Here is a 267,229-nt window from a genome sequence, read left to right as displayed (position 1 = left end):
ATATATATATATTGGGAGTACTCCTAACCATTATCAGCATCTCATCATTCCTTAGTGAATAATTTAGTGCATCTGTTGATGATTATGAACTAGGAATTCCTTTTTTTCTTTTTTTGCTTTTTTGCGTTTTCTTTTTTTTTTTTTTTTTTTTTTTTTTTTTTTGAGAAAAATGAACTAGGAAATCTAAGTCAACAAATAAGGTGAATAAGGAAACTAAATAATATAAGATCAATTCAGGATCGTAAAATGTTGGTTTCTTAATATCATGTTCTGAATTTTGACATTGTCTCCTAGATAGTCTAAACCCCAATCTGGTAAATTGTGGACTCTACATCTAGGAGGATTACCACTGAATGTGGTAGAATTGAGACATCATCAATAACAGCATTGTTGCTGAAACTGTGCTTGAATCCCCCCCCCCCCCCCCCCCCTCCCCTCTCTCTTTTTACTTCTGCATCGAAAATGCCTAGGAGTTCTATAGAAGAAATTGTTTAAAAAAAAAAAAACTCTTGGTGTCACAATAATCAACAAAGATGAGAAATATCTAGGTGTACCTTGTTTGTGCGATGATAAAAAATGCAATCTTTTGGCCAGATCAAACAAAGGGTGAGAAAGAAACTACAACAATGGAAGGAAAACTTTCTCAACAAGATTTTATGGAATGTACAAATTTGATTAAAGTGGTGGCCTAATTTGTACCTATGTATGCCTCATAATCTGCTTTACGCTCCTTGACATCCTTTGTTCTGAACTAATTGCTATAATGAGAAGGTTTTAGTGGGATCAATTAATCTACTTATTTGGGGCAACAAATTTTGAAAAATGGAGTTGTTGGATGAGATCATCCTTCCCCATCGTGAGCCGCCATCATTAAAAGCTAACCAATTTCCCATTTGGCATCCCAGAAACTGCACTTTCATTTTTTAAAACGTCACTTTTGTCCTAGTGCAACTTTTTCTAACAACTCATTTTCACAATGCATAAGAAATAAATTATTCCAAATGTACACAATGCATGTAGCTGAAGGCTAATTGACTTACGGATTTAGACTAGCGCTTTAATTCCAATGGTCGCTTCATTGTAATAAGTGCATACTTTATGTTTATGGAGGAATATTGGAGAAGAGAAACCATATAGGTGAGAGCTCAAATTCAGGTCAGCTCTAATAAATATATGGGGTTGTGTTTGGTCTGCAAATGTGCCTAATAAATTCCAATTTCTTTTGTGCTTTCTCTATAATACTTTGCACACTAAGAGCAATCTATTTGCCAAGAAGATTCGCTCATGCTCTATGTGATCGATCTCAATTGTGAAGAAGTCATGGGCGGCTCCACATTAAGCTCAGGGGGTTCAAATGAACCCCCTGAACTAGCCCAAAAAATATATATTATAATGTAATTTTTTTTTTTGACCCCTTAAATAAAAATTTGAACACCCTAACTCTAAAATTTTGTTAAACACAATTGAAATAAGTTTGAATTTGATGCTCTTAACAATATCTTGCCTTTTTAAACACACAAAAAAGTCCAATAACAAACTAAATTGATCTTTTTTAAATATTAAAAAAAAAGAAAAAAAAAAAAGCCCAACAACGAAAGTGTAATTAAATTTGTTAATTTTAATTCTTAAACCTTATAAAAAACTCATTTAGATCTTAAAAAATTTGAAATAAATCAATCTAATGGAAGATCAGTAGATGAATAATTGTTTGGCTAGTACATTGAAAAAAATGTAACTGATAGAATTGATAATGAAAATATCATGCAACGATTTCAAAATATGAAACCTCAAAGAAGGTAATCGTAAAACTTCTTGTATGTGGTTTTTTTTTTTTTTTTTTTTTTTTTTTTTTCAATGCCAATATATTCAACTTCATTTTTGTTTTAGATTTTATATAATTTATGTTTCTCATTGAACCCCCTAGAAAATAATCCTAGAGCCGCCACTGGAAGAAGTCGAGATAGTTACACACGTTGACACATACTGTATTCATGCTGTAATAGACATTGGAGATCTAGATAACATGTAGGTTGCACATTGGTGAATTGTTGTCAACGACATGGAGTTCTGTGACATGCTAGAATGGGATCATGGAGCTCACTAGCATGGTATGGATTTAGATCTCTTTTCATGATTGCATGGCAACCTTGGTGTCACAGGAACAACACCATGCATTTGTTCATTTACTTGATAAGCAATTAGGGGGTGTGTATGGGTTAAGATTTTGTGTATTTTTCAACCCAATACGATCTACTTAAGTTGAGAAACCTATGACCTAACTCAAGATAGTTTTAAAAACTGACCCAACCCCAGTCTTAGAATTTTTTTTTCTCCTGATTTAATTTTAAAAAAAAAATTAAATTGTCTTTTCAATCTACTATTTAAATTTATTGTTCAATAAATGATTGTAATTTACATAATTTGATATAATATTACAGCTTTATCAAAACTATGTCTTAAATTATCAAAATAAATGAAACTAAAATATTTAAAATACAAATATTTCTGCTTTTTCAAAAAAAATAAAAATATATACTTTAAATTATTAATAGCCTAAATCATTAGATAGGTTATTAAAGCTAACAACAACATAAAAGAGATCGACCCATAAAAATCAGGTCCAGACATCCTGCATCGTGTTGGATATTGGGTTGACAGGTGACTTTAAATGCAAAATATGTCTCTCAACAAACTGCCCAAAATAGGTGGTGGTCTGATCCAATAAATCCGTGGACCTCTATACAATACGCCCAGTTGCCCATCAAAATAGAGCCGAAACAGCCCTTTTTACTGCTTCTTTTATAAGTAAATGTTGCAAAATAATATGAGAAATAATACATCTACAATATTTTTACAACAAATTCTAAGTGGCAAATTGTTACTAGTTGTTATTGTTGGGGAAAAAAAGTAATCTTAACGTTAGAATATATTATTTGTATTTTAATTAAGTTTTTTTTTATTTAATTTACACATCATTAATGAAATTTTTTAAATTAATTTGTGCATACGTCATGGTTTGAACATACTATTCTTCTTCTTCTTCTTCTTCCCTTTTTTTTTTTTTTTTTTTTTTTTTTGTGTGTGTGTGTGTGTGTGTGTGTGTGTGTGTGTGTGTGTGTTGGTGTTGAAAGAGAGAAGTTTGCGTTGGAGATTGGAGTTGGGCTGCCATTAGTTCCAAGTCATGACAAGAAGCAACGACTTTTCTTCTAAGACAAATTAGTGCTGACAAATTTTGCTAGCTGTGAATATATATATATATATATATATATATATATAGAGAGAGAGAGAGAGAGAGAGAGAGAGAGAGAGAGGGTCCAAACCTTTAAATTGAGTCTTAACACCATTCATGAGGTTTTGTAATTCTTTTTATTTTTTGCTAAATGAACAAGTTCATGATATATATATATATATATATTCTAGTAGGGACGAAGCTAAGAATTTTTTATTGAAGCCCAAGTTATGGCAGTAATATATTTATCATGACAACCCCACATACATATATAAATTTATACATACACGCTTTTTTATTTGATAAGTTATATATATACACACACCCAACAAAAAAAAAAAAAAAGACCTTAGTATTTTCAATCAAAATTATGTTTGATAGCAATCTTTCATAAAATAAAATTCATTTTTCCATTTTCATAGTGAAATTCTTAAAAAATGAAGAATACAAATTATCAAATTTTATACTAAAGTAAGTAAAAAATCTTTCAATTGAACTAATGAAATTTTCAACAACGTGAGTGATCCAAAACTTAGAGAAATAAATTAGGTTCCAAACATATTTGAAGCTATTTTACTCTAACTCATTATATGACAATTAAAAACACATTTCATGTGTAGTTTTAGTGATAATTTTTTTTTAATGAGTCAATGACTTGTTAATCGCCACATAATGGGTTGAAAAAAAATATATTAAAACATATTTGACACCAAAATTTATCAAATATTTACCAAAAATAAGAACACATTTTACAATAAAAAATAGAATTGAAAAAAATAAAGTTATATTTCTATAACTATTAGACCATTTTTTTTTTTTTTTTAAGAGCATCATTGGACTAATTCAAACATTTGGGGGGAGGGGAGGGCAACTCTTATTTTTGTAGACTAAATTTTGAAAACATTAAAATAATTATATATATTTTTAAAATTTTCAAAATTTTGGCCCTTCTACATAGCTCTACCCCGTGGATTCCAGTTAATTCAACTGGTAAAATCTCTGATGGTTGTATAAGAGATCTAAGGTTCAATTCCTGCCTATACCAAAAACTAATTGATGTCTTAATCTGATGATAAAGAGCTATTATCAGGAGCAGACGCCATAGGTTGAAATTCTCTAAAAAAAATAAATAAATAAAAAATAATTACATAACTCTACCCCTATATTCTAGGAAAATACTGAAGTTATTATAAATTTTATTAATAAAAGGACTTACAAATTAATTGACGTGACAATAAATATAATTAGTATTAACAATGATAAACAAAATTTTAAACTAATTATTTATGTTGTATTTAAAAGTTGACATATTAGTTTATAATGTTAATGCACGAAAATTTGTATTAGTCATAACACATCACTCTCTTGTATTATTATTATTATTATTATTATTTTTTTTTTTTTTTGAGGACTCTCTTGTATTTCGATGGTTCATGATTGGACTGATTAATACGTTAAATGATTTGGCTTGCACCTAATAAACTGAAAGCAGCATGCCCAAAATACATGTTCAAATATGATTAGTTTCAATCCCATGTCCCATACTCCCATCTATTGCATGCAGGCATTGCATTATTGGACGTGTCCCACCTTAGTGCATTGCATTATTGGACGAAAGCTCTATCTAACATATATATTAAGTACATTTTACAGTGTACAAAGAAATGTAATGGTCTACCAAAACGAAGGCACTAAAACATAAATGTTGCCAACAAAAAAGAAGGCTAGTTAAAGTGAATATTTCAAAGTATATAAGGCAGATACACGTAATATGTAATGCAGCATGCACATGGAATTACATTAATATACAGGGCATACAGGGATACCAAATAGACTATTGGTTATAAGGAAAACCTATTATAGTACATTACTCATCAAAATTATCAAATTTATTGGGGTAACACCCTTTTGTGAAAGAATTAATTTAGGAGAAAGGCAAAATTGGTTAATGAAAAATTAGAGATGACTGAAATTAAAGTGAACTGTTGGGCAGAACTAGCACGGTCCGTAGAACTCAAGCATATGTCATCACAAAAACAATGAACTAGATTATATGAATACCCATTCCCCATGGCTATAATAATTACTGCATGTACAATGCACCGATAAAGTTGAACAATTTATACTCTATTTTTTTGTATTAGTTGAGATCGTGGTTTCACTTCACAATTTCAATTAATTTTTCAGTTGTGTAAAGTTATGTGTGTGCGCAACAATATTTATCCTCTTTTTTTTTCTTTTTCTTTTTTGAGCTTAAGTAACAAGTATATTCACCAACAGGCTATATAAGACCTACAATTCTTTTTTCCCCATTAACACAGATTAAGCACATCATAGTTTTCTGACAGAGGCTGCAGCTTGTATTGTTGCCTGCTCTAAAACATGAAGGTAAACTTCAATACTAATTACACCATATTCATGCTGTAGAAAGAAAAAAGGCTTTGGAATATACTTAGATTTTATTACAATATTGTGAGCTTTTTATCTTATATGGTGTAGCAAAAAATAGTTATCAAGGTGCAAATGGCCTGTGACAAATGCAGAGCCAAGGCCATGAAGATTGCAGCAATAGCAGATGGTTAGCACCAAATCACTCCTAGCTTTATGGCTTTTCAGAAACAATATATTGTCAATAAGGTGGTACTTAATTACACGTTCATTGATATTACAGGTGTGATCTCAGTTGCTGTAGAAGGAGCAGATAAAGATCAATTGGTGGTGATTGGTGAAGGTGTTGACTCGGCTTACCTGACCTGCTCGTTAAGGAAGAAGCTTTGCTATGCCACCTTATTAGGTGTGGAAGAAGTGAAGGAAAAGGAGAAAGAGCCAGAACCAGTGAAACCAAAACCAGAAGAGGAAAAGAAGCCAAGTACATCTTCAACTTGTTCTACTGGATGTATTCAGTTACCCGTGTGCCCTCAATATCCACCATATCCCACATTCTATGAGGTGGCAGTGTATGATCCGAGTCCAAGTTACTGCTACATCATGTGACCTACATTTTTCTGATTCTTGCAACCCCGTTTTATGAGATCTGAAATTTTTTTTTTTTTCTTTTTTGGTTTCTCTCTGTTTTTTTTTTTAAGTTCAATGCATTATGTCGATTCAAGTGTTACCTTGAGATGGGTTAGATTATAGTTCTTGTTTGTTTATTATTTTGGCCAATGCCTGAAATATTTACTCGTTTGATTTGACTTTTATATATTTTTAATTTGTTTAAAGTGTTCTAAAGAATTTATTCTTGAGATTGGAAAAAAAAAGTTTTAAGTTGTTTTGAAAATAATAAAAAAATACTATTGGAAACATGTAAATAAAAATAAATAAATAAAAAAGTGTTTTTAAGACCAAAAGAAATTGAAAACAGATTTGAAAAAAAAAATATATGATTTGTCTCAATTAAATGAGATTGCCTAAAGTCACTCAACCCATGGGTCAACCCATCAAACATGAACAAACCAATACTCTCGATCAATAATGCCTTCTTTTAAATAGGTTGAGCATGTTGGTCGAACGGGCTTCGGTTGAATAAGTTAGTATGAATTGCACTTGATTTCTAATCCTAACCCATCTACCTTCCCATATCAATGGCCAACTTAATCATAATCCTATGAAGGGCAAGCTTGGGGGTGCCCTACTCTCTCTCTCTCTCTCTCTCTCTATATATATATATATATATATGATAATTCACTTCCTCTTACTTTTGTATTTATTGCATTCACATACTGTCAATTATATTAAATGCTATTTAAGATGAGTTGTATTTTCGCAAAGGACAATATCTCATCCCATGTCATTTCAATCAATTTATGGTACAATGAGATGCTAGGCCTATTTTTGATTTTACAGAGAGCTCCCCTCAAACCAACTTTATATATGCTTATGCGCAATTTTTTTTTTTTTCTTTTTCAAATAAAAAAACTCAGTTATTTACTTTCTCCGAAATCCTTTTTATTGACTTATCATGGGAGCTGTTTTGTCCAATCTCACTAGTTGGTATCTAAGGTAGTGAGTGCGTTTCATATTGGCTAAGGCATTTGTACTCTAGTTTTCTTCCCAACCTTCCCTGTAGCCTGTAGGCTGTAGGTAATGGAGGAATTGGTAGTTAAGGGCCGTTTGGTACGTAATTTTAAGCAATATTTTTCAATTTTAAAACAACATTATACGTATTTCTATATATTTTTTACCCGCACGTATTTTCAAAAAATACAAATAACATTACTAGAACAACATTACCAAATGACCCCTATATATTCTTTGCAATAGTGCCCTACAATCATTTACAATGGGCATCAAAATCCTTATTATAATTCCATAAAATCAAATTTCTGTAAGATGGTTATGAACTGAGCTTTGTTTTATATACAAACTTGCCAACATGAAAAGAATGTTATTTTTTTGGGGAGGGGGGGGGTGTGGAATGTTATTGAATGTCTTAAAGGTATTGGTTTAAGAATTATTTTTAGAAACATTTTTATGGGTAAATGATAAAACAATTAATTTTTTTTGTCACCTTTTTATATTTCCTATGAAATTAATTTTAAAATTTTCTTAATATAGTTTATTAACAATTGCTCTAAGGACACCCGTTAACATAACTTTATATATATATATATATATATATATATACTCGTGTTCTGGACGAACTACACTGGGATGCAGGTCTATCTCTAAGTTGGATAGTTGGCTGCCTAAAGGGTTGGCGTAGATCTACGGATCTAGACCTTGGTTCCTGGTACAGATCTACCGAAGATCTGGGCCTGGGTTCATCATACTCTAAGGGAGTCCTATACCTAGATTGGTCAAAGCTAAGTCTAACCGTTCCATCGACTAACTGTTGGACAAAATCTAGATCTGGGTTCCTAACTGGTTTTTGGATCTGTAGATGATGGTTCTCGTTATCTATAGTCCAATGTGCAGGGAAAGTGACTTCAGACCATTTCAGGGTTCTGGGTACCTGAACTGTGGATCTAATGTCTGGGGTTTGGATAAGGGTGGTTTCACCAGCCTTTCTCTTGTCTACTGCCTGGATAGACATGTTTGTTCTCATGCACTTATAATACACTCTGTATATAAGAGCAAGCTGCCTGGTGCCATGTAACAAGAATGTTCCATGGGTTTTGATGTTGAGGGTGAGGACCTTCAAGATGTGAGGGCCGTCAAGTGCTACAGTGAGATTGGGGAAACAGTTGAAATGAATTGGTCCGCCGCTCAAACTAGATTCCATGGTGCCTAGAAGACTGTCGTTAAATCTCAGGTGACGAGTGTCTCTAAGGGCCATAAGGATTGAATTGTTCAACCCTTCTCTGATCAAAGGTTTTACTCCAACTTGGACTAAACCGAGGTGAAGGAATTTATGATCATTGTCCCTGTGAGCTTTCACGGCTGCAGGGGATAACAAGTGGCATGTTTCATACTCCTTGTTAATGCTATAAACTTGTTCTATAGTCCTAACATGGTAGTCTGTTTTGAAAGTCTTTTTCAATGTCCACGATGATGACTTATAGACCTGGTTTGTGGGTACCTTTGGTATGTTCCAATCTCCTAACTTCTGATCTAGATCTGAGAGTTAGTACGACTCCGAGTTTATCATTCCATCATCTTGAGGAATCTCAGGGAGGGTTGTACTGCTAGATCTAATGCTGGTGGATAAATCACTCCTTCTAAACATCCTACTCATCATTCTGGATTAAAAGCCTAAGAAATCAATTACAACCTAGACTACCTTTATCTTCCAATTTCTGGATCTAACCTTAGATCTAAAACAGGGTGTGTTCTTAAGAGCTTGATGCCTTCTGTGAATACTGTCACTGCTTACTGCCGCTTTTCCCTATTGTTGACGCACACGAACCTTTCCACTCATACCCTAACGCTCTCCTGGCTCCACGGGAATTACTGTTTGGCTCAGGTTCAAAACTCAACCTCGGTACTTTAGACTTACTGGGCAACAGGTAGACACAGAACCGGACTGACACTTCTCAGTAGTACACATCTGCAAAAAACTTTGGGTTGAAACATAGATAGGAAAAAGAAGATAACTGGGAAATAAAGGATTATCTCAAACGAATAATCACAGGATAATAAACAGAAAGAATGAACGGGAGGCTCAGCCTACCACCAAAAGAAAGAACAGTAAACACTGACTAAGATGAAGTAGTAGATGAAGAATGCAACATATGGGAGTGGAAGTGCTATCAGAAAATAGATGTAAAACAAAATAATGTTTGTTAGAGATAACATACTCAAAATAATGTATAACCACAAAATAATGGATAACTATGGCAGTATAACCAGCCAACTTGATTGAAATATATAAATATAAATATAAATATATATATATATATATATATAAAATAGTTAGAAAACTTCATTTTTTTTTTTGAGTGAAAAGACTTCTTAATTAAATTAAAGGTCATGCTCATAAGTGCCCTTAGGGTAATGGTCAACAATCTATTTTATGAAAGTTTTAACACCACTTCTATTGGAAATGGAAGAAACTGTCAAAATATTAATTTTTTCTTTTTCTTTTTCCATAAAAACTTTCTTTAAATGAATTATTAACCATTGCCTTAAGGCCTCGTTTGGGAGGAGGGAATGGAATGAAATGGAAATAAATAAAAAGAATAATTTTAGAATATTCTTCTCTTCCCTTGTTTGGGAGTTTTAATAGAGGGAATGGATAGCTCATTCCTTTGTTTGGGAGTTTAAGTAGGAGATAATGGAGTGGGTAGGAGGAAATACTTATTATTCTCTATTCCCTTAAAACCTCAAATTTTCATTCCTCTCGAAATTGGGAGGAATAGGAGGGAATAAAATTAAATTTAATGATTTTTTTTACTAAAACTCCCAAAATACCTCTATATATTCAACAATTTATTTTAAAATAGGGGTCTAATAATAATATTGTCATAAAACGATTCCGTACTATTCCCTCCATGTTGCTCCCAAACAAGATTATTTACGTTCCATTCATTTTCAATCTTTTCCATTCCTTTATTTCAAAATATCAAATCAAGGTTACATAATTCCATTCCATTCCATTCTTTTCAATTCCTTTCTTTTACTTAAATACATTTCATTCTATTCCATTTTATTCATTTCCATTCCCTTATAATCATTCTATTTCATTCCCTTATGAACTCCCAAACGGAGCCTAATAGTATCCATTAGCATTTCGCTTAAATTAATAGACCTTACTTATCAATAAATAAATAAATAAATAAATAATACAGCTTAAAACATCATTGTAATGTCTACACTGTGGCAATTATGAAAAGTCAATTTCGTTGTGTTTAAAGATTTTTGAGTTAGTTTTTAGGATGTTTCGGCTGTCCAAGTAAAACAAGCACCTAAGTAATTAATGACTGCCTTTTGAATCAGCTCGATGGCTTTCACCTGCCAACGGGTAATACGAGCAAGAGTAGTACAATCGGATACCTTTAGAGTAATAGTAAATAATTTATTAAAATAAAATTTTTATTAGAAAAAGATAAAAAAGTAATTAATATTTTGACAGTTTTTTTCATTTTCTATAGAAGTGGTGGCTAAACTTTCTTAAAAAAGATTATTAACTATTGCCTTAAGGGTACTCATTAGCAAGATCTTATGAATAAAATCACTTTCTAATAGCATAATTGAACACTTCAATATGTAGTTATAGAGCAATGCCATAAACACAAAAAATTTATAACTCTTGTCACAATTTGTCACATGACAAGTTTGTAGCAAAAATTATTGACCTTTTTTTTTATTTCTCTAGCATTTTTCGTAGTTATATATTACACGTATTGATTTCCAAAACTATGGTCCATTTGGATTGAAATAAAGGAAGGAGGAGTAATATAGAGTGGAGTAAATTTAGTTTAAAATTAACATATTTTTAGTCAATTCTATTTTACTTCCTTCTATTCCTTTTTCTTTCCACCTCCATCCAAATGGCCCTATTTCCCAACATTATATAATGTTTATTAAAATTTAAAAAAAAAATCATATATTTTTATTATAGGTAAGACTTAGATACAGTACTTAGGTGTTGTTCCTTAAATTCTCCTTTTAAGATCCTGCCATCGGAATTTTTTCTCATGGGATAAAAGTGTATTTTTTAGTTAAGTAACCACATAATTGAATCATAAGAGAGAATCCTAAGAAACAATACATAAATTATCATACCTAAATTCTATCCTTTTATTATATATAAATTTGCCAACATTAATTACGTCAACTATACACGTCATTTATACACGTGAAGTATGACACAGTCACAACTAGCTTTCCCATTGCAGGTCATATCTATCTCCTATCACATGTTAGACAATCGTAAAAGCCTAGAGAATAAGGGCAAATGCGATGCACATCCAGCTAGAAGAGGCAGACTATTGGTACTAATTTAAATGCAATACAAAAAGTGCACTGCAGGACAGCATAACTTGCACGATGTGTAGGAGACTAATAAGTAATCAACTTAATGATTAATAAATACCATTCCCCACTGCTATTAAACTGCACATGTAGATGTAGGTGCAACTTGTCGGTTTCAGTAATCTCAAAAAAGTCTGGTAAAATAATTTGTTATGGAATAAAAAAAATTAATTAACATTTTAATTTGATGATAAAAAATAATTATTAAAAAGTAGATGTTATTAAAAATTAATTAATGTCTTAATTTGATAATAAAAAATAATCATCATAGATTAAATACAATAAATTTAAAATTCTATTGTATATATATATATTTTTATCAATGATGTTAAAGATGCTATATTTTCATAAACTTTTTGCATCATTGTTGACATCATTTTTTCAATGATGTTAAGGACACTATATTTTTCTTAAACTTTTTACATAATTGTTGACATCATTGCAACATCATTATGTCATTCTTATTATATATCAATTACAATAAACAAGGTAAATTAACAATCATAAAAAATGCTATCCATAAACTTATAATATATATATATATATATATATATATATTGAGAAGATGATTTGAACACGTAGGTACTGATATGAGTATTGGGGGATGAACAGGTGTCATTTGAATTAACTGTACTTTTTATGAAGTTATTTTTTTGCTTAACACGTAAGTATGTTGTATACCAAGCTATATAAATATAGACCTACAATTTCTTCCTCCCTTAACAAGGATTAATCCCACCAAAGTTCTCTACACAGAGGTTGCTTGCTGTCCCCTCTTATAAAACATGAAGGTAGGTAAACTACGTTAATTACAAAAGGCTCTAGAAAACAACAAAAGTTTTTGTATATATTTAGAATTATTAATTACACTGTGTTTTTTATCTTATTGTGTAGCAAAAAATTGTTATCAAGGTGCAAATGACTAACGACAAATGCAGAACCAAGGCCATGAAGATTGCCGCAAAAACACGTGGTTAGCATCAAACACTTCATAGTTCTTTTTGGCTTTTGTGAAACTATAGTACATGAGCTCATTTTCACTTTAAAACATAATGTACAGTTTTCGTAAAGCATCATCGCATTTTTTTTAAGGTACAATTGTGATGTACTTTTTTTCGAGAAGCAATTGTAATGAACTTTAGAATAATAAACAAATAAATTGATGAAAATAACTCATCCAAACACATAAACGCTCATTATTTATTCTATAGGTGTGATATCGGTGGCATTAGAAGGGTCGGACAAAGATCAGTTGCCAGTGATTGGTGAAGATGTTGACTCAGCCAAGTTGACCTGCTTGTTAGGGAAGAAGCTTTGCTATGCATCCATATTGAGCGTGGAGGAAATGAAGCCCGAAGAGAATGAAGTTGAAGAATTGGATGATAAGAACCAAGAGAGTCTGAATTGTACCATTACACCAAGTTATCCACCATTTCCCAGGTTCTATGAAGTGGTAGCCTATGATCCGAGTCCAAGTTCCTGCTTCATCATGTGACCAACATTTTATTGATTATTGAAACCTAGATCCAATTTTTTTTCCCTCTCTTCTTGTTTTTGCTAATTGTGTAGTGTGTTATGTTCATTCTATTGCGATAGAAATTGGGTGTCCTAAAATACAATTCTTGTTAGGTTGACCTTAATTAATTTTGTCAATTGGCTGAAATAAATTAGTACTTTATTGGTATATATTTTTTGAATAAGCATGTCTGCTGAGGATTTTGATGCTTCATGTGCAAAAAGAATAGATAAACCCCCTTATTTTATATTTTATAAAAAGTCTTCACTGTTGCCATCATGATCGTAACCTAGCTCGTTGTATTAAAAGATTCAAAAGGTCTAGCTAATTAATTAATAGCCCATGTGCACCCGGAGGTTCCAAGTATCCCATTCGAGCGAACTAGGTGAAAGCAGATCAGTTTCCACTACGAGATCATTCTCTCAATTACATTCCATCCAATATTTTAGCCATGATGGATTGCAAGTCAATAATAATCTCTTAGCCTCCAGTTAACACTTTTATTCATGGCATCAAAGCCATAACCTAAGCTAAAACGTAACCTAAGCCAAACATGTCTTCTAACTCATCATCTCCTACAACCAACACAGCTTCAAATTAAACAAATTCATTGCATCAAACATTATTGCTCATTTTCTCAAACATATCCAACCTTGTATCAATATAGCATTATAGCTATAGGCATACTCCTTGCTTGGCTCATCAATAACACCTTCAAAAGTCCTAAAATCAATGATTGACAAGAGTTGCACAATGGTATAATCCTCAAACCCACCTCAAAAATCAACATCTAACTTTCTTTCCTTAATAATATGACATAAAATCCACAAACTACCAAAAATTTTATAGCTCAAATGATACTCCTTGGTGTTTTAATAAAAACGTTCAAAATTCAAATTCTCTCTAAGATATCTACTCTATTGTTGTAACTATCAAATTACATATTAAAAAAAAATGCAATTTTTTTTTAAAGGGTTTTCTTTTTCATTTGATAAGTAATTTAAATGAATGAGGAGTCAATTAATGAATATTTAGTATTTTATCCTTTGTCTCCCTTTTTGTCCATAATATTAGTTATCGAAGAAAAAGTTAGATGGGATGTAGAGGCTACTAAACAAAACGTCGCCTTAGACAACTGCCCCCACATGCATTCACCTACGCGCGCAGCCAGGAAAGTAACCTTGAACAATTGAAGGCCAACATGGCAGACTTCAATTCAGAACTACTTTTTTCTTTAAAAAATTGAACTTTACATATAAAGCTTCTTCAAAAAGCATTAACTTTTATCTTTCCTACCGAATGCTGAAACTTCATACGATATTCCTCAGTCTTCCTAAAAGTGATTAGCTTTCACATGTGCAAGAGGTCCACTTTCCAATCTTCCCATTCACGAGGTTTAGAATTTAGAGAAAAAAAATCACCTACTAAATGATACAAGATAGTCTTGAACCAATTTATGGTTACGCGAGTAATACTGTAGATACGATATTTTTTCATGTTAACAAATTGCTATTAATTCTCATTTAGATTTATTACAAGTATTTTTAATTATTTTTTATTAAAAATTTGTCATCTTATCATTTATTAAAAATGATTTAATTATTTTATTTCATTTTTTAAATAAATAAAAGAAAAAGAAAAAGTTTTGACTCTAGAGTTATTGATAGTCAATCTTTATCTTAAAATAGATAAAGATTGTGCTTGTTATTTTTTTTAAGTTACTTTTTTACATTCTCTCTCTCTCTCTCTCTCTCTCTCTCTCTCTCTATATATATATATATATTAATTTAGTTTTAGCTAAGAAGCATGTAGTTCAACTCGTACCTCTTGATATTTTCCAACAAAAACGTACAAAATTCAAATCCCCCAACCTAACTATCGAATTATCAAAACAAGAAAAAAATAGCTTTAATTTTTATTAGCTAACCCAGCTTGAAGATTAATGATGAGTAGTGATGACAAATGTGTCAATCTTATTATTATTTTACGTAGGTTTTTGCATACCCTTTTTGTGAGGTCATAGTCATCTTAGATCTATTACAAAAAGTGGGTTACGGAAGAGAATGCCAGAGCAGCCCTTGTGATTCAATAGTAAATTTGTGAAAATTACGTAAATTAATATCATAGACTCTAGGAAACATCCTATAATTGATTTGACCTTGTTATAAATTTTAATTTGAAAATTATAACAAGAGAATATTAGTATAAATAGCAACTTTGAATAAATGGAGGTCTAAGCAAAGAAAATTGGATGAAAAACGACAGAGCACAGCCTCTTGAATTCGTTTGTTTACATTCATTTTTCATGTTTTAAATATGGACATTTTTTCATCATTTTAAAGTGAACATTTCTTCATTAATTGTGAATATTTGTATTAGTGGATATAAATGAATGTAATTGAGAATATGGACATTTTTTTCATCATTTTCCCTTTTCATAATATGCTTACACTGTCTAATATTTGTTCCAATATGTTATTGAATATTAATGTAATGTAATTGAATGCACTTCGAGATAAGGTAGCTCCAATAATAATAATAATAATGAGAGGGATAGAACTGAACGAGTGAAAAAATAGAGTAATACGAGAGCATAGATACATAAATAATTACAAATAAGAATAGGATAAATGAATATATAATATAGTACATTTTATATATAATTAAGTTGCTAAGAGAGGAAATTACTGACTTCGAAACTGCAATGTAATGCATGGGATTGACTCGGTCTCTAGAAAACGCGGGGTTTGTAGTTGGTTCTACTGTTTCAAATATTTGTTTTAGTAGGAATCGTGTGTACAAGTCCACATGTTTTTTTATAACTAAGTACTCATAAACTATAAATAGACACTGTGTTCTCTTTTTCCATAAACGTACATTCATATCATATTTAGGATTCTCTTATTACTTGCAATTTGTTTAAAACTATCAAACATGAAGGTAATCACTTTTTTTTTTTTTTTTTTCCCTCCTAAAACAAGAGCCACGCATATCATTGAAATGAAAGTACTTTTTGAGTATTTAACACTAAAGAAAAGGGTTTTTATTTTCTCTTTTTACATTTTATTTATTTTATTCCAGTTAAAAGATACTAATGCATTATATGTTATGTATATCTAATGGTGCAGCAAAAGATGGTAATAAAGGTGCAAATGAATTACGAGAAATGCAGACAAGGCCATGAAGATTGCTCCTGTGGCAGAAGGTGTGTAGTTGTGTATCAAACTTCAAATCTCTTTTGCTTTTCAAAACTGCATTCTAGGCTATATGTTAACCGGTTAGAAATGTATAAATTTAATTATTTAACCAGTATTCTAACACTTTTACTCAGACATGAGTCTAAATTCTCTCTTAATATATAGGGATCAACAGATGAGATTTTTAGCCTTTTATAATTATATAGAAGGTAGAGCCTAGTGATGGTTAATTTGAACTCAAAACCACATGCTCTAATATAATGATAAATTATCAATTTATTCATTATATAGTGCTATTAAAAAATAGTGGATTCAATCATTTAATTGTTATTTTAACAATTTTCAAATAGGCGTGACCTCAGTAGCGATTGAAGAAGTCAGTTGTGGTGATTGGAGATGGAGTTGATTCAGCTAGTTTGACCCGCAGAAGCAGCTTGGCTACGCCACCATAGAGAGAGTGCAAAAACTGGAAGGAAGTAGTGCTGAGAAGATACCTGAGGAAAAAGAAGACAACCTAACTCCAATTCTATGGTCATCAAGTTATAGCCAATATCCTCAGGTGCCCTTGTACTATGCAGTGGTTTCTGATCCATACCCTAGCAATTGCTTCACAATGTGATAGGCATTTGATGAATATTAATTGCAATCCCATGCATGAGAATTGAGATGTAAACCTTTTGTCTTTGTTTTGTTCTTGCGTAAGCCTTCCAAATAGATGGTCATCTTTTGAACATGAAACCAAAAAAAAAAAAAGCAATTAAAATTTTATTTATTATGTTGTTAATATAATTCCAATTGCATGTTTCTCCAAAAAGAAAAAAAAAAAAACAATCGTATTAATTCGTTGTCATATTAGTTTGTAAGTTTTTTTAGTAAAATTGATAGTAATTTTAATATTTTTCTTCTATAAAATGTTCTATGACTTGCTATAATTCAATTATAATATTATTAAAACTATCTTAATAATTTAAATATATGTTATTGTAAATTTATTGAATTTTTTTAATAGAAATCTTTTTTTTTTTTGAGAAACTTAATAGAAATCTAGTTGGCGTGAAACATGTAATAAAGTTTTACCTAAACGCCACGATATATTGGTAATAGAGTTTCTTATAAACTAAACTATTTTCATAAGTAATTAATAATAGTGTATAAACTCATTATATAAAAAAGATAGCCAGTTGATGGAATCGTAGCTTCTAGAACACTACATTTATTATATAATATATGATTTATTAATCTGGCCTTTTATAAATATAACTAAAATTTATTTTTTGTGCTTGACCCTGCAAAAAGTATGAGCTCTTCCATAAAACTAAAAGCAAAAAAAATTAGATCTCATAAATTCTAACATTCAAATTGGTAGATTTTAAAGATGCCAAAAATATTTATAAAATGGAAATAAAAATAAAAATATATTTGATGAAATGATATATGCTATTCAAAATTCTAAAAGAGAATATTCGATCAAGAACCTCTCTCTCTCTCTCTCTCTCTCTCTCTCTCTATGCAATCATATACACTTATATGTATGCATATGTATCTATAAATTTGTGTAGTCTAACTACGCTTCAATACTGTAATCCGAGCTTCCAAACAAAATTCTTGACTCTAACCCTGTTCAAAGGACCTTCTAGATCTGCTATTTGAACCCCACTGGAATATGGTCAAGGTGTCATGGAATAAAGATTCTAATCATACTATTTGGAATTCATAGACAAAGGAAAAATCAAACTTATATATTGAAGTAAGAAAAAACAAAAAATCAAACTTGTTTGTAAAGCCAATCATAAAGTACAAGTGAAGATTTCTTGACCACAGAAAAAACGAGAGAGAGAGAGAGAGAGAGAGAGAGAGAGAGAGAGAGAGAGAGAGAGAGAGAGAGAGAGAGATAACTATTATAGTGTTAACAATTTAATTTGACTTCTATGCTCTGTTTGTTTCGGTATTAACATTTTCTAGAAAATGATTCATTTTTCAAAAAGCATTTTTTGAAAAACTATATCATTTTCTAGTGTTTGGTAACAACCTTGAAAATAGGTTTGAGAATGTTTTCTAGTATTTGGTATCCACAGTTTTTATAACATTTCTTGTATAATTTAAAATATGTATAATATGTTTATTGTGTAAACCCACCTAATGTAATCAATATAAATAAATAAATAAATAACCCTAGAATGAATTTGGTTTTTAAACTAAAGTTTTGACAATGAATACAATCAAAATTAGCTATCCAAATTTGATGATTTCAAGTACTCATCTTGCTCGTGTATATGAACAATAAGGTACATAATATATATATATATATATATATATATAAAAACCATACTTCTCATAATTCAAAATAACCATTATAACCTTAAGTTGCATTTTAAATAGTTCAAAATGCCACATAGGCCAAATTGTTTTACTGGCAAACTAATCCAGTACAAATAGTTTGATATATATACCAAAAATTGTTATAGAACCGTTGACCGATCTATGAGGGAAAAAAAAAAAAAAAAAACCTTATTAAAGAACAATGTTATAGGGGGGAGAAGAAATAGGAAGAAAAAAGAGATAAGAGAGACAAATAGAGAGAGAAATCTATGGGAAGAGAAGAGGCCAGAGCGTGTGATAATGAGGATGTGAGAAGAGACAAAAACAAAGGGAGAAGAAGAAGTGAGAGAGTTTATTGTAAGAAAGGCTGAATGAGCGAAAGAAAATATTATTTCATAAGTCAGAAAAAGATAATATTTATAGGAGTTATGCACTGTGTGAGAGAAAGATTGTTTTAAAAAAAAAAAAAAATTGGAAAACAACCTATAGAAAAAAAAAAAAATTTATAAGAGTTTTCCGCTGATTAAAGATAGTTTTTCATTAACCAATCTTTTTTTATACTACCAAATACTAGAAAATGTGGAAAACTAGCTTTATAGAAGATTTTCTAACAAAACAAACAGAGTGCTAGTAGTGCAATTGTATAAATATGTGGTTCCATTTGTCTGACTAAAAGAAAACAAGATAATTTCTGTCATCAAATCAACTTAGAATAACAGACTTGTTTTCTTTGTTCCTTGTATACTCTTCTGTATCAAGATCAGTATTTTGATATTGCTGTTTGAGGGTGGTACTAGGTTACATTTTTTAATTCAAATGTATAATCACAAAACAAAAAAAGTCATTGAATAGTTTCCAGGAATTAATATATTAAGTGTGCGTTTGGATACCGTTTATTTTGTTGAAAATTGAAAACTTATTGCTGAAAATACTGTAACTAAATATTTTTAATTGCTACAAATTATTGTTCACCCATTTTTATATAATATATATATATATATATATATTTATTTATTTATTTTATATAAATAAGGTTAAATGAAATGTCAAAAGAGGGATTTTAAAATTTTCTAACTTTATTTCTTATGTAATTTCTACTATCACCAAAGAACATCTCTTTTTTAGTTATGATTAGAAATATGGTTTCCATAGTTAGAGTTTGATTAGTTTTAAGTTTAAATGTAGTACTATGATTGTATTTAATTGTTGATTATTGATTTAATTTTTTAAGTGGATTTAACGGTTTATTTTACTACACTATAAAGTTTTTAATGTTCTCCGTAAGGTCATATATGTTTTTTATTTTATTTTATTTTATATTTTCACTTCTCCTTACAACCTCTTTGTTTTCCAATTAGATGTTACTAATTGATGTTTAATTTTGTTTTCTTTATCTACTCTTTATTACTTTGTATTGTTTTCCAAAATTTGATGATGATTCTATGACATTAAATTTGCATTATTAGTTTATTATTATTATTATTATTATTATTTATAATTTAGTGTTTCTAAATTGACATTTGTTTTGTATTCTATTTTTCCTTTGATGCATTGAGTGTGAGAATGAGTGTTTCCATAGCATTACTCCACTTTATGAGGACAATTCTATTTATTGAATTTAAGAAATATATTGTATGTTTAATATAAAAAGGAGAGGAAATATAAATAATTTAATGATATATATGGGGGATGTGGTTGAATTCAAATATTGAATAAAATAATATGAGAAGAAAAAAAATTAAAAATAAAATATATAACAATAAACACTAACTTATCCAAATCATTCTATGTAATATAATAAAATTATATTCTTATATACTATCTTTAATTCTTTATAATGCAATAGGATAACATTTAACAATCAAAATGAACAACAACAACAAAAAAAAAACCCTTAAAACACAAAACTAAATCACATCAACCCAAAATAGATTTTTAAAGAACACAAAACTTTATCAAGCTAAAGTAGAGATGCAAGAAAAATAAAAAAAGATCCACCAAAAAACTGAGGGAGAAAGAGAGGGAAATAGCCATTTTTTTGTGAGTGAAAATTATGCAAAGAATGGAAGAGTGAATGACAAATTTATACTAAGAAGAAGATAATAAAAAGAAAAAAAAAATAAAGGAAGATAAAGGGAAAGAGGAAGAATGATATTAAGGTAGAAGGTTTGGGGAGATGAAAAGGTAAAGGGAAGGAGAAAGTGTACACACACACACATATATATATATTTTGAAAAGGGGATTTGAACATGTACGTACGCTTTATGAGTATTAGGGGATGAACAGGTGTCATTTGGATTAATAGTACTTTTTAACAAGTTATTTTTTTGCTTAACAAAAGTAAGTATATTACATACCAAGCTATATAAATATAGACCTACAATTTCTTCCTCCACTAACACAGATTAAGCCCACCAAAGCTCTCTACACAGAGATTGCTTGTTATCCCCTCTTATAAAAACATGAATGTAGGTAAACCTCATTAATTATAAAAAGCTCTAGAAAACAACAAAAGTTTTTGTATATATTCTAGAATTATTAATTACACTATGAGTTTTTTATCTTATTGTGTAGCAAAAAATTGTTATCAAGGTGTAAATGACTAGCGACAAATGCAAAACCAATGCCATGAAGATTGCTGCCAAAACTCGTGGTTAGCACCAAACACTAATAGTTCTTTTTGGCTTTTGTGAAACTATTGTTATGTTTTTTTTTTTTTTTTTTTTTTTTTTTTTTTTTTTTTTTATAAGGAATTTTATTTAAAGCAAGTCAAACTGAAAAACATCCTCCAAATCATATGGTAGATCTTCCAACCACACATCAAAATTCGCAGATGCAACTGCCCTACGGGTAAGAGCATGAGCAAGCTTATTGCCCTCCCTCTTAACATGACAAAAACTAGAATTGATATTAGGCACTAAACAATGAATATCAGCAATAACATTTCCAAACATAGTCCTGGAAGACTTGGCTGCAACAATAGCTTGGATAACCCTCAAGGATTCACCCTCCACCACCATGGATTGAAGATAGAGCTCCTTGGCAAAGACAATGGCTCTTCTAGTAGCTAAAGCTTCTACCATGTCCACAGAACCCGGATGCCTAATTTTCTGGCTCAACACACCAATGATCAACCCCATCGAGTCCCTGATAACCACCCCAAGACCTGCACAAGCCTGCTCCTCAAATAAAGCCCCATCAAAGATAACTTTATACAAACCAGAGGCAGGCGGTTTCCACCGAGTATCCCCACGTCGAACAACCACCCGAGGGACCTTTTTATGCATATCATGGAACTCCTTCAGCAAATCAAAAGCTAGATGACACACCTCATCAATGCCCCACAACTTTTGTCTCTCTCGAACCCTATTCTGATGCTCCCAAATACTCCATGCAATCATGGCGAAGAGCTCCACCAACTTGGATGAGACTTCCCCACACAGAAAGCAAAAAACATCTTCAAACGTGGAAAATCTCTTCGACGCAGAAAGGAAAAACGCTAATTAGACATCCAAATGGACTTAGCCGAATCACATAGCCACAGAGCATGGATATTATCTTCATTTAAGTCACGACACTACTCGCAATGACCTTCATCCACTACTTGCTGCTTGAACAAGTTAAATTTGGTAGGCAGCGCCTCTCGGATAGTTCTCCATAGAAAATGTCAAACTTTCTGGGGCACCCGGAATTTCCAAAGGCCATTCCACAGCCCTTTACCCACCGCCACAGGCGAAGGACTAGCAGGTTCTATCTACGGATCTCAACAAACAATCTATACGCACTCCGAACTAAGTATACGCCATCAGGTGATAAGGGACAGACCAGCATATCCAAGTCCACAAATTGACTAACCGGTATGCCTTTAATTATTTCAACCTCCCAAGGATAGAAGCTCAAATCAAGAAGCTCCTGATTCCATCTCTTAGACCCGGACAAAAATAGATCGTGGACCACCTGAAGGGACTGATCCCGCTGAGCAGATAAAATACAGCCACCCCCTACTGAAGGCAGCCAACGATGTTACCAAATCAAGATGTCTTTCCCATTACCCACCCTCCACCTAGCTCCCTTCAAAACCCCCTCTTAGGCTTGTAAAATACTACGCCAAGCAAAGGAACACCTCGAGGACTCCTTAGCATCAAAGATATTACTGGACTGAAAATATTTAGCTCAAAAAACCTTATACACCAAGGAATTTCTGTCATGGAACAAACGCCAAACTTGCTTTCCCAACATAGCATCATTAAACATCCAAAGATCCCTAAACCCCATGCCTCCAACTGATTTAGAAGAACAAAGAGTCTCCCACCAAACCCAATGAATTTTCCTAAAATTTTCTGAACAACCCCACCAAAACTTCCTGATCATAGTTTCAATATCCTTGAGCAAACCAATAGGAAGACGAAATACACTCATAGAATAAGTAGGGATGGATTGAACCACCGCCTTGATCATTATTTCCTTATCGGCTTGAGAAAGTAATTTCTCCTTGCAACCTTGCATACGAAACCAAATCCGCTCCTTGATGTGATTAAAGCAAGCCTTTTTCTGACGCCCAACAAATGATGGAAGCCCTAGATATTTCTCATAACTCTTGATTACCGGCACCCCTAACATAACCTTTAACTCTTCCTAAACCTCCTCAAAAGTATTCCTACTAAAGGAAGCCATGGTTTTATCAGAGTTGACTTGTTGACCTGAGGTAGCTTCATACCAAGCCAGAATGCTCTGAATTTTAGCACAATTCAAAGGAGTTGCTCTAGAAAATAACAAGCAATCATCTGCAAAGAAAAGATGAGAAATTCTCAGTCCAGCTCAACAAATAGAATACCTTCTAATATCACCATCACAAGCAGCTTTAGAAAGAAGAGCGTTCAAACCTTCTACACAGAATAAGAATAAAAAGGGAGAAAGAGGATCCCCTTGCCTTAAACCCCTAGACGGATAAATAAGACCCTGAGGCTCACCATTCACCATAATTGAGTAAGAAACTGTAGTCACACATTGCATAATCAAGGCAACCCACGATTCTTTGAAACCCATCTTCAAAAGGATCTTTTCCAGAAAAGTCCATTCAACTCTGTCATAAGCCTTACTCATATCAAGTTTTAAGGCCATGAAACCTGTCTTGCCTGAACATTGTGTTTTCATATGATGCAAAGTCTCAAAGGCAATCAAGATATTATCAGTTATGATTCTATCAGTAATAAAAGCACTCTGGCTTCCGAAATAATAGAATTCAAAATAGGTTTCAATCTATTTGCAAGAACTTTACTCAATATTTTATAAATAACATTGCAAAGACTGATAGGCCTAAATTGAGCAATAGTTTTAGGATTAGTTACCTTAGGAATCAAAGTAATGAAAGTGTGATTAATGGACTTAAGAAAAGTACCAGAATTAAGGCAAGAGAGTACCGCGTCAGAAATCTCCAATCCAATATCTGGCCAAAAGTTATGATAAAAAATGGGAGGCATCCCATCCGGTCCTAGGGCCTTTAGGGGGGCTATCTGTTTAATAGCAACATCCACTTTCTCACACACATAGGGCTTAGTTAAGGCTGCATTCATGGAATCATTAACCACGGATTGAACCCCTGCTAGTACTCTCTCTAAATCTATTAGGTTAGAAGTAGTAAAGAGCCGAGCATAAAAATCAACAAAGAGATCGGCCACTGCCTTTTCATTCGTAACCCATGCACCATCCCTATCTCGAACCCCCTTAATAAAATTTCTTCTCTTACATTGTGTTGCCACCCCATGAAAGAACTTTGTATTTCTATCACCCTCCGCCAACCATAAAGCTCTCGACCTTTGAAACCACATATGATTCTCTTTATCAAGCAAAACATTAATCTCTCGTCTCAATTGAACCACCATATCATGATTTTCACCCTTAGTCGAAACCTCCTCAGCCTTCCATAGGAGTTCTTTTTTCTTCTTAATCTAATCCTTCACACTACCAAAATGGTTCTTACTCCAAGAATGTAGCATTTTTTACATTTTTTAATCTTGTTCACCACCCTATACATAGGTTACCCCCTTGGCCGAGCCTCCCAAGCCTTTTTAACAATATCACTACAACCTCGGTCAGCCAACCACATCTCCTCAAAGCAAAAAGGCTTACGATTCCATCTAACATACTCACCATTTAGGTCAAACATGAGTAGGATTGGCCGACGATCAGAAGTAATACAGTGAAGATGCCTAACAGACGCTGCAGGAAATTTTGCCATCCAATCATAATTAGCAACACCCCTATCCAATCTCTCCCAAACTACATGCCCATGTCTATTGCCTTGCCATGTAAATTCAAGACCAGTAAAACCTAGATCAACCAAACCATAAGTATCCAAGACATTCTTAAAAGCCTGCATCTGCCCATAGGGGCACACCCTACCCCCTCACTTTTCTTCAGTAAAGAGAATTTCATTAAAATCTCCCATGCATACCCAAGGTAAGTGTGGCTTTGAATTTAGCGTGCAAAGCATATTCCAAGCCTCGTCCCTTGCATTTGTGTCCAGCTCGCCATAAAAACCTGTGAATCTCCAAACATCGTTAGTACCACCATTAACCAAAGCTTCAATATGAAATTTAGAAAAACTATCAACCCAAACTGAGACCCCTTGTTTCCACAGAAGCGCCAAGCCACCCCCTCTATCTTGACTATGAGCACAAAATACATCTACATACTTAACCTTACACTTCAACCTAACTAACTACTCTTTATCAACCCAAGTTTCTGATAAAAAAACAATTAGGGGAGCTTGAGCCTGAATTAAATCTTCAAGCTCTCTTTTTGCACGCAAGTTCCTAAGCCCGCGACAATTCCAGGCTAAGCAACTCATTGCTCTCGACGGGGCTGATCAACAACCTCCACCGTTTCAATATTTTTCATACGGACACAATGTCTCTTAGTAGGTACTAAATCCTCCTCCACCTCCATACCCTCCTAAAGTCCACGCTTAGCAGAAAATGGACCACCATCTTTCATAGTTTCAGCTAATTCTCGTGCTAATCTTTTCCATCTTCGAATCTGCCCTCCTAATGGAAAACGCCCCTCTGTAGGTGACAGTAGCTGAAACTCCGAACTCTTAGCAGCACCTGAAGGAAGTATCAAACTAGTCTCTGTTCTTGGCGGAGAAAAATTCATAGCTAGACCATCATACTTAGATAACCCCATGTCGATCTCATTAAGAATTTCCTGGAAGTCCTCATTATTCCTGCCAAGCTCAGCACTGAGATGCTCAGAGGTGTCCATTCTATTGTCAGTTACACCCTCACTCCTACCTGGACCTATGGGAACCACATTAGACCGACTTACACCCTGATCGTCTTCCTAGTTGCTGTCCCTATCCTCATTAGCTGGAGCCACAGGAGGTCGTGTTACTTCCCTCGCATCCTCCCTATCATGCCCCTCAACTTTCACCACTGAACACTTCCTAGGTAGTGTAGTAGGAGCTCGCAACCATCCATCAAATTGTTGGTCCTACTCTGTCATACTGCCATGACTCCGCACCCATAAATCACAATCCTTATCACTGTGCGTTAAAAGCCCACACCAATAACAAAGATTGGGTAATCTTTCATACTTAAATCAAACCCAACTAACCTTACCATCCTCCAAGCATATTTTACGTCCCCGACACAGCAGTTTCAATGTGTCAACCCGCACTCGGATGCACATGTAACTACTACCCTCCTGAGAACCCCACTCAGTGCTCCCAAATTGTACTTCCCCGTTAATCTTGCCAATCTCACACGCTGAACGTGGGTTCATGCCACCCAAAGGAAGATCATGAAGTTGCACCCAAAATAACATTCGGTTAAATTCTAAATCCTTTATGGGAATATTTGATACCAAGCGTCGAAGTGAAACTAAGTGTTTGTCATAGTTCCATGGCTCCCCCATGAGAACTCTATCAGCGTCGACTTCATCACCAAAGACAAAAAAAGGATCGTGTGATTACCAATGTCCTTGACTTCGAAACCCAACTTCGTTCGCCAGAGAGGTTTGAAAGTCCTTGCAATAGCCTCCATGTTCAGAGCCCTGTGTGTGAAAATTTTTGCTGCAATTACACATCTAGACCCCCCTCCATAGCTTCAGACTTGTACGAAGACCCCTCATCCTCATACAGAGAAAGCCGCTCCCACAACCCTACCAAATTCTCCATGACTCCTCGATAAACCTAAGAGACCCTCTCACTCATGGCAAAGCAGTGAAGAGAACAAAATAGCTTGCTTGAAAGCAAGCACAACGTTCTATTGCACGTCTAGGGTTTGGCAGCCGCACCCTAGGTCAGAGAAACTCCTAATAAAACAGGCTACTTCTTATCTAGTTATGGTTTTGTTTACATGAGCTTATTTTCACTTTAAAACATAATGTACAGTTTTCTTAAAGCATCATCACATTTTTTTTTAAGGTACAATTGTAATGTACTTTAGAATAATAAACAAACATTTTTTTAAGGTACAATTGTAATGTACTTTAGAATAATAAACAAATAAAATGACGAAAATAAATTCATCCAAACGTATAAACGCTCATTATTTATTCTATAGGTGTGATATCGGTGGCATTGGAAGGGTCGGATAAAGATCAGTTGGTAGTGATTGGTGTAGATGTTGACTCAGCCAAGTTGACTTGCTTGTTAGGGAAGAAACTTTGCTATGCATCCATATTGAGCGTGGAGGAAATGAAGCCCGAAGAGAATGAAGAAAAAGAATTGGATGATAAGAAGCCAGAGAGACCGCAATGTACCATTGCACCAAGTTATCCACCATTTCCCAGGCTCTGTGAAGTAGTAATCTATGGTCCAAGTCCAAGTTCCTGCTCCATCATGTGACCGACATTTTATTGACTTTAGAGTTATTGATAGTCAAGAATTATCTTAAAACATATAAAGATTGTGCTTATTATTATTTTTTTTTAAATTACTTTTTTTACAGGGTTTCAATATATATATATTTTTTCTTTTAAAAATTTAGTTTTAGCCAAGAAGCATGTAGTTCAAGTTTTACCTCTTGATATTTTCCAACAAAAATGTACAAAATTCAAATCCCCCAACCCAGCTATTGAATTATCAAAACAAGAAAAAGATTAGCTTTAATTTTTATTAGCTAACCCAGCTTGAAAATTGATAGTGAGTAGTGATGACAAATGTGTCGATCTTATTATTATTTTACATAGGTTTTTGCGTACCTTAATTTTTTGTGAGGTTATAGTCATCTTAGATTTATTAAAAAAATTGGGTTACGGAAGATGATGCTAGAGCAGCCCTTGTGGTTCAATAGTAAATTTGTGAAAATTACATAACGTAATACCTTAAACTCTAGGAAATATCCTATAATTGATTCGAACTTGTTCTAAATTTTTACTTGAAAATTATAACAAGAGAATATTAGTATAAATAGCAAATTTGAATAAATGGAGGTTTAAGCAAAGAAAATTGGATGGAAAAAAAGATAGATCACAACCGTATGCTAAGAGCAGTTATCCTCACACGATTATTAGTTTCTTTTTCTTTCCACATTTCTTGCTATTTAACTTATATAATAGTCCCTTAGTTCTAGAAAAGTTGAAGTATCAAATATTTTGACAAGGGCAATAATACTCTCAAATTCGTGTTTTTATTTATTTAATTTTTTTTTTTTTACATTCATTTTTCTTTTTTCATGTTTTAAATATGGACGTTTTTTTTCATCATTTTAAAAGTGAACATTTCTTCATTAATTATGAATATTTTTATTCGTGGGTATAAACAAGTGTGATTTTTTCCCTTTTGACAATATGCTCACACTTCTGGACAGCAAATAAGTAAAAGAATCCATAATGACAAGTGACAACAATAGGCCTCTACCACTGTCTAAGTTTTCTTCCAATATGTTATTGATGTAATGTAATAGCTTCAAAATGAAAAAAAAAATAATAATAATAATAAAAATTAGAGGGATAGAACTGAACGAGTGAAAAATTAGAGTAATACAAGAGCATAGATACATAAATAATTACAAATAAGAAAAGGATAAATAATATAGTATATTTTATATAATTAAATTGCTTAGAGAGGAAATTACTGACTTCGGAACTGCAATGTAATGCATGCATGGGATTCACTCGGTCTCTGGAAAACGTGGGGTTTGTAATTGGTTTACTGTTTCAATTATTTGTTTAAGTAGGCACCGTGTGTACGAGTCCACAGATTTTTTTATTATTATTATTACTAAGCTCTTATATACTATAAATAGAGATAGACACTGTGATCTCTTTTTCCATAAACACACATTCATATCATATATTGGGATTCTCTTATTACTTGCAATTAATTTGTTTCAAACTATCAAACATGAAGGTAATCACATTTTGATTTTTCCTCCTAAAACAAGCTACATGTATCAATGAAAGGAAAGTACGTTCTGAGTATTTAACACTAAAGAAAATGGTTTTTCTTTTCTCTTTTTATATTTTATTACAGTTAAAAGATACTAATGCATTATATGTTATGCATATCCAATGGTGCAGCAAAAGATAGTAATGAAGGTGCAAATGAATTGTGAGAAATGCAGAACCAAGGCCATGAAGATTGCTGTTGTGGCAGAAGGTGTGTAACTGCATATCAAACTTCGAATCTCTTTTGCTTTTGAAAACTGCATTCTAGGCTATATGTTAACGGGTTTGAAATGTATATATTTAATTATTTAACCATTATTCTAACATTTTTACTTAGACACGAGCCTAAATTCCCTCTTAATATATAGGGATCAACAAATTAGATTTTTAGCTTTTTATAATTATATGGAAGGTAGAACCTAGTAATTGTTTGAACTCAAAACCACATGCTCTAATATAATGATAAATTATCAATTGATCCAATATATAGTTTAAGTTACTAGAAAATAGTGAATTCAATCATTTAACTATTATTTTAACAATTTTCAAACAAGTGTGACCTCAGTAGCAATCGAAGGAGCAGATAAAAGTCAAGTTGTAGTGATTGGAGAAGCAGTTGATTCAGCTAGTTTGACCCGCTCATTAAGGAAGAAGCTTGGCTACGCCACCATAGAGAGTGTGCAAAAACTGGAAGAAAGTAGTGCTGAGAAGATACCTGAGGAAAAAGAAGACAACCCAACTCCAATTCTATGGTCATCAAGTTATGGCCAATATCCTCAGGTGCCCTTGTACTATGCAGTGGTTTCTGATCCATACCCTAGCAATTGCGTCACCATGTGATAGGTATTTCATGAATATTGCAACCTCATCCATGAGAATTGAGATGTAAACCTTTTGTCTTTGTTTTGTTCTTGCTCTCCTGGTTTCTTGTGCTTCCAATATACGACGTCTGCATGAGCTGATAATTAAAAATATGTATTTTCCTTGCGTAAGCCTTCCAAATAGATTGTCATCTTTTGAACATGAAACCAAAAAAAAAAAGCAATTAAAATTTTATTTATTATGTTATTGATATAATTTCAATTGCATATTTCTCCCAAAAAAAAAAAAAAAAAAACCAATCACATTAATTCGTTGTCATATTAGTTTGTAAGTTTTTTTAGTAAAATTGAAAGTAATTTTAATATTTTCCTTCTATAAAATGTTCTATGACATACTATGGTTCAATTATACTATTATTAAAACTATCTTAATAATTTAATTATATGTTATTGTAAATTTATTGAATTTTTTTAATAGAAATCTAGTTGGCGTGAAACATGTAATAAAGTTTTACCTAAACGTCACGATATATTGGTAATAGAGTTTCTTATAAACTAAACTATTTTTACGCTCTGTTTGTTTCGTTGGAAAATCTTCTGTAAAGATAATTTTCCACATTTTCCAGTGTTTGGTAGCATAAAAAAAACCTAGTCAATGGAAAACAATCTTTGGTCAACGGAAAACTCTAATAAAAATAAGGCTTATTTTCTATAAGCTGTTTTCCAAATTTTTTTTTTGGAAAACAATCTTTCTCTCATGCGTTGCAACTCCTATAAATATTATCTTCGTCTATAGCCGTGGGAAACATAATTTTTTGGCACCTTCTCTCACTCATGGTAAGTTTTCTCACTTTTTCTCTCTTCCCTTTGCTTTTTCTTTCCTCACACCCTCACCGTCACTAACTCAGGTCTCTCCTCTTCCCATAGATCTCTCTCTTTAATTGTCTCTCTTATCTCTTTTCTCCATGTTTCTCTTCCCCTCTGTAACACAATTCTCCGATTAGATTTTTCTTTACTTCACTGATCGATCAATAGCTCCGACTTGTAAAGGAGAACAAATTTTCAGCAGTAATTATTTCATTCCTCTCTACCAAAATCCCAATTCTTTGCTTCGAATTTCAAGCTCGATTTTCTTTTTTCTCTAAGAAATTTTCGATTTGATGGATTCCAGGCAGAAGTTACTTCTTTTTTGTACATAAAGTGCAAAAAAATAAAATAAAATAAAAAATAATAGAAGAAGAAGAAGAAAGAATGAAAGAAGTAAAAAATGAAAATTTTAAACATAGTACCTATTTGCTCTAAATTGCTTTTACATGGGACAATTTTTACCGTGGACTAATAATATTGTTATATAATGAATGATAATTGTTTAGGAGAATTGCATTTGTTGGCAAATACATTTTTTGTTGGCAGATACTCTGTAGTAATGATATATTATGTAGTACATTATGTAAATACATAATTTAGAGTAATATTGAAGACTTGTGGTTGACCATAGTAGACAAATGGTTGATATGTATGTGTGTGTGTGTACGTACGTTACTTTCTATATATATGAGCAAAATGAGTGGTAGAGATCATGAAATTTGACAACTAATTAATTTTGATTGTATCTATTGTCAAAATTTTAGATTAATTAGTATGAAAACCAAATTCATTCTTGGTTTTTTATTTATAATGATTACATTAGTTAGTTTACATAATATACATGTTTTAAATTATACAAGAAATATTTAAAAAAAAATTGCATACCAAACACTAGAAAACATTCTTAAGCGTATTTTCAAGGTCGTTACCAAACACTGAAAAATAAAACAGTTTTCTACAAAATGCTTTTTGGAAAATGAACCATTTTCCAGAAAATGTTAATACTGAAACAAACAGAGCGTTATAAGTGATTAGTAATAGTGTATAAACTCATTACATAAAAAAGATAGCCAGTTGATGGAATCATAGCTTCTAGAACTCAACATCTATTATATAATATTAATCCTTTTATAAATATAACTTTTTTTTTTTTTTTTTTTTTGCTTGACCCTCCAAAAGGTATGAGCTCTCCCATAAAACTAGAAGCAAAAAAATTTAGATCTTATAAATTCTAACATTCAAATTGGTAGATTTTAAAGATGCCAAAAATATTTATAAAATGGAAATAAAAATAAAAATAAATTTGATGAAATGATATATGCTATTCAAAATTCTAAAAGAAAAATTGGATCAAGAACCTTCCTCTCTCTCTCTCTCTGTGTATGCAATCATATACACTTATATGTATGCATATGTATCTATAAATTTGTGTAGTTTAACTAAGCTTCAATACTGTAATCCGAGCTTCCAAACAAAATTCTTGATTCTAGCCCTGTTCAAGAACCTTCTAGATCTGCTATTTGAACCCCACTGGAATATGGTCAAGGTGTCATGGAATAAAGATTCTAATCATACCATTTGGAATTCGTAGTCAAAGGAAAAATCAAACTTGTATATTGAAGTAAGAAAAAACAAATATATCAAACTTGTTTGAAAAGCCAATCATAAAGCACAAGTGAAGATTTCTTGACCACAGAAAAAACGTGAGAGAGAGAGAGAGATAACTAATATAAATATGTGGTTCCGTTTGTCTGACTAAAAGAAAACAAGATAATTTCTGTCATCAAATCAACATAGAATAACAGACTTGTTTTCTTTGTTCCTGGTATATTCTTCCGTATCAAGATCAGTATTTTCTTTTTTCTTTTTTTGGTGGAAAACGGGAGGTCTTATTTATATAATATAAAGTTTATACATCACCAACATCTGAGCCTTGAGCACATAGTCTAGTCACTCCAAGGCCAGCCAAATCCCTTACATAGCATACATATACAAAACTGGGACAGTCACTATAAATAGTCAAAAGGTTCCGTTGGTGAGTTCCCTGCTTTGCCAGAGCGTCCGCACATTCATTTACTTCACGGTAATTGTGCTACACTCGTACTTCCCAGTCCTGATACAAGAGGCTCCTGCAATCAGAAATTAAAGGCATCATATTAGTAGGGTAACTTGCATTGTGATTTGTTAACCATGTTAGGACCACTTTAGAATAAAGTTCAAGCTGAATATATTTAAAACCCATAGTCTACGCCATTGCCAAACCCTGCCTAACCGCGGCTAATTCAGCCATATTATTCGTTGCTAGACCCACGTGAAGAGAAAAACCTGATATCCAGTGTCCTAAGTGATCTCTCAATATTCCCCCAGCACCGACTATACCTGGATTACCTAGGGCACTACCATTAGTATTGATTTTAATATAGGGTTTGGAGACGCGTGCCATCATATAATCTGGGGGAGTCTGACCTGGGTCTGTCTAGCGGTGCCAGCTAGGAAGTAAAATTCTATAGCAGCTTGCACAGAAGAGTAGATAAGGCTATGTTGGGATCGAGATTGATTCCTGAAAATCCGCCCATTACGAGCTAACCAAAGATTCCAACAAGTGAAAGGAAAATAAACATGCCAAGGGAGTTGCTAGGGTAGGATAACAGCATTTGTCGTTGCATTGCCTCGTAACCAGTCTTGCAACGGCATTCAAAAGAAGAACAGAGGCAAGATTCCTAGGGATTGACTATAGACCTCTTTTGCCTAGGGGCAATCTCGTAATTTGTGTATGGTCGTTTCTAGGGTATGGCACCGAGGACATTGGTTATCCACATGAGGACGCCCAAATGCTAGGAATTGTTTAGTGGGTAGCCAGTTACGCATAGCCTTTCAGAAAATTTGGATCTTTTTGGGGCATGTCAATGTCCAAATCCAATTCTACATCGGTTTATCCCAGGGTGCATGTTGTTGGTGAAAAGGAAATTTTGAAGCGGATTTAATTGAACAAGCACCATTATTGTGGGGCCATAAAAAAGAATCAGCGAGTGGAGCAAATCGTGGCACAGGAACACCCTAAATAAGGTTTTGAAGTTGGGGGGAAAGAGAGATGTTAAGAGAGTCGAAAGACCAAGAATGAGTGGTTTGCAACGAATTAACCCTATTGTCTTCATCATGGGGGAGGAGGGGTCCCTCAACATAATTATGAAGGGAGCTGTGAGGAAGCCAAGGGTCCTTCCAAATACAAATAGTTTGCCCATCGCCTACTATCCAACTCATGCCTTCAAGTCGCAATTTTGCTCCTAGAGAGAAAGTGGTCCAAATATGAGATCCTCGTGAATTTCGAGGACTAGTAAACAAAGTTGCATGTGGAAAGCATTTAGCTTTTAGCACCTGGGCCCAAAGCGTAGTAGGATTGGTATAGAGGTGTCAGGCATGATTCATAAGAATTGCACAGTTTCTATGCCGGGTGGATGGGATGCCCAACCCCCCAACCTTCTTAGGTAACGTAATAGTCTCCTAGTTAACCGTGTGACAGCACTTACGTTGATTAGTATCCCTCCGAAGGAAGTTACAGCTCATTTTGTCTATTTGGTGACTAATTTTTTGAGGAAGGAGCGTGGTTTGCATGGTGTAGATTGGGATGGAAGTCACAGAGGCTTTTATAAGGGTGGCCCAGCCAGCCATCGATAAATATTTAGCTTGCCATCCTTCAATTCGCAAGCGAATGTTATCCACTAAATATTGATAAGATTGTGCTGTGCGGCGGGAGGTGAAAATAGGCGTGCTGAGATAGGTACCAATGCGGTCAGTGGTGGGAATCCCAAATATTCCAACCACTTGCTCTTTAATATGCCTAGGGGTACTAGGAGAAAACCATAATCTCGATTTGGTAACACTCATAAGCTGGCTAAACGAATCACAAAATTTTTGTAAAATTTTGCATAAATTCTTGCACTCCCTAGTCGTGGCTTTAGTGAAAAGAAAGATATCATTAGCCAAAAATAAAAGCGAGAGGTGTACCCTAGCCCTAAAATTTATAGGGTGGATAAGTTTACCACAAACAGCCTCTTCCAACTGGATCGACAACCGTTCCAAACAAAGGATAAATAAATACGGGGATAGAGGGTCCCCCTGACGAACTCCCCGACTTGGCACCACTTTTGGGAGAGGAGTCCAATTCCATAGAATATGGAACCAAGTTAAGGAGATCATATTCATTATAAGAGTAATGAGATTTGGTGGCATATGAAAAGAATTCTAGAGTTTCCTGAATAAAAGGTCATGCTAAATGATCATAAGCTTTTTCAAGATCCAATTTAAGAGCTACGTAGCTAGCCCGACCCTGTCTAGATTTTAAAGTCCGAATCATTTCCTAGACGAGGATAATATTGTTACTCGTTCGACGTCCCGGTACAAACCCGACTTGACAGGGGTTGATAACCTCAGCAATATAAGTTTTGAGCCATTGCATAATAATTCAAGAAAGCAATTTATAGAAGGTATTACAAAGACTGATTGGATGAAACTGAGTGATCAATTCAGGATGCGCAACTTTTGGAATAAGAACCAAGTTCGCAATGCCCCAGTTTAGAGGTATAGTAAGAAGCTCAAAAATTTCCTGAATAACCTAAATTGTACTCGGGCCCAAACTGGGCCAATTTATTTGGAAGAAAAAAGCATGATAGCCATCCAGCCCCAGTGCCTTTAAAGGAGGGAGATCCCTAAGGTTCCTAAGGATTTCAGTAGGTTGGGGAATACAGGCTAGAGACTAGGCGTGAGTAAGAAAAGGACTATTGTGACTACACTACATCATATTCCTAGATGTAAGGCGCAGATGAGAAGACATAGCCTAAAACAATTTTTTGAAAGCATTATTAATATGTTGGGTTAAGGTCTCTCCAGTCAGCCATAATCCCGTGTCATCTTTTAAAGTAGCCACCCGCAAATAGCTTCGTTGTTAAATGGTTTTTAGGTGAAAATATTTTGTATTGGCATCCCCATAGTTTAGCCACATAATTCGAGATTTGAGTTGCCAATATAAATATTCTTGATGGAGAACAGTGTTATAATCTTGTGCCAGCTGTTGCTCAAGCAAATATAAAAAGGTCGAGGGTTTCCTAATTAAAGCCAGCTGGAGTCCCCGAATTCGAGCTAAAATACGATTTTTGCGTTGGAATAAATTGCCAAACTGGGTTTTGTTCTAGGTACGAATGTTATTGGTTAAAAAATCAAGGCGCCGAGGGAACCTAGATAAGGAGGAGGAAGCAGATGAGAGTATTTCTGATGCTTTCCAGCTATCCTCCATAAGGGAAGGGAAGGTAGGATTAGTAAGCCACATTTGATCAAACCTAAATGGCTTAGGAGATTTCAGCTCTAAGAGGTCAGTGATAAGCAAAATGGGACAGTGGTAAGATTTTATTCTAGGCGGATGGTGAATTTCAGTAGCAGGAAAGAGCATTTTCTATTCGGCATTACCCAACCCTCTATCTAACCATTCTTTAATATTAGTTTGCCACATCGGGCTTTTATTAGTCCACATGAATCAAGGCCCTTGAAATCCTAGATCCATGAGACCACACTTATCCATGAAATTTCTAAAAGCAGTTATGCAAGTCCTATTTACAAGTAAGCCTCCCATTTTTTCATCACCTGAAAGCATATCATTAAAATCGCCCAAGAGAACCCATGGTAAAGACACAGCATCAGCTAGATTTTGCAAAATAATCCCAAAAACATTTACGCTTATTAAAATTGGGAGAGGCATATTCACTATGAGTGATAATTTCAACTTTGAAGGAGGGACTTTCATTCCATAACAAGCAGATACCACTGGAGAAACCAGTAGGGTCCACTCGTCGAGAATGATTGTAAGGGAGAGTGTTAATCACCGCTTGAGCCCTCACTTCAGCAATGCGAGGCTCGATAATGATCAGAATATTAAGGTGATGCCTATGATGGAGTTCATAGGCATGGTTATGAAAAGTCACGCTACCTGCTCCTTGACAGTTCCAAGTAATCATCTTCATTGATGAAGTATGAGGATTGAGGTAATCATTCAGGACTCCCCCTATCATCAGGGTCCTTGCTGCAGATTAAGGAAGGCACTGATGCCTCGTTGTGGTGGTCTTGATACGATACATTGGAGCCACTTCACCGAGCCTGGCCCAATGCGTGCCGGACATGACAAATGGTAGGCTTTGGTTTAAGAACATGATTATGTATAAGTTGGGTTTGTCTTCCCACAGTGCTATATTTATTTCACCGAGATCTAGGAAGCGAAAAATGGCTGCGGGTAGTGGGTCGGGAGAGTCCACACTGGAGAAGCTCGCTTGATTGTTCCGCTGCCTTACTAGTGGGGCTCGAGAATGCCCCTCCGGGGATTGGTAGGGGTGCACTGAGCGGCGCACTCAAACATGAGTCTGTGGCATGTGGTAGAGAGTGGGCCGGGGTGGTGGTTCAACCCTCATTGGCAGACTTGGAGTCTGCGTCACTTGGTTCCATGCTAGTGCAGTTCGTGGGTGAACTGGTATTTGGACATAGCTCATCGTCTCGTCGTTGGAACAACCCAAAGATAGTCCGCACCAAATTTGTTCGAGGTTCGCCATCTCCTGAGCTTGGTCTTGGGGGTAGATGAATGGGTGTTCATAGTGGGAGTGGCAGGGAGAGTCGAGGTGCTTTGGGGAGTGGGTGTAAGATGTAGGTCAGGGTCTGTCGGAGTGGGTGTTGAGGAGCTTTGGTCCAATGAGGGAGGCATTGTTCAAGAGTTGCTTAGGCTGTGTGGGTGCAAAATGAAGAACGTCAATGTTTTTCTCCAAGTGCTACATGTCTTGAAAGGATGGAGTGAGCTGTTCAGCGCTTGGACAAGTGGCCATGCAAGGAGTTTGCATGCTTTCCGAGCCCACTTCATGTGGCTAAAGTAAATCTAGATTTTTACTGTGTGATGCCACCTCCTAGCGGTAAAGTCCAGTTGGCCTCTTCGACCCATCATGCCCTTGTCTTATCACCGAACCAACATGAGGATTGCGCATCACATGTACCTGAGGTGAAATGGGTTGGACACGTGGTTTTACCGAGGGTTGTGAATCACGTTGGTATGTCTTGCCACATGTAAAGGTCTATAGAGGTGGGCCTCGTGCTCTAACGCGCCGGGTTTGCATCGTTTTCTAGGGAGTGGTCTCATGGTTAGTTGCCAAAGGCCCCTGGTCACCACGTGGGTCAGATTCAAGAGGTGACTTGGTTGTTGGATCAGCAATGCCCTCTGAGCAGTGAACTTCGCGGTGGCCAATCCTCCCACACTGGTAACACAACATAGGAAGGTACAATGTCTTGCCAAAAAGCGCCAATTTTTACACGTTTCGATAGTGGGTTAGTCGTGTTTATTTGGACACACACTCGAGCATAACGCCCTTGAATGGCAGCACTGGTTATGGCATCCACCTTTAAAAGTTTTCCTAGTTTATTGCCCACGTGTTTGAGAAACTCTGGATGATAATATTCTATAGGTAATTGTTCTAATCAGATCCAAACTGCCGTGGTTGATATTTTGGCAATATGTGGGTGGAAATCTGCTTCCCATACCTGTACGCGTAAGTATTGTTCGCCCACAATCCATAGCCCATCCATTAGGACATGGTTGTAATCCTTTAAAACGTCAAAACACATAATAAAAAAGCCATACCCGATATCAATTAAATTCATCATACCTGATGGTCACCAAATACCCGCTAACCTGGTTTGGAGTGCCCGATATCCAAGAGGACATCCCATAATTTTGAGGATGATGCTTGTTTGCCATGGTCCAGCTAGCTTGCGCTTCATTTCTGAAGTCACCTAAATCTCCCAAGCCTCTGCGTTCAACTCATCTTCGTCGCTGTGGTGGATATCGTCATTGCGTGAGCGTCCGTCATCAACGTTGACATGCATGGGCGTTCCAGTAACATCTATACCATCCTCTTCTCCTATGTCGCAGCTCAAGTTCGGCATACAGATATCCCGAGTCACCTCAGAATTTTTTTTTTTTTTCATGAAGTATCTCTCAGAAAGTTACTTTCAGGGTCATCGGCATCGTAGTGCAGTTCCAGAGTGGTCATGGTCTTTTTTTTCTCAAGATCAGTATTTTGATAATGCTGTTTAAGGGTGGTACTAGTTTACATTTTTTAATTCAAATGTATAATCACAAAACAAAAAAAGTCATTGAATAGTTTCACGAAGTAATATATTAAGTGTACGTTTGGATATCGCTTATTTTGCTGAAAATTGAAAACTTATTGTTAAAAAAACACTGTAACAATTTTTTTTTTTAATTGCTACGAATTACTATTCACCTGTTTTTATTACTTGATTGATCCATAAATAGTGCCATGGACCAGCCAAAAAAAAGTAAGGGAAACAAGCGCAAACGCAACCACTCTAGACAAATGCACCCTAAAAGAGGACTAAGAGCATTCCCATCCGGAATTTTCAAACTATTCTATTTTACCATCTCAAAACCTTCTTTATCATTTATACCATACCATTTTACAACACTCCCAACATCTCAACTTTTAATTTTCTATTCAACTCATTAAAATAATATAACTACCCAATAAAATAATACTAATCCAATCTCTCTCCCACCCTTCTCCTCCATCAGTGTTTATCTCTTTCTCAGTATCTCTCTCTTTCAGCCACCCATCACCACCACCTCTGCCACAAAAATCCCCCCACCACCACCATGAAATAGCCCATCAGATACAGACCGACTATCAAATACAAACCCACCGACCCAGACCACCCCATTAAATTCAAACTCACACCGATACAAACCCATCAAATTAACCCACCATCACAGACCACTCCAAACCCACCAACCTAGACCCACACCACCACCATCGGTCTTTTTAGAGATCCTGTACTGAGCGAAGAACGAGTTGAGTTGCTCGTTGCCACCAGACTCCATTTTCTTGATCTGGATCTCAAACCAAGAGTCCATGGTGACGGATCAAACGAAGGAGATGTGGATGCCGAGGCCACCAAGGACACAGATCTTGTTCCCCACTTGCGATTGCAAATCCCATAGCCGCCTCGATGCCGCCATTCGGGTCCGATCCGACTATTCTCAAATTGCATTCTACTAAACTGAATCCCAAAAAAAAAAAAAAAAAAAAAAAAAAATCAAAGCAAAAAGAGAAATGAATTGAAATGAGAGAAAAAGCTTTTGGAAAGAATCAAAGAGGGAGTGAGAACTGAGATGAAGAAAGAGAGAACCAGAGAAAAAAAAGAGAGGAAGAAAACTGAGTGGCTGAGAGAGAGAGAGAAAAATAAATAATATAAAACTTATGCAAGATGCTACAATATCGTCATAAAAGTAAGACGATACTATAGCAGTATTGGAAATTTTTTTCCAAGTTTACAAGTTTAGAAGGCCAGATGGAGTGGATTTTTTGTACTTTAATGGTAAAATAGACCAACATATGACATACCAAGTGTGAATGCTCTAACCCGACAAGTGCGCTTCAGATCCTTAACATCAGGAACAAGACCTAGACCATTGGACTCAAACACATAAACTTCATGTTCTGTAATATTCCTTGAATACAACCTTCTAATAGCAAAAATAAACTATATATTCATGCATTCATGAAACAATGTCGGTGCATAATTAATTTTTGTTTTTCTTTTGTTGTTTAGGACCATGCAAAAGTTAGAGACCCCATCTTGTTTTGAACAATGAAGCTTTCACATACGGAATAAGAGGTCCACTTTCTTCTTTATGATTTTTAAATATTATTTTTCATGTGATCTTTTAGAAATTAGAACTTAGATATGTCCTGTGTACAGTGATATATGTCATGATCAATTAATTAGACAAGGTCCAAGTTTCTCGATGATGGACTAATTAAAACAATAGACATACACATGATCACCAAACCAACTCAAACCAACTCTTGTCTGCATCAATCATATAGCTGAGGATACTAAATTCTTTCTTTTCTTTGTATGCTTTTTCTTCAGTGTGATGGCCCATCTGTTAACATTTTTGTCATATTTTTTAAACTCTCGAGTCTTTTATTATTATTATTTTAATCTTTTCAGTTTCTCCTCTGCACTCTCTATTATCTTAAAAAAATTTGAATCACCACGCACTTTTGTGAAGTATGGGAGGCAAGTGTCGGAGTTCAAGTCTCCAGGAGGGAGCTTTATACACATACACTTAAATTAGGCTAGAGTAGAAATTATATTTTGTATAAAAAATAAATAAAAAATTACCTTGGTGAAAACATCTGGACAATTTATGAGTTAATTACTTATTAAATTCCAACTTAAACTTAAATTGAGCAAACTCTAAGTTGTCTCTCGAAATAATGTTGATGTTGCACAACTCAAATTCTGGGGTGTTTTTCGATAACATTTGTTGGCTTACATCTATATTTCTTGAATATATATTAAGTTTTTTTTTATTTACAAGTTCATCTTAAAATAGTGGTGAATGGTAGTTAGTGGCGGTTTTGACCATGCCAATGTAGATTTTTGGTGATTTGTGGGGCAAAGCGCAGTTAAGTTCCAATATTTGGATTAAAATTATCCTCATACATAGGGATCGAAATTTAAATCCGCCTTGTGGGTACCCAACCCACCCCACTTTACATAACAATTGGGGTGAGGATCAAGGCTAAATCCTTTCCCCAAATTGGGTTCAGGGTAGGGACAAGTATTAGGGGAATCTTACCATGTGCCAAAGTCTGAACTAAAATTACCCTCATATGTAGTGATTGTTATTTAAGTTTTCCCCGTGGTTATCCAATCCGTCTTAATTTGCATACCAAATGGGGCAAGGAGAAGGATTAAATCCTTTTGACATATATGTTCTTTAATTTTCAAACTTTAAATTTATGATGTTTTTTGGTGTTGTATTATTGATTTTATGTTTTTATGTTTAAGATTTAAATTCTTTATAATCTTAGTTGTTATATTGTTATATATGTTTGGATTGTTTTAATGGTTTTTGAGACTTATATTGTTGTATTATTAGATAGTTTTGTAGTGTTAAAACAATAAAACTTGATTCTTTAATAAATTATTAAAAGAAGGAGAAGAATTATGAGTGGGGTAGGGCAGGTGTTTGTGGGTGCCAACTAGGATGGGGTGGGGAAAAAGAGAAAAAGAAAAAATTTCCCCGAAGTGAGGATGAGGCGGGGGCAAAATAAGGATGGCAGACAGAGTAGAGATAGAAAATACTCAAGTAGGAAACCCACCCCATTTCGAAGCAGTAGTCATTCCTACTCATATGATATTATATTAAAAGGAAAGTTGCCAATTACCTTCTTGTTTTTGTTCTTTCTTAAAAAAAAAAAAAAAAAAAAAAAAAACTAATATCATGTATAATATGACCATGTTATTGCTTATTCAGAGTGGGGAAAAAAGATATTGAAAGTGTATATAAAGGGTCAATATATATACACACACAGGGGTAGCCCAATAAATTCGGAGGCCTAAGGCAATATATTTAAATGAGATATTTTTGTTATCACTTAAATAATATTTAATTAATGTTTAGTATCATAATTTTTTTATAACAAAAATCCATTATTTTTATTTTGTAATATGGTTTTTTTTTTAAATGCTAAAGTTATAACAAATCAATATATATATATATATATATATATATATAAAAGTTAAAGCGTAGCATTTATTATTACTACGCTCCTGTTGAGACACATTAGCGGCCACATCACATCTACATAGTTCCTATTTTTCTTCACTACTTCTAATCATAATTTTCCTTACCTTTTCATCTCTTCACTACTCTCAACCTTAATGTTACTTTTCATCTGGCTCTTTTTATCCCATTCTATTACTATAAATATGTCATTCTCTCTCCCATTCAATTCATATTTTCTCATATGATAAAGGTTATTACTCTCTCTCTCTCTCTCTCTCTTCATGTTTTATTTTTGTGTGAATTTTTCAGTTTTTGTATCTCTACTTTAGATTGATGAATTTATGTGTTCTTTAGAATTTTACTTTGTGTTAATACAATTTGGTTTTGTGTTTTTAAGCTATTTTTTCTTTTCTTTTCTATGATTGTTAAATCTTATTCTATTGCATATAAAGATAGTTTACAAGAATATAATGTTATTCTATTATATAGCATGGCTTGGATAATTTGGTGTTTGACTTATAACTATATTTTCTATTTTGACACTTCTTCTTCTCATTTTATTTTCTATTTCTCACCTGAAAAAAGGTGATTATTCTCTCTCTCTCTATCTCTCTCTCTTTATATATATATATATATATATATATATTTATATATATTATTTATTCTTTTTTGCAACTTTACTTTAGGTTGATGAATCATTGTATTTTTTTTATAATACTATTTTAGGTTAATACGATTTGGTAGTGTGTTTGATTTTTTAAGTTTTCCATCACAAGTCTTCTCTCTTCCTCTTATAGCTTTTGTCTGATTTTTTTTTGACATAATACATAGTTATTTTGGAAGTGAGATTTTGAATTTATATCAAAATACAATCTTGGCTATGTATTTGAATGTGTCTATCAACTATTAAAACTGCCCAAGATGATTATGTATAGACAATATTTTTGTTTTAAATTTTCATTGATTTATTATTTAGTTATAACATCAAAATAAAAGTAGATAACTAGGTGTGAATGACTTGAAGGCATTTAGGTGTAGATGAAATATGCTGTAAATCATTGATATCACCTTGGTTTATCAATTTAGGTTTTTTTGTTGTTGTTGTTGTTGTTGTTGTTGTTGTTAAAGTAATCACAATCTGTTGACCACTTAGAAAAATTTTGCATAGCTTTCTGCTTTCTACGTAAATTCTAGATACCTTAAATGTGTCATATTGTTGAAGTGAGCATAATAATACCTTGCTGATAATTAAACATTTAATTACTGAATGTTTTTACAATTTTTTTTCCATCTGTTTAGATAAACACTTCCAAAAAAAAAAAAAAAAAAATTCTTAGCAATATCTTTAAATCCTAGAGCATTTTCTATTATTGGTACCAAAGTAATATCTTTAAAATTGGTCTAACCTAAAGCACCTGATCAAAGGGATTCTGTCTCCAATTCTAGAATTCCCAATAAAAGTAATAGCTCATAAAAGGGAGAGATCAAATCCACAGAGAGAACAATTCAAAGAGGTTCATATACTTTCTAATAATAATAATCAATTACGAGGTGATTGCAATCGTACTGAGGAAAATAGAAACAACAATGAAAGAAAACTACTGGGCACAATTACAAACGTGTTACAAGAAAAATCACCGATTCTCTAGATAGTCTGGAGAAAATAAATCCAACTTGTCCTTGCAGCGACAATTACATCTTCACCCTCCATCCAAGTCTGTACTCTGTAGACAAAGCCCAACAATTCCATAACTATGTTGCACATAAAAATGATATAATAGGAATATTGAGAGATTCAAACGATTAAAGTGTCATATTAGGGGAAAAAGCGTACTTATGGATTTGGATTAGCATCACTGAGTAGAACTTGATTGTTTCCCTACCACAAATGGACAAACTTTGATTAGCAATGTAGAAGTTTATATGATCATTGAAGAATCTCAAGATTGAAATCTCAAACTAAATGCTTCAGAAAAACTCATTTTTTTTCTTTCCATTTTAGTATTCTGTCAACCCTTTTTTTTGTTTTGACAGATTTCACTTCTTTAACACTTGTTTTGTTATGGCACAGATATTGTATGGTACTATTTTTCCAGCACCTATCCAATGCTTGTCAAAAACATAAGTGCAATTTCAGCATACGATGATGATAAAGGGCAACTATTTCATTTTATGCTAGGACTCAACATCGCAAGATTCACAACTCTTGTAGTATTGTTCACCAGGAAGAAAAACAATATATACACGCAACCAAAAAAAAAATCAACCGACTCTAAAGCCAGATTTTAGCAAAATTTCACTAACCTTTCTCTACGGAAGCATCGATATTGCTGCTATCGTTGGTGTTATGATCATCATTTTGGTTGATTATTTGTGCTCTTGACCTCTCCAAATGCTTGGAACGGCGTGTCATATTGTGTGCCAACCTTGTAACATAAAAAAAATGACTGGTATATGTTCAACGATCCAGTAACAGGGTCCCACCTCGCAATCTAAACTTTCTTCGAATTCTTTGGACATATCATAAAATTCTTGCTGTTTGAGGTTTCTCAGATAGTGAATTCCAAAGGGCACCTCCTTTAATTTCGTACTAGGCCCAAACTCTAGGTTTTCAAGAAGGAGCAATACTCCTTCATCTATAATCAACAAATTCGCTCACTTGATAGTTGACACACACATAACTAATGAAATAAAATAAAAATATTCAATTAACATTAAAAAAAGGCCATATCAACATTTGAATAAAATAATCCTCATAAAAAATTCCTTAATTTTAAAGTAGAGGAAAAAAAATGAAACTAAAAAATAAAACTAAATATATTTTTTTCTCTGGTTTTCTTGACCACCAAAACACACATCAATTGTTTTTTGGTTTCAATATAATATACACAAATCAATGTTATTTACAGCACCGAGCAATTCACCTAGGCCTAGACCAAGCAAACAATTCACCGATATCGGGTCTGGGAAGCCTCTATTATTTCTTGGGTGCTTGACTCCAGAGGGTAACTTTTTCAACTGTTGGAGATGCTCAATGTTAACCTTTTTCAAGAAGGCACAATGCTTCTTTGTCTATAATCAATGAATTTGATCCATACAAATGTCTAATTCGCAATTGCACTCCATTTTACGCTTCCGTTCCCAATATGAGCTCCAATAGATTAGATAGATTTTGGAAGGCTTTGAATGGATCATCACTCAACTCAATCCAATAAATATAAAAGTTTTTTTTTTTTTTTTTGATAGGAAAATATATAAGTTGATTCTATTAGCCACATCAGCAATTCTTTTATTGAGATGATGGAAAGGACTAAAATGAAATTTTTTTAATAGAATCCAAGGACTAAATTGGATGTTTTGAAAACATAAGGTCTAAAGTAAAAAATATCTCAAATAAAAAAAATCAGTAAGGTGTGTTAACCAAAATCCTCACACATGAGTTAGGGCATATGTAGGGGTTACATAAGCAATGAATCCAAGAGAAGTGATCAACTAGAGGGTATCATGAATACAAACTTCTTGTCCCACTTTTCATGTTTCACTTTATGTTTTCCACTAGAGTCCTAAACAAATACAAATTTTCAAGTTTCCTTTTTAAAACTCATCCAAAATGTAAACATCATTATCTTCTTCTTAAAAAAAGAAAAAAAGGCTCTTAACTTGAAATTTGAGTTATTAGAAAATGGGATTTAACAAAAAGTGATTTTTAACTAGCACATAATATCAAACTTCAAAACTCAATTAGAGACAAGTTAAGTTTTTTTTTTTTTTTTTTTTCCCTTTCTTTAATTCCATAATATGAAGTGAGATGATTAATTTGAACTATGGACATTTCCCTTAAAATTAAGAGGAGGTGTCAAGCCTTAAGCCAAAAGACCCTTGGCAAAACATGTACTAAAAGTCTAAAATGGATCTTAATTAAAAAATAAATAAATAAAAAAGAATTGCAATCACCCTGTAATTGTTTATTTGTGAGAGGATATGAACCTCTTTGAAATGAGATATGGTGAATGAGTTATGTTTAACTTGTAGTTGTTCATTAGAAGAAGTCAAGGGCGGAGCCTGGGGGGGTTGAGGGGGGGCAATTCCCCCCCCCCCCCCCCCCCCCCGGGCGACTCCACCTAAAAATTTTCATAAGTATCATCTTGCTACAGAAGTAAGCAAAACCCCTAAGTAAATGCTTCTCCTGTTTGCCCCCTCTAATATAAAGAAAAACACAAAATACAATCCCTAAAATAGCTCTGTTACCTAAATAAAAGGGAAAAAGGTTCACGGCATTGACGCATTGAAGGAGTTACGCCACTGTTAAACCATGTTACATCACTTTTGTTTAAAACTAAAACTTTTATCAAGTCCCAAATTTAAGCATGTCACTACTATTCATGGAACGTTTATCCCAACTTTCTTTTCTTTTTTATTTCATAAATTTTCAATTGATGGTGGGTCTAATATTTTAATATCTTATACACGAAATAATGAAAAAGAATCTGACTAATGTACTTGTACTATAGTCTCAGACCCTAAACCTCCACTATCTTCTTTCTCCTCATCTCTAAGACATTTTAATTACAAACTATAGGTCTAGGTTTCTACTGGGAACCAAATTTAAATAATTTGAAGAATAGAGAACCAAAAAGTTGAATTATACGTATTATTTAAAAGAAATCAAAGCAATAGACATGTATACAACTTTAAAGATATATTGCTATACTCATAATACTTTTACATTGATTATTTCTCAATTTATTTTAAGGAGACTCACTCACTAACTAACCGATATGGTACTTTAGATCGCATATCTTTTTTTCTTTTCTTTTTTTTTCCTTATTTTTTTGAGATAACATAGACAGAAGACATAGGGGATGAGGAAGGAGGGAGTTGGAAGACAAGACTAACAAAGGCTAGGCCCTTTTTATAAGTGCTAGTGTAGTAACTCTTGTCTTCCCACTCTCTCCTTCCCCATCTCCTATGGCTTTTGTTTATATTATCTAAAAAAAATATAAAAATTTATTTTAAGGAATTAAATTAAAGATCTAAATTTTATGTAATTAGGTAAGTCTCTTACTTTAATTGTTAGTAACTATGAATTGGTTATTTTTGTTTCGATATGAAATATATATTTGTACTTAATTGAAATTATGGAAAATCTTAAGTATAATAATGAGTCCAAATCAAATTCTAAACAAATTGGTATGCAATTTTTTTTTAGAAATAGTCTTTAAAGCTTGCTCTCCTGAATTGAAATTTTGGTTCCGCCACTAGAAGAAGTGTTAGAGCATTTGCTTTAGCTCATTCAAATTTTTTTTTTTTTTTTTTTTTTGTCTATTTTAACATAAAACCAACTTTATCTGTTTTACTGAATGATTTTTCAAAATATCTCACATCAAAGTATCTATTCTATACTATATTTTATTTAAATAATTATTTTTCATTATTTTTTATTTTTATTTTCAACTTATTTTTTTTTACCTTATTCTTCTTTTGTTTTCTAAGCAAACAAACAACTCAACTCAAATCCCCATACAAGTCAACCCAAACCGCGTCCGCAGCAACTTCCTACTCTTCCTTTTGATATTCTTCCAAATGTACCCGCCAAGCCCCATTTTTCACTGTTTCATTGAAGACCCAAAGCTGTATCAAGTTAGCTGAGATTGTAAAAGATTGCCAGGAAGATTGTATAAGATTGGGCTTGTTTTGTGGGCTTGTTGCTGCTGGGACACGTTATTGGGCTTGTTTTTAAATAGAATCAAGTAGGAAATCATGTGGTTTTCTTTTACATGTTTGTCATTTTTTTCCTACAATCATGGGTTTGTTGGTGCAACTATTTTCCTCGTTAGAATTGCAGTCACCTCGTAATTGTTTGTTTGTGAGAGGATGTGAACGGTGAACCTCTTTGAAATGAGGCATAATGAATGAGTTATAGAATATAAAATAATAATAATAGTTTGCTTAACTTGTATTATGAATTTCACAACAAGGGATCACAAAATAATACTCAGCCTTAGTGGCAATGGAATTAGAAGGAGTGTCAGAATATTCGCATTAGCTAATGTAAAAATTTCTATCTATTTTAAAATATTTTTTTTTTCTATTTAATCTTACCACTTTTCAAAATAGTACAAATTTATATCATTATTCTAAATTTAAATCTTTTTAAACAATCATTTTTATTATTTTTGTCTTATATATATATATATATATATATTTATTATATTTCCTTTATTTTCTCTCTATATAAATTTTTTTTTTTTTTTTAAATATCAACTCAACCCAAATTCCCATCCAAATCAACCCAAACCATGTTGGCAGCAACTTCCTACTCTTCCTTAGTTCCTTATAATGTTCTTCCAAATGTACTGTCAAGTCCCATTCTTCACTCTTCCATTGCAGACCCAAAGCTCTATTGGGTTAGCTAAGATTGCAGATAAAGCCCAACAATTACCTAGCCAGCCAGGAACTTTAAATCCTAGCATGGTATGGGTACTATAATGAGGCCGAAGGATCAGGTTGACCAAAGTAAAACTCATCAGTTCAGATTGAAGAAGATCTACTGGAGGAAAACCAAGTGTTACTTACAAGCCTGAAGAGTAGTTAGAATTTGGTACAATCTTATGCTTTGGGATGGTTTTACAAAATCTTGACTTAACCAAAAAAAGGGGGGGGGGGGGGGGGGGGGGAATGAAAATTTTATTAGAGTACTTTTGTGGGGGCCTTTTGTGTGTTTGGGCCTTGGCTCTTCTATCGTACTAAGGCTTGTGAATTTGGGGTAAGGGAGTTAGGACTGGCTTAGTTTAGGTTGCATTGTAGGTCAGCTTGTGCACAAGTTAGACTCACCCAATGTTGATATAAGCCGTGGGGAGCACTGTAGGCTGAATGCAAGGCATGGTTGTGCCTGGATAGCTATTATAGTAGAAATATATGTCACAGGAAGTCTAGTAATGTAATGAGGACAACCTCATCTTCTACAACCTTAGGTTAGGCTGCTTGATAGGAAATGGTCCAAAAAGGGAGCCAATCCCCAATGCAAGTAACCTTAATGTAGGTTTTTGCAATAGAAATTACTTGTACTGGGAAGAGGGCCTAAATGGTTTTAGGTTCCGGATTATGGGTCAAAGAGAGTGTGAATGTCAAGGGGAGAGAAAAGTTGATCTATTAATGCATGCCTTTATTTCTGCTATAACTGTCTTTGCCTTAAGTTTGTTGTTCTTCCTTACCACTTGGTTTTCTTATTATCTTTTTGTTAGGTTTCTTTTCTCTTTTCTTCTCTCTGTGTGTTTTCTTTCTCCGTCTACCTCTTGCCCCTCTCTCCCTTTTTTCCCCCTATTAATGCTTACCTCTATCCCTTTTATACTTGCTTAAATTTATGGGATTTCTTCCTTCTGTCCCTAAGGCTATACTAACCACTTTTGGTTTCTTATGGGCATTTCTCTAGTACTACCCACTAACTTGTTGGTTGCCCAGCCATTACCTTTGCTCAGAATGTGCTTGCCACACCACTCTTCATTTCCAGACAAAAGTTCTTGTTTTGTTCCTCTCCCGCTCACTACCTTGCCTCCCCTTAGTGGATAAGGGTTGAGGGCTCTTTATACCTACCCTTATGGCATGCATCAAGTGGTCCCAACCTGTGTGTTGCCTCTTTTGGGAGAAATGCCATCCCGGTAAAGCATTTTCCCAAAAAGAGTCTCAACAGGAACTCCATAATAAACCTCTTTTCTCCCCTTCACTAAACCACACCCTTGAATCCCTTGACCAAGGGCCTACCTCCCATGTATTTGCTGGGTACACGTAGGTGGTGCCCTAGGCCTTGTGCGAGTGCCACTATCATCTGGATTTGTCTTCTTTCATTCCCACACTAATTCTGCCACTCTTACACCATATTTTCTGCTACGCGTACTGGGTAATGTTTGCCTTTTGCAGCGTGAGTAATGTGTAGGCTTTTGGGCTTGCATTACCTTTTTCCCCTCCATGGAATGAGCACTGTCTAGACAAGGGCCTTTGCTCATATAACCTATTGGGTTCCTATTCCTGCTATTCCTTTTCTTTTCCATGGGCCTACTGGCCATGTTGGCCCATTAGGCTTACTATCTCTTTCTTTGGGCTTCCCCGACCCACTTACTTCATCTTTACGTCTTATTCTTCCCATGGGCCTGTTGACAGTTTTTCTTGCCATGTTGGCTCATTGGGCTTGCTACCTCTTTTCTTAGGCTTCCTTGGCTCACTTGCTTCATCTTTACCTCTTATTCCTCCCACGAACTTGTTAGCTATTCATGCCATGTTGGTCATTGGGCTTGCTACATCTTTTCTTGGGCTTCCTCAACCCACTTACTTCATTTTTACCTCTTATTCTTCCCATGGGACTGCTAGCTATTATTCCTTCCATGTTAGCCCATTGGGTTTACTAACTTGGTTTTACCATTCATATTTCTTTTTCCTTTCAGTTCTCTTATTGTTGGGATTCTTCTACTATTGGGCCTTTTGTCAAAAGTAGGCATCAACAATTTTGAACTTAAAGAGACCAGGTTACTGCTCTAAGAGCTCACTACAACATTTTCTCTTACACACTTTCACATCATATATCTATCCCATTTTATAAGGTAAAGTTACAAGAGCTGTCATTATTATCATGACTCTTGATTTCATAATAGAAAATTCTAAAATGTGGAAGACTTAAAACACAAATGTTATGGAATGTAATAGACAAAAACAGTTATGGAAAATCGAAAAACACAAACTATTATGAAATATTAAAAGGCACCTTTTAGTTTACCATTTCCAACATTCCCCGTTAAACCATAAGCATCTTCACACCAAGCATTGTCCTCAATCTTCTGAATCTATCAATTGGTAAGGCTTTGGTGAGCTTCATAACTTTTGGTTTCACATAATCTCTTAAGAAATGATACTTCATGTCAATATGTTTGTTTCTTCCATGTTGAACTGGATTTTTAGAAAATTCTATGGCAAACTTGTTATCCACATAAATAGTTATGGATTCTTCTTATGGATGATCAAATTCTTTTAATAAATTCTTCAACCATATTGCTTCATAAATAGAAGAGGATGCTACCACATATTCAGCTTCATATGTAACAAAGCTACAACTCTACTTTTTGGACATCCAAGAGAAGGCTGTTGATTCAAGATAGAAAACATATCCAGTAGTGCTTTTCCTTTCATCTTGATCACCTCCCTAATCACTATTTGAATATCCATATAATGTTGCATCATTATTATATGAATATAAAAGACCAAAATCCATAGTACCTTTTATATATCTTAGGATCATCTTTGCTGCAAGCCAATGAGATTCCTTTGGCTTCTCCATATATCTGCTCAAAAGACCAACACTATAAACAACATTTAGCTTGTGGTTGAGAGGTACCATAAACTTCCAATCAAACTTCTAAATAGAGTTTGGATCTATACTTTTCCCTTCTCCTTCTCATGTAAATTTTAGATCCACTACAACAGGTGTATTGACAACTGTTTAAACTCCTTAAACATAGCTTGTTTATACTCATAGAACATTTGTTGGCTAATTCCTATGAATAACAAATCATTAACATAAAGACAAGCTATAAGAATTTCACCATGGGCATTATTCTTGATGTAGACTGCATGCTCATAAGGACACTTAACAAAACAACTTCCTTGAAAATAGCTTTCAATACAAGAATTCCAAGCTCGAGGAGCTTGCTTTAGCCCATATAAAGCTTTCTTCAAATGATACACCTTGTCTTCTACTCCTTTAACCACAAAACCTTCAAGCTGTTCTACATACATCTCTTCTTCAAGTATACCATTTAAGAATGCCGATTTGACATCTAGTTGGTATATTTTCCAACTATGATGTGCTGCAAGAGAAATCAACATCCTCATCATGTCAAGTCTTGCTACTGGAGCAAAGACTTCTTAATAGTCTACCCCATACTTTGGCTTATAACATTTAGCAACAAGTCTTGCATTATAGCACTCAATCCTCCCATCAGTTGTGTGCCTAATCTTGTACACTCATTTCACACCAATGGTTCTTTGACCTAGAGGAAATGTAGTTAATTCTCATATGTTGTTTTTATCAATGGCATAAATTTCTCTTGCATGAAATTCCTCCAACAATCCTTTTTCACAGCTTCTTTGAAAGTAAAAGGCTCATGATCCGCATACAAACAAAAGAGATTTGTCTATTTAGTTTGTGCATAGATATCTTCTAGGCCTCTCATTTTGATTGGTGTTGGAGATGGAAAAATGCTATTTGGGCTTTGGATTGATGAAGTGCTTGTTAATGATGCATAGTGGTTGGGTGTTGAGGAAGGTCTCTCTAAACCTTCATAATTCACACCTTGTTATTGCTCTTCTAACTCAAGTGGCTTCTCTTTGCTTGTGATGTCACCATTCCATCCCCATGACTCCTCTTCACTTGAAATGACATCTCTACTCAATACTACTTTATTGGTAACTAGATTGTAGAGTTTGTAAGCTTTTGACTCTTCACTATACCCAATGAATATGCACTTCTCCCCAAGATCATCCAACTTCTTTCTTTTAGTCTTAGGCACTTGAGCATATGCAATACACCAAAAAATTCTTAAGTATGACACACTTGGTTAGTAGCCACTCCACGCCTCTTGTGGTGTCATATTCTCGACATTTTTTGAAGGGCATCGATTAAGTAAATAGGCTGTACATGCCACTACTTCTGCCCATAAATACTTTGGCAAACGTTTTTCTTTAAGCATGGTTCTTGTCATATCAATGATAGTCTGATTTTTCCTCTCTGCAATGCCATTTTGCTATGGTGTGTATGCAGTTGTAAATTGTTGATTGATATCATTTTTCCTGCAATAATCTCGAAATTCATTTGAGGTGTACTCACCACCTCTGTCAGATCTAATTATTTTGATCTTATATCCACTTCCCACTTCAACATGTGCCTTGAAACTTTTAAATATAGTGAAAGCTGCAGATTATTCTTTGATAAAATAAACCCATAATTTTCAGCTAAAATCGTCAGTAAAGGAGATGAAATATTTGCTACCTCCAATAGAAATTGGATCAAATAGACCACAAATGTCCGTGTGCACCAAATTTAATGGTTTAGGTGCTATCCATGATCTCACACTTTGAAAAGTACTTCTTTGTTGCTTGCCAAGATTGCATACCTCACATATATATTCTGGCTTTTCAATACTTGGCAATCCATGCACCATGCTTGACGTGGATAATAATTTAAGCCCACTAAAATTAAGATGCCCAAGGCAAAGATGCCACTTCCATGACTCATTTTTTACAAGCCCATGGAAACATTTCTCCATTGTTGAATTAAAATGGAGTGGAAGCATACAATTCTGACCCATTTGAATTTTTGCAACAAACTTTCTTTTAGGATCCTTCAAAACAAGAGAGAGTTTCTCCGTATGTATAATATACCCCTTTTCTAGGAGTTGCCCAATACTAAGAACATTACTTTTCAGGTTGGGCACATAATACACATTGAAGATAAATTGCAAAACACCATTCCTTTGACATATTTTAATTTTTCATTTACCTTTTATTGGAAATTTGGATGAGTCTCCCAAACGGACATTGCCTTGAACACCTTCAACAAGCTCAACAAAGAGCTTTTTTTCTTTTTTCTTTTTTCTTTTTTTTACTCATGTGATTACTAGTTCCAAAGTCAAGATACCACACATCTTGTGAATTATTTCCCTCTTCTTGTGCAAAAAGAAGTGTATATTCTTCTTTTTCAACATTAGATGCCTATTAGATTGTTCATTGTGCTCCTCAGATTTATTGTACTAGCAGTTTGATGCATAATGTCCAAATTTATTGCAATTGAAACATTGGACATTTCTATTACCTCCACATCCACGAGTAGATTGGCCTCTGAATGTTCCTTTTCCACGACCTTTGCCATGGTTGCTATTGGTATATACTCCACGAGAGCCATTAGGCTTCTCCTCTCTTAGAGTAAATTTTGACTCTAATGTTTGCTCAATGACAACAGAGCTAGAATTATTTTCTATATGCCACTCATGCACTTGAAGTGATCCCATTAATTCCTCAATTGAGAGAGTCTCCAAATCTTTGGACTCTTCAATAACCACCACAACATGCTCAAATTTATTTGCAAGAGATCATAATATTTTCTCCACCACAAGAACATCTTCAATACTCTCTCCATTACTTTTCACTTGATTAACAATTACAAGTAATCATGGAAAATAATCAGAAATAGTCTCACCATCTCTCATGTGAGCAACTTCAAACTTGGCATAAAGAGTTTGTAAATAAATTTTTTTCACAAGATCAACACCTTTGAAGAAAATGCCAAGAATCTCCCATACTTCTTTACTCGACTTTGCTTTGGAAATTTTCTCAAAAGATGACTCATCCACCCCTTGATAGAGTAGAAATAGTGCCTTCTTGTCTTTTTTCCTCTGATCCTTGAGCAAATTTTTTTGCTCTGCGTTGTAGGTGGCTTCTTGCTCACTTGTGGGTTCTACATACACATCAATGACAAGCTCCAATAGCTCTTGTGATCCAAATAATGCTTTCATTTGAATTTTCCAGCTTTCATAATTTTCTTTCATCAATTTAGGAATTTGTTGTTGGACCATGTTAGAAGACATCTTCACTAATGGTGTAGACAAAGACTCTAGGCTCTTAGAACTTGGCTCTGATACCACTTTGTTGGTTATACAAATCCTTGGCTTAAATTTTACCAAAATACTCACAAAAAAGAAGGGAATGAAAATTTTATTAGAGTAGTTCAAACTCAAAAAAAGAGATCAGGCTACTTCCTTGAGAGCTCACTACAACTTTTTCTCTCACACACTTTCACATCATACATCTATCCCATTTTATAGGGTGAAGTTTCAAGAGTTGTCATTATTGTCATGGCTCTTTATTTCATAACAGAAAATTCTAGAATGTGGAGGACTCAAAGACACAAATGTTATGGAATACAATAGACACAAACAATTATTAAAAAACAAAAGACACGAAAAATTATGGTAAAACAAAAGACATAAACTGTTATGAAATATCAAGAGGCACCTGTTGGTTTACCACTTCCAATAGAACGCAAACTAAGATTTGAGATAGCTTGTCCCAACTTGGGATGGTTAAACCCAATAGGTAATGGGTACCTAACCAGACTCGAAACTATTGGGTTCTATTAAATATGTCATGGGTAAAAATAATCGAGCCAAGTATTTGCCGAAACCCAAAATTTTGGGACCGGGTTCAGGATTCCCAATGCAAGAGGAGAGAATTGCCTAAAGCAACGAGCTCGTGGAAGATTTTATTGAACATATGTCTACCAATGGAATCTGTTAGTGGCAACCATTTCTCTAACAATATGACACTTTATTTGTTTGAATTTCTCTATCTTCATACTAGAACATTCTCATGTTGGCATGTTTGGTAAACTATAATAAACACTATAATGTAATCATTATTCATATGGTTTAGCTATTCTTTAGTTTGGTAATGTTTTTATTACAAGAAATAGTCATTCCTTATGAATAGCTATTCTTCAAAATGAGGAATAACTATTCATCTCTAAAAAGATTGTAATAGTTATTCCTTAGTAGGTGCAATAATTTCTAAAATTAATATATTTCCAAATAAACAAAATTTCCATATATATGCAACAATTATAAAAATAAAAAATCATAAATTGAAGAGGTGTGTGATGTTGGAGGAAATTTAAACCCACTTCAATGACAATATTATACCTCTTGCTAGAATTTTATTTTAATACTTTCAGAGCATTGTTTTCAAATTCAGACCGAACTGGTAGGTCCAACTGGGTTAATCATGAACCAATTATAAAATTGGTTTTTTATGAGTGAAAATTGGTTATTTGATTTTGAAGAATCTAAGAGAACCCATTGAACCATGGTTCAACCCAAAAAACCATTTGAATCGTGATCTGGTTCAACTAGGTCAAAGTACTTTATTTTAAAAAAATAGAGAATCGCATTGTAACCAACACACCACTTGGATTCCTTGTGTTTAACTATGATCTATTATTATATTTATTTTATACGTACATGGTTTATAATTTCTCAACTTATTATATCAACTCTCTAAATTTATTAAATATTACTAAATTTGTTTTCTTTGCTAAATTTACTTGTGATTTAATAATAATTCATTTGCATGGGAATTTACTAAATTAATAAAAGTGATTTTTTTATTTAATAAAATTGATTTACACTTGAAGGATAATTATCCATACATATATATATATATATATATACCATAAAGGGGGAAGGGGACGCACTGCTGAAGAGAAGGAGATGGAAGCACAGTAATAGTGTAAATGGAAATAAAGTACGTAACTTGAAAGTAAATAGCTTGAAAGTAAGAACAACAAATATTCTTGAAAATAAGCACAGTAATAAGGCGGTAGAACCAGCCAAGCAGTATATATCAAAATAATTCAAAGTAAATAAGAACAATAGTTCAAAATAAATGAAAGCAATTTAAAACCATCCGGTATGGCGGTAATCCGTCCAAGGTGGTGGTAGCAACAAGTAAAGTAATGAACATAGAACTGAAAATACTTCTTATTGAAAGTAGAATAAACACTTACAGTAGTAGTAGTGAATACAAGATCTCAACAGTTACAGGTTAACAGTTACAAAGCTTGAACTAGTCCTAGTTACAAGGTTTGTAGGATTACAAGGCTTGTAGTGAACAAGGATGAACAAGGTAGTAAACAAGGTAGTAGTAGTAGAAGCAAGTGGGTTCTCTCTCTAAGAAGACTAGTTCTAAGGGAAGAGAAATCAGAACTAAAACTTTGCTTCTAACTTTGCTTGAGAAGCCCCCAAACATAAGGGACAACCCCCCTTAAATAGGCAAAATTCGGAGTGAACAGTGTCATGAACAGTAACGGATGAACAGTAACAGTGAATAGTGACAGATGAATAGTGACAAGTGAATAGTGACTGAATAGTAAAAATTGGAATTTCTCCTCTTTTTTGACCCAATCTTGTGAGGAATCTTGAAGGATTATGGGAAACCTCCGTAGTGATCAGCAATAGCCCTATAAGTGTAGGAACAAGGCCTCATTATTGGTGTCGTTTAAAGACAAAAGAAGCCAATAAGAAAGAAGCCAACAAAAGGAACTAATAGGCATGCATTTTGTTGTCTTCACGTGAACATTAATCTTTGGGATCCTTTGGAAACATCATAATAGTGGAAAACCAGCTTCTAGCAGTAGTAAATATTGGAGCATTGGCCATTGTGCAGGCTAGACAAATAAGAGAATCAAAATCTTCCGCAAAATCCGGAGTATTATGAACCAGTACCGGATTTTCCGCAACATATTTGTGAAGGACAATATTTTATCTTGGCTGTTGTGCAAGCCAGACAAATAAAGTAACACCAGTCTCGAAATAGTAGTGACCTCATCAATCAGTAGAGGGAGCATCGGAGGGATAACCATCAAAAGGATCAAAAGGACCTTGTGGAGAATCACATACATGCTCATGGTAAATAGCATACTTATTACAGAATCCGCAATATAAAATCGGCTCAAACTTTGGAGTTTTCCCTGGGATAAGAAGACTATTTAGATTAGGATGATCTTTTGTTTGTAGGTGAACAAAGGCATCAGCATAGGGTTTGGGGCCAAAAACAGCAATTCTACCTGTGCTTCCTATGAAATGATAATTTTTCCATAGATTATGAGCAACTTCACGAATTTGATTATTAAAATAATTTCTCCAGCATTTTGCAAGACCAAAAGGATCTTTAAAGGACAATTGAGAATTTCCCTTGAACCATGGCCCTTGGTGAGTATAACCATTAATGAGAATGAGATGCTTTGAGGGGTTAACATTCATCCAGTTATTTCTCTCCCATTTTGGTAGAGTGCTCCAGCATCTAATAGTAACAAAAGGTCTAGTGGAAGAGTTTTCAAACCCTTTAATAGCATTCTGAATGATCTGTGGAAGTTGGCTGGCCTGTTTATGACTTGTCAACTTTACAAACCTAACAAAGCCATATTCAAACATTTGGAAAAGACAGCTAGAATTAGGATCATCATCATCACTATCATCTGAATCTTCATCAGTGAAATATGAACCATCATCAAAATTAATAAGGAGACCAGGAAATGGATGTTTCTTTTCATATACTCTGAGACTGCTCCCAAAGTGATCTTCCCATTCAAGCTGAATAAAGACATTATCACCTTCGTCTATTTCATTAGGGTCAAGAATAGTAGCAGTAACAAGTTTTCTGAAATACTTGGACCATAGGTCAAAAGACCTAGACATAGCCTTGCTATCCAGAATACGAGATTGTAAATCTGAAGGCAAGTTGGCAACAACACTTCTTAACATGGATTGGGTCTTAAGACTCAATCTAGCAATCAGTGCCCATTATAGTCTTTTTATCCATCGAATGGATTTCCTCTTGGCCAAAGAGTTGACTAATGTAGGCTTTAAGACGGCTCACAAGAGCCTCATTTTTTGAAACAAGGTTATTTTTTGGAACAAAGTCAATATTTGAAGCAAGGTCATTTTCTGGAATAAGGTTACCATAATGGCTCATATAAATCTCGTTTTGAGCAGTAAGGTTAACAAGGTGGATTTCAAGGGCTCTAAGGGTTTTGTGAAAAACATTACTGTGGTTTTTGGTAAAAGCAAACTGAAGGTTATCAAGAATGAATTTAATAGAATCTGGTAATTCTGAATAGGTTCCATTGTGGAATTGTAGATTTTTTGACGAAACTTCCTGTAAAGCAATTAATATATCACCATTAGAGTATGTCACCTCTGCTGGGACATCTCCTTGAAGGGATGTTGATCCACTGGGTTTTACACCAGAAGATGCGCCTTCATGCATTTTAAAAGGTCGTCCAGCTGGGAACCCTTTGTTTTGAGAATAGTCCTGTGCAGGAGCTTTTCCCTTGTTTTTCCTTTCCATAATAATCCACTTACTAGTGGTATAAATATGAATATTATTATTGTCCCACTTATTAGTGGTATTTATCCACGCATCATTATCCGATTCCTGCAAAGAATCATTAATATTGTTAGGATAATGGATAGTTTTTAACATTTTGGTGTTATGAAAATTACCTTTAAAATCATCAGAATTCATTATTAGTTCTTGAACAAGTTCATTCATGGGAGAGTCTCTCTTATAAGACAGATTATCAATATCAATTTCAAACTTTGAAGCAAATTTGAATTTTACTTTCTGTCCAAATGGATCAGTAGTAATTCCATCATGTTCAACAAGAAAGGGATACAAAGCGTTAATAAATGGCAGACCAAGAATCACTTTATCAGTCATATTTTTGACAAGAACAGAAGAAATCTTGAAACAAACATTATCATGGCACACCTGAGCATTATTCAATTCATACTCAATTTTCATTTGAGAACCATTAGCAGAAACCAATCTTTCAGTAGATTTCTCAAAATATTTTGAGGGAATTAATCCTTCTTGGATACAGTTCATATCTGCACCAGAATCAATCATAGCAATAACAGTGAAATGATAATCACGAGAAACAACAATTTTAACTTTTGTAAACCATTTTGGAGGAAATAATTTATTAACAAAAGCAAGTTGGGGATTAGTGAAAGTATCAGGAGTACCTTTATCAGAAAGAAGAGCCTGTTGACTGGAATCATTTCCATCACTGTGCTCATTTTGTTCGTTACTAGATTTATTAAGATCTTTATCAAGTTTTAGCATTGTCAATTCTTGTTTGAGATTATGGTTATCACTTTTCATGCTTTTAAATTCATGTTTTAATTCATTTATATCTTGTTTAACAATATGAATTTCATTTTGGAGATCATTAACAGTTAGTTCTTTAGATTTCTTTTTATTAAATCTTTCCAAAGTTTCTTCAAAACTTATGGTTGATTTTGGTTTTTTACCAATTTCATCTCTTATCAAGTTTTTCTTAAACCTATCCAAATATTCTTTCTGGAGTTCAGGGTTTTGAATTTGATTTATTAGCTGAATTATCAATTTTTCATCTTCTTCACTCTTGGTGAGAGCATTAATAACATTGCAACAGGAATCTCTACAACCAATTTTAATATTAGGAGAATCAGAAGAATCATCAGTAGCTTGATAGCAAGAATCAGATGAAGAAGAAAAATCATCTTCCAAAGAATCAGACAGGGTGTTTGATTCAAGGATTCTGAATAATTCTTCTTGCACATTATCATCAATGTTTAACATGTTGAACTTGTTTTTTAACTTACCAGGTTTTTCTTTACAGTCTTTACTAAAGTGTCCAGGTTTTCCACAGTTAAAGCATTTACCTTTACTTGGTCTTTGTTTAACATGTTTTTTAGAAACATTTTTCTTCTTAGTATAGAAATCATTAGGTTTAATAAAGTTATTTCTGTATTTTTTATGGCTTTTATCATGTTTTTTACTTTTTTGCCTAGAAGGAGCAATAGGAGGCAAACCATATTGTTCACAGAAATTTTCCATTTCATATTTAGCTTTTCTTTTATTCTTTAATTGGTGTTTTAACAATTTTTCATCATTGCACATATTAATACCAAGTTTTTTAATAGTACTAAAAATATCACCATAAGTTAAATTATCATAATCAATAGAATCATTTTTACCCATTAATTCTTGTTTTACCTTATGAGCAAAGATAGGAGGCAGACCGTCAATAAACTTTTCTTTCCAATAAGGCTTATGGCAATCTTTCCGGAGCATCACCCTGGAAGTAAAAACATCTTGATACCATCTGTAATCAGACATAGTTGGACAACTCAAATTATTCAAATAATCAGAAACACGGGATGAAATATTGGATGGAGTACCAACAAAATGTTTGAGAATGGTATAGATCAAGGTATTAACACCATCAGGAATACCACGACCAATACTTTCATCAAAAATAGGCAAACCTTCATCATTCTTTTTAACAGCATGTTTAATAGACTCTTTGGATTCTTCAGTGATGTATGAATCCCACCATCCACGAAGAGTACCAGAAAAACCAGTAAGAAGCAAGTTAACAATTTCAGGTTGATCAAGATCATGGTTGTTTTGATAAGCAATACCAACCATAGACATGTGACTCATTTTATTAATGATTTCCTGTTCAGACAAACCATCAATATTCCATTCATAGAGCTTATCAGCAAAGACAGAAAACTGTGTTTGAAAAGATCTCTCTTCAAACTGCATATCAAGAGGAGTAGGTTTTGGATACCAATTTTTTGTAAAAGACATGGGTTTGGAGTTCCCAAAAACTCTTTTAATTTCTGGGAAATCATCATCAAAGATTCTTTTTGCAGGAACAGAAGAAATAGAAGAAACAGTATCAGAATCTGTATTTTCTTCAGAAACAATTTCTTTTTTGGAAATAGTTCGAGCAGTTGGAGTACTTGTAGAAGTACCAGTACCCTCAGTTTTAATCTTTAGATTAGAAAGCATTTTGTCAACAATTTCAAGAGTCTTGGACTGAGAAGTTTTAAACATAACTTTTTCTCTTTGACTGGGTAAATCAATCAAAGATTTCTCAGTTTTAACAAGAACAGATTTTTCAGAAACAAAAACAGTTTTTTCAACAAATTTTTCTTCAATACGGTCAAGCTGTTGACCAATAATATGCAAAGATTGATTAGTAAAATTGTTTTGTTCAATAAGGCTAACAATAGGAGTTTGATCATCAGCAATTTTGAAAGGAGAGGCCTCACTTCCTCTTTTGTCACTTCATCTTTCTTAGTAGTTATCAAAATTGAATCAAGAGGAGGATGACTAGACCTAACAATGGTTTTATCAATCTTAACAAAATTTGATTTCTTTATCACATATAAATGTTGTTTTGAAACCTCATTATTTGGAACATAATGGTTTTCAAGAAAATCAAAAAACAAAATATGTTTTTTCAATTGATTCATCATTTCCAACCATTTTCTTTTAACACGGTCTTTATCAGACTGAGCAAAATTATTTTGGAAATATTTTCTCTTGGTTTTGTTTGTTGCAAGCATAAACTCATTGTACAAAAAATCCCAATCAATTTCAAAATCATCATTTAAAACAGTCAAAACTCTTAATTGATTTTGGTAAACGGGAGGAGTTTCAATAGGAGAATCAAAATCAGATGGAGTAACAGAAACAGAGTCTTCCTCATCTTCATTAGCAGTTTTACTAAATGGAGTGGAAGTTTCAGGCTTAGTTGAATAGTAAACAGAGCTAATTTGAGATTTATCACTTGAAATACCTTTTAGCTTTAAATCAGAGGATGTTTCCAAATTCTTTTTCAAAAATTCATTGATCTCTCGATCTCTTTTTGAAATACTTTCAGATCCAGCAAAGGAATGTCTTCCTTCGTTGATCCTCAAAGGTGGATTGTTTTGAAAACTTATTTTAACAGTACCATCAAGATATTGTTGAATATGGGTGAGATCAAGCTCATCAAAAATGGGTTTAGCAGGAGGGGTTTCTTGTTCTAACAACCAATCATTAGGAAGTTTAACATCTTGCCATTGAATCATTTTTGGAACTTGGATTTTAGCATCAGAAGTTGAACATTGAATTAACATGGTTTTACCTGAAGGTTCTCTAGGAATCATAGCACAAGGATTCATTTGAGTACCCATTAGTTTATAATAAATGCGGTAGAGCAAAGCAAAAGGCTTACTACCCTCTTCCATGTGATAACCAGATGAAGCAATATTCAATGTCAAAGCTTTAACAATATTAGGATCATCCAAAGCAAGAGTAAGATCAGGATAACAATTAAAATAAATAGGACCATCATACATAGAAGTAGTGATCATACCAAGAATGCTATCTTTAAAAATCTTAAATCTAGCATCTCTTAAACACATGAGAACAGAAGCATTAATACCCTTTTGGGTGAGTGGTTTAATAGCAACTTGAACCGTACCAATATGCAAATAACTGAATTTTTTAGCAGCAAGGAAGTCATTAATATTCTTTTTAGTAAACAAACAGCATTTTTCATGAATTCTCGAAATAGAGAAAATTTGTTCAACAGTTCTAGCTTTGTAAGCAGAATGAAAAGCACTTTCAACAAAACTAGTTTTATAAATAGTTTTAGTATCAACTTTAGGAATAGTCCATTTACGAAAATCAGGGATCACCTCATTATCATCAATAGTGTGATCTTCTTCATTTACAATATCAGGAGGACAACTAGTCCTGGAACTGATAGAGGAGTTGGATCTCCACAACTTATCCATACTATCCTAGGTTCAACACTCAGTTATCATGTTTTTTCTCACAACCGTTGCATTTCGTAACACATACCCTAACCAACCTTATACCTTTCATGCCCTACACGCCCTCTCTTGGCTCAAACGGGCCTTACAGCTAGGTTCTAGGACTTCACTTTACGACTAGGGTGGCGCCAACGACGGTAAGAAGGGAACACAACAACGGAATATCAAGCGTTCGGGTAGACACGGACAAGAGACAAAGAACACAACCACACTACCACCGGCCAGAAAAGGGTGGCTCTGATACCATAAAGGGGGAAGGGGACGCACTGCTGAAGAGAAGGAGATGGAAGCACAGTAATATATATATATATATATATATATATTAATAGGCAAAACTTAGAAAAAATCCAATTACATTAATTCTACAATTGAAGTCCAATTTTACGTCATGTGTCCTAAATTATTTATTTTTAGAGAGAGTTTTATTTTTTTAATCATGGAGTCAAATGTGGAACAATATCTAAATGTCCATCCAAATGAGTTATTGCATACAAAAACTAAAGAGTCTAGAATTAATGAACATAAAAAATTTTAAAAAATGGAAAATTTACATTTTCTACCAATAATATTCTTACAAGACTTTTTAAAAAGTTAAAAAAATATAAGAATGACTATTAATAATATTTATATTACATATGTACGAATTATAGTATGCATCTTATTGTGTATCTTTTAAGTATATCCATATATATGCATAGGGTTACAAGCTATTTCAAGTTTATTATCATGCTTATTTAAGTTGTATTATTTTCTATTAACCTTATAATATCATGAAAATTTATTTGAAAGTATGTTTCAATTTTTTTAAATATTTTCAGTCAATCTTGCTAATATTTACAAATTTAATACAATTATTTTTATTTTTATTAGTTACTAAGTTAATTATAATATCATCATGGTTCAACCTCAATCGAACCTCAGTCTAACCTTAAAAAGCTTGAACCTCTCCCTTTACCGGTTCTTTGAACAATCCAAGTCTGAAAACTATAATTAAGAGCATTCACATAAGTGGATGAAAAATAGCATAAGCCCCTAATTTTTCCAACAAATCCAAAAAATCACTACACCAGCTTATGCATCCATTGTGTAATATGCATTTTGTTGCAATAATTGGGCAAATATACACAAGCATTGTTGTGGTGCATTTCATTTTTTTTATTCTTTCTATGGGTTTCAACAAGATGAAGAAAGATAGTGGATAGTGGTTATAGTGTGTGAACAAGGAAAAAACAAATTAGAAAAAAAAAGTTTGATATTTTAATGAAATAAAGTTAAAAATATAAAATTTGATATGTGTTTTTGAAAAGTAGTTTGGTAAAACAGAAAAGGTAGGTTTTTATGTTAAAATAAATATAATTTTTTTCTTGAGCTAATCTGAATGTTATAATTGACTATGAATAGTAAAGTAATCAAGTAAGCAAATTTTTATTTTGATTTTCTTTTTCTAAAGAAGCTGGATGAAATTTTTTAATATTTTTATATATTATTCAGTATTGTAAAAAAATAAATTAAAATAAATAAAATGATGTGACATATAAGTTGCAACAATAAATACTATGCTTCTAATATTATATACTATATGGTGTAGATAATACGTAATAATAGCATACCTTTTATTAAGAATTTCCCAATGAGCGATTAGGAAATAGTATATTGTCTTGGTTAAAAATTTTTTTGATGATTTCTTCTCCTAAATTATGGTTTACTTGCTAATTGGCATTGCTACTGTTAAGTGTTGACAAGCAAAGTCAAAAAGTCTTTGTCTTTGTCGCATATATGAATTTGATTTTCCTGTCCTAAATTTTGGTTTACTTGTGATGTCGCAGAAGTCTAAAGAAAGCATTAACGATACTCTCTTTGATAAATAGAAATTAAACTGTTAGTTTCTGAGTAATAAACCTCGAGTTCACGAATCTACAAGGCGATAAATTGAAATCATTGGAGAAAGAATTTTGACAAAACATCTGGATTTTTATTAATTAATTCTAATCTCTTAATAATGTTTCCAAACTTAAAGGTCTATTTAAGAGTTCCATAAAATTTGATAGGCAAGAAAATATATTCTAAAATAAGTCTTAACTAATACCTAACCATAATATAAACCAAATTTGACCTAAAAAACATTAAAAGCACCTAAAAACAAGAAAATAAATAATCTAAACCTAAAATAACGAATTTTACATAAAAAATACCAAAATTAAATAATTACAAAAATTAATTTGAAGATTCTATCCTACATCACCTTGATAATTGGCATTGCTACTGTTGAGTGTTGACGAGTGAAGTTAAGAAGTCTTTTGTCTCTGTCACACATGAATTTGTTTTCATAAACAAAATTGATTAAGCAGAATTTGGCAAGGAAAGTGGAAGGAAGGTTCGACGCTACTTCGAGGTTAAAAACAGAAGGACCTCTCCTCTAATGAGAGAATTAACTACTGTTGAGTGTTGACGAGCAAAGTCAAAAAGTCTTTGTCTCTGTCGCATATATGAATTTGATTTTCCTGTCCTAAATTCTGGTTTACTTGATAATTGGCATTGCTACAGTTGAGTGTTGACAAGCGAAGTCAAGAAGTCTTTGTTTCTGTCGCATATATGAATTTGTTTTCATAAACAAAATTGATTAAGCAGAATTTGGCAGGGAAAGTGGAAGGAAGGTTCGACACTACTTCGAGGATGAAACCAGAAGGACCTCTCCTCGAATGAGAGAATTAACTATTAAAATATTTGTGGACTTTGCTATTTGCAATGGCCAGGAAAGTCAAAAAGTCTCACACGTTAATGAGTTAGTTAAAACTCGATTAATGTTTCTGACAAACGTGACCAAAGGCTCAAGCAAACTTATCTGAGTCAAAAAAATGCTAGAAACAAAGTTACAAGAAATCAAGCAGAGGAAAGCTTAGGAAAGTGGGATCATAATACGTAGAGAAAAGCCAATTTCAGATTAAATAGCATATATAGGTTTGGTTGGAGCAAGGAGAGAAGCGTCATGGCGGAGATGGTACTATTTCCTCTTATCAATAGGCTGATTTTCTTATTGACCCACGAAGCAAAACTGCTAGGAGGCATCCATGAAGAAGTATCTGACATCAAAGATGAACTGATTTTCTTAATCAACATGTCTCACGGCCATGGTAGTCCAGTTCGTGAAGAAACAAGTCCATATTTTAGACGGTCGCTGGTAGAGTCAACTTTCCCATCACCTATGTTGTCACACTCGGACTCAGAGTCTCCATTATTCTTCCCTGACAACAAGTCTCCAAAATTCTCTCGTTCCAATTCCATAGGGTTACTCTTCCCATCAGTCAGGTCTGAAACAACGGACAGTTCCCAAAATGATGAAGAAATAATTCAAAATCCCACGGAACCCTCATTTTCGCATTTATTTCCACCATCCAATACCACATCGGACTCGGAAACTGCCAGTTCAATATGTGATTATGGACCAACAAATCTTTCCATTTCATTACTCTTTCCTGCCAACAAGTCTGAGACTGAGAATGAGAATGAGACTGAGGCCGAGCCTGAGACAAGTAGTTTATCATTCACTGGAAGCACTCCAAATTTGTCGCAATTCTATCTGTCTCATTCCATAATGCAATTCTTCCCACCAGCCAGGTCTCCAAGTCAAACAGACAGTTCCGAAAATTATGAAATAATTCCAACTGATTCCCATGGTTATGTATGTAACGGAACACCTCCAGCTCCAGCTCCAATTCCAAAATTCTCTCATTTCAATTCCATAGAGTCATTCTTCCCACCTGCAGCCAAAACATTGGTGAAACAAGTAAGAGATGTAGTTTTCCGCATAGACGTTGCCATTGACCAATACTTGCTTCACATGGCACAACACAATCCTCACCGACGTGGCTTCACTGGTTTTGTCCATAAAACTACTCACTATCTCAAAACATTGAAACCCCGCCATAAGATAGCATATGAGATTCAAAAGATCAAAGCATCAATTCTAAAAATTAAGGAAAGGACTGAAAGATATCACTTCAAATCCATTGTTCATGGATTGAGTAGCCGTGCTCCAAATGTTAGGTGGTATGATCCTCGAAAAGCTTCCCTTTATCTTGATGATACTGACATTGTGGGAATTGAATTTCATAGAGATAATTTGATTAGCTGGTTGGTAAAAGGACTGCCACATCACATAATTATGCTTTCGATATTGGGAATGGGGGGACTGGGCAAGACCACTCTTGCCAAGAAAGTCTACGACCACCAAACTGTGAGAGGACACTTTGACTGCCAGGCTTGGATCTCGGTTTCTCAATCATACAACATTGAAGATCTACTAAGGAGCATGATAAAGCAATTTTGTGAGGTGAAAATGAAGAGTCCTCTTCTGGGAATGGACTTAATGGATGAGGAGTCCTTGATATTAAGCTTAAGGAATTACTTGCAGCAAAAGAGGTATGTGGTTGTATTTGATGATATACGAAAAATAGATTTTTGGGAGGATATAAAACATGTTTTACCTGATAATAGCAAAGCTTCTAGAATAATTATCACAACACGTAAGTGTGAAGTAGTTAATTTTTGCAAAAAATCTTGTCCTGTCTATGTTCATCAATTACAACCACTGCCTCCTAGGAAGGCATGGGAGCTCTTTTGCAAAAGAGCATTCCGAAATGACTTTGGAGGACATTGCCCCTTAGAGTTAGAGGAATTGTCTCAAGAAATTGTTGAGAAATGCCAAGGATTACAACTAGCAATTAATTCTATAGGTGGTCTATTATCAACTAAACACAAAACCATGTCTGAATGGAGAAACTTGCATGACAACCTTGCCTATGAGTCAGGAACAAATCCCCATCTTGCTGGTGTCCACAAAGTTCTATCCTTAAGTTATGAAGACTTACCATACCATCTTAAATCTTGTCTCTTATACTTTGGCATGTATCCAGAGAATTTTCGTATTTCATGTAGAACATTGATTCGACAATGGATAGCCGAAGGCTTTGTCAACGAAATAAAGGATAAAACATTGGAAGAGATCGGCCAAGAATACTTGATTGAGCTTATTGACAAAAGCTTGGTTCAAGTATTAGAGGTTGATGTTGGTGGAGAAGTTATAGTGTGTGGAATCCATGACCTATTGCATGAGATCATATTACAAAAGATGGAAGATTTAGGTTTTTGTCATGTTTTGTCAAAAGGGGAGTCAAGTTATGAAGAACCAACTCGACGTATGTCAGTCCATAGAGTTTCATATGGTGTCTTGCAAAGATTTAAGAAATCTCCCATCCATTCTCTTTTATTCTTCAATATTAATGAATTGCCCGAATCCTTTATGAGTTCATTTTTAAAAAATTTCAAGCTTATGAAAGTATTGGATTTTGAGAGTACTCTATTGGATCATCTTCCTGAAGATGTGGGGAATTTATTTCATTTAAAGTATTTAAACTTGAATGGTACAAAAGTAAAGACTCTTCCAAAATCCATTGTAAAGCTCCAGAATCTGGAGACTTTGTCTCTGGAACAAACCCTAATACAAGAGGTACCTTTTGCAATCAACAAGCTTCATAAGCTACGTTGTCTTTTAGCCTACTATTTTGACGACAACATGGATATCAGTCTTAATATTTTAAGAGGAGTTAAAATACATGGGAGCATTGGATGCTTAAAGGCACTGGGAAACCTACAGTACGTGGACGCAAATCTTGGAGGGGTCAAATTGGTTGAAGATTTGGGAAAGTTGAGCCAATTGAAGGATCTAGGCTTGGTAAACCTGACTAAGGAGACTGGAAGGGCCTTATGTACCTCTATTGAGAACATGAACAGCTTAACAGATCTATATGTAAGCTTGATCAATGAAGATGAGGTTGTTGATTTACAGCCGATTTCATCTCCACCTAAATGTCTTCGAAAGATCTCCATGAAGGGGCGTTTAGCCAAGTTGCCAGACTGGATTTCAGAACTTCAACACCTAGTCTCAATAAACTTTTATTGGACAAGGTTAAGTGACGATCCATTCAAAGCCTTTCAAAATCTTCCTAATCTAGCGGAGCTCATACTGGAAATGGAAGCGTACAATGGAGAGCAATTGCAAATTAGGAAAGGAGGATTTCCAAAACTCAAAGTGCTAGGGCTCGCAGATTTGACTGAATTGATTTCATTGAATATATACAAAGAAGCGTTACCCCTTCTTGAAAAATTGAGCATTGAACGTTGTCCACAACTAATGGAGGTACCCTCTGGTGTCCAACACCTGAGAAACCTTAGCGAATTGATATTTACAGATATGCCCAGTGAATTCGAACAAAGTTTGGATCCAAAGCAAGGGTCACATTATTGGATCATTGAGCATGTACCATTCATCTTCCTCCGTCACAAGGTTCACAAAGGTATTTTTGGCTATGAGACCCACAATCTCAGTTCTAAGTATTTGGAGAGATCAAAAGGGACAACAATCAACCAGGTTGATGTTACCAACAACAATAATGGCAATGATATCAATGCTTCAGACGATAAAGGTTAGTGAAATGTAGCTAAAATCCGTTTTTGAATTTTAGTGAGATTTATGCTTTCTTTGTTTTTTGAAGGAAAAAAAATGTATTGAGAACAATGCTTTACGGGTACTTCCTTTTTTGTTGCATTAACTTATTCCAATACTAATTAAACTTTTTTCATTTGTGTAGGTAAACAAATAATTTCTACATAGTGATGCCAATTGGTAAATCTGTTGGTAGCACCATTTTTTTCTTGTGATCCTCTTTAATTTGTTTGAATCTTTCTATATCAATTCCTAGCGACTGAAGTGAACGGAGAGTGGAAACATAAAGCTGCTGTTGGATGGATTTGTGGCTTTTCTTATCAAATGCTAGTATTTGTATGTTTTGTTCTGCCACACTTAAGGACTTCCTTGTTACCCTCCCCCCTTCCCCTACTGTTGTAGTAGCTTGTAACTGTTTGTTTATCCTATGAAAGGATATGAACATCATTGAATTATGCCTTTCTGGTTTTGCTATCTCTCATTTATTAGTTATTACTGAGCCAACAAAATAATAATAATAATAATACTAATAATAATCAATAATTGGTTTGTTGTCAAAAAAGAAAATAATATCATCAATTCGTTTGGATTTCGGTACTATGATTTAATTTCTTCTATGATATTTGTAATATGTTTGGATTTTGATACCCACCATTAATTATTGCATTGTTATTATTTTTTCTCTTTTTTTGATGAGTTATTACTTGGTAATTTTTATTTTTATTTTTAATTTTTTGGCTTGTGTTTTCTACTTTTCTTGATGAATAATGTCATGGGAGTTGATTCGTAGGTTTGTATCGTAAAAAGCATGTTGTCCTTTTTATTTTGCATTTGTTGAAATATGTAATTCACCACCAACCGCTATATGGTATGTTAATTTGGATTTTGCTGATTCTTTATATTACGCTTGTATTGCACTGTGTGAAAATTTGAAGAATCCACTTTGAGGTTCACTTTTGAGATTTTTAGTGATATATATATTGTTATTTTTTTGGGGGGGGCGTAAACTTCTTCATTACTAACCAAAGTTTGACAAAGTTGTGGTAGGTAAACAATCAATTGTTGTTGTTGGGATAGGTTGGGCTAAATTTTTTATTTTTTATTCCATAGATTTACTTCTATATGTTTGCAGTTGTCTCTTCTAGTGTGATGTCATTGTTGCAGCCCAAATATGTGGTTGTTTTTTCACAATCATGGGTTTATTGGTGTTGCTATTTTCCTACATACGATTGTAGTTGTAGTCACCTGTAATTGTTTTGTTTATTTTGTACAACGATTTGAAGATCTTTGAATTGTTGTCTATGGGGTTTTGATCTCTTTCTTCAATCAACTATTGTTCTTTAAATTTCCATGTGTTGGGTCTCACCTATTAAAAGGTAGTTTTGGCCTACACGTGAGGGAGAGTGTTAGAAATGTGTTTAGTGAGATATAGAGAGAGACAAACTTTCAGGCAGAGAGGCAGGGGTCCAAAACAGAGGAGTGGAAGATTGCATCAGTTATAGCAATACGACAGTCCTTTAGTCCAGAACAACAGCTTGTGCAACTTGTAGTTTAGGATTAGTTCATTTCTGTAGTTTAGAAGTTATTTATACATGTACACGTGTAATGATTTGGTTGGTTATACAGCTTAGATCCGTATAATGTGGAGTTTGTTAGGAGTTTGTTTTTGCTTCAGCTCTTGTATAAAATCGCTCTTGTACAATCATTTTCTAATTAATCCAATCAGAGTTTTCTTTCACAAATTCTCACACAGGGCAAGATTGACTTTTACACTATAATTGTAATCTCTAGCAAGATTCCTACACATCACATTTGCAATGTTCAAGACTTGTTCTTCATATTACTCCATAATATTTCATAAAATAACCACACTTGATGAAAAAGACAAATGGAGTAGTTATATATGGTAAATTTTTTATCTTTCCCTGGTCGCTCACGTTAAATTCAGTGGGTAGAAGGAGGAGAACCACAAGAAAAGAGCATGGTTTATTAAACATTGCCTCGCTGGCCCGCATGTACATGATTAACATACTTAAATGGTAAGTGGTTCAACGTGACTTTTAATTTGAAAGTTAGATTAAATTTGTTAATTTTGAAAATTGGGGGTTTAATTAATATATTATTCTAAGAAAGAAATATCTTATTTTTGTTCAATGTATTTTTTTTATAGGAAATGTTCAATGTATTAATTTTGAAAATATAAAATTTAATTTGTTACAACCCTAACTTATAGGGTTTAAAAAGAGAGTTTTTTGTGTTTATTTTATTATTATTTTAAGTTTGTGGCATTAATTTTCAAATTTCAAGATCTAAACAGTAAGCCTAATCGTGGTCAATCTTTCATCAAAGAGAAGAATAAAGAAGAGATGCAATATGGGGGAAACTACAGTATTCTCTCTCAAGCTCCCAAGGTATTTTATGAAAATACCCACACTTAATAAGGGGAAAAAAATGGAGTAATTATAATTGATAGACCAAATAACAACCCTCGTCCAGAGGAGCCAGCCTAGACGAGGATAGAGGGTCATAAAGACTGCAATTTAATGCCCCGACGGTTATATATCAGAGATAAGACCGTTGGAATCTCCATTAAGGCCGAATTGAGTAGGCCTGAGACGTTAACAAACCAGCTTTCAAGTCACCATTCAAAGAGGACAATGGCTAGCAAGGTCAGCCTATTTATAGGATCTACCAAATCCTAGACAAGGTACATACACATTGATCACCTCTCACTCTAATCATAGAATTCTTTTTATTTCCTGAGTTCTTTTCGCTGACTTTACCATCAGAGATTCTATGGCCGGCACCACACCGATGACCACCTTTTCTTTTTATTGGTCGTGCAGGAGGTTGGACGGGCTCGTATTGGTTTAATCTGGACAAACCCAACTACTGACGATCTTAGCATCATGAATAACAATCATATGGACAAACAATATTATGGGATTAACATTAATTTCACATGGTCAACCTTACCACAAACACTTAACATATTGTGAACCCCAATCACGGTTGAAAACATTCATTGTGTGAAATTAATTATGTCTCTAGATGTATTGGGTGGTTACAACTTACAAGTGATTATAGGCTTATAGTAACACTCATTTATTAATCCTAGAAATAGAGGTGAGAGAAGAAAAATATTACAGTATTAGCATAAATAAAAGAACTACAATGATCCTTTTTCTTTTCTTGGGTAAAGTCTCACTATAACATTTTTGATAAAATGAAGAATGGTTAGTGGATTGTAGGTTGATTTTTGTGTGTGAATGGAAAAATTCTCATTTTAATAAAATGAAGAATGTTTAGTGGATTGTAGGTTGATTTTTGTGTGTGAAAGGAAAAATTTTCCCTTTTATTTTTTTTGTTATTTTTTCTCTTGCACACGCCACCCATTAATTTAGAAGGAGTTTTGTCCAATTTAGAAACAGAAGAGGTTGCTTCCTGGATTAAACCAAGAACAAGTCCGCAAGCCCAAATCGACAGCTAGCTTTGCCGGGCTCCATAGTCCATACCACACTACAAGAATTTTGGTCTTTTGCGACCAATGTTTTAGCGACGACCAAAAGGTCGTCACTATTAGGCATATATTAGCGACGAAAATATATGGTCATCACTAATAAGTGTATTGTAGCGACGACACTAAGGTAGTCGCTAATAAGTCGTCGCTAACACCATGGAGGGAATTTTATTTACTTTTGGAAAATGGAGGGAAACTTTTAGCAACGACAATAAATTTTGTTGCGACGACATTTACGTCACTAAAATAAGGTTTATTTTGACGACGACATCTATCATCGCTAATAATCATCTTTAGTGATGACCTTATGTTTCGTCACAGATATGTGGCCAAAAAATATAGTATATATATATATATATATATGCTTTATTTATCAGTGATGACACATTGGTGGTCGCTATTAGAATGCTATTAGTGACAACACAACATGTCGTCACAAATATATCTACCTAAATATAATGGAGGGTAAAATTTTCACTCTAAAAAAATAGTGGGAATTATTGGAGGGAAGAGATTTTATATTAGCAATGAATTAAGTTGTCGCTATAAGGGATCTTTTAATGAAAACAAAGATTGTCATCACTAATATGTGGCCAAAACAATTTTGATATAATATGATTTATTTATTTATTTATCAAATCCTCCAAATGCCTCTTAAAATATTTAAAATGACATAAATTCCTTTAAAATGTTTGAAATAATTAAAATACCATTAACCTTGTCAAAATGACCAAAATACCCTCAAACTTATATAATGACCAAAATAAACTTGAAGCCTCCAAAGTAATTTAAAACTTTCAAATTCGTTAAAAAAAAAAAGAAGAAAAAATGAGACAACGGAGGGCTTGTTGCATCAAAATACTCTCAAATCATAATGTTACCCATTTGAAACTTGAAATCGATAAAATAATAAAAATTGAGAAAGTTCTGATTATACTCAAAATACTAATCAAAATGTGAATCGTATCGTGAATCAATTTTTTATTTTTCTGTATCATGTGTCATAAGAAAGGTATTAGTCAATATTTACGAAACTAATAAATTTATTATAAATATATGAAAGGTATATTCATTATAAATTCATAACATATTCAACTAATAATCAATTCAATCATCAATTATGTAATAATATTTACCAAAAGTAAGTAAATAAATCAAATTAAAATATATTTATCGCATACATATTCAAATTAATTAAAATCAAAAGTGATAATACAAGATATATGAGCCAAAATAATTAATTTTTTCATCATTTTGCTTAATCAACTTTATCTAAGTCAATGTTAACAAGATGTTCATCATCTTTCAAAATTATTTCTTTATTAACATTTTCTAACTGCTCCAATACCCAATAATCCACTGAAAACCTTCCCACTGAACCTCATTTCACAAAGTCTAGTAGTCTCGAGACCATCTATTAAGTTTGACCGGGTTTGACCAACTTTAACTAAACTTTAATCGTGCATTTCTCTAAATCCAACCGTTTGATTGTGACCATAATTTACTCGAATTAACCTTTCATTACACTCTTCAAATCTAATGGTTAGATTTCAAATCTAAGTATGGTGTGAGATGGACATGTGTTGTGTATCTGTATGACTATGTTCTCTCAATCTGACCATCCAATTGGTCTCAAATTTCACCAACACCAATATGTTACCATACTCTTCTATCCTAATAATCAAAATTTGAATATAAATTTCACCAAGTCTAGTGGCCACAGGACAATCTATTATGTTTAACTGGGTTTGACCAACTTTAACTAAACTTTAACCGCACCTCTCTCTAAATACAACCGTTTGATTGTGATTACAATTTACTACAAATAACCTTTCATTACATTCTTCGAATCCAACAGTTAGATTTCAAATCTAAGGATGGTGCGTGATGGACATATGTTGTGTACTTGTATGGTTATGTTCTCTCAATCTGACCATCCAATTGTTCTCAAATTTCATCAACACTAATATGTCACCATACTCTTCAATCCTAATGATCAAGGTTTAAATATGAATTTCACCAAGTCAAGTGGTCTCGGGATCATCTATTAAGTTTAACCGGACTTGACCAACTTTAACTAAATTTTGACCTTGTATTTCTCTAAATTCAACGGTTTGATTGTGACCATAATTTACTAGAATTAACCTTTCATTACATTCTTCAAATCCAATGGTTAGATTTCAAATCTAAGTATGGTGTGAGATGGACATGTGTTGTGTACCTATATGACTATGTTCTCTTAATCTAACCATCCAATTGGTCTCAAATTTCATCAACACCAATATGTCACCATACTCTTCAATCCCAATGATCAAGATTCGAATATGAATTTCACCAAGTCAAGTGGTCTCAAGACCATCTATTAAGTTTGACCGGATTTGACCAACTTTAACTAAACGTTGACCGCGCATTTCTCTAAATCCAACCGTTTGATTGTGGCCATAATTTACTAAAATTAACCTTTCATTACACTCTTCAAATCCAACGGTTAGATTTCAAATTTAAGTATAGTGTGAGATGGACATATGTTGCGTACTTGTATGACTATGTTCTCTCAATCTGACCATCCAATTGGCCTCAAATTTCACTAACACCAATATGTCACCATACACTTCAATCCCAATGATCAAGATTCGAATATGAATTTCGCCAAGTCAAGTGGTCTCGGGACCATCTATTATGTTTGACTTGGTTTGACCAACTTTAGCTAAATTTTGACCGCGCCTTTCTCTAAATCTAGCAATTTGATTGTGATTATAATTTACTAGAATTAACCTTCCATTACATTCTTCGAATCCAACGGTTAGATTTCAAAATCTAAGGATGACACGTGATGGACTTATTTTTGTGTACCTATATGGCTATGCTCTCTCAATCTGGCCATCCAATTGTTCTCAAATTTTACCAATACCAATATGTCACCATACTCTTCAATCCTAATGATCAAGATTGGAAAATGAATTTCATCAAGTCTAGTGGTCACAGGACCATCTATTAAGTTTATTAACTAAACTTTGACCGCACCTTTCTCTAAATCCAACCGTTTGATTGTGACCATAATTTACTATAATTAACCTTTCATTACACTCTTCAAATCCAACGGTTAGATTTCAAATATATGGATGGCGCGTGATGGACATATGTTGTGTACCGGTATGACTGTGTTCTCTCAATCTGACCATTCAATTGATCTCAAATTTCACCAACACTAATATGTCACCATACTCTTCAATCCCAATGATCAAAATTCAAATATGAATTTCACCAAGTCTAGTGGTCACGGGACCATCTATAAAGTTTAACCAGGTTTGACTAACTTTAATTAAACTTTGACCGCACCTTTCTCTAAATCCAACCGTTTGATTGTGACCATAATTTACTATAATTAACCTTTCATTACACTCTTCAAATCCAATGATTAGATTTCAAATCTAAGGATGGCGCGTGATGGACATATGTTGTGTACTGATATGACTATGTTCTCTCAATCTGACCATTCAATTGGTCTCAAACTTCACCAACATCAATATGTCACCATACTCTTCAATCCCACTGATCAAAATTCAAATATGAATTTCACCAAGTCTAGTATTCACGGGACCATCTATAAAGTTTAACCAGGTTTGACTAACTTTAATTAAACTTTGACTATGCATTTCTCTAAATCTAACCATTTGATTGGACCATAATTTACTATAATTAACCTTTCATTACACTCTTCAAATCCAACGATTAGATTTCAAATCTAAGGATGGCGCGTGATGGACATATGTTGTGTACTGATATGACTATGTTCTCTCAATCTGACCATTCAATTGGTCTCAAACTTCACCAACATCAATATGTCACCATACTCTTCAATCCCAATGATCAAAATTCAAATATGAATTTCACCAAGTCTAGTATTCACGGGACCATCTATAAAGTTTAACCAGGTTTGACTAACTTTAATTAAACTTTGACTATGCATTTCTCTAAATCTAACCATTTGATTGGACCATAATTTAATAGAATTAACCTTTCGTTACACTCTTCGAATCCAACGGTTAGATTTAAAATCTAAGGATGACGCGTGATGGACATATGTTGTGTACTTGTATGACTATCTTCTCTCAATCTGACCATCCAGTTGTTCTCAAATTTTACCAACGCTAATATGTAACCATATTCTTCAATCCTAATGATCAAGATTGGAAAATGAATTTCATCAAGTCTAGTGGTCACAGGACCATCTATTAAGTTTAACCAGGTTTGACCAACTTTAACTAAACTTTGACCGTGCGTTTCTCTAAATCCAACCATTTGATTGTGACCATAATTTGCTAAAATTAACCTTTCATTACGCTCTTCGAATCCAACGGTTAGATTTCAAATCTGAGGATGGCGCATGATGGACATATGTTGTGTATCTGTATGACTATGTTCTCTCAATCTAACCATTCAATTGGTCTCAAATTTCACCAACACCAATATGTCACCATACTCTTCAATATCAATGATCAAAATTCGAATATGAATTTCACCAAGTCCAGTGGTCTCGGGACCATCTATTAAGTTTAATCGGGTTTGACCAACTTTAACTAAACTTGACCGTGCATTTCTCTATATCCAACCGTTTGATTGTAACCATAATTTACTAGAATTAACCTTTCATTACACTCTTCAAATCCAATGGTTAGATTTCAAATCTCAGTATGACATGAGATGGACATGTGTTGTGTACCTGTATGACTATGTTCTCTCAATCTGACCATCCAATTTGTCTCAAATTTCACCAACATCAATATGTCACCATACTCTTCAATCCTAGTGATCAAGATTGGAATATGAATTTCACCTAGTCTAGTGGTCACAGGACCATCTATTAAGTTTAACCGGATTTGACTAACTTTAACTAAACTTTGACTGCGCCTTTCTATAAATCTAACCATTTGATTGTGACCATAATTTACTAGAGTTAACCTTTCATTACACTCTTCGAATCCAACGATTAGATTTCAAATTTAAGGATGGTGCGTGATGGACATATATTGTGTACCTGTATGGCTTTGTTCTCTCAATCTGACCATCAAATTGTTCTCAAATTTTACCAACAACAATATGTCACCATACTCTTCAATCCTAATGATCAAGATTCAAATATGAATTTCACCAAGTCAAGTGGTCTCAGGACCATCTATTAAGTTTGACTGGGTTTGATCAACTTTAACTAAACTTTGACCGCACCTTTCTCTAAATCTTACCGTTTGATTGTGACCATAATTTACTATAATTAACCTTTCATTACACTCTTCGAATCCAACGGTTAGATTTTAAATCGAAGGATGGCGTGTGATGGACAAGTGTTGTGACGCCTAGCAATTTAGATGCTTGGAGATATAACTATTTCTATGTTTGGTTTGATTTGGAATTTAAAAAAAAAAATACATACATATATATATATATATATATATGTAAGGACTCGATTTGTAACGACCCAAAATGATATTGGATTCGCACGTAAAAAGGCCCAAACAATATCATTTATAGAGCGTGAGTTTGAAAGACTAGGTCTTGGTCACCAGACGGTGGTTTGTCGTGGTATTCATATAGAATTAAATCGTGTTCACTCGAGGAGTCTTTCTCTTGGAGGCGGGCTAGGAGACTCTAGTTCTTGGCCATTTTTCCCAGCCCCTTTCTTGGTGCATCAACTTTCACATTATATAGCCCTTCTTGGTTGATCTTAGCCCTCCACTTGTTGATCAGGCAGGTGCCTACTTCAGTACCCGTCCCATCAGCTGTCCCACCTTGCTTTTCGTTAGTTGCGATGATCGAAGTCACCCTGTCCAGGCGTCTTTTCTCATTAACATGGTTAGGACGTTGGCGGGTGCATTTAATGCGGGGGGGGGGGGGACATATTTACCTTGAACCAGTTTCGCACCGTACCCCCACGTGGGTCCCATTCTACTCGCATCTCCTTCAGGGGGTTTTTTTGGGGGCAGCTTTCAGCGAGATGTTGCTCTTCCCTTTGAAGTCTTGGAGTGCCGAGGACAGGGTCATCCTCGGCTGTGCCCCCGGCATTTCGGCCTTTCCCCATTCGTCCTCGGCAAGTACCCTCCTCAACATGGGCCTTGGGCCCTAATAGAGCGTGGGCCGGGTCATAAGTCCCCTGGCCCCACAATATATATATCTTGAGAATATAAGATGTTTATATTTAGTTTATAATAAAAAAAATCTTATAAGAATTATTAATTTTTACTTTATGTTTTCTTTCTTTTGAAATAATTATATTCTTTAACACGCACATAGCACTAATCCAAATATATTTTAAATATAATGTCAAATAAACAGACCAAACTATTCAACATTAAATTATATCTACTTAAATACAATTATCAAAAGTACAAGGAAATGAAAAATACATAATGACAATGAAATTTCAGAGAAGGCGAAGGCTATTTAGGGTATTTCACTTGGTAAGGCATTGGATCTAATAAATTATTATTTGTTCATTCAATTTCCCTATAAAATAATTGCCAACCGTGATACATACTAAGCACAATAACAATTGATTTTATAGAAAAAAAAATAAAAAAATAAAATAAAAAAGGAGCTAAGCCCAAATTTCTGATTGATTGAAATTTGGGAGCTGAGCCCATATACATAGTCTCAGTAAAGTCCAAAACTTTTATTATAAAAAAAAAAAAAAAAAAAAAAAAAAAAAAAAGAAAGAGGTGAAAAGAAAAGGAAGGCTAAGACGTAAAATGCACAGTGAAGGCTCAAAAAAAAAAAAAAAACGCACTATTTTATTTTTTGGTTGTGGTTTTCTTTTCGCAATTCATTTTCACTTTTCTCATACTCACAATTCTCAACTGCAACATCGATCTGCACCGTGAATATCATTCTTATCGAGGTCAATTGCAAGACCAATTTCAGCAATTGGTTAGTCCCTATTTCCCTCAGCTTCTTTGCCTTCAACCCTTGAATTCATAATTGGGAAACATAATTTCAGACCTTTGAACATTGAAAGTTTTTTTTTTTTTTTGGTGGTACTTTGCAGGTTAGTGATTTGGAAAATGTAATTGGGTTGCCGTTACAAAGCGTGTAAAGGTTAGATATTCATATATATATATATATATATATATATGTATATATTTTTTTTCTTTTTTTATCTCTATAGTTATTTTGTGGTTGAAGGGAGTTCAATTACCATATTCACATTCGTTCAATTTCTATGTTTTTTGAATGTCTATCTATTAATGACAAGTAGAGATGAATATTGGAAATAGTGTTTATTTTTGCTACTCTTCTTCATACCAGACTGAAATACAAGCAAAAAAAAAATTTAGATCTAATAGTCTCTCTCCTTTCTCAATAATTTACTAACTTGCTCTTGCTCTTGGATCACTGCCGTCATTAACACGGTGCCGTTGTCGCCACCACGTTGCCTGTAGCAACCCATTTGGCGATCTTCTCTTCAGCTTCTCCGGCTGTTTCTTCTTCTCCTCCTTCTTTGTCTGCTCAGCCATATGTTTCTTCTTCTTATTCTTTTTTTTTGAGCATATCTTCTTCTTCTTATTCTAACTCTTATGTTTCTTTTTATTTTAATCTTTAACTTTTGTTGTTTTGTGTGCTTGACAATTGACAAGCAGTGACAAGTCACTGACAAGTGACAACCCACGTGACTCATTCAAAAATTCAAACTCCACATTTTTTTTTTAAATATAACATTATATCTATTTAATACTTACTAGATTTGTGTGCTCTGTCCACGGACTCCACACATCATAACACTACAAGTACAATGACTAGGGCTATTTATTTAAGGCCTATTTTAGTATTATTATTTAATACATCAATATCAATTCTATTTTATACATATACATATATATATTTTGCTTAGAATATTATATATTATATAATAATAGTCTAATGAAGTGAAAGTGAAATGTCTTTTTTTTTAATAGGTACTTGCATGGAGATTATTGATTCACGATCAGATTGATTGGGTTGGGTTTAATGCTTGTTTGTGGGGTTGGATATATTGGACATATATGACATATATTATATACAGTACCTCTGTCTACTTGTTTTTAGGAGATGGCTTTTTTTAGGGGGGTGCAATATTTCAGACACAATAGTCATTAGGGACTAGAGGACACAAAAGAAGTAAATAAAACAAATATAAAAGATAGCTAAGATAGGAAGAGCTATCACGGCAAGAAAAGTCCCATTATCATTAATGGTGTTCCATATGTGGTGTGGATTGTAACTAAAACTTGGTGATTACATCAAAATTGAGAAATTTTGCTATTAATGTCTGTCTAAGCTGTTAATTGTTTGTTTATTTATTTATTTACTTTCATTTAGATCTTGCGGTAATTCAGCGAATCCACTGAAAGTATAGCTGTCTTAAAGGTTGATTTGGCTAATGCAAAGAAGCGTCTTAGCGCCCGCAATAAACAATTGCATCAGTTGTGGTATCAGTCAGTAGCGCTGCATCACATAATTTTCCTGTTAGATCAATTTGAGGGCATAGTTAAGGTTTGTCCAACCTATTTCCAGCTTTAAGATAATATCATATCCAATAGTATTGCATACTTTTGGTCAATGTTACATTTTAATCCTTTAATTCTACATCTATGCCGCTATGCTTGGATTTTTTGTACTAGAGTTGCAGTTGCATATCATCTCCCTACAAACATGCAGACATTTTTTGAAGTAAGTTATATACATGCGAGCATGGATGCATAAATGCATGCATTAATATGCACACATTTATGCATGCTATGATATGTCCTTAATGACTTGTTCTAATCATTACTTAAAAAAGGAAAAGAAAAGAAAAGATAAAAGAACTTGTATCTTACTCAAGTGGAATTTGGGGTGTGTAGTAAATTATTAATGGAACTTCTCAGCATTTTATGGGTATTGCAGCTTTTAGTGTGTTTTGAAAAATTAACTCCACTATATTGTTTGTAGCTTAAAAAAAAAAAAAAAAGTCTTTTTGAAATGAAGGAAAATGGTGTTTTAGGGTATTTTCCTTGTAAAATGAGCCACTTAAACAAAAAGCATCAATTCACTGTGCTTAAGATATTTATCAAAGAATATATATGCATCACTGTCATTTGCATTCAAATGATGCATGGTCATATAGCAACAATACTTCCAAGGTTAAATTTCAACCAGCACATGCAGTGTTTAACAGTGACTGATTGCCTCATCATTTAATTTCATGAGTTGTAGAATTTATGGTAAGAATATATTAACTGGGCATTAAGGATATGTTTGGTTGGGGTAAAAATAGGGAGGATGGAAAATACGAATAGGAGAATAGGGTGAAAAATAACATTTTTCATTGTTTGGTTGAGAGGGGGAGAGGGAGAGAAAAGTGGTGGGGCCCACAAGTTTTCTCTCATTCCCCTTTAAAATACAATCTCTCCAAATTAGAGAGGAAATTGGAGTGAAAAGTGGAAAAAACATATGGACAAAACTGCCCCCACCTCTTAATGTTTAGGGCCTTTTTTTTTTTTTTTTTTTTTACTTTTCCTTTATAGCGCTGACTTTTTGTTTTTGTTTTTTCTTTCTTTGGTTTTGTCTGGTGGTGGATTCTTCTTCTTTTACTTCTTTTTTTTTTCTTCTTAATTTTTATTTTTATTATTTTTTTAAGAGAACACTTTTGGATGATTTCTTATTCTATTTTTTTGAAATGTCCACTTTCATCTATACACAATTTTTAAAAGGTACCTTTCTTATCATGATTTAGGCAGCTCTTGTCTTGATCAATGATCATGATTCATGAGGTCAATGTCACCCCTATTAATGAAGAGTGCCTTAGGGTAGTGACATGAAGCTTTGGAAGTTTACAATTACTACTTCCATTTAGTAGTTGTATAAAAATAAAGATAGCAGAGTTGCCTTTTGACTGATGCTATAGGGTGCCTCATGGTTATTGAAAGGAGTTGCTTAATTTGCCAAAACCATATGAAAAGAGAGAGCTAGAAAGTTTGGGGGAAAGGTCTACATTCATCACCAGCCTTGTTTGTAGCTTAATGTTAATGGTACTTCCAGTCCTTGACTAGTGACTACATTCTACCTTTGACAGGTCTTAGCTAGTCTTGGGTTTGATTGATTCATTATAGTTACTGGGTATTAGTACGAAACTATATTTTGAAAGTTCATTTATTGGTAGGTGCAACTAGAAAAGAAAAAGAAGAATAAATAAATTGCTTGATTTTGTTAATAAGTGTTCTAAAGCTTCAAGTTAAGAGATATATTTAACATTGTAGTATTCAGTTTTAAGGCTTTATTATTTATTTATTTTTTTCTTAAGATAGGCGTGGTGGTGTGTGGTTTTGGAGTTTTGAGATTGTGGAAATGTGAGGTTTGAAGATTGGAGTAGAAGAAGCTCTTTGATGAGGAATGTAAATGAGATAACCAGTAAGAGAAAGCCGTTGTTTTTTTCTTTTCTGGTTTTTTTTTTTTTTTTTTTTTTTTTTTTTTTTTTTTTTTTTTTTACCAAACCAAACAAAGGAAGATTCTGACACGACTCAACTAGAATTCAACTTTTTATTTTTTAGTTCAATCCTAGGTTCAGTTGTACTATTAATGCATGATAGATATACATTGGAAGTATAATAATTAATAATGAATAATAAAAAGCAGCTTTATCTCCTTCCCTTGAAAATGCAGGTTCAACTAAGCTAGTTCTTTCATTCTCAACCCAAAAAAAAAAAAAAAAAATTAAGTCCCTTTTTGTGATTATATAATTTATAATTTTATAATATGCTTATTTTTATTTTATTTTTTCATAAAAATTATTAAGAAAAAATTAAATCAACAGCTTTTAAGGTTTTATGAAATGATACTCACTAAAATTATGGACGAAAGGACACTTGCCTTAGAGCTTTGTATAAATGCAACAATAAATCCAATGTTTCATGGACCAAACCATTTTTACAAGATGGCTGACCTGCTATGTAGTGAAATTGAAAGTACAACAACCCCTCTTACCTTTGTTTCACTTTGAGTTAATTTTGTAGTTTTTATTTTTGATTTTGGTTAAATTACATTCTAAACTTTTAATTACTACTATACTAATATATGGGCTTAAAGTGCTTGAATCTGTTAAAATAAATGCAAGTCTTTGAAATTCCTTCTATTTGAATAAAGAATGCCTACTATGAGCATGAGGCATACAAATTTTTTGTCATGATGGTAAAGATGTTTAAATTTTGATTCTTAATAGACATGAATGTCCTTATATATGTGGATTAACTTGCATGCAGTACAAGTTCTATGTTGATGGAAAATGGGGATATGATGAATCTGAACATCATGTGACTAGTGATTATGGGATTGTGAACACACTACATTTGTCTACGGATGACATGGATGTTGATAATGATGTCTTTTCGGCATGTGGTGAGTTAGATATACCATATGCTTGAAATCATGATTACCATGATACTTTGGCCCTTCTTGTTGTCTTTTATATTTTGTTATGATTTTGATGGAAGTTAGAAATTTTAGTGATATCTATATGTCTCTATGGGCTTGACTTGAGGAGTTGTTTGAACTTTAGTGTTCTTAATACCCAACCAAGCTTTGCTCATTTGAAACCTATGAGCCTATGAAGCAAGTTTTTATTTGGTATCTACTTCTTTTTCATTATATTACATTAGAAATTCATGTGTTGTATATATTTAATTAGTGTATTAATAAATTCCTTTTAAATTAAACTCATCTTTTATAGGCTAAGCATTCTTTGTAGGTGGTGAGTTTTGATTTTTTTTGAAGAGCCGTGTGTTTGGCTTGAGCACAGTAAGTGCTTTACATTAGAATTTCATAACTGTTTTGTGGTGGGTTGTTGAGTGTGAGCAAGCGGGTGGCTTGCATGGTGATATAAGGTGCTCTACATTGATATTGGGAGTGTTAATTGTTTTGTGTATTTTTGAATGACTATTTTGCGCAGATTTTTTCTCCCCCCGCCCCACCTTAAGTTCCCTAGTGAAAGCCATCTTGATGTTGGTAATTTTGCTTAATAAGCAAGTGAAGAATTAAAAATATTTGGTTCTAAGATTCTATTTTTGGTTTTCCCCCCTGTTTTGATTTTGTTTATGATATCAAGGCGTCTTGGTTTTTTGGCTTTAGTTGTTTTACCAGCAAGATCACATGCGTTTTGGATTAGTGATATTCTTGTCTTTTCTGTCTATTGGTTGGTAATGCTACATGTTTTATTTAATTATCATGTTCACAGTATTCACCAGCTACTTCTTTAATATTGATCTACTAAACATGCTAATAGTATAATGTTTAAATTTGATGGTGGTGTTGTAGGCTATTGAAGTGATAAGTATAGTGAATTCACAGTATTTACCGGCTAGTTCTTTAAAGAAAAATGCTAGTACCACAAATATGCTAATAGAATGCTAGTACCACATTGCTTTTTTTGTCATACTAATCTACTAAATATGCTAATAGAATAATGTTTAAATTTGATGTAGTGCAGTAGGCCGTTGGAGTTACAAAAAAAGTGAATTCATAGGTTGAAAAGACATGCATTTAACTATATCAGTATATGTTCATTAAAACTGCAGACCACTTTCATTAGAGTATTTCAATCATTTCCTTTGTGGCCAAAATGTACCAAGAGGAAGAGAGTAGTTTAATTTCTTAAATCTTGTTTTGTTGGGGGGGGGGGGGGGGGGGTGGGGGGACAATGAAAGAAGTGGATTATTTTTATTCTTTCACTCTTGAGTTCTAAATGTAACCACTTCTCATGTCATTCCTCTCTCACAATATTTCCATCTATTTTAGTATGAGTGTGTAGAACTAATAGAGAATTACTTTGAGGTTCTTGTCAATTTCTCCATTTATAGATAAAAATATGGTATAGAATCTAATTTTATATCATTTCTTGTGTTTTCGGACATATCTAACTCATGTAATAATTTATTACATTTTTTTGTAGCATTCTATGAACAACAAAGGACTTAAATTGTATATTGAATTGTGTATTGTATATTGTAGGAAAAAAACATTAATTATCTCTCATTTTTTTTGTTTGGGATGTTGGGACTCAACATGTCTATTGTCTTTTTATTATTCTCCAAAAGAAAGATTCTCCTATGATGCTAGACTGTTATCTTTTTGGTTTGGGGAGTAGAAGAAAGAATTAGGGTTTTTTTTTTTTTCATTTATTTTTTGTTTTAATAACAATCTGTTTGTGTCTCCATTTAAATTCTATTGCTTTAAGTTCATGATATGTTTTTTAGATGAGTGATATTTCGTACGTATTAATGATTTTTCATTTGCTTTAAATTCTTTTACTTTAATTTCTTTACAAATATCTTTGGATATGTTCTTTGTTATGATTGTTAATTTCTTTTGGAGAATGAGTCTTGATGTAGATTAAGTTTTGTTAAATGCATAAAGCTTTCATATCTTCCTAGTTATGGTATTTTTGAAAAATATAAATGTTAAAATTTTACTTGGACATTAAAACTATTTATTAAGCATTTTTGTCATCTATTTTAGTTGACCTTTACATTGGTTTATGCTCTTTATTTCAGGTCAAAATATCGCATGCCTTGGGTTATAGATGATGTCGAGGGGAGATATATTTCATTGCAACAAAGTATTAGCTTGGTTGCATATCTTCATGAGGAATTTGTTATCATTTGATTAGTATTTGAGTGAATAGATTCGAACTTGTATTATGTATATGATATTGAACTTGGGTATTATTTTCCCTTATTAGTAGTTATTGATTGAGCAGTTATTGATTGAGCAGTTGTTATGCTTATATGAGTATTTGTGATTGAAAATTTGTGATGTGTATAGAATTGTGGTTTGTTATTTCCCAACAAGAACCCATGTAAAATTCAGAATGTAAATTTTAAAGAAAAATAAAAAATGTAAAATATTATTAGCGACGACAATGTCATCGCTAATATTTTATCATATCATTAGTGACAACAAACAATATTATCGCTAATATGCAATTTTTAGTGATGACATGTTTGTGGTCGCTTATATATCGTTATTTGTGATGACAAGAAGTGTCGTCGCTAGTAATGATATATCAATGACCACAAACATGTCGTCGTTAATAATAATCTACTAGCGATGACAAAAAAATTTGTCACTACTAATGAGATAGAAGTGACGACATTTCGTCTTGGGGTCTCGAGTTATTTATGATGACAATTGTCACTATTAGTGACAACTTTGTTGTCGTTAATAATATTGTATTTGCGACGACATTAATATTGTCACTAAAAATATTTTTTGTAACCAAATTCGTTTAACGAAAGTTAGCGACGACATTTTTCGTCACCAATATAATTAGCGACGATATTTAAAGCATTAGTGACGACTATATGCCGTCGCTAAAGACCAAATTTCTTGTAGTGCCAGCAGCATGTTGAATTTGGAAACTGAGCAGAACAAGTTGATCGTTGCAGATCTCAAGGTGCTGGCTCACACTGAGATGTAGTTAGTGAACTTCAAATTTCAAAGATCTACAAAATACACGAGCCCAATACCAACATTCAGAAGCAATGATATAAGATTTAAAGATATTGCTAAGATTTTATTTTTTGGAAGTGTTTATATATGTTAGAGATATATATTAGACATATTAGCCCAATGTAATAGGTCCAAGCCCATTCCTGCTTGTACTAGTAGTCTAGGATTTAGTCGCCTATATATACTCATGTTAGGGTTCATTGTAACACAGGTTATTGTACTACACTCTCATATAATAAAGATGTAGCCCTTAAGGGTGTAACACAGGTTATTGTACTACACTCTCATATAATAAAGATGTAGCCCTTAAGGGATTCCTCCGTGGATGTAGGCCGTAAGGCTGAACCACGTAACCCTTGTGTTCTCAGTGTTCCTCCTCTATGCTTCCTCTTCCGCATCTACTCTAGCATACACAACATGATATAACACATCGCGTTGCTAATATTTAACATGGTATCAGAGCCAAACTTCATTCTTGGCATCAAACAAATATCTCTACACAACAAAGAAGATTCTCACGTGCACACTACCATCATAAGTCACACATGCTTGTTAGCTGGATCTAGATTCCACAGCATCTCGCAGCCGCCACGGCTCACTGCTGTGTCCAAGATCTAGCTGACAAGCATGTGTGACTTATGCTGTGGATCCAGTTTAGTCAAAGAAGATTTTCTTTTTAATTTTTTCTTTTTTTGAGAAACAAACACATACAAGATAGAGAAAAAGATATATTCTAATATAAAGGTACACTATAAACTCCATTCAAAAGCTATAGTAACTTTTAAGAGAGTATGAGTCAAATTATACTAAATACAACACACTCTATTAAACAATGTGAGAGAGTTTTTTTTATTTTTTATTTTTTTTAATTCCATAATTTAGAGAGAGGTGATTTAATTCCATAAGATGGAAGTTGTAATATTTGTGGCTTCTTGCGTGCAAACTGAGTTAAATACGTTCTTGCTTTGTGATATGGTATCTTTTTTTCCCAATGCCAGACCATTTCTTAGAACCGTGGTTTGGTATCAATTCTTTGTCAGTCCAAAAAACATACGCATAACTTTAATTGGCTCTTAACATATTGTTAGAACCGTGGTTTGGTATCTATTATCCCCGCTTGAATCAGAGTACTAATTTGCCTAGTAACGAGCGAGTCCAAAAGTGATCACGGTGACGAGATTAGAACGATTTGTATTTTTCTTAAGCATGTACAACATATATATATACACACACACGGCCCTTAAGTTCGGATAATTTTTAATCATAATCTCGTATTTTATTAATTTTATTGACTTTCAATGTATATCTTGCTATTTAAAAATTGATTTTACAAGAAATAAATATAGAAAATTCAATTTTACGTTCTTTGTTCTTTTTTTGATGAACGAAAGGGAGAGGTCTATGATCATCTCGGCCCGCAGTAATTATGCCTTATTCCAACATTCCCTAGTAGAGGTCCTATGATCACGCTCAGGGGGTGAGTTACGTTGTTTGTTCTAAGAAAAATAGAAAACATTATTCTCATCTTATCCGAAATCTAGTCTGGCCAAACCTTAACCTTCATGCAGTGAGTTTACAAGAAAAAGACAGGACAGGCTCCTCTTTATTCAGCTATTCTTCCCTTTTTCATTTTTATTTATTTATTTAATTAATTAAATTTTTTTAATGAAAAAAGATGGGCTCTACTTCTATACTTCTATCAGAAGAGAGAAGTAACGATTGATTCTTTTCTTTGAGGACACCCAATACTAAAATTACGATGAAAGTAAAGCTAATAAAGTTCCATGTATGTATAAATTTACATCTGAGGTGTGGTTGAAAACGATTGATTTTTCCCAAAAATAGTTAGAAACAAAGAAAGAAGCCAATCTCAGGCAATATTTGACCATAGAGAAGAATTAGATTCAGAGACGACAAGGCAGAGACGGCAGTATCCTCTCTTATCGACAGGCTGCTTCACTTGCTGACCCAAGAAGCAAAACTGTTAGCAGGCATACATGGAGAAGTTGCTGACATCAAAGATGAACTGGAGAGCATTCAGTCCTTCCTCAAGGATGCAGATGCAAAGGCCGCAGCTGAACAAGACATTGACGAGGGTGTCAAAACGTGGGTGAAACAAGTAAGAGAAGTAGCTTTCCACATAGACGTTGCAATAGATCAATACTTGCTTCAGGTGGCAATACATGATCCTCATCCAAGTGGCTTCCGTGGTACCCTCCAGAAAACCACTCACTTACTCAAAACAATAATACCACGCCACAAGATCGCAGCTAAGATTCAAGAGATCAAGGCATCAGTTCAGAAAATCAATGAGAGAAGTAAAAGATATGGCTTCCAATCCACTGCTCAAGGATCGTGTTGTGGTGCTCGGAGTATAAGTTGGAATAATGACCCTCGAAAGGATTCCCTTTATCTTGACGATGCAGATGTTGTAGGAATTGAATCTTCTATAGATGAATTGATTAGCTGGTTGGTAGGAGGATCTCCTCATCGTACTGTGGTTTCGGTGGTGGGAATGGGGGGACTAGGTAAAACCACTCTTACCAAGAAAGTCTATGACAACCAAATGGTAAAAGGGTACTTTGACTACCATGCTTGGATCTCAGTTTCTCAGTCTTACAAAATAGAAGATTTGCTAAGGAGCATAATAAAGCAGTTTTGCGAGGGCAGAAAGGAGCTCCCTTTGTCAGGAATTGATGCAATGGATGAACAATTGTTGGTCAATAAATTGAGAGATTACTTACTGCAAAAAAGGTATGTGGTTGTATTCGATGATGTATGGAAAATTGAATTTTGGGATAGCATAAAAAATTCTTTACCTAATAATCATGTAGGTGGTAGAATTATTATCACAACACGTAATAGTGAGGTTGCTAATTATTGTAAAAAATCTTCACCTGTTCGTGTTTACAAGTTGCAACCACTACCTAGGGACAAGGCATGGGAGCTCTTTTGCAAAAGGGCTTTCCAATTTGATTTTGAAGGACGTTGTCCCGCAATTTTAGAGAAATTGTCTCATGACATTGTTGAGAAGTGCGGAGGATTGCCACTTGCAATTGTTGCTATAAGTGGTCTTTTGTCAACAAAAGAAAAAACTATGTTTGAATGGAAAAACTTGCATGATAGCCTTGGCTTTGAGTTTGGAAGAAATCCAGATCTTTCAAGTGTGAACAAAATTTTATCCCTAAGTTTTGAAGACTTGCCTTATAACCTAAAATCCTGTTTCTTATACCTTGGTATGTATCCAGAGGATTACTCCATTAATTGTATAAGATTGATTCGACAATGGATAGCTGAAGGCTTTGTGAAAGAAATTGAAGGTAAAACATTAGAAGAGGTTGCACAAGAATACTTGATAGAATTAATCCATAGAAGTTTGGTTCAAGTATCAGAGGTCAAAATGGATGGAAAAGTCAGACGATGTCGACTCCATGATCTTTTGCATGAGATTGTCCTCCAAAAGATGAAGGATTTGAGTTTTTGTCATGTACTATTGAAACAAGAGTCAAGCTTTGAAGGACTAATTCAACGCATGTCAGTAAACAAAGTTTCATATAATGTTCTCAAAGGATTTAAGGACAAAAAAATTCATTCACTTTTATTGTTCAATATTGATGAATTGCCGAAGTCTTTTATGAGTCCCTTTTTTTCAGATTTCAAGTTTTTGAAAGTAATAGATTTTGAAGAGGCTCCATTGGATCACATTCCTAAAGATGTTGGAAGTTTATTTCACTTAAGGTATTTAAGTTTGAGAAATACCAAAGTAAAAATGCTTCCAAAATCCATAGGAAAGTTGCAAAATTTGGAGACTCTAGATCTAAAGCAAACCCTAGTGTCTGAATTACCAATAGAGATTAACAGGCTTCATAAGTTGCGACATCTTTTAGCCTACTATCATGATTATGGACTAGATTTCAGTTTGGCTTCTCAAAAAGGGGTAAAGATACAAAAAGGGGTTGGATGTTTAGAGGAGTTGCAAAAGTTGTATTTTGTGGATTTGAATCATGGAGGGGTTGATCTAGTTAAAGATATGGGAAAGTTGAGACACTTGAGGAAGCTTGGAGTGAAAAACCTGTCAAAGGAAACCATGAGGGCTTTATGTGCCTCTATTGCAACAATGAATCACCTTCAATCTCTTGATATAGCTTCAATAAGCGAAGATGAGATCATTGATTTACAATCCATTTCAACTCCACCTCAATGTCTTCAACGCCTCTACATAAAGGGGCATTTAGAGAAGTTCCCAAATTGGATTCCTAAACTTCAACATCTAGTCAAATTAGGGATTTATTGGTCAAAGTTGAATGAGGACCCCATGAAAGCCCTTCAAAATCTACCTAATTTGTTGGAACTCGAAATCTCAAGACAAGCATACAATGGAGAGCAATTGCATATTAAGATAGGAGGGTTTCCAAAACTCAAAATTCTAAATCTCCAATTCTTCAATGCATTGCATTCGTTGATGATAGATGAGGGAGCATTGCCTCTTCTTGAAAAATTTGTGATTGGGCGTAGTCCGCAACTAAAAGAGGTGCCGTGCGGAATCCTACACCTGAGAAACCTCAAAGAACTGAGATTTATTGATATGCACAAGGAATTCAAAGAAAGTTTGGATCCTGGGCTAGGATCACATTATTGGATTATTGAGCACGTACCCATCGTTTATCTCTTACACAAGGTTCGCACAGGATTTTACGACCTTGAGGCCCGCATTCTTCGTTCCAAACATTTGACAGGGTCATAAGGGAAAACAATAAATCAAAATGATGATCATAACGAGAATGATAGCAGCAATATCAATGCTTAGTTGAGAAAGGTTAGTGCCATTTTTAACTTTGATTATAGTGCTTTTTTTTTTTTTTTTTTTTTTTTTTTTTTTTTTTTTAAATTTGTGTTTTCTTCTTTCCTGGTGAATAATATGTCGTGGGAGTTGGGTTGTAAATTTGTATGGTAAAAAGCAACAGTTGTTCATTTTATTTTGCATTTGATGAAATATGTGATTCACCAACCACCGCTTTCTTCTTGTTTGAATTTTGCTTATTTTTCATATTAAGCTAAAATTGCACTGTATGTAAAATGTTGAGGTAAAAACTACTTTACTAAATTGCGCGTGTGCTGAACATAGTAACGTACAATACCTGTATCAGAAAAAAACAAAACAAGTAACAGAGAGAAGTAAACATTGTCAAAACATTGCTCTAAGGATTTTACAAAGTTGCACTTTACCCCTATTCAATGTGTGTTAGGCGAAGATCTGTTTAGATGGAGGGATTAAAAATAAAATATTGAAGCATTTAATTTGAGAGTTTTACTGTTTTATATTTTTTAGTGTTAACTTCTTTACTAATCAAAGTTTGTTCATTTGTGGTAGGTAAACAATCAAGTTCAACTCAGCAATGCTAACTCAAATCAGTAAGTAGAATTTTCCTCATAATGTGACACTTTAATAGCTTGAGTCCTCAATATTTTTATTAGATTATTTTTTATGTGAACCTTTGTGCTAGAATTGCTAGGCTTTTTCTTCAGACTTGGATGGGAAGTGAATATAACTGCTGCAGCTGGGCACGTTTGACTTATTTTTTTCAAGAGAATCAAGTAGCAAATCTCAAGGTTTTGCTTCTACATGTCGGTAGTTGTCTCCTCTAGTGTGGTGCTCATTATTTCAGTCCAAATAAGTGGTTGTTTTACCACAATCATGGGTTCGTTGGTGTTATTTTCCTCATTTGATTTGCAATCACCCTTTAATTGTTTATTTTGTAAAATGACTTGAACCTCTTTGAATTGTTTTATGTATGGTTTGCATCACTCTTTTATGATTTATTACTTATTATATATATATATATATATATATTGGGAGTCCTAACCATTATCAGCATCTCATCATTCCTTAGTGAATAATTTAGTGCATCTGTTGATGATTCTGAACTAGGAATTCCCTTTTCTTTTTCTTTTTCTTTTTGAGAAAAATGAACTAGGAAATCTAAGTCAACAATTAAGGTGAATAAGGAAACTAAATAATATAAGATCAATTCAGGATCGTAAAATGTTGGTTTCCTAATATCATGTTCTGAATTTTGACATTGTCTCCTAGATAGTCTGAACCCCAATCTGGTAAATTGTGGACTCTAACATCTAGGAGGATTACCACTGAATGTGGTAGAATTGGGACATCATCAACAACAGCATTGTTGTTGAAACTGTGCTTGAATCCCCCCCCCCCCCCCCCCCCCCCCCCCCCCCCCCCCCCTTCTACTTCTGCATCGAAAATGCCTAGGAGTTCTATATAAGAAATTGTTAAAAAAAAAAAAAAAAAACAACTCTTGGTGTCACAATAATCAACAAAGATGAGAAATATCTAGGTGTACCCTTGTTTGTGCGATGATAAAAAATGCAATCTTTTGGCCAGATCAAACAAAGGGTGAGAAAGAAACTACAACAATGGAAGGAAAACTTTCTCAAAAAATAAAAATAAAAAAGGAGGATGGAAGGAAAGATTTTATGGAATGTACAAATTTGATTAAAGTGGTGGCCTAATTTGTACCTATGTATGCCTCATAATCTGCTTTACGCTCCTTGACATCCTTTGTTCTGAACTAATTGCTATAATGAGAAGGTTTTGGTGGGATCAATTAATCTACTTATTTGGGGCAACAAATTTTGAAAAATGGAGTTGTTGGATGAGATCATCCTTCCCCATCGTGAGCCGCCATCATTAAAAGCTAACCAATTTCCCATTTGGCATCCCAGAAACTGCACTTTCATTTTTTTAAACGTCACTTTTGTCCTAGTGCAACTTTTTCTAACAACTCATTTTCACAATGCATAAGAAATAAATTATTCCAAATGTACACAATGCATGTAGCTGAAGGCTAATTGACTTACGGATTTAGACTAGCGCTTTAAATTCCAATGGTCGCTTCATTGTAGGAAGTGCATACTTTATGTTTATGGAGGAATATTGGAGAAGAGAAACCGTATAGGTGAGAGCTCAAATTCAGGTCAGCTCTAATAAATATATGGGGTTGTGTTTGGTCTGCAAATGTGCCTATTAAATTCCAATTTCTTTTGTGCTTTCTCTATAATACTTTGCACACTAAGAGCAATCTATTTGCCAAGAAGATTCGCTCATGCTCTATGTGATCGATCTCAATTGTGAAGAAGTCATGGGCGGCTCCACATTAAGCTCAGGGGGTTCAAATGAACCCCCTGAACTAGCCCAAAAAATATATATTATAATGTAAGTTTTTTTTTTGACCCCTTAAATAAAAATTTGAACACCCTAACTTTAAAATTTTGTTAAACACAATTGAAATAAGTTTGAATTTGATGCTCTTAACAATATCTTGCCTTTTTAAACACACAAAAAAGTCCAATAACAAACTAAATTGATCTTTTTTAAATATTAAAAAAAAAAGAAAAAAAAAAAAGCCCAACAACGAAAGTATAAATTTGTTAATTTTAATTCTTAAACCTTATAAAAAACTCATTTAGATCTTAAAAAATTTTAAATAAATCAATCTAATGGGAGATCAGTAGATGAATAATTGTTTGGCTAGTACATTGAAAAAAATGTAACTGATAGAATTGATAATGAAACTATCATGCAACGATTTCAAAATATGAAACCTCAAAGAAGGTAATCGTAAAACTTCTTGTATTTGGGTTTTTTTTTTTTTTTTTTTCAATGCCAATATATTCAACTTCATTTTTGTTTTAGATTTTATATCATTTATATTTCTCATTGAACCCCCTAGAAAATAATCCTAGAGCCGCCACTGGAAGAAGTCGAGATAGTTACACACGTTGACACATACTGTAATAGACATTGGAGATCTAGATAACATGTAGGTTGCACATTGGTGAATTGTTGTCAACGACCATGGAGTTCTGTGACATGCTAGAATGGGATCATGGAGCTCACTAGCATGGTATGGATTTAGATCTCTTTTCATGATTGCATGGCAACCTTGGTGTCACAGGAATAACACCATGCATTTGTTCATTTACTTGATAAGCAATTAGGGGGTGTGTATGGATTAAGATTTTGTGTATTTTTCAACCCAATACGATCTACTCAAGTTGAGAAACTTGTGACCTAACTCAAGATAGTTTTAAAAACTGACCCAACCCCAGCCTTAGAATTTTTTTTTCCCCTGATTTAATTTTAAAAAAAAATTAAATTGTCTTTTCAATCTACTATTTAAATTTATTGTTCAATAAATGATTGTAATTTACATAATTTGATATAATATTACAGCTTTATCAAAACTATGTCTTAAATTGTCAAAATAAATGAAACTAAAATATTTAAAATACAAATATTTCTGTTTTTTCAAAAAAAATAAAAATATATACTTTAAATTATTAATAGCCTAAATCATTAGATAGGTTATTAAAGCTAACAACAACATAAAAGAGATCGACCCACAAAAATCAGGTCCAGACATCCTGCATCGTGTTGGATATTGGGTTGACAGGTGACTTTAAATGTGGATGTGGAGCAAAATATCTCTCACAACAAATTGCCCAAAATAGGTGGTGGTCTGATCCAATAAATCCGTGGGCCTCTATACAATACGCCCAGTTGCCCATCAAAATAGAGCCGAAACAGCCCTTTTTACTGCTTCTTTTATAAGTAAATGTTGCAAAATAATATGAGAAATGATACGTCTGCAATATTTTTTCAACAAATTCTAAGTGGCAAATTGTTACTAGTTGTTATTGTTGAGGAAAAAAAGTAATCTTAGCGTTAGAATATATTATTTATATTTTAATTAAGTTTTTTTTATTTAATTTACACGTCATTAATGAAAAATTTTAAATTAATTTGTGCATACGGCATGGTTTGAACATACTATTCTTCTTCTTCTTCTTCTCTTTTTTCTTTTTTTTTTCTTTTCTTTTCTTCTTTTTTTTTTTCTTTTTTTTTTTTTTTTTTGTTGAAAGAGAGAAGTTTGCGTTGGAGATTGGAGTTGGGCTGCCATTAGTTCCAAGTCATGACAAGAAGCAACGACTTTTCTTCTAAGACAAATTAGTACTGACAAATTTTGCTAGCTGTGAATATATATATATATAGAGAGAGAGAGAGGGTCCAAACCTTTAAATTGAGTCTTAACACCATTCATGAGGTTTTGTAATTCTTTTTATTTTTTGCTAAATGAACAAGTTCATGATACATATATTCTAGTATGGACGGAGTTAAGAATTTTTGTTTGAAGCCCAAGTTGTGGCAGTAAAATATTTATCATGACAACCCTCACACACATATATAAATTTATACACACACGCTTTTTTATTTGATAAGTTATATATATACACACACCCAAAAAAAAAAAAAAAAAAAATCTTAGTATTTTCAATCAAAATTATGTTTGATGGCGATCTTTCTTAAAATAAAATTCATTTTTCCATTTTCATAGTGAAATTCTTAAAAAATAAAGAACACAAATTATCAAATTTTATACTAAAATAAGGAAAAAATCTTTCAATTGAACTAATGAAATTTTCAACAACGTGAGTGATCCAAAACTTAGAGGAAGAAATTAGGTTCCAAACATATTTGAAGTTATTTTACTCTAATCTATAATGTGACAACTAAAAACACATTTCATGTGTAGTTTTAGTGATAATTTTTTTTAATGAGTCAATGACTTGTTAATCGCCACATAATGGGTTGAAAAAGATATATTAAAACATATTTGATACCAAACTTTATCAAATATTTACCAAAAATAAGAACACATTTTACAATAAAAAATAGAATTGCAAAAAATAAAGTTATATTTCTATAATTATTAGACCATTTATTTTTTTTAAAAAGCATCATTGGACTAATATAATTCAAACATTTTGGGGGGGGGGGGGGGGGAGGGCAACTCTTATTTTTGTAGACTAAATTTGAAAACATTAAAATAATTATATATATATATATATATTTAAAATTTTCAAAATTTTGGCCCTTCTACATAGCTCTACCCCTATATTCTAGGAAAATATTGAAGTTATTATAAATTTTATTAATAAAAGGACTTACAAATTAACTGACGTGACAATAAATATAATTAGTATTAACAATGATAAACAAAATTTAAACTAATTATTTTTGTTGTATTTAAAAGTTCACATATCAGTTTATAATGTTAATGCACGAAACTTTGCATTAGTCATAACACATCACTCTCTTGTATTATTATTGTTATTATTATTATTATTATTATTTTTTTTTTTTTTTTTTGAGAGAGCACTCTCTTGTATTTCGATGGTTCATGATTGGACTGATTAATACGTTAAATGATTTGGCTTGCACCTAATAAACTGAAAGCAACATGCCCAAAATACATGTTCAAATATGATTAGTTTCAATCCCGTGTCCCATACTCCCATCTATTGCATGCAGGCATTGCATTATTGGACGTGTCCCACTTAGTGCATTGCATTATTGGACAAAAGCTCTATCTAACATATATATTAAGTACATGTTACAGTACAGAGAAATGTAATGGTCTACCAAAACGAAGGCACTAAAACATAAATGTTGCCAAGAAAAAAGAAGGCTAGTTAAAGTAAATATTTCAAAGTACATGAGGCAGATACACGTAATATATATGTAATGCAGCATGCACATGGAATTACATTAATATACAGGGCATACAGGGATACCAAATAGACTATTGGTTATAAGGAAAACCTATTATATATATAGTACATTACTCATCAAAATTATCAAATTTATTGGGGTAACGCCCTTTTGTGAAAGAATTAATTTAGGAGATAGGCAAAATTGGTTAATGAAAAATTAGAGAAGACTGAAATTAAAGTAAACTGTTGGGCAGAACTGGCACAATCCGTAGGACTCAAGCGTTTGTCATCACAAAAACAATCAACTAGATTATATGAATACCCATTCCCCATGGCTATAATAATTACTGCATGTACAATGCACCTATAAAGTTGAACAATTTATACACTCTATTTTTTTTTTTTTTTTTTTTTTTTTTTTTTTTTTTTTTTTTTGTACTAGTTGAGATCGTGATTTCATGTCATAATTTCAATTAATTTTTCAGTTGTGTAAAGGTATGTGTGTGCGCAACAATATTTATCCTTTTTTTTTTTTGGAGCTTAAGTAACAAGTATGTTCACCAACAGGCTATATAAAACCTACAATTCTTTTTTCCCCATTAACACAGATTAAGCACATCATAGTTTCTGACAGAGGCTGCAGCTTGTATTGTTGCCTGCTCTAAAACATGAAGGTAAACTTCAATATTAATTACACCATATTCATGCTGTAGAAAGAAAAAAAGCCTTTGGAATATACTTAGATTTTATTACAATATTGTGAGCTTTTTATCTTATATGGTGTAGCAAAAAATAGTTATCAAGGTGCAAATGGCCTGTGACAAATGCAGAGCCAAGGCCATGAAGATTGCAGCAATAGCAGATGGTTAGCACCAAATCACTCCTAGCTTTATGGCTTTTCAGAAACAATATATTGTCAATAAGGTGGTACTTTATTACATGTTCATTGATTTTACAGGTGTGATCTCGGTTGCTGTAGAAGGAGCAGATAAAGATCAATTGGTGGTGATTGGTGAATGTGTTGACTCGGCTAACCTGACCTGCTCGTTAAGGAAGAAGCTTTGCTATGCCACCTCATTGGGTGTTGAAGAAGTGAAGGAAGAAAAGAAAGAGCCAGAACCAGTGAAACCAAAACCAGAAGAAGAAAAGAAGCCAAGTACATCTTCAACTTGTTCTACTGGATGTATTCAGTTACCCGTGTGCCCTCAATATCCACCATATCCCACATTCTATGAAGTGGCAGTGTATGATCCGAGTCCAAGTTACTGCTACATCATGTGATCTACATTTTTCTGATTCTTGCAACCCCGTTTTATGAGATCTGAATTTTTTTTTTTTTTTCTTTTTTGGTTTCTCTCTGTTCTTTTTTTAAGTTCAATGCATTATGTCGATTCGAGTGTTACCTTGAGATGGTTAGATTATAGTTCTTGTTTGGTTATTATTTTGGCCAATGCCTGAAATATTTACTCATTTGATTTGACTTTTATATATTTTTAATTTGTTTAAAGTGTTCTAAAGAATTTATTCTTGAGATTGGAAAAAAAAAATGTTTTAAGTTGTTTTCAAAATAATAAAAAATACTATTGGAAACACGTAAATAAATAAAAAAGTGTTTTTAAGACCAAAAGAAATTGAAGATTTGAAAAAGAAAAAAAAAATGATTTGTCTCAATTAAATTAGATTGCCTAAAGTCACTCAGCCCATGGGTCAACCCATCAAACATGAACAAACCAATACTCTCAATCAATAATGCCTTCCTTTAGATAGGTTGAGCATGTTGGTCGAACGGGCTTCGGTTGAATAAGTTAGTATGAATCGCACTTGATTTCTGATCCTAACCCATCTACCTTCCCCTATCAATGGCCAACTTAATCATAATCCTATGAAGGGCAAGCTTGGGGGTTCTCTCTCTCTCTCTCTGTCTCTCTCTCTCTCTCTCTATATATATATATATATATATATGATAATCACTAGTTCACTTCCTCTCACTTTTGTATTTTTTTTTTTTTTTTTTTTTTTTTTTTTTGCTGAATAAGACATATATTAACACAAAAAAGAAAGCAGAAACAAACAGAAGCAGGGGAAGGGGAGAGACTTAGCCATCACCACCTTCCACCAAGCTAGATACAACAGAGAGAGGGGGGGATCCAAAACTATTACAAAAGTAAGCCCATTGGGTAAGGGAATGAGCTACACAGTTAGAATCTCTAAATACAAAGAAGGCATTCCAACATACAAAAGAGTTAAGGACTAGCCGGATATCCTCAAAGATAGCATTGATGGACCAATGAGGAGTTGTAGATGGGTTTAGGATAGCCTTTATCACTGATTGGGCATCTCCTTCTATCACAACTCTAGCAAAACCTTCTTTGCGGGCCAAACTAGCTGCTAAGAGAGCTGCTTTAGATTCCGCCCATAAGGGCTCACCTGGGCAATCTTCTTGAGAATCAGCTGCTACTATGGATCCGTTGCTGTCTCTGCAAACCACTGCCAGCACCACCTTATCAGGCTTCACTGCTGCATCAAAGTTACATTTGATCCATCCAAGAGGAGGGGGCTTCCATGAGGGGGAGTTCTCTTTATTCCTAAGAATAGAAAGCCAAGCTTGCTTGTGTTGAGAAAATACCTTATTTATTTGGATGGAGAGCTTTATTGAGTCTACTGGTTGGTTTCCCCACATTGTTTGGTTTCTATTCTTCCAAACTTGGTCACAGAGCACCGCTACAAAAAGAGAAAACTCCCTTGCTTCTTTGCCTTGGATCTTTAACTTTTCAAGTGGATTTATTATAATCTTTATCCACTGATCAATATTCATATTTTTGAAAACATTCATGTTTAGGGGCCAAACTGAGTTAGCCCAAGCCTGGACTGTGATGGGGTAGCGTATAAAGACATGTTCGACAGTTTTAGCCTCTTCCCCACAAACTGGACAGCTTATGTTAGGAATTGGGAATCTTTTACTAAGAATCTCCCGGACTGGAAGACATTTGCAAACAATTCTCCAGAGAAGAAGCTTAAGTCTCTCATGCATTTTGCTCTTCCACAACATCTTCCAGTGCTCTTCATGCATTGACCCAAGTAAGGTGCTGCTTTGTTGCATTTTTAATATATATGCTGATTTTACTGTAAACTCACCTGATGGACTAAGACCGCAGCATAAGGTATCACACTTTGGGAAAGCAGGAATGTGGATATTGAGGATCCTTATAGCAGACTGAGACTCAAATAACTCAAAATTTTTCTCCCTATCCCATTGTCTTGATTCATGGTGGATGAGCTCAGCTACTAGCAAGATATTTGTAGCCACCCCAGCCTTGAGTTTTGGCCTAAAATCTGGTTCTTTGGGGACCCAAGGGTCATCCTATATGTTAATACATCTTCCATCTCCCACTTTGTAGCACATGCCTTTCTTAATGAGCTTGTTACAACTAAATAAGCTCTTGCAAATCCAAGACGCTTGTATAGGTGGCCTTGTATTGGAAAAACTTCCACCTCTTAGATATTTTCTTCTAAACATTTTTACCTAGTGCTTATCCTCATTTTTTTGGACCTCCCAAGCTAGTTTAGTTAGGAGAGCCTGGTTGAAATCTTCACTTTTTCTGAGGCCAAGGCCTCCCATGGACTTGGGTTTGCAAATAGAATCCCACTTCTTCAGGATGCAGCAACTGGAACCATTCTCCTTTGAACCCCACCAAAATTTCCTATTAAAAGCATCAAGCTTCTTTGCTGTTTCTTTTGGGAGTTTGAGAGAGGACATAACATATGATGGCATGGCTGAGGTAACTGTACGAATTAGGGAGGTTCTAGCAGCCTATGAGAGGATTTTAACTTTCCAGCCTTGGTACTTCTTCTCCACTCTTTCCACCACCTCTTGAAATGTGCCTTTCTTTGACTTTCCTATCAGCATTGGCAGCCCCAAATATTTTCCTTTTGCCCCCTTCAATTTTCAACCCCATACTCTCAGCTAGCAAGTGTTTGGAATGCCAACTAGTTAGATTTTTGCTGAAAACCATGGTAGATTTGTGGGTGTTTATCTTCTGCCCTGACCAAGAAGAGTAAGTGGATAAACATTCTTTAATGGACCTTATGTTCTCTTCATCAGCTCTCCCAAAAATGAACAAATCATCTGCAAATTGGAGATGAGATATTGGTTGGCATCCCTTAGCAATCTTGATACCTTTTAGCTTTTTACTCTCTTCTTCTTTTTGCAAGAGTTTGGATAGCACTTCTGCTGCTATGATAAATAGGAATGGGGAAAGAGGGTCCCCTTGTCTTAGACCTCTTTGTAGTTGGAAGAATCCATATGGGGAGCCATTTATGAGTATAGAAAAAGAGGTAGTTGAAATGCATTCTGAAACCCAATTTATCCATCTCTCATCAAATCCAAAATTTCTTAGTACATTGAGAATAAAAGGCCATTCCAATCTATCATAAGCCTTTTCCATATCAAGTTTAATTGCCATCCACTTTTCCTTACCTTTTTTCTTTCTCATAGCATGGATGATTTCATGGGCTAATATGCTATTATCATGTATTTTTCTACCTTGAATGAGGGCAGCCTGCCAGGGAGATACCATCTTGTGGAGGAGTGGTCTCAATCTGTTTGCTAATAATTTTGAAATGATCTTATATAGCACATTACAGAGCGAAATCGGCCTGAATTGGTTAACCATGGCAGCCCTCTCATTCTTGGGGATTAGGGTGATAAAGGTATGATTTATTTCTCTTAACATACAACCGCCTTGGAAGAAGCTTAGAACTGCATTCACAACATCACCTCCTATCAAGTGCCAGTAGTGTTTGAAGAAAAGGGGAGACATTCCATCAGACCCAGGAGCTTTATGAGAATCCATCGAAAATACTGTTATTTTGATCTCTTCCATCGAAGGCATGGCTAGCAACATTTCATTATCTTCTGGGGTGATGCACCTTGGAATTAAATTATTAAGATCATAAGGAATGTTTGGGGTTGAAGAAGCGAACAGGTTATTAAAGAAGGTTTGAAAGCATTGACCAATCTCCTCCCAACTTGAAATCCACTCACCATTTTCTTTCTTCATAAAATCAATGGAATTTCTTCTTCACCTTATCACTGTACTTAGATAGAAGAATCTTGTATTGAGATCAGAGCTTGTAAGTGATTTGATTCTGGATTTTTGACGCCATAATATTTCCTCCCTTTTCAACAATTCTTGGATTTCCATACATAAATTTGCTTCCTTTTCCAAGTTTTGTGGATTTGGGTCTAAGCATTGAATTTGGTCTAAATTCTTCCAAGCCTCCTTAATTTTGGATTGTACATTGCCAAAGCAGGATCTATTCCATTGTTTTAGCTCTAGTTTAGCTTGTTTGATCTTCTTGCATAGCCTAAGCATTGGGGAACCAGGGGCATTGAGCCTCCAAGCATTCTCCACCACAAGATTACTTGCCTCCTCTCTTGTCCATATTTCTTGAAATTTGAATGGTCTTGGTCTACTTCCCTCTTCTTCTTCAGTGAACAGAACAATTGGGATATGATCAGAGGAATTTGAGGGAAAATGCTTCAGCAGCGCTCTTGGGAAAATTTCAGTCCACCTAGTATTAACTAGAGCTCTATCAAGTCTTTCTTTTATGTTGGCAAGGCCTGGGCGTTTGTTGGACCAAGTGTAAGGTGCCCCCACAAATTTAACATCAATTAAGCCAGCCGAGTCTACCAATCCTTTTAATCCCCCAGTAGAAGATGAAGAAAATGGTTTCCCCCCTTTCTTATCACTTGGCCCCAACAAGTTGTTAAAATCTCCCATACACAACCATGCCCTAGCAAAAGACTCCCCAACCTTTTGAAGATCTTCCAAAAAGGTTTGTTTCTCTAACCTTGCACATGGCCCATAGATCAAAGACAATAGCCATGGTTCATTTATTGGATCCGAGAATACAAGACCATTAATCATATTATCATTAGACATCACAATTTCCACATCTACACCATTTTTCCATCCCAAAATGATGCCTCCTTTAAGACCTCTTGGTTCAACACATTCTAATTTATAGAAACCCAATGAATAAAGTAGAGCTTTGACTCTATTTGAACTAATTTTAACTTCAGACAAGAACAGCAAGTCAGGACATACCTTATTTACAATGGCTTTGAGAGATCTTTTCGACTCAGCTTGGGCAAGGCCACGGCAATTCCATGCGAGGAGAATCATAGCTTGCCGAAGTTGGTTCCCAGCCAAAAGTGATGCCGACCCCCTCACTGGTTGTGGGTATAGGATTATCCCAGCAACCAAGACCCACAAAAGGCAGAGCAACTTGTTGTACAGAGCCAGCAGACCAGACCCATGGACCAAAAAGAAAGGAGCAATAGCTAAATGGTCTCAGCTAAGAGAAAACAGCATACTTTCTAACACAATCCGCCCAAAGAGAGAGAGCCGACCAACCTCTGTACCGAGACAAAACCGCCCCGACTCACAGGTGAGCCAATATGACGCCTCCCTGAGCAAAAACTCGCCGGAATTGGTCTAAAGGGTTTTAGGGGAAGGTTGATAGGAGGAAGCAATTTTAGATTAACAGAGAGACCCACGGCCACCGAGAGATCCACGGACACCCTGAGAAAGCTTATGTGGGAATGGGTTTGTGGAATGTGGGTTAGGGTTCTTTTAAGTTTAGAGGATTGATTGATAGGGAAAACAGGTTTAGGTGAGAAAGTTAGGAGGAGTGCCACACGGAGGTGGAGAAGAAACCACACAGAGGTGGTAGAAGAAGATCACACGGAGGTGATGGGTAAAGGCCACACAGAGGTGGAGAGAGATGCTCCTACTAGGGAGAGAGATAAGATGCTATTTAAGATGAGTCATATTTCTGCAAGGGACAATATCTCATCCCGTGTCATTTCAACCAATTTATGATACAATGAGATGTTAGGCCTATTTTTGATTTTACGGAAAGCTCCCTTCAAACCAAGTTTATATATGCTTATGCACACAATTTTTTTTTTCAAATAAAAAAAAAAAATCAGTTATTTACTTTCTCCGAAATCCTTTTTATTGGCTTATCATGGGAGCTGTTTTGTCCAATCGCACTAGTTGGTCTCTAAGGTAGTGAGCACGTTTCATATTGGCTAAGGCATTTGTTCTCTAGTTTTCTTCCCAGCCTTCCCTGTAGCCTGTAGCCTGTAGGTAATGGAGGAATTGGCAGTTAAGGATTCTTTGCAATAGTGGCCTACAATAATTTACAATGGGCATCAAAATCCTTATTATAATTCCGTAAAATCAAATTTCTGTAAGATGGTTTTGAACCGGAGTTTGTTTTATATACAAATTTGCCAAGAATGTTGTTGCTGTTGTCGTTGTTTTTTTTTTTTTTTTTTGGGGGGGGCGGGAGGAAATGTTAATGAATGCCTTAAAGGCATTGGTTTAAAAACTATTTTTAGAAATATTTTTATGGGTAAATGATAAAACAATTATTTTTTTTGTCAGCTTTTTATATTTTCAATGAAATTAATTTTAAAACTTTCTTAATATAGTTTATTAATAATTGCCCTAAGAGTACCGGTTAACATGACTTTTATATATATATATATAATAGTTAGGAAAATTCATTTCTTTTTTAGGTGAAAAGACTTCTTAATTAAATTAAGAGTCATGCTAACGAGTGCCCTTAAGGTAATGATTAATAATTCATTTTAGGAAATTTTTGACACCACTTTTATTAAAAATGGAAAAAACTGTCAAAATATTAATTACTTTTTTTTTCTTTTCCCATAAAAACTTTTTTTAAATGAATTGTTAACCATTTTCCTAAAAGTATCCATTAGCATTTTGCTTAAATTAATAGACCTTATTTATCAAAATAAATAAATAAATAATACAGCTAAAACATCATTGTAATGTCCACAATGTTGCAATTATGAAAAGTCAGTTTGGTTGTGTTTAAAGATTTCTGAGTTAGTTTTTACTAATTTCACAGTTAAGCCTGTCTCTTATGACAATTAAGGATGTTCCAATTGTCCAAGTATCCCAGGCACCTAAGTAATTAATGACTGCCTTTTGAATCAGCTCCATGGCTTTCGCTTGTATCTGCCAAGCAGCTAAGATGAGCTAGAGAACTCTAACGAATACCCTTAGGGTAATAGTTAATAATTTATTAAAAGTAAGTTTTTATTGGAAAAGATGAAAAAGTAATTCATGTTTTAACAGTTTTTTCCATTTCCCATAAAAATAGTGTCAAAACTTTTTTATAATAAATTATTAATCATTGCCATAAAAGTACTCGTTAGCATGATTCTATGAATAAAATCACTTTCTAATAGCATAATAGAACGCTTCAATATGTAGTTATAGAGCAATGCCATTAACACAAAAGTTTATAACTCTTGTCACAATTTGCCACGTGATAAGTTTGTAGCAAAAATTATTATCCTTTTTTTATTTCTCTAGCATTTTTCGTAGTTATATATTACACATTAATTTTCAAAATTATGGTCCGTTTAGATTAAAAGAAATGAGAAGTAATATAGAGTGGAATAGATTTAGTTTTAAATTAAACATATTTTTAACCAATTCTATTATGCTTTCTTCTATTATATTTTTTTTTTTTCCACTTCCATCCAAACGCCCTATTTCCCAACACTATAAAATGTTTATTTAAAAAAAAAAATCATATATTTTTATTGTATATAAATTTGCCGACATTACGTCAACGATACACGTCATTTATACACGTAAAGCATGACACAGTCACAACCAGCTTTCCCATTGTAGGTCATATCTATCTCCTATCACATGACAATCGTAAATGCCTAGAGAACAAGGACAAGTACGATACTCATCCAGCTAGAAGAGGCAGACTATTGGTACTAATTAAAATGCAATACAAAAAGTGCACTGCTGGACATCAGAACTGCACGATGTGTAGGAGAATAGTAAGTAATCAACTTTACGATTAAATACCATTCCCCACTGCTGTTAAACTGCACATGTAGATGTAGGTGCAACTCGTCGATTTCAGTAATCCCAAGTAGGGCAGTAAACAAGCCAAGCTCAAGTGAGTAGTACCTGTTTGAGCTTGACTTGTTAGTAAAAATTAAATGTTTAAGTTTGGCTCGAGCTCAAGACAAGCCTAAATATGATGTTTGAACTTGAGCTCGTGGGAAAACCCAAAACCTTGAGCTCGGCTTGGCTTAGCTTGATAAATTAATCAAGTCAAGCTCAAGCTTAACATCAAGTTCAAACTCAAGCTCAAGTCAAGCTATTTTGCTTGGGATCTAACAAAATTGCATAATTAAGTGCTCAAATCTCCAACAATCAATTAAACGAAAATAACAAAATAATATACTCATTTGTTCATGCTTCTAATTCCACCTGTGATTAGTTAACCACAGAGGATTCTGCACCTTAGGAAAAGAAAAGCACTGGCCCATTCCAAACTACATACTAGACTCCACAACCACAATCCACTAATTACAAAGTTAAGTTATTATCAAACGAATTCAAAAGTTAAGTTAAGTATTCCTACTGAAGAAAGCCGTGGTTTTATCAGAGTTGACTTGTTGACCCAAGGTAGCTTCATACCAAGCCAGAATGCTCTAAATTTTAGTACAATCTAAAGGAGTTGCTCTACAAAATAACAAGCAATCATCTACAAAGAAAATATGAGAAATTCTCAGCCCAACTTGATAAATAGAATACCTTCTAATATCACCATCACAAGCAGCTTTAGAAAGAAGAGCGTTCAAACCTTCTGAACAAAATAAGAATAAAAAGGGAGAAAGAGGATCCCCTAAGGCTCACCATTCACCAGAATTGAGTAAAAGACTGTAGTCACACATTGCATAATCTAGGCAACCCACGATTCTTTGAAACCCATCTTCAAAAGGATCTTTTCCAGAAAAATCCATTTTACTCTGTCATAAGCCTTACTCAAATCAAGTTTTAAGGCCATGAAACCTGTCTTGCCTGAACATTGTGTTTTCATATGATGCAAAGTCTCAAAGGCAATCAAGATATTATCAGTTATAATTCTATCAGCAATAAAAGCACTCTGGGCTTCCGAAATAATAGAATTCAAAATAGGTTTCAGTCTATTTGCAAGAACTTTACTCAATATTTTATAAATAACATTGTAAAGACTGATAGGCCTAAATTGAGCAACAATTTTAGGATTAGTTACCTTAGGAATCAAAGTAATGAAAGTGTGATTAATGGACTTAAGAAAAGTACCAGAATTAAGGCAAGAGAGTACTGCATCAAAAATCTCCAATCCAATATCTGGCCAAAAGTTTTGATAAAAAATGGGAGGCATCCCATCCGGTCTTGGGGCCTTTAGAGGGGCCATCTGTTTAGTAGCAACATCCACTTCCTCACATACATAGGGCTAAGTTAAGGCTGCATTCATGGAATCATCAACCATGGATTGAACCCCTGCTAGTCCTTTCTCTAAATCTGTTGGGTTGGAAGTAGTAAAGAGCCGAGCATAAAAATCAACAAAGAGATCAGCCACTGCCTTTTCATCCGTAACCCATGCACCATCCCTATCCTGAACTCCCTTAATAAAATTTCTTTTCTTAAGTTGTGTTGTCACCCCATGAAAGAACTTTGTATTTCTATCACCCTCCGCCAACCATAAAGCTCTCGACCTTTGAAACCACATACGATTCTCTTTATCAAGCAAAACATTAAGCTCTCGTCTCAATTGAACCACCATATCATGATTTCCACCCTTGGCTGAAACCTCTTCAGCCTTCCATAGGAGTTCTTTTTTCTTCTTAATATAATCCTTCACACTACCAAAATGGTTCTTACTCCAAGAATGTAGCATTCTTTTACATTTTTTAATCTTGTTCACTACCCTATACATAGGTTGCCCCCTTGGCCGAGCCTCCCAAGCCTTTTTAACAATATCACTACAACCTCAGTTAGCCAACCACATCTCCTCAAAGCAAAAAGGTTTACGTTTCCACCTAACAGACTCACTATTTGGGTCAAACCTGAGTAGGATTGGCCGATGATCGGAAGCAATATAGTGAAGATGCCTAATAGATGCTGCAGGAAATTTTGCCATCCAATCATAATTAACAACACCCCAATCCAATCTCTCCCAAACTACATGCCCATGTCTATTGCCTTGCCATGTAAATTTAGGACCAGTAAAACCTAGATCAACAAAACCACAAGTATCAAAGACATCCCTAAAAGCTTGCATCTGCCCATGGGGGCGCACCCTACCCCCTCACTTTTCTTCAGTAAAGAGAATTTCATTAAAATCCCCCATCCATACCCAGGGTAAGTGTGGCTTTGACTTTAGCATGCGAAGCATATTCCAAGCCTCATCCCTTGCATTTGTGTCTAGCTCGCCATAAAAACCTGTAAATTTCCAAACATCATTAGTACCACCATTAACCAAAGCATCAATATGAAATTTAGAAAAACTATCAACCCAAACTGAGAGCCCTTGTTTCCACAGAAGCGCCAATCTGCCCCTCTATCTTGACTATAAGCACAAAATATACCTGTATACTTAACCTTACACATCAACCTAACTAAATACTCTTTATCAACCCAAGTTTCTGATAAAAAAACAATTAGGGGAGCTTGAGCTTGAATTAAATCTTCAAGCTCTCTTTTTGCATGTGGGTTCCCAAGCCCGCGGCAATTCCAAGCTAAGCAACTCATTGCTCTCGGTGGGGCTGATCAACAGCCTCCACCATTTCAATATTTTTTGTACTGACACAACGTCTCTTAGTAGGGACTAAATCCTTCTCCACCTCCATACCCTCCTAAAGTCCATGCTTAGTAGAAAATGGACCACCATCTTTCATAGTTTAAGTTAATTCTTGTGCCAATGTCTTCTATCTTTGAATCTGTCCTCCTAATGGAAAACTCCCCTCTGTAGGTGACAGCAACTGAACCTCCGGACTCTTAGCAGCACCTGAAGGAAGTATCAAACCAGTCTCTATTCTTGGCAGAGAAAAATTCATAGTTGGACCATCATACTTAGATAACCCCACGTCAATCTCATTAACAATTTCCTAGAAGTCCTCATTATTCCTGCCAAGCTTGGCACCGAGATGCTCAGAGGTGTCCATTCTATCCTCAGTTACACCCTTACTCCTACCCGGACCTATGGGAACCACATTAGACCGACTCACACCTTGATCGTCTTCCTCGTTGCTGTCCCTATCCTCATTAGCAGGAGCCACAGAAGGTCGTGTTACTTCCCTCGCATCCTCTTTATTGTGCCCCCTAACTTTCACCACTGAACACTTCCTAGGCAGTGTAGTAGGAGCTCGCAACCATCCACTGAATTGGTGGTCCTGCTCTGTCAGACTGCCACGACTCCACACCCATAAATCACAATCCTTATCACTATGCGTCAAAAGCCCACACCAATAACAAAGATTGGGTAATCTTTCATACTTAAATCAAACCCATCTGACCTTACCATCCTCCAAGCATATTTTGTGTCCTAACACAGCGGTTTCGATGTGTCAACCCGCACCCAGATACGCATGTAACTACTATCATCCTGAGAACCCCACTCAGTCCTCCCAAATTGTACTTCCCCAATAATCTTGGCAATCTCACACACTTAATGTGGGTTCATGTCGCCCAAAGGAAGATCATGAAGTTGCACCCAAAATAATGTTCGGTTAAATTCTTAATCCTTCATGCGAACATTTGATACCAAGCATCAAAGTGAAACTAGGTGTTTGTCATAGTTCCTTGGCTCCCCCATGAGAACTCTATTAGCGTCGACTTCATCACCAAAGACAAAAAGGACCGTGTGATTACCAACATCCTTAACTTCAAAACCCAACTTCGTTTGCCAGAGAGGTTTGAAAGTCCTGGAAATAGCCTCCATGTTCAGAGCCTTGTGTGTGAAAATTTTTGCTGCAATTACACGTCCAGACCCCCCCCCCCTCTAAAGCTTCAGATTTGTACGAAGACCCCTCCTCCTCAGACAGAGAAAGCCGCTCCCACTACCCTGACAAATTCTCCATGACTGCTCGATAAACCTAAGAGATCCTCTCACTCATGGCAAAGCAGTGAAGAGAACAAAATAGCTTGCCCGAAAGCAAGCACAACGTTCTACAACACGTCTAGGGTTTGGCCGCTGCCCCCTAAGTCAGAGAAACTCCTAAAAAAACAGGCTACTTCTTATATAGTTATTGTCACGCCCCAAACCTGGTACCTGGATTTGTGACCATGACCGGCATGCTAATATCAAGCCTAAACCTGATATTAACAAGAACAAACTTAACTTTTTGAAAACTTTTACAAAAGCTTTCCTCTTTCTTTTCATTTTTTGTTTCTTTACTTAAATGAGGACATTCAGAGCATCTACATTGTACTCCAAAGAATAACATAATTCACCAATTGTTCAAATTTAGAATTTCACATAATACATCTCTTAATACTTTAAGGTATACACTTTCATTAGATCCTAGAATAAACAATGCTACAAATCTAAACATCATATTGCTAATTTAGGATCTATACATATAAAACTAAACCAGCTCCTTCCAAAACTCGACTAAGGCTCCCTCAGCTCCAAAATAAAACCTGTTAACTGAAAGAGTGGAAGGGGTGAGCTACACAGCTCAGTAAAGGTAAGATATATGAGAATTCAATAAGGATGCATGTAAATCAAATCATTTCATTCTATGAATATTCGAATAGGAGAACATTTTTTCATGCATAATATTTTATACTATTCATAATAGTAGCTTATACGCTCTTCATAGAAAATAATTGTTCTCCTTTTTCTTATTAGGTCAATATTATCGAACCTTTCGGATTAAACTTCTTTCATTTCCTACAAAGTCACCATATATATATTCTCATTACAAAATAATTAATTTAACTTAAATCAGATAATCGGCAACTTTGTATTAAGCTAGAAACATCTTGACTAATAAGAAAACTTTTCTTTATAAACTTCTTTTCATAAAATACTATACCTTTCATGGTCATAAAACTTAACGTTTCATAAAAAACAGATATCTGATAACTTTTAAACGTAAATTTGTACTTTCATCAGAAACTTTATCTTTATAGCACAACAGAACTTCAGAAACTTTTATCTTTAATGAACAGCTTTCTTTCCATTAGAAACTTCTTATTTTCATGAGAGCTTTTAACTTTTCATAATGCATTTAAACAAAATAATTCTCTCATGATTAATAACATAACATAGCTGTTCATATCATATTGGTTAGTCCATATCTGATAAGCTGTACAGAGAAGGCCTCATCACATTTGGGTGACCCCGTGTGCATGATATTGTCCCCTTTGGGAGGCCTGATGGCACATCCCCTCCAAGTTTTGTTCTTCCCCGCCGTCCGTACACATTGGAGAGAAGGCCTTATTCAGATTAGAGTTACGGGCAACCCCATTTCCTCTACTTTAAATGGCCTAGAGTTACGGGCAGCTCCATTTCCTCTACTTTAAATGGCCAAACAGATAACATATTTCTATGGAAAGCCAATAATTAACCCCTACTGGCTGAGTTCAGATTACCAGAGGACATAACTCGAAAACATTTCATACTTTACATCATACTGAAATTTCTTATCTTGCATAACATTTCGTAATAATAGCATTTCCATTCTTTTCTTTAAATTTTCATTAAACATCATGTTCGTGGAACTTAATAATGGCATTAATATGCTTAAATCATATACATAAGTTTTTCGAAAGCTCACGAACATATCTTTGTCAGAATAATGATTACATGCCATATCTCTAATCAAAAGCATTTTAATGCATAATATACTTTAAAATAACCTCATGACTTACCAAATGCCCATATAACTTATCCCTTACCTGAAAGCAGAGGAACCGAGAGCCTAAAGTCGAAGGAGCTTAGACTTGGATACCGGTAACACCTAAACCATAAATCAAAGCTTATTACTATCCATAATTCCTTATCATAAACTTCACATTCATCTCAAAGCCCATCTCTTAGAATCAAGGAAGTCCTAATCCCACCTCAAAGAGGTTCCCACAAACACAAAATGCATTCATCAGACAACATGATGTACTAAATCATAGAGAAACCAATTCATAAAATTTATATATGATTCTAACATACCAAAGGATGAGCATATTAAATTATAGCTCAAAACATTCACCCTAACTTGAGAATTAAATCCACAAAGTTAGGCATGTCCCTTACTATTCACTGTTCTATTCCAGCAGCATAGGCTCCATTTGTAAAATACAAACGGGCTGTTCAAACATATCCAATTGTTATGAAATTTTACATAACAACTCCCCTGTATGTTCAGTATATAACATAAAAATTTCGGAGCCAAATAATAAACCCATGATTTACTAAAAATCACACAAGACAGCATACTCAAATCTGCCCTGACAGAATTTCTTGCAACTTAAAAATTAAACCATTATTTTTATATTAATCCAAATGCTGTGAGACCAATTCAATAACAACCACAAGTGTGTTAGGTTTCATAGGAATTATCCCTAGCATCCAAATTCACTATATGAAATTTAATACATAATTTATCATGCATAAACACAGAATCTGTCACAGTGACAGCTTTGCAACATTTTATCGTAAATCCACAAACAATTATCAAACGATGGTATTTTCATATGGGGATTTTTATACACTCATAAGACATGTTATAAAACACTTACATACAGTCATTTAACCATTTAGAGCAAAATACCCACAACCAAAAATCCCAGCAGCAGCATCAAAATACTCATCCTAACATTTTCTTACTTCCTTAATCCTATAAAATCATTAATTAGTAAAAACCCTAACCTACCTTCAACAAATCACCAACACAACTTCAAAGCTTCTTAAAACAGCATATATATATATATATATAGACTTACAAATACCATTACTAAAATTATTTAAAGGAAAACATGGATTCTAAGAGGAGAGTAGCTAGAACCCTTACCAACACTACAAAAAAACCGGTCTAAAGCTGCGTTTGAAAAACGCAACTTAAGACCCCAAAAACGCGGCTATAGGCTTTGAGCTGCGTTTATAAACGTGACCTAAAGACCGCAGCTCAAAGCCTTAGAAAACGCGGCTAAAGGTCTGACCTATAGCCGCGTTTTTAGAAAACGCGGCTACAGACCAGCTTTAAGCCACGCCTGAAAACGCGGCTATAGGTTTTTTAAAAAAACAAAAAAAAAAAAAAAAAAAAAAATTCTAGGTTTTTCTTTTCCCCAGAAAATTCAAAATTGAAAATTCAAATATAAAAAATTCAAAATTAAACACAAATACAAAAAATTCAAAATCAAATACAAATCCAGAAAATTCAAAATCAAATACAACATACTCACAATACAAACACACCCAGAAAATTTTAAATCAAACACAATATACTCACAATACAAACACATGCACCCAGAAAATTAAAAATCAAACATAAACCCAAAAAATTCAAAATCAAACACAAACCCAGAAAATTAAAAATCAAACACAAACCCAGAAAATTAAAAATCAAACACAACATTCTCACAATACAAACACAACATACTCACAATACAAACACAACCAAAAAATTCAAAATCAAACAAAACGTGCTCCAAAATATAACACAAACCCATGAATCTCCTCTCATTCAATAAAACCAACCAAATCTAACACTAATTCCATTCAAGAAAACAAAAGCACAAGCTCAGAAACAAAAAATAACACAAACCTGTGAAGAAGGAAGAAAGAAAAAGGAACCAAAAAAAAAAAAAAAAAAAAAAGGTACCCAGATGTGAAGGAAGAAAGAAAAAGGAAAAAAAAAAAAAAAAAAAAAAAGAAAAAAAAAGAAAAGAGTTACCTGGATGTGGAGAAGGAAGGAAAAAAAAAAAAGAAGAAGAAAGACTTACCCAGATGTGAAGAAGGAAGAAAGAAAAAGAAAAAAAAAAAAAAAAGAACGAAGCACCTGAAGAATGAAGAAAGAAAGGGAAAAGAAAGAAAAGAGAGTATGTGGGGGTAGGTGGGAAAGGTGGTGTATGTGGGAAGCTTCAGGAAATTTTTTTTTTTTTTTTTTTTTTTTTTTTTTTTTTTAAGCGCTACCTATAGCTGCATTTTTAAATAGAAAAAACACAGCTACAGGTTACCTATAGCCGCATTTTTAAAAAACGCGGCTATAGGTCAGCCCTTAAAAAATTTATTCGGGACCTATAGTAAAAACGCGACTATAGGTCAGCCCTTAAAAAATTTATTCGGGACCTATAGCCGTGTTTTCGTAAAACGCGGCTATAGGTAACCTGTAGCTGCATTTTTCATGTTTTAAAACGCAGCTAAAGGTGACCCGTAGCCGCGTTTTTATCACAAAAGCACAGCTACAGGTTACCTATAGCTGGGTTTTTGAAAAACGCGGCTGTAGGTAACCTTTAGCCGCTTTTTAAACACGAAAACACGGCTATAAGTCGACCTTAAAAAATTATTCGGTTGGACCTATAGCTGCGTTTTAAGTTAGCTATAGTGGCGTTTTTATAAAACGCTGCTATAGGTCACTCTCAAAGTCAAAATTATTCGACAGTACCTAGCCGCGTTTGAAAAACACAGCTATAGGTAAGTTATAGCTGCGTTTTTAGAAAACGCGGCTATAGCTTGTGGTTTTAGCCGTGTTTCTTAGAAACGCGGCTATAGATCCCCTATAGCCGCGTTTTTTGTAGTGCAAGTTTATGTTTCTTGTGGGGAAAAATAGACATAGAACCACTCATGAAAGAATGGTAGAGAGCTTGAGAGAGTTTTCTGGTTCCTTTGAGAGGATATGAAGAAGAAATGAGATGAGGCTTCATCTTTCTTTTGAGGTGGTGACCGTGGGTTTTGAGAGAAAGAATCGAGAGAGCTTCCTAGCTCTTTCCTTAAGAGAAAAGAGTAAAGTAAGGTGCAATTTCTGATTGCATGGACCCGTGGGAAATGGGAGCAAAAGAGTTTCTTGAGTCTTATTTCTTTGAGAAAGTCAAAGAAGAAAATGAAGTGTTGCCGTGTAAGTACAAGGAAAGAACAAAGAAATAAGACAAAGAAAAGGAATAGGGAAAGAAGAATAAGAGATGAACCTCTTGGTGTAGTCAAGAAGTCAAGCAAAATATCTTGGGCAAAATATCTTGTGTGCCATACGTATATTGCTAAGGAAAGGGGAGGATAACTCATCTTTTCAACTTTCTTGCATTCACACTCACTTTTCTACCAAAATAGTTTCTTGCATTCACACTCACATTTTTCTACAAAAATAATATCACTTTGCATATACATATCTATATATATATATATATATATATCTCATAACTTAACCACTTAATATAGTTTTGCACATACTAAGTATATATTTATAATACAAATAGTCATTTCAATTATTTATAATCTTTACAATTCTCATTCAATGGCATTATAAAATAAGAAGCTTATTAAATACTCTTATATTAATTTTAAAAGGTAAGTGACTTAAATAATAATTAACCACTTAAACACATAATTTAATTATAAAGTTGGGTCGGGGTGTTACAGTTATGGTTTTGTTTACATGAGCTTATTTTCACTTTAAAACATAATGTAGAGTTTTCTTAAAGCATCATCACATTTTTTTTTTAAGGTACAATTATAATGTACTTTAGAATAATAAATAAACATTTTTTTAAGGTACAATTGTAATGTACTTTAGAATAATAAACAAATAAAATGATGAAAATAAATTCATCCAAACGTATAAACGCTCATTATTTATTCTATAGGTGTGATATCGGTGGCATTGGAAGGGTCGGATAAAGATCAGTTGGTAGTGATTGGTGAAGATGTTGACTCAGCCGAGTTGACTTGCTTGTTAGGGAAGAAACTTTGCTATGCATCCATATTGAGCGTGGAGGAAATGAAGCCCAAAGAGAATGAAGAAAAAGAATTGGATGATGAGAAGCCAGAGAGATCGCAATGTACCATTGCACCAAGTTATCCACCATTTCCCAAGCTCTCTGAAGTAGTAATCTATGATCCAAGTCCAAGTTCTTGCTCCATCATGTGACCGACATTTTATTGATTATTGAAACCTAGATGCAATTTTTTTTTCTCTCTCTTTGTTTTTGCTAATTGTGTAGTGTATTATGTTCATTCTATTGCGTTAGAAATTGGGGTCGTGTTAGATTACAATTCTTGTTAGGTTGACCTTAATTAATTTTTTCAATTGGCTGAAAATAAATTAGTACTTCATTGGCATCATTCTATTGCGTTAGAAATTGAGGATTTTGATGAAGAATAGATAAACCCACATATTTTATATTTTATGAACTCAAAAGTCCTCATTGTTGCCATCATGATCGTAACCTAGCTCGTTGTATTAAAAAATTCAAAAGGTCTAGCTAATTAATTAATAGCCCATGTGCACCATCTTTAAGCTTATTCTTATGGCCAAGGAGGTTCCAAGTCTCCCATTCGAGCGAGGTAGCTGAAAGCAGATCAACTTCCACTACAAGAACATTCTCTCATTACATCCAATATTTTAGCTATGATGCATGGATTGCAAGTCAAGACTAATTTGTTAACCTCCAGTTAACACTTTTATTCATGGCATCAAAGCCATAACCTAAGCTAAAACGTAACCTAAGCCAAACATGTCTTCTAACTCATCATCTCCTACAACCAATACAGTTTCAAATTAAACAAATTCATTGCATCAAACATTATTGCTCATTCTCTCAAACATATCCAACCTTGTATCAATATAGCTAAAGGCATACTCCTTGCTTGGCTCATCAATAACACCTTCAAAAGTCCTAAAATAAATGAGTGACAAGAGTTGCACAATGGTATGATCAATCCCACCCTAAAAGATGTACACTAAGTAGTTTACGCACTTATAAAATCAATATTTAACTTTCTTTCCTTAATAGTATTAGTATGGCATAAAATCTACAAACTACCAAAAATTATACTTCTCAGTGTTTAAATAAAAACGTTTAGAATTCAAACCCTCTCTATCCTATTTACCTTGTTGCTGTAACTATCAAATTATATATTAAAAAAACACAAAAAAGATTTTTGAAAGGTTTTCTTCTCATTTGTTAAATAATTTAAATAGATGAGAGGAGTCAATTAATAACTATTTAATATTCTATTTTTCGTTTTCCTATCCGCCCATAACAATGTTTCTTTCTAAACTAATTTTTAAAAATAATCTCTTCGAATTTTTGACATATTTCTATTTTAAGGGTGCGTTTGGATTGAGTTTATTGTTGCCGAAACTGAAAACTGAAAACTGAAAATACTGTAGCAAAATAATTTTTAAATGTGTGAAAAGTACCGTGGGACTCATTTTTAATATTTTTAATGCGTAAACAGTGCTGCTACAGTACGTGAACAGTATTGCTACAGTACATAAACAGTAATTTTTGTCTTTACACAATAAATTTACTGTTCATATACTGAAAAAAAAAAAAAAAAACAAAAACGCGAAAATGAAAACGTTAACGTTGGTTTCAGCTGAAACCAAACGCTCATTATTTGTGAATTTTATAAATTTAGTCGTTGAAAAACTTTGTTGGGAGGGAAACTTTATTCTTCCCCGAAAACATTAAATTGGTTATTGAAAAAAAAGTTAGATGGGACGTGACTCTACCAAACAAAATGTCAGGCTACTGGCCCCACATTCACCGACGCAGCCAGGGAAGTAAAAGGAAAGGCCAACACGGCAGACTTTCGTGCAATTTGAATTCAGTTTATTCCAAGTTCATGTTTTACTGTAGCGCGATTTGCTTTTTCTTTTTTTTTTGGTTCAGCTTATAATGGTTGACCATTTAACTGTAAACAGTATTTTTATATACTGTTCATAGACCTTATAAATTACACTTTTCAATAACTCTTTTATTAAAAATGAATCCCACATCATTATTCACTCATTTAAAAAATATTTTACGGAAACTTCATACGATATTCCTCGGTCTTCCTAAATGTGCAAAACATTTTAGAACCTTCGTTACATGAGATTAGGAGACCGATTAGCTTTCACATATGCAAGAGGTCCACTTTCCAATTAATCTTCCGATTCACGAGGTTTAGACTTTAGAAAAAAAAAAAAAAAAAATCACACCTACTAAATGATACAAGATCTTGTCCCGAGCCAAACTATGTTTATGCAGGTAATGCTAAGATACAATATTTTTTTCATGTTGACAAGTTGTTATTATTTTTTATTTAGATTTATTACAAGCATCTTAAATTATTTATTATTAAAAACTTGTTATCTTATCATTTATTAAAAAATTTTAATTTTTTAATTAAATTTTTTTTAAATAATTTTTTTTTTTTTTTTTTGACTTATAGTTATTGATAGTCAAGAATTATCTTAAAACATATAAAGATTGTGCTTATTATTATTTTTTTTAAATTACCTTTTTTTACACGATTTCTATATATATATTTTTTCTTTTAAAAATTTAGTTTCAGCCAAGAAGCATGTAGTTCAAGTTGTACCTCTTGATATTTTCCAACAAAAATATACAAAATTCAAATCTCCCAACCCAGCTATCGAATTATCAAAAACAAGAAAAAGATTAGCTTTAATTTTTATTAGCTAACCCAGCTTGAAAATTGATAGTGAGTAGTGATGACAAATGTGTCAATCTTATTATTATTTTACATAGGTTTTTGCATACCTTAATTTTTTGTAAGGTTATAGTCATCTTAGATTTATTAAAAAAATTGGGTTACGGAAGATGATGCTAGAGCAGCCCTTGTGGTTCAATAGTAAATTTGTGAAAATTACATAACGTAATACCTTAAACTCTAGGAAACATCCTATAATTGATTTAACCTTGTTCTAAATTTTTACTTGAAAATTAGTATAAATAGAAAATTTGAATAAATGGAGGTTTAAGCAAAGAAAATTGGATGAAAAAAACACATAGATCACAACCGTATACTAAGAGCAGTTATCCTCACACGATTATTAGTTTCTTTTTCTTTCCACATTTCTTGCTATTTAACTTATATAATAGTCCCTTAGTTCTAGAAAAGTTGAAGTATCCATGGGCGGAGCTACATGTTAAGGTGGGGGGCCATGGTCCCCAAAAATTTTGAATTTTTTTTTTTTACTATATAGAAATATTTAATATTTTAATAATTAGCCCTCAAAAATGGGACTTGGCCCCCCAACTATTTGAGTTGGTCCAATAATGTTCTTAAAAAAAATTGTCCAATTTGTCTAGTAATTATAGAGAACGTATTGTTTCTCAAATTCATTTTTTATGATAAAATGTGTTCTCGTATTTTTTAAAGTTTTAAATCATTTATGTCTTTGAACACTTCATTAATTTAAATGAAATTTTTTTACTCACAACGGTAGACAATTTGGTAACTTATATTGAAAATGAAAATTGTAAGGATTTCACTATGGAAGATGGTGAAAGATTAATTTAATTCTATGAAACATTTAATTTTAAGAATTCGTTATGAAATATTCTAATTTTTTGTGTGTATAGATACATGTGTTTGTGTATGTGTATAAAAGTTTGTATACACTAATAAATTAGCAACACAAATCGGCCCCCCAAACAAAAATTTCCGACTCTGTCCTTAGAAGTATCAAATATTTTGACAAGGGCAATAATACCCTCAAATTCGTGTTTTTATTTATTTATTTATTTATTTTTACATTCATTTTTCTTTTTTCATGTTTTAAATATGGACGTTTTTTTTTTCATCATTTTAAAAGTGAACATTTCTTCATTAATTATGAATATTTGTATGAGTGGGTATAAACAAGTGTGATATTTTCCCTTTTGACAATATGCTCGCACTTCTGGACAGCAAATCAGTAAAAGAATCCATAATGACAAGTGACAACAATAGGCCTCTACCACTATTGTCTAAGTTTTCTTCCAATATGTTATTGATGTAATGTAATAGCTCTAAAATGAAAATAATAATAATAATAATAATAATAATAATAATTAGAGGGATAGAACTGAACGAGTGAAAAATTAGAGTAATACAAGAGCATAGATACATAAATAATTACAAATAAGAAAAGGATAAATAATATAGTACATTTTATATAATTAAATTGCTTAGAGAGGAAATTATTGACTTCGAAAACTGCAATGTAATGCAAGCATGGGATTGACTCGGTCTCTAGAAAATGCGGGGTTTGTAAGGTCCGTTTGGATTGAACTTATTATAGCTGAAACTGAAAACTGAAAACTGAAAACACTGTAGCAAAATAAATTTTAAATGTGTGAATAGTGTCGTGGGACCCATTTTTAATATTTTTTAATGTATGAACAGTGCTGCTACAGTGATGAACAGTGTGTGAACAGTGACAAAACAGTGCGTGAACAGTAAAATTTGTCTCATGAAGAGTAAATTTTGCACCCTTAAATGCGTGAAAGCAAAAAAAAAAAAAAGAAAAAAAAAAGAAAAAAGAAAAAAAGGAAAACGTGATGCGGGATTCAGCGGAAACGCTGAATCCAAACCCACACGTAATTGGTTTACTGTTTCAATTATTTGTGGAAGTAGGCACTGTGTGTATGAGTCCACAGATTTTATTATTATTATTATTACTAAGCACTCATATGCTATAAATAGACACTGATCTCTTTTTCCATAAGCACACATTCATATCATATCTAGGAATTCTCTTATTACTTGCAATTTGTTCCAAACTATCAAACATGAAGGTAATCACATTTTCGATTTTTCCTCCCAAAACAAGCTACATGTATCAATGAAATGAAAGAACGTTATGAGTATTTAACACTAAAGAAAACGGTTTTTCTTTTCTCTTTTTATATTTTATTACAGTTAAAAGATACTAATGCATTATATGTTATGCATATCCAATGGTGCAGCAAAAGATAGTAATTAAGGTGCAAATGAATGGTGAGAAATGCAGAACCAAGGCCATGAAGATTGCTGTTGTGGCAGAAGGTGTGTAACTGCATATCAAACTTTGAATCTCTTTTGCTTTTGAAAACTGCATTCTAAGCTATATGTTGACGGATTTGAAATGTACATATTTAATTATTTAACTATTATTCTAACATTTTTACTTAGACACGAGCCTAAATTCCCTCTTAATATATAGGAATCAACAAATTAGATTGCTAGCTTTTTATAATTATATGGAAGGAAGAGCCTAGTAATGGTTTGAACTCAAAACCACATGCTCTAATATAATGATAAATTATCAATTTATCCAATATATAGTTTAAGTTACTAGAAAATAGTGAATTCAATCATTTGACTATTATTTTAACAATTTTTAAACAGGTGTGACCTCAGTAGCAATCGAAGAACCAGATAAAGGTCAAGTTGTAGTGATTGGAGAAGGAGTTGATTCAGCTAGTTTGGCCCGCTTATTAAGTAAGAAGCTTGGCTATGCCACCATAGAGAGTGTGCAAAAACTGGAAGAAAGTAGTGCTGAGAAGATACATGAGGAAAAAGAAGACAACCCAACTCCAAGTCTATGGTCATCAAGTTATGGCCAATATCCTCAGGTGCCCTTGTACGTTGCAGTGGTTTCTGATCCATACCCTAACAATTGCGTCACCATGTGATAGGCATTTGATGAATATTGCAACCTCATCCATGAGAATTGAGATGTAAACCTTTTGTCTTTGTTTTGTTCTTGCTCTCCTGGTTTCTTGTGCTTCCAATATACGACGTCTGCATGAGCTTATAATTAAAAAAATGTATTTTCCTTGCGTAAGCCTTCCAAATAGATTGTCATCTTTTGAACATGAAACAAAAAGAAGCAATTAAAATTTTATTTATTATGTTGTTGATATAATTTCAATTGCATATTTCTCAAAAAAAAAATCACATTAATTCGTTGTCATATTAGTTTGTAAGTTTTTTTTTAGTAAAATTGAAAGTAATTTTAATATTTTCCATCTATAAAATGTTCTATGACTTACTATAGTTCAATTATAATATTATTAAAACTATCTTAATAATTTAATTATATGTTATTGTAAATTTATTGAATTTTTTTAATAGAAATCTAGTTGGCGTGAAACATGTAATAAAGTTTTACCTAAACGTCACGATATATTGGTAATAGAGTTTCTTATAAACTAAACTATTTTTATAAGTGATTAATAATAGTGTATAAACTCATTACATAAAAAAGATAGCCAGTTGATGGAATCATAGCTTCTAGAACTGAACATCTATTATATAATATTAATCCTTTTATAAATATAACTTTTTTTTTTTTTTTTTGCTTGACCCTCCAAAAGGTATGAGCTCTCCCATAAAACTAGAAGCAAATAAATTTAGATCTTATAAATTCTAACATTCAAATTGGTTGATTTTAAAGATGCCAAAAATATTTATAAAATGGAAATAAAAATAAAAATATATTTGATGAAATGAAATATGCTATTCAAAATTCTAAAAGAGCAATTGGATCAAGAACCTTCCTCTCTGTCTCTCTCTGTATGCAATCATATACACTTATATGTATGCATATGTATCTATAAATTTGTGTAGTTTAACTAAGCTTCAATACTGTAATCCAAGCTTCCAAACAAAATTCTTGACTCTAACCCTGATCAAGGACCTTCTAGATCTGCTATTTGAACCCCACTGGAATATGGTCAAGGTGTCATGGAATAAAGATTCTAATCATACTATTTGGAATTCGTAGTCAAAGGAAAAATCAAACTTGTATATTGAAGTAAGAAAAAACAAAAAAAATCAAACTTGTTTGAAAAGCCAATCATAAAGAGAGAGAGAGATAACTATTATAAATATGTGGTTCCGTTTGTCTGACTAAAAGAAAACAAGATAATTTCTGTCATCAAATCAACATAGAATAACAGACTTGTTTTCTTTGTTCCTGGTATATTCTTCCGTATCAAGATCAGTATTTTTTTTTTTTTTTTTTGGGTGGAAAACAGGAGGTCTTATTTATATAATATAAAGTTTATACATCACCAACATCTGAGCCTTGAGCATATAGTCTAGTCATTCCAAGGCCAGCCAAATCCCTTATATAGCATACATATACAAAACTGGGACAGTCACTATAAATAGTCAAAAGGTTCCGTTGGTGAGTTCCCTGCTTTGCCAGAGCGTCCGCACATTCATTTACCTCACAATAATTGTGCTGCACTCGCAATTCCCAATCCTGATACAAGAGGCTCTGACAATCACAAATTAAAGGTATCATATTAGTAGGGTATTGTGATTTGTTAACCATGTTAGGACCACTTTAGAATCAAGTTCAAGTTGAATATATTTAAAACACATAGTCCACGCCATTGCCAAACCCTGCCTGACCACGACTAATTCAGCCATATTATTCATTGCTAGACCCACGTGAAGAGAAAAACCTGATATCCAGTGTCCTAAGTGATCTCTCAATATTCCCCCAGCACCGACTATACCTGGATTACCTAGGGCACTACCATCAGTATTGATTTTAATATAGAGGTTTGGGGATGCATGCCATCGTATAATCTGGGGGAGTCTGACCTGGGTCCGTCTGGCAGTGCCAGTTAGGAAGTAAAATTCCGTAGCAGCTTGCACAGAAAAGTAGATAAGGCTATGTTGGGATCGAGATTGATCCATGAAAATCCGCTCATTGCGAGCTAACCAAAGACTCCAACAAGTGAAAGGAAAATAAACATGCCAAGGGAGTTGCTGGGGCAGGATAACAACATTTGTCGTTGCATTGCCCCGTAACCAGTCTTGCAATGGCATTCAAAAGAAGGACAGAGGCAAGATTCCTAGGGATTGACTGCAGACCTCTTTTGCCCAGTGGCAATCTCGTAATTTACGTATGGTCATTTCTGGGGTATGGCACCAGCACGCGCTCTTTTGCCTCACGAGCAAAAACTTGCAAAAACTACTCATGTAAAGAAAATTAGCAAAAACCATTTATGAAGTTAAAAGATAACTACATCAGATCAAAACACATTCACAATGTGAAATTAATCATTTAGTCATGTTCATGACATTCAGAACTAATAAGTATTTGTAGTCCGATTCACACGACTACCATACACTGGTTGAAAATACTTGAAATAACATTCTGCTGAAGTATAACAATAAAAAGCCATCCTCCTTACATCCATTGCTCATCATGATAGATAACTTGCAATCATCATATTTCAGGAATATTCTTAGGTACTCCCGGAGCACGGAAAATGGTGCTCTTTCCTCTCACATTCATGGTAGGATCCGCTTATTAAATTTATGATAGGGTCTACCATGAATGTGAGAAGAGAAAGTACTATTTTACTATACTCCGAGATTACCTAAGAATTTTTCATATTCCAAATACCATATCTCTTTCAGACATTTCATCGAACAGTCAGGTGCCTTAGGCATAAAAAATTATATAATTTAAATAAATTACAAACTATGGAGATATTGCTGAGCTAAAGATTCAAAGCGCCATTGGCCCTGCATCATACATGTCAGCGTTGTAATGGAAAAAACTAATATATGATAGCAGAAAGATTACATGACCATATTTCAGGTTATTATGTTTCACAAGTAAGAGAACAATACCTTCCTTTCAAAAAAGAGAACAATACCTTTCTTTTTCAAGTCCAGTCATTCATTATTAATACCTCCGCACTGTTGTGAAGATAACCATTTAAATTATGAGATTAAATTGGGTCAGGAGCTGGCATAAAAGGTGTGATTTACGCCAGCCAATCCTAACCTAACACGTCAGCAAATAATAAAAAAACACTTTCCCTCTCCCTCTCTTCTCTTCCCATCTCCCTCACTTTATCAGAAACATTGAAGGCTTGAAACAACGTTGAAGGAACCACAGAACACCCTCAGCAAACAAAACCAAGAACAACAACTGAATCATTTCTCTCCTTCAACAAAGCAAGCCTTGATTTTTCTTTCTCTCCAATGCCAATTAATATTCACAAAAATTTATAAAAACCCACTTCACCAAAACAAGTTTTAAGCTTTAAAAAATGAGGTTTTTTCAAATCCATAGATCCACAGACCCATCCATTAACAAAAAGCAAGAAACTTTCTTGCAGAGACCCATTTGCTCTTTCTGATTGGAACAAGAAAAACACACACCAAAACCATATCAGCAGTAAACAAATGCAAAAGCCTTAATTTTCCTAAAATGGGTTGAGGAAATAAAGGAAACCCACTTCAAAAAACTTGGTTTTATCTTAAAACAATGAGGGCTTAACGCCACAAATCTGTGCATTTAGTCATATGTAGATAGAAAGAAAGAAAGAAAGAAAGAGCAGAGACCCATTTGTTCTTTTAATGGCTTTTTTGTGAAAATTGATTTGGTAATTTTGGCTTGGGGATTAACGGGGTTGTAAATAAGCCAATTGGTTTTTTCTCATTTGCTTTTTTTAGGCCAAAAGGTATTAAAGGGGCCAAATGAAAAGAATGTAGAAACTGTCGAATACATATATATTTACTCTAACAAGTTTAACCTCAAGAAAACATCCAAACAATTGATTAAATAAAGTTAAGTCCAGGGCACCTCAGTATGCTTTAAATGATGCTCCTAGGCTCATTGAGGTTTATATCTTTACTAGGTGATCACAAACCCTGTGATCCGAGAATGGGAATTAAGGGTCTACTCCCTTTAAATGCTCAAGTTCGTGTTGAACTAGTATTTTAATAATACGAGGGTGTATTAATTTCTATTGAACCTGTTTAACGCTTCAATAGATGTCATAGGGTATTAATTTCCACTAAGTTTGTGGTCCGAGGAACCTAACATAACTTAGTTTCTGTTTAATACTTCAATAAATGTCATAAGGTATTAATTTCCACTAAGTTTGTGGTCCGAGGAACCTAACATAACTTAGTTTCTGTTTAATACTTTAATAGATGTCATAGGGTATTAATTTCCACTAAGTTTGTGGTCCGAGGAACCTGACATAACTTAGTTTCTGTTTAATACTTCAATAGATAAGGAAACACATGACATATGATCACCTATTCCTACAATTGAAGTGATCCGATATGGTCCTTCCCAATTAGGCCCCAATTTTCCCCAAGCTAGATTCTTGGTGGTCCCCAAAACTTTCCTCAATACCAAATCTTCTGCAACCAACAACCTCAACTTTACATTGGTATCGTAACCTTGCTTGAGCTTATGCTGGTAGTAAGCCAGTTGGACCATTGCATTCTCCCTTCGCTCTTCGATCAAATCCAGACTCTTTTCCAACAGTCCATCATTACCTCCCGGGGTAAATGCACTAGTTCTTGACGTTAGGAAACCTGCTTCCAGAGGGATTACGGCCTCGACTCCATATGTCATTGAGAAAGGGGTTTCTCCTGTTGATCATCGAGCGTTGTTCAATACGTCCAAAGGACATGTGGTAATTCCTTCACCCATTTTCCCTTTGCCTTATCCAACCTCTTTTTGAGTCCATTCACTATAACCTTACTGACAACTTCAGCTTGCCCATTTCCCTAAGGATAGGCCGGAGTGGAATATCTATTCTTTATCCCCAAGTCAGAACAGTATTGCCTAAAGGCTTTGCTATCAAACTGAAGGCCATTATCCTAGATAAGGGTATGAGGAACCCTGAATCGAGTAACGATATTCTTCCAGATAAATCTTTTCACATCCACATCTCTGATATTAGCCAAAGGTTCAGCTTCGACCCACTTAGTAAAATAATCTGTGCCGACCAGTAGATACTTTTTATTTCCTAGTGCTTTAGGGAAAGGACCTACAATATCTAAGCCCCATTAAGCAAAAGGCCAAGGGCTGGAAAGAGGATTAAGAACTCCTCCTGGCTGATGGATGTTTGGAGCGAATCTCTGATACTAGTCACATTTTCTAACATATTCCTGTGATTCTTTCTGCATATCTAGCCACCAATATCCTTGAGTAATGGTCCGGTGAGATAGGGATCTTCCCCCCGTGTGACTTCCGCAAATTCCTTCATGCAGTTCCTCTAGGAGTGACTCTAATATCTCGGGATGTACACAAAGCAGATATGGCCCAGAAAAAGAACATTTATACAACTTTTTGTCCTTAGACAACCAAAACCGAGGAGCTTTCCTTCGTATTTTCTCAGCTTCTGGTTTATCCTCAGGTAATATATCGCTTTCGAGGAATAGCAGTATGGGGTCCATCCAGCTCAGCCCCAAGTTGACTTGATGGATTTGGAGCAAATCCTTCCTTGTTGGGGGTGGGGATGCATAAATCCTTGACAATTATCACCCGGGGCAAATTCCGTGCCGAGGAGGTGTCAAGGGTAGCCAAGGAATCTGCATGGGTATTTTCACCTCTGGGGATATGTGACAAGTCAAAGGATTCAAAATTTGTTTATACACGCCTAACTTGACCCAAATATTCCTACATTCTTGTATCTCGGGCTTCCAGTTCCCCTTTTACCTGTCCCACGATCAGTCTTGAATTTGAGAACATTTTCACTGCCTTTCCACCCATTTTTTGGACCATAGTCATTCCCATCAGTAAAGCTTCATACTCCGCTTCGTTGTTTATAGTCGAGAATCCCAACCTCAAGGACTTTTCAATGGTGATCTTTTCAGGGAATACCAGAACTAGCCCCACTCCTACTCCCCGTTGGTTTGCTACTCCGTCCACATATACTTTTCAGGATGAGGCATCCTATGTGGAGATTAGGCCAACCGATTTTTCATCCATGCCACGTTGCTTCACCTCTACTTCTTCTGGAAGCTCAGCAAACTCAACTACTAGATCGGCGAGGACCTGGCCTTTCATAGAGGTACGAGGCATATATTTGATGTCGAAAGCCCCCAAAATCGTGCCCCATTTAGCAATTCTCCCAGTATAATCTGCACTTCGAAGTATGGACTTGAGCGGTAATTGAGTTAGAACCACCACGGTGTGCGCCTGAAAATAATAGGGGAGTTTTCGTGTAGCATGTACTACTGCCAAGATAGCCTTTTCCAGTGATAAGTACCACACCTCGGCTTCATAAAGTGACTTACTTACGTAATAGACTGGTCTTTGGATGCCACTGTCTTCTCGTATCAAAACAAAACTTACTGCATGAGAGGCCACCGCCAAGTAGGCAAACAGGACCTCATCCACTTCAGGACTGGACATGATAGGTGGCCGAGATAGGTACTCTTTCAGCTGTTGAAATGCTGCAGCACATTCCTCAGTCCATTCAAATCCTTTCCATTTATGCAGTAAAAGGAAAAAAGGTCTGTACCTATCAGCTGACCTAGATATAAATCAGTTCAAAGCAGCAGTCATCCCTGTCAGTTTCTACACCTCCTTGGGATTCCGAGGTGCTTGTAAGCCATTAATGGCCTTAATCTTATCTAGATTCACCTCAATTCCCCTGTGAGTCACCATGTAGCCCAAGAACTTTCAAGAGCCTACACAAAATGAACACTTTGAAGCATTCAAATGTAACTTGTGCTATCTCAAAATTTCAAAAATGTTTGCAAGATCTTCCACATGCTCAGACACCACTTTGCTCTTTACAACCATATCATCGATATAGACTTCAATGTTCTTGCCCAATTGTGGTTCAAACATCTTAATCATCATCCGTTGATAAGTAGACCCTGCGTTTTTCAAACCAAATGGCATTACTTTATAATGATAGTTTCCAATAGGAGTAACAAAAGTTGTCTTTTCTTGATCATCCAATGCTAACGGTATTTGGTGATATCCTTGGAAGGCATCCAAAAAGCTCATCCGAGGATGAACTACTGTTGCATCCACCAGCTGGTCTATCCTAGGAATAGGGAAAGGGTCCTTGGGACAGGCCTTATTGAGGTCTGTGAAGTCAACGCACACTCGCCATTTCCTAGTCTTCTTTTTCACCACCACTATGTTGGCTAACCATTAAGGATAAAAAAAAACTTCCTTGATAGCCCCTGCCTGCTTGAGCTTGGCCACTTCATTTCTGACAGCCTCGGCATGCTCTTTCGACAGACGCCGAAATGGCTGTCTCTTCGGGGTGATGGAAGGATTAACATTTAGATGATGAAACTTAGGTCGATACCCGGGGCTTCATACGCGCTCCACGCAAACACATCAACATTTTCTCTGAGGAATTCAACCAATTGCTCTCTCTCCTGCAGAGGCAGTTTAGCTCCGATCTGAAAGAACTTCTTCGGATCATCGCCAACGATTACCCTTTCTAAATCTTCACATTTCACCTCGTCGGCTGGTCCGTTGAAGGGTAACGCCGAGGTTTCTGATTGCTATAAACCATTATTAGTGATGGCCGAGGTCTCCGCCTCAGGCTGATGTTGGATAGCCGCTACCAAACATTGTCGGGCTGCAGTTTGACTTCCTACTATCTCCAAAACCTAGTCTCCGGATGGACACTTCATCTTCTGGTGTAGAGTAGAAGAGACAGCCCCCAGGGTATGAAGCTAAGGTCTACCCATAATGGCCATGAATAGAGAGAAAACATCTATGACAATGAAGTCCACTCCACCACATTTGTACCGGTCTGCACAAGTAATCTGATCTGACCCTTTGAGACAACCATTTTTCCCTCAAAACTCACCAGAGGAGAATTATAGGCCGCCAAGTTCTCAGGTTTCAAATTTAGCCCCCTATACAAGTCAGGGTACATTATATCAGCAACACTGCCTTGGTCAATCATCACCATTTCCACGTTGTACCCACCAATTCTCAGCATAACCACAAGAGCATCATCATGGGGCTGTATGGTTCCAACCTTTTCCTCATCTAAAAAACCCAACACTACGGGATGCCCATCTTGGCCCTCTTAGGCATTGAGCTAGACTCCTTGGCTGGAGAACAGAATACCGACATTACCCTGGAAGGACAAGATCCAGTCCTCCCCGGGGCAGCAAAAATAACGTTTATTGTGCCAAGGGGGAGTCTTGAAGAAGAATCTCCCCGAAGCTCTGAGCCTGCTTGGCTTACCCAACCACTGGAATGATGCAAGAGTTACTTCAACTTCCCTTCTCGGACTAACTGGTCTAAATGGTCCCATAAATTTTTGCAATCCTCAGTTGTGTGTCCATGATCCTGATAATAGTGGCAATAAAGATTCTGGTTACGTCTCATAGGATCTCTTGCCATCTTGTTTGGCCATTTGAAAAACGACTCATTCTTAATCTTCTCTAGTACTTGTTGCATTGGCTCTCGAAACACAACATTAACCGCCTGGGTGTTGGCAGATCCTAACTATCCAACAAAGTCTTTCCGAGGTCAGTTATTATTGTACCGGTCTGACCTGAAATCCCTCCTCTCCTGAGGGATCACCTTAACCTTTCCTTTCCCCTGCAGTTGGTTTTCTTCTACTTTTCTGTACTTGTCAATCTGATCCATCAATTGGTGTACACTAATAACAGGTTTACCAATTAGAGATTTCCTCAAATCATGCTCGGCTGGAAGACCAGCCTTGAAAGTGCTAATGGCCACATCATCGTACTCTCCTTCTATCTAATTAAACATCTCCCAATATCTATCCGAATAAGCCTTCAGAGTCTCACCCTCCCGCATGGACATAGAGAATAAGGATCCCAAAGGCCGAGAAACCCTACTACAAGTAATAAAGCGAGCACCAAAAGCCTGAGTGAGTTTCTTGAAGGAGTCGATAGAGTTCGCCCTCAAACCGTTAAACCACCTCATCGCCACCGGGCCCAAGCTAGATGGAAAGACCTTACACATCAAGGCCTCATCTTTGGAGTGAATAGCCATCCTTTGATTGAAATGGCTAACGTGTTCTACTAGGTCTGTCCAACCATTATAAATGGTGAATGTGGGTTAATGAAATCACCGAGGAAGGCTCTCATCTTCTATGTTCCGTGTGAGGGGTGATTTAGAAACTTGACTCAGCGCCTTGTTCATGGCATCGTTCCCCAAGCCTTTGCAAGGTGGGATTTTGTACCTACGTCTATGGTGGTGCTCCTCTTCATAGGAAAAGGTCTCCCTGGGCGAAGTTTTGGATCTCCGTCTATAACTAGCACCATCTATCTCTTCAGAGGATGGTTTGGAGCTGGGCGGTGAACGTCTTCGCCGAGCATGATGCAACTCCCTCTTCAACTCGTCGATTTCGCGTTGCATGTCTCCGTCATTCTTTGCATGGGAAACATGACTCTTCCCTCGAGATTGACCTTTACTGGCATGAGTTGTGTGCATACTTCCCTCACGGCCTCCTTTCCGTTCAAGGCTCCTATGTGGATTGCTATGCTGAGAACCCCTTGATTTTGCTTGATGTAGATTAACATCTACCTGATGTGGTCCTGCCTCCTCCATCGTGAATGTTGCAACTAAATCTCCTTTAGACTAGATCAAGCTCTTCCCACAGACGGCGCCAATTGTAAGGACTGAAATTGGATTGGACCCAATATAGGATTGGGTTCTAGCCCAAGCGGCCCAAACAAAAAAATTGTAGAGTGTAGATGAAAGAACTAGATCTATTCCAGAAGAAAAATGATAAAATTTGGTAATTTAAGGCTGTTAGACACAAGTAGGATGAGAAAATCTGTCCTCGAAGTAGCTTGAGGAGTTTATATTATATTGTTTTGTTGATCAATAAAATTATACAAGAGTTCGTAGTCTTGTTCTAAAATTGCTTGATTTTTTCCCGATCTCCCTCTTTTAGTACATCTTCCTATGTTATATACTATGATCTTGGTATCATCCCTACCACACACGTGTAGGTTAGATTCGGGGAACTCCTTCTTATCCCATCCAGCACCTCCCAGAACCATCAACTAGTAGCTGTAAAGCTGCTTGATCACTGTTCAGGCATCACTTCCATATTAATGCGGCCAAAGAGTTGGTTGAGGGTTATTTAATGCGGAGGTAGCAGCTTTTTGAAGATATTTGTTGCCTTTCTCCTTTCTTATCCCTTGTCCAACGTCTAACCCTTAGTGGTGATGTAACTTCGAAGAAATTCCATGATGATATGGCACTCTTACTGACCTCGGACACTTGTTGCCGAGATGGTTTTTATCCTCAAACACTCGTTGGACTTTTCTCATATTATCTCTACTCTTATCTTTACTTCATTCTCCTTATAATCTTATCTAGACGTCCTCAAATGGTCTAATGTCCTCGGATCGGGCCATAGGCCCAGTTAGCACAGCCTTAACAGTACCTCCTGATTAACTGGCCCCCATAGATACGGATGGATCTAAAAAGTCATGGGAAATATAAGAATTAAGAAAACTTTTCAATTTTATGCATAAAACTAACTACAATGTAGAATTGTAAGAGTCGGATTCAATGAATTAGGTAAATATTATTTGTCTCCACATTTGTCCAATATAAATCCTCATTTTCATTGGACTTGGAAATTAAACTTCCATAATTTTTCTCACAATATCTTTGGTTTTCTTTTTAAGAGATGTTAATTTTCAAAATATTGTGTTCATTTTAAATATTTTGTTTACATTTTATGTATACGTTTTTACTTATGTAGCATTGTAATGTATTTAGGCTTATTTTTTCATATTATGTGCCAATGTATATTTTGGATATTTCGTATGATGCATATACTTGGTAAGGATTTGTTTTTGGCTACTTTTAGTTCAATTAAAATTTGTAGGTGACAATGTGAATTGTGTGATTTGGTGACATATTTTGGTTGCATAAATTAGAAGAATTTTCCCTCAATAGTATTCATAAAATCAATAAGACAAAAATAATTTCTTACAAAATTTATCAAAATACACCGCGCATCACGCAGGATACTAGCTAATAGTTCCCAAAGGCAATAGGTAATAGGAGGTCATCTTGTTCCATTTTTAGCCTGGGTTAGAGTAATGGCGGTTACATTTACATCACAGACACAAAATGATAAGAAATTTTCTTTTCTCTTCCTACGTCCTCCTCCTTTTGAGGCCAAAGAATTAGACAACAAAACTCAAAAACACTTTTTTCAGAACACAAACACATCATTTCCAACCATGTAACAACTGTACGTGTCATTTTTGGAAAAAAAAAAATGGTATTTGAATAAAAAAGAATCGCAAAGTCATTCGGTCTAATTTTTTTTTTTTTTTCAGAAGCCCATTCTGTCTAAATTGACCATATTCAATTGAAAGGTTATCGTCTTGAAATGGCAAAACCATACTAGTTTCCGTCATTGAAGGATGACCAATTATCTATATCATCCAAAGACACAGCAAAACTGAGTTATAAAAGCAGAGGAAAGCAGAGTCTCTTTACTATCTCTAGTCACAAAATTTTATTCTTTGGTTTTGTGACTTGAGAGAGTTGATAGGGAAAAAAAAATGGCCCTTTCTTTTCTCCCCTCGCTTCTTTTACCCCTTGTTGTTTTCTTTCTTTTGCATACCACCACCAATGGCGCTAAAAAGGTAACAACATATTGGTGTTGTCATTCAAAGTTTTGTGTTTTTTGTTTTCATGAAAAGGATTTGATATTTTATGCACGTGAATAAAATTTCAGGTTCTAAATGTATGTACCAGTATTGATCTGGGTATTTGATAGACTTCTATAACTGTTTCATCAATGGCCTTAATTTTTACATCTTGGTGCAGTCTTATGTTGTGTACATGGGAGCACAATCGCATCTATTTGATGCTTCATTGCAAGAACGTGACAGTGTGACGAATTCTCATTTAGACATGCTTGGATCATTCGTAGGAAGGTATAAAATTTGATAACAGGTGTCCTGTATAACTTATGTTCCTCTTTCTTTTTTCTTTTTGGTCAATGTTGAATAAAAATGACAACTTTGTTATTTATAAATTTCTTGCACAGTACTGTGAAGGCTAAGGATGCAATCATTTACTCTTATACAAGACATATCAATGGATTTGCTGCAATGCTTGATGAGAAAGAAGCAGCAGAGATTGCAAGTGAGGAATACAATCTAATTCAGTTCTCTGGATTTTTATATTGATGGCTCTGTTTTCCTCTGTTTCTGTCCCTGCTGCAAGCTAAATTTATGCAGTTGGGACCATATCTGACAATGGCTGTGTTTTCACTTGCAGAGGATCCAAAAGTAATATCAGTATTCCCAAACCTACCAAGAAAACTGCACACAACGCGGTCATGGGAATTTCTTGGGCTTACTAAAGATGGACAAATTCCTGATTCATCAGCATGGAAAGCAGGGAGGTATGGTGAAGACGTAGTCATTGGAACCCTTGACTCCGGTGAGTCTTATATTCTCTTTTACTTCAAGATTGATTGCTTTTTCCTTTCACAAAGTGTGAAGAAATATGAAAATGTTGCATGCATGTTTCTAGCCCAACTAACTTCTTTGTACAAGCCCTTAAAGTTGGCTATGTGATGAAAACCATATGCTTTGTATTGCTGCTTTGACATGAACATATTTGACTCCAAACTCTTTTTTTTATTAGATCAATTATCAGGTCAATTTTGATATATTTCAAACCAACGTATGACGTTTCTTAGTTGATTTGACCAACCCAATTTTAATATTTTTCAGATTGGAGTGTGCTGATCTCATGTTACAAAATATTGTATATTAGAGATTCATGGTACTATATATATAAATTATAAAAAATACAAAATATTTTTTAACAACCCATAGTACTATATATATAAAATAAATATACCTTTTGTATTATGATTGTAACTCTATCTCTCTATTAATTCCTCCATTACTTAGGTCATCCACATTCACTTATTCTTATCTTTGCAACTTGATATTTGTTATCATTATAAATTTGCAAGTGTGAGTCACCAAAGAAATAAATCTCAATTATCCATATATGCAATATGTTCACATGTATATAAAAAATATTTGTGCAAATTTTCCTATGTTAATTGCTATTTTGTTTTGACATTTTATGGTGTGCGCTCTTTTTTCAATGGGGTTGTGCTAGGTGCTTGGCCAGAATCAAAGAGCTTCCAAGATAAGGGGTACGGTCCCATCCCAGCCAAATGGCGTGGCATCTGTCAACCTGGCTATAAAGATGGAGTTCGTTGCAACAGGTCTTTTTTTTTTCCCCTCCACTCATGCCAATTTTCTCTAACAAATTTTGAATAGGAAATACCTCATCCGATTGTGTGTATTGCCTTAATGAGTTCATATTGAAAAATTTTATGAATACTATCAAGAAGTTTATGTTGATAACCAAAAAGTGACAGAGTTTCGATTTTGATAACAAAATTGAGTTCATAAATTTTGAAAAGCTATTGAAAGAACTAAGGTGGTTCATTGTCACACTTGAAAACAAAGTGTGCTAATTTAGCTTCATGGGAATTATCATGTCTTAAATGCTTAAGTAAATTTTCAAAGCAAAGAACCACGTGGAATGGCTTCTAATGTAATATGATTAGATAGAAATCACCCTCTAGTCATTCTTGTTAAGTCAATCTGGTATTTGCTTGTGTTTCTACTAAGTAAGGCTTCCTTACATGCTCTCTATTCTCATATGTTAACATTTGAATATGGCCCGGCTTCGCCGTTTTTAATTGTTATGTACGCAGGAAGTTGATTGGAGTTCGGTACTTCAACAAAGGTTATGCTGCAGCATTCGGAGCTCCTCTTAACAAATCCCTTAACTCTGCTCGTGATCTGGAAGGCCATGGCACCCATACCTTATCTACTGCTGGTGGTAACTTTGTACCCCACACTAGTGTTCTTAACATTACCAATGGCACTGCTTCAGGTGGATCACCAAGAGCCCGCGTGGCTGCCTACAAGGTCTGCTGGCCAGAAACTGAGTTCACTGGCGGGTGCTATGATGCAGATATCATGGCTGCCGTTGATGCTGCAATAAGTGATGGTGTTGATGTGCTCTCAATTTCTCTTGGTGCCACTGGCGGCACTGAATTTTTCAGGGATGGGATATCAATAAGTTCCTTCCATGCTGTTAAGAATAATATTGCTGTGGTTTGCTCAGCTGGCAATTCTGGACCAATTCTGGGGACTGTAACAAATGTGGCTCCATGGATTTTCACAGTTGGGGCTAGTACAACAGACAGGAATCTTGCTAACTATGCTTCTCTTGGCAACAAGAAGCAAATCGAGGTATTGTGTATCTTATTTTTCAATCCATGTAAAAAAATATTCTAGGGATTAATTTCAGTATGCATATAACACGAAAGTGAGTTGTAGCTAGCCAAGTTCTGAGCTGTTTGCTTATTTAGCTATGCCCTAACATTGATTCTGCAACAATTATTTGATTCTTAATACTAAGGTGCTTTGCCTTTGGCGTTGCAGTTGGATAAGGTGGGAGTTCAATCCTACCATTTTTTTTTCCATATAATGCATATTCAAGAGAGCATTATTGATAAACTAGTTCTAGAAAAGACCAGGAATTTTTAAAAATTTCCTCCAAATGCAACTTTTGACAAGAAATATGTAAGTTATCCTTATTCATTACATGAAAACAGTTGTAGTGACATTCCTAATTTTCATTATTAGGGAGTAAGTCTTTCAGCTTCAGGCGTGCCAGGTGGAAAGTTCTATCCATTGATCAGTGCTGCAAATGCCAATATTGCAAACGTATCCCCCACATCCGCGTAAGCACAACCACTCGATGTCCTCAATCTAACACATATAATTTTGTAATATCAAATTGTATGATTATCTTTCTTCAATTCTCTACCATATAAAACTGAGTTTTTTTTTTTTTCCTGGTAGTCTGCTTTGTTATGCTGGAAGTCTTGATCCCAAAAAGGTGAAAGGCAAGATTGTGTTGTGTCTACGAGGGGTGATTGCAAGAGCTGATAAGGGCAGTGAGTGTCTTAGGGCAGGTGCTGTAGGTATGATATTGGCTAATAATGTGATTGATGGGAATGATCTTTCAGCTGATCCTCATGTGCTACCTGCTTCACATATAAACTATACTGATGGCCAAATCATATTTGCTTACCTTAACAGAACCAAGTACTTATCTTTTTCACTTCTTACAGTCATTTTTGAACTAGTTAGACCCAAGATTATTTTCTAACAAGTTATGATTGTTATATGAATGGATATTTCTTTGTAATAGGAACCCCACTGCTTCCATTACTGATGTAAAGACACTATTAGGAGTAAAGCCAGCACCATTTATGGCTGCATTCTCATCTAGGGGACCCAGTAACATTGAGCCAACAATTCTCAAGGTCTGCAAAGCAATTCAATCTTCAACATTTTTTTTTTTTGGGTATTATTTTCAAGTATACATCATGTGCAGATTCTCTTATGTGCTTAACATTTTGTGTTAATTGCAGCCTGATATCACTGGACCAGGAGTGAGCATACTTGCTGCTTTCACCGAAGCAATAAGTCCCACTAGATTAGATAATGACAAACGCCGGTTTCCTTACTCTATACTCTCTGGCACTTCCATGTCATGTCCTCATGTTGCTGGCATTGTTGGCCTTCTCAAAACACGGTACCCTCTCTGGAGTCCGTCAGCTATCAAATCTGCAATCATGACTACAGGTAAACGTTCTCTTTAAGTTCATATTGCAAATCCTTCATGCTGTGAAGTCAGAGAAGTGTCGCACATTCTTGTTCACCTCCTCTAATCTTTCCATTTCCATTTTCAATTCCAGCAAAAACCCGAGATAACACCAGGAAGTCAATTCTGGACTCATCCACTGTCGAAGCGACACCATTTGCCTATGGTTCAGGACATGTGAACCCAAACAGTGCAATGGACCCTGGACTCGTTTATGACGCTACCACTGAAGATTACTTGAACTTCTTATGTGCTCGTGGCTACAATGATACCATGATCCGATTATTTTCTCAGAAGCCTTATTCATGTCCCGATACTTTCAGTATACAGGACTTCAACTACCCTTCAATCGCAGTTCCTAACATCCAAGCACACAAGGTGACTCTTACTAGAACAGTAACTAACGTTGGTTCTCCAGGCACATACAAAGTGCGTGTCAGGCAACCCTTTGCAGTTTTCGTCACTGTCAAACCTAGAGTTTTGGAGTTCAAGACAACTGGTGAAAAGAAGACCTTCCAGGTTATTATTACGCCCAATTTTGCCAAATTAGGCACTAGAGCCGGCTATGTATTTGGAGATATGATTTGGTCAGACGGCAAGCACTCAGTCAGGAGTCCTATTGCAGTGAATCTTGCTAGCTAGAAATAAAAAAATAGGTCCATTTTTTAGATGTTTTCATTTGCTAGAGCCTACGATGTTCTATGTTGAAAGAACAGAATTCGTCTTTCCTCTTGGACACAATAATTATGTAATCCTAGTTCTAGTTGAAAATGAAAACAGAAACATCAAGATGATTTGATTATTTGATTGCCTTCAGTATCTTATGCATCTTTCTTGTTCCTTCAAAGTGCATCACCGCGTGTAAACCCCAAAATGTTGGCTTATTGGAATAATACTCTTATTTATCATGATGACTCATAAAGTTGTACTAATTGTCATTACTCTCCAATAGGCTGCTCTAGACCATGTATATGACATTCCATGAAACTTCACATGGCATTAGTTTATAGTCAGAACTTGCAAGTCTTTATTAATTACGAAGCAAACGTTCCCTTCCTTCAAGGACATCCAATAAAATTAGAATGCTACTCACAACTAACAAGTTAATCTAACAAGCTATAAGGCTGACTGGTACAACTTTATTGGTAAACTATAAATTAAATTATTTTATGATTAGGCTTAGTAGATCCCTTGACTTAGGACAACCACACTATTTCAATGGAACAATTAAACTATAAAATAAACCCTAGGAATCAGCACCTAAGGGCTGCTTGGAGTCAGCACCAAGCAAAAATTGAAACACATGTTTTTTTTATAATTCTCAAAACTATCTTACAATAATAAAAAAAAGTGCTTAAATAGCTAACAATAAAAATGCATAAAGAAACCCTAATTATCAAATGCTCAAGTTTGCTTAGTCTCAAGCCCAATAACTAATAGGCTCCATCCATAAGGCCATAGGTTGAGCTGTCTTCTTTTTGCTCTTCCTCCTATATGTGCGTGTAATTGGGGGCTTGTACCTCATGTCCACACCAACTCCCACCGCGTGAGAAGAACTTGACCTCGTCGAGTGGAAATCTAAAGAGCTCTAATAGTACTCCAACAAGTCTGGATCCAGTCGCTGTAGCTCATCTCAAGTAATCCATGTGCAATCAGAATTCGGTTGCCCTCGCCATCGAACTAGGAAACGGTGACTCCTCCATCCCTAGTAGAAATAATCTGCTCGTCTAAAATAGTATCAATAGATTCTTTATGTGCATGGGGCAGATTTAAGGGTAAAGGGGTGGGAATAGGGGCATCAATAGGATTAGGCAAAGACTCATCAAAAGGGGTATCAGGAGTAGCTGTGGGGCTTTTATAAGCAACTAAATCCTCAATATTAAAGGAGGAGCTAATACCATAATCATGAGGAAGGTCAATGACATATGCATTTGAACCTATTCGTTTCAATCCCTTGAATGGTCCAGCACTATGAGCCTACAATTTCTTAATGGTCCCAGAGGGAAACCATTCAGGTCGAATCCGAATCATGACATAATCCCCTACCTGAAACTCTGCATGATGCCGATGAGTGTCAACATGAATTTTATATTGAGAATTACTTACCTGAATTTTTTTGCGAATCTCATTATACAAATCATGAATATATCGTGCATATGCCTCAACAAATTCAAAAATCCTAACATGTGGGGACATGGGCAAAAGATCTAAGGGCTTCCTAGGTGTATATCCATGCAAAACCTCAAAAGGACTAGCACCTATAAACCTATTGACAGAGCTATTATATACAAGTTAGGCTATAGGAAGAATTGAATCCCAATTCTGATTAGCTTCACCCATTAGACACCGAAGGAGGTTGCCTAGACTATGATTAACCACCTCAGTTTGACTATTAGTTTGAGGATGAAATGCCGTGGAAAATTTCAATTTGGTGCCCGCTAAATGCCACAAGGTCTTCCAAAAATAACTCATGAAGCGAACATCCCTATTAGACACTATGGTTTTTGGAAGACCATAAAGTTTGACAATCTTATCAAAGTAGAGCTTTGCGATCTTAGAAGCATCAGAGGTCTTAGAACATGGTAGGAAATGAGCCATCTTAGAGAAGCGATCAACAACTACTAGAATGGAATCATGCTTCCTAAAGGTGCAGGGCAAACCTAACACAAAGTCCATACTCACATCCTGCCACGGGTGATCTGGCACAGGTAGAGGCGTGTACAGGCCAATATTTTGCTTGCGATGTTTGGCTAGTTGACATGTATGACACTGACCAACTATCTTGGCAACGCCCTTCTTAAGACCAAGCCAATAGAATTGACATTCCACTTCCTCAATTGTTTTGTCTCGGCCAAAATGACCTACTAGGCCTCCTGCATGTATCTCCCAAACTAGGAAATCTCTCACTGAAGACTAAGGGATACATAACTTGTTGGCTTTGAACAAGTAACCATCTTGAAGGGTATAATTATCCAGGATTGGTCGTGGGGCATTACTTAGGCTAGTGTAGAGCTCCCCAAAATCTGGGCATGACTCATATTCATCCTTGAGTCATTCAAACCCAGTAACCTTAACACTCATGATGGATAGCAAAGACACCCTTCGACTTAGTGCATCAGCAGCCTTATTCTCAACTCCCGCCCTATGTTTCACCACAAAGTAGTAGCGTTGCAGAAACTCAACCCAACTACCGTGTCTAAAATTCAGTTTCTTTTAGGAATGGAGGTAGCGCAAAGCTTCGTGATCAGAGTAGATAACAAATTCTTGAGACAACAAGTAATGGCGCCAATGCCAAAGAGCTCGAATAATGGCATAAAACTCTTTGTCATATGTGGAGTACTTTTGCTTATTATCATTCAACTTCTCACTGAAATAAACAATTAGGTGGCGCTCTTGACTAAGTACTCCCCCTATACCAATACCTGAGGTATCACATTCCACCTCAAAAGGCTTGGTAAAATCAGGGAGATGCATGACAGGTGCCTTAGTCATCTTTTGCTTTACCTCATTGAAAGCCTTTGCAGCAGCTTTAGTCCAAACAAACTCCCCTTGTTTCATGCAGTCAGTGATGGGGGACATAATGGTACTAAACCCCTTGATGAATCGGCGATAAAAGGAAGCGAGCCCATGAAATCTTCGAATTTCATGGATATTTTTAGGCTCGGGCCACTCCACAATCGCTTGAACCTTTTGGGGGTCAGTAGAAACTCCCTCAGAGAATACTATGAAACCTAGGAAAACTACTCTATCGATGAAGAAAGGGCACTTCTTGAGGTTGCCATATAAACTCTCCTTCCTAAGGGTAGTACAAACTTGAGTTAGGTGGTCTAAGTGTTGCTCTCTAGACATACTATAGATGAGGATGTCATCAAAGTACACAACCAAGAATTTCCCCATAAAAGGCTTGAGCACTTAAGTCATCACTCTCATAAAGGTACTAGGAGCATTGGACAATCCAAAAGACATGACCATCCACTCATATAAACCATCCTTCGTCTTGAAGGCAGTTTTCCACTCATCACCAAAACGAACCCTAATTTGATGATAGCCACTTTTCAAGTCTATCTTGAAGAAGATCGTTGCTCCAGCCATCATATCCAACATGTCATCCAACTGAAGATATTTCACAGTGATCTTGTTGATGGCACTATCAACACACATCCTCCAAGTCCATCTGTCTTTGGAGTTAAGAGTGTAGGGACTGCACAAGGACTCATGCTTTCACGAACAAAACCCCTCTTAAGTAGTTCTTCTACTTGCCTTTGCAACTCGGCATGCTCTGCAGAGCTCATCCTATAGTGAGGCAAGTTAGGTAGGGCCGCTCCGGGCACAAAATCTATGGCGTGTTGTATGTCACACATGGGCGGTAAATGATCAGGGAGTTCCTCAAGGAAAACATCCTTAAATTCCTGGAGCACTGTCTTCACTTCTTCAGGTTGCTCTTCACGGGTCTCCCCATAAAGCTCTCTGGCAACTAAGACAAACACAATGGATTCTTGAACTGCTACCTTTCAAATGCCTTTGGGCTTATGATGTTCAGGCCTTTCGCCTTTGGTGCTTCTGTCTTCTTGCTCGTGTCAATTGGCTTGGGTTTCAAAGGATTGAGCACAATCTTCTTACCTTCAAACATAAATAAGCAAGAATTGGATTGCCCATGAAGGGTGACATCCAAATCATAAAGCCAAGGCCTACCTAAGATAATATGCTCTACATCCATGGGAATTACGTCATACCATATTTCGGCCTTGTAGGTGAGGAATTGAAGTAAGACAACACATCTTTCTCTTATGGCTATAGAGGAAGTATCCACCCAAGAAACTTTATATGGGTTAGGGTGAGGGGTCAATTTCAAGCCTAGGCGGGAAACAACGTTAGAGGACACCGCATTAATGCAACTCCCACTATCTATAATAACCTTGCAAGTTTTGTCTCCACACTTGTGTAAGTTTGGAAGATGGCACTCCTTCGCTAATCATCAATGTCTCTCTGCTCTGTCAAAGCACACCTTACCACATTCACCCTAGGGACACCAAAGTCCTTAAAGTCATCAACCTGGGGAGAAATGGCTCTAATGCATGCGAGATAGCTAGGATCATCTTCCCATTCTGCCTCAACATCTTAGGTTTCTTCAACATTTAGATCATACACTAGTTCCTCAACATCTTCAACCTTTTCATCATCCTCTTGAATGACAAGGGCCCTAGAGGGACACCTAGTTGTGATGTGTCCAACCCCATTGCATTTGAAGCATTGAAGGCGAGAGCCTAATCTTGAAGGCTCATTGACCTCACCTTTTCCCTTGTCCTCTTTTTCTATTAGGGTGCTATTAGGGTTAACCTTAGGGGGTAAGGCAAATCTAGATCTGCTACCAAAATGTTGAGAGTTGGTGGGAACACTCCGGAGCTCAAAACGTCGTCAAAAGATAGATTTGGATGCTAATTCACAATTCCTAGCAAGGTCATATGCTTCTCTTAGGGTAGTGACTTCTCGAGTGATAATCTCGCCTAGTAGATTAGCATTTAAACCTTTCTTAAACCTATTGAGTGTGACAACCTCTTCCTTGACCATTCGAATTCGCCTCCTAAACTCCTTGAAATTCTCTATATATTCAGCCACAGGAGCAGTGCCTTACTTTAGGCGATCCCATTCCTCAAGGAGGGAGCTCCTATAAGTTGGAGGAAGATAAATCCTTGAGAGTGCATCCTTCATCTCAAGCCAATCAGTAATGGGGGGCTCATGCCGTCGCCTAAGGGTATCCTCAAGGTCTTCCCAAAAAAGGTTGTCTCTTGCACTTAACTTCATCCTAGCATACCTCACTTTTTATTCTCAACCCAATGGTAATAGTTAAAGAATTTCTCCATCTGACGTAACCAATCAGTGAAAATCCATGGGTCTAGGCAGCCATCAAAGGTGGGTGCTTCTATATTTTCCTTGGACATCCTATCATCATAATCCCTAGGGCCATTGTGATTATAGTGATCATGTTCAAAGTTTGGAGCCCTATTAAAGTAACCATGGTTATTTTGCCTAAGCATGTTATCTCCTTCATGGTTAATGGTCTCTCTTTGAGATGCTTCAATTCGCTCAACCCTATCCAGTAAATTATGGACACTTTTTGCTAGGTCTTCTATGGTTTGCTCTAAGGAGGGCCTAGGCTCAGAAGTGGATTGATGTTCAGAGTTTGACATGATGCGACCACTACGTAGATGCATGCACACTATATTTATGAATACAATTGAGATTCACAAAAGTTCAAGTAACCAATTATCAATGTAAAATTAAGGTCAAGCAAGAGTGCATGTAGAGATTAGATCAAAGAATCAAAGGAATAAATTGCAGTCAAGTAGTGACAGTGTTCACAATATTGAGAGATAGCCTAAAGAAAATTCAATTTCCAATAAAGCTCCACAATTAATAATGAGAATCAGATATTTCAAAGAAATTGATTTTTTTTTTTTTTTTTTGGAATTTTAGAATGGGTACTGAAAGAAAGCACAAATAATAAAATAACTAACTTGAGCACAAAATGGGTAGGCCAGTGGGGTATGGTGGGATATGCACATAAAAAATATAAAGATAATATCTTTCAATGAGACAAAATTGAACCCACCAAAAAGAGAGTAAGAGTTGTACCTTGGTCAGTGGCCAACTTATTGCACTAGATAGTCACGAGCTTGGCTCCTCAAGTGAATGGATCTTACTTGGACAAGTGTACCTGTGGATGAACAATTTAAAGGCCCAATACATGCGATGGGCTGTCACAGTAACAATACTTTCTTTCTTTTCTTTCCCTTTGATTTTTTTTTTTTTGGTTGTGGGTTGTGGGTTCTGTGATCAGAGGCGGGCACGGATGGTGGTCACCGGTTTGGAAGGCATCGCAGGTTTTTCTATTGGCTTGGCGGTGAAAAACTCATGTAGGGCTACAAGGTATATACGGATTGTTGGGGCTGGTTTGGGCTTGTTTATCTCATGAGGCAAAAACTTGAAAGGTACTATCATATTTGGCTGGCTTGCTCTTTTAATGGTTTTGCTTTCAATTGGTTGTCTACAGTTGTGTTGTATGGACCGGAAGTCTGCTCTGATACCAAAACTGACGTAGGACAACCACACTATTTCAATGGAACAATTAAACCATAAAATAAACCCTAGGAGTCAGCACCTAAAAGTTGCTTGGAGTCAGCACCAAGCAAAAATTGAAACACATGTTTTTTTTATAATTCTCAAAACTATCTTACAATAATAAAAAAAAGTGCTTAAATAGCTAACAATAAAAATGCATAAAGAAACCCTAATTATTAAATGCTCGGGCTTGCTTAGTCTCAAGCCCAATAACTAATAGGCTCCATCCATAAGGTCACAAGTTGGGTCGTCTTCTTTTTGCTCTTCCTCCTATACGTGCTTGTAATTGGGGGCTTGTATCTCGTGTCCACACCACACCCCCCCCTCCCCCCCTTTCTCCCCCCTTTCCTCCACCAAAACAGCTGAGTGGCTCTTGACTTCAGCATATTTCCATTAATAACTGGAATATGGAGGAAAATAAGAGAGAAATCTTCTATCGCTTTCAATGTTCACATAGTTGGCAAGGACATAGTATCTATTCAGACTTTTTAACTTTCCACAGTCACTACAATATTGAACCAAGGTGCCTGTCCTCCTTAAAAGAGAGAGCTAGTTAGCAAAGACAATACACAAAGAAACTAATGGGGCTATCTGTTCTCACTCCTTTACTTCTATTAGTCATTTTCTCTTTGTTGCAGATGCATACCATTGCCAACAAAAAGGCAAGTTTGTTTCTCTTTTATTTTTGTTACTTTTCATTATTACATGCTTTATGTTTTAGATTCTTCTAAATGATGATGTTTTTTTTGAATATATGTGGGTAGAATTTACGATGAGTTTCAAAACTGGTATATTTTTTGCTATTTAATAAACTTCAGCAAGTTCTCCTTTCTCTTTCCTTTTTCTAATATTCCATTTGAGTAGATTTCATATACATGTGCCATTAAAGGCCTTAAATTACTTTTATGCTTCAGTCTTATGTAGTGTACCTAGGAGGGCATTCACACGGACAAGACCCTTCATTGATGGATCTTGATGGTGTGACAAATTCTCATTATGGTTTGCTAGGGTCTATCTTGGGGAGGTATATAATTGTATACAACTCTATAAAATCTCTGGTTTTTAAAGTACAATAGAAGTAGCAAGTTCTTTTTATTTGTTTCATTTTTCTCACAGCAATGACAAGGCCAAGGAAGCAATCTTCTACTCGTATACTAGACATATCAATGGCTTTGCTGCAATCCTCAATGAGGAAGAAGCAGCACTGATTTCAAGTAAGAAGTTCAATTTGATACATTTGCGCCGAAACGTTAGTCAGTTCACAATAACAATTTCAAAGAATAGTGTTTTTTCTCTGTTTTCCCTGTGTTTCATATCTGGTTTAATTTGTTTCTACAAGAACTGGAAGAATTTGGTCTGCTAATATATATGAACTTCCCAACCACACAGAGCACCCAAATGTTGTATCAGTTTTCTTAAACAAGGGGAGGAGATTGCACACAACAAGGTCATGGGATTTTCTTGGACTAGAGAGAGATGGAGTAGTACCTTTGGGCTCAATTTGGCAGAAGGCAAGGTTTGGTGAAGATACAATAATTGGAAACCTTGACACTGGTTAGTTTGAAATCCTGATGAGTTTTTTTTTTTTTTTTTTTTTTTTTTTTTTTTTTTTTTTTTTTTTTTTGCTATAACCAATTTAAATGAAAAAAAAATTGGAATTAAGAATGAGTATTTTTAATTTTCATGAAGAATGAAGTTACATTTGAATGTTCAATGTTGCATGAGAATTTTGAACTTCACTTATTGTTCACTTTTTTTGCACAATCAATGTCTTTCAATGAACCTGTGTCCGTGGAATACAGAATGTACATGGGCTATGTTTTGTATAATTCTTTGATTTGGCAATATTAGACCAGATTTTTGTATAAGATATAAAAAATAGTAATGTATAGACCACAGAGCAATTACTTAATAATACTTCAAATAAATCCAATTTTGACCATTGTGCATGACCAACCCACTATGGCATTTTGCTAATTTGATTTGACTAACCCACTTTCTTAAGTTAAAGTATTTTGTATGTATTTCTCAGATTTAGTATAATGTATATTAGAGGGATTACAGCTAGTTTGTTTTCATTTAAACACCAAAAATACCTCATCCTTTGGAAAATTTATTATGGATGATAATGCATGTATTGTTTGAGCAAGTTGACAGCATTTAATCCTTCATTTTATATCAATCTTAAGATCTCCTCATGCTTCCTCCTTGGCGGCGCTCATAACTATATTTTCTCTTTTGTATAATACCAACCATTTGACAGTGGTGGGGTCAACAAAAAAAAAAGATCTTGCCTAATCATAATTGCTTTTGCTTCCCTTTTGTGCGGTATATATCTGTCCCACTGTTTCCTTGTCAATTGCTATCTTGTTTTGACACCTTTTGGCATATCACCTTTTATAATGTGGTTTTGATAGGTGTTTGGCCTGAATCAAAGAGCTTTAGTGATGAAGGGATTGGTCCCATCCCATCAAAGTGGCGTGGAATATGTCAGCATGGAAATAAAGACAGAGTCCATTGCAATAGGTCCATTTTCCTCTCTGCTTCCTGCCAATTTTATCCAGCAATATTGATAGCATTGAGTTTCTTTTCAACGAATCTTACCGGCCTTATAAGATTGTGTTTTACCTTTTTTTCTTGCTTCACAAGTTTATAATGGTAATTTTTAGAAGTGTTAAATGATTTTGATTGTGATGTCACATTAGATAGTTAGAGGTTCGTTAAGTAGTACAAAATTTCTGACAAAATCCTTCTCACACTTTGTTTTGAAAATTTTATGAAAGTCAATCCATAGCCATACAAGAAAACTAAATTTATGCAAATATTTGAGAGGAGTCAGCTAAAGACATGTGTGCATCAGATAACCACATTTGCTTCTGGTATTGTTGGTTTGATGAGAATGGACATCTATCAGTATAGTTACTTTGGAAATAACTCTTTCTATCCAAAAACCGTGGCTACATTTAAAAACCTGAACCTTATGGTTTAAAGCTTTGAAAAGAAGGGTCCAAAATATGTATACTGTTTGAATAAAGATGCATAACATTCGTTTAGAGCATGGTAGAATTTTTAATATTATCATTGAAGCTCATATAATTGAAGTTCTATTATATAAAATGTAATTATGTGTTATTGGAATCACAGCCAAAAGAAAAGACAATAATAAAAACAAAGTTTTTCCATAAAATACAATTTAAGTCAATTTAACTTTAATCATTCATACTAGCAGCTGACCACTCACTCTCCAATCATTATTTTAAAGTCAATTCAATTTGAGGCTTTTTATTGCACATGAAGATCTAACAACTCTACATTGGATCCTCAGCTTAAATAAATGATTTGAAAATTTTCTTTTAACTTGCATAAGTTTGTCACTTGTCTATTATTAAAAACACTAGTCGCCAACCTGTGCTATGCACGGGAACCTACCTATTTATGTGGTAAACTAAATTGATTTTATAAAATTTTAAATTGATTAAGAAACTATATTATTGCATGAATTGCTCTTGTATAACTTCAATTTGTGTTACAATTTGATAAAGAAGTCATTGTTTGAACGTGTAATGACTTACGAAAAATATTAAAGAATAGTTCATGACTATAAACTTATAACTATTGAAAAGAATCAAAAGATTAAGAGCTTAAAAATTATAAAAATATATGTGTGTGTGACTACACAACAGAGAAATATAAGAGAAAAATTTGTTACACTCAAAATAATAATTCATGGTTATAATTATTGAAATTTTCCAGATAGTTTTGGATATTACAAAAATATAACTCAAAAAGTCAGATGTTAAAACTTCCAAAAGGCCAAAAAATATTAAGGAATCATAAGATTTACATCCTATAAATTATTGAAACAAAACTATATATATATATATATATATGATTTTATAATAGAGAAATATAAAAGAAAAATTGATTACCTTCAAAAGAATAATACATGGTATAGTTGTTGAAATCTGCTAAACATGTTCAAATATTGCAAAAACTAACACAAAATATATGACTATTCAAAAGAGAAAAATAAGAAGAAGAAAAAAGTACATGAACCTATAAAGTAATTAGTTTTAAATTTTAATGGGTCTAAACTTTAAACAATGAAAAAAAATCACATGTTAGGTTGTGTTCCTAGCAACCTTGAAAGTAAAAGTAAAGGGAAAAAAAAAAAAAAAAAACCATGAAATACCATCAGCCAATAAGTTTTAATGGGTTTAAACTACAAACAATGAACAAAAATAATCATAAACAATCATAGGTGCAGGGTTTGGTTACCAAGATCAGATGGTTGTAAAACACAACATTTCAACATTGATTTAGGGTTATGCAGAAGGCAACATAAATGACAGAAAATTGTTTTTACGTTGTCTGCTATGCCAACCATCTAAATATATTAATTCCAAAAAAAATTAAATAAAATAATTCCTAGAATTATATGAGATAATTAAGAAGAACATCAAGCCCTTGCGTGGATGTTATTTGTGGACGGTTGTCCATCACTGCAATTCATAGACTTTGTTGTTAATAAGACAATCGAGTTCAAAACTAAAAGCAATTAGGTGGCCTTTGTACTACATGATTTGTTCTCGTTGAAGAATCAACTTGCTTCCTACTATGGCTTCAATTTGATATGTGTGTTTTCTTTGTGAAAATTTGAGTGAGTATGAAGGGTTTCGACCTTGGCAGAAGTTTATATTTGTGAAAATTTTTGTTATAAAATTTTAGTTGAAATAGAATTTTCAAGCTTTTGAAACATATATCTAATAGAATTTTATTTAAACTAAACTATTGTAATACTTGATAAGATATAAAACCAAAAATAAAAAGAATCTAAAATAAAAAGAAAAAGAAAAAGAAAATACTGATGACGTGGAAAATTGTGGGAGCTCCAAAGGCTATTTTCAAGCTTTTGAAACATATATCTAATAGAATTTTATTTAAACTAAACTATTGTAATACTTGATAAGATATAAAACCAAAAATAAAAAGAATCCAAAATAAAAAGAAAAAGAAAAAGAAAATAGTGATGACGTGGAAAATTGAACCAAAAATAAAAAGAATCTAAAATAAAAAGAAAAAGAAAATAGTGATGACGTGGAAAATTGTGGGAGCTCCAAAGGTTTCGGTTTTATATATATATATATATATATATATTAGCCACAAACCTGCGCGTTGCGCATGATAATTATTTTTATGGTAGTTTTATTAAATTTTTTTATACAATTTAAACTAATTTAATAAAGAGTAATGTATTTTGTAATTATATTTTTATTCATTATAAGAATAATCATAAATGTAATATAGAAACAATCATAAATCATAAATTTAATAATTTTTGTCGTACTAAAATGAAAAAAATACAATTTTTCTCAAAAATTCAAAAGGCAATTTAAAGAAAATATTTATTTTTTTAAATAAAAGTTATTTATAACATTTTGTGAATCATTAAAAAGAAAATAAAATTTAGAAATTATTCTTTTAGTTTTAAACAAACTTTCTCAAACTTATTTTTTCTGCCTACAATCCAAAAACACTGAAAAAAGTAACTAAAAAAATTAATAAAACTTAACTATGATTAATTGAACCAATTAGGAAAAAAAATTGTTATTTATAATCTACTAAGGTTATTTTCTTTGCAGAAATTGTAATTTCGTCCACCCAAAACATATTATCAAATAATCAATTATTAGCAAAATCTAAGAATTAAATTTTTATATATGCATTGTTATAAAATAATAATAATAATAATTAAAGTAAAATTGCGAAAGATAAAATTTGCCTCTCATCCAATAACTTTTGTTTAGCCAACCTTTGCTTTTCTCTAAATAAATTGCATTATAGAGTACTTTGTCTACCACAAAGGATTAAAAAATAAACAAAAATGATTAAAGTCTCATAGTTTAACATCTAAATTGAGCACTATAAAAATCATGCTATCAAATTACAGTAGCTACCAAATTAAATTATCCAAATCATGCTATGTATTAGAATAATATTATATTTTTATATTTAATCCTTTATAATGCAATAGGATAACATTTAACAATCAGAGAGAGAGAGAGAGAGAGAGAACTGAATTGCATTAACCTAAAGTAGATTAAAGAATATAAAAAATTATCAACCTAAAGCGAAGATGCAAGAAAAATAAAAAATAAAAATCCACTCAAAAATTGTGTGTGTGTGTGTGTGAGAGAGAGAGAGAGAGAGAGAGAGAGAGAGAACCTTTTTTTTGTAAGGAAAAACTATGCATGGAATGAATGAGATAGTGACAAATTTATAGTAAGAAAGTGTGAATAAGAAGAGACAAAAATAGAGGAAGATGAAGGGAAAGATGAAGAATGATATTAATGTAGAGAGTAGTGGGGAGATGAGAAGGTGAGAGAATGAGAAAAGGAGAAAGGTTAGAGAAGTAGTGGGGAGATGAAAAGGTAAGAGAGGAAGAAAGGTTGGAGAAGTGTAAATATGAAATAAAAAAAATTATAAATAATTATAAGAAAATGGAAAAAAAAAAAAGAAAAAAAAAAAGATGATGACGTGGACGTTGACGTGGCTCAACGTGAGCGCAGCAGCATTAAACGTTACGCTTCAGCTTTTAGTAATATATAAGAATAATCATAAATTTAATATAGAAACAATCATAAATCATAAATTTAATAATTTTTGTCGTACTAAATTGAAAAAAATACAATTTTTCTCAAAAATTCAAAAGGCAATTTAACGAAAATATTTATTTTTTTTAATAAAAGTTATTTATAACATTTTGTGAATCATTAAAAAGAAAATAAAATTTAGAAATTATTCTTTTAGTTTTAAACAAACTTTCTCAAACTTATTTTTTCTGCCTACAATCCAAAAACACTGAAAAAAGTAACTAAAAAAATTAATAAAACTTAACTATGATTAATTGAACCAATTAGGAAAAAAAATTGTTATTTATAATCTACTAAGGTTATTTTCTTTGCAGAAATTGTAATTTCGTCCACCCAAAACATATTATCAAATAATCAATTATTAGCAAAATCTAAGAATTAAATTTTTATATATGCATTGTTATAAAATAATAATAATAATAATTAAAGTAAAATTGCGAAAGATAAAATTTGCCTCTCATCCAATAACTTTTGTTTAGCCAACCTTTGCTTTTCTCTAAATAAATTGCATTATAGAGTACTTTGTCTACCACAAAGGATTAAAAAATAAACAAAAATGATTAAAGTCTCATAGTTTAACATCTAAATTGAGCACTATAAAAATCATGCTATCAAATTACAGTAGCTACCAAATTAAATTATCCAAATCATGCTATGTATTAGAATAATATTATATTTTTATATTTAATCCTTTATAATGCAATATGATAACATTTAACAATCAGAGAGAGAGAGAGAGAGAGAGAACTGAATCGCATTAACCTAAAGTAGATTAAAGAATATAAAAAATTATCAACCTAAAGCGAAGATGCAAGAAAAATAAAAATAAAAATCCACTCAAAAATTGTGTGTGTGTGAGAGAGAGAGAGAGAGAGAGAGAGAGAGAGAACCTTTTTTTTGTAAGGAAAAACTATGCATGGAATGAATGAGATAGTGACAAATTTATAGTAAGAAAGTGTGAATAAGAAGAGACAAAAATAGAGGAAGATGAAGGGAAAGATGAAGAATGATATTAATGTAGAGAGTAGTGGGGAGATGAGAAGGTGAGAGAATGAGAAAAGGAGAAAGGTTAGAGAAGTAGTGGGGAGATGAAAAGGTAAGAGAGGAAGAAAGGTTGGAGAAGTGTAAATATGAAATAAAAAAAATTATAAATAATTATAAGAAAATGGAAAAAAAGAAAAAGAAAAAAAAAGATGATGACGTGGACGTTGACGTGGCTCAACGTGAGCGCAGCAGCATTAAACGTTACGCTTCAGCTTTTAGTAATATATAAGAATAATCATAAATTTAATATAGAAACAATCATAAATCATAAATTTAATAATTTTTGTCGTACTAAATTGAAAAAAATACAATTTTTCTCAAAAATTCAAAAGGCAATTTAACGAAAATATTTATTTTTTTTAATAAAAGTTATTTATAACATTTTGTGAATCATTAAAAAGAAAATAAAATTTAGAAATTATTCTTTTAGTTTTAAACAAACTTTCTCAAACTTATTTTTTCTGCCTACAATCCAAAAACACTGAAAAAAGTAACTAAAAAAATTAATAAAACTTAACTATGATTAATTGAACCAATTAGGAAAAAAAATTGTTATTTATAATCTACTAAGGTTATTTTCTTTGCAGAAATTGTAATTTCGTCCACCCAAAACATATTATCAAATAATCAATTATTAGCAAAATCTAAGAATTAAATTTTTATATATGCATTGTTATAAAATAATAATAATAATAATTAAAGTAAAATTGCGAAAGATAAAATTTGCCTCTCATCCAATAACTTTTGTTTAGCCAACCTTTGCTTTTCTCTAAATAAATTGCATTATAGAGTACTTTGTCTACCACAAAGGATTAAAAAATAAACAAAAATGATTAAAGTCTCATAGTTTAACATCTAAATTGAGCACTATAAAAATCATGCTATCAAATTACAGTAGCTACCAAATTAAATTATCCAAATCATGCTATGTATTAGAATAATATTATATTTTTATATTTAATCCTTTATAATGCAATAGGATAACATTTAACAATCAGAGAGAGAGAGAGAGAGAGAACTGAATCGCATTAACCTAAAGTAGATTAAAGAATATAAAAAATTATCAACCTAAAGCGAAGATGCAAGAAAAATAAAAATAAAAATCCACTCAAAAATTGTGTGTGTGAGAGAGAGAGAGAGAGAGAGAACCTTTTTTTTGTAAGGAAAAACTATGCATGAAATGAATGAGATAGTGACAAATTTATAGTAAGAAAGTGTGAATAAGAAGAGACAAAAATAGAGGAAGATGAAGGGAAAGATGAAGAATGATATTAATGTAGAGAGTAGTGGGGAGATGAGAAGGTGAGAGAATGAGAGAAGGAGAAAGGTTAGAGAAGTAGTGGGGAGATGAAAAGGTAAGAGAGGAAGAAATGTTGGAGAAGTGTAAATATGAAATAAAAAAAAATTATAAAAAATTATAAGAAAATGGAAAAAAAAAAAAAAAAAAGATGAAGACGTGGACGTTGACGTGGCTCAACGTGAGCGCAGCAGCATTAAACGCTACGCTTCAGCTTTTAGTAATATATTGATTAGGGCCTTTTTTTTTTGTGAATCCTATGCCACTAACTAAAAAACAAGCACAGCCACTGATTCTTCCTCTAATTCATGCCATGTTGATAGGATTTGCTAGCTAAACATGATTTGCTTTCCAGCTAGATGATTAAGAAATCCAAAATCTCCTATTTGATGCCTATAATATTCCTTATATGCCTGTCCATTTGAAACAGAGTTAATTATAGTTGAGAAAAGTACCCAAAGGAAGTAGAATAAAAGAGATCCAAGAATTATTGACTCATCCCACATGCATGGAATATATCTTTTTTTTATACCATTGCATTTTGACTACTTAATATAAGGCAGCTATTTTCACCCTCCACTTTTGATACATTCTATTCCCTTCCTATCTTGTCAATGATTTTTCCTTTCATTCACAAAGTTGAGCATGTAAAGCTTAAAAGTGGAGCATGGAGCCAATGACCTTTCTACTAGGTGACACTTCCCTCTCTAGTGGAGGGCCATGTCCAAGGGTCAGATTACCTTGACAACTTTACCTAGCCCAAAAAAAAAGGTGGAGCATGTATTGTAAAGTGTCACATGGTTGTATCCATGTCAAGCTCTTAGAGACTGGAAATTTTTAGTTTTATTGTTTCTCTGATTTCTATGTGTTACCTCTTTAGTGTTTACCAAAGCTTCTTGAGCTTGGTATAAAACAAAAAATAAAATAAAAAAGGCTTATTGAGCTTATTTGGCTTATGTACATCTTTTTAAAACTTTAATTTTTCTAAATACAATTGTACTTTTACCGAGATTATTTTTAAGCCCAACAAACCAATGAAAATAACCTTTATTCATTATGCTGTGAATTTTTGTGCTATGCAGGAAGCTAATTGGAGCAAGGTACTTTAACAAAGGTTATGCCTTCTATGCTGGGACTCTCAACTCCTCCTTTTTCACTGCACGGGACTATGATGGCCATGGCTCTCACACCTTATCAACAGCTGGTGGTAACTTTGTTCCTGGAGCTAGTGTTTTCAGCCATGGCAATGGCACTGCAAAGGGTGGATCACCAAAAGCCAGAGTGGCAGCTTACAAGGTATGCTGGCCGCCAATTTATGGTTTACAGTGCTTTGATGCAGACATCATAGCTGCCTTTGATGCTGCAATAAGTGATGGCGTTCATGTGCTTTCGGTCTCTCTGGGTGGGGCACCAGCTGAATTTTTGGAAGATGCAATTTCAATAGGGGCTTTCCATGCAGTTAAGCATGGCATTCTTGTTGTTGGTGCTGCAGGAAATTCAGGACCAGATCTAGGGACTGTAACAAATGTGACACCATGGATGTTAACGGTTGGTGCTAGCACAATTGATCGAGAGTTCACAAGTTATGTTGCTCTGGGTAACAAGAAACACCTCAAGGTATTTTCAACCCTAACAACTTTGGTTGTTGCTCATTTGGGAGATTTTATTTCATTAGCCGATTGGACTTAAAAAAATAAGCTGAGCAGAAGTACAGTTGTACTTAGAACACGTAAGCTTTAAAAAGTTGTACATAAGTTGAATAAGCTAGCAAAAAGTTGTACATGAAAATGCAAGGTTCAAGGCCCTCGATGGTCTAGTACACCATTGTCATCAGTAGTCATTATGTGATAATCCATTCTAAAATCTTCACTACCAGGGAGCAAGCCTTTCTGCTACAGGCCTGCCATCTCAAAAGTTCTATCCATTGATCAGTGCTGCAGATGCTAAAGCTGCTAATGCATCTGCTACAGAAGCGTAAGAACAACTCAATCTATCAATATTAATTTTATATCATTTAAAATTGTATGCATTGCTTCAATTCCTCCATCACATGTATAACTAGTGTTTTATGAAGTTCTGTTGTAGCCTGCAATGTATGCCTGGAATGCTTGATTCCAGGAAGGTGAAGGGGAAGATCTTGTTCTGCCTTCGAATGAATAATGAAAGAACTGTAAAGGGCGAGCAGGCTGCTCTAGCAGGTGCTGTTGGGATGATTTTGGCTAATGATGAGCTAAATGGAAATGACGTTCTAGCTGAGACTCATTTGCTTCCTGCTTCACATATCAATTTCACTGATGGCAAATATGCCATTGCCTACATCAACACTACCAAGTAAATCTCTGAGTCTTTCTCCTATATTTTTTGCATTCATTCATGATATGTATGTACATGTAACAGGAACCCTATGGCTTACATGACTCACCCAATAACACAACTGGGAACGAAACCAGCTCCAATAGTAGCTCAGTTCTCATCAAGAGGACCCAATATGATTCAGCAAGCAATCCTCAAGGTCTGCTTAGCAATTACATTTACATCTTTAACATTTCTCTTTGTTACTAATAAACTATTAAACCGATTGCACATTTGATTTTGCTATGCATTTCAGCCTGATGTCACTGCACCAGGGTTGGACATAATTGCAGCTTACACCGAAGCAGATGGGCCAACTAATCTAATATTTGATATGCGCCGGATACCTTTTAACTCACAATCTGGCACTTCCATGTCATGCCCTCATGTCTCTGGAATTGCCGGGCTTCTCAAAACACTCCACCCTGATTGGAGTCCAACAGCTATTAAATCTGCAATCATGACCACCGGTACAAAAATCCTTTCTTAGGTTAATGATAATAATCTCATGTCCTATAAAATGTGACATATACTTTGCTCTAGAATTCCTAATGTTTTAGTACCTATTTCATCTGCAGCAAGTACAAATGATGACAACATGGAGCCAATGCTGGATGCATCCTACCTCAAGGCAACACCATTTGCCTACGGTGCAGGAAATGTTCAACCAAACCATGCCATGGACCCCGGACTCATTTATGATCTAACCATATATGATTATTTAAATTTCCTATGTGCTCATCACTACAACAAAAGCCAAATCAATTTATTCTCGGATAAGCCTTATGCATGTCCTAAGTCATTTAGTCTAGCAGACATTAACTACCCTTCAATAGCTGTCCCTAATCTTTCTGCAGATTCAGTGATTATTACTCGTATAGTTACAAATGTAGGTTCTCCAGGTACGTACAGAGTGCGTGTCAAAGCACCTGCTGGAGTCTGGGTCACAATAAAACCTAGGAGAATGAAATTTAAGGTAATTGGAGAAAAGAAGAAATTCAAGGTGATTTTAAAACCTAAGGTTGGGGGTAAGCCTAGAGGGTATGTTTTTGGAGAATTGGTATAGTCAGATGGCAAGCACCATGTCAGGAGTCCACTTGTGGTGAGGCACACTGAGAATTGATATTTACAGACATAAATGTCTCGTCTTTTTCATTGGAAAAAAGATTTGTTTATGTAATGCTTTTAATATGGCAAATAAATGGGTAGTTATTAAGCAAGTCATTAGTTTTGTTACCTTCAGCTTTTTAGGCCTAAGTGTATTTTCCGATTGCAGCAGAATGTCAAACCCAGAACATTAATCAACTATTTGTAACCCAGACAAAAAAATGAAATAGAATAAATAAAGTCAAAAACCAAGAATATTCTGGTTTCTTTCTTTTTTTTCTTTTTTTCTTTTTTTTGTGGTTGCTGCCATTGTTATCGGATTATGAGTAAATACTACATGAACTCAATCTAAAGCCAATCGGTAAATTAAAATACTGATCCAGCTGAGCTTCACCTTGCAGTATTAGTCACAAATACACTGACCTTCTATTGATAGGGCTGCCATTACAAAGTTTTTTTTTTTTTTTTTTAATGAATTAGAAAATTTTTATTCAACAAACCACTTTACAACAGTATTACAAATCACAGGCAGCAGCAGGCTGCAAACTATCAAAGGAAACTAATTAAGGAAGTTATCAAAAACAAAGAAAGGAAACTTCCACAGGTTGCATAAGGTCCTATATTGGATAGAATTTCTAACATTTCTACACCAAAAGAGCCTATATCTAACAACATATACAATATAGTTCATATTGATCAGTTTCAGAACAAATCTTTCCATTGTAAATTATGGCATTCCAATTAATCCAAATATGGTAGATAACAGTTATCCAAGCAATCTTGTAGATTGCAGAATACCTTATCTTTGAGACTCCTTCTAAAATAATCTTGCCGTAACAAGTATAAAAAGACAATCAGCCATTTGATTGCCAAAATAATGCTTACAGTATTGCCACTACACTAAAAGAAACCAGGGCCTCAAGTCCTTGCTGCTGATCATTTACATAACATTTGAGCTTTTCCTTCTCTCTTTTGCGGATGAATAGAACAACAAAGTCATAGTAATTTTTTGAGATCGATTTGGATCCTCAATAGATGAGTGATAGTCAGTCACTGTATTCTTTTCCTCCATTCTATTCTATCCAAAGTCGTTCTCTTTGTTACTTCTTCAGTTGACATGTCATTTTTTTACTATTTCTACTAGTGTTATGTTTGGTCTTCCTCTACCCTTTTTCAAAACAGAGAATTTTACACCCTGCTTAGCAGGAAACGCGTACACCAGCAGTTATGCCAGAGACTCATTACCTCCAAGTTATCCAAAACTCAGCTCAACTATCACAAAGACTTCCCTAGCCTTCCCGGAACAATTCACACCTGGTGACAAGGCAGTGTCTGCAAATACATCATCTACTAATAGAGATCATTACATATCAACTTGCTAGGACAGATGATTGAAAATGTCACAAACTGGCCTCTTTTCTCTTAGGTAAAATTTCCTAATAAATGGCATCCAAAAACAAGAAATTAAAAGTACAACTTTCCCATCATTTTGTTAGGCCCAGAATTAGAAGCTACCTTCATTAATACAACATAGCCATAAATTATTTCATCATTTTTGACAATTTTCATACAGAACAATATCAGAATAAAGGACAGAGTTTGCTATTTTGAATTCCACAATGTTCGATAAGGAAATAATACTTGGCCTTGTAGCAATGGAGTTAGAAGAACAGTTAAAGCATTTCCTTCAACTCATGTAAATTATTTTGTCTATTTTAGTGTCCATTTGGCAAAAATTATTTTTGTCAACTTATTTTATTATTCAGCTTATTTTTGCTACTATTCATGGGTCCTACTATACTTTTTGGTACTATTTATAGATCTCACGGTACTATTTCAGCTAACTTTTATCTTCATCTACAGTACTTTCAGTAAAAAGTTTTTAATTTCAGCAAAATAAGTGAATCCCAAACGGACTCTTAATATAAGAACTTACAATTTTTCTATTTTCCCTAATCACTTTTTAAAACACCTCACATCAGAGTATTTATTTTACATTATATATATATATATATATATTTTTTTTTTTCCCTTATGTTTCTTTTGTCTTCTAAGCAAACAAACAACTCAACTCAAATCCCCATACAAGGCAACCCAAACTACGTCCGCAGCAACTTCCTGCTCTTCCTTTCAATATTCTTCCAAATGTACCCGCCAAGCTCCATTTTTCACTCTTTCATTGAAGACCCAAAGCTATATCAGGTTAGCTGAGATTGTAGATAAGGCCCAACAATTATGTAGCCAGCCAGGTACTTCAAATCCTAGCATGGATTGCGTACTATAATGAGGCTGGGGGATCAGGTGGGCCAAGGCCCAACTCATCAGTTCAGATTGAAGAAGAGAGGGGCCTAGGTAAATCAAAAGGCCGACTGGAGGAAAACCAAGAGATATTTTTACTCGAGGCCTGAAGAGTAGTTAGAAGTTAGAACTAGGTAGAATCTTGAGTTGTTGATTGGATTTATGTTAACAATCACCTAGAAAATCAGTGGAATTTCTTCTCAAATCAAATGCCTGTATTTGTATCTTTTGTTAAGCTCGTTGTTACCCCCAAATTAGTGTTGTCTTTGCCATAATTAATGGCTTCCTTTCCTTATTACTTTGTGTTTTTTTCCCCTATTGTTGCAATCACCTTGTAAGATGCAACTGTTTGTTTATCCTGTGAATGGATATGCATGAACCTGTTTTTGAATTAATCAAAGAGCTTGAAACCATAGAGCCATCAACATTGTTTGGGTGTTCAAATCTTCAAAAAGTTCTTGGAGTTGGTTGAACATTAATTCTAATTGTGAAATGCAGCATCATCCATAACGGTATCCATACATTACCAAGTAGAGTTTAAGATTTATGGTTTTAATCTAGATTTGTCAACTTCTTTTAATATGGTGGATTGTCTTGTTGAGGAAGGTTTATCTCATAATGGTTTTTCCTTTGAGGTATTGCTCCATCAGTTTTTTTTACTTCACACCATATGATGTGTTATGTGCTTAATTATTTATTAATTTTCATATGGAGTATGTTAATATGTGGTTAATCACCGAAAATCAATCTAAATCCATAATTATTTAATTTAACATTTTTTTTTTTGATAAGAAGCTTGAACCTTTCATTAAATTATTGAAGGACATTACATCATGGATAAGAGCTTGTTCTATAACACAAGGAATCTCTTCAATCCAAACTGAAACATCATCTTATAAAACCATCTAATTAAGGGGTCTAAACATATCATTTTCAGAAAAATTAACTAAATCTTAAATAGGATCTTGATGAAATTGTTATAAGGAGTATAGAGATTGTAGCACAAATTTATATGAAATATCACAAATCAATAAAAATTTTATAGAAAAGATTTGGAGTGTGTTTGGCTTTTGTTTAAAAGTTTTTTGCTTTATACTTTTTGTCTCAGTTTTTTTTTTTTTTTTTTTTTTTTTTTTTTTTCAAATAATCTAACTTTTATTTTTTTTTTAAAATTTTTTTTTTTCTCCTTATCTTAGTCATAGACTCATAGTCTAGCCAGATAAATGCTAATACAACTTTTTTTGATGTAGGTATTATCTGTTCAAGTAATGCCCAGAAGGGAAAGTCCAAGACTAGCATAGCTCTTTGATTTGGAAATTATTAGAAAATCTGCACAGTTCAGATTAGACACTTCCCCCTTAATACTTTCTATAGCATTCCGTGATTACAATTTAGATCGCATATGTCAATCCTGAGCTGTAGGTCCAACGAGAAAGAGCTGACTTTGGTCATATAATTGTAACCTCAAGAATTTCAGATTCCTACACAAGGCACATATTCATTGCTCATAATAAAGGAAAAATCTTCGAGGGTAGAGCGCTTCTCCTCCTGGTACTATTAAACCAAGAAAAAAGAATCTGGAGGGAAGATTCCAACCTGAAGTATATTATGTAAGACCCTGGAGTTACTATAACTGATAACTTATTTTCTACCAATCACAATTGGAAATATTGATTGTGTGTGAAATTAGTCTGTTTCTAGATTTATTGGGTGGTTTCTAGTGGTTATAGTAACACTTAAAAAAAAAAAAAAAAAAATATCCTAGAAATAGAGGGAAGAAAAGAAAAATTTTGGGCAAATTACAATTTACCCACCTGTGATTTGGTTGAAATTTAAGTCATCTATCTGTGGTTTGAAATTTGACACTTTACCTATCTGAGATTAGCTATATGGCTTTGTCCTGAACCTGATGTCCCTCTTTAGTTGGTTTTAATGAATCGTCTTTCACCAAAAGGTTAGCTCAATTAGATTTCTATAATCCACAGAGGTTAAAATCAGAGCTAAATATGTAATTTTGTTATACTTTTATATTTCTCTCCTCTAAAAACACAAAAAAATAAAAATACATGATCAAATAAGATAAAAAACTATCCATAAGAATACTTGTATTATGGAATTTCAAATTACAGGTAGATAACTTGTTTAAAAAAAAAAAAAAATTACAGGTAGATAACTTAAATTTTTTTCAAACCTCAGGTGGGTAAAGTGTCAAATTTTAATCCACATCTAAACAATTTAAATTTTAGCCAAACTACAAATAGCTAAGTTGTAATTTTCCCAAAAATTTTACTATATTAGCATAAATAAAAGACCTACAATGATCCTGTTTCTTTTCTTGGGTAAAGTCTCACTGTAGCATTTTTAATAAAATGGCTGATTTAGAAGGCCATCGTAAATAAAAATCATCATTTTCCTTCTAAAATAAAATTAAAAAAAAAAAAAAAAAAAGAATGGAAAGTGGATTGTAGGTTGATTTTGGTTTGTGAATGGAAAAATGCTTACAAGATATATATATTGTAACTGTTAACACAACCGGATAAGAACTTAGGGGGATCTAGCCTTTTGCCCTTTTTGGGCAAAATATTTGGCATTATGCCCCTGTTTTGAAACTATATAGGGGCGTGCCCCTGTTTCGATACTCGATTATACGATAATCGAGTTACTTAAATAACTCGACTATTAAGAAACCGAGTTCTGGGTAGGTTCTTGCCACGTTGGTGTTCCAGCTTGGCTTTTGGGCAATAAAATATTCCTGCGTTACTGTTTGTAACTCGTCAATGTGGAAACCGAGTTATATGCAGAACAAAAAGGAGTTTTGAATGTAACGTCTCTAAAACTGTTTGTCTTCCTTCCTCAACAGTTTCTCTCCCTTCCTCAGTCTGATCAGTAGCCATCGTCAGTCCGTTCAATAGACCCTTCCCAAGTTTAACGCGTCTTCAAGTTCTCCTATTTCTACCCGCACCCAAACCAAACCGTTCAGTAGACAGTTGTGCGGTGAATCACAACGCCGTACTTTTTTTTGTTTGGAAAATGTAGTAATCCCAAATTATAATCAATGCTTTAAATTAATCCTTACCCACAAAAATAGAACAACCTCTGCGCACATGCGTGCTCAGAGGCTAGTATCTGTTTAATCTACTTTTATGATCTCTTTTTATTTTTTTGGTGTAGCCATTGCATAACTAATCGATAATGCATCTAATGAGGTAGGTTCCTTTCTATTATCATTTCAATGATTATAGTTTTTCTTCAAATATGCATATGTTATCAGTGAGGTTACCTTATCAACATTCCAGTTGAAGGAAAAAAAGAAAGAAAAGGATCATTCAATATAAAAGTCATCACACATTGTGAATATGGTCATATTATCATAAAATAAAAACCATGTTTGTGGACCTTGAAGAGTACATATAATAATACACAAATACTTGAGAATCACATTAAAAAACTTTCATATAATCTATGGAAGCTACAAATTAACCCTAAAGCTCCTACGCTACAATCCCTACTTCCCCTGTCTGTTATGTATTGCCAAAGGCAATCATCAAGAGTCAGAGGGTGGCGGAGGTGGAAAAGCACTCCTATACTCTGAAAAATCCGCTCTCAACGCAGCGACCTCAGCAATAAGCCCATTTAAAAGCTGTCCATGAGCTGCTTGAGTCATCATAAAGGTCTCCATCATAGCACGAAGAGAGAGGGGAGGAGGAACGGTAGGCTCTGCAGCTGTGCTGTGAGCATGTACCCCATCGTCACCATTGTCAGCAACGGCAGCTGTAGGATCAATAGGACTCTACTCAGCATGATCGTCTCCAGCGGTGGATTGTACTCGTGGCCTTTTTGATGAACCAACACTCAGTCCAACATTCCTTTTTTGTGCACTCCGCCGTTTAAGAAAGGTGGCTTCTATAGGGGCTGTGATGTGGATCAACTCTAGGGAAGGAAAGTTTTCTAACCCTAAAAAGTCTAGAACCCTATATATGAAAACTGGGAAGAATAGACCATGCTTCTTACACTTACTCCTATGCGCCCCAACAAGTGTTTGATAGAAAAGGGAAGGAAAACAAATGGAGGCATCAGTGATGAGGGCATACAAAAAGAAACACCTCTCTATAGGAATAGTATCGACATGGGAGATGGGGAAGATGTTGTGACAAGCTATCCTAAAGAAGATATAATTAAGCTCGGTTAAGTCACTCGAGTTAATTCTTGGGTCAGATCCCCATGTCATTGATCTTCCGCAAAGAAGAGTCATAACATCAGATATAGGAGGCGCTCCAAGTATGGATAAGTAGGTGTTCTAACACGAGGTACATTAAGAGCATTGGATACATCACTCTTAGTTATGAAAAAACTTTGACCTCGAATCCAAGTACCCAATTTATCATCAGAACGAATATGGAGATTGGAATAGAACTCTCTAATTAGGGCAACTGGAGGGGGTTGTAAATCTTTACATAGAGACAACCAGTTCCTACACTGTAGATTCCTATGGATAGCAAGAGGTAATTCATCTAGATTGATTTGTCGTTCCGCCCAAATTTTCCTATACTGAATTACATTTTTAAACCTTTGCTCGTTTGTAACCGTTTGAAACGTTATTTGATCAAACACAATTACAGGCTTAGATGAGGAGGCAGACACTCTTTTGGCTTTGGTTTTAATGGTTTTAGACTTCTTAGGAGCCATAACTAGGATCTACAGGTGGGAATGAAAGCACAACAGAAAACCAATATTTAGAACTGCGTTAGAGACACATAAACACAATGTACATATGCATGACAAAAAGACTGCATGAGATTGATGCACAATAAGCGTCAATGAATGAATGCATTGAAATGATAAAATTTCTGTATGTACATGAACATTGACCCATACAGTTATTTGAAAAACATGCGAACCCACAGTGTACATTGTGCAGCAGGTGTAAAACCAGTCACTACCATCCATCAAACTTACCACGGTGGTCAATTTCAGGCAATTATACCCAATTCAACAAAACCCCAAATTCCATGAAGAACAAGATTGGCGAATGAACCAACATGCATACCCAGATGTGAAAATTTTGAATATAAACGATAGAGAACATGTCGCCAACATGCATACACAACAACCCATGAACCAGTTCAGATCAAATGAAGCAATTCATCAAAATCCCCAAATTCCCAATATGAAGACATGAACTCTAATTTCTCATTTCTCAAAAATCATGCGTTCTTTTGCAATTAAAGGGTAGAAAACGTGTGTACAACATCCATACAAAAAACCCATTACATATTTCACATCAAAACACCCACACCCATGAAAATCCCTAAATTCCATATTAACACATGAACCCTAAATTGAATGGGCTTGTACAAATCGGCAATGTTTATGTAATTAAAGGCTACAAATCGTATGAACAACATGCATATGTAAAAACCCATGAGCCATTTCAGACCACAACACCCAAAATCATGAAAATCCCCACACTTGCATAGTTCGAAATTTCAGCTTTTACAGGGAGATTAATGCAGGATTTGAAATTAATTTGAATGGGAAGCAAAGGTAAAAGAGTCTTACTACAGTTGAGGATCTATGTTTGGAACCCAGGAAGTCGCTTTCGAGCTTGAGGAATCGAGAGCAATCGACTACTGCTATCGTGGGGAGTCCAGTGCAACAATCCAACAAAAGCTATGTTAACTCTGAACTGTCCAAATAAGGACAATCCATATAACTCGATCTTCCCATTATTGAGTACTATAATACTCGCTAAATATAAAGCCGAGTTTCATAATGTGGACCAATCAAGCACCAATCAAATAACAATCGATTTTTACAGACAAGTTTGGCTGGGCTTTATGCATTTTCGATGGGTTGCAGCACATATTTGACCGATCCATCTTCAAAACTTGCTTTCTCGGAGAGCGAGTACTTGCTGGTTATATTGATTTAGAAACCACTTACTACTCAATAACTATGTTATCGGGTTACTTAATGTAACTCGTTAACTGTAAAGCCAAGTTTCATAATATGACCGATCGAAACCAATCAAATAACAATCGATTTTTTCAAACAAACATGGTTGGACTCATGAATTCTTCGATTGGTCGCGCACTAATCGAATAACAATCAATTTTTACAGACAAGTTTGGTTGGACTTTATGCATTTTCGATGGGTCGCAGCACAGATTTGATTGATCCATCTTCAAAACTCGCTTTCTCAGAGAGCGAGTACTTGCTGGTTATATTGATTCAGAAACCACTTATTACTCGATAACTATGTTATCGAGTTACTTAATGTAACTCGCTAACTCTAAAGCCGAGTTTCATAAATTGACCGATCTAAACCAATCGAATAACAATCGGTTTTTTCAGACAATCATGGCTGGACTCATGAATTCTTCGATTGGTTGCGCACCAATCAAATAACAATCGGTTTTTACAGACAAGTTTTGCTGGACTTATGCATTTTTGATGGGTCACACCCAGTTTTGATTGATCAAATATTCTTCAGAAATACTCGACTGTAGTGACGTCGAGTTACTCTCAAAACTCACTTTCTCGGAGATCGAGTACTATCTTGTTATGGTAATTTAAAAATGACTACATATTACTCGATGTTGGCAATACCGAGTTATTAATGTTACTCGATGTTAGCAAAATCGGGTTTTGTGGAAAACCCTTTCACTACATATTACAACTCGGCCTGCATGTTTTTTCCTGTTGTCAGCTACAGCTCAGTTTTATACACCAGCTATGATATGTTTATTACAATGTTCATGAAGCAACAAGTGCATTGCATGCAACACACTTGTTGCTTTTGAGATTGCCCCTGCTATAAATATGAATGCAACAAAGTTGTAGAAGTTGGAAATCATACTAAACAGCTTAGTGAAACCCCACTGCAATAACGGAAATTTACATGTAACTGAATTGTTCGCTTGACCAGCTTAGTGAAACCCCATCCAGTACATAACATTAATGCCACTAACAAAGTGCATGACTACATAAGTACAAAACTTTAGTATCAACTTCTAAGCAAAAAATTACCAATATAATTTGTCTTCTCATCATGTGCCCGTTCAACTGGTGTCGTTCGGTTGCTTCCAATTAAAGAGGTAGGGATCATCCTGGCTACGCAACGTATGTCCGTTATCACCCATCCACCTTGGCTGCCGTACCTACTATAAATAGTTTAAAAATGTTATGTACACTGGACCTATATGAGTAATTAACACGCAACATAGCCATAACAAGAAAAATTTTCATGACCTACGATGAATAGTGTGACAAAACAATTGAACAACCTCATTTGCCTATCCATGCATGAACACCAATGTTTATTTCATGACTAGTCCAAATACTTACTATGGCAATAGAGAACAAAGAAACTACTACTGAGTTGTTAATAGTCACGTAACGATTTATATGACAAAAGTTGTAGGAGATATACGACCTTTACGTATGATGCAGCTCCACCGCTCGTTGACTCCGCATTTCGAGTAGGACATCTTCTACGGTTGTGCCCCTCTTGGCGACACAACCCACATCTTGACTTGGGTCCATTCTCGATCCATAGGGAGGTCGACAACTCCCTATCATTCTCGTCCATCTCATTGTGGATTCGTGTGGACTTTGGCCGACCTTTGTTTCGGATCAGCTGCGGATTGGGCATCACTACTCTAGTTTCTTTCGGATCCAGCCATGCTAATCTGTCTTTCAACGGTTGGAATACCGGTTCGTAGCTATGGTACCTATGAGTCACGCTATAGCAAGGATCAATAAACTGCTGCGCATCATGCTTATACTTAGCACAAATTGCTATTACGTATGAACACGGGATCTTGTATGCTTCCCATTTCCCATATGTGCATGTCATACCCCGAAGATCAACCCTATGCGTGTGTTGTCCACCCCCATTACTTAGACGATTACCCTGTGTGTTGACCTGATATAACCGCGCTTATGTGCACATCCGTGTCACCATATGGTCCTTTGCCTTTGCTTGATTTTTTTTGAACTTGTCCATGGCATATTTGCACCATTTTTGACCCGCTTCCAACTGCTCTAGAGTGAGATTACGACGAGCGTCAAAGTAGGAGTTCACTTTGAAAAAGGTGAACCTCACCATTGCCGTGATTGGCAAGCTGCGTGCACCTTTCAGTACTCCATTAAAACACTTCGATAGGTTGGTTGTCATTGCTCCGTATCGACGCCCTTCGTAGTGTGCAAGTGTCCACTTTTCTTTGTTTTCAGTTTCCAAGTACCTGTGTGCAGCCGGTTTGACATTGTGAATTAATTCCAGTGTGGCCTGAAACTTTCTAACTTGATTCGCACTTGCTGCCCTCCATACCAAGTTCTTCAACTCCAGAATTTTCCATTTTGTGTTAACATTGCTAGCTACATGGCGGAGGCAATACCGGTGATGGGCCTAGGGAGGTTGCAACCAAGTCATCCTTGTGTCATCAAAGCAGGCTTTTATCCCCGAATGTTGGTCAGAGATTTGTCCGGTCCGTAACAAATCATTTCAGGCATGCCAAGAACCATCCCCATGTCTCCTTGCTCTCACTCTCAACAACGGCAAACGCGAGTGGATAAACCTTATTGTTAGCATCCGTTGCCATTGCTATCAACAACTTCCCCTTGTACTTGCCATAGAGGTGCATTGCATCGATGCTTATGACCGGCCTGCAATACTTGAACCCTTCAATACACGGACCAAAAGCCCAAAAGCCACAGTTAAATGTGCAAGTTCCCGGCATACTACGGTGGTCGCACTTCAACTGTGTCACTGTGGTTGGATCTGCATCTTTTAACACTGCTAGGAACCGAGGCAATTTTGCGTATGACTCATCGAAATCACCATAAATGGCTGCAACTGCTTTCTGTTTTGCATCCCAAACCTTATAGTGAGATGCCCAATGGCCATGCTTCGCATGAAGAAGACTACGCAGGGTTGCTACTGTTCTTGAAATGTCTTCCCGTACGTATGACTCAAGTGTGATGGCAATGAACTTCGAATCCATCATCCTTCCATCATGATCCACCTGGAGTGACGAGCACGTGTGGGGACCCTTACATGTTGTGATCATCCACAGCTTGTGCCTTTTGCTGTAGATAGCTCAAATTGACCACAAACATGCATCGTGTACACACGTTACAACCTGTCTCCCGGGGTCTAACTTCATGTACTTAAATTTTTTATTGAGCCCAACGGAGAACATGGTTAGCGCGTGCTGAACCACAGCTTTATTCTTGAATAGCAACCCCTTGCTCGGTTCGTCCCCCGGTCGCCAACTTAGCAGACCTGTTTCCAAGGAAGGTGATGGGTCATGAATGTCATCCCATGTGTTTGACGTGAACCATTCGGGGTTAGGGTTCGGATTGTTTTCTGGTTGTAGTTCATCTAACAATTCCGGATTGTCTACCGGTCCATCATTATCAATGAACTCCTCATACACATCTTGAGTGTCATCCATTTCGGTTGCCTCGTCCAAGTAGGTTTGGATATCTTCATTTCTTTAAGTATACCCTTGATCCTCACGAGTACGGATAGACCTTAACACTTCGACGTCTTCAGTATTGTCCATAGCAACCCCATTCCATGGTTGAGAGTTGTAGGGCAAAGATGTCCCGGCTGTAATTGAAGGGTACACAATGGTTACAGGAACTGATTCTTGCTCTCTAACTCTACTGGCATATTGCGAACCCCCATCGACATTAAACCCAATAGTGTGGACAGTTACATACAAGTCAGAACCTATGAATTGCCTTGCCCGCTTTATCACTCCCCACATTATATTTGCATCATCGTTGCATTGTAACAGAATTGAATTGTAGAAAACTTGGGTACCTACTAGTTGCTGCGGAGCCCGAAATACAATGGAGATGTCGTGGGTATCCTTGTCTAACCCCAGAGTTGACATTATCTTCCGTTTAAGTTTTCTCGTGTGTATCCCACGTTTCACTTCAATAAGCGTCTGCTTTTGGTTCGGACCTCGATATGATAGCCCGTGCAAATCATTAATATATGCCTCCTCGTCATAGTAAACATAGAAGTAATGTGGCCTCATAACGGACCTGAACCACAAATAGTAATAATTGTATCATGCTGCGTAATATTGTGAAACCATCGGCTAACTATACATGCCCTATGTTTGGGTGTTCATGTAGGTAAACAAACCTAAGCAAATTGTGCTAAAGATGCTAAAAAATACTATTGAATAATTGTATCATCTACTCCATCAGACTTCATTTCGAAAACAAAAATGTTCGCACAATTTGGTCGGGTTTCATGTTGGATATTGTTCAACAAATGAGAACTCAAAAGCATTGCAAATAAGGGAGATAATTCCTACCATGCAATATGTACCACATTATTATGTTCATATACCCCCATTGATGACCCACAACATTCAAATAATTTGTGTTCTCATAAATTGTACCACATTATTATGTTCAGATACCCCCTATTGAAGACTCACAACATTCAAATAATTTGTGTTCTCAAAAATTTTCCATAGCATTATTATGTTCAGATACCCCCATTCAAGACCCACAACATTGAAAAAATTCATGTTGCTCTAAATTGTTATCAAGCATTATTTACCTATTAGGTGAGATGTTGATAGAATGGAGAAGAAAAATGTTCGCACAATGTCATCAAGGGGTTTCATGTAGGATATTGTTCAACAAATGAGAATTCAAAAGCATTGCAAATAAGGGAGATAATTTCTAGCATGCAACATGTACCACATTATTATGTTCAGATACCCCCTATTGAAGACCTACAACATTCAAATAATTTGTGTTCTCATAAATTGTACCACATTATTATGTTCAGATACCCCCCATTGAAGACCCACAACATTCAAATAATTTGTGTTCTCAAAAATTGTACCACATTATTATGTTCAGATACCCCCATTCAACACCCACAACATTGAAAAAATTCGTGTTGCTCTAAAGTGTTATCAAGTATTATTTACCTATCAAGTGAGATGTTGACAGAACAGAGAAGAAGTGAACTTGAGACAATTAGTGCACTTGGTGAAGCTGGTTAATTGAACTTGAATCTGGTAGTAGTTGCGATACAACGGTTGAACTCTCAGATCGGTCCACGTTCAGAAAGTTTTTTCGTAACAAACTTTTGTCTGACTTCATGTTTTATAAGCAAATCAGCTGAGGGATATGTTTCTATCATCTTCATCTAAGTCTATTATTTCTATCTGATGATCTTCCAATTTACAATTCTTGTTGGGTGGATATTGAATCTCAGTGGTAGTCTTATCAAATATAAGAACATGGAAGCTTGAATTTCCTTCATATCTGAAGACTAAAAAATAACCATAACAGATAGAATGGTATTCAACGAAATCCTGCCAACCATTACAAAACCAAATGTTGTTATCAGCTTTCTTCAATCCCATTTGCCAAATACCACCATAGGGAGCAGTGAGTGTAGCTACGATGGATAGCTCAGCACTGTTGAACCCTGACCACAAGTACCCATCCATACTCATGTGAAAATACAGAGCATCCCTTCAAAGTTTATGCATTAATTTTAGGGGTGAGCTGTCCACCATTTCTACTTATACACTTTGCAGTGCTGCATGTGCTGCTCAACAATGCTTCACACTGTTGAACCCTGTCCAGTCATATCACCTACATGCACGTCAATACACAGATATGCATCCTTTTGCAATGCACCATTTTCAAGGATGCAGAGCATCCTTGAAAATTTTATGATACATTTAACACAGCTCGGCACTGTCTCGTCAAGTCATGTCAGATGAAGCACAGGAATGCTAAATAGTCTTCACGTGGACCCTATTTAGTCATATCACCTACACGCACATCAATACACAAATATGCATCCTTTTTGCAATGCACTGTTTTCAAGAATGCAGAGCATTCCTGAAATGTTTATGATACATTTAACACAGTTCGGCATTGTCTCGTCAAGTCATGTTAGATGAGGCACAAGAATGCTGAATAGTCTTCACGTGAACCCTGTCCAGTCATATCACCTACACGCACGTCAATACACAAATATGCATCCTTTTGCAATGCACCGTTTTCAAGGATGCAGAGCATCCTTGAAAAGTTTATGAAACATTTAATGCAACTCGGCACTGTTTCGTCAAGTCATGTCAGATGAAGCATAGGAATGCTGAATAGTCTTCATGTGAATAAACACATAACCTCCTTTGCAGTACACATCACCAGCCTTCTACTGTAGCATAAGCTATAGCCATATCAAACAGTTGCCTCAGCGAACCACGTGCACCAACAGGTGCCACTATATAGCCAAGTCATGTTTGCAGTTTTGCTTGTGCTCCTCAACACCTCACTGAACAATACAATGTCGAGACATATCATCTTTATTCACGTGAATACTTACCCTTACATATAATCACATCCACGTGAATACTTGCCCTTCCAAAACTCCTATATAAAGTCTTAGTCCCATTTACATCTACCCTTGTAAAACTCTTATATAGAGTCCCAGTCCCATTTACATCTACCTTTGCAAAACATCTACACATACCGATCAGAAGTCAAATTTCCCAATGTCAATGCGCAATTGGATGCTACCTCGTTTTCCAGATAACTATATGAGGGAGAGAGATTCCGACGAGAGGGAATACTATGTCGGACTACGGCGGGAGTGGGACTTTCGTGTGAACGAGTCCAATGCTTTGCACGATGATCTCGTGCGACTCGGAGCGCCTTTTGTTGATCGTGTCTCGCTCACATTATCACGACAAAACATGCACCAATATGAGCGTGTAGTGACAAAAATAAAAAAAGAGAATAATCTGATGATACTCCGTAGGTCCAAGTATCACATGCTACAGCTGGTGGAAGAGTTGGCCGCAGCAACGAACAGGAAACTCACTTCAACGAAACGTAACAATGTCCTCAACTACAAGGACTACCTATCAGAGTGAATGCCTATGTGATATGTGTGTTATGTCTAGGGTTAAGTTAATAATGTTAGTAGTGTTAGTGTTCAATATGCAATGCATGCATATTGGTGACATCGTGTAAGTTATTTTAAGTTTTCTGTGTTATGTTGTAGGTGCTTATTGTTATGTTCTAGGTGCTCATTGAAAAACATCATGTGTGGGAATATTTAACTTTTATGCGTTCTGTGGGAATAAACTAGATTATGAATAATGTGCATGGTCCTCACAATCAATAATAAGGTTTACATGGTACAAATGCAACAACAGTGACACACATACATTTAAAACATAGTTAACAAAAATAGTTAAACAACAAAGTCTAATTACACCTCGACATGATTACTCTTCATCTGACATCTCCACGTCTGAGTGATAAATGGGATCAGCAAGAAGTGATTGCATGAATTGTGCGTGCTCGTACCGCCCTCCCTCCACTGACTCTCGAATGTCAACTTGGGTCCGATATTGATTAAGACGTATCTTCATTCGATTATTTTCTTCTCTTATGCGGTTCAATGCTTTATGAAGTTCGTCAATCGTGTCTCTAGGCATCTGCGATGCGAGTTGCCGAGGCACTGGCAACTTAAAACCAACCAACTCATCATAAAACATTTGCTGTTCACGAAATAACCAATCCCACTCCTGTCTCATGGTATTGTGAACGTAAGTACTATTTCGCAAATTCAGATTGATTGGATAGCTGAACTCATCTTCCAATACCCAGCAACGACCTATAGCAGTGAACACATCGTGAGGCCTATAGAGTTGTGGGTTGCCAGAACTAGACATTGACACTGAATACAATGACATCAAATGATCAAGTTAACAGTGTGCATCAACTGTTGGTAAATAATGTAATGCTGCATAAGATGATACATGTCTACATGACAAAGACATTCATAAATTTGTGTACTATTACATGCTAAAAATGAAATACTAACACTCACATTTGACCATAATCATTAGACGTAGTTGTTAACGTCTACACATTGTGTGCAATACAAAATGTTGTTCTTAATGTCTGACTAATGATAAGTATGTATATTCAACTTCTACAAATCTAAAGATTAACTATTTATTAGTTTTAGCAAAATCTAAAGATTTTCATTTTTTGTCAATGAAATTGACACCAGCAAAGACGCAATATAACCCAATGTACACACATAATATTTATCACCGTTTCTATAGCTTATTGTACATTTCTTGTAACATCAAACAACACCAAACAACTAATATAACCCTAAAATACCATTCAAGAAAATACACATAACACTCATTCAAGAAAATACCAAAGCACAGGTAATACAACTTATTAAATGAAAATTCTACTCTAACAAAAAACATACATTATGATTGATAAACTTTTATAATATTTACAACTACGTTTACCAACACAATAAAATTCTCTATGTATTTCAAAGAAGAGAATGAGTTTCTTACCTGAGATGATGGAGAGATAACACCAACTTTTGACAGAAAATTCTTAAAATGAGGAGAATATCTGAAAATGATGAGGAGAATTGCATGAGAACTAGATATAGCAGAAGAACTTGATTATAAAAGAGCCGAGTACGATTAATAACTCGATTTCCAATTAATCGGGTTCAGCTTCACGTGCAAACAACTGATGTGAAATGGCGTTAGAATAGCAGAAAACTCGATTATAGCAGAGCCGAGTAAAATTAATTACTCGATTTTCAATTAATCGGGTTCAAAGTACTCATTTTCTTCATTGCTGAGTTACAAACAGTAACGCAGAAATTTTTTATTGCCCAAAAGCCAGGCTGGCTCATCAGCGTGGCAGGAACCTGCCCACAACTCGGCTTGCTAATAGTTGAGTTATTTAAGTAACTCGATTATATGGAAATCGAGTATCTAAACAGGGGCACGCCCCTATATAGTTTCGAAACAGGGGCATAATGGCAAATATTTTTCCCAGAAGGGGCAAAAGGCCAGAATCCTCTCAGAACTTATACATTTCCCTTTATTTTTTTAGTTATTTTTTCTCTTGCACACGCCACCCATTAATTTAGAAACAGAAGAGGTTGCTTCTTGGATTAAAGTACTATTAAACCAAGAACAAGTCCGCAACCCAAATCGATAGCTAGCATTGCAAGGCTCCATTCTAGACAGCATGTTGAATTTGGAAACTTAGCAGGACAACAGTAGAAGGTTGTAGATCTCAAGGTGCTGGCTCACACTGAGATGTAGTTGGTGAACTTCACATTTCGAAGATCTACTAAATACACAAGCCCAATACCAACATTCAGAAGAAATGGTATATGGTTGCTTGGAGTAATTAAGGAGAGACAACATGGCGGAAAGTATAGTATTCTCCCTTATAGACAAGTTAAAACCCTTGGTGAACGAAGAAGCCAAACTTCTAGGAGGCATCCATGGAGAAGTTGCTGACATCAAAGATGAACTAGAGAGCATTCAGTCCTTCCTCAAAGATGCAGATGCAAAGGCCGCAGCTGAACAAGACATTGGCAAGGGTGCCAAAACATGGGTGAAACAAGTAAGAGAAGTAGCTTTCCACATAGACGTTGCAATCAATCAATACTTGCTTCAGGTGGCACTACATGATCCTCATCCAAGTGGCTGCCGTGGTTTCCTCCAGAAAACCACTCACTTACTCAAAACAGTAATACCCTGTCACAAGATCGCAACTAAGATTCAAGAGATCAAGGCATCAGTTCAAAAAATCAACGAGAGAAGTAAAATATATGACTTCCAATCCAGTGCTTAAGGATTGTGCAGCGGTGCTTGGAGGGTTAGTTGGAATGACCCTCAAAAAGATCCCCTTTATCTTGACGATGCTAATGTTGCAGGAATTGAATCTCCTAAAGATGAATTGATTGGCTGGTTGGTAGAAGGATCTCCTCATCTCACTGTGGTTTCGGTGGTGGGAATGGGGGGACTAGGTAAGACCACTCTTACCAAAAAAGTCTATGACCACCAAAGGGTGAGAGGACACTTTGATTGCCATGCTTGGATCTCAGTTTCTCAGTCTTACAAAATAGAAGATTTGTTAAGGAGCATAATAAAGCAGTTTTGAGAGGGCAAAAAGGAGCTCCCCTTATCTGGAATTGATGAAATGGATGAACAAATGTTGGTCAACAAATTGAGAGATTACTTACCGCAAAAGAGATATATGGTCATATTCGATGACGTATGGAAAACTGACATTTAGGATAATGTAAAAAATTCTTTACTTGATAATCATATTGGAAGTAGAATTATGATCACAACGCATAATAGGGAGGTTGCTGATTATTGTAAAAAATCTTCACATGTTCATGTTTACAAGTTGCAACCATTACCTTGGGATAAGGCCCGGGAGCTCTTTTGCAAAAGGGCTTTCCAAATTGATTTTAAAGGACATTGTTCCCCGGTTTTAGAGAAATTGCCTCATGACATTGTTGAGAAGGGTGGAGGATTACCACTTGCAATTGTTGCTGTAGGTGGTCTTTTGTCAACCAAAGACAAAACTATGTTTGAATGGAAAAACTTGCATGATAGCCTTGGCTTTGAGTTTGGAAGAAATCCACATCTTTCAAGTGTCAATAAAATTCTATCCTTAAGTTTTGAAAACCTGCCTTACAACCTAAAATCTTGTTTCATATACCTTGGTATGTATCCAGAGGATTACTCCATTAATTGTGCAAGATTGATTCAACAATGCATAACTGAAGGCTTTGTGAAGGAAGTTGAGGGTAAAACATTAGAAGAGGTTGCACACGAATACTTGATAGAATTAATTCATAGAAGCTTGGTTCAAGTATCAGAGGTCAACCTTGATGGAAAAGTTAGACAATGTTGACTCCACGATCTCTTGCATGAGATTGTCCTCCAAAAAATGAAGGATTTGAGTTTTTGTCATGTTCTATTGAAACAAGAGTCAAGCTTTGAAAATCCAATTAGACACATGTCAGTAGACAGAGTTTCAAACAATGTTCTTAAAGGATTTAAAAACAAAAACATTCATTCACTTTTATTGTTCAATCTCGATGAATTTCCAATGTCCTTCATAAGTACTTTTTTTTTTTTTTTTTTTTTTTTTTTTTTTTTTTTTTTGCAGATTTCAAGTTTTTGAAAGTAATGGATTTTGAAGCGACTCCATTGGATCACATTCCTAAAGATGTTGGAAGTTTATTTCACTTAAGGTATTTGAGTTTGAGAAGTACTAAAGTGAAAAAAATTCCAAAATTCAAAGGAAAGTTGCAAAATTTGGAGACTTTAGATCTAAAGCAATCCCTAGTGTCTGATATACGAGTAGAGATTAACAAGCTTCATAAGTTGCAACATCTTTTAGCGTACTATTGTGACTAAGGACTAGATTTCAGTTTGACTATGGAAAAAGGGGTAAAGATACAAAAAGGGGTTGGGTGTTTAGAGGAGTTGCAAAAGTTGTATCACGTGGATCTGAATCATGGAGGGGTTGATCTAATTAAGTATATGGGAAAGTTGAGACAATTGAGGAAGCTTGGTGTGAAAAACCTGTCAAAGGAAACCATGAGGGCTTTGCGTGCCTCTATTGAAATGATGAACCACCTTCACTCTCTTTCTATAACTTCAATAAGTGAAGATGAGATCATTGATATACAATTTATTTCAACTCCACCTCAATGTCTTCAACGCCTCTACATAATGGGGCATTTAGAGAAGTTACCAGATTGGATTCAAAAACTTCAACATCTGGCCAGATTAAGGATTTGTTGGTCAAGATTGAATGAGGACCCATTGAAAGCCCTTCAAAATATGCCTAATTTGTTGGAGCTCACAATCTCAGATCATGCATACAATGGAGGGCAATTGCATTTTAAGATTTGAGGGTTTCCGAAACTCAAGATTCTAAACCTTCAACACTTGAATGCATTGCATTCGTTAATGATAGATGAAGGAGCATTACCTCTTCTTTAAATTCTTTACATTGGGCCTAGTCTGCAACTAAAGGAGGTGCCATCTGGAATACAACATTTGAGAAACCTCGAAGAACTGATATTTATTGATATGCCTAAGGAATTCGATGAAAGTTTGGATCCTGAGCAAGGACCATGTTACTGGATTGTTAAGCATGTACCAATTGTTTCTCTCTCCCTCACAAGGTTCGCACAGGATATTACAGCTATGAGGTCCACATTCTCCGTTCCAAGCATTTGATGGAGTTAGGAGAGCAAACAATATCAATGCTTAGCTGAGAAAGGTTAGTGCAATTTTTAGCTATAAATTTAGTGCTTTTATTTATTTATTTTTTAACTTGTGTTTTCTTCTTTTTTTGGTGAATACAATGTCGTTGGAGTTGCATTGTAGATTTGTGTTGTAAAAAGCAACGGTTGTCCATTTTTTTTTGTTTTGCATTTGTTGAAATATGTGATTCACAACCTACCGCTTTCATGGTATGCTTGTTTGGATTTTGCTTATTTTTTTATATTACGCAAAAATTGCACTTTGTGAAAAATGTAGAGGCAAAAGCTACTTTGCTAAATTGCTCTAGGATTTTACAATGTTGCACTATCCCCTATTCAATGTGTGTTAGGCGAAGATCCGTTTAAATAGAGCGATAATAAAAAAAATTGTTAAAGTATTTAATTTGAGATTTCAATTTTGAGATTTTTACTTTTTAGTCGTACTTTACTTTTTTTATTTTATAGTATTAACTTCTTCTTTACTAATCAAATTTTGTTCATTTGTGGTAGGTAAATAATCAAGTTCAACTCAACGATGCTAATTCAAATCAGTATGTATACTTTTTCCCATACTATGGCGCTTTAAAATAGTTTGAGTCCTAATATTCCTATTAGATTATTTTTATGTGAACCTTAGAGCTAGAATTGTTGGGCTTTTCTGCAGACTTGGATGGAAAGTAGAGTTCAGGATTAATGGATTTAATCTAGATATGTCAACTTCTTTTGATATAGTGGATTGTCTTGTTGAGGAAGGTTTATCTCGTAATGGTTTTTCTTTTGGAGTGTTGTTCCATCAGTTTTTTACTTCATCACCACATGATGTGTTATGTGCTTAATTATAATTTTTTATGACGTTTCATATGGTGTATGTTAATCTATGTTTAATCACCAAAAATCAATCTGAATTCATAATTATTTAATTTAACATGTTTTGCTATAAAACCAACTAATTAAGGGGTCTAAACATATCGTTTTCAAAAGCTTAACTAAATCTTAAATAGGATCTCTTGATGAAATTGTTACAAGTAGTATAGAGATTCTAGCATAAATTTATATGAAATCTCACCCAAAAAAAATAATAATAAAAAAAATAAAAAATTAGAAAAGGGTTAGAGAATTTGGCTTTTGCTTAAAAGTTTTTTGCCTTTTATTTTTTGTCTCAGTTTTTTTTGGTTACAAATAATCGAACTTTTAGGTTTTTAGAATGACAATACTTGATAAATTTGATTTTGAAAACAAAAATGTTTTTCAAAATTAAAATTGATAAAAATCATATATAAAACTGATTATATCACTAGAACATTAAATGGATTAATTATATTACCAATTGAAAAGTAGATGTTAAAAAAAAAAAACTTAATTAGTAATTTTGAATCTCAAAAAGTAAGAAAATTAGATGCTACATAAATAAATTAGATTTTAAATATAAAGAGACCTCACTTAAAATTGTCCCAGTAAAGCCTCAAATGGTATCCAGCCGACCTTGAGTGGTGCTCTTCAGAATTTTTTTTTTTCCTTATCTCAGTCATAGACTCATAGTCTAGCCAGATATATGCTAATACAATTTTTTTGATGTAGGTATTATCTGTTCAAGTAATGCCTAGAAGAGAAAGTCCAAGACTAGCATAGCTCTTTGATTTGGAAAATTATTAGAGAAATAACAACGTACACTCTGAGCTGCAGGTCCAATGATAATTGTAACCTCAAGAATTTCAGAGTCCTACACAAGGCACATGTTCATTGCTCAAGATTTCGTTCCTCATACTATTCCCAGTATATTTCATAATAAATAATACACCCGCTTGAAGAACCCAAAAAAAAAAAAAAAAAAAAGAGTAGTTATACTTATATGGACAATTTTATATCTTGCCCTGGCTGGCAAGACGCCATGAGATTAGCTTCTTAAACACATAAAAAGTATTTTTGCACGTACGTCAAGAGTAGGAAGAGAAGACAAATATGTCCATGACCATGATTAAGATACTTTCTTATAGACTCTGTAATGGCAGAGCAATATTACGGTAGATTGGAATAACAATCTTTCAACTTTTCAAAATAGTCTTTCCTTCTAACACCAAAGAAACCCAAATTAATATTCCTCTTTCAACTAGAAAACCTAATTCACTTTCTAAGTCACAATTAATATTCGAGGCAATTTCCCAACACCTGGAATCACAAAGCCATCATAGCATTGTTGAGAAGCTCAATTTTTCAAAAAGTTCAAATCTTCAAAAAGTTGATGTATGACACAATTTACTATTTAATTATTGTAATTTATTAATTTTGGTATTTATTTTTTAATTTTCGTTATTTTAGGTTTATGGTTATTATTTTCTTATTTTTAGGTGTTTTAAATACTTTTTAGGTCAAATTTGGTTCTTGTTATCGTTAGGTATTAATTAGGACTTATTTTAGAAAATATTTTCTTGTTTGTCAAGTTTTATGGAGCCCTTAAATAAGCCCCTAAGTCTATACACGGTTTAAGAATTATTGATATCAATAAAAATTTAGACTTTGTTCAATTGTTTCTCTGGTGGATTCCAAAACCCTTTCTCCTTCTAGATTCAAGAAACCCTTGTGGAATCGTGTTAATTTTTAGAAGCAAACATGTTTTGTTTCTTGTTTTCTAGAAGTAGACGTGTTTTGCTTCTTGACGCTTCTGCATCCCATATCAATTGGTATCAGAGCCTCGATTTATCTTGGTCTAGTGGTTGAGGTATGAGACGGTAGGAATTCCGATGACAAAAAACTTAGCAAGTATTACATGATGTACAACTAGCACTCACAAATATATTTGCTAGGATGCTGTTGTTGGAGCATGGAAACAATATGAATAACTGTCGTGAAGACATAACTCACGGGTAACCTATTGGTATAGCAAATTTCATATGGCCTTATAGAAAAATTGCAAGTTTTAATGGTTATTTTTTAAGAGAATATTTTCTTGATTGGTTACTTGATCTAGAGGATTTATTTGACTTTGAGAATATTTATTATGAGAGAAAAGTTAAACTTGCTTTGTATAAACTTAGTGGGTATACCTCACGTTGGTGGGTACGAATACAGATTGATAGAATTCGAGAAAGTAAAGACAAAATTCGTTCATGGCCAAGGATGAAAAAGATGCTTGCTATCAACTTTTATCCTTTGGATTGTGATGAACTTTTGTTGTACACGAAACAAGATTATTATTAGCCAAGAAGTTCACACTTGAATTATTATTCCACGATTGAGAGAACAATTACATGTTGAAGAAAATACTTTTCTTGAAGAATATGTAGAAGTTAAAGAAGAAAATATGGAAGTTTATGAGGAAATTCATGAAGATCTTGTTATAGAAGAAGAAGAACCTAGAATCGAGATTGTGGAGGAGATTAATGAAAACCCTATTATAGAGAAAGATCTTGAGGTTGAGATAGTAGAGACCATTAAAGAAGAAATTATAGAGGAAGTTGTCAACGATCTCAATGAAGTAAGGTTAGATTATTGCAATGTCCAAGCTCCTATTATTTTGGTGGGAGACAACGAAACAAAGTTTATTAATTACATTGGGGTTGATAGATTTGATTCAATTGTCGGTTCTTATTTGGTAAATCTCTACAATTACATGAAGATAAAGGAAAAAGAAATTCAAGTTGATTTGTTTATTCCATTGATGAGTTGCAAGTATGGAAAGAAAATCAAGGGGCTCAAGCATTCAAAGTATTTGTTTATTTGGAGCAGATGATTTCAGATTTCAAAGATGAACTCGATGACGAATTTGTTCAAGTGGAGGGGTTTGATGTAGGACACAATTTACTATTTAATTATTTTAATTTATTAATTTTGGTATTTAATTTGTAATTTTTGTTATTTTACGTTTAGGGTTATTATTTCCTTGTTTTAATTTCCTTTTAATGCTTTTTAGGTCAAATTTGGTTCATGTAATGGTTAGGTATTAATTAGGATTTTTTTTAGAATATATTTTCTTGTCTGTCAATTTTTATGGAGCCTTTAAATAGGCCCCTAAGTCTGTACACGTTTTAAAGAATTATTGATATTAATAAAAATTCAGACTTTTATCTATTGTTTCTCTGGTGGATTCCAAAACTCTTTCTTCTTGTGGATTCAAGGACCCTTGTGGATTCGAGGTTATTTTCAGAAGCAAACGTGTTTTGTTTCTTGTTTTCTAGAATTAGATGTGTTTTGCTTCTTGACGCTTCTGCATCCCACATCAGAGTTGGTCATATTTAGGTAGTAAAGTGCATTTTAGTCATTTGCGATGGTATCCATGTATTAATCAGTTTAGAGATTTTGGAGTAATAGAAGGTTTTGCTATAGGTTAATCCACTATAGGTAAAGTTTAGGATTAATGGATTTAATCTAGATCTATAAACTTCTATTAATATAGTGGATTGTCTTGTTGAGTAAGGTCTCTCCAGTAATGGGTTTTCCTTTAGAGTGTTGCTCTTTCAATTTTTTACTTCGTTACCATATGTTTTGTTATGTGTGTAATTGTTTATTACTTTTCACATGGTATAAATATGTGGTTATTCACCGAAAATCAATTTGAATTCATAATTATTAAATTTAACATATTGTTCTGCTATAAAATCAACCCAAGGGTCTAAACATATTCTTTTGAGAAAAATTAATGATGAAATTATTACAAGGGATGTCGGAAAATGTAGCAGAAAACTTATGTGAAATCTCACAAAGTAACAAGAAATTCATAGAAAATAGTTAGAAGGTAATTAATGAAATAATACAGCCAGAAAATACTGATGAAAATAGTTATCATAATGTTCAAACATGTATTACCAAGTGAAATATTGCTTGACTCTTAGAAGTTTAATAAAAATACTTGTTAAAATTGTTTTTGCATTAAAAAAATTAAATTAAAATTGATAAAAATCCCATTTAAAACTGATTATGTCACAAGAAAATGAAATAAATTAGTCATATTATCAATTAAAAAGTAGACATTAGAAAACCTAAATATAAAAAATTAATTTAGCAATTTTGCATCTAAAAAATGTACTCATAAGAAGTTGAGAGTTTAAATATAAAGAGACCCACTTGAAATTGTGGTTGTAAGCCAAAAGGTATCCATCCAAACTTGAGTGGTGCTCTCCAGATTTTTAAAATTTTTTTGGTCTTATTTTCCTCATTTCAGTCATAGACTCATAGTCTTGCCAGATAAATGCTAATGCAACTTGCGAGAAGGTTTATATATATATATATATATATATATATATAATCTGTTCAAGTAAGGCCCAGAAGACAAAGTCCAAGACTAGACGCATAGCTCTTTGATTTGGAATTTTATTAGAATAATAACTATGTATAATCTGGAAAGTTCAGATCAGACCTCCCCTAGATACTTCTCATAGCATTTCGTGGTTATAATTTAAATTTGCATATGTCAGTCCTGGCTCCAGGTCCAATGAGAAAGAGCTGCCTTTGGCCTTATAATTGTAAACTCAAGAATTTCAGATTCCTACACAAGGCACATGTTCATTGCTCAAGACTTGGTACTCATATTCCTCCCAAGATACATAAAAGGAAAAATATATCTTCCTATGAACTCACTTTGAAATTGTGTTTTCACCACGAGAGTGTAATAAGAAATGTTTAATCTTTCATAAAATACTCACGCTTGACGAACCCAAAAAAAAAAAAAAATAGTACTTTTGGTTTAGCTTCTTAGACATATATTTTATGTTAACCCTTTATATATAGATAATTTTACATTATTTTGCCATGTGAAGTTAGCTTCTTAGATGAATAACATGTACTTTTGCAAACTAAATTCAGATAGTAGGGAGGGAGAAAGACACAAAACTAGAGCATGATTTATTAAATATTGTCTTGCTGGCCAACATGTACATGATTAAGAATTTAAAATACTATCTTATACACTGTAATGGCAGAGAATTACATACATTACAGACTTACAGTTCCAATAGATTAAATCATGGGTTGGTTGGTGTTACTATTTTCTTAATTACGAATGGAATCACCCCGTAAATTTATTTTGTTTTGTGAAAGGATTTGAACTTCTACTATTTACGAATAGAATCACCCTGTATTTTTTGGGGTGAAAGGATTTGAACTTCTATGAACTGTTCTCTCTGTGCTTTTGATCTTTCTCGCAAACCTACGCGATGCTTGGGAAAATATAATATAATTATTTTATAAGAATATAATGTAAGCATACCTTAAACCCTCATCTGGGAGGAGAAAATGGAATGAAATGAAAGAGAATAAAAAGAATAATTTTAGAATATTCTTTCATTCCCTTGTTCGGGAGTTTTAATGGAGGAAATGAAAATATTTTGTTAAAAAATAAGGTTTAGTTAAGTAACCATTGGCTGAATCTTAAGAGGAGAACCTAAGGAACAACACTTAAGGCATTGTACCTAAGTTTTGTCCATAATATAATATACTTTGTGCTCTCTAGCTTTTTTAGTTGTTGAATTTTTTTTATCTTCTTTTCCTTATTTCAGTTTAATTGCAGCCAGATAAATGCTGGTTAGTAGTTAATGCAACTTGTGAGAAGGTATTATCTGACCACTAGTAATCCTTTTTTATTTGGAATTTTGTTAGAAACATAACGACATATGCTATGGACAATTTCCACAGTGCATGCAAGATTGACTCTGGCATTGTGCCCGTAGTAAGAGCATCTGCATCAATAGATGCATAATTTTTGTCAATTTTGCAAAAAAAAACATGCTTTTTCTATTTTACACACCCACTTTTACAAAACACTCACATCAGTTTGTCTATTCTACGCATTTATTCAATAAAATATTCATTCTTGACTCAATACCCAGACATAATCAACGATCAAACAAAGAAAAAAGAGAGCAGAAGGCGATCATCAACCCAACCTCCATCATCAACCTACCCATCAAAATCCCAAAACCACTAATCAAAATCATCAAAACCAATTAATCAAAATCATCAAAACCACTGATCAAAACCATCAAAACCCATTGATAAAAATCATCAAAACCACTAATAAAAACCATCAAAATCCACTGATCAAAATCCCAAAACCATTAAACAAAGAAAAAAGATAGCAACGGCGATTGGTGAGGCAGCGGCGATCGGCGTGAGCAGCGGCGATCGACGTGAGCAGCGGCGATCGACGTGAGCAGCGGCGAGTGAGGTGATCGGCAATGACAGGACTGTGTCGAGACTTGAGAGAGTAGTGAAGAAGCGGACCATCAAACCCACTAATCAAAATCCCAAAACCATTAAACAGAGAAAAAAGATAGCAACAGCGATTGATGAAAGCAGCAGCGATTGGCGTGAGCAGTGGTGAGGGAGGTGATCGGCGGTGGCACGACTGTGGCGAGACTCGAGAGAGTAGTGGAGATCAGTGGAGGAAAAAGGAGTGTGAGGTGAGAGTTAGACTAGAGAGAAAAAGAGAGAGTGAGGTGGAGTGAGAAAAAAATAGTAAAATATTAAATGTAAGAGCTACAACAACCGTGCATATATGCATGGTTACTATAGCACTTGTGCATTTATGCACAATTTTACACCCACTGATGTGGGTTTTTTTGAGGTCAAAATGTGTAAAATGAAGTGCTTTTTGTATTTTGCAAGACTTTGCATCTACTGATGTGGATGCTCTAAGATTTCTATGCTACACATTTGCATTGCTCCAGACTTGTTCCTCTAGCGCTCCCAAGATAAGATATTTCATTAATAAAATACCCACACTTGAGGAAAAGAACAAATGGAGTAGTTATATTGACATTTTTTTTTAAAATCTTACCCTAGCCGGCCACATAATATTTAGAGATTAGAGCTATAGAGGAGGAGACCCACACAACTGCAATCTTCAAGAATCTCTCCATTATTTATTCAAAATTTTCATTTTTTTAAAGGTATGTACGTTACATTAAACAATTCAACTAGTGGCAAGTTAAAATAAATAGGTTAATAACGGGTTCCAATTAGTTCAGTTGGTAAAGTTTTTGATAGTTGAATAAGAGACTTGGGGTTCAATTTTCGCCTACACTAAAAATTAATTGGCATCTTAGTCTGATGATAAAAAACTATCATTAAGAGCGGATGTCATAGGTTGAAAAAATTCTTTCAAATAATAATAATAAATAAATAAGTCCATAGCCAGTGTCTTGGTCTGTGTGAAATTGTTTATTACTTCTCATATAGTGTAAATTTGTGTTATTCACCGAAAATCAATTTGAATTCATAATTATTTAATTTAACATATTGTTCTACTATAAAATCAATCCAAGGATCTAAACATATCCTTTTGAGAAAAATTAATGGCAAAATTATATTTCTAGGAATGTAAAAAAGCAGAAAATTTATGTGAAATCTCACAAATTAACAAGAAATTCATAGTGTGCGACTGCCTTAATCAGACAGTTCTTGTGGGGACAAGCAAATATTGAGAAGAAATTAGCATGGTTAAGTTGGGAGAAACTATGCATGCCGAAAGATAAAGGGGATTTGGGCTTTCGCGACTTGAAGCTTTTCAATCTAGCTATCTTGGCAAAACAGGGATGGAGATTACAAACAAACACCTCATCCCTATTTTGTCGAGTCTTTAGAGCTAAGTATTTCCCTTATGGCAGCTTTGTGGAAGCTGATATGGGAAGGACCCCCTCCTATGCATGGAGGAGCTTAATGGCGGCGCAAGGGGTGGTGTAAAAAGGCATTTGATGGCAAGTGGGGGATGGCGAAAACATTACAGCCTGGTGTGATAAATGGGTGCCAAGACCGAGTACTTACATGGTGGTATCTCTAGAAAAATAAAGCCCACGGGTCACTCTAGTTAAGGACCTCATAAACAGAGGAACGTTTAAGTGGGACGTGGACTTGGTCAATCAATGCTTTAATGCTGAGGATGCATCATCTATTTTGGGCATCCCGTTAAGCTCGACGGGCAAAAGAGATAGGTTGATTTGGGTTGTTTGTAATTTTGGGAAATTCTCAGTTAATTCAGCATATGCGTTAGCCTATGAGGAAAGGATAGAGTAGAATAGAGGAGATTGCTTAAATGACTCGAATCGCAAACAAGTCTGGAAAGGTATTTGGCAATTGAAACTCCCTCACAAGCTAAGACACTTTGCATGGAAGGTTGGCCGAAATATCCTAGCCACCAAGGATAATCTTAAATGAAGAAAAATCTCTGCTGACGACGAGTGTGTTTTATGTGGACAATTTGAGGAAACCACGTGCCACTTGCTGTGGTTTTACAAACATGCCCATGGGGTTTAGGAGTCTAGTAAGCTTGCTTTACCCTTCACCAATGCTCCGTCTTGGACGTTCCTGGACGTTATGCAGAACCTGCAAAAATGGGAAGGGTCTCAACCCGGCCTGATAGAGAAAGTCATTTCAGTTTGATGGGGCATATGGAAAGACCGCAATGAAAAAAGGATGGGAGTTAAAGGCAAACCGGGAAGAGAAATCTGGAAAACCTCGTTGCACCTTGTGGAAGAGTACCATGCTGTGAACGAAGTCAGACAGGAAGATGCCTGGGGGCAAAAACAATGATAACATGGAGGCCTCCTGCCCAAGAACAATACAAGGTGAATGTCAATGGTGCGGTCTTCAAGCATAGAAAAAAGATGGGAATTGGTGTAGTGATTCGGGATGAATATGGGGTGGTAATAGCGGCCTTAAGTAAGGTAGTAAATGCACCTCTGGGTGCAGTGGAGATCGAAGCAAAAGCAATGGAAGCAGGGGTCCTGTTCGCACGGGATGTGGGGATTAGGGAGGTCGTGTTTGAAGGAGACTCATTGGTCATTTGCAAGGCCCTCCAAGGTGAGGGGGAGGCTCCCTCATCCACTCATAATGTGCTGGCAGTAACGTTGGAACAAACCTCAGGCTTTAGAAGCTTTTATTTCTCTCATGTAAAAAGACAGGGAAATGTCCCTGCTCACTTGTTAGCTCCAAGGAAGTCAAGTCTTTACTATATTGTACCGCCGTATCGACCAGTAAACCGGTATAGGTAGACTCCCTGTTTCATATTGGAAAAAATACCGGCCGTACCGGTGAAATCCGATTGTTTCGGCCGGTAAATGGGTACCGGGCTGAAACACGAAACACAAAATGTAAATTTGAGTAAGCCAAGAAAACCCAGCAGAAAGAAGGAGAAAAATGCAAAAGGTAGTTGGTGAACACTCCAGCTTTTTAAACTTACAAAATCGGAAATTCCACTTTTGGGAGAGAGAAAGAGGTAGAGTGAATGAAAGACCAAACCTGTAAAAGGGAGACTTTGTTGTTATAGATTTTTTGAGGAACTGGGGAAGACACAGACAGAGAAATGGGGAGAGGAAGAGATGAAAATTTAGAAGTGGGTTTGTAAAAGGGAGACTTTGTTGTTACAGATTTTTTGAGGAACTGGGGAAGACACAAACAGAGAAATGGGGAGAGGAGATGAAAATTGAGATGTTGGTTGGGAAGACAAAGTCAAGGACTAGAAATGAATTTATTAGATTGCTTGGAAAACTGTATCAGATTTCTTGGAAACTGTAATTTTAGTGGGAAATGAGTTGGCTTCTTTCATTATTTATTTAAATTACCTTTAATATAAAAAAGCCAATGCTAAGACTTGAACTAGATGACGTGACAATGAGTAGACATTTGATTTTAATGAGTTGAGAAATTTATATTTTTATTTTTGTTGATTCAGATTTTAGAGTAGAAAGTAGATACTTTTCTATATAATTTCTTGAAGAGTATTCTTTATTTACTTTTTTTTTCCCAAAAAAGAAAAAACCTCTCTTTATTTACTCTAAAGTATTATGTAAAACATTAAACATACCAATAAAATAATCATTATAACTAAATGTTTATCAAAAAATATCATTATAACTTTGTATATTGTATAAAATAGTAAAAAATAGCGGTAAACTCAAAACGGTACACCGGTATTGATCGGTACCTGAAATATATCGTACCGCTGGCCAAACTGGTACAGCCTCCGATACGGTATTGACTTCCTTGGTTAGCTCAGTACGCAAAAGAGGTTGAGAACTATGTAGTTTGGCTAGAGGAATGCCCTAGCTTTTTAGAGCACGCGTGTGCTCATGATATGGCTGTAGTCTCTCATTCCTGATTTAATGTCATTATTCAGTATTTCCTATCAAAAAAAAAAAAAAAATCATAGAAAATAGTTAGAAGATAATGAAATAATACAGTCGGAAAATACCAATGAAAATAGTTATCATAATGTTCAAACATGTATTATCAAGTGCAAATATTTCTTGGACATTTAGAAGTTTATTAAAATACTTGTTACAATTGTTTTTGCATTAAAAAAAGTTTTTTAAAATTAAAATTGATAAAAGTCCCATTTAAAACTGATTAGGTCACAAGAACATGAAATAGATTAGTCATATTATTAATTGAAAAATAAACATTAGAAAACCTTAAAAAAAAAATTTTGAGGTAAAAGATAGAAACTAAATATAAAAATTTAATTAGTAATTTTGCATCTAAAAAATGTACACATAAGAAGTTAAGAGTTTAAATATAAAGAGACTCCACTTAAAATTGTGATCGTAAGCCAGAAGGTATCCATCCAACCTTGAGTGGTGCTCTCCAGATTTTTTTTTTTTGGGTCTTATTTTCCTCCTTATTTCAGTCATAGAGTACTCATAGTCTTGCTAGATAAATGCTAATGCAACTTGTGAGAAGGTATATATAATCTGTTCAAGTAATGCCTAGAAGACTAAGTCCAAGACTAGTTGCATAGCTCTTTGATTTGGAATTTTATTAGAATAATAACTATGTATAATCTGAAAATTAAAGTTTAGATCAGACTTCCCCTAGATACTTCTCATAGCATATCGTGATGAGAATTTAGATTTGCATATGTCAATCCTGGCTCCAGGTCCAACGAGAAAGAGCTGACACAAGGCACATGTTCGTTGCTCAAGACTTGTTCCTCATATTACTCCCAAGATACATAAAGGAAAAATCTTGTTATATACTCACTTTGAAATCGTGTTTTCAAAAAACGATTTCAATCACCGTGAAAGTGTAATAATAAATGCATAGTCTTTCATAAAATTCACACACTTGACAAACCCAAAAAAAAAAAAAAATTCTTTTAGGTTAGCTTAGACATATATTTTATGTTAGCCCTTTGTATATAGATAATTTTATATTTTCTCTGTGAAGTTAGCTTCTTAGACATAAACAAGTACATTTGCACGCTAAATTCCGATGGTAGGGAGGGAGAAAGACTCACAAAACATGAGCATGGTATATTAAATATTGTCTTGCTGGCCAACATGTACATGATTAAGATACCTTTTTATTTATTTATTTATTTTTTTTGAGGAAATGATCGATATGAAATTTTATTCAATGGGTTGGTAAATCCCCCATAATAAGAGGGAACAAGTTTGAAGGAACGGTCTTCATCCAAACAGATAAAAGGAAAATAAAATTTTTGCTCTTTTAGCTAAGGCATGTGTTATTGCATTACCTTGCCGATAAATATAAGAGAAAGAGTGACTTTGTAAAGAATTTACAATAGAAAAATTGTATTTGATCAGATGACCATGAACTGACAGTAAATTATCACCACACTTAAGGAAGTTTACAATCACTTCAGAATCACCTTCAAAGATTGATTGGCGATGCCAATTTCCTGAACAAAATGAGCTACACGTCTAGCTGCTAATGTTAAAAGTTCCAGGACAACCACAGAGGAGGGTGTTGATATTTTTTCTGAGAGGGATGCCAATGTCTTCAAAAATGGCCCATCGAAGTTTGTCTTATAAGTCTGAATATCAGGAGGCTGCCACTTGAAATTGGGGGGCCGAGATTTCTTGGTTTTTGGAACATGCAATTGCTGAAATGGCAGAGCGTTACATAGATTGCAGACTTACAGTAGATTAATTAAATCACGGGTTGGTTGGTAGGTATTACTACTTTCCTGATTACGAATGGAATAAAATATTTTCTCTTCACTTTTCTCTCAATTATTTTCTATTGAATTTATCCTTCCTATTCCACCCCAATCAAACGGACCAAAGGGATAAGTAAAGGTAATTTTCTTAGTATTCATTCTTTTTTACGTTTTATTGTCCACATGTTTGTATGTGTGTTTTATTTTAAACAAGTTTATAATTTTAAAAAAAAAAAATTCCTTTCTTTTGATGGTTGATCACAATTTGTTCTTGACAATATTAATTCCTTTTAGGCATTCAAACTAAAAATACTCTTCTATACTACCATTGGTGTATATTTCAATGCAATGTAGAAATGCAAATAAATTTTTAATTAAAAAAAAAAAAAAAAGACTGAAGTCTGAACAGCAGCGTATAGGCTAGCATATAGACTAAAGATATAAGATTTTTTGTATTCTTGACTCTTTCGTACAATTTCATTGATACAACTAGAAGTAATATACCAAAATTCCAGGTTGCTATTCTAGTTCCCAAAATTTCAGCTCTTTCTTCTTTACTCATTTTTTGCCACCATTCCCAGACCCACTTCTCCAAGCCAGTTCAAATCACATTCTTTAACCTATCCCACCAAATCATCATCAACATCCCTACCCTCAATTTGGGAAACTCAAGACCCATAATTTTTCTTCGAACCAATATCAACATCATCAACGACCTCAAAATCAATGTTTCCAAGAAATCCGCACCATCATTTTTACATTTCTTCTTCTCCATCTGCGTGTTTTGTCCTCCATACTCTCTCAATGCCTCAGCCGCATGTGCTATCCTAACCCATTTCCATTCCACATATTTGTAGATCAACAAACCTTTAGACAATTCAAAGAGTACAACCACTCAATCATCTGTAACCAAATCAGTAGTGGTCATGCCCCAAGCCGCGTAGTCAACTGATCTAAGAAGGGTGGAGAAATGGCAGAAAGTGTAGTCAAGCTACTTATACAATTCTACAACAAAATGTATTTTCAATGACAAATTTTAGTGAGGAAAATTTTTTCGTCACAAAAAGGTACCATATAGTGACGAAATATAAATTTCGTCACTATTTATAAAAAAATTAGTAACTTTTAGTGACGAAAATAAAATTTCGTCACTATATGTTGTGTTGAACTAAAAGCGCCAAACAAAAATGTAGGTGCCAAACTAAATTCATCTACAGCGACAAATTATTTCATCACTAAAAGTTTAATTTTTTTGTGACGAAAACTTTCGTCACTAAAGGTGTTGCTAAGAACACTATTAGTGACAAAACTCATTTCGTCGTTGAATGTGACAAATAGTGACGAAAATAAGTTGTCACTAAAATTAGGAACATAAAATCAGATGGGAGTATTAGTGATGAATCCAAGTTTTCGTCACTAAAGGTAGCCTATAGTGACGACATACAAGCCGTCACAAAAAGTTTAATACTTAAAACACTTCAGGCCCCCCCCCTTTTTTTTTTCCATCCCTTACCTGATTCTCTCTTTCCCTCACTCAATACCTCACAGCCCCTTCACCTGATCTCAGTCGTCGTTGCCGATCGCGATGCTTAAGCGTCGCCGTTGGTGTCGATCGCGACGCTTTAGCCTTGCTATTGGCGCCGATAGTGACGCTTCAGCTTGCCGTTGGCGCTGATCGCGATGCTTAAGCGTCACCGTTGGCATCGATAGCGATACTTCAGCTCACTGTTGGCATCGATAGCGACGCTTCAACTTGCCGTTGGCCCCGATTGCGATGCTTCAGCTCGCCGAACATTCGTGACGCTTCAGTTCGCACCATCTGGCGATGCTTCTGGCGACCCTTCGCCTTCCACCCAGCTGGTAACCCTTCTACTCCCACCCCCAACTGGCGACCCTTCGCCTTCCACCACAACCGATGACGCATCAGTTCGTGTAATGGGTATTTTTTTCATTTTTTTTTCTTTTGAGTTAATTTTTGTTTAATTTTTTTGTTAATTTTTGTTTCATGATCCAAATTTGAGTTTGTTTTTCCATGTTGGAAATACATAATTTTTTTTTGTTTTTTTAATTTTTTATTGTTCTAGTTGAAACAGCAATGGGTGATTACTTATGTGTTTGCTCCAAAATAAGGGAAAGATTACTTGTTTGTTGTATTGTGTTGCTTGATTGATTTAATTGAAAATGTTAAACAATTGCTTACTTTTTAGTAGAAACTTAAGGCAGAGTTTTATAGGATTTGGATTCATTCTGGACTCTATGATATAATAATAATGTGTGTTACTCTTTTGCAAGTTTTAGTGATATAAATGTGGGATTTTTGGTGAAAGCTTTTGTATTAATAATTGGTATGTTGATAATGGTTGTTGAACAGGGGGAAATCTCTAGTTAAACAGTGTTAGTTGCACCATCTTTATGTTGGTGTTGAAGTGGGTGAATCTTCACAATGGTGAATGGTATTATAAGGTGGGTTGTGTTGGATTTTTGACATTGGTGAAAATTGTATGAACCTTTTGAGGAGGGTTAAAGTGTGATGAGTAGATTAGGAACTACATTCATTTCAATTAGTTTGTATATATATGATATGGGATGTGGATTTTTGAGATTGGTGAAAATTGTATGAACTTTTTGAGGAGGGTATTTTCACAAATGGGGTATTGGGTTTTACTTAGACTTTGATGTTTTGGCTTTTGGGTGTTTGTTTCAAAGTGTGGTTCAATATTTACTTATAATTGTTTGGTTGTTGCTTTCAAGAATTAAGGTTCAAAGATTAATTAGTTGTTTATGGGGGATTCTTTGGTTTCACATTATTTCAAGGTGATCTAATGTAAGGGCTATATCCATAAAACTTGGATAGAAAAGGGTAAAATGAGTAGGTAAAGAGGTGTGTTCTTGTTAAGTAATTTTGTTTTTCCAGGAAAAGGGTCCTCTTCATTTGTCTTTGAAATGGAAAATGTCCATTTAATGGTGTGTATGGTGTCTTGTCCTCTAAAATAAGTATTCATTCCTTGGTGTAGTAAGAATAGAATATTAAATGATGTGCCACCATGTACACCTTTACATCCGAACACTGAAATGGAAAGTAAAAGGGAGTCCTATAATTTGAATGTATATGTCACCAAGAGCCTTGTACTTAGTGGCATTGGCACATTGTCTAGTTCTCTATAGAGGCAGGAGAACTTGAGTTTGAATCTCCCTCCCCCACTTAATGTTAGCAAAAAAAAAAAAAAAAAATTGAACGTGTATGTCAGAAATGTTAAACAATGTTAGTTTTTAGAATCTAGTTTCATATTTGATGGTAGATGCTAAGATTTTGTTTGTGGTAATATGTAGGTTTTTGGTCCCTCAGCTCAACAAAGAGATCTTTATGATCAAGTAGTGATTCCAATAGTACATGAAGTTTTAGAAGGCTTTAATTGTACCAAGAGGAGCGAGCTAGGGACCAAGAGGCATGAGCTAAGCAAGAGGCATGAGCTAAGCAAGAGGCATGAGGACATCTTCCGTTAGTTCTAATTATATTATGCTATACTTTTTGTATTGTTATAAAACATCTTGAGTTATTGTATGTGTTGCAAACAATTATTGTATACTTGTATGGAAGGAGTTTGAATTGGATACTTGTTTTGTTTTTTACTTGTCGAATGTATGGATCTTTTTTTATAAATGTGTTGCTGAAATAAATGTGTTATTCAAATGTGAGGTTTTAATAATGTAATGACAGATTACAGGTTAATATCAAAGCCATGAAAAAAATAAAAACAGAAAATAAGTTATAGCGATGAATTCTTTTTGTCAGAAATATAGTAACAAAAAATTGTTTTAGTGACAAAATATTTCATCACTAAATGTAGCAAAATTTTGTAAGAAATGGTTTAAGTGACGAAAATTTACGTTGCCATATATGCTTGGATTTTCTTAAAAATGGTTTTAGTGACAATCTTTTTCGTTACTATATGTACCCAAACATAGTTTTAGTGACGAAATTATTTGTCACTAAGTATGATTTAATAAACTAAAGTGTTTTTAGTGACGAAATATTTTCATCACTAAATAGTGTTTTTAGCAAGGAAAACATTTAGTGACGAAACGTTTTCGTCGCTAATTTTTTTTATTTTTTTTAAATCAAATCGGACTTTTAGTGACAAAATTTTTCATTGCCAGGACTTTTATTGACAGGGTTTTAGTGACGAAACTCATTTCGTCACTAAAAGTCCAATTTCGTCACTAAAGGTCCTTAGTGACAAAAAACTGGACTTTTAGTGACGAATTTTTTCGTCATTGAAAATACATTTTGTTGTAGTGCAAAATTTGATCCCATTGTTAGCCCAAGAAGCATCATTGTTGGAGGATATCCAAAACAAAGTTGCTAACATCAAAGATGAATTTGAAAGTATTCAATCATTCCTTAAAGATGCAGATGCAAGGGCAGAGATAGGAGGCATGAGCAATGTTGCAATAGCATGGGTCAAGCAGGTAAGGGAAAAAGCTTATCACATCGAAGATGTCATTGATGAATACATGCTTCATTTTGAAAAACATCCTCAAGGGTAAAGGCAATGCTTCCATTTACTATTGAAGGTTTTTCACTTTCCCATAAAATTGAAACTAAGACATGTGATTGCCTCTAAGATTCAAAATATCAACAACGTTCTCAAGGAAATTAGGGAGAGAGGTGAAAGATATGGCTTCATGAACTTGGAAGGAGGATTTAGCAATGACACAAGACGTGACACATGGCATGACCCTTGAGTAGCATCCCTTTTCATTGAGGAAATAGAGGTTGTGGGGATTCAGTCTCCCAGAGACAAACCGATAGATTGGTTGGTAAAAGGACCATCTTGATAGGCCACAAACTGAATGACCCCTTGTGATAGAAATTAATTAATTAAATAGCCAAGTTATTAATTAATCAATTTATCATGCAAAAACGTGGTAGCACAAACAAATCATCAATAAACTAATTATGCAGTGGGAAATAAATAACATGGTGATTTGTTTATGAATGGGGAAAAACTAACGGTAAAAACCCCATTGGGTGATTTTCAGGTCACCACTCCTGAAACTCAATTATTATCACAACAAGCGATTACAAGTAAAGGAATCCCAAGTACCTTACCAACCTACAGTTGAACCCTTACCCCAATACCCAATTGGACTTGTTCTGTAGTGACAGTTCCCCTTTCTGATGCACAACTCCCAAGTATGTGACTAACCAATTGCGCGGATCCTAGTACGCAACTTCAATCACCAACTAAGAAGATTGTTGGTTGCAAAGTTCTTCAGTTCATCCACACGATGAAGATCAAGAAGATGCTTGGTCACAAAACCCTACGGTGCACATACACAGCAACTTCTTCAAGAGAAAGAAATGAACTAGGGCAAGAACTTTGTCTTCGGTCACAATTTGCTTGAACAGAGTTTACTCAATGCTTGTGCAACTTGTGAACTGTTTGAAGACCCTGAAAATAATCATTTTATATGTCTAGGGTTAGGAGAAAAGAAAGCCCAAAGACATATTCACGGATCCCAAGAAAATCATATTAGAATTCTGATATTCTTAAACCTCGACAGATAGGAGGTGTCGAGCAGCTGTCGAGCAGGTGTCGAGCACACCAGTCTTTGAAACAGCTTTCTTAAGCTTGATAGATGCAGTTGTCGAGCTTTAACGAATTTGCACTATCAACTTGTTTTCTTGGACAGACTTAAAGGCTTCAACACTTGATCTTGAAACATGGTTTCTTGAAGTATTTAAACACATCCTAAATCTATCCAAATACAAGTAAAGTGCGTTTTGTCAAAGGATAAGCCAATTACATAAAGTAGTGACATATGTTCCTAACAAGTAAAACACATATGTCCAAACACATCTAATCTAATGGTGATATCAGTGGTTGGCATTGGTGGCCTTGGCAAGACCACCCTTGTCAAGGAAGTGTATGACAATGGGAATGCCACACTTCAATTGTCGTGTTTGGATAACTGTGTCTCGATCATACAAGATTGAGGAGCTATTAAGGGACATGATAAAGCAAGTTTGCAAGGCAAGGAATGAGTTTGCTCCAAGGGAAATATACACTGAAAGAGACATCACTAATTGAAGAATTGAAGCAATACTTAGGTGATCAAAGGTATGTAGTAATTTTTTATGATTTATGGGTTGTAGAATTTTGGAGACATGCAAAATATGCTTTCCCAAATAACGGAAAAGGTTATAGAATAGTCACAACCCGAAGTGAGGATGTAGCTCCTTCTGACAAAGAATCTCCATATTATCATGTGTACAAGCTAACTCTTCTACCTTTAAACAAGGCCTTGGAGCTCTTTTGCAAAAAGGTGTTCCAATGTGAAGGGGGGAAATATCCTTATGATTTTGTTGAGTTGTCGCGTGCCATTGTTAAGAGATGCGAAGGGTTGCCACTAGCAATTGTGGCTATAGGTGGTTTTTTGTCAATCAGGGACAAAATTCTAAATGAGTGGTGCAAATTGCATGATAGTCTCAATTCAGAACTAGAAAGTAACCTTTATCTCATAAATATCACCAAAATTCTATCCCTTAGTTATCACAATCTATCTTACAACCTCAAAGCTTGTTCCTTATATTTTGGCATATTTCCAGAGGATCACCCAATTAATTGTGCGAGACTAAATCGACTTTGGATAGCTGAAGGCTTATTAAAAGAAAGGCAAGGAATAACATTGGATGAAGTTGCAAAAGATTACTTGAACCAGCTTATTCGTAGAAGCTTGGTTGAAGTGGCATGGAGTGATTTTGCTGGCAAAACTAGAAGTTGTCGAGTTCATGATATGATTCGTGAGGTTATTCTTTCAAGGTCTGAGGAATTAAGTTTTCGTTTGGTTTCAATACAGAAATACAAAAATTTTGAGAGAATTGCTCGACGCCTCTCAATTTAGAACAACATAAATACTCCTTTGGAAAGTATCACTAGTTCCCAAACTCGTTCTATTCTTATTTTTGGGGTAGATGAACTGCCCAATTCATTTTTTATTACTTGTTTTACAAACTTCAAGCTCATGAAAATAATGGATTTTGAAGGTGCTCCTATAAATTATGTATGTTTTTAGACCCCTTAAACCACAAGTTGTTTAACCTAATTATTTAGCCAAGTGATTACTTAGATAAATTATTCAGATCTAGGTTAACACAAGTAAATCATATCATGTAAATAATGCGGAAATATAAAGAACACAACGATATGATAACCCAAGAAAACCAAACTAGTAAAAAACCTAGGGAGGATTTAACCTAGCTATTCTCAAGGTAAAATAGATCCACTATGAAAGAATTGAAGTTTGTACAATAGAACTTAGATCACTAACATCCTATTGCTACCTCAAGTAGAAAATTACTACCACGACCACATGATAGCTTCGAGTTTATGGACTACTTCTTTCTTTGATCCACAACAACAACAAGTACTCCCACTTGTATTTTTCTTTAAGCTCTTGAAAACAGCAACCGAAGAGATCACCAAGCTCTTGACATTAATCTTGATCTTGATAACCTTAAGTGTGTATGAAGGTAAATACTTCTAGATCTCACAAAAGATTCACACACACAGCATATCAACAACATCTAAAATGTGGCTAGGGTTTTTTCTTTTAAAACCCTACACGTCATATGGGCTTGGGCTGAGTTGGAAATTCTGCAGAAAAAAACAATCTGCACGAGCTTCAATCGATTGAGTCTAATTTTCAATCGATCGAGCCTGGCAAAAATTGAATAGTAATTTCCTGCAATTACTCGATTCCAACTTTAGACATAACCACACTTTGAGCAGCCTAAATCTAGACTTAATGTTTTGATCATGGTTTACCAACATTACACATTGAAGTTCTAATACATTTAGATCTTAAAGTCTTAGAACCTAACAGATTACATTCCTAAAGAAGTGGGTAATCTATTCCATATAAGATATTTAAGCCTTAAAGATACAAAAGTACATATGCTTCCAAAGTCCATAGGTAAACTGCATAACCTAAAGACTTTGGATTTGAAGCGTTCCCTTGTGTCTGAGCTACCAGTAGAGATCAATGGGCTCCCAAAGATACGATATCTTTTGGCATATTTTGAAAGCTACGATATTGGAGAGAGTATTGATTCTTGATGAGTGGTAAAGATACATGGTGGCATTGGGTGTTTACAATCCTTACAGAATCTTTGTGAAATTGACGCCAACAACGCTTCCCTTATTGAAAAATTGGGAAGTTTGAGTTAATTGAGGAAACTAGTAATCTCTAATTTGAAGAGAGAAAATAGGGTGGCTTTGTGCACTGTGCTAAAGAAAATGAGCCACCTTCGGTCATTATCAGTGCAACAAGTGAGGAAGAAGTTCTTGAATTACAGTCAATGTCTTTTCCTCCAACCCTTCTACAAACACTTGTCCTATCTAGGCAACTAGAAAAGTTGCCAGAATGGATTCTCAAAATCAAGAGTATAGTTAGAATTGCATTATGCTGGTCAAGATTGTTGGATGATCCATTAAAGGACCTTCAAGCTTTGCCTAATTTGATGCGTCTTCGGCTTTACAGTGCCTATAGGCGCGAGCAATTACATATTGAGTGCGGAGGCTTCCAAAAGCTAAACAATCTAGGGCTACGAAATTTGGGAGGATTGAATAGGTTGATAATAAATGAAGGTGCCCTGCCTTTTCTTGTAACGCTTTGAATTGGACCTTGCCCACAGCTGAAAGAGGTGCCCTCTGGCATCCATCATTTGAAATGCCTCAAATATTTGCAATTTGAAGAAATCCCAATTAAATTTGTGCTTAGTATGCAACCAGACGAGGGCCCTCATTTTTGGAAGGTCAAGCATGTTCCTTTTGTTCGTTTTTTGGTATAGGATTCAAGGGGTACGCTACAAATGCTACAAGCTCGGTGATTCTAAGTCGTTGGAGCTTCTTTGAAGGTAATTCAAAACATGGAGAACCAAAGTTCTCTCACCACGTATGGGAAATTATAGGTATAACCCTTTATGCCATTACACTATTATATTTACAGTGTTACCAATGGTTCATGCCTGAAATAATTTTTTATTTTATTTTATTTTATTTTATTTTATTTTATTTTATCCTTCTATGGCTACACGACGAATGATCGAAGTGGTGAGAGCCAGGAGGGAGACAATTATGGTGCGCATGGTTTGTCCTTTATGCCTTTTCATCTATGAGTCTCTCTAATATGTGTTTCTCTACAATGAAAAATTTAGAGACAGAAGCTTATTTTCTAAATTAGGCGAATATTGTATCAACACAAAACAAAGCAAGGGACAAAGGGAAGTGACCATTGATAAGACATTTGCTCTTAGGATTTTAAAAAGTTGCACTTCTACACCTAATTCAAAGTGTGTTAGTAGAATATCTTTTTAGACAGAGTGATTAAAAAGAATTTGTTGAATCATTTAATTTGAGATTTCAATTATGAGATATTTGGTCATACTTTACGTTGTTTTTCTTTTTTATTTTCTAGCGTTAAGTTGTTCATTACTAATCAAAGTTTGTCAACTTGTGGTAGGTAAACAATCATCTTCTACTTAGTGATGCTAATTTAAATTTGTAAGTACGCTTTTCCCCATGACGATGATTTTCTAGTTTGAATCCTCAATAGTCCTATTGGATTCTTTTCTTTTTGATGGACAAAATTGGCCTCTGCCCCTTTCAATCAAACAATTCAGCATTTTGCCTTATTTTCCAAACTAATTAGGAAAATATCTCTCTTTTGAAACTCGATTTTTTCAAAATCGAGTTTAAAAAAAAAAAAAAAAATTCTAGAGTCCTATAGTGCATTTTAAGAACCTATAGTGGCGTTTTAAGGAGTTAAGCCATTTTTAATAAGACCATTTTTTATATGAAACCTTGACATTGGAATTGTTGGACTTTGTCTACAGACTTGGATGAGGAGGTGATTATAATTGTTGCTGCTGGGACACGTTATTGGGCTTATTTTTTAAGAGAATCAAGTAGGAAATCATGTGGTTTTCTTTTACATGCTTGTCGTTTACTCCTCTATTGTGATGCTTATTGTGTCAGCCCAAATAAGTGGCTGTTAACTTTTTTTTGCAACAATCATGGGTTTGTTGGTGTAATTATTTTCCTTGTTAGAATTTCAGTCACCCCGTAATTGTTTATTTGTGAGAGGATGTGAACCTCTTTGAAATGAGATATAATGAATGAGTTGTGGAAATAATAATAATAAGAGTTTTTTTTTTTTTTGAGTAAATAATAATAATACTTATTAGAACGCATACGAAAATAATAATATTAGTATTTTAAACTAGTTTTATAATATATTACATAACCAGAGTACAACGAGAAATCACAAAATAATACTCAGCTTTGGTGGCAAAGGAAATAAAAGAAGTGGCATAGTATTCACATTAGCTCATGTAAAAATTTCTGTCTATTTTAGCATAAAAAATTTTATTTTATTATTATTTTATTTTTCTATTTTATCTTACCACTCTTCAAAACAGTACAAATTTATTATATTATTATTCTAAATTTTATTTTATTTAAATAATCTTTTTTATTATTATTTTTGTTTTTTATATAGATAGATATATATATATATATATATATTAACTATATTTCCTTTACTCTCTCTCTCTATATATATATATATAATTAAAAAAAAAAAAAAAATCAACTCAACACAAATCCCCATCCAAATCAACCTAAACCATGTCCGCAGCAACTTTCTATTCTTTCTATTAATATTCTTCCAAATGTACCTGGCAAGTCCCATTCTTCACTCTTCCATTGCAGACCTAAGCTCTATCGGGTCAGCTGATGAGATTGTAGATAAAGCCCAACAATTACCTAGCCAGCTAGGTACTTTAAATCCTAGCATGGTATGAGTATTATAATGAGGTTGAGGGATCAGGTGGACCAAAGCACAACTCATTAGTTCAGATTGAAGAAGACCCACGGGAGGAAAACCAAGTGTTAGCTAGAGCAATTGCACCAGTCTTGGAAAATAGAAAAAGTGTTCATTTTACACATTTTTGCTCAAAAACTTCCCACACCAATGTTTCTATAATACTAATAATACTGTTTATATGCAAAATTACTACAGGAACCATGTAAATATATACTGTGTAAATCAATATTTTATTTTATTTTCTTTCTCACCCGTTAGACCTATCTTCTCCTTCTTTTTCTTCATCTCACTATCTCTCTCTTGATCTCTTCGTCTAAGAGCACAGCCGATCAATCTCCAACCACCACCATAACCCAACACCACCACCATCACAACACATAATAATTCAACCAAAAAATAAAGAGAAGATCAAAGAAAAAATCAATGAAAAATCGAACCCAAAATCAACAAGAAATCAAACTAAAAATCAATGAAAACCAAAGCCTAAATCAATCAAAAATCAACCCAAGCCTATATACGGAATATCCAAAATAAACCTCAATGAAAAACCATCAACCCAAACCCAAATCGTCGGAGGCTCGCGTATGCTGTTGCCGATGAAGATGGAGTAGCTCCATTGCCATCATCGCGTATAGGTTGGTGACGGAGTGAGAGCAAGCGTGGAGGAAATATGTGTGTGAGTGTGTGGGTTTTGAATGAAAGAAAACTGAGAAGGGAAAGATGAGAGAGAGATTAGGGATCTGAGATGCAAAGAGTTCAGTTTATGGGTTAGGGATAAGAGAGAGGCAGAGGGTTTGAGGGAGGAGAGGAGATGTGTGAGATAAGAGATATCTTATTATTTTAATAAATAATAATAATAAAAGAAGAATAAAAGAATATTATTTATATAAATTAAAATAGAGTCTATAACACATAAACTGATTTAGATGTTTTATAAAAGAAATGATATAAAGAAAAAGGAAATTCCTTTTATAAATTAGACATAAATTTTTAGAAGAACTAATACAATTGCTCTTTTAGAACTAGGTACAATCTTATGCTTTGGGATGAATGCAAACTAAAAATTGAGATAACTTGTCCCAACTAGGGATGACAAAACCCAATAGAGGTAACAGGTACCAGACCTGACTTGAAATTGTTAGGTCCTATCAAATATGTCATGGGTAAAAATAATCGAACCAGGTATTGGCTGAAACCCAAATTTATGGGACCAGGTTCAGGATTCCCAACACAAGAGGAGAGAGTTGCCTAAGGCAACGAGTCTGTGAAAGATTTTATCGAACATATGTATACCAATAGAATCTGTTAGTAGCAACCATTTCTCCACCAATATGACACTTTATTTGTTTGAATTTCTCTACGTTTGTACTGGAACATTCTCATGTGGGCATGTTTGGTGAACTATAATAAACATTGTAAAGTAATAGTTATAAGTTATTCATATGGTTTAACTATTATTTAGTTTGATAATTTTTTTATTACAAGGAGTAATCATTCCTTATGAATAGCTATTGTTCAAAATGAGGAATAACTATTCATCTCTAAAAGGATTGTAATAATTATTCTTTAGTAGGTGTAATAATTTCTAAAATTAATATTTTTCCAAATAAACAAATTTTTCATATATACACAACAATTATAAAATTATAAAATCATAAAAACAACTCATTTCTCTTTCAAATTTAAAAAAATATTATTTTTAAGGAAATATAATTGTATGAGTAAGATATTTCCTAAAATAAATCTTAATTTTTATTTTAATGTTACAACTCACAACCAAATTTATGAATAGATTTAATTATTCAATTACAACATATTTTATTTTCAGTAATACAAATTACAATTCTTGCTGTAATTCTCATTCAGTATACCAAATGTGCCCATTAGTTTTGGAATTACTGGGCTTTAGCTACTGACTGGACAAAAAATGGAAACATAAATGTTGCTATTGGCTACATTTATGTTCTAACAATCAACCCAAAAAATCAGCGGCATTTCTTCTTGTCTTTGTATCTTTCGGTCAGATAATTGTTCCCCCCACACATAAGTAATTGTCTTTGGCATAGTTAAGGACTTGCTTATTACCCCCACATAAGTAGCATTTAAGGATATGTATCTAAGTTTTACCCAAAATAAAAACTAATATTAAAAAAAAAAAAAATTGAATCCAATTGAAGAGGTGTGCGATGTTGGAGGAAATTGAAACCCATTCCAACGACAATATTATAACTTTTGTCGGAACATTATTTAATAATACATTAAGAGCATGGTTTTCAAACCCAGACTGGACTAGCCAGTCCAATTGGGTTAACCGTGAACTGTTCATCAAATCGGTTTTTGTGTGTGAAAATTGGTTATTTGATTTTGAAGAATCTAATAGAACCCCTTGAACCATGGTTCGACCCAAAAAATCGTTTGAATCGTGAGTTGGTTCAACCGGGTCAAAGAGTTAACTTTATTTTAAAAAATAGAGAATTGGGTGTTGTAACCAAGACTTGCATTGTAACCAACACACCACTTGGATTCCTTGTGTTTAACTATGATCAATTATTATATTTATTTTATACTTACATGGTTTACGATTTCTTAACTTATTATATCTCCTCTTTCAATTTATCAAATATTACTAAATTTGTTTTCTTTGCTAAATTTACTTGTGATTTAATAATAATTCATTTTCATGGGAGTTTACTAAATTAATTAAAAGTGATTTTTTTATTTAATAAACATGATTTATACTTGAAGGATAATTATACAAGTTTATTTTCATGCTTATTTAAGTTATATTATTTTCTATTAACCTTATAATATCATGAAAATTTATTTGAAAGTAAGTTTCAATTTTTTTAAAGATATTTTTAGTCAATCTTGCTAATATTTACAAATTTAATACAATTATTTTTATTTTTATTAATTACTAAATTAATTATGACATCATCACGATTCGACCTCAATCGAACCTCGGTTCAACTTTAAAAACCTTGAACCTCTCCCTTTACCAATTCTTTGAACAGTCCGTGTTTGAAAACTGCGATTAAAAGCATTCGCATAAGTAAATGAAAAATAGCACAAGCCCCTAATTTTTCCAACAAATCCCAAAAATCACTACATTAGCTTATGCATCCATTGTGCAATATGCATTTTTGTTGAAATAATTGGGCAAATATATACAAGCACTGTTGTGGTGCATTTCATTTTTATTTTTTTATTTTTTAGGTTTCTTCAAGATGAAGAAACAAACTTGATAGTTGTTATAGTGTGTAAACAGAGAAAAAAAATTAGAAAAGTAGTTTGATATTTTAATGAAATAAAGGAAAAAAATATATAATTTGATGTGTGTGTTTTGGAAAAGTGGTTCGGTGAAATAAGAAATGTAAATTTTTATGTTAAAATAAATATAATTTTTTTCTCAAACAAATCTGAATGCTATAATTGACTATGAATAGTAAAGTAATCGAGTAAGCAAATTTTTATTTTGATTTAGTAGATGAATGGTTGTTAGAATATGAAAAGATATATATATATATATTTTTTTTAAAGAAGATGGATAAAAATTTTAATATTTTAATATATTTAGTATTGTCAAAAAAAAAAAAAAAAAATTTGATGTGACCTGTAAGCTGCAACAAAGATATTGTAACAATAAATGTATAACCCAGTGGGGTTGGCTAAGTGGTTGGGCATTCGGTTTCAAAGTGGCTGTCTTGAGTTTGTGTAGAAACTCTCTAGTTTAAGTTTGGGCACCAGCACTTTGAAACAACTCCCTAGGCCGGCGATTTACTTAGCTATGGGCCCACCCGTCGTTAATAATGATTAATTTCTGGTTGAAAGTTTAGAGGAAATACTGTAAAAAAAAAAAAAAAAAAAAAAAAAAAAGAAAAAAAAGAAAAAAAAAGTATACTTCTAATATGACAAACTATTTCGAGGTTGAAAACAGAAAGACCTTTCCTCTAATGAGAGAATTAAGTATTAAAATATTACTTCGCTATTTACAATGGCAAGGAAAGTCAAAAAGTCCCACACGTTAATGAGTTAGTTAAAACACGATTGATGTTTCCGACAAACGTGACCAAAGGCTAAAGCAGACTTATCTGAGTCGAAGAAAGCTAGGAACAAAGTTACAAGAAATCAAGCAGAGGAAGCTTAGGGAAAGTGGGATCATAATTCATATAGAAAAGCCAAATTCAGATTGAATAGCATATATAGGTTTGGTTGGAGCAAGAAGCGAAGCGTCATGGCGGAGATGGTACTATTTCCTCTTATCAATAGGCTGATTTTCTTATTGACCCAGGAAGCAAAACTGCTAGGAGGCACCCATGTTGATTTTCTTAATCAACATGTCTCACGGCCATGGTAGTCCAATTCGTGAAGAAACAAGTCCATATTTTAGTCCGTCACTGGTGGAGTCAATTTTCCCATCACCTATGTTGTCACACTCGGACTCTGAGTCTCTATTATTCTTCCCTGACAAGTCTCCTAAATTCTCTCATTCCAATTCCGTAGGGTTACTCTTCCCATCAGCCAGGTCTGAAACAACAGAGTTCCAAAATGATGAAGAAATCATTCAAAATCCCTCGGTACCCTCATTTTCGCACTTATTTCCACCATCCGGTACCACGTCGGACTCGGAGACTGCCAGTTCAATATGTGATTATGGACCAACAACTCTTTCCATTTCATTACTCTTTCCTGCCAACAAGTCTGAGATTGAGAATGAGAATGACAAGTAGTTTATCATTCAGTGGTGATGCTCTAAGATAGTACATTCTAAAAGAGCAATTTTTAAATAAAAGTATAATTTCAATTGTCTCATTACATGATGCAGTTCTGTCTCATTCCATAATGCAATTCTTCCCACCAGCCAGGTCTCCAAGTCAAACAGACAGTTCCGAAAATTATGAAACAATTCCAACTGATTCCCATGGTTATGTATGTAACGGAACACCTCCAGCTCCAATTCCAAAATTCTCTCATTCCAATTCCATAAAGTTATTCTTCCCACCAGCCAAAACATGGGAGAAACAAGTAAGAGAAGTAGCATTCCACATAGACATTGCCATTGACCAATACTTGCTTCACATGGCACAACATGATCCTCACCCACTTGGCTTCACTTGTTTTGTCCGTAAAACAGCTCACTATCTCAAAACATTGAAACCTCGCCATAAGATAGCATATGAGATTCAAAAGATCAAAGCATCAATTCTAAAAATCAAGGAAAGGACTGAAAGATATCACTTCAAATCCATTGTTCATGGATTGAGTAGCCGTGCTCCAAATGTTAGGTGGCACAATCCTCGAAAAGCTTCCCTTTATCTTGATGATACTGACATTGTGGGAATTGAATTTCATAGAGATAATTTGATTAGCTGGTTGGTAAAAGGACTGCCGCATCGCATTATGCTCTCGATATTGGGAATGGGGGGGACTGGGCAAGACCACTCTTGCTAAGAAAGTCTACAACTACCAAACTGTGAGAGGACACATTGATTGCTAGGCTGGGATCTCAGTTTCTCAATCACACAATATTGAAGATCTACTAAGGAGCATGATAAAGCAATTTTGTGAGGTCAAAATGAAGAGTCCTCTTCCGGGAATGGACTCAATGGATGAGGAGTCCTTAATATTAAGCTTAAGGAATTACTTGTAGCAAAAGACGTATGTGGTTGTATTTGATGACATACGAAAAATAGATTTTTGGGAGGATATAAAACATGTTTTACCCGATAATAACAAAGCTTCTAGAATAATTATTACAAAACGTAAGTGTGAAGTTGTTAATTTCTTGTTCTATCTATGTTCATCAGTTACAGCCACTGCCTCCTAAGAAGGCATGGGAGCTCTTTTGCAAAAGAGCATTCCGAAATGACTTTGGAGGACATTGCCCCTTAGAGTAAGAGGAATTGTCTCAAGAAATTGTTGAGAAATGCCAAGATTACAACTAGCAATTACTTCTATAGCTGGTCTATTATCAACCAAACACAAAATGATAAGGGTAAAATTGTGAATGTGAATATTCATGAATATAGTATCATGAAGCGACGTTCAAAATAGACCCGTCGGCCTCACTTGTCATAAATGGCAGTCGAACAGCTTTAGGACGTCTACAACTTTAGGAAGACGGGGTTAACTTGTCATAAATGGAAAGCTGACACTACTAAGCTGAAGGGAGTAGGCAAAGCTGACGACCCTAACGAGGCTGACGACCCTAATGAGGGAGTAGGCGAAACTAACGACCCTAACGAGGCTGACGACCCCGACGAGGGAGTAGGCGAAGTGACGACCCCGACAAGGGAGTAGGCGAAGCTGACGACCCTAACGAGGTTAACAACCCTGACGAGGGAGTAGGCGAAGCTGACGACCCTGACGTGGCCTTGCTTGGTCTCTACGTTTGCATATATAAAGAAATATCTTGCGCCCCATGCTTGGTGTTAAATAAAAAGACTCCTACAAGGAAATGATCTCGCAAAATACGTCTAAAGAGACTCCTATAAGGAAAAGACTTCTAATCCAATAAGGAGAGGTCAACCCTCTACCACTATAAAAACCCCAATACCCTCACCAACTAAGGGACGCATAATTTTATCCTCTCTAGCACTCTAGAGTTGTGAATAGTTCTGGCTTAACCTTCAGAGGGTGTTTGGTCGGTACCACACCGGTACTCTCTGCGAGATCTTCTCCTTTTGTGTTGTGCAGGCGTTGTTTCGAGCATGTGAGTGCCGTGTAGCTCACTGATGATTTTTCGGCATCATCAGTTGGCGCCGTCTGTGGGAACGAAGCGTACTTTAGCCTATCGCTTCCCGGACAAAGAGTTGCATGGTACTTACTCACTTGATGGCAACTATCAACAACGTTCAGGGAGACGAGCTGCGACCCACTACCCTGGAGAGGCAAGTCCAAACCCTCATGGCAACAGTGGAACGTCTCACCAAACAGAATCAGGACCTTGAAAAACAGCTACGGCAAAAGAACGCCGCTATGGGTACCCAAGGGGAAAATCAAGAAGGTACCAGTGCCGAGCGAAGAGACCAAGAGGGGCTGGAAGGTAGTAATGCCCCAAGCAGACCCAAGCGACAAGATATAAGTTGTCCATCCGTCACTGATATGGCTCAACCCCACATTGTCGCAGAGATGCAGGCGATGAAGGAACAGATGGACGTCATGATGAACGCCCTCAAAGGACGGGTGTCCAGCGACCTTGATGATCTGGTCCACCGAACCGACTCGCCGTTCACCACGTCTGTCAACTCCTTCCCCCTTCCACCAAAGTTCCGTATGCCGCAAGTGGAAAACTACGACGGAAACAAAGACCCTCTAGATCATTTGGAGTCCTTCAAGACCCTGATGCACCTTCAGGGGGTACCCGACGAGATCATATGCAGAGCTTTCCCCACCACGCTGAAGGGTCCCGCAAGGATATGGTTTAGCAGGCTGACGCCTAACTCCATCAGTACTTTAAAGGAGCTAAGCGCCCAGTTTGCTTCGCACTTCATCGAAGGACACAGGTATAAGAAGTCTACAGCATGCTTGATAAGCATCAAGCAGCGGGAAGATGAGACGCTAAGGTCTTACATAGCACGCTTTAACAAAGAGGCGCTTTCAATTGATGAAGCTAACGACAAGATACTTGTAGCCGCTTTCACAAATGGGCTGCGGAAGGGTAAGTTCCTATTTTCACTATATAAGAACGACCCGAAGACTATGTCAGACGTGCTTTACAGGGCAACCAAGTACATGAATGCTGAGGATGCGCTTCTGACTCGAGAGAAGAGAGAAAGGCAAGAGGATATGCGACAGGACAAAGGGCAGAAGATGGCAAGAACTGGAGACGCTGAACGGACAGAAGCTACACCGCCCGTGGAATACCAAGCACCTACGGAAGTACTACCAATAAAAAGGATGGCATGAAGAGCAGCATCCCTTTATTTCTAGTTTACCTTAGTGAATTTTAGCTATACTCCTCAGTTTTTCTATTTACTTTAGTTTTTCCTACAATAACTCTTTTAAAGCCCAAAGGGCAGGTCTTCGTTTTCTTTTAAGAACTACTTTTTCTATGAACGCATGGTTTATTTTAATAAGAGGAGTTTATTCAGGCATGGCCAAAGTCGCCTACGGGTGGACGGTCACTACGCTAAGTTACCTACGGGTAGACGTATGGCCAAAGTCGCCTACGGGTGGACGGTCACTACACTAAGTTACCTACGGGTAGACACATGGCCAAAGTCACCTACGGGTGGACGGTCACTACGCTAAGTTACCTACGGGTAGACGCATGGCCAACGCCTACGGGTGGACGGTCACTACGCTAAGTTATCTACGGGTAGACGCATGGCCAACGCCTACGGGTGGACGGTCACTACGCTAAGTTACCTACGGGTAGATGCATGGCCAAAGTCGCCTACGGGTGGACGGTCACTACGCTAATTTACCTACGGGTAGACGCATGGCCAAAGTCGCCTACGGGTGAACGGTCACTATGCTAAGTCACCTACGGGTAGACGCATGGCCAAAGTCTCCTACGGGTGGACGGTCACTACGCTAAGTCACCTACGGGTAGACGCGTGACCGAAATTGACTATGGGTGGATGATCACCATACTAAGTCGCCTACAAATAGACGACCAAAAAGGTAACGAGGCTCCAAAATTTAGTCACCTCTATTAGTCCACGACCCCAAGTGGACAACTCACAAGGTGACAAGGTACCAACACTTAGTCACCTTAACAAGTCCACAAAGTGGAGGAATCCAAGTCTACAAAATAGACGACCCTAATATGCAGTCCATTAAGTGGACAACCTCATCTCAAGAGGATGAAATGTTATCAAGTCCATAAAATGGACAAGTTTATTAAGTCCACAAGATGGACGATTTCATCCTAGGAGGATGAAAAAATTATGAAGTCCATAAAATGGACACAAAGTGGACAACCATGTCTTATTAAGTCCACAAGCTGGACGGCCTTATTAAGTCCACAAGCTGGACGACCCTACTAAATCCACAAAGCGGACGACATTGCTAAGTCCAAAGTGGACGACCCAATCCTAAGAGAATGAAAAATTATTAAGTCCACAAGTGGACGAGTTTATTATTAAGCCTACAGATTGGACGAGTCACTTAGTAATACCCACGAAATGGACGATTGCGCCAAGTCCCCAAGCTAGCGAGCCCATAAAGTTGACGAGTTCGTCCACTAAAGGATATGACTAATATTACAAGACGAGGGTTTTAACATAAAAGATAACGAGATGAACAAGTCTACTAAAGAGACGAGTTGGAATTATCCAAATAAAAAGGACTTAAACTCCATGAACCTGTCAGTTTAAGCTAACGAGATCATGGAGTGGGGGGCAACTGATAAGGGTAAAATTGTGAATGTGAATATTCATGAATATAGTATCATGAAGCGACGTTCAAAATAGACATGTCGGCCTCACTTGTCATAAATGGCAGTCGAACAGCTTTAGGACGTCTACAGTTTTAGGAAGACGGGGTTAACTTGTCATAAATGGAAAGCTGACACTACTAAGCTGAAGGGAGTAGGCGAAACTGACGACCCTAACGAGGCTGACGACCCTAATGAGGGAGTAGGCGAAGCTAACGACCCTAACGAGGCTGACGACCCCAACGAGGGAGTAGGCGAAGTGACGACCCCGACAAGGGAGTAGGCGAAGCTAACAACCCTAACAAGGTTAACAACCCCGACGAGGGAGTAGGCGAAGCTGACGACCCTGACGTGGCCTTGCTTGGTCTCCACGTTTGCATATATAAAGAAATATCTTGCGCCCCATGCTTGGTGTTAAATAAAAAGACTCCTACAAGGAAATGATCTCGCAAAATACGTCTAAAGAGACTCCTATAAGGAAAAGACTTCTAATCCAATAAGGAGAGGTCAACCCTCTACCACTATAAAAACCCCAATACCCTCACCAACTAAGGGACGCATAATTTTATCCTCTCTAGCACTCTAGAGTTGTGAATAGTTCTGACTTAACCTTCGGAGGGTGTTTGGCCGGTACCACATCGGTACTCTCTGCGAGGTCTTCTCTTTTTGTGTTGTGCAGGCGTTGTTTCGAGCACGTGAGTGCTGTGTAGCTCACTGACGATTTTTTGGCATCATCACAAAACCTTGTCTAAATGGAGAAACTTGCATGACAACCTTGCCTATGAGTCGGGAACAAATCCCCATCATGTCGGTGTCCACAAAGTTCTATCTTTAAGTTATGAAGACTTACCATACCATCTAAAATCTTGTCTCTTATACTTTTACATGTATCTAGAGAATTTTCGCATTTCATGTAGAACATTGATTCGACAATGGATAGCTGAAAGCTTTGTCAACGAAATAAAGGATAAAACATTGGAAGAGATTGGTCAAGAATACTTGACTGAGCTTATTGACAAAAGCTTGGTTCAAGTATTAGAGGTTGATGTTGGTGGAGAAGTTATAGTGTGTGGAATCCATGACCTATTGCATGAGATCATCTTAAAAAGGATGGAAGATTTAGGATTTTGTCATGTTTTGTCAAAAGGGGAGTCAAGTTATGAAGAACCAACTCGATGTATGTCAGTCCATAGAGTTTCATATGGCATATTGTAGAGCTTTAAGAAATCTCCTATCCATTCTCTTTTATTCTTCAATATTGATGAACAGCTCGAGTCCTTTATGAGTTCATTTTTAAAAAATTTCAAGCTTATGAAAGTGTTGGATTTTGAGAGTACTCCATTGGATCATCTTCCTGAAGATGTGGGGAATTTATTTTGATGTGCAACGAAAATTCGCTAAGTCATCTCCCGTCCATATGCGTCGTCCAAAGGATAGACAAGAGGTAAGTCTTTGCTAACTTGTTCGTCTGTCCTCAAGGACAGATGGGACAGACGAGCTCTCTATCATCTGTCTGTCCTTAAGGACAGACGGGCTTTTTAGTGTTCATCCTTCTGTAAAGGACGGACAAGCATGCTACCATTCCCTCGTCCATAAAGGACAAGGGAGGATTACTACGTCTCCGCCGAGTGGAAGAACGAACCGTCGCTAGTCAAGCCCAACCGTTGTGAAACACAAACTTCTACATCAGTTACGGAAGTTACTTCCAAGCCTGTTGGACTCCTCAACTGTAGGAGCGGTTACTAAACAAGTAACCGCTTCCCGCATACTATATAAGCACACGCCAATGAAAGAGTAAGGGATTCTGTTCTTGAGAAACTGAGTTCACATTTTTCAGTTAGAGACTAACTTCACCATCGGAGGGTTCTTGGCCGGCTTCCACCGGTCTCCTCTGAGTTTTTACTTGTTTTCTCAGGATCCAGTCGCAAGTTTATCAAGGCCCGGCATTTTCAGTCCACTGATATCCCAGAGTTCATCAGTTGGCTCCGTCTGTGGGAAAGAATAACGTTTGATTTCTATTGTTGGATTCTGCGATTTCTTTCTTGGACATAAGGGCTGAAATGGTCTGGACAAGGTCTAGGGCTACCAGCCCAGCCCCTCAAGAAAGCAGAGGCGACCGTCAATCGGTGCCTACCGTACAACCGCCCACTGTCCAACACGTGCAATCCATGGCTGCTACTATGGCAGAATTGACCCGCCAGAACTAGGAGTTGGTTAGAGAACTTAACATGAGGAGGCAGCATCGCGATGAGAACGTTGGAAGACAGGCCCAGAGCCAAGATGAGAGGAATGTCGAGTTTGAAAGCCAGTCAAGGGGTACCCCTTCAAGGAGGGTGCCTCACTTGGAAAGGGAGATGGACCAAATGAGAAGAACTATGGATGAGATGAAGGAAAATATGAAGAGGACCAACCCCGTAGAGGACTTGGTTCACAGGACTGACTCCCCTTTTGTGCCTTCTATCAATGCTCACCCTTTGCCACCGAAGTTCAAGATGCCTTCCTTAGATTCATATGATGGGATGCGAGATCCATTTGACCACATTGCCACCTTCAAAACTACTATGCATCTTCAGGGGGTTCCAGATGAAATAATGTGCAGAGCTTTCCCCACTACCCTTAAAGGACCCGCACGAGTGTGGTTCAGCAAAATACCTCCGAGCACGGTAACGTCCTTCGAAGAATTAAGTAAGTTGTTTGTCAACAACTTCATCGGAGGACAGAGGCATAAGCATTCCTCGTCTAGTTTGTTGACCATAGAACAAGGGGATAATGAAAGTTTGCGGTCGTTCATTATGCGGTTCAATAGGGAAGCTTTAGCAGTGGACGAGATGGATGACAAGCTCCTCCTGGCGGCTTTCCACAATGGGGTTCACTCTGATTTGTTCATCCACAAGCTATATGAGCAAGAGCCTCAGACCATGGCCGAACTCGTCCACTCAGCCCAGAATTTTATGAATGCGGAGGATGCTATCATAGCCAAGAAGAGGAAGAGAATTGAGAAAATGGATGCTAACCCCACTCGCCACTCAGAACAAGGTCCTCGTCTTAAGAAAGGACGAACGGAAGACAAAAAGGATCGTGATAGAAAGGCAGGCCCCTCAACACGAAGTCAGCAGTATACGCCATTGAACATGCCACTTGATCAAGTCCTAATGCAAATCAAGGATGATCCTTCCTTGAAGTGGCCAGAAAAAATGAAGGGAGATCCAAATAAGCGCAATAGAAACAAGTATTGTCGCTTCCATAGAGACCATGGGCATGATACGGACGAATGTTTTGATCTAAAGCAGCAGATTGAGAATCTTATAAGACAGGGGAAGCTAAGAAGTTTCCTAGGACGAGACCACAAGGACGAAAAACTCAAGGGAAAAGCTGAAGAGTCGTCACGGCCACCTCTCGGAGAAATCAGAGTTATTGTCGGAGGGAGCTCTACAGTTCAGTCGTCTAGGTCCAGGAAAACATACCTGAAGGTGGTGCAAAGCGTCCAACTTTCTGGACGGCCACCTAAAGATAGGGATACGGACGAACAGACAATCACATTCACCGAAGAAGAAGCTGAAAGAATCCACCATCCTCATGACGATGCTATTGTCATTACCTTGCTCATCGCTGACTACACAACCAGAAGGGTACTCGTTGATAATGGAAGTTCGGCAGATATCCTGTATCTTCCAGCTTTTCAACAGATGAAGTTAGGACGAGACTGTCTTCGTCCGGTGAATTCTCCATTAGTAGGTTTTGGTGGAATGAAGGTGCAGCCCGTGGGTACTGTTACATTACCAGTGGTAGTTGGGGCATATCCACAGCAAGTCACCAATGACGTGAGTTTCCTGGTAGTAGACTGTTCTTCCTCCTATAATGCCATAATTGGGAGGCCAACTTTAAATAGTTGGAAAGCAGTTACGTCCACCTATCACCTATCAGTCAAGTTCCCAACAGACTATGGAGTAGGACAAGTGCAAGGAGATCAACTGGCAGCGAGAGAGTGTTACTTGGCTATGTTGGCCACAGACGAGCAAGTGCAGACCATGACTATTGAAGAAAAAAGGGTCGTGGTAGAACCTATTGAAGTGTTGGAAGATGTTCCCTTAGACGAAAGGAACCCTGAGAGATGTACCAGGGTGGGGGCAGATCTAGAAGGAGGAATTAAAGAAGACCTTGTCCAGTTTTTGAGGAAGAACATAGATGTGTTTGCTTGGAGTCATGAGGATATGCCTGAAATAGATCCTAATGTCATCACCCATCGCCTGAACGTATGTCCATCCTCGAAGCCAATACGACAAAAGAAAAGGGTGTTTGCTCCTGAGAGAGAAAATGCTATTAAAGACGAGGTTCAAAAATTGATGGCAGCGAAGTTTATCCGAGAGGTGTACTATCCAGATTGGTTGGCCAACGTAGTGATGGTCAAAAAGGCGAACAGCAAGTGGAGGATGTGTGTGGATTTTAATGATTTGAACAAGGCTTGCCCAAAAGATAGCTATCCATTACCACGCATTGATCAGCTGGTGGACTCAACCGCGAGCCATAAACTGCTTAGTTTTATGGACGCTTTCTCAGGATACAACCAGATACGGATGAACGAGGTTGACCAAGAGAAGACCTCATTTGTTACTAGTCAGGGCTTGTTCTGTTATGAAGTAATGCCCTTCGGCTTGAAAAACGTTGGAGCAACGTATCAACGACTGGTCAATCACATGTTCCGTCCTCAGATTGGGCGAAATGTCGAAGTGTATGTGGATGATATGTTAGTGAAAATTTTGGAAGAGTGTAAACATCTAGACGACTTACAGGAAACCTTCAACACACTCAGGCGAAAATTCGGACGGAACATGCAGATACCTTAGCGAAGGAACCCTCAGCAACCGGAACAACCGACGAGTATGATGAAATTCAGTACGTCCCGAGTGTAGATCTCCCGGAAGTGCAGCAAATAGGGAATGAAGAAAATTGGATGACCCCAATCGTCTCGTATCTGAAGGACGGGAGACTTCCGAAAGCAAGGGACGAAGCTAAAAAACTAAGGATAAAAGCAGCCAGGTACGTCCCTATGGACGAAGTTCTTTATAAGAGGGGCTTTTCTCAACCTTATCTTAGGTGTCTAGCCCCAGAGGAGGAGAACTATGTGCTGAGGGAAGTTCATGAAGGAGCTTGTAGAAACCATTTGGGAGCCAGAACGCTCATCCACAAAGTCGTCCGTGCAGGGTACTATTGGCCAACTGTCCAAGCGGATGCAAAAGCTTATGTCAAGGCATGTGACAAATGCCAACGATTCAGCAATATCCCCAGGCAACCATCAGAGTATCTCACCCCAATGATGGCCCCGTGGCCCTTTGCCCAATAGGGCCTAGACATCCTGGGTCCTTTCCCACTTGGAACTAGACAGATGAAATTTTTGGTGGTAGGGATTGACTACTTCACGAAGTGGGTGGAAGCAGAACCATTGGCCAGCATTACCCAGTAGAATGTAAAGAACTTAGTCTGGAAAAATATACTGTGCAGGTTTGGAGTACCCAAGGTACTAGTATCCGACAATGGGCGGCAATTTGACAATACCCTTTTCAGGGACTTTTGTCAACACTTCGGAATCCACAACACTACTCCTCTCCCGCCCATCCACAAGCAAACGGTCAGGCTGAGGTTACAAACCGATCCTTGTTGAAAATCACCAAGACTCGTCTTGAGGGGGCAAAGGGAATATGACCAGATGAGTTACCTGGTGTCCTATGGGCATACAGGACGACGGTGAGGACCCCTACAGGGGAAACCCCTTTTAACCTGGCCTATGGGAGCGAAGCATTATACCTGCGGAAGTGCACATGGCCACTCATAGGGTGACATCATATCACAGCAAGGATAATGAGGAGCAACTCCGTCTGAACCTCGATCTTATAGACGAAGTGAGGATAGAGGCAGAGGACAGAGCAGCGAAGTACAAGAACCTCATGGCTAGGCAATATGATGCAATGGTAAAACCAAAGCGCTTTAACATAGGAGATCTCGTCCTGAGAAAGGTCTCCTTGGCAACCAAAAATCCAGCTCATGGGAAACTAAGCCCTAATTGGGAGGGACCCTACAGAGTCATCAACTTTAAAAGGCAAGGATCCTATTATTTGGAGGCCCTGGACGGGAGAAAGCTAGAACATCCTTGGAACGTGGAGCACCTGAGGAAGTACTACTAGTAAGAATGAGACAGAACGAGTATCACTGTGGACAAGCTTGGAGCTTGCTACTCTTTATATTCTACTTATGTTTAATTATATGTTTGATACTATTGCTTTGCTATTTATGTTGTGGTTTTTTATCATGATTCTGGACGAAGCTATCAAGTTAACTAAATAAAAGGCACAAGCATGTATGTGCCCTATCTGTAAACGATGTGTAATGTACAAAATGTTGTGTGAAATTCGAACTCCATGCTACTCTCGTTCAAAGCTAACCTACAAGGTGGCTAGGAACGAAATATTTTAACTGTCAATGAGATGAATAAATTCTCTGGACGCGGAGATGTAACGTCTAAAGCTTTCCTGAAGGAAAAGCAAGATCAAGGCACCCCATCCTAATCAAAGGACGAGGTAGAAGCCTATAATAAGCCCGGAATATTCGTCCATGAGGGTAAAGCAAAGATGAGGTACCCTCGTCCAGGTCAAAGGACGAGGGAGAACCCAACTTGGCAAACTCGTCTGTACAAGGCAAAATGTGCGTCCAAGCCTGAAAACAATTAGGACAAAGGACGAGGCATAATGCACATCCAGGCCCTAAACAGTAAGGCCCATAGACGAGGTTCTTAGACAGCCCCGTACATGGACGAGCAAGGTCCGTAAATCTGTGGACGGTCAGGGTACATGAAAGAAATTTTAGTCTAAGGACGAGAAATAACCATTGAAGTTTTAATAGATGGTTTAAACACACCAAACATGGACGAGTAAAGTATGAATGCATGCATACGAAATGAAAAATCTCGTCCATACATAAAAGAAATAAAATCCACCAACTGTTTGAAGGGCGGACAACCAACGTCCAAACACCCTTGCGAAAAACTAATTTCAATACCTCGTCCTAAAAACTTTGGACGAGTTCAGTGTACTTGAATTACATCAAAAGATCTTAAAACAAAGGATCAAAAAAAAAAAAAAAAAAAAAAACTTGTTCTTAAGCAGAGGGGCAGTGGGTGGCTGGGTGGAGGCATCGTCTTCAATATTGACGTCCTCAGAGCTGGTTTGGAGAAGAGAGCTGGTAGCAACGTTCAGATTAAGTTTGATAGAGCTGAAGTCCACCTCAGGGAAGTGTTCAACAGCGTCCATCCTAAAATCTTCAAAACCCGCTGCATAGTTGCGGTCCAGTAAGTCTGTGAATTCCTTGGACGTTTTGAACTCCGCAATGGCATCGTCCTTAGCCTTGGAGAGGGAAGTACTCAGCTCGTCATTCTTCGCTTGAAGGTGGTCAAGACGAGAATCTTTCTCCACCACAGCTGCCTTCAACTCTGCGATCAAATTTAGCTGCTCCGCTTCCTTCTCCTTAGCCTCAGCAGCAACCCCAGCCCATTTCTTACTCTCGTCCCTCACGCTTTTTATGGTCGTCTCTAGCAAAATCCTCGTCTTGTCCAACTCTGTGGCTTGCCTAGACGCTGCGATGAACTTGGACATGGCCTGCAAAAGAAAAATGCTTGGTTAAAGACGCCCAAAAGATAGAGAAATAATAAAGGCAAGACGAAAGGAAATTTACCTTAAAAAGATCATGAACACCAGAATGTTCAAAATCTTTTAAAGACATGTCATAACAAGCATGAATGTCCTCGTCCTTCACAGCTTCTTGGAAACGTTGCCAAGCCAAATCTTCGTTTTCAACTATGTTCGAAGACACCCTCGGCGGGGGCTGAGACGAGATGGATGTAGTCGTCCTAGGAGGGGTCTTGGATGAGGTCGTCTCCACAGGTGGAGATACGTCCACATCAATTGTTTGGACGGAGAGACTAGGCTGAGGCAAGATAGGCTTGGCCACCTTAGACGATGACTGTTTCACTCTTTTGTCTCGACGGCTGGGAAGGCTCCCTAAGTCCAAATTCCTTGGTAGGGACATCCTTTTGTCCCCAGCAGACAGACGAGTCTGAGGTACAGTATCAGGACGAACGTCCCCAGCCTCAGGACGATCCCCCTCGCCCACAACCTCTTTTCCCTTGTTACCTTTCATTGTTGCCATTCCTAAAAAAAAAAGGGTTTTGTTTTAGAGCTAACATGAAAAGAAAGGGTAAAAGACGTCCAGAGTTAGAGGCTTACTTCTCCTTACTGTTATTTCGTGCGCGAGTGCTTCGTCAGAAGGATTAGGACCAAGTCCCCACTTGGCAAGTCGTCTAAGCGTCACTAGGGAGTGGAAACTCCTATCTGCGTATAGACGAGCTCTGTGGACGCGATCACGGTGAAACTTGCTAAGGGAAGGACGCCCAACAGCTGTAAAGGAGTGAGTGAGAATACAAAAAATAATAATAATAACCTTAAAAAAAAAAAAAAAAAAAATTACCCTGAGGATGAAGGTTCCCTAGGTCCCCAGTATAACGACCAAAAGTGTCCCGTCCAACGTTTGAAGGGTTTCCAGCCCAATTCCCGGAGACGAAGAAAAACTTCGTCTTCCACTTTCTGTCAGACGAGGGTAGGGACCTAATCATTCTACAATCTTTGCCCCTGACAGTAAATTGGTAAAAGCCAAGGGATTGATGAATTTCAGAGGGTTTATAGCAGTAGAGGAACTCGTCCACTGTAAGAGGACGGTCCCCCCCAAATACCTCTCTCCATAGGACTTGCATAGAGATGACCAATCTCCATGCGTTGGGATTAAACTGACATACCCCCAAACCTAACCTAACTAGTAATTCCCTAATGAAAGCGTTTAAAGGAAATCTCAAACCCCCAGAAGATAGGCCTCATAGACGCCTATCCCAAAACGAGGATCACAACACCATTCTCCACGGACGGGTAACCTAGGGTTAAGCTCTTCGGGGATTTGGTACCATGCCCTCATATTATCTAACCTTTGTTCATCTGTTTTAGAAGGTATGTCTATTGCACAGCTAAATACAGTAACTTCCTCCTCGTCCAAAGGGATAGACGGAGGGACGGACGAGGTAACCCTGGACGAGGTACCTGCCTGGGACCCTGAGGCCTTCCTAATTTCTTCTTGTATAGCCTCTAAGGGAAACCCAGGGACGCCGGAAACATATTCCTCGTCCATAGAGTTCCCCCCATCACTACTACTAGAACCACTAGAACTAGTACTGGACACAGATTGGTACTTATCTATGGCCTTTTCTAGACTGTCGCTAGACGACATTTTTTTTTAGAAAAGATCAAAAAACCTAAAAGACAAGAGAAGAGGGAATATCTGGCTCTAAGACGAATGAAGGCTATGGACGCGAGGAAATTCCTAGACGAGGCTCTAGACGAGGAATGTCAAAGAACGAAAATCTTAGAAATGCAGAGGGCAACGGGGGAATTCCTCTATTTATAGGAAATTGACCCGGGCATACAAAACGACACAACCAATCAGGAAGTGACACGTGGCACTCATCTCGAAAAATGAAGCGACGAAACTCATCACCAATGAGAATGTGGCACGTGGCATCTCGACGTATGGGCTTTCTAGGTACAACGCCTGGTTGTTCGTCTCCTTAGACGACCCATATGAACGAGGGGGCAACTGATGTGCAACGAAAATTCGCTAAGTCATCTCCCGTCCATATGCGTCGTCCAAAGGATAGACAAGAGGTAAGTCTTTGCTAACTCGTCCGTTTGTCCTCAAGGACAGACGGGACAGACGAGCTCTCTATCATCTGTCTGTCCTTGAGGACAAACGGGCTTTTTAGCGTTCGTCCGTCTGTAAAGGACGGACGAGCTTGCTACCATTCCCTCGTCCATAAAGGACAAGGGAGGATTACTACGTCTCCGCCGAGTGGAAGAACGAACCGTCGCCAGTCAAGCCCAACCGTTGTGAAACACAAACTTCTACATCAGTTACGGAAGTTACTTCCGAGCCTGTTGGACTCCTCAACTGTAGGAGCGGTTACTAAACAAGTAACCGCTTCCCGCATACTATATAAGCACACGCCAATGAAAGAGTAAAGGATTCTGTTCTTGAGAAACTGAGTTCACATTTTTCAGTCAGAGACTAACTTCACCATCGGAGGGTTCTTGGCCGGCTTCCACCGGTCTCCTCTGAGTTTTTACTTGTTTTCTCAGGATCCAGTCGCAAGTTTATCAAGGCCCGGCATTTTCAGTCCACTGATATCCCAGGGTTCATCATATTTCATTTAAAGTATTTAAACTTGAATGGTACAAAAGTAAAGACTCTTCCAAAATCCATTGTAAAGCTGCAGAATCTGGAGACTTCGTCTTTAGAACAAACCCTAATATAGGAGGTACCTTTTGCAATCAACAAGCTTCATAAGCTACGTTGTCTTTTAGCCTACTATTTTGATGACAACATGGATATCAGTCTTAATATTTTAAGAGGAGTTAAAATACATGGGAGCATTGGATGCTTAAAGGCACTGGGAAACCTACGGTACGTGGACGCAAATCTTGGAGGGGTCAAATTGGTTGAAGATTTGAGAAAGTTGAGCCAATTGAAGGATCTAGGCTTGGTAAACCTGACTAGGGAGACTGGAAGGGCCTTATGTACCTCTATTGAGAACATGAATAGCTTAACAGATCTATATGTAAGCTGGATCAACAAAGATGAGGTTGTTGATTTACAGCCGATTTCATCTCCACCTAAATGTCTTCGAAAGCTCTCTAGAAAGGGGCATTTAGCCAAGTTGCCGGACTGGATTTCAAAACTTCAACACCGAGTCTCAATAAACTTTTATTGGACAAGGTTAAGTGATGATCCACTCAAAGCCTTTCAAAATCTTCCTAATCTAGCGAAGCTCATACTGGAAATGGAAGCATACAATGGAGAGCAATTGCAAATTAGGAAAGGAGGATTTCCAAAACTATGTGCTAGTGCTCATAGATTTGACACAATTGATTTCATTGAATGTATACAAAGAAGCATTACCCTTTCTTGAAAAATTGAGCATTGAACATTGTCCACAACTAATGGAGGTACCCTCTAGTGTCCAACACCTGAGAAACCAAAGCGAACTGATTTTTACAGATATGCCTAGCGAATTCGAACAAAGTTTGGATCCAAAGCAAGGGTCACATTATTGGATCATTGAGCATGTACCATTCATCTTCCTGCGTCACAAGGTTCGCAAAGGTATTTTTGGCTATGAGACCCACAATCTCAGTTCTAAGTATTTAGAGAGATCAAAAGGGACAACAATCAACCAGGCTGATGATACCAACAACAATAATGGCGATGATATCAATGCTTCAGACGATAAAGGTTAGTGAAATGTAGCTAAAATCAGTTTTTGAATTTTAGTGAGATTTATGCTTTCTTTGTTTTTTGAAGGAAAAAAAATATTGGGAACAATGCTTGAAGGATACTACCTTTTTTGTTGCATTAACTTATTCCAATACTAATTAAACTTTTTTCATTTGTGTAGGTAAACAAATAATTTCTACATAGTGATGCGAATTGGTAAATCTGTTGGTAGCGCCATTTTTTCTTGTGATCCTCTTTAATTTGTTTGAAACTTTCTATATCAATTCCTAGCGACTGGAGTGAACGGAGAGTGGAAACATAAAGCTGCTGTTGGATGGATTTGTGGCTTTTGTTCTGCCACAATTAAGGACTTCCTTGTTACCCTCCCCCCTTCCCCTACTATTGTAGTAGCTTGTAACTGTTTGTTTATCCTGTGAAAGGATATGAACATCTTTGAATTATGCCTTTCTGGTTTTGCTATCTCTCATTATTTAGTTATTACTGAGCCAACAAAATAATAATAATAATAATCAATAATTGGTTTGTTGTTAAAAAAGAAAATAATATCATCAATTCGTTTGGATTTCGGTACTATGATTTAATTTCTTCTATGATATTCGTAATATGTTTGGATTTTGATACCCACCATTAATTATTGCTTTGTTATTATTTGTTTCTTTTTTTGATGATTTATTACTTGGTAATTTTTTTTTTTCATTTTTTGGCTTGTGTTTTCTACTTTTCTTGATGAATAATGTCATGGGAGTTGAGTCGTAGATTGGTATCGTAAAAGCATGTTGTCCTTTTTATTTTGCATTTGTTGAAATATGTAATTCACCACCAACCGCTATATGGTATGTTAATTTGGATTTTGCTGGTTCTTCATATTACGCTTGTATTGCACTATGTGAAAATTTGAAGAATCCACTTTGAGATTCACTTTTGAGATTTTTAGTGATATATATATATATATATATATAATTATTTTTTTGGTGGGTGTAAACTTCTTCATTACTAACCAAAGTTTGACAAAGTTGTGGTAGGTAAACAATCAATTGTTGTTGTTGGGACAAGTTGGGCTAAATTTTTTATTTTTTATTCCATGGATTTACTTCTATATGTTTGCAGTTGTCTCTTCTAGTGTGATGCTCATTGTTGCAGCCCAAATATGTGATTGTTTTGTCACAATCATGGGTTCATTGGTGTTGCTATTTTCCTAAGTACGATTACAGTTGCAGTCATCTGTAATTGTTTTGTTTATTTTGTACAACGATTTGAAAATCTTTGAATTGTTGTCTATGTGGTTTTGATCTCTTTCTTCAATCAACTATTGCTCTTTAAATTCCCACATGTTGGGCCTCACCTATTAAAAGGTAATTTTGGACTACACGTGAGGGGGAGTGTTAGAAATATGTGTTTAATGATTAAATTTACCATATCTCAATAGTTTAAGCTTTTGGGACAATCGGTAATTTAACATGGTATCATTTAAAAGTGTTAGTTAAATGATTAAATTTTCCATATCCCAATATCTTAAACTTTTGAGACAATCGGTAATTTAACATGGTATTAAAATATGAAATCCTGAGTTTGATCCTTATCTCCTTCACTCTACCTCCCATATAAATTCACAAAACTAGAGAAATCATGGGTTGGTTGGTGTTACTATTTTCCTAATTACGAATGGAATCACCTCGTAAATTTATTTTGTAATAGTATCAATTATATTCACTTCCCCCTTTTTGCAACTTGCGAGAAGGTATTATATGTTCTAAGTAATGCCTGAAGACAAAGTCCAAGACCAATTGTTACCTCTTTGATTTGAAATTTTATTAGACAACTCCCACAGGGTATCAGAAGGGCAAGTCTAATGTTGCAAGCTAAGATGAACAAGCACTGAGATATAGAGAAACAAACTTTCAGGCAGAGAGGCAGGGGTCCAAAACAGAGGAGTGGAAGATTGCATCAGTTATAGCAATACGACAGTCCTGCAGTGCAGAACAGCAGCTTGTGCGACTTGTAGTTTAGGATTAGTTCATTTCTGTAGTTTAGTAGTTATTTATACATGTACACGTGTAATGATTTGGTTGGTTATACAACTTAGATTCGTATAATGTGGAGTTCGTTAGTAGTTTGTTTTTGCTTCAGCTCTTGTATAAAATAACTCTTGTACAATCATTTTCTAAAATGCAATCAGAGTTTTCTTTCACAAATTCTCACACAGGGCAAGATTGACTTTTACACTGTAATTGTAATCTCTCGCAAGATTCCTACACATCATATTTGCAATGTTCAAGACTTGTTCCTCATATTACTCCATAATATTTCATAAAATAACCACACTTGATGAAAAAGACAAATGGAGTAGTTATATATGATAAATTTTTTATCTTTCCCTGGTCGCTCACGTTAAATTCAGTGGGTAGAAGGAGGAGAACCACAAGAAAAGAGCATGGTTTATTAAACATGACCTCGCTGGCCCACATGTACATGATTAACATACTTAAATGGTATGTGGTTCAACGTGACTTTTTGAAAGTTAGATTAAATTTGTTAATTTTGAAAATTGGGGGTTTAATTAATATATTATATTAAAAAAGAAATATCTTATTTTTTGTTCAATGTATTTTTTTTTTTTTTTTTTTATATAGGAAATGTTCAATGTATTAATTTTGAAAATATAAAATTTAATTTGTTACAACCCTAACTTATAGTGTTTAAAAAGATAGTTTTTTGTGTTAATTTAATTTAATTTAATTATTATTTTAAGTTCGTGGCATTAATTTTCAAATTTCAAGATCTAAACCATAAGCCTAATCGTGGTCAATCTTCCATCAAAGAGAAGAATAAAGAAGAGATGCAATATGGGGGAAACTACAATACCCACACTTAATAAGGGGAAAAAATGGAGTAATTATAACTGATAGACCAAATAATAACCCTCGTCCAAAGGAGCCAACTTGGACGAGAATAGAGGGTCATAAAGACTGCAATTTAATGCCCCGACGGTTATATATCAGAGATAAGCCCGTTGGAATCTCCATTAAGGCCGAATTGAGTAGGCCTGAGACGTTAACAAACCAGCTTTCAAGTCACCATTCAAGGGGGACAACGGCTAGCAAGGTGAGCCTATTTATAGGATCTACCAAATCCTAGACAAGGTACATACACATTGATCACCTCTCACTCTAATCATAGAATTCTTTTTATTCCCTGAGTTCTGTTCGCTGACTTTACCATTGGAGACTTTGGGGCCGACACCACACTGATGACCACCTACGAGGATCTCCTTTCTTTTTATTGATTGTGCAAGAGGTTGGACAGGCTCGTATTGGTTTAATTTGGATGAACCCAACTACTGACGATCTCAATATCATCAATAACAATCATATGGACAAACAATATTATGGGAGTTTCTCCAAAAAAAAAAATTATGGGATTGACATTAATTTCACATGGTCAACCTTACCACAAACACTTAACATATTGTGAACCCCAATCACGGTTGAAAACATTCATTGTGTGAAGTTAATTATGTCTCTAGATGTATTGGGTGGTTACAACTTTCAAGTGATTATAGACTTATAGTGACACTCATTTATTAATCCTAGAAATAGAGGTGAGAGAAGAAAAATATTACAGTATTGGCATAAATAAAAGACCTACAATGATCCATTTTCTTTTCTTGGATAAAGTCTCACAATAGCATTTTTGATAAAATGAAGAATGGTTAGTGGATTGTAGGTTGATTTTTGTGTGTGAATGGAAAAATTCTTATTTTAATAAAATGAAGAATGGTTAGTGGATGGTAGGTTGATTTTTGTGTGTGAAAGGAAAAATTTTCCCTTTTATTTTTTTTGTTATTTTTTCTCTTGCACACGCCACCCATTAATTTAGAAGGAGTTTTGTCCAATTTAGAAACAGAAGAGGTTGCTTCCTGGATTAAACCAAGAACAAGTTCGCAAGCCCAAATCGACAGCTAGCTTTGCCGGGCTCCATAGTCCATACCAGCAGCATGTTGAATTTGGAAACTGAGCAGAACAAGTTGATCGTTGCAGATCTTAAGGTGCTGGCTCACACTGAGATGTAGTTAGTGAACTTCAAATTTCAAAGATCTACAAAATACACGAGCTCAATACCAACATTCAGAAGCAATGATATAAGGTCGCAAGGAGTAAGGAGAAACAATATGGCGGAAACTATAGTATTCTCCATTATCGACAAGCTAAAACCCTTGGTGAACGAAGAAGCCAAACTTCTACGTGGCGTCCATGGAGAAGTTGCTGACATCAAATATGAACTGGAGAGCATTCAGTCCTTCCTCAAGGATGCAGATGCAAGGGCGGCAGCAGAAGAAGACATGAGCGAGGGTGTCAAAACATGGGTGAAGCAACTAACAGGAGTCGCTTTCCGCATAGACGTTGCCATCGACCAATACTTGCTTCAGGTGGCACAACATGGTCCTCATCGGCGTGGTTTTACTGGTTTTGTCCATAAAACAACTCATTCACTCAAAACATTAATACCCCGCCATAAGATAGCAAGTGAGATTCAAGAGATCAAAGCATCAGTGCAGAAAATCAAGGCAAGAAGTGAAAGATACGGCTTCCAATCCACTGGTCAAGGATCAAGCAGTGGTGCTCGGAATGTTAGGTGGCAAGACCCTCAAATGGCTTCTCTTTTTCTTGAAGATGTTGATGTTGTGGGCATTGAATCTCCTAAAGATGAATTAATCGGTTGGCTCATAAAAGGACACTCTTACCGTACTGTAGTTTCAGTGGTGGGAATGGGGGGACTGGGCAAGACCACTCTTGCCAAGAAAGTTTAGATCACCATATGATGAGAGAAAATTTTGATTGTCATGCTTGGATCTCAGTGTCTCAATCACACAACATGATGGATCTAGTAAGGAGCATGGTAAAGCAATTTTGCGAGGCAAGAAAGGAGTTTCCTCCTGAGGGAATTGACTCAGCAGACAAGACGTCACTAATTAGCAAAGCAAGAGAATATTTACAAGAAAAAAGGTACGTAGTTGTATTTGATGATGTATGGGAAATTGATTTTTGGGGGGAAATAGAACATGCTTTACCTGATAATACAAAAGGTCCAAGGATATTGATCACAACACGAAAGTTGGATGTTGCTAATTTTTGCAAAAAATCTTCACATGTTAAAGTTCACAACTTGCAACCACTACTACCTAATAAGGCATGGGAGCTCTTTTGCAAAAGGGCATTCCAATTTGAACTTGGAGGACACTGTCCCCCAATGTTGGAGAAATCATCTCATGAAATTCTTGAGAAGTGTGAAGGATTACCGCTGGCCATTGTTGCTATAGGCGGTCTTTTGTCAACCAAGGACAAAACTCTCTTTGAATGGCAAAAATTGCATGATAGCCTTGGCTTTGAGTTAGGAATAAATTCACATCTTGCAGGTGTTAGTAAAATTCTATCCCTAAGTTTTGAAGACCTGCCTTACAACCTCAAATCTTGCTTCTTATACCTTGGTATGTATCCAGAGGACTATTCTATTAGCTGCGTAAGATTGATTCGACAATGGATAGCTGAAGGTTTTGTGAAAGCAAAGGAGGGTAAAACATTTGAGGAGGTTGCACAAGAATACTTGACTGAATTAATCCACAGAAGCTTGGTTCAAGTATCAAAGGTCAATTTTGATGGAAAAGTTAGACAATGCCGACTCCATGATCTTTTTAGCGAGATCGTCCTTCAAAAGATGAAAGATTTGAGTTTTTGTCATATTTTGTCAAAACAAGAGTCAAACTTTGAAGAACTAACTCTATGTATGTCAGTAGATGGAGTTTCATATAGTGTATTGAAGGGATTTGAGGATGCACACATTCATTCTCTTTTATTGTTCAATCTTGATGAATTGCCAAAGTCCTTTATGAGTACTTTTTTTGTTGATTTCAAGCTTCTAAAAATAATGGATTTTGAAGATGCTCCATTGGATTGCATTCCTGAAGATGTGGGAGGTTTATTTCACTTAAGGTATTTAAGTTTCAGAAATACCAAAGTAAAAATGCTTCCAAAATCCATAGGAGAGTTGCAAAATTTGGAGACTTTAGATCTAAAGCAATCCCTAGTGTGTGATATACCAGTAGAGATCAACAAGCTTCGTAAGTTGCGACATTTTATAGCCTACCATCGCAACTATCGAATAACATTCAGTTTGGCTCAGGAAAACGGGGTAAAAATACCAAAAGGGGTTGGGTCTTTAATGGACTTGCAAAAGTTGTATCATGTTGAGTTGAATCATGGAGGGGTTGATTTCGTTAAAGAGTTGGGACAATTGAGCCAATTGAGAAAGCTAGGAGTGAAAAACCTCTCAAAGGAAACTATGAGTAGTTTGTGTATCTCTATTGAAAGGATGAGCCACCTTCAATCTCTAGATATAACCTCAATAAGCGAATATGAAATAATTGATTTACAAACTATTTCATCTCCACCTCAATGTCTTCAGCGCATCTACTTAAAGGCGTGTTTAGAGAAGTTACCGGGATGGATTCCAAGACTTCAAAATCTTGTCAGATTAAGGATTTTTTGGTCAAGGTTGAATGAAGACCCATTGAAAGGCCTTCAAGATCTACCTAACTTATTGGAGCTTGACATCTCACAGCAGGCATATAGTGGAGAGCAATTGCATTTTAGGACTGGAGGGTTTCCAAAACTTCGGAAACTATCGCTTAGGTGCTTGGATGAATTGAATTCGTTGATTATAGATGAAGGAGCATTACCCCTTCTTGAAAACCTTGAGTTTGGGCCTAGTCCAAAATTAAAGGAGGTGCCCTTTGGAATTCACCATCTAAGAAACCTCAAAAGGCTGCGATTTTATGATATGTCCAAAGAATTCGAAGATAGTTTAAATTATGAGGTGGGACCCTGTTACTGGATCGTTGAACATATACCAGCCATTTTTCTATCTTACAAGGTTGGCACACAACATGGCAGCTATGACTCCCGCCGCCTCCGTTCCAAGCATTTGGAGAGGTTAAGAACACAAATAATCAACCAAAATGATGATCACAACACCAACGATAGCTGCAACATCGATGCTTCCATTGAGAAAGGTTAGTGAAATTTTGCTAAAATTTTGCTTTTTAGAGTGGGTTGAATTTTTAGTTTATTTATTGGTAGCGTATGTATTGTTTTTCTTCCTGGTGAACAACGCTACAAGAGTTGCGATGTTGAGTCGTAGCATAAAATGAAATGGTTGCCGTTTATTACCATCTTATGCTGAAATTGCACTTATGTTTTTGACAAGCATTGGATAGGTGCTGGAAATATTTCCATACAATAACTATACCAAAATGAAACAAGTGTTAAAGAAGTAAATTCCGTCAAAAAAAAAAAAAAGTTTGAGATTTCAATCTAGAGATTCTACAGTTATCATACTTCTTGTTTGGTACTGTAAGCTTCTACATTGCTAATCAAAGTTTGTCCATTTTTGGTAGGTAAACAATCAAGTTCTACTCATTGATGATAATCCAAATCCGTAAGTATGCTTTTTCCCTAATATGACCCTTTAATCGTTTGAATCTCTCAATATTCCTATTATATCATTTTTATGTGCAACTTAGTTGTGGAATTGTTGGGCTTTGTCTATAGAGTACAAACTTGAATGGAGGGTGAAGATGTAATTGTCGCTGCAAGGACAAGTTGGATTTATTTTCTCCAGACTATCTAGAGAATCAATGGTTTTTCTTGTAACATGTTTGTAATTGTGTCCAATAGTTTACTTTCGTAAGTTTCGTTGTTATTCCTATTTTCCTCAGTATGATTGCAATCGCCACGTAATTGATTATTATTAGAAATATATGAACCTCCTTGAATTGTTCTCTCTGTGGATTTGATCTCTCCCTTTTTATGAGCTACTAGCTTGTAATCTCATGTATATGCATGAATATACTTATAGATATACAATAAGATGCATAATATAATTCTTATATATATAATTTAAATACTATTGATAATCATTTTTATATTTTGTTAACTCTCTAAAAAAATTTGTAAGGATGTTATTAGGTATAAAATGTAAATTGTCCATGTTTATTTATTATTGTGAAGCACTTTTTTTTTTTTAATGATTCATTTATTCTAGACTCTTTAGTTTTCGTATTTAATAACTCATTTAAATGAATATTTATGATGTGGTCTCACATTTCATTCTAAAATTAAGAAATAAAACTCTTTAAAAATAAATAATCTAGGACATATGACATAAAATTGGAACTCTAATTTGAGTTTCTCTTCAAAAAAAAAAAAAAAAATTTTGAGTTTCTCTTAATTTCATCTATTATTATATATATAGATTATTTTTATTGGGAATTATAGAATTGGGGATAGATCCCCTTTGATCAGGTGCTTTAGGTTATACCAGTTTTAGGAACTCTAGGCTCAACTTTGGTTCCAGTGACAGAGAATGCTCTAGGATTTACCGATTTAAAGATATTGGTAAGATTTTATTTTTCGGAAGTGTTCATATAAACACATGGAAAAAAATTTTAAAAACATTTAGTAATTAAATGTTTAATTATCAGCAAGGTATTTCTATGCTCACTTTAACAATATGACACATTTAAGGTATCTGGAATTTACGTAGAAAGCATTATGAATACTTTTTTTTTTTTTTTAAATTTCTTTGACTAAACTAAATTGATCAACCAAGATGATATCAATGATTTATAGCATATTTCATCTACACCTAGATGCCTTCAAGTCTTTCACACCTAGTCAACTTATATATTTTCCTATTTAAAAAAAAAAAAAAAAAAAAAAAAAAAAAAAAAAAAAAAACTAATATATTTATTAGACTGGGTTGAGTGATGATCCATTCTAAGCCTTCCAAAATCAACCTAATCTATTGGAGCTCATATTGGGAACGAAAGCGTAAAATGGAGTGCAATTGCGAATCAGACATTTGTATGGATCAAATTCATTGATTATAGGCAAAGAAGCATATTGTGCCTTCTTGAAAAATTGAACAATGAGCAACAACTGAAGAAGTTACCCTCTAGAGTCAAGCACCCAAGAAATAATAGAGGCTTGCCAGACCTGATATCAGTGAATTGTTTGCTTGGTCCAAGCCTAGGTGAATTGCTCCGTGGCGTAAATAACATTGATTTGTGTATATTATATCGAATCCAAAAACCAATTGATGAGCGTTTCAGTGGCCAAGAAAACTAGAGAAAAAGAAAATATAGATTTAGTTTTTATTTTTTTAGCTTCATTTTTTTCTTCTACTCTAAAATTATGGAATTTTTTATGAAGATTTTTTTTATTCAAATGTTGATATGATTTTTAAAAAATTTTAATTAAATATTTTTAATTTTATTTCGTTAGTTATGTGTGTGTGTGTGTGTCAACTGTCAAGTGAGCATTCTATTAGCAATATCAACAAGTTCTTTTATTGAGATGATGGTAAGGACTAAAAAGAAATTTTTTAATTAAATCCAAGGACTAAATTGAAAGTTTTGAAAGCATAAGGTCTAAAGTAAAAAAAAAAAAAAAAAAAAATCTTAGATATAAAAATGAATAAGGTATTTTAACCAAAATCCTCACACATGAGTTAGGGCATATACAGGGATTACTTAAGCAATGAATCCAAGAGAAGTGAACAACTAGGAAAAAGTATTTTTTGTTAAATGATACCACGTCATCTATATCAAAATCCAATAAATAAGAGTCATGTGTATAAAAATATTTACCTACTAACATATGGGTTATATGTCTTTCATTTTTTAGTATGGTAGTTATTTTTGACTGACATATTTCACAATTATTATATTTTGATATCGCTGACATTATATCATTTGATACCAAATACCTTCTCAAACAACTAGAGGGTATCATGAATACAAATTTCTTGTTCCACTTTTTGTGTTCACTTTATGCTTCCCACTAGAGTCCTAGACAGATGAGTTTCCTTTTTAAAACTCATCCAAAATGTAGACATTATTTTGAAAATTCAATGATTGAGCTAATGAAATCCACAGAGTTATTAGATGGTTAGATACTTTTTTTTTTTTTTTTTAAATAAAAAGTTGTTTTTAACTGACACATAAGATCAAACTTAAAAACTCAATCAAAGACCATAAAGTTAAGTTTTCATTTTTTTTTTCTTTTTAATTTTTTCTTTTTTTGAGAAACAAACACACACAAGATAGAGAAAAAGATATATTCTAATATAAAGGTACACTACAAACTCCATTCAAAAGCTATAGTAACTTTTAAGGGAGTATGAGTCAAATTATACTATATAGAACACTCTCTTAAGTAATGTGAGAGTTTTTTTTTTTTTTTTTTTTCATAATTTAGAGAGAGGTGATTTACTTCCATAAGATGGAAGTTGTAATATTTGTGGCTTCTTGCGTGCAAACTGAGTGAAATACATTCTTGCTTTGTGATATGGTATCCTTTTTTCACAATGCCACACCATTTCTTAGAACCGTGGTTTGGTATCAATTCTTTGTCAGCCCAAAAAACATACGCATAACTTTAATTGGCTCTTAACATATTCTTAGAACTGTGGTTTGGTATCTATTATCCCCGCTTGAATCAGAGTACTAATTTGCCTAGTAACGCGCGAGACCAGGAGTGATCACGGTGACGAGATTATTTGTATTTTTCTTAAGCATGTACAATATATATATATATATATACACACACACAGCACTTAAGTTCGGATAATTTTTAATCATAATCTCGTATTTTATTAATTTTATTGACTTTCAGTGTAAATATTGCTATTTAAAAATTGATTTTACAAGAATTATATATAGAAAATTCAATTTTACGTTCTTTGTTCTTTTTTTGATGAACGAAAGGGGGAGGTCTATGATCATCTCGGCCTGCAGTAGTTATGCCTTATTCCAATATTCCCTAGTAGAGGTCCTATGATCACGCTCAGGGGGTGAGTTACGTTGTTTGTTCTAAGAAAAATAGAAAACATTATTCTCATCTTATCCGAAATCTAGTCTGGCCAAACCTTAACATTTATGCAGTGAGTTTACAAGAAAAAGACAGGACAGGCTCCTCTTTATTCAGCTATTCTTCCCTTTTTCATTTTTCTTTATTTATTTAATTAATTAAATTTTTTTAATGAAAAAAGATGGGCTCTACTTCTATACTTCTATCAGAAGAGAGAAGTAACGATTGATTCTTTTCTTTGAGGACATCCTATACTAAAATTACGATGAAAGTAAAGCTAATAAAGTTCCATGTATGGATAAATTTACATCTGAGGTGTGGTTGAAAACGATTGATTTTTCCCAAAAATAGTTAGAAACAAAGAAAGAAGCCAATCTCAGGCAATATTTGACCACAGAGAAGAATTAGATTCAGAGACGACATGGCAGAGACGGCAGTATCCTCTCTTATCGACAGGCTGGTTCACTTGCTGACCCAAGAAGCAAAACTGTTAGCAGGCATACATGGAGAAGTTGCTGACATCAAAGATGAACTGGAGAGCATTCAGTCCTTCCTCAAGGATGCAGATGCAAAGGCCGCAGCTGAACAAGACATTGACGAGGGCGTCAAAACGTGGGTGAAACAAGTAAGAGAAGTAGCTTTCCACATAGACGTTGCAATAGATCAATACTTGCTTCAGGTGGCAATACATGATCCTCATCCAAGTGGCTTCCGTGGTACCCTCCAGAAAACCACTCACTTACTCAAAACAATAATACCACGCCACAAGATCGCAGCTAAGATTCAAGAGATCAAGGCATCAGTTCAGAAAATCAATGAGAGAAGTAAAAGATATGGCTTCCAATCCACTGCTCAAGGATCGTGTTGTGGTGCTCGGAGTATAAGTTGGAATAATGACCCTCGAAATGATTCCCTTTATCTTGACGATGCAGATGTTGTAGGAATTGAATCTTCTATAGATGAATTGATTAGCTGGTTGGTAGGAGGATCTCCTCATCGTACTGTGGTTTCGGTGGTGGGAATGGGGGAACTAGGTAAAACCACTCTTACCAAGAAAGTCTATGACAACCAAATGGTAAAAGGGTACTTTGACTACCATGCTTGGATCTCAGTTTCTCAGTCTTACAAAATAGAATATTTGCTAAGGAGCATAATAAAGCAGTTTTGCGAGGGCAGAAAGGAGCTCCCTTTGTCGGGAATTGATGCAATGGATGAACAATTGTTGGTCAATAAATTGAGAGATTACTTACCGCAAAAAAGGTATGTGGTTGTATTCGATGATGTATGGAAAATTGAATTTTGGGATAGCATAAAAAATTCTTTACCTAATAATCATGTAGGTGGTAGAATTATTATCACAACACGTAATAGTGAGGTTGCTAATTATTGTAAAAAATCTTCACCTGTTCGTGTTTACAAGTTGCAACCACTACCTAGGGACAAGGCATGGGAGCTCTTTTGCAAAAGGGCTTTCCAATTTGATTTTGAAGGACATTGTCCCGCAACTTTAGAGAAATTGTCTCAGGACATTGTTGAGAAGTGCGGAGGATTGCCACTTGCAATTGTTGCTATAAGTGGTCTTTTGTCAACAAAAGAAAAAACTATGTTTGAATGGAAAAACTTGCATGATAGCCTTGGCTTTGAGTTTGGAAGAAATCCACATCTTTCAAGTGTGAACAAAATTTTATCCCTAAGTTTTGAAGACTTGCCTTATAACCTAAAATCCTGTTTCTTATACCTTGGTATGTATCCAGAGGATTACTCCATTAATTGTATAAGATTGATTCGACAATGGATAGCCGAAGGCTTTGTGAAAGAAATTGAAGGTAAAACATTAGAAGAGGTTGCACAAGAATACTTGATAGAATTAATCCATAGAAGTTTGGTTCAAGTATCAGAGGTCAAAATGGATGGAAAAGTTAGACGATGTCGACTCCATGATCTTTTGCATGAGATTGTCCTCCAAAAGATGAAGGATTTGAGTTTTTGTCATGTACTATTGAAACAAGAGTCAAGCTTTGAAGGACTAATTCAACGCATGTCAGTAAACAAAGTTTCATATAATGTTCTCAAAGGATTTAAGGACAAAAAAATTCATTCACTTTTATTGTTCAATCTTGATGAATTGCCGAAGTCTTTTATGAGTCCCTTTTTTTCAGATTTCAAGTTTTTGAAAGTAATAGATTTTGAAGAGGCTCCATTGGATCACATTCCTAAAGATGTTGGAAGTTTATTTCACTTAAGGTATTTAAGTTTGAGAAATACCAAAGTAAAAATGCTTCCAAAATCCATAGGAAAGTTGCAAAATTTGGAGACTCTAGATCTAAAGCAAACCCTAGTGTCTGAATTACCAATAGAGATTAACAGGCTTCATAAGTTGCGACATCTTTTAGCCTACTATCATGATTATGGACTAGATTTCAGTTTGGCTTCTCAAAAAGGGGTAAAGATACAAAAAGGGGTTGGATGTTTAGAGGAGTTGCAAAAGTTGTATTTTGTGGATTTGAATCATGGAGGGGTTGATCTAGTTAAAGATATGGGAAAGTTGAGACAATTGAGGAAGCTTGGAGTGAAAAACCTGTCAAAGGAAACCATGAGGGCTTTATGTGCCTCTATTGCAACAATGAACCACCTTCAATCTCTTGATATAGCTTCAATAAGCGAAGATGAGATCATTGATTTACAATCCATTTCAACTCCATCTCAATGTCTTCAGCGCCTCTACATAAAGGGGCATTTAGAGAAGTGCCCAGATTGGATTCCTAAACTTCAACATCTAGTCAAATTAGGGATTTATTGGTCAAAGTTGAAAGAGGACCCAATGAAAGCCCTTCAAAATCTACCCAATTTGTTGGAACTCGAAATCTCAAGACAGGCATACAATGGAGAGCAATTGCATATTAAGATAGGAGGGTTTCCAAAACTCAAAATTCTAAATCTCCAATTCTTCAATGCATTGCATTCATTGATGATAGATGAGGGAGCATTGCCTCTTCTTGAAAAATTTGTGATTGGGCGTAGTCCGCAACTAAAAGAGGTGCCGTGCGGAATCCTACATCTGAGAAACCTCAAAGAACTAAGATTTATTGATATGCACAAGGAATTCGAAGAAAGTTTGGATCCCGAGCTAGGATCACATTATTGGATTATTGAGCATGTACCCATCGTTTATCTCTTACACAAGGTTCGCACAGGATTTTACGACCTTGAGGCCCGCATTCTTCGTTCCAAACATTTGACAGGGTCATAAGGGAAAACAATAAATCAAAATGATGATCATAACGAGAATGATAGCAGCAATATCAATGCTTAGTTGAGAAAGGTTAGTGCCATTTTTAGCTTTGATTATAGTGCTTTTTTTTTTTTTTTAATTTGTGTTTTCTTCTTTCCTGGTGAATAATATGTCGTGGGAGTTGGGTTGTAAATTTGTATGGTAAAAAGCAACAGTTGTCCATTTTATTTTGCATTTGATGAAATGTGTGATTCACCAACCACCGCTTTCTTCTTTTTTGAATTTTGCTTATTTTTCATATTAAACTAAAATTGCACTGTATGTAAAATGTAGAGGTAAAAACTACTTTACTAAATTGCGCGTGTGCTGAACATAGTAATGTACAATACCTGTATCAGAACAAAACAAAACAAGTAACAGAGAGAAGTGAACATTGTCAAAACATTGCTCTAAGGATTTTACAAAGTTGCACTTTACCCCTATTCAATGTGTGTTAGGCGAAGATCTGTTTAGATGGAGGGATTAAAAATAAAAGATTGAAGCATTTAATTTGAGATTTTTACTTTTTTATATTTTTTAGTGTTGACTTCTTTACTAATCAAAGTTTGTTCATTTGTGGTAGGTAAACAATCAAGTTCAACTCAGCAATGCTAACTCAAATCAGTTAAGTAGACTTTTCCCCATATTGTGACACTTTAATAGCTCGAGTCCTCAATATTTTTATTAGATTATTTTTTATGTGAACATTTGTGCTAGAATTGCTAGGCTTTTTCTTCAGACTTGGATGGGAAGTGAATATAACTGCTGCAGCTGGGCACGTTTGGCTTGTTTTTTTCAAGAGAATCAAATAGCAAATCTCAAGGTTTTGCTTTTACATGTCGGTAGTTGTCTCCTCTAGTGTGGTGCTCATTATTTCAGTCCAAATAATTGGTTGTTTTACCACAATCATGGGTTCGTTGGTGTTATTTTCCTCATTTGATTTGCAATCACCCTTTAATTTTTTATTTTGTAAAATGACTTGCACCTCTTTGAATTGTTTTATGTATGGTTTGCATCACTCTTTTATGATTTATTACTTAGAGTTATATATATATATTGGGAGTCCTAACCATTATCAGCATCTCATCATTCCTTAGTGAATAATTTAGTGCATCTGTTGATGATTATGAACTAGGAATTCTTTTTCTTTTTTTTTTGCTTTTTTGCTTTTTTATTTATTTATTTTTTTTTGAGAAAAATGAACTAGGAAATCTAAGTCAACAAATAAGGTGAATAAGGAAACTAAATAATATAAGATCAATTCAGGATCGTAAAATGTTGGTTTCTTAATATCATGTTCTGAATTTTGACATTGTCTCCTAGATAGTCTAAACCCCAATCTGGTAAATTGTGGACTCTACATCTAGGAGGATTACCACTGAATGTGGTAGAATTGAGACATCATCAATAACAGCATTGTTGCTGAAACTGTGCTTGAATCCACACCCCCCCCCCCCCCCCCCCCTCCCCTCTCTCTTTCTACTTCTGCATCGAAAATGCCTAGGAGTTCTATAGAAGAAATTGTTTAAAAAAAAACTCTTGGTGTCACAATAATCAACAAAGATGAGAAATATCTAGGTGTACCCTTGTTTGTGCGATGATAAAAAATGCAATCTTTTGGCCAGATCAAACAAAGGGTGAGAAAGAAACTACAAGGAATGTACAATTTTGATTAAAGTGGTGGCCTAATTTGTACCTATGTATGCCTCATAATCTGCTTTACGCTCCTTGACATCCTTTGTTCTGAACTAATTGCTATAATGAGAAGGTTTTTGTGGGATCAAATAATCTACTTATTTGGGGCAACAAATTTTGAAAAATGGAGTTGGTGGATGAGATCATCCTTCCCCATCGTGAGGCCGCTATCATTAAAAGCTAACCAATTTCCCATTTGGCATCCCAGAAACTGCACTTTCATTTTTTAAAACGTCACTTTTGTCCTAGTGCAACTTTTTCTAACAACTCATTTTCACAATGCATAAGAAATAAATTATTCCAAATGTAAAAAATGCATGTAGCTGAAGGCTAATTGACTTACGGATTTAGACTAGCACTTTAATTCCAATGGTCGCTGCATTGTAAGAAGTGCATACTTTATGTTTATAGAGGAATATTGGAGAAGAGAAACCATATAGGTGAGAGCTCAAATTCAGGTCAGCTCTAGTAAATATATGGGGTTGTGTTTGGTCTGCAAATGTGCCTGATAAATTCCAATTTCTTTTGTGCTTTCTCTATAATACTTTGCACACTAAGAGCAATCTATTTGCCAAGAAGATTCGCTCATGCTCTATGTGATTGATCTCAATTGTGAAGAAGTCGAGATAGTTACACACGATGACACATACTGTATTCATGCTGTAATAGACTTTGGAGATCTAAACATTGGTGAGTTGTTGTACCATGGAGTTCTGTGACATGCTAGAATGGGATCATGTAGTTCACTAGCATGGTATGGATTTAGATCTCTTTTCATGATTGTATGGCAACCTTGGTGTCACAAGAATAATACCATGCATTTGTTCATTTACTTGATAAGCAATTAGGGGGTGTTTCTAGGTTAAGATTTTGTGTATTTTTCAACCCAATACGATCTACTCAGGTTGAGAAACCTGCGACCTAACTCAAGATAGTTTTAAAAACTAACCCAACCTCAGTCTTAGAATTTTTTTTTTCTCCTGGTTTAATTTTTTTTAAAAAGAAATTAAATTATCTTTTCCATCTACTATTTAAATTTATTGTTCAATAAATGATTGTAATTTACATAATTTGATTCAATATTACAACTTTATCAAAACTATGTCTTAAATTATCAAAATAAATGAAACTAAAATATTTAAAATACAAATATTTCTGTTTTTTCAAAAAAAATAAAAATATATACTTTAAATTATTAATAGCCTAAATCATTAGATAGGTTATTAAAGCTAACAACAACATAAAAGAGATCGACCCACAAAAATCAGGTCCAGACATCCTGCATCGTGTTGGATATTGGGTTGACAGGTGACTTTAAACGTGGATGTGGAGCAATAAATCCGTGGGCCTCTATACAATAAGCCCAGTTGCCCATCCAAATAGAGCCGAAACAGCCCTTTTTACTGCTTCTTTTATAAGTAAATGTTACAAAATAATATATATATAGAATATATTATTTGTATTTTAATTAAGTTTTTTTATTTAATTTACACGTCATTAATGAAAATTTTAAATTAATTTGTGCATACGGCATAGTTTGAACATACTATTATTCTTCTTCCCTTTTTTTTTTTTTTTTTTTTTTTTTTTTTTTTTTTTTTTTTTGTGTGTGTGTGTGTGTGTGTGTGTTGAAAGAGAGAAGTTTGCGTTGGAGATTGGAGTTGGGCTGCCATCAGTTCCAAGTCATGACAAGAAGCAATGACTTTTCTTCTAAGACAAATTAGTACTGACAAATTTTGCTAGCTGTGAATATGTATATATATTTAGAAAGAGAGGGTCCAAAGACTCCAAACCTTTAAATTGAGTCTTAACACCATTCATGAGGTTTTGTAATTCTTTTTATTTTTTTGCTAAATGAACAAGTTCATGATACATATATTCTAGTAGGGACGGAGTTAAGAATTTTTGTTTGAAGCCCAAGTTGTGACAGTAATATATTTATCGTGACAACCCCCACACACATATATAAATTTATATACACACGCTTTTTTATTTGATAAGTTATATATACATACACACCCAACAAAAAAAAAAAAAAAAAAAAAAAAAAAACTCTTAGTATTTTCAATCAAAATTATGTTTGATAGTGATCTCTCATAAAATAAAATTCATTTTTCCATTTTCATAGTGAAATTCTTAAAAAATAAAAAATACAAATTATCTAATTTTATACTAAAATAAAGAAAAAATCTTTCAATTGAACTAATGAAATTTTAAACAACGTGAGTGATCCAAAACTTAGAGGAATAAATTAGGTTCCAAACATATTTGAAGTTATTTTACTCTAACCTATTATGTGACAACGAAAAACACATTTCATGTATAGTTTTAGTGATAATTTTTTTTTAATGAGTCATTGACTTGTTAATCGCCACATAATGGTTTGAAAAAGATATATTAAAACATATTTGATACCAAATTTTATCAAATATTTACCAAAAATAAGAACACATTTTACAATAAAAAATAGAATTGCAAAAAATAAAGTTATATTTCTATAATTATTAGACCATTTTTTTTTTAAAACATCATTGGACTAATTCAAACATTTGAGGGGGTGGGGAGGGCAACTCTTATTTTTGTAAACTAAAATTTGAAAACATTAAAATAATTATATATTTTTTTAAAATTTTCAAAATTTTGGCCCTTCTACATAGCTCTACCCCTATATTCTAGGAAAATACTGAAGTTATTATAAATTTTATTAATAAAAGTACTTACAAATTAATTGACATGACAATAAATATAATTAGTATTAACAATGATAAACAAAATTTAAACTAATTATATATATTGTGTTTAAAAGTTGACATATCAGTTTATAATGTTAATGCACGAAACTTTGTATTAGTCATAACACATCACTCTATTCTATTATTATTGTTATTATTATTATTATTATTATTATTTTGAGAGAGCATTCTCTTGTATTTCGATGGTTCATGATTGGACTGATTAATACGTTAAATGATTTGGCTTGCACCTAATAAACTGAAAGCAACATGCCCAAAATACATGTTCAAATATGATTAGTTTCAATCCCGTGTCCCATACTCCCATCTATTGCATGCAGGCATTGCATTATTGGACAAAAGCTCTATCTAACGTATATATTAAGTACATGTTACAGTGTACAGAGATGTTACAGTGTACAGAGAAATGTAATGGTCTACCAAAACGAAGGCACTAAAGCATAAATGTTGCCAACAAAAAAGAAGGCTAGTTAAAGTAAATACAGGGCATACAGGGATACCAAATAGGCTATTGGTTATAAGGAAAACCTATTATATATAGTACATTACTCATCAAAATTATCAAATTTATTGGGGTAACACCCTTTTGTGAAAGAATTAATTTAGGAGATAGGCAAAATTGGTTAATGAAAAATTAGAGAAAACTGAAATTAAAGTGAACTGTTGGGCAGAGCTGGTACGATCCGTAAGATTCCAGCATTTGTCATCACAAAAACAATCAACTAGATTATATGAATACCCATTTCCCATGGCTATAATGATTACTGCATGTACAATGCACCTATAAAGTTGAACAATTTATACTCTCTATTTTTTTTTTTTTACTAGTTGAAATCATGATTTCACATCACAATTTCAATTAATTTTTCAGTTGTGTGTAAAGGTGTGTGTGCAACAATATTTGTCCTTTTTTTTTTTTTTTTGAGCTCAAGTAACAAGTATGTTCACCAACAGGCTATATATGACCTACAATTCTTTTTTCCCCATTAACACAGATTAAGCACATCATAGTTTTCTGACGGAGGCTGCAGCTTGTATTGTTGCCTGCTCTAAAACATGAAGGTAAACTTCAATACTAATTACACCATTTTCATGCTGTAGAAAGAAAAAAGGCTTTGGAATATTCTTAGATTTTATTACAAAATTGTGAGCTTTTTATCTTATATGGTGTAGCAAAAAATAGTTATCAAGGTGCAAATGGCCTGTGACAAATGCAGAGCCAAGGCCATGAAGATTGCAGCAATAGCAGATGGTTAGCACCAAATCACTCCTAGCTTTATGGCTTTTCAGAAACAATATATTGTCAATAAGGTGGTACTTAATTACATGTTCATTGATTTTACAGGTGTGATCTCAGTTGCTGTAGAAGGAGCAGATAAAGATCAATTGGTGGTGATTGGTGAATGTGTTGACTCGGCTAACCTGACCTGCTCGTTAAGGAAGAAGCTTTGCTATGCCACCTTATTGGGTGTTGAAGAAGTGACGGAAGAAAAGAAAGAGCCAGAACCAGTGAAACCAAAACCAGAAGAAGAAAAGAAGCCAAGTACATCTTCAACTTGTTCTACTGGATGTATTCAGTTACCCGTGTGCCCTCAATATCCACCATATCCCACATTCTATGAAGTGGCAGTCTATGATCCGAGTCCAAGTTACTGCTACATCATGTGATCTACATTTTTCTGATTCTTGCAACCCCGTTTTATGAGATCTGAATTTTTTTTTTTTTTTTCTTTGGTTTCTCTCTGTTCTTTTTTTAAGTTCAATGCATTATGTCGATTCGAGTGTTACCTTGAGATGGGTTAGATTATAGTTCTTGTTTGGTTATTATTTTGGCCAATGCCTGAAATATTTACTCATTTGATTTGACTTTTATATATTTTTAATTTGTTTAAAGTGTTCTAAAGAATTTATTCTTGAGATTGGAAAAAAAAAGTTTTACGTTGTTTTCAAAATAATAAAAAATACTATTGGAAACATGTAAATAAATAAAAAAGTGTTTTTAAGACCAAAAGAAATTGAAAACAGATTTGAAAAAAAAAATGATTTGTCTCAATTAAATGAGATTGCCTAAAGTCAGCCCATGGATCAACCCATCAAACATGAACAAACCAATACTCTCGATCAATAATGCCTTCCTTTAGATAGGTTGAGCATGTTGGTCGAATGGGCTTCGGTTGAATAAGTTAGTATGAATTGCACTTGATTTCTGATCCTAACCCATCTACCTTCCCCTATCAATGGCCAACTTAATCATAATCCTATGAAGGGCAAGCTTGGGGGTTCCCTAGTCTCTCTCTCTCTCTCTCTCTCTCTCTCTCTCTCTCTCTCTCTCTCTCTCTCTCTATATATATATATATATATATATATATATGATAATCACTAGTTCACTTCCTCTCACTTTTGTATTTATTGCATTCACTTACTATCAATCATATTAGATGCTATTTAAGATGAGTCATATTTCTGCAAGGGACAATATCTCATCCCGTGTCATTTCAATCAATTTATGGTATAATGAGATGTTAGGCCTATTTTTGATTTTACGGAAAGCTCCCTTCAAACCAACTTTATATATGCTTATGCACACAATTTTTTTTTTTTTTTCAAATAAAAAAAATCAGTTATTTAGTTTCTCCGAAATCCTTTTTATTGACTTATCATGGGAGCTGCTTTGTCCAATCGCACTAGTTGGTCTCTAAGGTAGTGAGTACGTTTCCTATTGGCTAAGGCATTTGTACTCTAGTTTTCTTCCCAGCCTTCGCTGTAGCCTGTAGGAGAGACATGGCAAAACGTGCGGGTTCGGGTCGGGTCAATCGGGTCACGGGTCAAATGGGTCATAGGTTAAAACGGGTCATTTTAAGCGGGTTGAAAATGGGTTCAGGTCAATCGGGTTGCGGGTCAAATCGGGTTGGGTCGGGTTGACCCATATTTTTCACATGAAATTTTTTATTTTTTTTATTTTTTATTTTTTTTTATAAAGAAAACAATATGTATTTGCTATTTGGATAGTTATGTAACATATTACTTGATGTAAAATGCATTATTTTGAATTCACTACTTATATCAAGAATAAACTCAGTTAAACTTATTAATACTTATTCAATAATTTTAAAATTATACAAATCCTAACATTACTATCTAAAACAAAACAACACAAAGATAAGTAAAACAAATATACAAGTTTTATTTTTACACAATATCAACTTTCCAAAAAAAAAAAAATTACAAATGACTTATTGGATAACTCATTTGATAAAGAATAAAAACATATAAGAAAGTTACAATTTTAAAAATTAATTTCATAATCTATTATCAATTGTGGTTGACACTCTATTTCAATTTGAGATATACATTAAAATTTGATTGCTTACTTATTTATACCTAGTCTCTTTTATAAATATCATATCATTGTTAAGCAGCACACACTCTAGGAAATATCATAATTTATTTTGAAAAGCCGTTTATTTTGAACATAAACTGTTAAAAAATAGATCTAAGCATTCATAATTTATGCTAATTTGATACTTTGGCTTTACTATTTTCACACTTGTGAATGTGTCTCACACATATCTACAATTTTAAATCTGTTTTTAACTTTACTGTAACCAGATTATCTTGGCATGTACTTTGCTATTTGATATCTAAAAATCTTTACTCATTACAGAATGCTCAACCATTTATTTTTCAATTAATTTGCATGTAGTTATGTAAATGTATTAATTGTTTCCTTAAAACTCACAATAAAAAATTAAACCAATATTGTCCTAATTTCACTATTTTTTTACCAAAAAAAAAAAAAGTTAAAAAAAAAATTTTGGTTCAGGTTCGGGTCGGGTTGACCCGTAAAAAACACGAGTCGGGTCACAGGTCAACCGGTTTTTGCTTTGGGTCAAAAAAATCGGGTTTGGGTCGGGTCGGGTCGGGTCAGAAAATTCTAACCCGTTTTGCCATGTCTACTGTAGGCTGTAGGTAATGGAGGAATTGGCAGTTAAGGATTCTTTACAATAGTGACCTACAATCATTTACAATGGGCATCAAAATCCTTATTATAATTCCATAAAATCAAATTTTTGTGAGATGGTTTTGGACTGGAGTTTGTTTTATATACAAATTTGCCACCATGAAAAGAATGTTGTTTTTTTTTTTTTTTTTTTTTTTTGGGAAAATGTTAATGAATGCCTTAAAGGCATTGGTTTAAGAACTATTTTTAGAAACATTTTTATGAGTAAATGATAAAACAATTAATTTTTTTGTCATCTTTTTATATTTTCAATGAAATTAATTTTAAAACTTTCTTAATATAGTTTATTAATAATTGTCCTAAGAGCATCCATTAACATGACTTTATATATATATATATATACATATATATATATATATATATAATAGTTAGAAAACTTCATTTCTTTTTTAAGTGAGAAGACTTCTTAATTAAATTAAGAGACATGTTAACGAGTGCCTTTAGGGTAATGGTTAACAATCTATTTTAGAAAAGTTTTGACACCACTTTTATTGAAAATAGAAGAAACTGTCAAAATATTAATTGCTTTTTTTTTTTTTTTTCCCATAAAAACTTTCTTTAAATAGATTGTTAACCATTTCCCTAAGAATATCCGTTAGCATTTCGCTTAAATTAATAGATCTTACTTATCAAAATAAATAAATAAATAATATAGCTTAAAACATCACTGTAATGTCCACAATGTTGCAATTATGAAAAGTCAGTTTGGTTGTGTTTAAAGATTTCTGAGATAGTATTTACTAATTGCACAGTTAAGGGGGTGTTTAGTTTGTGTTTTCAAACAACCATTTTCAGTTTTTAAACAACATTTCACGTATTTTTACACATTTTTTCATTCACACGTATTTCCACAAATATTTTTAAACAACAATTTTTAGTTTTTAAACACATGCACCAAACGGACCCTAAGCTTGTCTCTTATAGCCAATTGAGGATGTTCCAGTTGTCCAAGTATCTCAGGCACCTAAGTAATTAATGACTGCCTTTTGAATCAGCTCCATGGCTTTGGCTTGTATCTGCCAAGCAGCTAATATGAGCCAGAGAATGCTAAGGAATACGGTAATAGTTAATAATTTATTAAAGGAAAGTTTTTTTATTGAAAAAGATGAAAAAGTAATTAATATTTTGACAATTTTTTTCATTTATCATAAAATTGTGTCAAAACTTTTTTATAATAGATTATTAATTATTGTCCTAAGGGTACTCGTTAGAACGATTCTATGAATAAAATCACTTTCTAATAGCTTAATAAAACGCTTCAATATGTAGTTATAGAGCAATGCCATTAACCCAAAAAGTTTATAACTCTTATTACAATTTGCCACGTGACAAGTTTGTAGCAAAAATTATTATCCTTTTTTTATTTCTCTAGCATTTTTCGTAGTTATATATTACACACATTGATTTCCAAAACTATGGTCCATTTAGATTGAAAGGAATGAGGAGTAATTTAGAGTGGAATAGATTTAGTTTAAAATTAAACATATTTTTAACCAATTCTATATTATTTTTCTCTATTCTCTTTTTTTTCCACTTCCATCCTAACGCCCTATTTCCCAATACTATAAAATGTTTATTAAAAAAAAAAAATCATATATTTTTATTATATATAAATTTGCCGACATTACGTCAACGATACACGTCATTTATACACGTAAAGCATGACACAGTCACAACCAGCTTTGCCATTGTAGGTCATATCTATCTCCTATCACATGTTAGACAACCGTAAAAGCCTAGAGAATAAGGGCAAGTACGATACACATCCAGCTAGAAGAGGCAGACTATTGGTACCAATTAAAATGCAATACAAAAAGTGCAATGCTGGACATCAGAACTTGCACGATGCGTAGGAGACTAATAAGTAATCAACTTTACGATTAAATACCATTCCCCACTGCTATTAAACTGCACAGTTAGATGTAGGTGCAACTCGTCGGTTTCAGTAATCCGAAGTCCGTAAAATATTTTATTATCGAGTAAAAAAAATTAATTATTCTTCTAATTTTATGATAAAAATTAATTATTAAAAAGTAAATATTATTAAAAAAATCGATTAATATTTTAATTTAATAATAAAAAGCAATCATCATAGATTAAATACAATATATTTAAAATTCTATTGTTTATATATTTTTTTTCAATGATGTTAAAAATGCTATATTTTCATAAACTTTTTTCGTCATTGTTGACATCATTCTTTAATGATGTTAAGGACACAATATTTTTCATAAACTTTTTACGTAATTGTTGACATCATTGTAACATCATTATATCATTCTTATTATATATCAATTACAATAAACAAAGTAAACTAACAATGGTAAAAAATGCTATCCATAAACTTATAATATATATATTGAGAAGAGGATTTGAACACGTAGGAACCGATATGAATATGGAGGATGAACAGGTGTCATTTGAATTAATTGTACTTTTTATGAAGTTATTTTTTTGCTTAACACATAAGTATATTGTATACCAAGCTATATAAATTTAGACCTACAATTTCTTCCTCCCTTAACACGGATTAAGCCCACCAAAGTTCTCTACACAAAGGTTGCTTGCTGTCCCCTCTTATAAAACATGAAGGTAGGTAAACCACCTTAATTACATAAAGCTCTAGAAAACAACAAAAGCTTTTGTATATATTTAGAATTATTAATTACAGTGTGTTTTTTTATCTTATTCTGTAGCAAAAAATTGTTATCAAGGTGCAAATGACTAGCGACAAATGCAGAACAAAGGCCATGAAGATTGCCGCAAAAATACGTGGTTAGCATCAAACACTCCAAAGTTCTTTTTGGCTTTTGTGAAACTATAGTTATGGTTTTGTTTACATGAGCTTATTTTCACTTTAAAACATAATGCAAGGTTTTCATACCCGGATCGTTCATTGAACCGTAAAAGAGAGAGGTTCAAGGGTTTTGAGGTTGGATCGAGATCGAACCGGGGTCGAACCGTGATGACGTCATAATTAATTTAATAATTATTTTAAATATATATAAAAACATTAAATTAATAAAAAAAAATAGAAAAATTAACTAAAATAGCCTAATTCATTTAGAAAAGCTTATTTCTAAAAAATACATAAAACTTACAAAAATACAGTACACAATTACACATTGTTACACACTAGACAAAAAAAAACTCCTTTCCATCAAAAATGCATGAAAGAAACAAGTCACTAGACAAAAAAACTTTTCAAATGTAACATCCTTTCCACAAGTTAATTGAACCATAATACAAAAACTGATCCCTGAAACATCCTAATCCCACATTCACTTTTCCTTTTCAACTTTCCACAGAACCTACTCATTATGCAGCAGACCCAAAAAAAAAAAATTAAATAATTAACTTGTATTGCTGGGAAAGCACAGGGTTTCTGAGAATAATGTCTTCTTATCTGGGAAAGCACAGGGTTTCTGCAAGTCATTGGTACTTGTATTGCTGTTTTTGCTTCTTCTCACTTTGACTAGCTATTAGCTTACTTTTGTTTCACATTTTGATTAGTCATTTCTTCTTCATTGTGCTTGTCAAGTATGTGAGACATTAGGGCCAATTGTTTTCAGGACACCATCATAAGAAAAAACTAGTTAAGATACTATAAGGCGTCTGCCTGTTCTATCACTGAACTCATTTTGAAACAGGTCCATGGTCCACCTGTTCTATTCTTGAGGGTCATTTTTCTTCTTCTCTTTTTATTTTTTTATTAATATGTGGTCTGATAGCTGTAGTTGAGTAAATTTGAAATCTAGCATATTCAAATGCTGTGTTAATTCTGGGATTTCAATTATGTTGAGATTGCTTTTAGTAATGGGGCAAATGATTTGAGAATAATGTAAATATTATTGAAACCAACAGCAATAAAAAATAAAAAAAAAAAAAAAAAAAAAAAACATGTAGCAAGAAACTGCAGACACAACAAAGTAATTTTGGCAGACAGAAACACCAATTGACCCAAATCAATTTTCACAATTACAATAATATCACAAGCCTTGTCTTCACATACACCAACACTTCAAATCTATATCATCATCCACAATCAATTTTCAATTGACCCAAATCAATTTACACACCAACACTTCAAATTTATATCATCATCCACAATCAACTTGCAAATATTAACAAAGAAAAAACAGATTGAAGTACCAACGACGGCGACGGCGACGAGGCACAGAATGAGCTGCGACGGGGACGAGGGAGAGAGGCAGAGATGAGCGTGAGAGAGTGAGCTGCGATCTGGGCTGAGCTGCGACGGCAACGAGGGAGAGAGGCAGAGACGAGAGAGTGATTGAGACTTTGAGAGAGTGAGGAAGAGATCTGGGCTGAGCTGCGACAGTGCGACGACGACGAGGGAGAGAGTGATTGAGAGAGTGAGGATTGAGGAAGAAATCTGGGCTGAGCTGTGATAGTGCGACGGCGACGAGGGAGAGAGGCAGAGACGAGAGAGTGATTGAGACTTGAGAGAGTGAGGATTGGGAGTGATTTTTGAGAGAGGCAGAGACGAGTGAGGATTGAGAGTGATTGAGAGAGGGTTTCAGAGTGAGGCTAAGAGTGATTTTTGAGAGAGGGTTAAAAAAAAAGATGGAATGACGCCGTATAGGGGGGGAAAAAAAAGGCTGGAATGACGTCGTTTAAGGGCTGAAACAAGGGAACCATCCGAACCATGTGAACCGGTCACGGTTCACAGAACCGAACGATCAGACTGTAGTCCGGACGGTTCCATGCTTTTTTCGCATTGAATGGTTCCTACGGGTTTCCCAGTTGGACCGTACGGTCCGGTCCGAGTTTAATAACCTTGACATAATGTACAGTTTTCTTAAAGCATCATCGCATTTTTTTTAAGGTACAATTGTAATGTACTTTAGAATAATAAACAAATAAATAGATGAAAAATAAACTCATCCAAACACAATAACGCTCATCTTTATTCTATAGGTGTGATATCGGTGGCATTAGAAGGGTCAGATAAAGATCAGTTGGTAGTGATTGGTGTAGATGTTGACTCAGACAAGTTGACCTGCTTGTTAGAGAAGAAGAAAAAATTAGATGATGAGAAGCCAGAGAGTCTGAATTGTACCATTACACCAAGTTATCCACCATTTCCCAGGTTTTGTGAAGTAGTAGTCTATGATCCTAGTCCAAGTTCCTACTCCATCATGTGACTAACATTTTATTGATTACTGAAACCTTGATCCGATTTTTTTTTCTCTCTTTGTTTCTGCTAATTGTGTAGTGTATTATGTTCATTCTATTGCGTTAGAAATTGGGTGTCTTAGAATACAATTCTTGTTAGGTTGACCTTAATTAACATGTCTTCTAATTCATCATCTCCTACAACCAACACAGCTTCAAATTAAACAAATTCATTGCATCAAACATTATTGCTCATTCACTCAAACATATCCAACCTTGTATCAATATAGCTAAAGGCATACTCTCCTTGCTTAATTGGCTCATCAATAACACCTTCAAAAGTCCTAAAATAAACAAGTGACAAGATTTGCACAATGGTATAATCCTCAAGCCCACCCCAAAAGAAGTACGCTAACTTATAAAGTAGTTTAAGCACTTATAAAATCAACATCCAACTTCCTCTCCTTAATAATGTGGCATAAAATTCACAAACTACCAAAAAGCTTATAGCTCAAATGATACTTCTCGGTGTTTTAATAAACACATTTAGGATTCAAATTAAAATATATAAAAAAAAAAATGCAAAAAAGACTTTTAAAATGTTTTCTTTTTTGTTTGTTAGTTAAGTAATTTAAATAAATGAGAGGAGTCAATTAATGACTATTTAGCATTCTATCCTTTGTCTCCCCATTTATCCATGACATTAGATATTGGAAAAAAAAATTTGGCAAAAACACTATTTTGTTCCCTACATTTTGAGGTCATAGTCAATATGGTCCCAATATTTTGGTAGCAATCAATTTAATCCCTATTATTTTTAACTTGCAGTTAATTGAGTCTCTGCCGTTAATCTACTAACAGAAAATACTTATGTGACAAATGGTGTGTACAATTGGCACATTTTAAGCTTATGTGGCAACTAAATAATAATAAATTTAGATAGATATTAAAGAATTCCAACTCAGCATTTAAATTTTAAAATATATATATATATATATATATTTAATTTCTCAATTTTAAAATCCATTCATTTTCTTGTCCTTTCCTACCCTTTCTCGGAAACCAAACACAAAGAAAATTTATGTCATTTCCTTTTCTCTCACTTTCTTGGCAACCAATCAACAGCACTTAAATACTATCACTAAAAATCCATAAAAATTCCAAGAAAAATAGAGTAAGTGTATCAGAAAATCCCAATACATCTTTTTATCTTCAACCTCAAGCTAAAATCTAAAACTCCTTTGTAAACCCATACCCACATCAAGCACTCTTTAAAATACTGTCAGAGAATTCATTGCTTGCTTCGTCATTAAGCATACCCACCTTCCCAACACCAATCAGTTCAGCCCAAAGGTCTCCCCTTTCTCTCGATTCCTCGATTTCTTCTTTATTTCAATTAATCTCTATCTCTTTGTTCTGGGTTCAATTAGATTGGTGTTCATGGAAATTCAATTGCAATGGCGGACAGATCAATGATTGACACGGTGTTTTGGGCTCTTGAGATTTTGAAGGATGTGGGTCTTAGGTTTTTGAGTTTATTGGGCACTGGATGAGCTGAGATGTAAGCAACAGTGGGTGGGTCTGTTCACCTCGAACATGTTGCTCATTTCCAATTTTTTTGAGGCATATATAGCATAAAAGCTCTCTCTTTCTTTTGGTTTTTGAGTTTCATTTGTGATTTGTTTAGTAGTACTCTACTTAAATGGCCATGCAACAACAAAATCTTTACCTTTGTTTTATTGTTCATAAAATTCTGCTTTCATTGCACCACTGTGTACTACCAAGAGAGAACAATTTCTAAACCATCTAAGGCTGCGTTTGGTTCAATGTAAATCGAACTCCGAGTGTAAAATGAATGCAGAGGAAAGTGAATTTCCGTAAGGAAAATGAAATCCGGATGTTTGGTTGTGCAATGGAAAATAGTCCGAAAAACAATTTTCGGTGTTTGGTAATATTCTAAAAATGCTATTTTCCTACAAATTTTTCACATTTTCTCAGCATCCAAACAAATTTCATTACATAAAATTTCAAAATATACACTTAACCCAACCAAAAATCAAAATAATAACATTGAGCAAGAGGAAGAAAGAGTGAGATCGGAGGGAGAAAGAGTGACAAATTGAGGGAAAGAGAATGGCAGTGCTTCAGGCGGTCGAGAACGAGAATGTGAACAGCGTCGCCGATGAGCTTTGGGTCAAGAACGAGAACGGTAGTGAGCTTTGGTTCGCAATCTTGGCGGCGCCGATGAGCTTTGGGTCGTGATCTCGACGATGCTTCAGGTGGCACGATCTCGTCGGTGCTAGGGTGTGACGAGACCGATGCGATCTGGGGTTGGGGGCAGTGGTGCAGTCAACGCTTCAGCTTTTGGTGCAATCTCTCTCTCTCTCTCTCGGGGTTCCGGTAGGCTGAAAATGGGTGTAATTAGTTTGAAGGTAAAATAGAAGTGGAATTGATTTTACACCCAAAGGCTTGAATTTTACAGTTAACGAAAATCATTTTCCATTTGATTGAATTTTCCGGTCGTTCCCAAACACGCCCCGTGGTGTAAAATATTTTTCAGATTCCTTTTATTGCCGAAACAAACGCAGCCTAAGTTGAATCGTTTAATCTGGGTTACATTGTGTGTGTTTTATATATAGGTCTGATCTGGGTTTTTGCATGTTTAGTTATTAAGAAAATGCAATAAAATAAAAGTAAATCTTGATATTTTAATTTTTGTGTTTTTAATTTTTTCTGATTTAGATTTTTTAATTGTTGAGGTGGAGTTTTTTTAATATATATTCAAATTTATTATTATTACTTAGTTGTAACGTAAGTTTAAAATATGTCAACTGTATAAACTATTTGTCATATAAGTATTTTTTGTTAGTGAATTAACAGTAAAAACTAAATTAACTACAAGTTAAAAATACTAAAGACTAAATTAATTACCATTAAAATATAAAGACCAAATTATCTATGAGAACGTAATATAAGGACAAAAAAAAGTTAGATGGGATGTCGAAGATACCAAAAAAAAACGTAGTCTTTGACTACTGCCCCCACATTAACCTACGCAGACAGGAAAGTAACTTGAACAATTGATGGCCAACATGGCAGACTTCAAGCCAGAACTACTTTTTACTTTAAAATTTTGAACTTTATATAAAGCTTCTTAAAAATATATTACCTTTTATCTTTCCCACCAAATGCTGAAACTTCATACGATATTCCTCGGTCTTCTTAAAAGTGCCAAACATTTAAGAATTTTCGTTGCTTGAGATTAGGAGACTGATTAGCAAATTTACAAAGTATGACCAAAATTTCCTATTCTAAACATTCAAGCTTTCACATATGCAAGAGGTACACTTTCCAAGCTTTCACATTTCAAACATACTTACACACATTTCCACACATTTTTTTACCCACACATATTTCAAAAAACTACAAAAAAACTACGAAAATCCTATCTCAAACTACTCTACCAAACACCCCATTTTAGAGAAAAAAACTCAGCTACTTAAAGATACAAGATATTGTCTTGAAGGCATAGAAGTGATAGAACCAATTTATGGTTGTGCGAGTATGGTTGTGCAAGCAATGCTATAAACACAATATTTTTTCGTGTTGACAAGTTGTTATTGATTCTCATTTATTTATTACAAACATCACTTAATAATCTACTATTAAAAACTTGTTATCTTAACATTTATTTTTCCCCCTAAAAAAAAACATTTATTTTTAAAATTTTTATTATTTAATTTAATTTAATTTTTTAAATAAAAAAAGAGAAAAAGTTGTGACTCTAGAATTATTGATAGTCAAGAATTATCTTAAAACATATAAATATTATTATTATTATTATTATTATTATTTTCTAAAACATATAAATATTACTTTTTTCTAAAACATATAATTTTTTTTTTTCTTTTGAAAATTTAGTTTTAGCCAAGAAGCATATAGTTCAACTCACACCTTTTGATATTTTCCAACAAAAAAAATTCAAATTTCAAATTCCTCAACCCAGTTATTGAATTATCAAAACAAGAAAAAAATATCAATAATTTTTATTAGCTAACCCATCTTCAAGATTGATAGTGAGTAGTGATGACATATGTGTCAATCTTATTATTTTAGATGAGTTTTTGCATATCTTAATTTTTTTGTGAGGTTATAGTCATCTTAGATCTATTACAAAGGAGATGATGCCAGAGCAGCCCTGTGATTCAATAGTAAATTTCAGAAAATTACATAAATTAATACCATAGACCCTGGGAGACATCCTATAATTGATTTGAGCTTGTTCTAAATTTTAATTTGAAAATTATAACAAGAGAATATTAGTATAAATAGAAAATTTGGATTAATGGAGGTCTAAACAAAGAAAATTGGATGAAAAACAACATAGGTCACAACCATATATGCTACGAGCCTGTTATCCTCACATGATTATTAGTTCCTTTTCCTTTCCACATTTCTTGCTATTTGACATATATAATAGTCCCTTAGTTCTACAAAACTTGAAAGAATCAAATATTTTGACAAGAGCGATAATACTCTCAAATTCATATTTTTACATTTATTTTTTATGTTTTAAATATGGACTTTTTTTATTTCATCATTTTTGTTTGTTTGTTTTGTTTAGACCTCTGAATGCTCAGATTGTTTAACCTAATTAATTAACTAAGTTGACACTTGGTTTCTTGTTCATATCTAGGTTAAACAGTAATAAATCATATCATGCAATGCGGAAAAATAAATAAGACAATGACATGATTATCTAGAAAAACTAATGAAACCGTCTAGTTTCAAGGTAAAAAATTTGAAAAGAATTTGACCTTGCTATCTTCAAGGTAAAAGATTCACAATGATAGAATTGAAGCTTTTACATAGACTTAATCCTAAATCTACTACTACCTCTTGTAGTACTTACTCCCACAACTACGTGCAGCTCTGAATTCACAAACTCTTCTATCTTAAATCCGTTACACACAAACATCTACGTTTGTGACTTTGAGATCCTACTCAAAGGTTTCAGATCACCAGCAATTGTTGATCTTGTATGGTAGCAACTTCTACAATTCCGAATTTTGAGATTCTTCAAGGAATACTATCGATAGAAGACTTGAGAGAAATTTGGATACAAAAACCCTAAATCTACAATTGGAGGCATAAAAGGCACAAGTTAAGATTTCTTGACCACAGAAAAAATGAGAGAGAGAGAGAGAGAGGACTATTATTGATTATTGATTATCAATAAGCCAATCAAAAAGTGCACTGCTGGACAGAACTGTAGGAGACTAATAAGTAATCAACTTTACAATTAAATACCATTCCCCACTGCTATTAAACTGCACATGTAGATGTAGGTGCAACTCTTTCGTCTCTTTGCGTCAGTTTTGGTAATCTTAAGGCTCAACTGCTAAAATATTTTATTATCAAATAAAGAAAAATCAGTTAATCTCTTGACATTACGAGAAATAATAATCATTATAGTGTGGACGTAATAGAAAAAAATCAATTAGTGTCTTGACCTGATAATAAAAAATTATTATTATGGATGGAATACAATAGATTTAAAATTTTATTGTATCTTTTTTTTTTTTTTATTTAACGATGTTAAGGACACTATTTTTCATAAACTTTTTACATCATTGTTGACATCATTTTTCAATGATGTTAAGGACACTATATTTTTCAAAAAAAATTTACATAATCATTGACATCATTGCAACATCATTATATCATTCTTAGTATCTATTTGAGATCCGCTTATTTTGTTGAAACTGAAAACTTTTTGCTGAAAGTACTGTAAATAAAAGTAAAAATTAGCTAAAATAATACAGTGAAACCTATGAATAGTACCAAAAAGTGTAGTGGGACCCATTAATAATAGCAAAAATAAGCCAAACAGTAAAATAAGTTGGAAAAAAAAAAATCAACGCCAAACGCACACTTATTATACATCAATTATAGTAAACAATTTAAATTAACAATTGTGAAAAATACTATCCATAAACTTATATATATATATATATTGTACAGTCATCGATCCATTAAGTGATGGCCCATGGGTCGTACGTTGGATAAAGGTCATTCATCGGGCCTAGCCCACACTGCTCGGCCGAGGTGCCCACGGACTATCTCAACCTCAGGGTCTGGTGTTGCTTGAAGCCCGCTCCAAGGTGTCTCAGTAATGCCTTGGGAGAGGTCGCTGCCAAACAACATCCGGCGTTAGTTGCAAGTCCCAAAACTAACACGCTTGTTTCTAAAGTGGGGCCCTCTTCTGTCAGGAATAATCCAAAAGGGCCCCACCAACACGAAAAACCATCTAATGTAATCATCACTAACCCATTAAGGAAGCCTATAAATAGAAAGAAAGAAGGAGAAATGGGGGTTGTAGAGTGGGGGGGGGGGGGGTGAGGAATCAGAGAATTAGAGTGAGAAAACTAAGATGAGGAGATAAACAGAGAGAGCTTGCTCTGGAGGGTAATAGGGAACAAAGGAAAATGCGACGGGGCAGGCATCAAGAAACCGAGGGAACACTTTTCCACTGCTGTTAGGGGTTATTGAAATTATACATGTGGCTTCAATTGGCATGAATTTAAGCCAACGGAAGGGGATCCTAAGCGTGGTTTCAGTGGAGAATGCCGAGGATAATGATCGGCCAGGTAAAAGGTTGAAGTTGAGCAGGGAACCAATTGAGTTTGGGGATGAAGATTTGGAAGGAATGATCTAAACGCAAGACGATTCCCTCGTAGTCACCTCTAGAATTGGTGGCTTTGTAGTAAAGAGAGTATTGGTAGATCAAGGGAGTGGGGCTAAAGTGATGTACCTCGACCTTTATAAAGGGTTAGGGTTAAAACCAAAGGACTTGTCTAAGTATGACACTCCCTTAGTAGGATTTTACAGAAAGGCGGTGATACCTGAGGGGCAAATCTCATTGCCTGTTAATACTGAGGGGAAGGAGGTGATGGTAAACTTCATTGTGGTGAATGCTATCTCCCCGTACACCGCTATTCTCGGGCGACTATGGATTCATGCTATAAGAGCCGTGTCGTCTACCCTACATGTGAAGGTGAAATTTCACACCAAAGAAGGAATTGCCATAGTAAGGGGAGATTAACAAGTTGCAAGACAATGTTTAGTAGCGGCCATCAACCATGAGATCAAGCAGAAGGAGCTAGTTGAGCAAGATCTGACATAGTAATTACAGGAGCCCGTGGAGGGCAAGGGGGCTGAAAGTGCCAAGGATCTCATTAAGGTCCAGATACTTCCTTATGAGAATAAGAGCTTCTAGGTAGGTAAATGTATGAGGTAGGAAGATCTGGTGGCCCTATTGTTAACCTTGGTGTAGAACTTAAATATTTTTGCCTAGAGCCCATATGATGTTCCCGGGGTAAATTCAAAGTTCATTACTCATAAGTTAAACATGGACCCATTGTTTCCCCCCAAGAAACAGAAGTCGAGGAGGTCAGCCAAGCAACATGTTGAGGCTGTAAAGGAAGAGGTAGCAAGACTGAAACAAGCTAGGGCTATTCAGGAGGTATTTTTCCCGGAATGGTTGTCGAACACCGTGGTGCTTCAAAAGAAGAACGGTAAGTGGTGGGTTTGTGTAGATTTCATCGATCTCAATTGGCATGTCCTAAGGACCCCTTCCTCATCTTAAAGATCGACCAGTTAGTTAATGCAACATGAGGACACCCGAGGATGAACTTCTTAGATGCTTTCCAAGGTTACCATCAGATTGCGCTGGTAATTGAGGATTAGGAGAAAACGTCATTCATAATCCTTGAGGGCAATTGCTACTACACGATGATACCTTTAGGACTTAAAAATGCAAAGGCCATTTATCAAAGGATGATGACCCAGACGCTTAGAGATAAGATCAGGAGCATAGTGGAGGTGTATATAGATGTCATGGTTGTGAAGAGTCGTGAGAGCCAAAGGCACGTGGAAGATTTGAAGGAGACATTTGAGATACTTAGGCAGCATAAGCTATGCCTCAATGCTGATAAGTGTGCCTTCGGTGTAGGGGCCAAAACATTTCTGGGGTATATAATTATGCACCAAGGAATAGAAGTGAATTTTGCTATGAACCGTTTCATATTGAAATCGGCGGATAGATGCCGACCCTTCTATCAATTGTTGAAGAAGTGGAAAGGGTTTTAATGGACAAAAGAATGTGAAGAAGCATTCCAGAACTTGAAGAAATATTTGTTCAATCCGCCGATCTTATCTTACCTAGACCCAGGGGAGGATTTATTTATGTATCTTGCAGTACCCGAGCATGCCGTGAGTTCAGTCTTGCTAAAAAATCAGGAGGGAGTGCAAAGACCGATCTATTATATCAGTAAAACACTAGTCAATGCAGAAACCTGGTATTTGCCCTTGGAAAAGCTTGCACTAGCATTGGTCCATGCCACCAGGAAGTTGCCTCATTATTGCTAAGCACATATTGTGTACGTATTAATAGAGTACCCACTGTAGTCTTTGCTAAAAATATCTGATTTTGGGGCACTAGGCTCAGATCATTTGACATTAGGTTCAGACCAAGGATCACGGTCAAGGGACAAGGCCTGCAGATTTTCTCACGAAATTCACACTCATAGAGAAGGGCCCTAGTAGGATTTATAATGTTTCTATCCAGGCATGGAGGATGTTCGTTGACGGCGCATCCAATGCTCAGGGTGTGGGAATTGGCATCGTGATTATGTCACTAGAGGGAGTGAAGCTGGAGCATTCCTTAAGATTAGGTTTCTGAGCATCAAATAACGAAGTTGAGTATGAAGCACTTATTGCGAGACTTAATGTTGCACTGAAACTAGAGGCGATGGATGTAGAGATCTATTCGGATTCTTGGTTGGTGGTGAATCAGGTTGATGGAAATTTTGAGGCCAAGGATTTTCGGATGGTTGAATATTTGAGGTTGGTAGGTCAGTTGATGGGCAAGTTTCATAAGGCGAAGGTGATCCAAACTTCTTGAGGGCAAAATAGGCATGCTAACTGAAAGTTCAAAAACGTGTACAAAATAACTAGTGTGCGGAAACTTAACACATGCTATAATACGAAATTGGTTAAAGACTATCTAAGCCATAACAAAATAAAACCACAGCAGATAATAAAAAGGCAAAGATAGAGAGGAAGGAAGATGCAAACACAAAGACAACACGTGATGTGTTATCGAAGAGGAAACCGAAGTCCTCGGCGAAAAACCTCTCCGCCGCCCTCCAAGCGGTAAACAATCCACTAGAAAATGCAGTTGGGATACAAGGACAGCAATAGACCCTCCAAGCCTAATCTACCCAGTGCACCTAAGCCCTCCAAGCTTCTTGCTCCAACGAGGTTGGGCTGAACCTTTTTCTTTTCTAACTTCCCGGATTCCGCTACTAGACCGTAGCATCAACCAATGAAGATTGGTTCCTTCCTAACTGCTTCCCAGAAATCCAAACAACTGTCTCACAGTGATGATGATGGTGAGAACCAGGTTTGGTATAATGCCTCTCAAGGATTTGACAATGGAGAGGAAGAGAGTAGAGGAATTTGAAGAGACTCTAAGGTATAGATTGTGGGTGAAACAATCTTGTTTTTCTTTAGGGTTTCTCTCTCAAAATTCTCTCTGGAAGCTCTCTTTCAATCGTGGGTAAAAGAGGTATTTATACTGGAGTGGGAGAGGAATGTGAAACGTCAGGTTTTACAAAACAGGGGTGGCTCGTGGCTTGACCTCGCGGCTTGACTAAGTCGCGAGATCCAGTCGCGAGTTAACCGTATGGCCAGTTGTCCTGTTTTGTCCTGTAGTGCTCCAGCTAGCATGACTGTTCATCTTCCAGCATGCTTGGCACGTGTGCTGCTTCTGGCGGCTTGCAGTCGCGAGTCACCCGCGAGTCACCCGCGAGTCCCAGCCGCGAGTCTCTGTTTTCTTGCACACTCTTGAGCAATCTTCACTCTATCTCACTCACTACCCTTACAACAAACCCACCTAAATACAGGGTTACTAAATGCTGAATTACAAGCAAATTTGGCACGGAATAAAGCCAATTAGATGGTTGAATAAATTCAACCTTACACTAACTCATTAGTAACGTTGGCCCCATCCTTGGATAATTGCATTCCTCGGTTGATTACAATAGAAGTGTTATGCAAGCCTAGCATTGACCTAGGTGTGGGAATCCCGGTAATATTGAGACTCGGATCAAGCTGGATGGATTCGATCATAGAATTTCTAGTCGAGGATGCGTTGTCGAACGAAGTCAAAGAGACTGAGAGGGTACGAACAGTAGCTGTGCGGTTCTGGTTATCTCGAGACAGGTGGTTATACAGAAGGTTGTTTGGTGGGCCCTATCTGTTGTGCCTCCACCCATCAAAGGTTAATGATCTTCTGATCAAGTTGCATGAGGGAGTGTGTGGCAGCCATGCAGGGGGTCGTTCTCTAGTACACCGAGCAATGACCCAAGGGTTCTGGTGGCTAAGGATGCGAAGGGATGCTGCTGAATATGTAAAAAGGTGCGAGCAATGCCAGAAGCATGCACCGATTATACATCAACCAGGTGGGAATTTAAATCCAATAAGCAGCCCTTGGCCCTTTGCTTAGTAGGGATTAAACATCATTGGACCATTCCCTTAAGCAACCGGAAATAGACGAATTATGCTGGTAGCTGTTGACTATTTTACCAAGTGGGTTGATGCTGAAACCTTGGTGAATATTCGAGATGTTGATGTGAAGAAGTTCATTTGAAAAAACATACTAACAAGGTTCTGAGTACCGAAATCTCTGGTGTCGAATAACGAGTTGCAATTTGATAGTAAGGCCTTTCAGAAATACTATGGTGACCTCCGGATTAAAAATAGGTATTCAACTCCAACATACTCGCAGAGTAATGGCCAGGCCGAGGTGACAAATAAGGCAATTGTGAGCGGGTTAAAGAAAAGGTTGGAGGGAGCAAAAGGTGGGTGGATCGAGGAGTTGCCTAACGTACTGTGGGCTTACCGAACAACACCACAAAGATCTATTGGCAAAACCCCTTATTCCATGACTTATGGAACCAAGGCAGTCATCCATGTGGAGATAAACATGTCCAGTATAAGGGTCTCAGATTTTTCTCCAGCCAATAATGAGGAGTTAATGACGGAACAGTTGGATTTACTGGAAGAACCCTGAGAGATGGCTACTATCTGGCTAGCAGATTATCAACAGAAGATGGCTCAAAGGTATGATACAAAAGTGAGATCAAGAGAATTCAGTGTTGGGGACTTATTGCTGCAAAGGGCGGTGGGAAGTACTAAGGACCTTACCGCTGGAAAGTTGGCTTCGAACTAGGAAGGGCTGTACAGAGTTACGGCAATAGTTGGAGTGGGGGCTTACTACTTGGAAGATTTGGAGGAGAGACCACTCCCCCGACCCTAGAACGTGTAGAACTTAAAAAGATATTACCAGTGAGCATGATAGGCTTAAAGAAGTGTTGTATTTAACTTAACTGTTGTTTCTATATCTACAATATTGCATATTCATATAATATGATATGCCTTTATTCAAAATTGTACCAAGGACAGAAGCCTACCCTCGGCCTGACCCCGGTCACCGAGTAGGTGAAAACCTTACCAAATACTCCAATGGATAAAAGCCTAGCCTCGGCTTAATTCCGATCACTAACTAGGTGGAAACCTTACCAAATACTCCTTAGGACAAAAGCCTGCCCTCTTGATCCCGATCACCAAGTAGGTGGAAACCTTACCAAATACTTCTAAGGACAGAAGCCTACCCTTGGCTTGACCCCAGTCACCAAGTAGGTGGAAACCTTACCAAATGTTTATAAGGACAGAAGCTTAGTCTCAGCTTGACCTCGAACACCGACTAGGTGGAAACCTTATTAACTATATGGATGGATTCGTGGAGGTGAATGTTGGCCATTAACGAGGAGGAAGTAGTGAATTGATTTAAAACTGAGGTCTTGTCCTCGATTTTCCTTATTCCAAGTTCACATGAACCTCGGAGGGGAACATTTATAGCAAATCACATAGGACTTGAATTATGTTAAGGTGTGACAAGTGTTTACATAGTGCATCCGATGAAAGCTAGGCTTAGCAAAGAGTCATTATACAAAGGAAAGGAAAAGAAAAACAATGAATTTTAATTAAAAATAAACTTATGAATCCATATTGTAAATAACAAAGTGTCTAGTCCACCAAAGACTTAACAGCATTGAGTTGGACTTTGAATTCAAACACCAAACAAAAAATAATAATAAATAAATAAAAAGGTGTGAAAAGAGTTCTCACAAGCAAGATAGTAAAAATAAAAAATACATAAGTTTTAAGCTTCGGGATCTTGAGTTTGCTCGGAAGGATTAGGAGTAGCTTTTGCGTTTGTCGGAGGGTTGGGATGCAACAAAGGGGGTGGTGGCTCTTGACCTTCTGCGGTGCCCAAATTGCTCGGAATTTCAAGGTCAATCACCTTAGTATGAAAGTCAATTTCTTCAACCAACTTTCTCATACTGAGGCTATCTTCTTCTTCATTTTGGGCAAGGTCTTGAACGGGAGGAATATGTGAGGGCTCAGGCAAGGGTATCTGATCGGGATCCCTGAAGGGAGAATCCTTGGGGAGACCCAGTGATAGGCCAAAAACGTATTGACCCATTGTGATAAATTAATTGATTAATTAGCTAAGTTTATTAATTAATCAAATTAACATGCAAATGCGTGGTAGCACAAACAAATCACCAATTAAACTAAGTATTTAGCGAAAAATAAATTGACACGGTGATTTGTTTACAAATAGGGAAAACCTACACGGCAAAAACCCCACCGAGTGATTTTAAGGTTACCACTCCCGAAAATCCACTATTATCAAAACAAGCGGTTACAAGTAAAGGAATCCCAGTACCTTATACCATCCTACAGTTGAACCCTTACCCCAATACCCAATTGATCTTGTTCTGTAATGACAATCTCTCCTTTCAATGCACGGCTCCCAGTACGCGACTAACCAATTGCGTGGATTTTAGTACGCGACTTCCATCACCAATTAGAGAAGGTTGTTGGCTGCAAAATTCTTTTGTTCATCACTCGATGAAGATCATGAAGTTACTTGGTTACAAAACCCTATGGTATACAAAACATAGCAGCTTCTTGAAGAGAATGAAGAACTAGGGCAAACTAGGTTTCCGGTTATACTTTTCTTCACACTTGTGCAATTGTGTTCTTGTGCAACTTCTGTAACCTTTTACGGCCTTTAAAATAATCTTTATATATGTTTAGAGTTGTGAGAAAAGAAAGCCCAAACATACATTCACGGATTGGATGAAAAACTGTCCTGAAAAAACTAAGTTTCATAAACCTTGATAGATAGCCATCTATCGAGCTAGCTGTCGAGGCACGAGCTTCACAGCTTTTAAACCTCAATAGATGTTAGCTGTCAAGTTTTAAAATCCTGCACTTTCTAACTTGATTCTTGAACAGACTTGCATGGCTTTAACACTTGAACTTGAAACCTTATTTCTTGAAGCATTAAACACATCCTAGATCTACCAAATTACAAGTAAAGTGCGTTTTGTCAAAATATTAGTCAATTACATAAAATAGTGACATATGTTCCTAACACTTTAATCACATATGTCCTAACACCTAGGGCGTTCATAGCTGCCATCCACACCTTCCCGAATCCGTAGCGCCGAGATTCGAGCATAATGGTTTTGCTAGAGTTCTTGGCATCAGTAAAACCCATGTTGTAGAATTTGTCTTTGCTCTGTGCCATAATGATCTTCAAGTCTGCTATCTCCTTATCCCTTGCCAAGGCTCTCAGCTTGAGCAAGCCTCACTTCTGCATCGCCCAATTTGCCCTCCAAGTTTGCCACCCTCTTCTCGGTAGTTTCGTGGGCTCTCTCGGCCTCTGTGAATCTTCGCTCGATGGCTGCTAACTCAACAGCTTGGTCCTGCAAAGTGGCCTCGGACACCTCCTTGAGGGCCTTCTCCTTTTCAGTTTCCTCCATGGCACCCTTGAGTTGACCTTTAAGCATATGAGTCATTTAGGCAGCCTGGTAGGATAGTTGAAAGAAAAAAAGGAAAAAGGGGGAGACCGAGTTAGAGGAAAAAGTGCAAAGAATGCATAAGTAAGTTTTAAAAAAAAAAATGGGAGAAAAAGAGAGGAGAAAAGGGAGTTGGAATTTACCACGATGATGTGCCATTTAAGCCTGAAGGAGATAGCCTCGTCACTACCCTCAACGAAGTATTGCATATCGTCAAGCAGCAAAAGTGCCTGCCCGAGACTGTCCATGATCCGACCACCCTACCTGCTAGCCTAGTTTAAAATGCAAGAGTCAATAGGAATGGGTGGTCTCCTAGCATGAAGACACTCTATCAGCCTTGGGAGGGAGGTGCAGAGGAAGAGGCAATGTTGGAGCCTACCAGCTCGGCAGGCCTTAGTTCGGAGGGTGGTTCTTGAATGACAAGAGGCACGGTAGCTGAGATCAGAGAAGGGCCTAAGGATGAGTTAATGGGAGGCTTGGTAGGTTCAGAAGAGTCTTGAGGCCTCTTATGACCTCGAGGAGTGTAGACATCGCATTTTGTACCCCTTACGACTCGGGCCCTTGTTCCCCAATGATGCTCGAACTCTAAGGCTTAAGGTCAGTTTAAAGCCCAATTAGATATCAAATTGACTTGAAGAGTGTTAAAATGGAAAATATAACCTTTAAAGTGAGCAAAAATCTAATTTTGAAAATAAAATGACCAAAGTGGCCCTTGGCCAATGTACGTGGGTAGCGGCATGCGTATGTGGGCCAAAGCATGCGTACGCAGACACTTTCCTGTGAATGTAGCTAGGGTTTCAAAAATATAAGAAACACAAGTTTTCTGCAATAATGGCTAAGGTTTGGAATGAATCCCACGTTGTTTGGGAGTCGTTCCAAACCTCATTTTTTCCACTATATAAAGTTTCACATGATACATTTTCAAAACACACAAAAATCCCATGAGAAAAACCTAAGATTCACAAGAAAATAGTGAATCAAAAAAGAGTTTTTCATAAAACACCCTCAAGTCAATTTTATTTTATTAGGACCTTTTCTGGCCCCAATCCTTTTAGTTTAGATTACTAATCACATGCTTATTGGTTGTGATAGATTTGACTGGTTAAAATCAGAGTTTGGGAACTCCTTTTGAGGTATTAAGCTTCAACCCTCTCTTTTTATTTTCAGCTTTTCTTTTTGCGTTTTAATCTTGTTTTTTGCTTAGTTTATGTTTATACATGTCTGCTTAGGTTAGTTTTATAGTTCTTTTTATGTTCTAAGCATGCTAGGTTGTTAGAATTAAGGTTTCCTTATGTTTTGTTTTCTGTTTCGTGTTTCTAGGTTAGGGTTGTTAAACAAGTCCTACGCACGCATATCATGAGCATGCGTACGCGGATTAAACCTTGCATACACAGGCCTTTAGCTGCGTACACAAGCACTTGCCCAGAAACCCTAATTCAGATTTCTAATGTTGTTTGGTTTGCTTGTTTCACATGTTTTGTCTCTATTTAATCCATTTTCATATGTCTATACATATCTGAGTCTTTGTCTTGTATGCTTGCTTGTCTTTAACATGCTTAGATTATAATTTTATGTTTATGTTTTTAAATTCCATGATCATGCATTCACATGTCCATACACAATGCCATAGGTGTTGAGACGCTGCAAGGTAAGTAAGGTAAGTCATGCTTTCATATGAACATGCATGTTGTTTGTCTAATCCTCCCTTGATATATGCGTACAAGGTTAATGCCCTATTTTTTATCCATGATATGATTTTTTTGCTGCCATGTTAATGGGATATGCCTGCTACCATGTGGGTTGCTGCCTTATTT

General features: G+C 35.2%; 10 protein-coding genes, 3 long non-coding RNA genes and 1 pseudogene across 19 annotated transcripts; 12 read left to right on the top strand and 2 right to left on the bottom strand.

Annotated features, from left to right (window-relative positions):
• Nucleotides 1-5,467: 5,467 nt before the first annotated feature.
• LOC126694196 (heavy metal-associated isoprenylated plant protein 47-like) lies at nucleotides 5,468-6,344 on the top strand. Its single transcript, XM_050390273.1, has 3 exons — nucleotides 5,468-5,617; nucleotides 5,729-5,807; nucleotides 5,901-6,344. The coding sequence occupies exons 1-3, from the start codon at nucleotides 5,612-5,614 to the stop codon at nucleotides 6,221-6,223; spliced, it is 408 nt and encodes a 135-aa protein (XP_050246230.1). The 5' UTR covers nucleotides 5,468-5,611; the 3' UTR covers nucleotides 6,224-6,344.
• A 5,999-nt stretch (nucleotides 6,345-12,343) lies between these two features.
• LOC126694198 (heavy metal-associated isoprenylated plant protein 47-like) lies at nucleotides 12,344-13,290 on the top strand. The gene is made up of 3 exons (XM_050390275.1): nucleotides 12,344-12,435; nucleotides 12,539-12,617; nucleotides 12,856-13,290. Exons 1-3 carry the CDS (start codon nucleotides 12,430-12,432, stop codon nucleotides 13,137-13,139), a joined length of 369 nt encoding a protein of 122 aa, XP_050246232.1. The 5' UTR covers nucleotides 12,344-12,429; the 3' UTR covers nucleotides 13,140-13,290.
• A 30,613-nt stretch (nucleotides 13,291-43,903) lies between these two features.
• Nucleotides 43,904-44,908, bottom strand: LOC126694201 (uncharacterized). Its single transcript, XR_007645655.1, has 3 exons — nucleotides 44,687-44,908; nucleotides 44,217-44,261; nucleotides 43,904-44,106 (listed from the first exon to the last, which is right to left on the bottom strand). It is a non-coding gene; the product is annotated as an uncharacterized LOC126694201 (long non-coding RNA).
• A 21,720-nt stretch (nucleotides 44,909-66,628) lies between these two features.
• LOC126694075 (disease resistance protein RPM1-like) lies at nucleotides 66,629-70,129 on the top strand. Its single transcript, XM_050390112.1, has one exon. The coding sequence runs from the start codon at nucleotides 66,629-66,631 to the stop codon at nucleotides 70,127-70,129; it is 3,501 nt and encodes a 1,166-aa protein (XP_050246069.1).
• Nucleotides 70,130-80,386: 10,257 nt separating this feature from the next.
• LOC126694200 (uncharacterized) lies at nucleotides 80,387-87,422 on the top strand. Of its 6 annotated transcripts, none has more exons than XR_007645654.1 (6): nucleotides 80,387-80,585; nucleotides 80,704-80,753; nucleotides 82,014-82,187; nucleotides 83,977-84,083; nucleotides 84,932-85,067; nucleotides 87,218-87,422. It is a non-coding gene; the product is annotated as an uncharacterized LOC126694200 (long non-coding RNA). The 6 variants fall into 6 exon arrangements; XR_007645652.1 differs by having other exon boundaries at nucleotides 80,388-80,585; nucleotides 83,981-84,083; XR_007645653.1 differs by having other exon boundaries at nucleotides 80,389-80,585; nucleotides 82,062-82,187; nucleotides 83,981-84,067.
• A 2,512-nt stretch (nucleotides 87,423-89,934) lies between these two features.
• Nucleotides 89,935-179,039, top strand: LOC126694073 (disease resistance protein RPM1-like). The gene is made up of 4 exons (XM_050390107.1): nucleotides 89,935-89,961; nucleotides 90,067-92,371; nucleotides 178,501-178,687; nucleotides 178,820-179,039. The coding sequence occupies exons 1-4, from the start codon at nucleotides 89,935-89,937 to the stop codon at nucleotides 179,037-179,039; spliced, it is 2,739 nt and encodes a 912-aa protein (XP_050246064.1).
• On the top strand, nucleotides 99,486-100,160 carry LOC126694197 (heavy metal-associated isoprenylated plant protein 47-like). Its single transcript, XM_050390274.1, has 2 exons — nucleotides 99,486-99,618; nucleotides 99,712-100,160. The coding sequence occupies exons 1-2, from the start codon at nucleotides 99,564-99,566 to the stop codon at nucleotides 100,032-100,034; spliced, it is 378 nt and encodes a 125-aa protein (XP_050246231.1). The 5' UTR covers nucleotides 99,486-99,563; the 3' UTR covers nucleotides 100,035-100,160.
• On the bottom strand, nucleotides 112,078-114,732 carry LOC126694199 (uncharacterized). The gene is made up of 2 exons (XR_007645648.1): nucleotides 113,558-114,732; nucleotides 112,078-112,301 (listed from the first exon to the last, which is right to left on the bottom strand). It is a non-coding gene; the product is annotated as an uncharacterized LOC126694199 (long non-coding RNA).
• LOC126694193 (subtilisin-like protease SBT5.4) lies at nucleotides 134,898-139,747 on the top strand. The gene is made up of 11 exons (XM_050390271.1): nucleotides 134,898-134,981; nucleotides 135,166-135,275; nucleotides 135,389-135,486; nucleotides 135,622-135,786; nucleotides 136,483-136,591; nucleotides 137,090-137,633; nucleotides 138,030-138,127; nucleotides 138,249-138,494; nucleotides 138,601-138,715; nucleotides 138,824-139,037; nucleotides 139,151-139,747. Exons 1-11 carry the CDS (start codon nucleotides 134,898-134,900, stop codon nucleotides 139,696-139,698), a joined length of 2,331 nt encoding a protein of 776 aa, XP_050246228.1. The 3' UTR covers nucleotides 139,699-139,747.
• Nucleotides 146,530-158,899, top strand: LOC126694192 (subtilisin-like protease SBT5.3). Its single transcript, XM_050390270.1, has 11 exons — nucleotides 146,530-146,837; nucleotides 147,090-147,199; nucleotides 147,292-147,389; nucleotides 147,565-147,729; nucleotides 148,593-148,701; nucleotides 156,252-156,786; nucleotides 157,046-157,143; nucleotides 157,255-157,500; nucleotides 157,567-157,681; nucleotides 157,778-157,991; nucleotides 158,100-158,899. Exons 1-11 carry the CDS (start codon nucleotides 146,757-146,759, stop codon nucleotides 158,585-158,587), a joined length of 2,259 nt encoding a protein of 752 aa, XP_050246227.1. The 5' UTR covers nucleotides 146,530-146,756; the 3' UTR covers nucleotides 158,588-158,899.
• Nucleotides 179,040-223,289: 44,250 nt separating the features above from the next.
• On the top strand, nucleotides 223,290-225,726 carry LOC126697930 (uncharacterized). Of its 2 annotated transcripts, none has more exons than XM_050395068.1 (2): nucleotides 223,290-223,608; nucleotides 225,440-225,726. In XM_050395068.1, the coding sequence occupies exons 1-2, from the start codon at nucleotides 223,317-223,319 to the stop codon at nucleotides 225,472-225,474; spliced, it is 327 nt and encodes a 108-aa protein (XP_050251025.1). In that variant the 5' UTR covers nucleotides 223,290-223,316; the 3' UTR covers nucleotides 225,475-225,726. The 2 variants fall into 2 exon arrangements, with proteins under 2 accessions (XP_050251025.1, XP_050251026.1); XM_050395069.1 differs by lacking the exon at nucleotides 225,440-225,726 and adding an exon at nucleotides 223,772-224,092.
• A 1,756-nt stretch (nucleotides 225,727-227,482) lies between these two features.
• LOC126694190 (disease resistance protein RPM1-like) lies at nucleotides 227,483-231,438 on the top strand (annotated as a pseudogene).
• A 3,400-nt stretch (nucleotides 231,439-234,838) lies between these two features.
• Nucleotides 234,839-238,754, top strand: LOC126694060 (disease resistance protein RPM1-like). The gene is made up of 2 exons (XM_050390087.1): nucleotides 234,839-237,858; nucleotides 238,391-238,754. Exon 1 carries the CDS (start codon nucleotides 234,958-234,960, stop codon nucleotides 237,784-237,786), a length of 2,829 nt encoding a protein of 942 aa, XP_050246044.1. The 5' UTR covers nucleotides 234,839-234,957; the 3' UTR covers nucleotides 237,787-237,858; nucleotides 238,391-238,754.
• Nucleotides 238,755-243,255: 4,501 nt separating this feature from the next.
• Nucleotides 243,256-244,092, top strand: LOC126697929 (heavy metal-associated isoprenylated plant protein 47-like). The gene is made up of 3 exons (XM_050395067.1): nucleotides 243,256-243,317; nucleotides 243,429-243,507; nucleotides 243,601-244,092. Exons 1-3 carry the CDS (start codon nucleotides 243,312-243,314, stop codon nucleotides 243,921-243,923), a joined length of 408 nt encoding a protein of 135 aa, XP_050251024.1. The 5' UTR covers nucleotides 243,256-243,311; the 3' UTR covers nucleotides 243,924-244,092.
• Nucleotides 244,093-267,229: the final 23,137 nt, after the last annotated feature.

Source organism: Quercus robur, chromosome 8, assembly GCF_932294415.1.
Source record: "Quercus robur chromosome 8, dhQueRobu3.1, whole genome shotgun sequence".
Taxonomy (NCBI): Eukaryota; Viridiplantae; Streptophyta; class Magnoliopsida; order Fagales; family Fagaceae; genus Quercus; species Quercus robur.
Note: the sequence above shows the minus strand (reverse complement) of the source record. Positions and strands in the feature narration are given on the sequence as shown.

Coding starts and splice junctions, on each gene's coding strand:
- LOC126694198 (XM_050390275.1), top strand. Junction 12,618..12,855: donor GATTGCCGCAAAAACACGTG/GTTAGCATCAAA, acceptor TTTATTCTATAG/GTGTGATATCGGTGGCATTA.
- LOC126697929 (XM_050395067.1), top strand. Junction 243,508..243,600: donor GATTGCAGCAATAGCAGATG/GTTAGCACCAAA, acceptor TTGATTTTACAG/GTGTGATCTCAGTTGCTGTA.
- LOC126694192 (XM_050390270.1), top strand. CDS start 146,757: ATGGGGCTATCTGTTCTCACTCCTTTACTTCTATTAGTCATTTTCTCT. Junction 157,144..157,254: donor AATGCATCTGCTACAGAAGC/GTAAGAACAACT, acceptor GTTCTGTTGTAG/CCTGCAATGTATGCCTGGAA. Junction 157,682..157,777: donor TTCAGCAAGCAATCCTCAAG/GTCTGCTTAGCA, acceptor TATGCATTTCAG/CCTGATGTCACTGCACCAGG.
- LOC126694073 (XM_050390107.1), top strand. CDS start 89,935: ATGAAAGTAAAGCTAATAAAGTTCCAT. Junction 89,962..90,066: donor TAAAGCTAATAAAGTTCCAT/GTATGTATAAAT, acceptor ATTTGACCATAG/AGAAGAATTAGATTCAGAGA. Junction 92,372..178,500: donor ACAATCCATTTCAACTCCAC/CTCAATGTCTTC, acceptor TTTCAACTCCAC/CTCAATGTCTTCAACGCCTC.
- LOC126694060 (XM_050390087.1), top strand. CDS start 234,958: ATGGCAGAGACGGCAGTATCCTCTCTTATCGACAGGCTGGTTCACTTG.
- LOC126694075 (XM_050390112.1), top strand. CDS start 66,629: ATGGCGGAGATGGTACTATTTCCTCTTATCAATAGGCTGATTTTCTTA.
- LOC126694196 (XM_050390273.1), top strand. Junction 5,808..5,900: donor GATTGCAGCAATAGCAGATG/GTTAGCACCAAA, acceptor TTGATATTACAG/GTGTGATCTCAGTTGCTGTA.
- LOC126694197 (XM_050390274.1), top strand. CDS start 99,564: ATGGCCTGTGACAAATGCAGAGCCAAGGCCATGAAGATTGCAGCAATA. Junction 99,619..99,711: donor GATTGCAGCAATAGCAGATG/GTTAGCACCAAA, acceptor TTGATTTTACAG/GTGTGATCTCGGTTGCTGTA.
- LOC126694193 (XM_050390271.1), top strand. CDS start 134,898: ATGGCCCTTTCTTTTCTCCCCTCGCTTCTTTTACCCCTTGTTGTTTTC. Junction 138,128..138,248: donor AACGTATCCCCCACATCCGC/GTAAGCACAACC, acceptor TTTTCCTGGTAG/TCTGCTTTGTTATGCTGGAA. Junction 139,038..139,150: donor ATCTGCAATCATGACTACAG/GTAAACGTTCTC, acceptor TTTCAATTCCAG/CAAAAACCCGAGATAACACC.
- LOC126697930 (XM_050395068.1), top strand. CDS start 223,317: ATGGAGGTACCCTCTAGTGTCCAACACCTGAGAAACCAAAGCGAACTG. Junction 223,609..225,439: donor CAATGCTTCAGACGATAAAG/GTTAGTGAAATG, acceptor CAACTCCCACAG/GGTATCAGAAGGGCAAGTCT.